Raw genomic sequence first — 288,358 nt, 5'->3', positions numbered from 1 at the left:
AGTTGAGGGAACAGCAACAGGTAATGAACTACTACTGATGGATACATTTTCTGCATGTAAAAGTTTGTCTATTACAAACCACAGCTGGAGGTATAATCTCCACAAGTTTACAACAAATCCACTTAGTTTTGGTAGAACTGTTATCAGGCAGCAGGGATCCAACAGTGAGTTCTGAGACAGGATCAGATTGAGACATCTTGCAAATGTAAGAGAAAAAAACTACATATAAAGCAAAATTATCAATTTCCTTATATGGCAGTTTCAGGAATGGGAGAAAATGCAAACAGAATAGCCCTCTCACATAAAAAAAGGCAAGAGGCAAATAGGAATGGGGTCTAAAATAATGAAAATAGTTGGCGCCAAGTATTACGCACAACAAACAGAAAAATATTTTTTGGTGCCAAAAACGTCCGGATATGACACACTCGCGTCATAGATGACGCAACCTTGTGAAAGGACCCGGCATCAACTAAGACGCCGGAAATGATGAATTTGCGTCAACAAACTTAACTTTGCGCCAAAAAAATCTCGCGCCATGAATGACGCAATAAACTTTAGCGTTTTGCGCCCTCGCGAGCTTAATTCTGCCCGCAAATTTGAAAAATGACAGTCAATTGAAAAAAGACTACACCCCAGGTAAGAAATAAATTTCTAAAAAATGCATTTCTCAGATATGAAACTGACAGTCTGCAAAAGGAAATATACTGAAATCTGAATCATGGCAAATATAAGTACAATACATATATTTAAAACTTTATATAAATACATTAAGTGCCAAACCATAGCTGAGAGTGTCTTAAGTAATAAAAACATACTTACCTGAAGACACCTATCCACATATAGCAGATAGCCAAACCAGTACTGAAACGGTTATCAGTAGAGGTAATGGAATATGAGAGTATATCGTCGATCTGAAAAGGGAGGTAGGAGATGAATCTCTACAACCGATAACAGAGAACCTATGAAATAGATCCCCGTAAGGAAAACCATTGCATTCAATAGGTGATACTTCCTTCACATCCCTCTGACATTCACTGTGCTCTGAGAGGAAACAGGCTTCAAAAATGCTGAGAAGCGCATATCAACGTAGAAATCTTAGCACAAACTTACTTCACCACCTCCATAGGAGGCAAAGTGTAAAACTGAATTGTTGGTGTGGTGAGGGGTGTATTTATAGGCATTTTGAGGTTTGGGAAACTTTGCCCCTCCTGGTAGGATTGTATATCCCATACGTCACTAGCTCATGGACTCTTGCCAATTACATGAAAGAAAGGATAGTTTGGGATGTGCAATGCTGTAGTCTTACTGCATATCATACACTGTGCCCTCTCCTTATTTACATAATATTTTGAGACATCTGAAGGAAATGGAGCAAAGTGAACATTTGAGCAGTGCTCATATGCTTGTTGATATACATAACTCCAAACAGAAATCCATAAGAATAAGGTTGATACATAAGAAGAATAAGGTCCATCTTACTCAAAGCTAAAAGTGGTGCTGGGAGTTAAAGCTGGGAAAGGAGTCATGCAAAAATGCCCCTTGTGTTGCTCATTCAACTATAGTTTCCACTGAAGAAACTGTGGATAAAAATCATGACATGGTAATGTGTGAGGGGCGATTAATACACAAAATACTTCTACTGGGTGTCATATTGCACAGTACTGTCAACTTTGGAGGTTGTTTTTAATGAGAAAATTGTCAGTACAATGGGTACCCAGAATGTTGACTGAAGACCAGAAGAGACAACAGATGTGATATGACAATAACTATTGACAAGAATTCAAAGGAATCTTGATGATTTATCTAGGCTGTTAGTCACTATGGGTGGGTCGGGGAAATACCTCTTCAATCCTGAGACAACATCCAAACAAATGCTGGCAGTATTTTGGCATCCATGTTTTAGGATGCAGAAGGAATTTTCTTGACAGATTTCTTACAGCATGTAGAGATCATAACAAATAACAAATACGCCAATGTAACTGGAAAATTGTATAAAGCGATTAAAGAGTAGAGATATGAAAAGCTGTTTCACCAATAAAAAGATCCCTATCCCAAGTCATTTGTTACCATAGTTACCATTGTTGAAGCCCAATTCAAATTGATGCATGGCTCCTATATTAACCAAAAAGTGATATTACCTGTTCACACATTTGAAGGATCACTCACAAGGAATGAGTTTTACTTAAGAGGATGAAGTGATAGTGGCTGTTCATTACTGGCTAGACAGTCAAGAACAAACGTTTTTTGGAAGGCATACACATTTTCAATATTATTTGCATTAATGTGTTGAGCTGAAGAAGGATTATGTTGAAAAATGATATTTATTGATCTACCCTTGTGCACATACTGTATAATGATAGCTAAATAACATGTTTTTAAACATTTATCATCATGTTTATATTAAATCTGAATAATCAAACATCTGCAATACTAGTTGTCCATTTTAAAGTTTTATTAATATATATTAATGTCAAAAATACTAAAATGCATTGGCCTAGATTACAAATGGAGCAAGGTGCGCTATCAATCCTGTGAGGCCAAAGCTAAGAATAGAGCATGATCTAGTACTACCAGTGATTGGTAAACCAAATTACCAGAGAATTTTTAGCACCCAGCATCTCTTAAGTTAATACACCCTATACTGTCAATGGTTAGCACAGCTAAATTTTAGCTTGATTAGATATCTGAAGTGAATCAAGTGTTAGGGCTATAATAAAAGTATAACAAAACACATGTAAACTATTTTAAAATAAAATATTATTTATAAATAAATTAATAATTATTTAAATGGAAATAAATGTTTAAAAAGTGTTTTAACATAATATGGTATATGACAAGGGGTTGGACTAGAAAGGGCACAAAGATGTCTTTTTATATGTAGTATTTCCCAGTCCAAATTGTTGTCATATACCATATTATGTTAACTCCACTTTTATATTTTTTAAATTTAAATAGTTGAAATACCTTTGTTCTTAACTCATAAGAGTATTATATATATATATATATATATATATTAAAATTATGGGGGGGAGATAAAAAACTGAAATTAAAATCCTCCATGTCTCAAAATTAAATCAATGTAAATATTTGCATAGGAAATTAGTACATCTAGGCAAGTATCCCCGCTTGCTTTCCCCCAGAAATTCTTAATATGCAATGTTTCCAATGCACAAGAGAATTGTGGGTAAGATATGCAAATTAGGTATGCAAATTCTCAGTTTTTTTGCTTCAAAAATACTGTTTTAACACAGCGATCCTTTTAAACAGGAGTTTGCTGTCATATTCCTGTTTAAAAGGATCGCTGTGTTAAAACAGTATTTTTGAAGCAAAAAACTGAGAATTTGCATACCTAATTTGCATATTTTACCCACAATTCTCTTGTGCATTGGAAACATTGGATATTAAGAATTTCTGGGGGAAAGCAAGCGGGGATACTTGCCTAGATGTACTAATTTCCTATGCAAATATTTACATTGATTTATATATATATATATATATATATATATATATAAAGTAAGAATAAGCACTCACTGGTCTTTAGATAGCCAAGTCATCAAGAAATATTTATTGCATGCTGTGACATTTCGGGACCAAACAAAGTTCCTTCCTCTGTGTTTGGAAGGGACTGTGTTTGGTTCGGAAACGTCACAGCACACAATAAAGATTTCTTGATGACTTGGCTATCTAAAGACCAGTGAGTGCTTATTCTTACTTTATCTACTTTTTGACAAGAGCACCCTGGCAGTTGACGTGAGATAGTGGGAGTGCACACACACTCTGCTGCTTTTTATATATATATATATATATATATATATATATATATATATATGGATATATACTGTAGATCTAGAGATATACATTTTAAATTTATGTATATATATAATATATAGAAAAACATTTTTTTTCAGTGTGAAGGACAAAGTTATTTATACTATTTCTTAATACACCTTCGGTTTTAGCACAACTTTTAAGTTTGCGCATGAGCGAATGCCAGAACAGAGTTTTTGTAGCCACATAGAAGTCTGTGAAGTGAGGGAGGCTATCTGACCTCCAGATGTTTGTGGGCCTGAGGCTTTCACTTGAGCAAAACCATTTTACTTTCAACTTGCTTAAGAATAAGAGCGCCGTTGATTTAACTTGAGAGGTGTTAGCGCTCATATCTTTGTCCTCCACTTGTAATCTAGGTCATTATGTACATTTTTACCATTTATCAATAATTTATTTTTGAATGGAAAAAAGCAAATTTGGTAAATCTTATTAGTAAATAAAATTTAAAAAAATCAGAATTAAAGATGGGAGGGTTTAATGCCAAACTTGAGTTTAAAGATCAGTTAGAAGAGTGGATGAGAGGAAGAACCTGTTGCAGATGAAGAGGCGGAAAGACATTTCTTCAGATGTAGTTCAGGTAAGGACATTTTAAAGGCTAGGAAAGGTTTAATTAAGGCCATTTTTTATTTGCAATTTAGGTGTTGGTAAAGGGTAGGCATTGTATGGTAATTAGTAAAAGAGAGATCACTAAGAGGGATTCAATTTTAGTGTGGGGCATTTGTGATTTTGTATGGTGGTGTTTGATGTGGAGAGATCGCTTGGAGTGGGCTATGGAAAAGGATGGGGGTTTATCAGCTTTGATATTGTGTAAGGGAATTTCATGTCGGATAAGGGAGGCATTGCATTGGGATGTGCTTAGTATTTATATAGGTAGATACAGGGTCAAACTTATGTTTATTAGTGGTGGGGACCATATTGCTCCTAGTGTTATAAGTGTTCTATGGGCGGGTTCTGAATATATGCAGGAGTTACTGTTAATGAGGATGATCTTAATCATCTGCATTGCTTTTTTCTATTTTTTGGGATATCAGGTGTCACTATAGGGTATTAGCTGATAAATAAATATAGTGTAGCTACAGTTGTTTGACAGCAACATTGTATGACAGCCATAGTTGTGTGGCATCACTATGGAGCATCTGAATTGTGTTACATGTGCCTGTAGAGGCTCTCAATTACATTACTAAGACCATTTCTGTGCAACTTTATTTTAATTGCTCACATTGTAGAGGCATGGTTGTTAAAGCCCTACTGGTTTAATTGTAAACTAGCACAGAATACATACATAAAATAAGAATGAAAAAATAAATCAGAGATGCAATGTATTATAATGTGAATTTTATATAAAAGAATAACGTAAATTTTTCATTCCAATATTAAAGGAAGAAATAAGATTTGCATACAAAAGAGCAGAAGAATAAAAAATAAAAAAAAATGTCAACACAGTACACAAGTACTTTTAAAGGGACATGATACCCAAATGTTGAAACATTTGAAACTGATGCTGCAAAAATGTGATATGATCTTGAGAAAGGGGTAGGAGCCCCGAAACTTTGCTCTGTAATAAAGGATTGCTTTCCATTTAAATGCCACCTTCTCCTTAAATGTTTTGCAAAAATGTGATATAATATCACCTGAACATCTCTATGTAAAAAAGGAAGATATATTACCTCAAATTTCCTAAGTATTCACACCCCACTGCAATGAGACTTTAAAGGGACATTAAACACTTTGAGATGGTAATATAAAATGATAAATTGTATATAATAAAACAACTCTGCAATATACTTTCATTATTTATTTTGTCCTCTTTGCCTGTAATTCCATTCTGAAAATATGAGCTTTTCAGTTCCTGTTAGAAATGGAAGTGCAGAACACTGTTAAATCCAGCACAGCCATTGGTCTAGTGACCTATTTATAACTGACCCTAATTGGCCACAGCAGAGAAGGTAACACAAGTTACAACATGGCAGCTCCCAGTGTTTTATAGACACTAAGGCCTAGATTTGGAGTTCGGCGTTAGCCGTGAAAACCAGCGTTAGAGGCTCCTAACGCGGGTTTCTTACGTACTCCGGTATTTAGAGTTCAGTTACCGACACTCAAAAAAAACCTAACGCTCACATTTCTACCGACACCTCTGACCCAGTAGTAAACATATACCGACAAAAAAAACATCCACGAATCAAATAAAAAATATTACACAAACTACACTTACAGTCATACAAACACTACACTATGTTTATTTTTCATATTTAATAATTTTTCAGCAAAATACAAAGGATTAAAGTTGCGAGATCTCGGGTGTTTGAAAAAAAACAACACAAATCCATTTTCCCATTGACTTACATTGACACACGGGAAAAGACCCTCAAATACCTACATCTAACTAATAACATTATCACAAACATACACTCATCGATGCATACAAACAATATACACCACATGACATACACAAAATATTTATTTATTACAAAAAGAACACGATTTAGTTACTTTTTCACACAAGCTCATGACGTCACTCACTTTACGATGAAAACCAGTCTTAGAAAAAAAAAATGACCAATTTTCATAGCCTCCATTGACTTCTATTGGGAAGACGTGCTCGTGCACGCGAAACCCTCATTTCCCTAACGCACGCAAATAGCGTAGACAGAAAAACTCCAAATACCAGCGCTAGAAAATACATGATTTCATGCATTAGACCCAGCTATGATAAATAGATCAAGAAATGACTATTTCCCTATGGTGGATTTATGGATTTTACTGTTTGAATATTCACAACACCATTACATTCTTTCAGACTTTTATATTACATCAACTACAATTCAACATCACTATTAACAAAATTTTATTTTTAAAAATATTACATTTAAACGGACACAAAAATAATGTCAACTTTTCAGGATTCACAAACACTACACAATGGGAAACAATTCTCATTTACCTTTATTATTGCATTTCAGTTATTCAACTCATATGCTTGCAGCAACAGCATATCTACATAGGCTTAACACATGATCACTCATGGATGCACATACATTACTTTTAACATTCACTCATACATGTGCATTCAAATGATGGGGGACAAACACATTACATTCTCTAGAGGAATCACAAAACACAACATATGTATTTTACTGTACTTTTAACATCATGATTCCATCACCAGAAACCATTAGGAATTACGTACAACAAGAACATCAGTACACCAGATTACAGATGTCACTTTATGGGAAGGAACAACAATGCCAGACCGCTATATAGAAGTCAGCATATGTGGGACACAATCACAATATATACATACATGTACATAACACGCATCACCCATCACGCAACCACAAAGCACACATTTAGATTTTATTCAGCACACAATAACAATGTAGTCAAATACAACAACACAATGAGGATTTATGAACTACATAGGCAGGGTAATAATATCATGACGTCATTAGAAGATTCAACCATACACATCACAGATTCACCACTGTACCGCCCCTTTCGGAACTTTAACACTCAATACTACAATACAACATATACGTAAACAACAGTTTGGAACAGCATTATTAAGGCGATTTCAATGGGACAATTAATAAATATTGTCAGATCGCAAATCACTTATATATATATAATACTACAGATGACAGCCGGAAGTTCTTCAGTATTAGTGCCATTTGAATGGGACGCATACAATATTGACAGCTCGGCAATCACTTATATATACAATACTACAGATGACAGCCGGAAGTTATTCAGCATTAGTGCGATTTGAAAGGGACGCATACAATATTGACATCTCGGCAATCACTTATATATACACAATACTACAGATGACAGCCGGAAGTTATTCAGTATTAGTGCGATTTGAAAGGGACGCATACAATATTTACAGCTCGGCAATCACTTATATATACAATACTACAGATGGCATCCGGAAGTTATTAAGTATTAATGCGATTTTAAAGGGACGCATACAATATTGACAGCTCGGCAATCACTTATATATACAATACTACAGATGGCAGCGGGAAGTTATTCAGTATTAATGCGATTTGAAAGGGACGCATACAATATTGACAGCTCGGAAATCACTTATATATACAATACTACAGATGGCAGATGGGAAGTTCGGAATTATTATTGCGATTTTAAAGGGACGCATACAATATTGACAGCTCGGCAATCACTTATATATACAATATTACAGATGGCAGCTGTTACTTTATCGTTTACAAACAATATTGCAGCAACATTGATCGATCACATTCGATGCACATTATACACAACTATGCACTTTCATTCATGTTAGCCTGGACGTGTGCTTGTTACTATAAGATCGTGTTTAAGAAATATTGATTACGCATATGAACAAACATTACAAACATGCACTGTATGTGTGATATTTGACACTTTCACATTGAGAATCATTGTTTGAAAATAACATTTCAGCAAACAACAAATAAACGCCCACTGTGAAAGCATTCGCGCTGCTCACATACAAACAAGTGAATACAATTAGCAATCATTACAAACTCACTACCATTGGACTAATTGTACTATAAATCCCCCAAACAACATGGCCAATGCATCACTTGTGATCCACATCAGATCAAGTGCTTACCTTGTTACGCTGTTTTGAAAGATGGATGACGATGACATGGTAGACGCTGCTGGTGCTGCTATTGGCGAACTAGCTGTTGGTCGAATCAGGCAGCCTCGGCGGCTCAGACTGAGACGAAGGGGTCATCTGGTTCGAGGTCCTCGTGTCTACAGGATGAGACCCACCTTGGAAAACATGAGTGACTTTGAGGTTTTTGATAAGTATCGGCTCGATCGCGAACAGCTCATTGGCCTTTACGATCTTCTTAAACCTCATTTGGAGCCACGTATAAGAATAAGGACTGCTGTTCCCACCATGAGTAGGATGCTAAGCTGTCTATACGTCCTGGCCTCCGGGAGTTTTCAATCCGGACAACTGTACATGCATGGCCTGGCTCAAGGTACATTCTCTGTGGTGTTTGATAACTTTCTGGATGCCATGGTACGTATCAGTAAGCAATACATAGGATTCCCACAGAATGATGGTGATTGGAGGCGCCTGAAGCGGGAATTCTTTGATATTGCTCAAATGCCCAATGTCTTGGGAGCCATAGATTGTACCCACATTGCGCTGCGTGCTCCAATTGATGAGTCGCCCTTCAGAAATCGCAAACATTTTCATAGCCTTAACGTGCAGTATGTTTGTGACGCACAGATGAGGATTATGCATGTGTGTGCGAATTTTGGAGGGGCTTGTCATGATGCCCGCATCCTCTCTCTGTCGTCCCTGTGGAGACAGTTTGAGGAAAGACAAATGCCCCCTGGTTATCTCGTTGGTGAGTATTTGTGCACAACATGGTTAATTATTGTGACAATTGCCACTGTAGTTTTAAAATGTTAGCGTAATGTTCAGCTATAGGATGCAATTTACCCATATATTTTCCCCCCGCTAATGTCTACTTTTAGTTCAATGCAGATATGTAGCATGTCTTACCTTAAATGCTCAGAGAATGTAATGTAACCATGTAGTTATCATTTTACACAAGGCTTGATTTAGGAGAATTACGCATATGTAGCATGTCTTAGCTGAAATGGGAAGATATTAGCTAATGCAATTTAACCATGTCATTGTCTCTTTCCGCAAATGTCTTTTAGTTCAATGCAGATATGTAGCATGTCTTACCTTAAATACTCAGATAGAGAATGTAATGTAACCATGTAGTTAGCATTTTACACAAGGCTTGATTTAGGAGAATTACGCATATGTAGCATGTCTTAGCTGAAATGGGAAGATATTAGCTAATGCAATTTAACCATGTCATTGTCTCTTTCCGCAAATGTCTTTTAGTTCAATGCAGATATGTAGCATGTCTTACCTTAAATGCTCAGATAGAGAATGTAATGTAACCATGTAGTTAGCATTTTACACAAGGCTTGATTTAGGAGAAATACGCATATGTAGCATGTCTTAGCTGAAATGGGAAGATATTAGCTAATGCAATTTAACCATGTCATTGTCTCTTTCCGCAAATGTCTTTTAGTTCAATGCAGATATGTAGCATGTCTTACCTTAAATGCTCAGATAGAGAATGTAATGTAACCATGTAGTTAGCATTTTACACAAGGCTTGATTTAGGAGAAATACGCATATGTAGCATGTCTTAGCTGAAATGGGAAGATATTAGCTAATGCAATTTAACCATGTCATTGTCTCTTTCCGCAAATGTCTTTTAGTTCAATGCAGATATGTAGCATGTCTTACCTTAAATGCTCAGATAGAGAATGTAATGTAACCATGTAGTTAGCATTTTACACAAGGCTTGATTTAGGAGAAATACGCATATGTAGCATGTCTTAGCTGAAATGGGAAGATAGAGAATAATATTGAACTAGATATTTTTAAGTTAAAATAAACATTTGTTAATGGATTATCGTGTACCAAAATTTTTATTGTACTACAAATACTATTTTGAGGATTTGGTTGGAATTATGTTCTGTTCATAATTTATAGGTGATTCTGGGTACATGAGCCGGCCTTGGCTCATTACCCCCTTGCGTAGCCCGACTGATGTGTCTGAGGAGCGCTACAATAGGGCTCATAAGACAACCAGGGCGGTGGTTGAACGGATGTTCGGGCTCCTGAAGATGAGGTTCAGGTGCCTGGACAGGTCGGGAGGAGCCCTCCAGTACAACCCAAAGAAGGTGGCTAAGATCGTTGTAGCCTGTAGCGTCCTGCATAATATTGCACAGCGGGCTGGGATGCTGCAGGCCGTTCGGCCGGACAGAAACCTCCTCAGAGATGAGGAGGATGATCCTGTTCTAGAGGGGCCATTCCGGGATGAGGGCCTCAATGTCAGAGCAGACATCATCAACCGCAACTTTAGACGGTAAAGAATAGAAGTTAGACTGGAGTATTAACAATAGATGTGAACTGTAGGGAAATGACAAGTAGAGAATTGTGCAAACATGTTAGGATTGTTCATCAAATGCTAAAAATGTGTTTCATTTATTAATATAGGTGATGCTCTGGCCATTGGGTCCTGTAGCGAGTCTTTGCCACCTGGTTTTTAAAGAGGACATCAGCTGGTAAGTATAAATGTCTGGACTGTTGCTGGCATGAATTATACACAAATACATCATATGGCATACATTTTATAAACTAGTATTTAGTTTACACATTACTTAAAATGTAAATACTCAGAAAGGGATCCTCTAGCATAACTATCCTCTATCATGACTATGGTTCAATGTCACACATTAGAGGTTTGTTCTGCTCAATATGACTCATCTTCACACTTGATAGAACATAACACAAGATGCTACACAGTAAGCTAGTGACAAAAATTTCTTATGAAATGGGGGTGGGAGAGGGCTACAGAAATGATTCACACACTTGTAGTAATTTTGAATAAACCTTTTATGCCATTAGGGAGCTGACTTAATCTAAAGACTGAAAGGGAAGAATTAGAAGCCTGACAGTGAAGATTGCCCAGACTGACAGTGGAAAAAGCCAAGATTGAAATTGAAGTATACCAATGGGATCATGTCTGGCATTATCTTTCAAATCTGCTGACCTTGAAAAGCATACAAAGACATGTTCACATGGTAAGTGCCAACTATTTAATAGAATAAGGCTGTTGAGGCATCCTATTGGAGACACTTAGATGATTTTCTAATTTTTAGATGGTATTTCACAGTCCTCTATTTTTGAAATGATGAATAAGACACCTATTGAAGATCAACTGTTTAGCCCTGAATTGACTTTCAAAGACCATGCATTATCTTGGTTGGTGTACCAATGCATGCTAGTTAAGAATCACAGGAAGAATGTTGAATATTAGTAGCTTACATACATTAGTCATATTTAGTTCTTAATTAGATATTTAGGGATCACAATCAGACACTTAGATGAATTTCTAATTTTTAGATGGGATTTCAGTCCTCTATTTTTGAAATGATGAATAAGACACCTATTGAAGATCAACTGTTTAGCCCTGAATTGACTTTCAAAGACCATGCGTTATCCAGGTTGGTGTACCAATGCATGCTAGTTAATAATCACAGGAAGAATGTTGATTATTGGTAGCTTACATAAATTAATCATACATATTTGATCATTAGATATTTAAGGATCACAATCATAAAAAGGAATACATATTATAGTTGATATAGAGGTATTTGAATGGACATGAAATATTACATTTATGTTCAACCTATATATTATAGAAATTTGATATACATTTTTATGTATAATTCGAAAATCCATATATATTTTTTGAAAATATAATTAATAAATATCTTTAAAAAATGTTGAACAAAGTTAGAGCATAGACACAAGATGATTGTAAATGTATTTTATGATTCTTTGACTACGTGTGTATTAACTTTTGTCAAAAAATTTTTTACATTTCATATTGGCATCTGATGACTTCCAGGAATATATTTTTATTTTTGGTTCAGAAACTATTAAATTTTAAAATGGTAATAATATAAAGTTTAGTATTAAATACACTATTTGGAACAGATTATAATAAATATCCATATAATCTGTCAATAAAAATCAATTTGACTCCCATGACTGGTAGTTGTCTATTTGACAAGCACATGCATAAGATCAAATAATGCTTTAATTGTTGAAAATCCACTGATTCAGAGAATATTACATTAAACTATCTTTTTTAACATTCATTGGGGAGTGAGATCCATCGATGCTTTTCTTTTGAAATTATTAGATGTTAAAATAATTTCGGATATGTAGTCAATTTCACAAAAATTAATTTTTTTCACTTTTAAGAAGGGGAAGTGGTTCAATTACATTAAAGTGACAGTGTTGTTGAATGTAAAATTAATTTTATAAGATCTTGTATCTTCCTTAGGTATCTCAAAACATTATTTGCAAAATTTATTAAAATTTTACATTTATAAATGGTAGGTCATTTAACTTTATATTTTTCACAAGCTAGTTATTGGATGGCAGGTTAATCGATTTGATTTTCTAGTGGAGTCATTTAACTATAGTTAATAATATTATGTAGTTTTTAAAATCTTACCTCTTGGGTTAGACATCACATATCTATATATAATTTTCATTCCCCTTTAGTTTATTTTGACAATGTTAAATCAACATTACAAATGTTTTGGTCCTTAAAGGGACATTCACAAAGTATATTGTGTATTGATTTTTAAATTATTCATAAAATAATTTAAACATATTTAGAAAGTACTATAGAATTACATCCAGTCTTTAAATATACTTTGTAAAAAAAAAATCAATGCACAGATCTTAGTCAATTACATAAGGTATCTATGTGCAACCAACAATCAGCATCAAAATAGCCTATGTAGATATGTATTTAATTAAAAAAAATATATAATTACAATGTAATGATTGAATACCAAAACATATTAAGTTGTTCAAATATTATAATCTTATCCATAATGCATACATAACATATAGCTTAATGTCCCTCTAAGCTAAAGACTCTGAAATACCTCCTTTACAATATATATTTCAGTCAGTGTGTAAAACAATCCAGAAGTTAATCTAAATTTTATTGACTCATATGTTATACTAATTTATCAAAAGGAAGGTGCCTAGGTTTCTGATATTTCAAGCATTATTGTGAAATGTTTATTTAAAGGGACATGAACTAAAAATATACTTAAAGGGAGACAGTTAAAAAATTAATTATTTATACATTCTGAATGAGTATTCTATTTTAAGCAAATTTAAAAATTGTCTCATATTATGAATGCTCCTTGTGATTTTGCTATCATTAATTTAAAAATAAGGCATTAAAGAGATAATTTATTAGCTTCAGTACTCTGGACTGAACTTGGTTTTTTGTGGTGGATTAATTTATCCAACAATCATCAAGGACAACCCAGGTTTTTGAAAAAATTGTCCGTAAACTCAAATATCATTATTGATTTGCAAATAAAGATAACAAGATAATTGTTAACATTTGAGAATCGGATTAAATTATAACGTTGATTAACATTTCATGCTCAATCTGAATCACCAACACTAAATTTGTTTGGACAGTGTCCCTTTAAGAGATTTAAAGAATGTATTTACTTCTCTTCCTATCTTGACATACTTTGCTTGAAAAGCATATCGAGATAGGCTCAGTAGATGAAGATTGGTGGATGCACAGAGATGCCTTATGTGATTGTCTCAACCATGTGCATTTAAATTTCTTCTGTTGAGGATATCTAAATACTAAGATACATTGATTTACATTTTAAAGTATAAACAATCTTCTATCTCTACAGATCATTTGATACAATTGTTTGTTTGTAATGTCTATTTAAAAATAAAGACGCCATTGCACAATAACATATATGAGCACTTCAGACAAATACAAGCTCGAGGTTTATTTACTAATAACAAACAAACCTGTAGTTAAACATTTATAAACAGATTATCCAAGTGAATGACCTTATAACCTGAATTTGAACATTCAGAAATATTGCGTGTGAAACGCATCTTGAAACACCAGATTAGCATCTTTAAACATTAAAGTCTAATGTCACGCAATAGCACACAATCAATGTGCATTATGAAATACATTTAATAGAGCAATATCAATACTTCACAATAAGTCAATAAATGGATTTTATGAACAATAAAGACATACAATATTAAATGTGTATTTGTATTAAAGAAACAGACCATTATTAAACCGAGAAATGTCTACAACATTAATAATGTGACAGTATTAGATGTTAAATAAAATTTAATCATTAATATTTAACGGATCACGGATATTAAATCTGCGTCACACATATCCGCATGACATGCCCATGAGTTACAAATAAGTCTACATGAAAAATGAAGTTACAGCACCACCATGAGGTATGTGTAAGGAAGTTACTAAGATATGAAACATTAAGGAATGGCCAATCAGAGTTCATCACACAAACACAACTTGAGTCAGGATGGTCTCACAGACATTCTAACAATATTTCAAACTTTTATCCAATCAGATGTACAGATAACTTGTCCCATGGTGCATCTCATGTTTACTTCACCATATAAAAGTCCACGTTGCCATCTTTGTCAGTTCTCTAATGCCTGCAGGCAGTATATCTGTTTTTGTTTTACCAAAAAATCGACAACCCAGCAGGCATGTCAGCTCCCAGGTTCACCAAGGAGGAGAGCGCTGCACTGGTCCACGCCGTCAAGGACTTTTATCCCCAGCTGTTTGGGAACAAGAGGAGGTTGACAGATGCGCCTGTTAAGAAGGCCCTCTGGGAGTCTATCACCAATGCGGTTAGATTGGTGTGTGACGTCCAGAGGACCCAGGATCAGATCATGAGGAGATTCGGAGATATGAGGTTGCGGTTAACCAAAAAAGTCAACCTCATAAGGGACTGGGTACAAGCCCATAAAAGAGGTGGCAAAAGAGAGGCCCCGCGGAAACTGTACCTACTCCCTTATGAGGTGACTTTATGCGAGCTCCTCAATCTCCGGGTCCCCAAAAGATTCAGATCCTCGCCATCCTCGGCCTCCTCTTCTTCCCTCCCAGCTGCGGGATCTGAAAGTCCTGACGCGGGGGCCAGGGCAGCTGCTTCTCCGTCCGGTGGCCTGGGAGGAGATGGAGAATCTGAACCAGGTAATTATCCAACTTCATATAATATCTTATTTTATTTTTTTTTAGCAATAAATGTGTATATAGTCAGATACTAAACCTATACAGATCTCACAACATACACTACATATGATGTTTAGATATCTGATTTTAGATTAGTGACACATGAAATAGGAATGATGTGTCTTGCGCTCTACAGAATATGCGTCACAGAGCGAAAATGGAATTGCGCATACACGTTAACATGTCTTTGCTGAAAGTGGCATTGCTTTATACATGTTGGTCAAATGACGGATGCGTAATTCCAATTTGAATCATTGCGCAATGATCGCGAAAATGGAATTGCGCATACACGTTAACATGGCTTTGCTGTAAGTGGCATTGCTTTATACATGTTGGTCAAATGACGGATGCGTAATTCCGATTTGAATCATTGCGCAATGATCGCGAAAATGGAATTGCGCATACACGTTAACATGTCTTTGCTGAAAGTGGCATTGCTTTATACATGTTGGTCAAATGATGGATGCGTAATTCCGATTTGAATCATTGCGCAATGATCGCGAAAATGGAATTGCGCATACACGTTAACATGGCTTTGCTGTAAGTGGCATTGCTTTATACATGTTGGTCAAAATGAAATGTGAATTATTATATATGTGAAGAATACAGTATTCTTATTTTCAATATTATACATAATAAAAAAAGAAGAATCCAAATAAATTGTAACATATGCACATCAATTGATGAGAATGAAATAACACCAAAAAATAATTAAAGCTACAGTAAACAACACAACTGATTGAAAATAACAGTACAGGATATATTTATCATGAATTGAATTGAGGAAACAATTAACTCATGGGACTACCAAAGGATTAATAGTTTAAAATTGATTTTTTAATAATGTAAAGATTTTAAACATGGCATGATTTGTATTAATGATATGCAATCCTCATTTAATATATTACAGATATGGATGTTGCTGCTGGATCCTTAAGGCAGGGCTTGTCACAGTATGGTATGTCTCATTTTAATTGACATTTGTCTTAGAAACATGGACAGAACATTACATACTAAATCCACATTGTTCAATATTTATATGTAATGTCCCTTTAATAGATGAAATTTAAATAATTCTTCGGATATCCTTAAATAACATATTAGATTTGAATTGCATGCTCAATCCCATTCATTACATCAACATATGGAGTAGAGAATTCATTAACACCAACATTGTCAAATCAATATAATTTTATATTAAAGGGATACTGATCTACTATTATTAATGTTGTCATTCAGATAGAGTATGCAATATTAATAAACATTTAAATATAATACTATCATCATATGTGAAATATTCTATTGCTAAATGTATTTTAAAATCAAGAATGTACGTTTATCTGCATCTCAATTTTGGTTGAACAACCTGGGTTTTTATTGATGATTGGTGGATACCTTCAACAAACAATATTTATTGAATACAATATTGCTTATCTGCCTTTAAGATTAAAATGTAGCAACATTCAAATTATAATAGGAGTCAATGTTAAATCATTTTGAACAGTTTGAACAGAGAAATCAATGATTTAATCATGTCAGTGTCCCTTTAATAAACAATAGATTCATTCATCTTTACATTCTTTGAATTAAACAATATTGATATATAATTCACAAATTCACTGTTGGAGTTACTTTATAGATATCAGCATACTCTAACAGCACCATGATTACATATTTGTACTAATCAATTTGGTTTTGTATTGTGATAAATATGTGTTGTGTCCTAAACAAGATTACTGTACATTGCACAAATGGCTCGATGTGCCACATGTGTTTCTTTAGATTTGTCAACAGCTGCTCTTCAAAATGTGGTTTGTGTGTATTCTTTTAAGAACATTGATCAATGGGTATATTTAGATATGCAATAGCATCGTATGAGATGAGTTTGATGTCTAATATAGTCTGAAATTAAACATATGTTCAATACATAATTTTTAACAGAATCCCCTTGATTCAATCAAGCATTTTCTGGTTTAATGACTGCTCTATTCTTCACATTTTCAAGTTGATTAATCTTAAAATTCGATACAGATGTGATTTAGTGATATCCCAAATGTGTTTCCTAATATATATCTATATCATTCATAGAGAGAGTTGGTGTGGTGAGCCCACAGGAATCCAGCAGTGACATAGAGCCGCCTTTGCGGTCTCCTGGTAAGTCCATTGACTCATTTATATGTCATTGAATGTGTATTGGTAATCAATATTATGAGCATGATTCTGATGAAGCATAACATTTGAAACAAACATATAATTTTCTCTTCTGATTATATATTAATTTTCTTTTAATATTGCATGTTCTTTTTTGTCATCAAGTGATACACACATGAGAAATCTTAAATGTTCTATGTACTATGCTTTTATGATTTGTAAATTAATACAAACAATACATCGAAAATATGAATCATTGAGAATAACAAATCTAATGTAATTTGTATGCTCCATCAAAATGATGTAAATCATAACTTTGGGTGTGTATATCTTTAATGCAACATTGATGTGTGTCTTTGAACAACAGTAACATATGTTATAATATCTGTTCTTAACGTGTACACAACATGTTATGTTTTACAGAGATTGATTTAACATATGTGACGAAGGAGGAAGAGGCTGCCTTGGAGTCTAATGGTATGTGAAATATATCTATCATGTTTCCAACATGTTGCTTTATTTGAAATCATTTCATTGAAGACATTCAAAGTCTACAGCTTTTGCACTTTAAAAAGGAATATTATTTGTCTGTTCAAATACACTACTGCCCCCTTTCTATATCAGGCAGCATGAAATTTTTTTATTTTTAAAAAATGTATAATTCATGCCATCATTATGTCACATGCATATTCCAGGCCAAAACACAATAATAATGTTATAATTGTACAGACAGTAATTGATATTCATCTGAGTGCCTATATGCATACCATATCCTCATTTCATAATTGTTTGCAAATTCAAACACACTTCTAAGTATATTGAAAACATAATCAATTTGAAATGCGTTGATTTGATTTCATGATGTATGAGATGTTAATATATATTTATTAAATTTTCAGATGGATCCACCACTTCTGGTCATCTGGTTTCCGCCCCTGCCCAGTCCCCTGACCAGTCACAGACCCCTCCCCATGCCCAGACCCCGGCCCAGACCCCTGCCCATGCCCAGACCCCTGCCCAGACCCAGACCCCTGCCCATGCCCAGACCACTGCCCATGCCCAGACTCCTGCCCATGCCCAGACCCCTGCCGGCCCTTCCCATTTATCATTTCCTGCCCCTCCCAAAAAACGCCCATACCACCCCCTTCGCTGCTCTCCCCGTATTATGACCCGTACAGCTGCCCAGACCCCAACTCCCCACTCCCCAGCTGTACGGCCTACCCCGGAGCATCAGCTCATCCCTCCCCAAGCCAATCCCATCCCTCCCCAAGCCAATCCCATCCCTCCCCCCTGTCTCAACCTTCATTGTCCTGAGTGTCGGATTGTCCTTCCCAGGCACAGCTGTAAGTATCATTCAAAATCAACATTATAAGATACTTAAAGGTACACTGAAGGAAAATATTTTCTATTGTGATTCAAATAGAGCATGCAATGTTAATCAAATTTATAATTTACTACTCTTATGAATTATTCTTCATTCTCTTGATATCTTTATTGAAACAAAGAAATGCCTATAATTAATTTAAAAAATAAAATAATTGTGGACATCATTTCTTTATTGTTGGATGAATGTATCCATCAACCAGCAGGGACAAACAAAGTTGATAAACAAATATGGCCTGCCCTAAAAACCGACATTCTTGCATTCAAAATCTAGCTATAGAATTCAAACATTTAAAGAATATGTGTAATTTTTAAATATTTGTAATGTCATGCTCTATCTGAATCAGTCAATTAAATATTTAGGTTCAGTGTCCCTTTAATTGGATATCACTACATATACCAATCACCACTACTTGGATCCAACAATTAATGTACAAATGTTTATACATTATCTCTTGTCTAACCCAGTGGGAATGTAATTTCTTCAGGTTGCTATGTTTACACAGCTTGTCCTCAATGCCAAAATGTTTAAGGATAGGTGTGCCTACCACAGTATAATTAAAATATTTAAATTGCTAATGTAAGTACAATGTAAATCCTTTAACAAGATTTTATACACTCAAGCTGTATAAGTGGATCATCTAAAACCAATTAAAGGGGACAACATGTTTGAGTAAACTGTCCCTTTAATGATTTCGGTCTGTCTGAATAACATAATTCATGTGTAAAGAATAAATTTAAACTAATTGATGTAAAGAATGATTTGTCTTTATGATGACAATGTATCTTTTCTATTTTTTTCGTCTGTTGTGTAATTATCATTAATATTTAATTTATTCTTTCTTTTAGGCTGTGACTCAGCATGGCTCATGCTAGAAGGGATAGCAAGATTAGAGGAGGCCGTGTTGAGGAACGCAGCTGTCCTGAGAGGGATGAACGACACCATGCAGGCCCAGCTCCGGGTTCAGGACTTGACTCTGCGTGAAATTATGCAATTAAGTTCAAGGCCTGAATCTGGAGCTGGACATGCACAGGACGATGAAGAGGATGACCAGTAAGTGGAGAATCTGGAGATGCTCCAAGGTGGCAGATAAGAATCCTCTGTCCACATGTTGATGTTTTTTTTTATTGTTGCCATTTGGCCTTTTTAAAAGTTTATTGTTGTGCCTGTTGCACTCTTTTACCTTGTCATATGTCTCCAATGGGGCTATGGTGGCCCTTGGCAACTCTCTTCATGGACTGTGATGCACTGTGTTACCTTGTCATATGTCTCCAATGGGGCTATGGTGGCCCTTGGCAACTCTCTTCATGGACTGTGATGCACTGTGTTACCTTGTCATATGTCTCCAATGGGGCTATGGTGGCCCTTGGCAACTCTCTTCATGGACTGTGATGCACTCTTTTACCTTGTCATATGTCTCCAATGGGGCTATGGTGGCCCTTGGCAACTCTCTTCATGGACTGTGATGCACTGTGTTACCTTGTCATATGTCTCCAATGGGGCTATGGTGGCCCTTGGCAACTCTCTTCATGGACTGTGATGCACTCTTTTACCTTGTCATATGTCTCCAATGGGGCTATGGTGGCCCTTGGCAACTCTCTTCATGGACTGTGATGCACTCTTTTACCTTGTCATATGTCTCCAATGGGGCTATGGTGGCCCTTGGCAACTCTCTTCATGGACTGTGATGCACTGTGTTACCTTGTCATATGTCTCCAATGGGGCTATGGTGGCCCTTGGCAACTCTCTTCATGGACTGTGATGCACTCTTTTACCTTGTCATATGTCTCCAATGGGGCTATGGTGGCCCTTGGCAACTCTCTTCATGGACTGTGATGCACTCTTTTACCTTGTCATATGTCTCCAATGGGAGTATGGTGGCCCTTGGCAACTCTCTTCATGGACTGTGATGCACTGTGTTACCTTGTCATATGTCTCCAATGGGGCTATGGTGGCCCTTGGCAACTCTCTTCATGGACTGTGATGCACTCTTTTACCTTGTCATATGTCTCCAATGGGGCTATGGTGGCCCTTGGCAACTCTCTTCATGGACTGTGATGCACTGTGTTACCTTGTCATATGTCTCCAATGGGGCTATGGTGGCCCTTGGTAACTCTCTTCATGGACTGTGATGCACTGTGTTACCTTGTCATATGTCTCCAATGGGGCTATGGTGGCCCTTGGTAACTCTCTTCATGGACTGTGATGCACTCTGTTACCTTGTCATATGGCTCAAATATTCCTTATTTTTACAAGATTATTTCTAAACGTTGTTGATGTTTTCTTACATACTAATAAAAGACATGTAATTGCACGATTCTTTGTCCTCATTCTTCATGTAATTTTTTTAAAGCTCTAGTTTATCTTGTTGATCCTTAAAGGGACCTACCAAAAATATTTTTATATTAAAAATCATAAATGTAAGACAATTGTAAATGACTTTAAGATTAACATCTCCAATGTAATCTTATTATTTGTCTTTATATATTTTTCTCTTAGCTTTATCATTGCATGATTATGATTAGCATAGTAATTGTTTTATATATGTATATATAGATTGTTATTTGTTTATATATGTATATTTCAATTTTCACATCCATGTGTGTATTTAGAAACTCTGCATGAATTGATGCACCTTTAACAAATGATCTGAGGATTGATACAATGATATAATCCCTTTTAAAGGGTTCATTTTATTGAAATAGTATTGTCTATGTGTATCCGCTTTTTAAAAACAAAATAATGTCCCTTTAAGGGATGGTGAGCACAATTGTTAATGAATGTATTTCCATTTCTAAAGCGTTTTTGTCCTTTTTACATGAACAAGGACATATAATCTTATTAATAAACAATCTTATTGTAATGTTGACAGCACATGTATTTCATTTTCTATTCTATCTTATTTTAAAAGTGTAACCAAATAAATCTCTGTGTGTAATGCAAATATTTTAGATGATGAATATTTGTTTAAAAATATGTTAACAAAATAATTCTCCTCCCATATATGGCTATAGGTAGGCTGACCATATTTAAACTTGAATAAATGACACGTTTAATCAATCCATGTATCATTATTGTTATTCCAAAACAATCAAAACATATCTTAAAACATCAATGGCATATGTATTTCTCATGTGTATCTTTTAAATGTTAAAGATATACACCATAGCTATAGTTCAAGGGACAGTCAAGTCCGAAAAGATGATTCATGATTTGGTGACATTCCTAGATAGCAATCTAGACACATACTAGTTCCTAAAATATAAATACATTTTTTAGTGATATGCCAAGCTGTCAACTGAGTCCTTGTATTGGCTGCGGTTTTTCAGCTATCTCGGATGCGCCATGTTGCTCAAAACGTCACCTGCCAGGCTGTCCAATGATTCCTTGTATTGACTGACGTTCTTACGTGATCAAGAATGTTCCTTTTATTGGATGGCGTTTTTACGCGATCAAGGATGCGCCTTTTTTTTTGGGCGTTCTTACGTGATCAAGAATGTTCCTTTTATTGGATGGCGTTTTTACGCGATCAAGGATGCACCTTTTTTTTGGCGTTCTTACGTGATCAAGAATGTGCCTTTTATTGGATGGCGTTCTTACGTGATCAAGGAAGCGCCATGTTAAGACATCACATGCAAAGGTAAAAAAACGTATGATTGGATTACGTAGTCCCGCAATATTTGTTTGTGCACGTTAAACACGTTTGTGACTGCAGCCAATTTTAAAAACCTTGAGAATATGTATTATTTGCATCATGTTACATTGTTGACCCGTAGCTGATAAAGACCACCACATTCTCTTTTGATGGATGTCTGGTTGAATAAACGAACGAAAGCAAAATATTTTCATGCATATGATATTTCGAGGCAAGTGCAAATCTCTATAGTCCATGTTGTTTAATATGTTTGTCAACAATATGTTCCTTTTTCAGAAAAATGACTGTTGTTTTTAATGTTAAAGATATCTAATTAATAAATATGCGCTATTGTGTTAGAATAAAGTAATCAATATGCATTTAGCTTTATCATATGCTAAATATATGATGCCGACTTCTTCTAAATGTAATTTCGTTGTAAATTTTATTAAAGGTTCATTAGACACTCACATTATAAATCAAAATTTTTTATTTTGTCTCTAGTTAGATAGTCCATTGTTTAACTAATACACGTTTCATTTTGCTTCTGTTCAAAGAAAATGTAATTAATTATCAGACTCCTCGCCAAGCCTCTAAGTTTCATGTGAGTACCATCTCCAGCTTTCTCCTGTTTGTGTAAAGGGTCTTTTCATATGTTAATGATGGGGTATTGTCTTGTTTTACGGTTGTAATGGGGGTTCATCTATATTTTCAATAGAGATAACCCGATTTTCTTTGAAAGTGTTTGAAGCTTTGTAATATTGATATCAGTATATGTTAATCTTGTTGTTTGTAGTAGTGTCTATTACATACAGTTCTGTTAAAAATATAGTATACTGTCCCTTTAATGCAAATGTTGATTTTTGTATCATGTATGAGTTCCACATTGTTTAATCTTCAAATATATTATTGTTAGCATATTTTCACCCCCCACTCCTAAAAGGACTTTAAACCATATTCATTGTTCAAACAAATGTCTTTCTTAAAAAAAATTAACACAATAATGTCTCTTTAAGAAAATATACTTTATTTAACACGTCAATATAAATCTGATTTCAATATTTAATTTTTGACCAAGTACATGTAGATATACCAACAAGCTTCAAATATGTGTTAGCATATGTAATTTTGTTAAAGGGACAGTTTAGAAAACAAATAATGTTTTGCATTATTATAAAAGTCAATTTTGTAATATCAATGATATCAAAGGTTTCTCACCAATTAATCATTTGTCTTTGTTTATTTAAATTTGCTAGCTAAACCTATGAGGTTCGTGTGCTCATTTCTTCGAGCTTGAAGAGTGCATGTAATCATTATACAATTTGACCACTAGAGGGCATTTGGATAGCATTTGTATATGTAAAACCTTGTGCTCATACAGCATATTATTTACCATGTATTGATCATTGATATCTAAAAGGTTGTTATGTCAGAACAACAAATAAGTGGTCATTTTTCCTAGGCATAGATACAAGGTTAAGCACATAAGTCACACGTATTTCTCCATGTTTTGTTGTTTCCAACTTGATAATGCGTAATACAGTGTTTTCTTTGTAATCAATAATTTTCTGACTGTCCCTTTAAGCTGTGTTATTGGCATTCAAACAGTAATATGCCATCATGGATAATTGTAATGGTAATTTTGTTTGCGATTCGGGAAACAGTTTGGACATCACATCACAGAAACCAATCAATATCATGAACAAGGATACGTATGTGATGATGTGGTTTTCACACACTTATAACCCACACTCTGCAAACAATCTGCCTCCATGGACCCGGTCCCATAGAAGTAGATTATATACAGAGTGTGGTCCACAAGTGTATGAAAACCACATCATCACATACCTATCCATTACACATTAAATAAAAAAAAAATTAAAGATGAAAATAAATACTTACTTCCTCTTCCTTCCCCTCTTCCCACGGGGCTGAGGCTCTGGGAGGGGCAACTGCCGACTCCGAAGAGTTCTCCTTGGAGAGGTTGTGGGAAGAGTGGAAGGAAGAGTACTGGGATGACCAAGGTGAGGAGGAGAAGATGGCTGAGGAGGAGAAGATGGCTGAGGAGGAGAAGCTGGCTGAAGAGGAGTAGATGGCCCGGCAGGAGTAGATGGCCCAGCAGGAGTAGATGGCCCGGCAGGAGGAGATGGGCCGGCAGGAGGAGGCCCAGCAGCAGGAGGCCCAGCAGCAGGAGGCCCAGCAGCAAGAGGCCCGGCAGCAGGAGGCCCAGCAGCAAGAGGCCAAGCAGCAGGAGGCGGACCAGGAGGTAGACCAGCATGCGCCTCCCGGAAAAAATTGAACATCTCTTGGTGCAGATGAAAGATTCTGTTTTGGCCTTGTTCGATTCTATTGAGTATGTTTATTATTTGGTTTTGTCCTTAAATTATTTGATTTTGTTCATCAAGTATTCGAGTGCGGCCTTCGATATTTTGTATCCGGGAGTTACGCATCTGGTCTATGTAGTCCAGTAGAACCCGCACCTCCGCTATTTCCTCTTGTTGTGCTTGGCGGGGTACACGTGCACGGCGGGGTGCCCGTGCACGGTGGGGTGCGGGTCCTTGAGGGTCCTCTGGTTCCGCGTGCTCCTCCTCTGCTTCCGGGGCCTCTTCATCAGCCTCCGTGCGCTCTTCGTCACGGGGGGCCTCTTCCCTCCGAAGTGGAAATTCCTCCCCACCACTCTCATCCCGGGGAGATAGATGAGGCCTGTGTTTCTTGTGCTGCCTCCTCCCCAGTCTATGTAGTCCAGTAGAACCCGCACCTCCGCTATTTCCTCTTGTTGTGCTTGGCGGGGTACACGTGCACGGCGGGGTGCCCGTGCACGGTGGGGTGCGGGTCCTTGAGGGTCCTCTGGTTCCGCGTGCTCCTCCTCTGCTTCCGGGGCCTCTTCATCAGCTTCCGTGCGCTCTTCGTCACGGGGGGCCTCTTCCCTCCGAAGTGGAAATTCCTCCCCACCACTCTCATCCCGGGGAGATAGATGAGGCTGTGTTTCTTGTGCTGCCTCCTCCCCAGACTCTGTATATTAAAAAAAAAAAAAAAAAAAAAATGTATATATTAGCATATTTGCAAATCAAGCTTTAAATGACTTAGCTTACGATACAATTACAAATGCAGAATCATTAATCCACTTTGAAATCTAACAAACAATCAATACGATTTCCGCTTTTTCAAAACCGTGTTTGTGATATCTCTGGTCAATCTGAATGTTTTCGCGTTTGTTTTCAGTCTGTTTAAATGCACACCTAACCTATAGCCTAGATACTGATGTAACCGCAAAGTAATTGAATGCGTGTAAACAACGTTATAGCATTAATCTGATCCTTAAAGGGACATGAAACCCAATGTTTTATCTTTCATGATTTAGAAGCATACATTTATTATCAACTTTCTAATGTACTTTTCGTATCTAATTAGCTTCATTCTCTGGATATTCTTTGCTGAAAAGCATATCTAAATATGCTTATAAGATGCTGATTGTTAGCTGAATATAGCTGCCTCCTGTGATTGTTTCACCGTGTGCATGGCTATTTCTTCATTAAAATATATCTCAAGAATGATTCAAATTAGGTAATATAAGTACATTTGAATGTTTTGTCAAATTGTATTCGCTACCTCAATCATGAAAGTAAATGTTTGCGTATAGTGTCCCTTGAAATACATTTGTATGTGAAATTATTGTTCAATGAGCTTACCGTCAGATGAGAGTGGCAGGTTCCCGGTATCAATTCCTCCGATACCGACTATTTCCACCTCGGAGATGCTGGGCCGCAACATTTCCTCCCATCGGCAGTCGGGGTAGTCTTCTGGTGCTGCAGCCTCCTATACCTGGCCATATAGGCCTCTATGAGGGCCTCCTTCTCCTCCATCGAAAACCTCGCCTCCCTAGTCGCCTTGGCCTTCCCCTGTGACGATGCCCTCTGTTTCCCGGACTGTGAAGCCCTACTCTGTCCGCCACTGGGCCCAGCCACTTGTTCATCTTGAACCAAGTGGCTGGGTCCACCCACCGCTTCCACCCCCGCTTCCTGCCCCCCTTCCTGCCCTGTTCCTCTCCCCCCTCCCTCTCCTCCCCACTCTACCTCTCCCCTGCCTGGCCTCCATCTGTTCCCTAAACTAAACCCCAAATAATCAAACAAAAAGTGTGTGTGATGAAATGAAAGGGGGTCAAAATAAAGAACTAAAAAGACAAAAAAAGTGCTGAAAGTGTGAGAGGGATGTAAAAAAACAAAGAGGGTAAGGAGTATTTAAATAAACCAAAAGAAGAAGAAGACTAAAAGGAGGATATGTAAACTAAATGTAACTATGGGATGGGTATGGGATGGGTATGGGGTATGGGATAAGAGTAAATGGGATGAAAGGGAATGGGACTACAGGGAATGGGGTATGGAGTGTAGTATGAGGGGGTAGGGGGTATGGAGTGTATGTAGTGTTATTGATAAGTGTATGTATGTATTGAATGTGTTTGCGTGTAAATGTGTTAAGTGTACAGAAAAATCACTCGCTCGCTAACTCACACTACTACTAATTCTCACTAACACACTACTACTAATTCTCACTAACAAACACTCCCACTAACTCTCACTAACTACCAGTAACTTACGCTCCCACTAACAACTCTCACTAACAACTCCCACTAACTCACTCACGCTCCCACTAACAGACTCTCTCCCACTCCCACTAACTCACTCACGATAACACTAACAACTGACTCTCTCACGCTAACACTAACTCACTCACAATAATGCACCAACTCTCTAATATTAAACCTCCAATCTCCAAAGACCCAACAGCAACACAGTCAAAGAAGCCCTGCTTGTGTGGTGCTTATATACCCTGTGTAAATGTTTAATGATGTACCAATTTCCGTTGTAATTAGTGTTCAGGTGTGCTTTATTAGCAATTAATATTAGTGCAATGTGTATTAGGTGTGTGAATTTGCGCATGCTCATTTTGAGTTAGTATTTGTGGAATGTGTAGAATGCGATGATGTCATAGTGGTCGTTTTCTCTAACATTGTCCAATAGTATTCTTTTTAAATGTGAATTTGCGATGGTGTGTTCTTAGTGAAGTGTTGTATATGTATGTTTGTCCTAATATATAGTTATATTGAATGCGATTATTTTTCTAGTGTATGTATATATTTTTTATTCCTTGTTGTTATTTTGCGATTTTCCGCATCTTAAAGTATATGCGTATTCCCCGTATTAAATTTTATTTCAAATCCCCCCGTTTGTGAATGTGTAATGCTTGTGTGCTTTGTTGATTGATTGTTGTTGTGACATTTGCGGCGTGTTATTGTTGTGCATGATGTGGTATGCGTCATGTGACCGAGCTGTGCGTATTCTCGCGAGATCGAGTGTTAGGTGAAAAAAGCTATTTTTTTCCTTTCCCATTGATCTCTATGGGAGACTGTCTTACGCGGGCAGTATTACGCGCGTGACATACACGCGTTAGGAGCATCGTTAAATGGTCTGTTTTGAACTCTAAATACCGGAGTCAAACAATGCCGTGCGTTAGCCATAAAACACGCGTGGCGTTAGCAACCCATCTACCGCCGAACTCCAAATCTAGGCCTAAAACTTTACACTTATTTTGTCACTTTTTAAACAACTAATGAAACTTTAAAAAATACATCTACATGTTAGTCATGGACTAATCTTTTCTTTGAATGCATCATTCTATCTAGCATGTATTTAGTGTTTAATGTCCCTTTAAGCAGCCAGTCAGAATGCTTGTCCCAGGACAGCCTAGGGAGTGTGCATCTGTCATGTGCAGCACAGTCATGTTATTTTCCTATTCAGTTTAAGTAAGTTCTTTGAAATCTTATGAGATTTCAGTAAAATCTCATTAGATCACAGCAAAGGCAATGCATTACCTCAGCACTGCTGATGCTGATTGGCTATTGGGTTTTTTTTATTTTCAACTTGTAGCTGGACAGCAGCTGAAGTATAACTGTTTACACAGCGCTTACTCTAGTGAGCTGAAGAAATTTTGAGGTAAAATATCTTCCTTTTTTACATAGAGATGTTCAGGTGATATCTTATTTTCAGCTTTTTACCGTTATGCTACATTACTTTCAATTGATTTAGCATATGAGTATTATGTCCCTTTAAGTCAGAGATGCCCACACTTTTTTTGTTTTGGGATCTACTCTTCAAAAAGACCGGATCAACGAGATCTACCAACTAAAAAAAGCTCTTGCGCTAACCTGATGAGCGCAAAAAGCCAAACTTAGAATATATTGCAAGCTAACTCGACATGAAAATATGTATATTTAACATTCCAATGTTCTTTACATAGAATACGTTCTATTTATTCATAAATACATATTTCTACATATATATGATGGTATTGTAGTACAATATATATTTATTCTTATATATTTATATACAGTATATATATATATATATATATATATATATATACACAGTATACAACAGAAGTGAGTACACCCCAGTGCAAAATCACTTAAAGGGACAGTAAACCTTAAAAATAATGTTATATAATTCTGCACATAGTGCAGAATTATATAACATTATATTAGCCAAACATTATAAAACATAATTTCCCCTATTAATTTTTTTAAAAAAACGCTGTTTTACAGACCCGCTCTCTGTACTCTGCTGAGCGGGTCTGTTATATTTACTCAGCGCATCGGGCCAGCTGTATAGTCACAGCCCGTCCCGGCCGTGCCATAAGACTAAGTGCAGCTCGCAGAGAGCGGGTCTGTAAAACAGCGTTTTTTTTAAAAAAAAATTAATAGGGGAAATTATGCTTTATAATGTTTGGCTAATATAATGTTATATAATTCTGCACTATGTGCAGAATTATATAACATTATTTTTAAAATTTACTAAGTTTAAATGTCAAATGATTCAAAATTATATAACCTAACAGTAACTGCATTATGTCTAAGTTTTACAGTTTTTTGCTCTTATGTTAAATTAAAAACTAACAGTTTAGATTTACTATATAAAAAATACCGGCCACAAAGCAGGAAATCAATGCAACAAAAGCCAGTGCACCTTTTATTACTGTACTGACATTCAAATCTATTATTTGTCTCAATACTTTGCATGTCCACCTTTATTTTTGATGACAGACTCAATCCTCCTTGGCATGGAGGAAACCAGTGTCGTACAAATTTCTGAGAGATGTTCTGCCCTTCTACAGAGACAATTTTTTTCAGCTGCTCTTTGCTAGAGGGGTTGTGTTGCTCTATCATTCTCTTTAAAATACCTCAGAGGTGTTCTACTGGATTCAGGTCAGGTGACATACTTGGCCAGGTCATAGTTTTCACTTGTTTCTCCCTTAGAAACTCCTTTGTGATTTTGGCAGTGTGCTTTGGATCGTTATCATGCTGGAATATTCTGCCAAACTTCTGGAGACTGGGAGTCATCTTGTCAGCCAGTATTTTGATATATTGCAGGCAGTCATGGTGCCATCTATAAATGTCATCTCCCCAACACCTTTTGCAGTCATGCAGCCCCATATCGTCACACTCCCACCTCCATGATTCACTGTTGGGGCTATGCATTCACTGTAATAATCCTGACCAGGTTCACACCAAACATGCTGCACCCCATCTGAGCCGAAAAATTGTATCTTGGTCTTGGCCATTTTACCAAATAATCCCAGTATTCATCAGGCTTTTCATGTTGTTTAGCAAAGTTTAATCTTGCAGTTTTGTGCCAAAGAGCAAGCAAGGGTTTTTTCCTTGGATGCTGTCCATACAAGTTCCCATTATGCAATGTCCTTAGCACTGTCTGAGCGGTCACAGAAACTCCAATTTCTATCGATAACCCCTGAGCCAAATCTGAAGCACTTGCCTTGATGAAAATCTGAAGCACTTGCCTTGATGCAAATCTGATGCACTTGCCTGTTGCCTGTTTTTCAGAGTAGTGCACTCTCCGACCGTGGCGTCATTTAATGAGGCTCTGTTTTTTGGCACTGTGTATTGATCTATACCTCCTGATTACTGCTGCAACTGCGTTTTGACTGATTTTTAGTTGGTCACCAATCTTCCTGTATCCTTTTCCATCTTTGTGAAGTCTCATAATCAGATTTTTCAATTCCTCTGGCAATTCTTTTCCATGTGGAGACATGATGCAGACTTGCAGATAGACACAGCCCATTGTTCTGGTAACTATGCTCATGCAATTAGGCTAATTGGAAATCATAGGTGTACTCAATTTTGTTTCAGTGATCTAACTTGTGTGTCACTGACCACAGGTGTATTCACTTTTGTTGCACTGAGTCTCTACTTTGGGGCCTGTATTTTCAATATAATCTTTCTAAAGTAGTTTGTGCTATTGTTTATAACAGGAAATACTCTACTTGTCAACTTAGAAATAAAACAATTATTGAGCGGTGATACAATTTTGAATAATTTGATATTTAAGTGATATTGCCCAGGAGTGTACTCACTTCTGTTGTATACTGTATGTATAGGTTTATGAATATTTATTTAGAAATACTTAGAACATTGTTCTGCTATGTGTAGAACATAGGAATGTGATATATTTGCAGTAAATACATAGTTAAAACCTTTATTAAAAATGAAAATTGCATAAATATGTTTTTACATGTTTTCATAAAACAACATTTGTTGTTTTTGCTTTAGAAAATTCATGAGAGTGCTTTCTAGCCTTGCTGTACACACACACACACACACAATAGAGAGCAGGAAGTGCTACGTTTTTTGCACAGTTTAAAAGTAAAATAAGAAATATAAACTCCAAGATGGCGGTGCCCAGTGTGAAGATGCAGAGCTTCACTAACTAATAATTGCAAGGGGTTGAAATAAGAGAGTGAGTTTGAAGACAGCTACAGGCACAGGAGGATAAACAATAGTATAGTGAGTAGTAACCATGTTACTCTAGTTGTACCCAGCAGTTTCCCTTTAATAATGCATTTTCATCCACTTAGGCAGTTTGAACAGATAACTCTATGTTGCAAGTTGTTATGGGAATGTGGATTTTAATTGAAGTTATATATATTTTTTGAAAGTATTGGTAAATTAGTGTAGCATGTGCTCCATAGTAAATACCACTGCAGCTCTTGAAAAGGCCTAAAATTCACTGGGCACATAAAGGGCAAAAGTGCAAAAATGCTTCACTCATAAAAGCTAAAACTAAAACTAAGACTTTGCTATGGGCTGTTTATAATATGGATTTACCTTTGATATTTGGCAGGGGAAAAATAAAACTAGAAACCACTGGGCCAACAGAAAAACCTGAGGCACAATTTCTACCCCCACCTGCACCTTTTCACTATATGGGCTCCATTTATCCAGCAGCTGCAGCAGCAGATGCTGTTTCAGAGGCCCATCATTTCAAACTCCCCTCAAACAGAAGTAGGAAGCAATGGTCGTAAAAGCATTTGCAAGGTCAGGCATTGATGTTGGATGAGAAGATCTGGCTAGCAATCTGCATTTCCAATTCCTCCCAAAGGCGTTCAATGAGGCTGAGGTCAGAGTTGTGTGCAGGCAGCTTAAGCTCATCCACACCAAACTCACTAAACCATATCTTGATGAACCTTGCTTTGTGCACAGGGGCACATTCATGCTGGAACAGGAAAGGGCCTTTCCCAAACGGTTGCCATAAAATTTAAAGCACCCAATTGCCTAAAATGTCTTTGAATCTTGTAGCATTCAGATAAACCTTCCCTGGAAAAAAGGGGCCTAACTCAAACCCCGAATGATAGCCCTAGACCATTGTCACTTCTTCATCAAACTTTAAAGTAGACATTATGCATTCCCATAGGTAATGTTCTCCTGGCATCTGCCACACCCAGATTCTTCCATCAGACTGCCAGATGGTGAAATGTGATTCATCACTCCACTACTCCAAAGTCCAGTGTTGGCATGCTTTACATCACTCCATCCAATGCTTTGCATTGTGCATGTTGATGTGAGTCTTGTGTACAGCTGCTTGGCCATGGAAAACCATTTCATGAAGTACTGTGCTGATGTAGCTTCCAGAGGCAGTTTGATACTCTGTAATGAGTGATCCAACAGATGATAGGCTATTTTTATGAGCTACTCCCTTCAGCACTCAGTGACCCCGCTCTGTGAGTTTACATGGTCTATCACTTCATTGCTGAACTGTTAATGCTCCTAGATGCTTCAACATCACATTATTAACACTAGTAGTTGATCAGGGCAGATCTAGTAGGGCACAAATTTCAGAAACTAAAATTGGCAAAGGTGGTATCCTATGCCAGTGTCATGTTTAAAGTCATTGAGGTCTTAAATGTATTTGTAATGATTGTCTAAGAAGATTTTAGTAGGGATATCCACATATTTTTGGCCATATAGTGTAGGTAGATATAGTAGAAAGCAAATACAGCACTTTTTTATGTATAATATAGATTTGCAACACTATAATCAACATTAATTTTTCTATAAAATTTGTAACAGACGTCCTAAAATTTGCTTATACTTTGTTTCATTGAGCAGTGGTCAGAGAAAAAGAGTGTAATAGTTGTGGTTATATGTGTTAAAATTACTCAAATGGTAATTAATTATTTTAAATTAAAAAGAAACCTTTCTGAGTGATATCGTGAAAGTGTCACTGTAGAAAAAGAACTAATGGGAAAAAATAATTAATTCGTTACTAGTGTTAAAAAAATTATTGAGTGTGAAAACTATTCACTATGAGTAATTTGCATCACTCAATGTGAATAGTTTTCACAAGCAATAATTTTTTTAACATAATTTGCATCACTCAATGTGAATAGTTTTCACAAGCAATAATTTTTTTAACACTAGTAACGAATTAATTATTTTTTCACATTAGTTCTTTTTCTACAGTGACACTTTCACGATATCACTCAGAAAGGTTTCTTTTTAATTTAAAATAATTAATTACCATTTGAGTAATTTTAGCACATATAACCACAAATATTACACTCTTTTTCTCTGACCACTGCTCAATGAAACAAAGTATAAGCAAATTTTAGGACGTCTGTTACAAATTTTATAGAAAAAATCAATTTTTAATTTTCATATTAAACGACAACTAAGAAGGAGTTAAACTTTATTTGATACCTTTAGCTTTTTTAGCGCACTTACTCCAACCCTCCTAACACTAAAACTATCCTGAATAGAACGAAGGATCTTTTCATTTTGTAAGTTGTGTGGTATCCCCTTTGTACCAGCGCTCTATTGATAACTCTCAGACTATTAATTTTTCTGTCAGCATAAAAGCCATTATCCAATTATATCCACATATAGAATTGGTCAACAGAAGCTGTGGGTCCCCTGCCCACTACAGTATGTATTATCTTATTATTTTTATGGTTGCAATTGCATTTGTAATATTTTTCTTCACAGTTTCTGATACTTATATAAGGATTGAATAAAATATCTACATTCATCATAAACAGAAGATAGGTAGAACTGAAAATAAATCTTCTCACAAGGGTTTAGAATGTTAAAAAAAGACAAGACATATTCCTTATTTAAACATCACCTACAAGTGCTCAGCAAACATTTTTATACCGTACACCGTTCACTACATCAAAGATATCAATAAGGCAAAAAGGAAAGAATTATTTTAGATAAAAACAACAAAGGAACGGGTTCTGTGCTTTGAAGCTGAAGTGTGTTAGACATAAGGAATGTAGAACTTCTCCAAAGAAAAAACTCTTTGAAACTTTTGTAGACTCAAACTATTGTCTGAAAAAAAGTAAAAGGAGCTGTTACAGGGAGAGAAAGAATTATATACAAGTGAAGTAGCATATATTTTTTTTTCAAGGGAGAATTAAATTCCATATCCAAAGATATTATATATGGTTGAATTATCAAATGTTCATTTGTGTGGTGTCTTTCTTACAACGTATCTCACAATGTTTTAAGCTTGCACAATTCTTAAAGGGATAGAAAACCTCAACATTTTCTTTCATGATTTGGATAGAACAAACAATTTTAAAGAACTTTACAATATACTTCTATCATCAAATTTGCTTCATTCTCTTGTTATCTTCTGCCGAAGTAACAGCATTGCAATGCTGACAGCTAGCTGAACACATCTAGTTAGCCAATCACAAGAGACAAATGTGTGCAGGCACCAATCAGCAGCAGCTCCCTCTAGTGTAGGATATGTGCGTATTGTTTTTCAACACGGGATACCAAGAGAATGAAGCACATTTAAAAATAGAAGTGAATTTAAAAGTGTCTTAAAATGACATGCTCTATCTGAATCATGCAATTTTTATTTTGACTTTCCTATCCCTTTAAAGAAAATTGGTTATCCCTCTTCAGAAAGGCGACATGCAAAGTGTCTTTCATTATGAAGTATAGGTTTTGTAAGATTAGGGAACTAAAGGGACAGTAAACACCTTGAGATTTTTATATAACATGTTTAGTTATGTGTAATATAACAACTTTGCAATATATTTTAATTATTTATTTTGCCCCATTTTCATGTAATTTAGCTCTGAAAATTAAGTAATTCTCAGAACTTGCACTCTGCTGACTTCTCAAGGCTAATTCTGCTCCTTATCTGTCCCCAATTGGCGTTATAAAAATAACTGCAAAACAATGTACTTTATATTAACGTTACAAAAGTGGCTAGCCTTGTTGTCTGCAGACTAAAGCCCAGATTGGCTCCTCTAAATTAGGCAAATGGTCGGTGGGGTTTGGCTATTAAAAAATATTTGCCGTAAAAGGCATGTTCATTTGCTTTAAAAATGTTAAGAGTTGGCTGATATGTTATTCTATAGCAACACAAAAGAAATGTCTCATAATTACCAGGTGTTTACTGTCCCTTTAAGACATATTTGCAATTGATGGTCAGCAGATAGCGATCATACATATTTCTGTTGTGCTTTGCCTTTAATGTTTTTATACGATCGGGTTGATTGACACCCCCTGATAGTGGCCGCGGGGCAGTATTGCACCAGCAGTTCACAAGAACTGCTGGTGCAATGATAAATGCCGACAGTGTATGCTGTCGGCATTTATCGATATGCAGCGGATATGATACATTACATCGTATCATGTCCGCTCGCACTTTCGTTGACCCCCATAGTTTTTATGCTAGAGAGCTAAAATAGGGTATTAAATGACATCCCAACTGGAATGTGTTAATCTTATAGATCAAGGTAAGTCTTAACTATTGTTATCCAAGCTTTTTTCTCAGTTTTATGTGAGATGAGTCACTGCTTCTATATAATGGATGGAATATCAAACATATATATTCTTTATTCTATTTATTCTCATCATTAATAATCATGCTGTAAGGCTTTTAAGTATAGAAGAATACTTAATATATACATTTAGCATTTGGAATAATATATATGTTACTCTTTTATGCAAATGAATAACTAAGCAGACATTACTATCAACTTCATAAGGTACAATAAGAAGGAAACTGAGCAACGAGTTAGAGAAATAAATAATTTCAACAGAATAAAATTAAATACAATTTACAATACAAGTATGTCATACAAATGTCATAATTCAGTATAGAGGCGAATATTGTTATTCAGAAAAAAATACCTACCAACATTTCAAGTAGCCATGGAGGGACATTTATACTTTTAAAGTCAGTAGATACACTGAGAAAGACAATAGATTATTGTGAGACACGTGCGTGTGTGGGATTTCTCCTTAAAAAACTGTCTGCTCTTCGAAAATAGGAACATTTAACAGCATACGATGGATAAGATAAATGTCTTTAATACACTCCTTGTCCATCTACAGAGTAATGTTTGGGATACATTATATCACACAGTCAAAAAATAGATAAATCGTTCAGATAAAAATGTAGGTCTAAGTACATTATGCAGCTGAGCAGGTTTTGCAAAGCAGAATGACCTCTATAATAGGAACAACAATGTTATTTGTGGGAACGTCACTGGTTTTCACTGTCACTTCAGCAGCTATCAGTCCCCTATGTATTAACAGAAAACTGCACCCAAAATGCGCAGCAGCATTTAGCAGCCGTATTATTACCAAAAAGTAATGCCAAAGCCATATGTCTGCTATTTCTAAACAAAGGGGATCCCAGAGAAGCCTTTACAACCATTTGTGCCATAATTGCACAAGCTGTTTTTAAATAATTTCAGTGAGAAACCTAAAGTTTGTGAAAAAGTTAACAATTTTTTTTATTTGATCGCATTTGGCGAAAAATATATACATGTAAAGGGATATTCAGGGATTCCTGACAGATATCACTGTTACAATGTAACTATCGTTAATTTGAAAAAAAAAAATGGTTTGGAAATAGGAAAGTGCTACTTGTACTTATTGCCCTATAACTTGCAAAAAAAGCAAAGAACATGTAAACATTGGGTATTTCTAATCTCAGGACAAATTTTAGAAACTATTTTGCATGGGTGTTTTTGGTGGTTGTAGATGTATAACAGATTTTTTTTCTAGTAAATTATAAGATATGCTGAAAATAATGGTATCTTTAGAAAGTCCATTTTATGGCAAGAAAAAAACAGTATATAATATGTGTGGGTACAGTAAATGAGTAAGAGGAAAAGTACAGCTAAACACAAACACTGCAAAAATGTAAAAATAGCCCTGGTCCTTAACTGTAAGAAAATTGAAAAATGGTCCGGTCACTAAGGGGTTAAGTAAATCACAGACTCATGTAGGTATGCACTATGACCTCTTGCACATGTTCAGCAAGAGCTGGCACCTCAAAAAATGTAAAAGTAGTAAATTGGAAAGGTTGTTTTTTAAAAAAAAACAAAAAAAACAACAAATGCGCTATATGATTAAAAAAAATTAAATTCAATTTTGACTTTAGTGTCCATTTAAGTGATATTATGCGGGCTTTTTTTGAAGAGATTTTTTATGATACTTTCAGTTACTTCATAAAGATTATGAAGTACAATAGCATAATTATTTAATATAATATGGTGTAAAATGTGTACAAATTACACAGTCATTTACCTAATGAATATTTAGTAAGATGTATTCCTTTTTTGTGAACAGACAGTAACATAATGCAAAATTAATAAAGGTATTGACTTTTTGTTACCCAATAATTTGTGGGTGTAGGTGTGCATTATGCTTAATGGAGTTTGTCTGAATGTATTGCTTGCTCAAAGGTCAGTGGCCTGCAATTACTATGATTCATTCCTTTCATGTTGTGATGACCTATGGAGGATAAAGCTTAGTTTCCATGGTTGCATTAGCCTAAGCACTTCACAGAATCTAGATGCATGTGTAATAACTGTTTTGACATAAAATGAAAAGATGTTTAAATGCATATGACTAATTACCAGGTATCGTGTGTGTGTGTTACTGTATTTTACATGCTAATGTTTTTTCATCAGATCTATTAACACAATAAAATTACTCAATATCAATCTATGATACAGTAATCTGATAAGGAAATATTATAATTGTTTCTTAGATAAATCAATACATTTTAAATAGTGGTTTCGTTTCCAGACCACCAGTTACCAAATCAATTAATTTCTGCCATTAAAATGAGCATGGTTTTTTTTTAGGACAAATGAACAAATTCTTCATTTTCCAAATGGCCCTAGCTACAGTTCAAAATAACCTTGAATATAATATTAACAATAATAATAATAATATATAACATATTCAAAATGATGTAGATATAAATATAGCCATCCTTCAGAATGTTTTAATTCACATTTCCATGGTAACACATCTACTGTAGATTGTAAGCTCTTCAGAGCAAATTCTTCCTCCTTCTGTATTAATGTGTTTTGTTTAGTATGTATTTGGTATCTGTATGTCTTTTTATTTTTTATTATAAATCAGTATCATTGTACCATTCATTATGAACTTTGCATGTGCTTTAAATAAATAAATAAATTAATTAATCAACAAATAATAATAATGTTTATTAACCGCCTCCAAATTCCAACCTTGGGCTAGATCTCAATCAAGCAGTAAAAATGGACCTGCTAGAAAAAAAATAATTTATTTTTCGCTAGTAAAGCAGTTAAAATATTAGAATCTATTCCATTCTATTCTATTAGAAGTGTGTTGCATACTTTGAAAAGAGGTTTGAATGGGATTTCAATCCATCAGCAAACCAGATTTTTGTATGTTTATCTAGTATTTTTGTAATTTAGCACAGCCTGCCAGACACTTTGCATTTCAGACCTTCCCAAATGGTATTCCAATCTAGGATTTTAGGTTAAGGGATCTTGGGAAGTGACAAAATGTAAGACTAGACTGGACTAAAAAAGATTGTTTTCATTGGATATTTATTCAATTTATTGAACGCAATACATATTGTTTTATACAGTCAAGCCATTAGTTTACCGGTGCTCGGTAGCATGGATGATAAAGTCTTAATACCACTTTGACGGACTCAAATACTAATACACAGTTTATGTTTTTGGATTGTTCCTTATAATATGACCTTATAACCCAATAATTTGAGAATATTTTCTCTACCAGCTGGAATTCCACTTTGGGTGGCACATTTTATCAGATGAGGCTTTTTAGAATTAAAGAGTTAAAACATAAATGGGACATGTGGATTTTAGAAAGGTATTTCACAATGAATATGGTCCCCAGAGGTCTCTGCATAATGAAATTTCCAACTTTTAAAGTAGAATATTAGGATATTATTAATCAAATACTTACAGAGTGCTCTTTGAGATTAATAGACTAATTATCAATTTCAAAGAGGCACAATTATTGATAATTAGTAGACATGTGCAACTAAAAAAAATCATTTTCATTAGTTAAATAAATAATTTTGTTTCGGCAAATTAGTTTAGTTACGTTTTTTTAAAAAAAAGAGTTATGTTAAGTTAAATTGTTTTTTCGGATCCATTCTTTATTCATATGCATTATTCTATTCTGAAGTTTAGAACAGAGTAATGCATATGAATAAAGAATGGATCCGAAAAAAAACAAAGGATCCGAAAAAATAATTTAACTTAACAAATATGCCTGCGATTGCCGAAACAAAATTATCTAAAACCGCTGCCGCCACCCACATCACCGACCTATGAACCCCTAAACTGCTGTTCCCCCTATCGCCAACACTAAATAAAACTATAAACCCCTAAACCACACTCCCCGACATCGCCGACACTAACTAAACCTATGAACCCCTAAACTGCAGTTCCCTGACGTCACTAACACTAACTAAACCTACTAACCCCTAAACCACAGTTCCCCTGACATTGCCAACACTAACTAAAACACTAAATAAACCTATTAACCCCTAAACTGCCATTCCCAAACATCGACAACACTAACTAAACCTATTAACCCCTAAACCGCAGTTCCCCAACATCGCCGACACTAACTAAACCTATTAACCCCTAAACCGCAGTTCCCTGACATCGCAGACACTAACTAAACCTATTATCCCCTAAACTGCAGTTCCCTGACGTCACTAACACTAACTAAACCTACTAACCCCTAAACCACAGTTCCCCCGACATTGCCAACACTAACTAAAACACTAAATAAACCTATTAACCCCTAAACTGCCATTCCCAAACATTGCCAACACTAACTAAACCTATTAACCCCTAAACCGCAGTTCCCCGACATCGCCGACACTAACTAAACCTATTAACCCCTAAACCGCAGTTCCCTGACATCGCAGACACTAACTAAACCTATTATCCCCTAAACTGCAGTTCCCTGACGTCACTAACACTAACTAAACCTACTAACCCCTAAACCACAGTTCCCCCGACATTGCCAAAACTAACTAAAACACTAAATAAACCTATTAACCCCTAAACTGCCATTCCCAAACATCGCCAACACTAACTAAACCTATTAACCCCTAAACCGCAGTTCCCCGACATCGCCGACACTACCTAAACCTATTAACCCCTAAACCGCAGTTCCCTGACATCGCAGACACTAACTAAACCTATTATCCCCTAAACCGCTGTACACCCACATTGCCAACACTAACGAAAAGACTAAATAAACCTTATAACCCCTAAACAACCGCCCCTCACATCGCAACAACCTAAATTAAACTATATTAACCCCTAAACTTAACACCCCCTAGATTTAACATAATTAAAATAGACTTACCTGTGAAATAAAAATAAAACCTAAACTTACACTAATAAAACCTAATATTACTAAAAATAAAAAACCTAACATTACTAAAAAAAAACACCCCCTAACATTACAAACCCCCACACCCCAAAACCACAAAATAAAAATAAACCTAATCTACCCATTGCCCCAAAAAGGGCATTTGTATGGGCATTGCCCTTAAAAGGGCATTCAGCTCTTTTTCAGTCCATTGAAAATAAAAAATGCCTAATCTAAAAAAAAAACACCTCAAAAATAAAAAAAATCCCATTACAAAAAATAACAAACGAAATTATCTAAAATAATAATGATTCCTATTCTAATACCCCATTAAAAAAAAAACACCCCAAAATAAAAAAACCTAATCTATAATAAAATACCAATAGCCCTTAAAAGGGCCTTTTGTATGGCATTGCCCTAAAGTTAACAGCTCTTTTGCTAAAAAAAATTACAACAAACACCCCATAGCATTACAAACCCCCACCCCCCCAAACCCACAAAATAAAAAAAAAACTAATCTACCCATTGCCCTTAAAAGGGCATTCAGCTAATCTAAATACTAACCCCAAAATTGGGCATTCTGCTCTTTTACTGGCCTTTAAAGGGCATTCAACACTTTTTCGGCCCATTAAATGAAAAAAACCATAATCCAAAAACTAACCCCAAAATTGGTACTCACAGTTGCTAAAGTCCGGCGAAAGATCTTCATCCCAGCAGCGAAGCATCTTCATCCAGACGGCTCCATCTTCATCCATCGCGGGACCAGCATCTTCTTCATCCCGGTGGGGGCGGAGTGGTCGATGCATGGAGGCAGAGGTCCAGGCAGAGGTCCATTTGATTTGATTTGAATCAGCCAATAGGAATAAAAGCTGCTTAAATCCTTCTGGCTGTTCAAATCAGCCAATAGGATTCAAGCAGCTCTAATTCCTATTGGCTGATTTTAATTATTCAGCCAATAGAAATGCAACAGTACCCCAATATAAAAGGGGTACCTTGCATTGAATCCTCAGTATGTGGCAGATGATCGCATGAAGAGGACCTCCATGTTGGACCGATGGACCTCCGCCTGGACCTCCGCGCCTCCGCAGGGATGAAGAAGATGCCAGTCCCGCGATGGATAAAGATGGAGCCATCTGGATGAATATGCTTCACAACTGGGATGAAGATCTTTGCCGGACTTCAGCAACTGTGAGTACCAATTTAGGGGTTAGTGTTTGTATAAGGGCTTTTTTTATTTTAATGGGCCGAAAAAGAGCTAAATGCTCTTTAAAGGGCAGTAAAAGAGCTGAATGCCTTCTTAAGGACAATGCCCATACAAATGCCCTTTTTAGGGTAATGGGTAGATTAGGGTTTTTTTCAAGGGCCCTTGGTAGTTTATTATAGATTAGGTTTTTTTTTTTTGGGGGGGTGTTTTTTTTTTTTTAAATGTTTGGATACTTTATTTTTTTTTTGTAATGGTAGTATTTTTCACTTTTTGTAATTTAAGTGTTTATTATTTTTTGCGATTGTAGTTTTAATTTTTTAGTAATCTTATTTTTTTTTTTATTTTTAGTAATGTTAGGTTTTTTATTTTTAGTAATGTTAGGTTGTATTAGTTTAAGCTTAGGTTTTATTTTTATTTCACAGGTAAGTTTGTATTTATTTTAACTAGGTAGTTAGTAAATAGTTATATTGTAGCTAGCTTAGGTTTTATTTTTATTTTACAGTTAAGTTTGTATTTATTTTTGAAAGGTAGTTAGTTAATAATTGTAACTTTATTTTAGGACTATTTTAATTATGTTAAGGTTAGGGGGTGTTAGATTTAGAGGTTAAAAGTTTAATTTAGGTTGACTGCGATGTGGGGGCCAGTGGTTTAGGGGTTAATAGGTTCAGTTAGTGTTTTAGCTAGTGTTGGCGATGTCAGGGAACTGCGATTTAGGGTTTAATAGGTTTAGTTAGTGTTGGCGATGTTTGGGAACAGCGGTTTAGGGGTTAATAGGTTTAGCTAGTATTGGCAATGTCGGGGAACTGTGGTTTAGGGGTAATAGGTTTAGTTAGTGTCGGCGTTGTCGGGGAACTGCGGTTTAAGGGTTAATAGGTTTAGTTAGTGTTGGCGATGTCGGGGAAGGTTTAAGGGTTAATAGCTTTATTTAGGGATTTAGTTAGTGTCGGATCCAAAAATTCGGAAACTGATTTATTCATTTTCGGAATTTTTCGGGATTTTAGTTATGGTGCTGATTCGGAAATTTGGATTCATTCCAATCTCTGAATCGGCCAAAATTCGGTCGAAAATTAAATTCGGCCAAAACGAATTGCACATGTCTAATAATAAGGTAGAGGATTTTGGAACTCAGACTGGTTTTGGATAACTGTAGGAATGATCCTGACAATCCCACTTTTGATAAAATCCTCACCGATACAGTCTCACAGATGTGACAGAACTTTATTAATATCAAACACACAAAATTTGTCAGAGATAAACAGGACTATGACAGTGGAATTGTCTACATTTGGAAAAGAAATGATAGGTGCGGAACCAGTTATATTGGCACCAGAAATTGATCAAATAGACAGAGCAGGTCCAGGACAAGGATTTCTAGATCTATGAACTGAGGAGACAAAAGAGTAACTTTCTCTGATGCTAACTCCAATGAGGAGGATAATGCAGCAGTATCAAACACGGCTGATATTTAATTTAATACTGAGAATAAACTTCCATCCATTCAAGTGTGACCTAAAACAAAATCTGTTATTAAGAACAGTGGTGTAGGTGCAGAAAAAATGCAGCTAAAGAAAAATAAATAAATCATTGGTTGTGATCCATTATTTGTTTTAAATATAATTATTTTTGATACTTTGATTCATTAAAAATATCCAATAGGGGAGAAGTACTGTATACTAAATAACTATTAGACAGATAGTCAGTGTAAAGTACTGACCCATAGAGCATACTTTATAGCACTCAAAAAACACTTTCCTAGTATTCAATATTTTATATTTACAGATTTATATAGGAATAATTGCCCACCTTAATGATGGGGAGGCTGTCATAATTAAAACTTAACTTTTAATAAAAAAACATAAAAATATGAGAGAACAAAAATAAAAACAAGTGTCTATACGTGCTTACTTATGTGTATTACAGATCGTAATAAATAGTATAAATCAAACTCTAGTATTGTCATGTTTTATTATGTCTTTATTTTATACATAATACATACTGGGGTAAAAAAGGGGCAGCTAAATTTCTCTTGCCAGCTTGTTAATAGGGTAATTAATTCCAATGGATTTCAATATATTTATAGACCAACCACTTCCAAATATGGTTCAAAACAATATAGTGATATAAATAGAGTTACTACCAGAGCCTCCACTAGCAATAATAGGATGGTTGGTCCAGACACTGATGAACGTCAATGTCTGGACCAAGTTTTTCAGAAAGGAAGACAAAAGTTAAAAGGAGAAGGAATAGATAATCCTCCAACAGGAAGATTCAAATTTAGAGAAAAAATTCACAGGATGAAATGAGCACACATGTTATTTAGAACAAAATTGAGTGATGAGGAAAATACAGTACTTGGATTGGGTTTGGGATATGTCCCTATGAGGAATTTAAATTTATTTGAAACCTTAATAGATATTAATAGATTTATTTGAACTTTAGCTTTGGAAAAGCATGTTAGCTCTATGGAATTAATCACCATGGAAGGAGGTACCCATGAGGACATCTCACGTTTGGAAAATCCAAGATTATATATATTTTTTAGATATATGTAGTGTTTGTGATCTAGATGAGCTTTCTAGAATTTGAACCCAAAGATGGAAGAAATGTGAATCATGTTCCTTCATTTAAACCTAGATCTAAATTCTATCCCATACAGAGCCCAGGCATATTGTTGGAGCTATTTCAAAAGAGAGTGGAGGAAGATATTTCTCTATTGGCTACTCATTATAAGCGCGCCATTTGCATACTTAGCAACCAGGAAAGCTTAGCTTTAAAATCCCAGAGTAAACAGGAGGACATAGTAATTAAGCAGTCAGATAAGGGATGCAGTGTTGTGGTCATGAGCCACTATGACTATGTACAGGAGGTATAGTGACAGTTGAGTGATAAGGATACATATATGGTTTTGGATAGGGATCCTACTCAGGTTATTGAACAAGGAGCCCTATTGATTGATGAAGCAGTTGGTAGATGGTTCATTGACCACAACATAGCTTCCTTTTTGATCTGGTCAGTCCCATTTTTCATCACCTCCCCAATGAAAATAAATCCATGGAGGAGGTGAATGGCCGGGCCATCGAATCTGGGATAGGCTCACTCCTTGAATCAATCTCAGAGAGGTTGGACTCTCTTCTCAAACAATTGGGTTTATATAGTTACCTTCAGGACTCTAAGCACCTATTAAATATAGTACAGAAAGTCACTGGCATGAGATGTATCTTTGAGTGCTGTGTTCCTCTATACCACATAAGGAGGGTCTAAAAGCTATACAGTTATTTTTGAAACTACACACAAATTTCCATTGAATTACAGCAGTTTATTTTGAAAGTAATGGGATTTTTGTTGGACCATACTTACATTATGTTTAAGGGCAATGTTTATCTCCAGAGGTATGAAAAGGTGATGGGGGCCAAGTTTGACCCCTCATTCACCAACCTGTACATGGGTTGATGGTAATTGTTTTGCATCTTTGGAGATAGAAATTCCTATAGGAAATATATCAAACTGTACAAAAGATTTATTGACGAACTTATATTTATTTGAAAAGGTACTAGGCAACAAGCAATAGGGTTCATACAATTTTTGAAAACTATTGATTTGAGTTTAAATTTCACTTTTGAATTCCAACATCAATAGATTTGTTATTTAGATCTGAAACTTATTGGGGGTTCTGACGTTCATACTACGGTATACACATATCCCGTAACTCCTTATTACAGGCTAGGAGCTGCCACACCAATCATGTCTCATGTGCGGTGGCGAAGGGACAGTTTATAAATATAAAATGTAATTGTTTAGGTCATGATTTATATCAGGAAAAGAGAATGAAACTGTCCAATAGACTACGAGGTAGGAGTTCCCCTATGAAAACCATTAGAGATGCAAGGAATGCAGTAGATTGAAGATCTTATGAGCAGCTTCTGACAGATAAATCAGATGAAGGTAAAGAGGATAATAGGTTGACATTTATTACTAATTTCAGTAATCAAAATCATGAGGTTTGCAATAATATTCTGAAGTACTTACCAATTTTACTCACAGATCTCTGAAATGAAACCTATAGTACAAGTAGGTTGCCCTTTTGCATTCAGAAGAAACATGACTATTGGGAATATAGTCTCACCTAGTAAGCTGTGGAAACCTAAGTCAAGTAGTTCCTTGGTTGAAAGTAGCAGGTATCTTTAAATGTGGTCACCCTAGGTGCAAGGCATGTGAATATATTACACAAAGAAAATATTTTGTATCTTTTGTTATGGGATAGTAGTGTCAAATGTTGAATTGTATCAATTGTTCAACCTAATTTATAGTAAATTTGATTTTATGTACCCAATATAGACTGCAATATGTAAATATGAACACTAAGGAGGTCAGGACAAGAATTAGGAAACACTTAGAGGACATCCCTTTAAGGCATGATTGTTCGGTATTGGCACAACATTTTATAGAAAGACAGTCAAGATATGTCTACATTTTTTTTTTGGTGTTACAATTGAGCAGGTGTTTAAACCTAACATGTTGGGTGGTGGTTTGTTGACAGAGTTTGTCATTCAGTAAAATGTGAAAGTATTTTGAATCCATGAATTACAAATAAGAGTTCCATTGGGTTTTAATTCCCAATTTGATATTCATTTTTGTTTATTTTTTTCTTCAGTTTAATCATTACAATGAAATCAAATATTCAAAGATATAATGAACATATAAACTTGATGATACCAATACTTCAATGTTGGTGATTTTCTAGCATTTTGAAATTACTATTGGATATGGTGCTCTTATGCTAGTGTTTTTACCCGCTTATTATGATTGCATATTTTTGAATTATTGATAATTAATGGGTTATGAGCTTGATAACACCAAGGTGTATTTATATTATATATGCCATTCTGTGGGTTGGATAGCCTGCAAATGTATAACTTTCACTTGTAGAGGTCGGTTAGTTTTGGCAAAACTAGAGTTGTGTTTTGTGTATATATACAGTATATATATATATATATATATATATATATATATATATAGAGAGAGAGAGAGAGAGAGAGAGAGAGAGAGAGAGAGAGAGAGAGGTGTCAGCACTGAGAGCCTGTCTATGATTACAGCTAATTGCCAAAAGAAGTCAGATGCTGAGGGCTGACACCTTAATTGTATTTATTTTTTAAATTACTTTTTGTATCCTGCCGTTTAGTTTTACATTATTATTATTATAACTATCGTTTGAGTGATAAAATTTTACTTTTCACTGTAATATGAGTTAAAAAGTAGAAGTGCTATTTATTTAATTTGAATGATGTTAATGGACAATAGCACAAATATTTTTGTGCTCCACTTGTAATCTAGCCCCATATGGGTAGCAAGGTAACAGTGAATGACAAGCATTTGGAGAAAGCAAGTACATGCACTTCACGTGGCTTTAACTGTAGCTTTCAAGGAGGTAAGCAGTGATTGCTACAGCTGTATAAATAAAGATCATGCCCTTTGGCAAAACAAGGGCTTTATGGTGGTATCAGTGCAAGATGAGTGGATCTCTTAGCTACTATACCCTCTACCAATTGTTATCAATGAGATTTAAATCATATCTTGAATCTCCTTCTTTGAAGCATGTGCAGCACCCTGCAAGCTGTGTAATGTGAATAGTACATAGCTTGCTTCACAAAATCAGATTTAATGTGTTCTTCTCATTCCCTTGGCAACAAGTGGTATCTAAAAGGTTTGTCAATCTTGTGCTTGTATTTGCTTCTAATGACATCAAAATAATTTCAAATTTATATATTTCCATGCTAAAATATATTTATTCAAATGTTATTTATTTTTTGGTAGAAATATTTGCTGAAAACAAATGCATTTGAATTCTAATTTTTTTTTAAATATAAAACATTGTAAATATATGTCTTCAGTAAGAGTCTGCCATTACATTTATTGTTTTAAATATTCAAGTGGAATTACATAAATTACCAAAGTATTTTAGAGTTTGCCTAAAGAAAAGATTAGGTGAACCTTACATATAGTAACTTTATGACTATGACAGGTAATTTGTTAATCAATATCCTAAATAGTCAACACACAGATAAGGTAACCACTTGAGCCATGTATTGCTAGACAGCTATGAGTTTCATATATTGGAGGGAGGAATAATAATAGCACTGCTGAATAGCACTGTTCACGTTCCTCTCTGCACACCCTGCAGCAAGTGTAACTCAGAGATGGTAACCCTAGTCACACCATACCTGGAGGAACAGGCATGCAAGGGCCACTCTCTTTACATGTTACAGAATATGTGCAATTATCAATCTTTACTCAAGCGATGACTGGCATCAACATTTCAAGCTATTCATCGTTAATTATATATTTTTTAATGCTGTAATATGACGAAACAAACAAAGACACCTGTTTGAACAAATTAAGCTATTTTGAAACCTAATATTTTCATTCATTTATTTCAAACAATTATTTTGAAAAACTTCTGTTTAAACATTATAATTACTTAAAGTCTGTACAAAATCTTGCAGAATAAAACCTGAAATTTGATTGATATGAATATGCCCATTTAATGAATAGAGCTCTATTTGGCAGCTTTAACAATCATGATGTGATTCCAGGGACCTTTTTTTCCTCTTACCAGCATCTTCAATGGACATATCGCAGAAATGATGGACTCCAAAGTTCTGAAAGTTGGAATTTTACATTTAAAATAATCATTGTGTGTTATATAATAAAACTAAAATGCCTGATAATGTATTAAAAGTCTGATGCAGCCTTTCCCCATAATAAGAATCAGATTTATAGATAAATGGCAAACACTTCATTTATTGTACTAAAATATTTTTACTCTCTCATATGCCTAGGCTAATTTTCTTCTTTGTTTCCATGCCCCTTTAATGAGGAAAATACCTAAAATCAAACATTCTTCACTACATTGCCCTGTGTTTCCTATAGCAAAAATCAAGTGTAGAAGTGCTAGCATACATCTAAATCAATTTTTGATGCATATTATGAAAGTATAGTGAATATATTTAACCCTTTGAGTGCTAATGACGGCTCTGAGCTGTCACAGAGTTTCCCACTCTGGTGCTAATGACGGCTCAGAGCCGTCACTAGCACTCTCCCACCTTGAGGGAGATCTGGGGGCTCCCACCTGCTCCTACCCCAGCGATCGTGCCTGTAGAGTGACATGCATCGCCGGGGCTTCCTGTTTTGCGTGGTGACGTCACGCACAATAACGTGATGTCACCGCGCATGCTGCTTAGAAGCCTGTATCTCAGGCATCTAAGCAGCTACAGACCCCCAAGACCCACCATTGGAAAGGTAATTGCCTAACCTTTTTCTCGGGGTTCTGAACAAAATTTAAAAAAGTTAAAAAAAAAATTGTTAAAAAAATACAAAAAAAAAAAAACATTAAAAAATCTTAGCACCCAGGTGGGAAAGTGCTTAGCACTCAAAGGGTTAATGTAGCAATTTGTTTGTCATACAGTAAACATCTGAAAAATACTCTGTACAGAAAAGCTAATTTATTTTATATATATATATATATATGATACACAGATCTGATAACTTTCTGTCGCCTTAGGAGGTTTTCAAAGACGATGTCAAATTATCATATGTACATATTTGTTTTATTTTTTACAAAGTTCTGTTTATTTTGTTTACTATGACACATACATTGTGTCTTTAAACATATTTATAATATATTATTTTAGTTTTTCATGCTGGCTATTTTGCTTTAGACGTACACTTGGTTCTACATTTTGTTTTTGGAGCGGGTAGAGAGTGAGAGAGGGACTAGCACATTTGAAAGAGTGACCCTGAAGCAGCTTTGAATAAAATGAACTTTTCAGCTGCTTGCCTGGGTACATTGTCCCTTTAAAGGGACACTAAATACATTTCACGCACTGCCCTCCAAACATAGGTGCTGTCATTTTGTAACCTAGGTTACACTGCAGGTATCTGAAGGAGAGTTACTGCACATGTGCAAACAGGTCAGCTCTGGAATGCAATGAAATATAGATTTCAACATGGAGGCACCCATGACTAAAGGGAGGCGGGGAATAACTTTGATACTATGCTTATAAAATGTATTTAGTATTTACTGTCCCTTTAAGTAATAAGTAAAACACTTCACTAAGAGGCGCCCTTCTAATACATTGATTCAGTATAGTGCCATGTATTGGCATGGTCTGCTCGTCAGTCTATAGAGCTATACTGGAATAATAAAAAGTAAAAAAAGATTATTTTGGTTTAAATTAACACTGAACCCCAATTTTTTATTTTGTGTTTCCGACAGAGCATGCAATTTTAAGTAACTTTCTAATTTACTCCTATTATATCAATTTTTCTTTGTTCTCTTGCTATCTTTACTTGAAAAAGAAGGCATCTAAGCTAGGGAGCCAGACAATTTTTGGTTCAGACCCTGCACAGCACTTATTTGTTGGTGGGTGAATTTATCCACCAATCAGCAAGAACAAGTCAGGTTGTTCACCAAAAATGGGCCGGCATCTAAACTTACATTCTTGCTTTTCAAATAAAGATACCAAGAGATTGAAGAAAAGTTGATAACAGGAGTAAATTAGAAAGTTGCTTAAAATTGCATGCTCTATCTGACTAACAAAAGAAAAAATGTGGGTTCAGTTTCCCTTAAACTGTTTAAACATATTATATAAACTGTAGAAATGGATCATGCAGTTGCTTCATGTTCAAACTTCACTTGAAAAAAACCTGTCCTTTCTCATTCATCCAAGTACAAATTCAATTTTTTTTTTATGTTAAGCTTATCAAAACACTAGTTTTATCAAAGAACAATTTCCCACAATTTTCAAAAGGGAATTTTCCTTTGCTAAATGTCTTATTGTAGTGCAAAATTCCAACATGCTTTGATATATTATCTCAAAGTATTTTTAATATGAACATGTATAGTAATTGATTTTAAGTGGTACAATTTGTATTCACTTCAATAAAAATATAATCTTTTCATTATACAGACCATAGACAATATACTCACAGTTACAGTACAGCTCCCATGCACGTAAACATTGTACACATTATCCCTCTTGCTATAATAGCAAAGTGAGAGGATGATCCTTTTAATTATTTTCTATTTAGAAATGTATGAACAGTAAGCCAACAATATCAGAAATCTTAAAAAGCACTACAATTACAAAATATTTGCAAAGGGCATATTTTTGCATTTAGCAAGTGCAAACTAGAAGAGATAAACAACAAAAGCAAAACGCATTTATCTTTTACTTAAGTACATTATTAAATCAACAGATGTGAAATGTATACATAGATCTGTGATCATGGTCACCTGACGACATTTTCCTTTGGAGAGGGGGAGGGGCAGAAATAAATTGGCACAAATAACTTGAAAAAAAACATACAGCATATGTATTTATATTTCCAACACTCACCCATGTTTTAATATTTAAGTATTTTGAGAGATGCGCAATTGGCATTTTACATCTATAATGTAAGGACTGTATGCTGTTTAATATTTTATTAAAAGGATTACTTATTCTCCTGGAACCAATCAATTTTATCTCTTTGAATTTAGTAGATTAACTATTCATCATTTTTCATCAGCCATATGATATCTAGAATGTCATGTTATGCCTTATTTAAAAGGGGATTATTTTGTCTTTCATGGGGTCCCATGGATGTATGTACTTAAAGGGACAGTCTAGTCCAAAACAAACTTTCATGATTCAGATAGGGCATGCAATATTAAACAATTTTCCAATTTACTTTTATCACCAATTTTGCTTTGTTCTCTTAGTTGAAAGCTTAACCTAGGAGGTTCATATGCTAATTTCTTAGACTTTGAAGGCCGCCTCTTAAGTATGCATTTTAACAGGTTTTTCACCACTAGAGGGTGTTAGTTCATGTTTTTCATATAGATAACACTGTGCTCATGCACGTGAAGTTACCTGGGAGCTATCACTGATTGGCTAAACTGCAAGTCTGTCAAAAGAACTGAAATAAAGGGGCAGTTTGCAGAGGCTTAGATACAAGATAATCACAGAGGTAAAAAATATATAAATATAACTGTGTTGGTTATGCAAACCTGGGGAATGGATAAAAAAGGGATTATCTATCTTTTAAAACAATAACAATTCTGGTGTAGACTGTCCCTTTAAAGGGACATTCTGGTCAAAATTTAAATGCCCATAGATTAATTACATATTTGAACAGAAACATATTTGCAATATACATGTATTGGCAAAAAAAAAATTCTAGTAAGAGATATCACTGTTTTAGTGTTAGCATTTTTCTCTGCACGTGTATGTGAAGCACAACTAGATATTCTCAGCACAGCAGCATTTTAAATACTGTAGCTTCTCAGAGCACCAGTGGGGATTTATCATGTCAGCAATTAACAAATTGAATCATTATCAGATGGTACAAGCACCACTTTTGAAACAGCTAAAGCTTTTATTACAAACACTTTTGCTAATACATGTATACTACAAAAATGCTTCTATTCAGAATTGAAATGCATCCATGTGGATTCCAATTTAGGTCTCTCTTTAGAGGCACTCTCTTATTATATAACCCCTTACAGGTGAAGCGCCACATTTTCATATTGGCTATACCATCTTGAAGCATAGGTAGTCTTGGCAGAATTTAGGTGAATTTAAAGATCAGTGGTATTGCCGGCTTTTTGACAAGTGTATTGTATGCTTCATGTAAGTGTGCATGATTCAGAGCAGGAGCTGTACATGTTTACTGCATTGCTTTATATTATTCATGTATGTCATGTAACATTTAAAATGTGAATACGATCTGCAAAACAATGTAAACCTCCAGCTCTGTATTGTCTGCGCTTACGCCGACTGTGAAAGTTCTTTTGTCACAGGGAGCAAAAAAAATTGCAAGTTCCAAGATGGCAGTACCAAGTATGAAGATGTAGTGCGTCACAAAGTTTTGAAGAGAGCTTTAAAGGGATACTGAGCCCACATTTTTTCTTTCATCATTCAGATAGAGCAGGCAATTTTAAGCAACTTTCTAATGTACTCCTATTATCATTTTTTTCTTCCCTCTCTTGGTATCTTTATTTTAAAAAGCAGGAATGTAAGCTTAGGAGCCATCCCATTTTTGTCCAGAACCCTGGGTAGCGCTTGCTTTGGTGGCTACATTTATACACCAATCAGCAAGTGCTATCCAGGTGCTGAACCAAAAATGGGCCAGCTCCTAAACTTACATTCCTGCTTTTTCAACTAAAGATACCAAGAGAACCAAGAAAAATTATAATAGGAGTACAAAGTTGCTTAAAATTGCATGCTCTGTTCAGTATTCAGTATTCCTTTAAGCACAGGAGAAAAAAACAATAGTTTAGTGAGCAGTAACCATTCTGTTAAAGTTGTGTCCAGCCAATTAATATCTGTTTTAAGTTTACGGAGAAATACACACAACTTTAAGCACCATCCCCTATTTTTGTATTCTAAACCTGGTGATTAATGGATTAAAATGACATTTTTTACATCATCCATGTGCTGTCTAGAAGGTCAAGTAAGGGTAATTTGAAAAAAATTAAAGGGTAAATGGTCTCCTGAGTGTAGTATATCTGCACAGATGCACCGTTTCAGAGCCTACAATGTGCACAATTGTAAAACTGGTGCATAACAAGGTGGGAAACCGTCATTTTCGCTGTGCATGTGGTAGAACCATGTTTAAAAAGATATGCAGATCTCAAGCTAAAATTTGATTTTCTAAAATTTGTTAAATAATCCCTCACATTACTGACATATTTATAAAGATAATCTCACCACATCATAGAGATTTAGAGTATTGGGTCCTTGATATGTGCCATAGATGAGCATTTTGCCCCCTTTTGCTCCCCCAGTGGATACCCATGTCTGCAACCTATTTCACATTTTCTTTAATGTTTATCTATAATCCCTAAAATAAAATGGCTTATTTTTAAAAACATTAGTTATACCTGGTAAAAAAAATCAATTAAAAATAGATTATGTTTGAGATATATGGGCGTGTTTCTGTATGGCAAAATATAACAAAGAAACATAAAAATCTCTACAAAATAATAAGGGTCTTTAAAAAGTTTGCACTTCCATCAAAAGTCACTCTCCCATACATTATCACTTTATTAGTACTGGAATAGCTTCTACCTTCTCTGCACCAATCATAAGTTTGTTAAGAGTATTTCAGGAAAGTATGCACATGGAGGGCAGTGGAAACATGATATGCAGTGGTACCTCTGGCATTTTCTAACACTGCAATTCAGATGTTTTGATAGGTATTTTTTAATCTCATACTGTGAACTTTTTAATGGCCATTATGTTTGCTAGGGACTTATATATCCCCTTAATGGAGGGAGGAGTCATAACAGCATAAGACATCACAAGAACATAATTTTTGGCAAATTATCACTCCATACTTCAAATTGGCAATCAGTTGTGTGAGCGTTTATAGACTAGAGTATGTATATAGACTTATATGCATTATGAAATGGGGGACTTGGTATATATCAAGTTTTGAATGTCTATTAAAGGGAACTTACAAAGCGAGCATCATTTAGTTGGCTGACATTTTCATTGTTTCTGAATCTAGGTTGTTTTGGGATAAAAGGTTCACTTTGGTTATAAGTCCATGTTGAAAATTCAAAATTGGAAATGATTACCAATCTCAAACTAACATTCACGCTATAGTAATGATTCATGTAAAAACCATTGGTCAACTTTACTGGAAAAAAAAACTGTAGCATATATGTTTAATAATAAATTGTGTGTTTCAGCTACTAAAATATTGTGCATAATGTTCATCTCTGTTAATATCTCAGAATGTATTTACAAAAATATATACATGATAAACATCAGTGGAGATATTTTTTGTACATGCAATACGTATGAATATTATAGTACTAAAAACCATCTCCATCACTAGTGTAGCCCATGAATCGATATATAAGACACATACTCCATTGTGGAATGCATTGCCTTTTGAACACAGTGGAATGTAAAAAGAGAGAAGGCACTAGTCCAGTATTCTCTTGATTTAATACAGAAGTTTTATAGTTCTGTCATCAAAAGTCTTTTCATCATCTTCTCTCTTTCAAGTTCACGCCTGAGAGCCTCAGAACTTAAACAGAAAAAAAAAAAAAAAACAAATTAGACTTTCAGGCAACATGGGATAGCTTGTCACATAGTTACATATTTAACAATACATACATGTATTTAGCATTAATTGTCAACTGTTTAAAAAAATAAACAGTGCTGTGAAGTGTTATGGCGGAAAAACAGAAACGAAATACGTAATGTAGTGAGAAGAAAGGAAAAGAGGATGGCAACAGTGTTTTTATTATATTGATTTAACATCTGTTTTACTTAAAGTGATGGTAAACCCATGTCCTAACCTCATTTCAACTGAATATATGTGCCCCAATAACCTTCCATACAAAATGTTACCTTATAATGTATATTTGATATTTTCTTTATTTTTACCTTTTATGTCTTCTGAAAATATGAGCCCCCGCCACCCCCACTGCGGTTGCATATTTTTTTTTTTTTTAAATGTTGTGATCTGACTTGTGCATCCAATCAGATTATGATTTCTTTCTTTCTTTTTGTTTGTTATTTACCACATCACATTCTCTGATGGTTCAAGGTAATGACTACCACAATGGCAGCAAGATCATAAAATTATTTCAAAAAATGGACAATCATTTTCAGAAGTAATACATCATTTCGATTGCATTTTGGAAGAGCTGGTATTTGTACATAGTAGTTTTTTTTATCCTGTCACGTGATATTTGCAGCAAAAGTCCTCTACTGAGCATGGGCAAGAAACTGATTGCAGCTAGTGCATTTGTCTCCTAACACCCACTTACAAAGAGAAACTTTTGTTTTGCCTTCCTAAAAAGACAGGAAGTAATGAATCCTGCACAGATGAAGTAAAAAAAAAGAAATGAAAGTTAAAATACTTTTAGAATGATAAATAATATATATTATAATGATTTCTGTCAAGAATAACCCACTGCTTAGCGCTTTTTTATTACTACAATAAAAAAAGACTAATGCATCCCAATTATAAAGATGGAAAAAATAATGTATACATATACTGTATACAGTGCTATATTGGCATAATGTACAGTATTATTAAACAGCTTTTTGAAGGTTTCCTGTAATACATATATGGTGGCAGGTGCTATGAGTCACTATTGATTTTTGCAGTCAATTCTAGCCTGTATGGCTTAGTCAGTAGTTTACTATGCAATTACCTCTGTGCACTGTTATACTGTGTACTGTTATTTGGAAAACAATAAAAATATATATTAATAATATACCTGTCAATCATCGAAATGACCGAGGAGTGAGTTGTCTGCATTGTTTGTGCTTGATTCCCCAGGAGCCTTGGAGAGACCATGTGAGCTGATGGTGATAATCTCTTTGGGGATGCCTGCATTGAAGTATATGGTTGCAATGGAGTATCAAATCGGTCTGCCTACAAATACATAAAAATGTTTTTCTTTATCTAGAACAATCTTAGAATATTATTACTATAAAAAACAAAAGCAAAGGCTGCACAACAGGCCCTAAATTCACACAAAGGTTTATTATAAAAATAAGACCCAGACAGACATGGACAGATAGAGTAGACTGACGCGTTTTGCGCCACCCAGTGGCGCTTAATCCTAGACTCTATTATTACTATCACTGTCCCACATTCCAATCTATCAGAATCACACACACATATATATCACAAACAGACACACATCAAAGAACCTAACTAATTTGTTAAAGTCCAGTGAGTGCAAATGACTTTCTTTGAAGTAACAATACGTACAAGTATTCCTGACACCAGGTGTGAAAAAAGGTAAGAGTGTGAATCCCTCTTGGACTTAATACATATTTACACACACGTAAAGTGTATATACAGCAATAAAACATGGCAGCAAAGTAATCCAGTATTGAGGATAATGACTGCTTAATATGTCTAAATGATACTTTGCACAAGACTTATAATGGGTTGGGACAATGTGACACGCTATTTAACATTTCAGGTTAAGATTAATTCAAAATTGAATTTATAATTTTTCAACTATGAAAAAAATGGCATACATAGATCATATTTTGTTCTTACCTTAACAACCAACTGAAAGAACTTGAGAAACCTACTGCAAATACACAGTCATTTTTAAACAAACATTTTTATTTTACCTCATTTTAACATGATCTCCTTAGTGTAGTATGGGTTTAATTGCAATAAGAATGTGCCATTTAATGAATAAATATAACTGGATCCTTGGATTAAAGGGACACTGTATTCAAACATTATCTCTAATCCATGTGAAAGATCATCCAAACATACAGTTTTTTTCATGAAAACATTGAGTAATTATTTTACATTTAATGGAAACTAACACAGCGGAATCATTTGTGTCTTTCCCAGGGCCGGATTGGGATACTGAGACACTGGGAAATTTCCCTGTGGGCAGCAGTAGATAGGGCTAAATAGATAAATGCCTCACTCATGTGGCATAGTGGTTGAGTTGGAGGGAATACCCTGAAGCCGAACAAAACAGGGCTGTCAGGTGGATTACATTGCACGGTTACCGTGCACAGTCCTGCCCTGCGCACTCCGTAAAATATCTGCAGCTTTATTTAAAGCTGGTTAAGCTGTGACAGTGGTGGGATCCGCCTCCAACAACAGCCTGATTGTACTTTGACGGAGAATAGAGTTGGGTTTACAAATTTTTCCAGGGCTGCTTTTTATTCCCAGTTCAGCCCTGTTGTTTTCTATGAATCCTCATTGTTTGATATTTACATCCTACAAATGCTGATAGGTACTTCCTGTTAATGCTCATTGGTTGTTAGGTGCTTTCTGCTAAAGTTCTTTTTTTTCTTATCCATATGAAAGAACTGCATCCAAAAAATGGTTATTTCTTTTTTTTTCATGAAAAGTGAAGTAAAATCGTTTTAAATTTAATTGTAAGTAAAAAAGCTACATCATGTGTGCACTTCCTACTAATCCTTGTTGGAAGATAGGTACTTCCTAGCAATTATTTTTGGTTAATAGGTACTTCCTGCTAGCACCCAATAAGCATTAGCAAGGTGTACAGATAGCCAATGAGCATTTTTAAAAAGCATACAACTGATATTGATATATGTTTACATTTAAACAGGTTTTACTTCATTTTTTTTTGAGGCAAACAAAGTCAACATATTTATGTTTAAATCATTTTTATTGAAAAACTTTCATTCGTGTAACAACAGAGCAGGTATTATATGACTACAGGCATCATCAAATACAACATGTACAATTGTCTCTATCAGTTGCCAGTAGCTGACACGTCTATAAGTTCTCTATATTCCATCAAAGTCAACATATTTAAATGTTGCTCTTTAACATGGATGAAAAAAACATTTTTGACTACAGTGTCTCTGTAAATTTGATGGTAAATTTTAATTTTCATGTCCTGCAGCAAAGTAAATTAATGTGAAACTGCTGCTGTACAATGACTGTCATCCTATAATGTTCACTCTAAATGTGTAAAAACACCCAAGTATTGCAATCCCAGAATTTTACTGCCAATCAGTTAAAGGGACAGGACAATTTCTTTCATGATTTGGATAGAACATACAATTTTAAACAACTTTCCATTTTACTTCTGATATCACATTTGCTTCATTCTCTTGTTATCCTTTGCTGAAGCAGCAGCATTTCACTAGTGACAGCTAGCTGAACATATCTAGTCAATCACAAGAGACAAATGTGTTCAGGCAGCAATCAGCAGCTAGCTCCCACTAGTGTATGATATGTGCGTATTCATTTTCAAAAAGGGATACAAAGAGAACGAAGCACATTTGAAAAAAGAAGTGAATTTAAAAGTGTCTTAAAACGACATACTCTATCTGATTCTTGCAAGTTTAATTTTGACTTTCCTATCCCTTTAAGTGGCATACAATTTAGAATAAGAAACGTACTTGTGTCATCTTCTTATTATTATTATTAGGGACATAAAACCAAAATAGTTTCTTTCATTATTCATATAGAGCAGAAATTTGAAACAACTTTTCGATTTACTTATTATTAAATTGTCTTCATTCTTTTGTTATCTTTTGTTGAAAATCATACCTAGGTAGGCTCTGCAGCAGCAATGCACTACTGGGAGCTAGCTGCTGATTGGTGGCTGCACATATATGCCTCTTGTCATTGGCTCATCCGATGTGTTCAGATAGCTGCCAATAATGCATTGCTGCTCCTTGAACAAAAATATATATTTTACTTTGAAGCCTTTATGAATAAGAACATTTGAATGAATTAAGCAACAACATAGTCAGAGGTTAACAGTAACTGTTTCATGCGGTGCAAGTTTTCTCTGGTGTGAAAAGGTTATTGAGCGAGAAATTGATTCAGTCAAAAAATATATTGTTATTCTGAAAGTTTTAACCATACATCTTTCAGTTGCTCACCACGTGTCAAGTAGAATCATAATTTGCATTGCAGATTTGAAGTTTAGCCAAGGGAAAGCAAAGACGAACATTGATGTAAAATAACACTCCAGAGAGGATAATTTATATGCAGCAATCCATTTGACAGTATAAGGAATGTTTTGGGTATAAATAAAATATCACATAAGTCATTTTTAATTAGGATTGTGGCCATGAAAATTACATTTTGCGAATCAGAAGTAAATTAAAGAAAACTAAAATTATTTTTACATGCTTAGTTTTGTTTATTTATTAAGCACTATAAGATCAGTTTAAAAAAATATATTTAAAAAAAATTAGATTCTGTCAATTTGTTTGCAAAATGTACCTTGATTTGCAGTGCAGGAGCATACCCATTGAAAACCCTCTTTTTTCACCACCTTTGCCAAATTAAGGCAGATATAAATGAGACACTACACTGATAAATCAATTACTGTGTAGAACATTGTATAGTCAAAGATGTGAAAAGCAAAGCATTCAGAGATAAATTACAATAGCAGCCGGCAAACTAAACAATGAAAGTCAAATTTATAAGGGAATGTACTTTTAACATATTTCTGAAAGTGCCAAAAATGACTAGGGATGCCAACATGTAATTAGATATAGATCAATTTAAACACTTGTAGTGGGGAGCAAGTAGTGATGTTGCAAATTGTTTGTCGGCGAATAGTTCCCAACGAACATAGCTTGTTCACGTTCGCAACGGCGGGCGAACATATGCGATGTTCGATCCGCCCCCTATTCATCATCATTGAGAAAACTTTGACCCTGTATCTCACAGTCTGCAGACACATTCCAGCCAATCAGCAGCAGACCCTCCCTCCCAGACCCTCCCAGCTCCTGGACAGCAGCCATTTTACATTCATTCGGAAGCTGCATTCTTAGTGAGAGGAGGGACAGTGCAGATGATGCTGATTTAATAGGGAAATTGATAGCTAGGCTAGTGTATTCAGTGTCCACTACAGTCCTGAAGGACTCATCTGATCTCTGATCTCTGCTGTAAGGACAGCACCCCAAAAAGCCCTTTTTAGGGCTAGAACATCAGTCTGGTTTTTTTTCCCTGTGTAATCTAATTGCAGTTGCCTGCCTGCCAAGTAACTTGCCCAGTGCCACCACTCATATCTGGTGTAACAGTAGTGTAAATTTAAAAAAAAAAAACTTTTTTGACTGTGAAACATCAGTCTGCTAGTGTAATCTAATTGCAGTTGCCTGCCTGCCAGCGTGTGTGCCAGGCCCACTTGCCCAGTGCCACCACTCATATCTGTTGTAACAGTAGTGTAAATTAAAAAAAATAAACTTTTTTGACTGTGAAACATCAGTCTGCTAGTGTAATCTAATTGCAGTTGCCTGCCTGCCAGCGTGTGTGCCAGGCCCACTTGCCCAGTGCCACCACTCATATCTGTTGTAACAGTAGTGTAAATTTAAAAAAAAAACTTTTTTGACTGTGAAACATCAGTCTGCTAGTGATAGGGGACGTAACAGGGATTACACTGATAGGAATAGTACTACTTAACACACCTTATAATAATGCAGAGAGAGGCAACGCAGAGAGAGGAGTCTGAAGAAGAGGAGTTAGAGGAGGAAGGTGGCTTTGAGGAGGTGGAAGACCAAACACAGCAGGCGTCCCAGGGGGCTTGTTGTCACCTTTCGGGGACCCTTGGTGTTGTACGTGGCTGGGTGGAGGAAGAGACCTTCAATGACATCAGTGAGGACAAGGAACGGGACATGGCTAGCATGGTATCCAACCTTGTGCAAATGGGGAGTTTGCGGTTGTGCAAATGGACTGTTTGCGGTTGTTTGCGGTGCGTTAAAGGGACAGTCTAGGCCAAAATAAACTTTCATGATTCAGATAGAGCATGTAATTTTAAACAATTTTCCAATTTATTTTTATCACCAATTTTGCTTTGTTCTCTTGGTATTCTTAGTTGAAAGCTTAACCTAGGAGGTTCATATGCTAATTTCTTAGACCTTGAAGCCCACCTCTCTCAGGTTGCATTTTAACAGTTTTTCACCACTAGAGGGTGTTAGTTCACATATTTTATATAGATAACACTGTGCTTGTGCACGAGAAGTTATCTGGGAGCAGGCACTGATTGGCTAGACTGCAAGTCTGTCAAAAGAACTGAAAAGGGGGTGGAGCTAGCCACCGCACAGCCTGGTCGCATCCATACTGAGCTCCTGAACTAATAAGCTTATAATTGACCATAAAACGTATATTTTAATACAGAACTTATCCATTCTACAACTTAATATAGTTTGCTATTGTTCCACTCAGACCGGTCCAGTTAAATCTACCCCTAGTAAGGCTGCTTTCTTGCTAGACCAGAGGAGATAGCCATCTACATTGCCCTGGAGGGCTGGGGACCCACTCCAGGTCCATTGGATATTTTCAGCAGCCTCCAGGACATACCTATACCACCCAGACCAACTGAAGTTGAGACTGAGAGAACAGTGGTTAAGGTGAACTCTACCTCAGGCAGTCTACAGCGGTCCCTGGTCTCTGGAGGGCTGGGGCTCCGCTCCGGAGAGTAGGGGGCTGCTCCTCTTGGACACTACCAGCCACTAAACTTACCCTGTGCCACTTTGCTCCGGAGGGTCGGGGATCCGCTCCGGAGCCTTCCTCCTGTGGCCTGTCTGCTCACTCCCAAGAAGACGCGCGAGCGGGTTCTCCGCCCGACTGTGCCGACAAGCCTTGCCGAACGGTCCCCCTGAGAGGCGGACCTCAGAAGACGAACACCTGCGCCATTTACTGGGAACCAGCTGAGAAGATCGGAGTCCAGCCTAGGAGTAGTTGGGCCTTGCTGTCCCTCTTGTGTAGCCCGCTAGAAAGGGCGCGAAACGCCGCCATCTTGGGCCCTGACAGCCCCACGCAAGCAGCGCTGCAACAGGCCGGGTGCTGCTTCACTGACGGAGCCCTACAATATACCGGGCAATCTCTTCTCCCCAGGTGCTCCTCCCAAGGGGTACACGTAGCAACACATGGGAAGGTGCCTCCAGCGGCACCATTAATATCCTCTGGCCTACCGGGACCGGATCCATAAGCCGCACCCATGTGGCAGTTAAGGTAAAGCCTTCTTCATATATTGTGCTCACAGAGCCCTTCCGCATACTCTAACCCCTGTGAATCCAGTTTAACAAAATTACCAGCTCTACCACGGGGCCCCCCATCTCCCCATCTCCCCCTCTCCCTTAGGAGTGACTGTAAATTGTGTGAGTTATATGCTTCTACCTTCTGGGGACTTTTAACCTTACTTTTGGGAGCAGTACAAGAAGTGGACTTTAAAGAAATATCCTTTTTGGGGAGGTGGGATTACTGGACCCTAACTGGCTGGTCTGTACTTTTCTGTTCTGAAGCCAGATAGTGATCTATCCCTCACTTATTAGGGGACTTGCCTGTGGTACCAGCCAAACACTCACAACTGATATTAAGGGGCTTTTTGCTTTCTTGAGCCCTCACCAAGAGGATTGTGTTTATCTGCTGGGTACTGGGGGTCTCTGTATACTAGCTGCTGCACCAGCAAATGTATCTCTGGGTCTAACCCAGAGTGGAGTGTTTTATAATACCCTGCTTCAGTTGCATCTGTTCTATGATATGAGTACACTACATGTTGATTCCACATAGCTCCCTAGGTACACCTCACTGATAGGTGAATACTTACAACACCTCATCTTTTAGTTTAACAGACCAACTTGTCTATAACCCACTCCCCTATTATAGTACTCACACCCTTTACTACTATTACCTCCCTTACTCAATTGTGTACCATTTAAAGGTCTATTGCCTGGAGTGTGTTGTAACCTTGCTCTTACATCAGCTTATGTGCCTCTGTTGTTTATCTGTAGAGTGAAGTGTGTCTCTGTACCCTAACTTGCCACACACCAGGCCCGAATAATACCTGTTCTGGCACACCTTACCATATAAAAGCACCCCCCCCACAAGCTATACTGCCCCATAGTACTGGCTCTTATGCGCTCCCCTAAAGAACTTACCAGTTGGGGGCCCCTTTATCCTGTACCTTTGATATCTCCTATTGGACCTAGAATAGCTAATTTTGGTTTTCCCACAATTTTGTTCTAAACTTTTGCAGGGCCTGTCATATCTAGTATACTACTCCCTATATCTCCTGCATTATATTTATTGGGGTCCACCGGTGAGTCTCACTGAACGGGACTGGTTGCTTTGGTCCCCCTCGCACTTCCCCCTTTCCGGCCCAGCTTGTCTGGGCTGGTCACTTCCACTTTCCTTTTCCCCTTCCTACTGGTCGTATCCCCCCTCCCCGAGGTGCGTGGGGGCTCTTAGGGGCCACTACAACCACCAGCTGTTGGTCCATTCATTGGGCCTTTTCTATCGTTGCTGTATGTGTTAAATATCATGTACCAGGTATAATTTATGTTTGAGGGCTGTGTTGGCCCCGCTCTTACAGTGTACCATTAGCTGCCAATGTTCTAACTAAATGTTGAAGTTTAGCTTTTGAGATAACCTAGGTAACTTTATCTGTCTATGTAATTATCTCAGTGATCTAAAGATTCCTCTGTGTATAAGTGGTCAGGGTGGGATTTCACTGTAAATTTACGAACCACCATTCGGTCCCCTTACATTGCCAAGTATGTCGCACTCTGCCAGAAAAAATACCAAGACCCAAGTGGCCTCAAAAAAGACTGTTCTAGATCATTTCTCCCAGCCACGCAAAATGCCTACTCCTGAGAACAAGGAAGTTAGCGATCCCGAGTCACAAGACGAGGGTTCCCAATCGAGCTCTCAGTCAGCCGCCCACCTCAATCATTACATTACTGAAAGTACTCTACAGAAACTGCTTGCAGCTCAGACCAAATCTATTACAGCTGAGATCCAGAGAAGTTCAGCTGAACTTAAAAAAGAAATCTTGGAAATAGGTGATAGAGTGGACTCTCTTGAGTGACAGCAAGACGATTTGGCTACTGATCATTCGAACGTGCTATCCTATGCAGAAAACCTGGCCGAACAAATCTCCCAACTCAAGCTAAAGCTAGCGGATATGGAGGACAGGGCCAGGAGGAACAATATCAGGTTCAGAGGCATCCCAGAGACGGTTGCCACGGGTAACTTACAGGAGTACCTCATCTCATTGTTCACTGCATTTTTGGGCCCGCTGGAGGGCAACATGCACACCATGGAAAGGGCCCACAGGGCTCTCAGACCATGTTCAGTATCATCGGACAGGCCAAGGGATGTGGTGGTTTGCTTCCATCACTTTACCTTCAAAGACCGGTTGATACAGCAAACCTACCCTTCCTGATAACTTTAAAGATATTCAGCTCCTGCCTGACCTCTCTTCCCATACTTTGCAACAGCGGAAGCTTTATGCCCCAATCACCACTCAACTGAGGAAAGCAGGGGTCAAATACAGGTGGGGATTCCCCACTAAATTGATTGTGACCAGAGACAACCAAACCCACATAGTGTCCTCTCCCTCTATGGGGGGCACCCTACTGGCTAATTGGGGTCTTCAAGCCGCCCCAGATAATCAACAAGAGGTCCGCTCCAGATTGCGGGTCACAGCTCCAGAGTGGACTCTCAAAGAACAGAGGCCGAAGCGACCAAAACCTAACCCCCCTGACCAAATTCAGAGGCCTCAAGCCTCACCTACCTGAGGATATTGCATTATACTTAGCTACCAATGTCATTTTCATATGTTGTTCACTTTCTTGATTAATGTTATTGCAACTAGTTCTAGTTAGAGTTTGAGTATTCTTATGTTTATTATGTTCCATTACTTCTTGCAGAAGAGAGGGGCTTCCCACACTAGCCCCTCTACCTTTCAGGCTGTGTTAGCTCCCCCCCCAACTCTTGATGCCCATCCTAGGGCCCCACATAGGTGGACTACTTCCACTTGTCTCCCTCCATCTCCCTCCCCCCATATCCAGTCTCTACTCCCCCCCTCTTCCCCTCTCCTCCATCCTTGTAAAAAGTTCCTAAATGGCCTCCCTCAGATTTCTTACCCATAATGTCAGAGGCCTTAATACTGTGGGTAAGAGATGCCTTCTATCCCGCTCCTTGCGCCATCATAGAGCGGATGTTGCTTTTCTCCAAGAGACGCATCTGCTAGCTGATTCCCCACCCCTCCACACATCTAGGGATTACCCGGTTTTTTAGGCGTCTTCCTTCACCAAAAAAGCCAGAGGAGTAGCAATCCTAATACACAAAAGGGTGGCTTATGAGCCCCTTCTCGTGCTCCGAGATCCCCAGGCCAGATACCTCATCCTTATATGCAAGCTAGACCACGTCACATACACTCTGGTTTCAATTTACCTTCCAGACTCACTCCAGCCTGGGTACCTAAGGAAAATTCTCCTTCATGTTGATAAAGTTAAACAGGGCAAGGTCATCCTTGCAGGTGACCTGAATATGGTGTGGGATGGGAAGCTAGATAGGAAGACTAGCCTCTCCAAGAGACTCTCTACCAGTCACGACCCAACCAGCCGTAGATTTAGGGAACTCATGTCCCAGTTTGATTACTTTGATATCTGGAGGTCCCTACACCCTTTGGATAAAGACTTCACCCACTTCTCCCACCCACACTCTACATTCTCTAGGTTGGACTACTTTTTCTGCCACCCTACGGATCTAGATCTGATCCGCTCTGTGAGCATTCATTCTTGCCCGTGGTCGGATCATGACCTAGTCATCCTAGATATAGATTCCAGCCACACCATCAAGGCTAGGGCCCCATGGAGGCTCCCGCACCATCTCCTTTCAGATGTCCCTTTCAGGGAGGAGATCAGGAAGGAGATCCGCTTCACCCTCCAGATAAATGATACCCCAGATGTTAGCGACAACACAATATGGGGATCGTTTAAGGCCACCCTTCGAGGCCTCTTTATCCGCAAGCAGACCCACCTCAAGAGGCAAGCAGGCCTCTCCCTATCCCCGGCACACTGTAGATTGCGGGTTCTTGAAACCCAACGACGGGCCTTAGATCCCGTGGCACAAAAATCTGAGGTTGAAGATATTAGGCGGCACATCTGTCAGCTAGAATTTTATAGGACACAATCCAATCTCCTTCGTTTGAAACATGTCATGTATTCCAAGGGTAATAAAGCAGATTCTTTACTCGCCAACAAAATTAGGCAACGTATGGGCGCCTCCCGTATCCACGAGATTAAACAGGGCACACAATCCTTTAGACTCCACTCCCTAATTGGTCAACAGTTTAATAAGTTCTACTCTGCACTCTATAACATAGGCGACGAGACGACACCTGGGCAGGCCCCCTCGGAAGCCATAAGCTCATTCCTTCAATCCCTGAAACTCCCCACCCTTGACAAAACCCATATAGAGTGTATTGACACCCCAATCACTGGTGAGGAGGTCAAGCAGGTCATTAAGAAACTGAAGTCTCTTAAAGCCCCTGGGCCAGATGGCTTTACGGCTATTTTTTATAAGATATATCTAGAGGAACTTATCCCTATACTCACCAGATTTTTTAATAGGGCAATGTCCACAGGGAAATTCGACAGGGAATTCTTGGAGGCCTCTATAGTCACTATCCCCAAACCCAACAAAGACCCAACCCTTTGTGCTAATTACCGACCCATCTCGCTTATCAACACTGACATGCCAAAATTCTAGCAAACCGGTTAGCAAAACTCCTTCCAACACTCATTAACCCCGACCAAGTCGGTTTCATCCCGGGGAGAGAGGGCCCGGATAACACCAGGAGGCTCCTTGACATCCTCCTAGAGGCAAAGAGGCTAGATAGGCCGCTCGCGGTGCTTTCTCTTGATGCTGAGAAGGCCTTTGACCGCGTCCGTTGGGAGTACCTTTGGCGGGTCCTAGAGAACTTCCAGTTTCCCACACAAATCATACTTGCAGTGAAGGCCTTGTATTCCTCTCCGGTAGCCTCAGTAAGAGGATTGGGGTTTGACCCCACCCCCTTCTCTATTACCAATGGTACCCGACAAGGTTGCCCCCTCTCCCCAATCCTGTTTGCGTTGGCCATGGAACCCTTGGCCGCAGCGATCAGAGCGGATAAGGAGATATCGGGAATCACCCTCCATGGTACGGTCCATAAAGTGGCCCTATTTGCCGATGATACCACTCTGTTTTTTTCCAGACCCTTGAGAGAGATCCCGAGGCTCTTGTCCCTTCTTGAGACGTTTAGCGCCATGTCGTACTATAAGTTAAACCACTCAAAATCGGAATTATTCACATTTGGGTTCCCTGAGGAGGTTTCCAGAAGCCTATGCAAAAAATACAAGTTTATCCCTAGTCATAAGTTCATCTCTCATCTTGGTGTTAAATTGTCCAACTCACTTCCCCAAATAATTGACGATAACTTTAAACCCCTATTAGCCGAGCTTCGGTCACGGCCTTAAAAATGAGCTACCTTCCAAAGTTTACGTATGCTCTACGCTGCCTTCCAATCAGGGTGCCCAGAACCCTTCTTATCCAATTCCAAAGTGCTTGCACTAAGTACATATGGCAGGGTAAACCTCCTAGAGTAGCCCACAACATTCTACAATACCCTAGAATGCATGGAGGGGTGGCCTCCCCCTCTATTTTCAGGTATGCGGATGCCGCTATGCTCACTCACATCTCGCAATGGGGAGTTAAAGCATCTGATTGTAAATGGAGGACAACTGAACAAGCCTCCTTACCACATAATCTCGCTTTGAGGGACCTAATATGGACGCCACCTCACTGTAGAAGAAACCTTGGAGTCACAAACCCGATTATTCAGGAATGTCTGACTGCCTGGGACCTCCTGCGACATAGCCCTAGGGTAGCTCCCCACCCGTCGCCAATTACCTCTATGGCCGGCCTCCTGTCAGGCCTACCTGACTCACACCCGACCTCCTGGTCTAGGCTAGGTGTTACGAGGGTGGCAGACCTTTGGTCTACTTCACCTCAGGTAACCTTCTCCCCCTATAGTCAACTTGATGTCTCCCCGTCCACCCCATCGTATATGAAGTTTGAATATTCAAGGGTCATTAGTCTCCTGTCAAGATGGGGTTTCAAACCCGCTTTGCCCCGGGAACTCATCATATGGGAAGCTAGATGGCAACAGGGGCTCCGGCTGGGCAAACCCTTATCCTTGCACTACACCCTTATGGAAGGTGCTACTCCAGCTGATAAAGCCCAACATATTCAAAAATGGGAACGGAGGTTGGACTTCACAGTACCCCTCACAGAGTGGCAACGCACGCTTTTACTAATGAAAAAAACCCTCCACTGCATTACCATCCTTGAAACCTACATAAAGGTGCTCACACACTGGTACTACGTCCCAGCTAGACTCGCAGAAATTTTTCCTGAGGCCTCCCACACTTGTTGGAGAGACTGCTCACATATCGGTGACATGATCCACATTTGGTGGAGCTGCCCTAGGCTCAAACCCATCTGGAACAAATGCTTCTCTACACTAACTAGCTTAGGTATCAACCTTCCTAGAACCCCTGAGATGGCCCTATTCCACTTAGGCACATGTAAATTACCCAAACACTATGGCTCCCTAAGTATCTATCTCTTATCCGCAGTTAAACTCAATATAGCCAGATCCTGGAAAAGATCCCTCCCCCCAGCCTGGTCAGATATTGTAACCACTATGGCCTAAATATACTCCATGGAGAAAAACATTTACTATACCTCTAGTAGGTCTGACTTTTTTGAATTAATCTGGTCCGACTGGAAAAGTAGGTTCGACACTCTCTGGCTCCCTAGTTTTGATACTTAGGTTGAAAAAAAAATAAAAAAAATAAACAAATAAAAATAAATAAATAAAATACCCCTCAACATTTTAGCAGAACCCCTGGCCTTATCTTTGTACCCCCGAACTGGTTTCTCTCATGACCCCCCCCCCCTCCTAAAGACCTCCTAGCCCCCTCCTTTTTTTTCTTCATCCCTTTCCCAATGTTACCTCATTTCTTATTGAGATATCGGTACCCCTTTTTGAATAAGTATTAACGTCCTGATTGTATTGTTTATTTCTTTTGTCTTAGTGTATTTGCATTCGATGTACGATTGCTTCGTACAGCTGTTGTATCTCTCTTTTTTGTTATGAAAAAAACAATAAAAATTACAATTTAAAAAAAAAAAAAAAAAAGAACTGAAAAAAGGGGCAGTTTGCAGAGGCTTAGATACAAGATAATCACAGAGGTTAAAAGTATATTATTATAAATGTGTTAGTTATGCAAAACTGGGAAATGGGTAATAAAGTGATTATCTATCTTTTAAAACAATAAAAATTCTGGTATAGACTGTCCCTTTAAACGGGGAGTTTGGTCTGTCACTGTGAAGCGGGCGTAACCCTTACACTACCTGATCGATACAACATCATACCTGATGTTTTAAAGCACGTTATTCCAAACAATTTAGGAATGTTAGGTGATTTATGCCCTTTATGGCTTAAAACCAGACTCTGCATCAACTATGTAATTTTCCATGGGAGTTTTGCCATGGATCCCCCTCCGGCATGCCAGAGTCCAGGTGTTAGTCCCCTTGAAACAACTTTTCCATCACCATTGTGGCCAGAAAGAGTCCCTGTGGGTTTTAAAATTCGCCTGCCTATTGAAGTCTATGGCGGTTCGCCCGTTCGCGAACAGTTCTGGAAGTTCGACTCCGCCGTTCGCGTACGCAAAATTTTAGGTTTGTGACATCACTAGGAGCAGGCACATTATAAACTCACTGATAAGAGTTGCAACAAGAGGAAACAGAAGAGAGCCTTACCCCTAATTAAATTCAAATGACTATTGTATGTGAATAGAATTTACAAATATATTTTATTGTGTCTAATCATTTCTATTATTTATTAACAGAATTAATACTCACAATCACACGTATTTTACGGGATTCGCGCCTACCGAGTGTTTGCTATTTTATAAATTTACAAATCCTGCCCTCTACCAACATCCGAAATTAAATATATTATTATTCTTAATATAACTAGGCTTGTGAGGTTGTGAGTTACGATCTTACTGTTTTCAGGGGCAAGTATCTATGCAGTAAATAAAGTATCTATGCAATAAATAAAACAAATAGATTGGAAAATGTTAGTAATATAAGTCAAAACTCACATTTGTAATAATATATATTTAGTATACATTGCAACTTTATACAATCATTAATTAGTAAACTTATTAGTTGGAAATGGTTATTAGATTATTCGTTGCAATCATTAAGCTGCTATATGTGAGGGACTACCATGACCACTATTAAATGCATAATATATGTAATCTTTCAAGATGTATCAATACAGCTCGCTACTTTCACATAACTTTATATCCTCCTCATATTTCATAACCCTGTAGGGTTGAGTACCTAAAATAAATTGAAGTAAATTTTACTTCTGTAATTGCACTATTGTTGTTTGTTATCTTATTCAGACAGTCTGTTATATATTTGTTTGTGGATGTAACAATGTAATTATTATCATAGTATCTCATAGATTGCATGTTTATACAATACTAAATACTGAAAAAATGTATTCTGAAAAAAATGAATCTGTGTGGAGTAAAGATGAACAGATAACTTTGAAAGATTTGGAAGATTTGGCAAATGAGAATACTATTAAAGATGATGAATTTATAGACACACAACCACCTTTCTGCAATACGAATATGAGACCAAAATCTACATAAGCCCCTCCTATATATATATATATATATATATATATATATATATATATATATATATATATATATATATATATATATATCCTGAAAACTTTACAAAGGCTGCTAGTAAATATGTTGTTTTAAGATTAAATGGACACTGAACCCACATTTTTCTTTTGTGATTCAGATAGAGCTTGCAATTTTAAGCAACTTTCTAATTTACTCCTATTATCACATTTTCTTCATTCTCTTGGTATCTTTATTTGAAATGTAAGTTTAGATGCCGCATTATTTTTGGTGAACAACCTGGGTTGTTCTTGCTTATTGGTGGAAAAATTCATCCACCAATAAAAAAGTGCTATCCAGAGTCCTGAACCAAAAAAGAAACTTAGATGCCTTCTTTTTCAAATAAAGATAGCAAGTGAACGAAGAAAAATTGATAATAGGAGTAAATTAAAAGTTGCTTAAAATTGCATGCTCTATCTAAATCACGAAAGAAAAAATTTGGGTTCAGTGTCCCTTTAAGGCAACATCTAATAACTCTTCCATTATACTATGTGACAGTATGGAGGTGTTACAGATATTACTTAAAGGGATATTCCAGCCAAAATTGAAAACCACATGGGTGCATTTCGGTATTGAACAGAAGCAATTTTGTAATATACATGCATTAGCAAAAATACATGCATTAGCAAAAATGCTTCTAATAAAAGCAATAGCTGTTTGAAAATTGTATTTAAAGGACCAGTCAACACAGTAGATTTGCATACTCAATAAATGCATGATAAGAAGACAATTCAATAGCACTTAGTCTGAACTTCAAATGAGTAGTAGATTTTTTTTCTGACAATTTTAAAAGTTTTTTCTACTCCCCCTGTACCATGTGACAGCCATCAGCCAATAACAAATGCATACACGTACCATGTGACAGCCATCAGCCATTCACAATTGCATACACACTTATTCTTGCACATGCTCAGTAGGAGCCGGTGACTCAAAAAGTTGAAATATAAAAAGAATGTGCACATTTTGTTAATGGAAAGTTGTTTAAAATGGCATGCACTATCTGAATAATGAAAGTTTAATTTTGATTGAGTGTCCCTTTAACTATGCACCGTGCACCAGAATTTTAAACACAGCATTTGCTCAGGGAGGCTAAGGTGCTTGTACCGTCTTGTAATGACTCAATTTGTTAATTGCTGACATGATAAAAGCCCCAGTGATGATCTGAGAAGCTGCATTAATTAAAATGTGGGTGCAGTGACAATATCTAGCTATGCTTCACACGCACGTGCAGAGAACATTTTTAACACTAAAACAGTTTTAACTTTTACTAGAAGCATTTTTGCTAATACATGTATATTGCAAATATGTTTCTATTTAACAATATTATTAATCTATGTGCATTTACATTTTGACTGGAATGTCCCTTTAAACTGCATCTATCAGATAATACTTGACTTGTAATGATGGCTGTAGAATCATTATATACTAGTATTCAACATGCAGATGGTATTAGAGCAATTCAGTATTTTCTCCACTAATGTCCACAATAATCAAGATCAAAATGCATTTATTGTTCAGTTTTTGAAATTTGTTCTAACCAGTATTACTTACAAATCTAAGGAACAGCAATGGGCACTGCATGTGTTCTAACAAATGCCAACCTGTTCCTTGGATTTTGGGAATTGTGTAATGCATTTACAGATGATATGGAGAATTTTATAAATCTGATACCACTCTTTGTCAGATAAGCTGATTGTGTGCTATTCATATGGGAAGGCACAAGGGAAAACCTTAATTTATCAAAAAAAATATAACATTAACCAAGCAGATTTGAAATCCATATATTTTTTGGATCTAACTATAAATAAAAACAAATCTGGTACTACCAGTACTCAGATATATTGTATTACATAATACAATTGCACATCCTCCAAGCACACTAAAATCCATACCATATGGCGAGCTCTACAAATAGCACCAAAATTGACTTTCAAGAAAGTAACCCCCGATGGAGAGATTAAAGGGACAGAATACACTAAATTTCATATAATTGCAAGTAATAGACACTACTATAAAGAATAATATGCACAGATACTGATCTAAAAATCCAGTAAAAAAACTGTTTAAAAACTTACTCTGAAGCTTCCAGCTTAGCTCTGTTTAAAAGGTTACTGGAACACCCACTGCAAGTGGGAAATATCAGAGACCCCCCCTTCCTTTGCATATGAAAAGACCCTTTACATAAACAGAAGCAAGCTGGAGTAGGTATACGTCAGTATTCTCCTAAAACTTTGGGGCTTGTAAAAAAACAAAACTGTATGGGCTATATAAATAATGGATCATCTACAAAACATGTATACAAAGAAAAATCTAGTGTATAATGTCCCTTTAATTCAGAGGAGATACAGTAAAAGGGCAGTCAAGACAGCTAAGATGCAAGCATTACATTAAAATACTCTATTAAAACCAAAAATGAGTAATACAAGTGAGATACATCCGCGATTAATAACTACATATAATCCTCAAATGTATCAAGTAAATAAAGGGACATTATACACTATTTTTTTCTTTGCATAAATGTTTTGTAGATGATCTATTTATAGCCCATAACGTTTTTTTTTTTTTAATGTATAGTTTTGCTTATTTTTAAATAACATTGCTCTGATTTTCAGACTCCTAACCAAGCCCAAAAGTTTTATGTGAATACCATCAGCTACCTTCTCCAGCTTGCTCCTGTTTAAAGGGTCTTTTCATATGCAAAAGAACAGGCAGGGGGGAGGTTCTAATTTCCCATGTGCAGTGGGCTTTCCAGCTACCTTTTCAACAGAGCAAAACTGAGAGCTTCTAAGTAAGTTTTTAAACAGTTTTATACTGGATTTTTATATCAGTATCTGTGCATCTTATTCTTTATAGTAGTGTCTATTACATGCAGTTATATGAAAATGAGCGTATACTGTCCCTTTAAGATCATGACTGCCAATTGGCATACTCTGCAAAGTGACTCCACCTTAGCCCCAATAATTGGAAATAGGGTTACAACTGGTAAAATGGCCAAGAAATTTGAAGGATCAATTAGTGCAGACCCACTACATTCATATTCTCAAGAAAGTTGCCCTAGATCCTGGCATGAACTCCTGCGGAACATGCTCAGCAAGTACGTATGTAACCAAAATAAAGCACATTACCGATAAGACAGATGGAATACATCATTTGGAACAACATTATACTTGTCGCTCTTCAGGTGTGATTTATACATTTTTTCTGTTTGTGCTAAAAAGTAAAAACAATCACCACAGTAGCAAAACATTTTCAAACTAAATATCAAAGTTTATCTACACAATAAAAATATTCAGTGATTCAGAAAATCTCTTTGGGCATAAGAGGAGATTTGAAGAAGGCCCCTTTAAGAGAAGAAAATTGACGGATATATATGTATATAAATATATATATATATATTAGATGTTTTGAAACCAAGAGCTTTAAATGAAAACAACTGTTCTGTTTTTTTTTGTAAATTACACAGATAAGATATAAATACAACTAAAGCATTTTGCACTTCATTACACGACAGCCTTAAATATAAATATCACTACTTTGATGCACCAAATTATAATTTGAGATCAGTTCACTTTTCAGTATATGTATGTATGTATTGGGTACTTGTAAAGCGCGGCTAATCCCCCGTAAGGGTCTCAAGGCGCTGCTCATTTTATCGACCTTGGAAGGATGAAAGGCTGAGTGGACCTCGTCGGGGATCGAACCTGCAACCCTTGGGCTGATAAAGAGCTCAGCCACTTCTACTGTTTGATAACATCACACATCGATAAGGAATGTTTTTTTTTTTTTTTTACCACATTAATTTGCACTCTAATTCATTTCACTCTAAATTTGCATTTTCACTTAGCACAACACCACTTCTTTCACTCACACTATTAATTAATATAATAATCTTTTTAACAACACATAATAGTCTAGCTATTGATATATTAAATTCCTAATAAAAAATAACCATAGCCATAATTACTATAAAACTTCAAGATTTTCTTAATACTTCTCCCTTCAAGGTATAAATATATGTTTATTATTGTTATGTAAATGTAAAAAACATGATGAGTAACATATATTTCCTTACATATAAAAGATACAATTTAGTATTGTATAAACATGCAATCTATTAGATACTATGGGCCTAGATTTGGAGTTTGGCAGTAGCCGTGAAAACCAGCGTTAGAGGCTCCTAACGCTGGTTTTAGGCTACCGCCGGTATTTGGAGTCAGTCAAAAAAGGGTCTAACGCTCACTTTTCAGCCGTGACTTTTCCATACCGCAGATCCCCTTACGTCAATTGCGTATCCTATCTTTTCAATGGGATCTTTCTAACTCCGGTATTTAGAGTCGTGACTGAAGTGAGCGTTAGAAATCTAACGACAAAACTCCAGCCGCAGAAAAAAGTCAGTAGTTAAGAGCTTTCTGGGCTAACGCCGGTTTATAAAGCTCTTAACTACTGTGCTCTAAAGTACACTAACACCCATAAACTACCTATGTACCCCTAAACCGAGGCCCCCCCACATCGCCGACACTCGATTACATTTTTTTAACCCCTAATCTGCCGACCGCCACCTACGTTATACTTATGTACCCCTAATCTGCTGCCCCTAACACCGCCGACCCCTATATTATATTTATTAACCCCTAACCTGCTCCCCACAATGTCGCAGCCAGCTACCTACAATAATTAACCCCTAATCTGCCGACCGCAAAGAGCCGCCACCTACATTATAGCTATGTACCCCTAATCTGCTGCCCCTAACACCGCCGACCCCTATATTATATTTATTAACCCCTAATCTGCCCCCCTCAACGTCGCCTCCACCTGCCTACACTAATTAACCTCTAATCTGCCGACCGGACCGCACCGCTACTATAATAAAGTTATTACCCCTAATCCGCCTCACTAACCCTATAATAAATAGTATTAACCCCTAATCTGCCCTCCCTAACATCGCCGACACCTAACTTCAATTATTAACCCCTAATCTGCCGACTGGAGCTCACCGCTATTCTAATAAATGTATTAACCCCTAAAGCTAAGTCTAACCCTAACACCCCCCTAAGTTAAATATAATTTTAATCTAACAAAATTAATTAACTCTTATTAAATAAATTATTCCTATTTAAAGCTAAATACTTACCTGTAAAATAAATCCTAATATAGCTACAATATAAATTATATTTATATTATAGCTATTTTAGGATTAATATTTATTTTACAGGTAACTTTGTATTTATTTTAACCAGGTACAATAGCTATTAAATAGTTAAGAACTATTTAATAGCTAAAATAGTTAAAATAATTACAAATTTACCTGTAAAATAAATCCTAACCTAAGTTACAATTAAACCTAACACTACACTATCAATAAATAAATTAAATAAAATACCTATAATTATCTACAATTAAACCTAACACCACACTATCAATAAATAAATTAAATACAATTCCTACAAATAAATACAATGAAATAAACTAACTAAAGTACAAAAAATAAAAAAGAACTAAGTTACAAAAAATAAAAAAATATTTACAAACATTAGAAATATATTACAACAATTTTAAACTAATTACACCTACTCTAAGCCCCCTAATAAAATAACAAAGCCCCCCAAAATAAAAAAATGTTCCGATCAGCCAATAGAATGCGAGGTCAATCTGATTGGGTGATTGGATCAGCCAATCGGATTGAACTTGATTCTGATTGGCTGATTCCATCAGCCAATCAGAATATTCCTACCTTAATTCCGATTGGCTGATAGAATCCTATCAGCCAATCGGAATTCGAGGGACGCCATCTTGGATGACGTAATTTAAAGGAACCGTCATTCGTCGTTCAATCGTCGGCCAGGATGGATGTTCCGCGTCAGAGGTCTTCAGGATGCTGCTGCTCCGCTCCGGATGGATGACGATAGAAGATGCCGCTTGGATGAAGACTTCAGTCGGATGGAAGACCTCTTCTGCCCCGCTTGGATGAAGACTTCTAACGGATGGAGGACCTCTTCTTGCTCCGCTTGGATGAAGAATTTGGCTCGGCTGGGTGAAGACGACTCAAGATAGGGAGATCTTCAGGGGCTTAGTGTTAGGTTTATTTAAGGGGGGTTTGGGTTAGATTAGGGGTATGTGGGTGGTGGGTTGTAATGTTGGGGGGGGGTATTGTATGTTTTTTTTTACAGGCAAAAGAGCTGAACTTCTTGGGGCATGCCCCGCAAAGGGCCCTGTTCAGGGCTGGTAAGGTAAAAGAGCTTTGAACTTTAGTAATTTAGAATAGGGTAGGGCATTTTTTTATTTTGGGGGGCTTTGTTATTTTATTAGGGGGCTTAGAGTAGGTGTAATTAGTTTAAAATTGTTGTAATATATTTCTAATGTTTGTAAATATTTTTTTATTTTTTGTAACTTAGTTCTTTTTTATTTTTTGTACTTTAGTTAGTTTATTTCATTGTATTTATTTGTAGGAATTGTATTTAATTTATGTATTGATAGTGTAGTGTTAGGTTTAATTGTAGATAATTATAGGTATTTTATTTAATTTATTTATTGATAGTGTAGTGTTAGGTTTAATTGTAACTTAGGTTAGGATTTATTTTACAGGTAAATTTGTAATTATTTTAACTATTTTAGCTATTAAATAGTTCTTAACTATTTAATAGCTATTGTACCTGGTTAAAATAAACACAAAGTTACCTGTAAAATAAATATTAATCCTAAAATAGCTATAATATCATTATAATTTATATTGTAGCTATATTAGGATTTATTTTACAGGTAAGTATTTAGCTTTAAATAGGAATAATTTATTTAATAAGAGTGTTTAATAAGTGTAGGCAGGTGGAGGCGACGTTGTGGGGGGCAGATTAGGGGTTAATAAATATAATATAGGGGTCGGCGGTGTTAGGGGCAGCAGATTAGGGGTACATAGGGATAATGTAAGTAGCGGCGGTTTACGGAGCGGCAGATTAGGGGTTAAAAATAATATACAGGGGTCAGCGATAGCGGGGGCGGCAGAATAGGGGTTAATAAGTGTAAGGTTAGGGGTGTTTAGACTCGGGGTACATGTTAGAGTGTTAGGTGCAGACGTAGGAAGTGTTTCCCCATAGGAAACAATGGGGCTGCGTTAGGAGCTGAACGCGGCTTTTTTGCAGGTGTTAGGTTTTTTTTCAGCTCAAACAGCCCCATTGTTTCCTATGGGGGAATCGTGCACGAGCACGTTTTTGAGGCTGGCCGCGTCCGTAAGCAACTCTGGTATCGAGAGTTGAAGTTGCGTTAAATATGCTCTACGCTCCTTTTTTGGAGCGTAACGCAGCCATTCTGTGGACTCTCAATACCAGAGTTATTTTAAAGGTGCGGCCAGAAAAAAGCCAGCGTTAGATACGCGGGTCGTTACCGACAAAACTCTAAATCTAGCCGTATGATAATAATTAAATTTCAATATCCACAAACAAAGATAGAACAGGCTGAATAAGATAACATACAACAATAGTGCAATTACAGAAGTTCAATTTGCTTTAATAGTTGTAGGTGCTCAACCCTACAAGGTTGTAAAATATAAGGAGGATATAAAGTTGCATATAAATAGCGAGCTGTATAGATAAATCTTAAAAGATTACAAAAATTATTAATTTAATAGGGGCATGGTTGTCACTCACATATAGCAGCTTTAGTACTGAAACTAATAATCGAATAACCATTTCCAACTAATACATTTGCTAATTAATGATTGTATAAAGCCGCAATGTATGCTAAATATATATTATTAAAAATATGAGTTGCGACTTATATTACTAACATTTCCTAGTCTATTTGAAATTTGATAATAGGATAATTTACATAAAGGAAATCAAAGCTGTTAGCATCATGTGATATACATTTTCTGTTATTAGTAATTGATTTGTAATTTTTAATTTTCAGCAGTATTACACAGAGGCTGAAAAGTTAAACAATAAGGGCTAGATTATGAGCGGAGTGCTATTTATCGCTTCCGCTCTCGCGTTAACTCCACTAGAAGTAATCTTTTTGCGCGCGTGGTGTGCGATACCTGGAGAGCACAAAAAGCTTACTTCTAGCAGAGATAGAAGTTGTCAGTAAAAAGATTTCACTCTCGAGCTAATCCAATGCACGCAAACTTAGACCGCGTTAACGTATTCCTACGAAAAGTGGAAAAAACACCCTTACTCGCGAGCAAACCTGATCGCATTTTTCTCAAGTTCGCTAACCCGAAATGAAATATGAATGTTTCACATTCCAATGTTTTTCACACAGAAGAATGTGTTCTATCTATTCATAAACACATATTTCTAAATATATCTGATGATTTTTTTGGGGAAAAAAAATAAATATACAATGTGGCTGTGAACTTTAGTACATGGGGCGTATGACCAGGCCCTATAAGAAAAGGCTAGCAGAACACATCACAAACATTGAAAATGGGGAAACGACCCACAACTTATCAGCCCACTATAGGGAATATCATAATAAAAATCCTTCCTATTTAAGAGACACTATCCTAGAATTTATCCCAAGAAATAAAAGAGGGGGAAACAGAGAACTCCAACCAAGAAAAAGGGAGACCTTTTGGATATACACCATGCATACTCTAACCCCCTCTGACTTAAACAAAGACATAGATTTGGCAGCTTTTTTAATATAATGCATGTTATTAGGAAATCAATAAAAAAACTCTCCCCATTATTTATAAAAGAACAACCAAAACATTACCTCTAATAATATAGGAGGAGCAGAAGATCTAAATAGCACAACCTAAAATGATTTGAATGAGTTCTACTAGATCAAGTAAGATATTATTAGAACCAAATTCCAAAGAATAAATAAGGAATCCATTTTTTTATAATCCTATCAGGATAGTAAGATCCTGCTTCAATAAGCATATAAATAGAAACCCATCTAAAGCAGCTACACTTAGGGCTCCATGTACTAAGCCGTCAATTCATCCGTCATTTTAGACGCGGCTAAACTCGCCGTTACTCGCCGCGAACGAAATGGTGTCCGCTGTAGCTATTTACTAATAATCCCACAATAAATAGACACGTCTAGCCCGCCGCGAGCAGTGGCGGAATATTGATAAATTTGACGCCTCGCTCGCCGCGACTAAGCTGATGTACTTAACTTTCAGTTGAATTGTCTGGCCAATTGTTAACACGTGACATGTAAGGTGTCATGAACGTCATAGTAGTCGCGGGAATAGAATTTTGCTCCTATAAATGTACAACTTTTCTAAACAACTTTATTATTGTTCCAAAATTTTTGGAGAGTAATTACAGAGCGCTCGTTTTTGTGATCTTTATTTACAATTTCGATATGGCTTCATCTGGATCTGAAACCGCTTCAAAATCCAAGAATCCTCACTTTTCTCATCAGCAAAACGTCGTTTTGATTGACATGATTATTGACTCTTATGATTATTTGTTTGGATGTCGTGTCAAACAGACAAATTTTTCTAGGAGGAAGCAGATCTGGCAAAGGATCAGCGACGCTGTTAGTGCCCAGGGTCCAGGAAAAAAGGATGTCGATCAGCTGAAGAAGCATTACAACGACATTAAACGCTTCGCCAAAGCTAAATTGGCCAGAGAAAAAAATTCGGCACGTGCTACCGGAGGTGGACCAGCATATGTGGCAGACCTCAATGATTATGAGCAGAAGCTTGTTCAGCGTCTGGGACCAGAGATCATCACTGGCATAACGGATGATTGTGACAGTGATTTAAGAGGTAAATGTACAACATAGTTGACGTAAATGCTGAAATGAACAATGTAAGTACAATGAGCTGCTGAAATGAACAATGTAAGTACAATGCTGATATTACTGCCTTTTATATATGTATAGACTGGCGTCTAGAGTGGCTTTCCTATTGTTTTGTACCTTGCCCGCCACCTAAAAGGTGGCGAGGCAAAAATAACGAGGTGGGGGCGGAGATTAACGCGAGCGGACAAATAGATTTTTTAGTACATTAGTTTTTGGCGAGTTGGTGGTCAAATGTGTCTAATTACAGTAAAAAATGGAGAGGTAGCGAGGTTTGGCGGATAAGTACGCTCGCAATTTTAAAGATGCAAGTTTTTACATAATTGACGGCTTTGTACATATCAGTTTGCGAGTTTTGACGCGAGATTTGTTGCGGGTAGCTCGCTGATTGCTTAGTACATGGAGCCCTTAGTGTGACTATCAAAAGTTATGTTATAACGAAAACATTGGGCAATAACGTATACCTAGAATAAAATGTAATTTATCAGAGGCGTTAGCCCAATAAATTGAAGTCATATAACTTTACTGTATATATACAAAGGATTTATAACCTGAATGGTAGTGTATTGAAACAACGATATAACTATGTAGCGGATTTATCTGTAGGTTATTTTATGCGCAATGAAATAGAACTAAATCGTCACAAACTTTTATACCTCATCTGTCAAAATCATATGTTTCTTCCAGTATCTACCTGACTAAATAACTTGACTAATCAGTAACTGAAATCTAGGGGAGTGTGCCGCCGCATCGCCTTAAAAGCTGTTAACTTTGGAGTTCTACTATCTACTCCTCTGATGAAGAAGGGAGCTGAGGGTCATTACCTTCGAAACACGTAAGGACTGATAGCAGAACGGCTTTCTTATTTGCAAGAAAAATAAAATTGAAACAATTTGAAGATTTTAAGTTGTATTAAGGACTTTCTTGACGATCGATATCTGGACTTGACTAGAGCTTTTACATTAGCTCATATCAGATTAAGGTTAATCTTGTAAGCAGCTTATTTTTAGAGCGTCTGTCTGTGTATAAATAAAATTACGGTGTTGCACTATTTTGTTTTCTTTCTATTTCCATTATATGTGACACGCAATATGTGATTTAAAGACCACTCTTCCATCTTCAAGAAGCAGAGAAGAGGGGAATCTGGAGATCTACGTGGATTATCCTTCTCACTGTGTGGCACTTACCTCATAAGATTGGGGGTAAGGAATGTAAGTAGTAACCCTGAGGGGGTCTGTTGTTATTATAATACAGCACAACAAAGTTTTCTCTCCCCACTTGTTCACAGAGTCCTGGGGTGTGGGCTATGCAAACACATGTGAGCAGGCAAATGAAGGTAAAGATAAACGTGCTTACCCTTCTTCTTGTATCCTTCCGCTCACAATATCAGATGTACCTTTAGTGCAAATAGGGCTCACTCAGACTGTCCTCTGATGTTGTCACACCAGCTCTGAATGCCCATGCTTGACTTCGAAAACAAGATTCGCTACCTTTCCCGGTACACTTTGCTCCAGCCCACGGGAAGCTCCAACATCCTCCTCAGGGTAAACCCGGAAGTATCCTCAGATCCGTCCTCCCACTTCTGATTGGGTAGCCGAAGAGCTCCTCTGTCCCTCCAGGGGTGTGTAGGTTATCTGCCAATGATCCTCCGTCTCAGCGAAAGAGCTCCTGACATCCACGGAGCGGGATATACCCAATCACCCGACAGCTATGCTTCACTCCAGCAGGTCAAATGTTATAAAGCACAAAATAATAGGAGCACCAGCCGGGGGTATTAAAACTTGCAATTTTTATGTAAACTGTTGTTATTATCCCTTATACTGGCTTTGGATTTCATTGAAGAACTTTGTTATTGCTATTATTACATGGACTAATAAGATATTTCATTTTCTTTTCAAAAGATTGGATTGCTGTAGGACTTATAATTAGAATAAGCATAATTTAAAAAGACTTTGCAAATTTTTTGTACATATTTATGTGATATTTGGATGATATATATTACGTTGTGTTAAATTCACAATATGGAGAACCAGGGTATTTTCTAACGAAGCGCTCTCCACACACTTGAAACACATAAATATATACAGATATATATATATATGCGGGCAGTTCATTTTTTTTTATTTCTTGCAGGCGGTTACATGTTTTTTGTTATTTCATGCGAGTGGTTGCATGTTTTTTTTTTTTAAAGCTTTGTTTGTCTACGCTGCATCCAGGTGGATTCTTTTGGCTGCGCGCGCCTCATGCAGCCAACATTCCTTTGAGGATGCATGCGCAACTGGCAACACCGACGGACCCATTACAAACGCGATTAAGTATAGATGAATATTGTATAAATTTGATCTCATATATTTTCAGCTACTTTACGGCAAAGGGCTGCAATGCACTTATCTATATATATATACAGTATATATATATATATGTGTTTATATTTGTATACATATGTATTTATACGTGTATATATATCTGTAAATACATATATATATATGTGTGTGTGTGTGTGTGTGTGTACATACGTCTTTAGCCATGTATATGTATGTATCTCTATGTTGAAGCCCTTTGCAATACTTTATTTTTTCTAACACCTGAGACCTCATATCTTTAAACCCTTATAACTTTTTAATGCAAATTAATGCTAGTGCAACGCCGCCCCCTGCAGACTCGCGGCCAATGGGCCGCCAGCAGGGGGTGTCAATCAACCCGATCATACTCGATCGGGTTAATTTCCGGAGATTCCTGTCCGCCTCATCAGAGCAGGCGGACAGGGTTATGGCGCATAGGTCTTTAGACCGCTGCTCCATAACTTGTGTTTCTGGCGAGTCTGAAGACTCGCCAGAAACACGGTCCCACAAGCTCCATTCGGAGCTTGATAAATGGGCCCCTATGTTTTCTTCAGCAATTAAAATGAAGAGTACAGCAGTCCAAAGGTGGTAACAAGAACATTAACTGGATGCAATGGTGAGAAGCAGAGGGGCAGATAGCTGGTAGGCTTTGATTTCCCAGTGTGGGTAGATATCAGCATCCAGCCGGTGCACTTTACTTGTGAGGTAATCACTGTTTTTTATGGTTCCACCATTACTGGGCTAACAGAATTCACTATGTGGTTTACTTTTAAGTTTATGTTTCCCTATCCTCTTCTTTTTTTACTTTAATCCTTGCACGCACTTTACCTTTTCTATCCCCCCATTCTCTGTTTCTTTTTTTTTTAATGGCTGTTCATCTTTTAGCATAATCCAAATACATCTACAATAAGATTAAAATGACATATAACTAAGATTCTAACTAAGCTTCTTTTCTCCACTGCATAGACAGATTAAGGAAAAACACTAATAATCTACTACATCAATCAAACAATCACTATGTAGAATGCACAAGGGCTAGGCTTGTAAAGTCTAGAGTATGCACTTCCATGGTCTCAATGGAAAAGGCAGAATCACAATTATGTTGTAGTATTTATTTTTTTGTTAATAATCTTATTTAATCATTTTATGGTGGGGATAGTTAAAATGGTTTTTTTTTATTTCCTTAATAAAGTCCCATGGGCTTCAATATCATTGTAATGCTAATGATACCAAATCTACCTCTCTGCACCAGACCTATCCCCTTCCTTGCTAACTTGTTTAACTAGCTGTCTCTCTAAAATTACATCTTGGATGTCCTCTCACTACCTTAAGCTAAATCTCTCCAAAACTGAGCTCCTTATTTCCCCCCTTTTTTCAAAATTGGTGGATAATAACATCAGTATTTCAAACCAATGTCTTGGGGTCACACTTGACCCAGATCTTTCACTCTCCACATCCAGTCTTTGGTTAATTCCTGTCGTTTCCACATTAAATAAAACTCCCAAAATTCACCACTTCCTCACACAAACTAAGATTTCAACTCTCTCATCTCCATTTTGTCAATTGCAACTCCACCCTCTCTGGTCTCTCTAGCTTCCATCTATCTCCTTTCCAATCCATAATAAATGCCTCTGCCAGACTGATCTTCCTTACACATTGCTTTTCATTAGCTGCACCTCTCTGCCAATCCTTTTGCTGGCTTCCTCCAGCCTCCAGAATAAAACACAAGATCCTGACTCTGACATTTAAATCCCTCAATAACATTGCTCCCCTCTATATCTCAGACCTTGTTTCCAGATACTCTCCCTCCTGTCCCCTTTGCTCTGCTCATGACCTCCTTCTCTCCTCCTCTCTTGTTATCTCTTCATATTCCTGACAACAGGACTTCTCCAGAATGGATCCTATTTTGTGGAGCTCGATGCCTCGCTCCACAAGACTCTCTTCTAGTTTTATAAAGTTTCAATCATTCCTTAAAGACTCTACTTTTCAGGGATGCATATAATATACACTAACATCTTACCTCAGTTCCTCTTCTGCTTTTTTCATCCCCTGAATCTCCTGAGCATGTAAGCCTATGAGGCCAGCTGTTTGTAGATCACCTTCATAAGAGCTAATTTACAACAGTGCAGCTCTTGGCAGGGCACTCTGCCCATGTGTATCCCATAAATGCAACCTTGCTTATTTTACCTATGTTAGCGCTGCATAATCTCTTCCACTCTACAAATAACTGATGATAATAATAATACAGAAAAGAAAAAATAGCACAGAAAATAAGATAATTATTACACAGAATATGCACTTTTTGCAGGCAATAGATAATAATATATGAAACAAACAAGGAATATTTAAAATTGCTTACATACATCTAGTTGGACGTTAAAAGGAAATTGACATTGTAAAGATCCAAAATTAATTTCCTATTAAATGGTTAATGTGTAATAAAAAGTGTCTGGAGTTATCTATGAGCTTGTCAGGGAGAGGGGTAAATGCCCCCTACCCAGAATTTTACATTTGTATATCCAAGCATAAGCATCAACTTGAGTTTCTTAATACCAACAAACCACCATTTTTACAAGAATGTTTACAACAAACAACAAATATATTAATATACTTTATAACCTCTAAGACTGCTTGTTTCTAAGCCCCTGCAGGACGCCCCTTATCTCAGTGTTTTTTATTTTAGCTAATGAATAAAGTTATACCCACCCAACTCAACATTCGCCACAGTCTAACCTCAACCATATCCAGCCGTCTCAAAATAAAAGTAGATTAAAACTGTACACAAGAACATGTTTATACCAATCTGATGGACCCTATAGTAGCTAGAATATGTTCTCCCTATGCACCACCTTTGTGAAAGGCCTCCTGGGTTCTGAGATGCCATTATATCCCATTATAGAGTTGTTCCTGCTTTAGAATTAAAGACATATTGCTGTTTCATCTATACTTGTAATAAGAGTTTTATTCCCACTCTCTCCTCTTTCATTAAATGACAGGTTATTATTTATTATGTTTTAGCAAAAAATATTGAATCCCCAGCAAGTGACTAATGTAATAAAACATAATTAACTTTTGCTGCTGTCAGAATTGCGTTAGAAGGACACTAAACACCTGTAATGAAATTGTTTTGCAGTTTTCCAAGTTTGGAAATGTGTTAAACGCATTAACCCCTTGTTTGCTACAATTGCTTTTGATCAGCAAAACTCCACCCATCATTTGCCTTATTTGGAGGAGCCAATAAGAACCTGTGATATTCTCTGCTGAAGCAAATTAGGGACAGATACACAACTGAGTTAGGTTTGTGATGCCTGCCATGTGCCCTTCCAGGTGTAAACGTTGGAAAACTTTTAATTTTCAGAAATAAATTACAGGAAAAGGGGGCAAAATAAATAGTGAAAGTATATTGCAAAGTAGCTTCACTACAAAGAAGTAAACATAAGGGGCCAGATTACAAGTAGAGTGGTATTTTATGCTCCCGCTCGAATACTAACTTAAAATAAGCCTTTTGTGCTTGTCGGGTAGCACTCGTATCGTATTACAGGTTGAAAGTAAATTGTTTATGCAGGGACCGGAAGGGGCAGAGACACGAACGGGTGGTTTGTGTTGCAACTCTAGTGGGATAGAGCCAAGCCCCTAATACCTACTACGCAGCAAGCATATACTTGGGTCCGTACACTGTTGGTGGCCATCGGATTCCCAAGCTCACGGCTAGAGCAGCTTGCGAGCAGCGCTCCATAGCCATTTCACAAGCAACTGCAACCCCGGTCCTTGCACAGGAGAACGAATGTCCTCATCCCGGGCCTATCCGGCCAGCATCTGCATTGCCTGTACACTATTGCACCCCAGGGTGGTGCTATGCCAAGCTTCAAGGCAGTTAGAGGCGGTCTGAGTTCCATATACACTGTACAAGGGGTGTTGACACCATAAACTACACCGGCAGCCAGAAGGTAAAGAATGACAGCAATTGGCTGGGCAGAAATGTCACACTCATGTGAAGGCGTGAGCGGCCTCAGAACCAGAGTACACAGGATGGCCCGCAAGTATCCGGAAGCAGCTGACCACCACATTACACTAATCTTCCTCAGCTAGTAGATCCAGTAAATAAGTTGGTGAGGCAACTCCTGAATTCCAGAGTACTGGATATGGTCCCAGAGGCCTGAGTTCCGTCCGATGTATCAGTTCGCAAGGACCCGGTGGGCACCCGGAGCAACCAGAGTATCAGATTGCCCTGGGACGATCGACAAGCTATAACAACAGCCAGAAGGTTGACAGAATTTCACCAATCTGCCGAGTTGGAACACCGGGCTCACGTGCAGGCGTGAGCGGCCGCAGAAATAGATTGCTGAGAGGCGGCCTGTGACCACCTTAAGGATAGATTCATCACTAATTACAAAACTCAATCACCAAACATGCCATCTAAAATTAGAGACAGGAAAAAAAGAAGTAGTACTGATAATGCCCCAAATATGCCTATAATGGCAACTACTTCAGATACATCTACTCCAGATACCCAAGACATAGTCAAGCAGATTACAGAGTTTATGATACCTCAATTTGAACAAATAAAAACAGATATACTTAACTACTGAAATTAAACAGTTCACACACGGACTGAATAAGGCAGAACAGCGTATATCGGACTTAGAGGATGCTAATGTGCAACAAGACCAAATATCCAGAGAGCAAACTATACAAATTGCAAACATGCAACATAAACTAAATGAGATAGAAGACCACGCACGACGCAATAATATTAGATTCCTTGGTATTCCGGAATCTAATGAGTTCCAGGACATACTTAAATTCATTTCACTGACACTACCACAAAGTCTAGGAATGGCACCTAATACACTACCCCTTGCAGTAGAAAGAGTACACCGCATAGGCACACCAAAAACATTGCCCAATGGTACAATCAAGACTAGATCTGTCATTGCAAAGTTCCTTAACTTCCAAGACAAGCTCAATATCATGTATCACTACAGACAAAGAATCCTGTTTACATATGGAGGTAAAACAATATTAATGTTTCAGGATTTCTCTGTTGAGACATCACATCTCTTTGCTCTAAACTAATAAATATCGGCATCAAGGCCAATCAGCCAATAGGATTGAGCTCACATTCTATTGGCTGATTGGAACAGCCAATAGAATGCCAGATCAATCCTATTGGCTGATTGCATCAGCCAATAGGATTTTTGTCTACCTTAATTCTATCAGCCAATCGGAATCTAAGGGACGCCATCTTGGATGACGTCACTTAAAGAAACATTCATTCCGAAGAAGCCATCGATTGAAGAGGATGCTCCGCGCCAGATGTCTTGAAGATGGAGCCGCTCCGCATCAGAAGGATGAAGATAGAAGATGCCGCTTAGATGAAGACATCTCCCGGTAAGTGAATCTTCGGGGGTTAGTGTTAATATTTTTTAAAGGGTGTATTGGGTGGGTTTTATTTTTAGGTTAGGGCTTTGGGCAGCAATAGAGCTAAATGCCCATTTATGGGCAATGCCCATCCAAATGCCCTTTTCAGGGCAATGGGGAGCTTAGGTTTTTTTAGTTATGGTTTTATTTGGGGGGTTGGTGGTGTGGGTGGTGGCTTTTACTGTTGGGGGGTATTTGTATTTTTATTTACAGGTAAAAGAGCTGGTTTCTTTGGGGCAATGCCCCGCAAGACCTTTTTAAGGGCTATTGATAGTTTAGTTTAGGCTAGGGTTTTTTTTTATTTTGGGGGGGCTTTTTTATTTTTATAAGGCTTCTAGATTAGGTGTAATTAGTTTAAAGATCTTGTAATTAGTTTTTTATTTTCTGTAATTTAGTGTTTGTTTGTTTTTTTGTAATTTAGCTAATTGTATTTAATTTATTTAATGTATTTAATTGTATTTAATTTAGGTAAGTTATTTAATTGTAGTGTAGTGTTAGGTGTTAGTGTAACTTAGGTTAGGTTAGGTTTTACACGTCAATTTGTCTTTATTTTATCTAGGTAGTTATTAAATAGTTAATAACTATTTAGTAAGTATTCTACCTAGTTAAAATAAATACAAACTTGCCTGTAAAATAAAAATAAACCCTAAGCTAGCTACAATGTAACTATTAGTTATATTGTAGTTAGCTTAGGGTTTATTTTATAAGTAAGTATTTAGTTTTAAAAAGGAATAATTTAGTTAATTATAGTAATTTTATTTAGATTTATTTAAATTATATTTAAGTTAGGGGGTGTTAGGGTTAGACTTAGGTTTAAAGGGTTAATAAATTTAGAATAGTGCGGCGACGTTGGGGATGGCAGATTAGGGGTTAATAAATGTAGGTAGGTGGCGGCGATGTTGCGGGCAGCAGATTAGGGGTTAATAAATATAATGTAGGTGGCGGCGATGTCCGGAGGGGAAGATTAGGGGTTAATAAGTATAATGTAGGTGGTGGCGATGTTGGGGGCAGCAGATTAGGGGTTAATAACATTTAACTAGTGTTTGCGAGGCGGGAGTGCAGCGGTTCAGGGGTTAATATGTTTATTCTAGTGGCGGCAATGTCCGAAGCGACAGATTAGGGGTTAAAAATTTTATTATAGTGTTTGAGATGCGGGAGGGCCTCGGTTTAGGGGTTAATAGGTAGTTTATGGGTGTTAGTGTAATTTGTAGCACTTTAGTTATGAGTTTTATGCTACAGCGTTGTAGTGTAAAACTCATAACTACTGACTTTTAAAGGCGTTAGGAATCTTGACGGTAGAGGCTGTACCGCTCACTTTTTGGCCTCCCAGGCAAACTCGTAATACCAGCGCTATGGAAGTCCCATAGAAAAAAGGCTTTACGAAGTTTACGTAAGTAGGTTTGCGGTAAGGCCAAAAAAGTGTATAGGACACCTATACCTGCAAGACTCATAATAGCAGCGGTCGTAAAAAGCAGCGTTAAGACCTGTTAACGCTGCTTTTTTACCTTAACGCACAACTCGTAATCTAGCCGTCTGTTAGTCTGTACTGCCTAATCACTGTCACTGTCAATAATCTTTCTTTTGTTTAGTAATTAGGCCCTCTGGAATAGGAGATGTTTTTTCTTTAACAAATACAGCCCTTAAAGGGAGATTACACATTGCATAAATCATTGATAAAATTATGTATTCAGAGCAAATATTAGCCTGACAACAATATGTACATGTATTTTTATTTTTTTTAAATTACATTAGTTGAAAAATTAAGGGTAATATTCAAATGTCCATAAAACAGTGCGCAACGCTAAATTGTAACATAGGTGTCTTTTTCTGCTAAGGCCAATTCGGGACAGTTATAAATCCATTACTAGAGTGTGCAAACAATGACAATGTGGATTACAGCTGTGTCTGAACTTCCATTTTTTAACAGGAATTTGGGAAGCCAACACTATTTAGAATTAGATTACAAGAAAAGAGAACAAAATAAATAACCAAAGTGTAGTGCAAAGTTGTTTCACTACATGCAATTAAACATGTTATATTAATATCTCAAACTGTTTAATGTCCCTTTAATATGTTGCAGAGCATCATTATATATGTGACATTTGAGCTAGAGCATTTAGACAGTATTTACTTACAGGGAACTGTGACACTGTTGTAAAAGGATCGTAATATGAATTACATGGATCAGCAGGATATGTCTTTATCTTTAGAAAAGAAAGAAATAAAAAGTTACTTTCAGAACATAATGTAAAAAAAAAAGTATGAATGCAAATGACATTCAAAAATAGTGTTTAAAAAATCTGTAAACTAGAAAAGAAAATGCTTTATTTTCTTTGTAATTAAGTCATTCAGACAGTAGAAAGATGATACAGCACATGCAAGGTTTGTGCTTGTCTCAGGCAGAATACTTCGCTTTTGGTAATTAGATCAGCCCTATTTTTATTTCCAGGAAATAAAACAATGTTATTTAGCTCAGTAATATTTTTCATTAAAGGGACAGTAAAGTAAAAATCAAACTTTCATGATTTAGACATTACATGCAATTTTAAATAACTTCCCAATTTACTTTGATCTAATTTGGTTCTGCTTCATTCTCTTCATATTCTTTGTTAAAAAAGCATACTTAGGTAGGCTCAGGAGCAGCACCGTACTACTAGAACCTAGCTGCTGATTGGTGGCTGCACATATTTGCCTCATATCATTAGCTCACCTGATGTGCTCAGCTAGCTTCCAGTAGACAATTGCTGCTCCTTCATCAAAGAATATCAAGGTAATGAAACTAATTTTATCATAGAAATAAATGAAAAAGTTGATTAAAATTATGTTTTTATCTGAATCATGAAAGAAAATGTTCCTTTAAAGGGACAGTCTACACCAGAATTGTTATTGTTTTAAAAGATAGATAATCCCTTTATTACCCATTTCCCAGTTTTGCATAACCAACACAGTTATATTAATATACTTTTAACCTCTGTGATTATCTTGTATCTAAGCCTCTGCAAACTGCCCCTTTTTTCAGTTCTTTTGACAGACTTGCAGTCTAGCCAATCAGTGCCTGCTCCCAGATAACTTCACATGCACGAGCACAGTGTTATCTATATGAAATACGTGAACTAACACCCTCTAGTGGTGAAAAACTGTTAAAATGAAATCTGAAAGAGGTGGGCTTCAAGGTCTAAGAAATTAGCATATGAACCTCCTAGGTTAAGCTTTCAACTAAGAATACCAAGAGAACAAAGCAAAATTGGTGATAAAAGTAAATTGGAAAATTGTTTAAAATTACATGTTCTAAAAGTTTATTTTGGCCTAGACTGCCCCTTTAATTAAGCAAAGTAACCTCTGAAACTGTTTATGCTTTAAGTCTAAAGTACAGGCAAAACATTATACACATAGTATGGACTTTATTACTATAACTCTACTATAGATCATGAGAATATTTACTGAAAGCTATCTGCATTTAGCATCAGAAACACAAGTATAATTGAGTCACAAAAATATATGAACACTGAGAGTTATAGTAAGCCCATACACACAGTAAATTGATTACCATTTGATTGCATGCACTTAGAACATTTCTTTGTATTTATGTTTTTCTTGAAATATTTATTTACATTCTTAGGAGCCTATTTATTAAAGGTCTTGCGGATCTGATCCGACAGTGTGGATCAGGTCCGCAAGACCTTGCTGAATGCGGAGAGCAATAATCTCTCTGCATTTAACATTGCACCAGCAGCTCACAAGAGCTGCTGGTACAACGCCGCCCCCTGCTGACTCGCGGCCAATCGGCCGCAAGCAGGGAGGTGTCAATCAACCCGATCGTACTCGATCGGGTTGATTTCCGGCGATTCCTGTCCGCCTTTGGGACCCAAAGTCTTTATGTACAATGATAGGGACATTAAATACTCTGAGGTTCTAATAAAAAAATACAGTGGGGCAAAAAAGTATTTAGTCAGCCACCAATTGTGCAAGTTCTCCCACTTAAGAAGATGAGAGAGGCCTGTAATTTTCATCATAGGTATACCTCAACTATGAGAGACAAAATGTGGAAACAATCAAGACAATCACATTGTCTGATTTGGAAAGAATTTATTTGCAAATTATGGTGGAAAATAAGTATTTGGTCAATATCAAAAGTTAATCTCAATACTTTGTTATATATTCTTTGTTGGCAATGACAGAGGTCAAACGTTTTCTGTACGTCTTCACAAGGTTGTCACACACTGTTGCTGGTATGTTGGCCCATTCCTGCATGCAGATCTCCTCTAGAGCAGTGATGTTTTGGGGCTGTCGCTGGGCAACACAGACTTTCAACTCCCTCCAAAGGTTTTCTATGGTGTTGAGATCTGGAGACTGGCTAGGCCACTCCAGGACCTTGAAATGCTTCTTACGAAGCCACTCCTTCATTGCCCGGGCGGTGTGTTTGGGATCATTGTCATGCTGAAAGACCCAGCCACGTTTCATCTTCAATGCCCTTGCTGATGGAAGGAGGTTTGCACTCAAAATCTCACGATACATAGCCCCATTCATTCTTTCATGTACACGGATCAGTCGTCCTGTTCCCTTTGCAGAGAAACAGCCCCAAAGCATGATGTTGCCACCCCCATGCTTCACAGTAGGTATGGTGTTCTTTGGTTGCAACTCAGCATTCTCTCTACTCCAAACACAATGAGTTGAACCTCTACCAAACAGTTCTACTTTGGTTTCATTTGATCATATGAAATTCTCCCAATCTGCTTCTGGATGATCCAAATACTCTCTAGCATACTTCAGACGGGCCCAGACATGTACTGGCTTAAGCAGGGGTACATGTCTGGCACTGCAGGATCTGAGTCCCTGGCGGCGTAGTGTGTTACTGATGGTAGCCTTTGTTACGTTGGTCCCAGCTCTCTGCAGGTCATTCACTAGGTCCGCCCGTGTGGTTCTGGGATGTTTGCTCACCATTCTTGTGATCACTTTGACCCCACGGGGTGAGATCTTGCGTGGAGCCCCAGATCGAGGGAGATTATCAGTGGTCTTGTATGTCTTCCATTTTCTAATTATTGCTCCCACAGTTGATTTCTTCACACCAAGCTGCTTGCCTATTGCAGATTCAGTCTTCCCAGCCTGGTGCAGGTCTACAATTTTGTTTCTGGTGTCCTTCGACAGCTCTTTGGTCTTCACCATAGTGGAGTTTGGAGTGTGACTGTTTGAGGTTGTGGACAGGTGTCTTTTATACTGATAACAAGTTCAAACAGGTGCCATTAATACAGGTAATAAGTGGAGGACAGAGGAGCCTCTTAAAGAAGAAGATACAGGTCTGTGAGAGCCAGAAAGCTTGTTTGTTTGTAGGTGACCAAATACTTATTTTCCACCATAATATGCAAATAAATTCTTTCCAAATCAGACAATGTGATTGTCTGGATTTGTTTCCACATTTTGTTTCTCATAGTTGAGGTATACCTATGATGAAAATTACAGGCCTCTCTCATCTTCTTAAGAGGGAGAACCTGCACTATTGGTGGCTGACTAAATACTTTTTTGCCCCACTGTATAGGTAATAATAAAAAACTTTGCAGTGTATTTCATTATTTATTTGTTCCTTTTTCCCATTATTTAACTTGTGAGGTTACTGGGTCGCAATACCATGTATACTGGGTCACACTGTGTGTGTGTGTTTTATGAGAGTATGTGGTGTGGTGGGGGTTATATGAGAGTGTGTGTGATGTGTGTTGTATAAGAGTGTGTGTTGTATGAGAGTGTGTGTGGTGTGTGTTGTATGAGAGTGTTTGCGGTGTGTTGTATAAGAGTGTGTGTGTGTTGTATAAGAGCGTGTGTGTGTGTTGTATGAGAGTGTTTGCGGTGTGTTGTATAAGAGTGTGTGTGTGCTGTATAAGAGCAGGTGTGTGTTGTATGAGAGTATTTGTGCTGTGTGTGTGTGTGTTGTATGAGAGAGTTTGTGGAGCGTGTGTGTGTTGTATATTATATAGATGATTATATACAGCAAAGAGAGAATTCCCTGAGCCCAAAACTGAAGGATCAATATAGGACAAAGCACCAGAAGGGCGTGAAACGCGTCAGATGACATTACCTCCGTATGTACCTACGCTCCAGATCACTGTCTATTTCACTGAGACTGATCTGTTTTATTTGTTGTGAATTAAAAGGTATGTTTTATTTTCTCCAGCAGTATAATGCCCCTGTTGTACACCTAAAATAATGTAGGATCTCAAACAGTCGACCAGCACTACCCTCTCTGTGTTTTATAGATGATTATATATAGGTATAGATTTATACCGATATATATATATATATATATATATATATATATATATGAATATCTATTTAGAAATAATTAAAACATATTGTTCTATGTGCAGAGCATAGGAATGTAAAATATTTACAGTAAATATACAGTATAACACTTTATTAAATACAAATATTGCATAAATATGAATTTTCATGTTTTCATCTACTTAACTGCAAAGGGCTCCAATGCACATGTCTATATGTGTGTACATATGTATGTATGTGTTTAAATGTGTATATACTGTATGTCTGTAAATACATATACTGTATATACACATATAAATACAAGTGTAGATACATATATATATATATATATATATATATATATATATAAACATGTAGAAATAGGTGCACTCCCACTAACAAGCTTCATATGCCAGGGTGCTAAGAGTAGTATATAGAGCTGAATGACGAAGCACTCTCTGGGCTTATCAAGTGTACCACACAATTTTATTTACAGCGAAAAAGGTCTGATGGTCTAATGAAGGGGTGAACACCCCAAAACGTTACTGTAAATAAAATTGTGTTGTACACTTGATAAGACCAGAGAGTGCTTCGTCCTTCAGCTCTTTCTCTCTCTTTCTTTCTCTCTCTCTCTCTCTCTCTCTCTCTCTCTCTCTCTCTCTCTCTCTCTCTATATATATATATATATATATATATATATATATACACATATACATCTTTAGACATGTATATGGATATATCTCTATGTTAAAGCCATTTGGGTGCCTTGAGACCTCATATCACATATAACTTTTGTGTGCAGTATCTCTGAAGTCACGGTAATCATTCTAGTGTATATCGCAATTGCGCTCAAGCGATCACGTTAACTGCACACTTCACTCGTAATCTAGCCTTTAGTGTTTAATGTCCCTTTTAAAGCTTTACTAAATAGCAAAAGATTGATTTAAAAAGAAAGTTTATACATAATGCATTTAACTCACTGGCTCATGTCTGAACACATTTATTTTCCCTTTTTATATAAATTACAACTATAAATATATTTTTCTTTCTTTCATTATTTTAGTATTTTATTATAAAAATCATAATTAAAATGTGTTTATATACTTTGTTGCCAAGTCTGAATGCATTAATTGCATTACATTATATATTTTATTGTTATTACAATGTATATGATATAGGTTACACACTATGGCCTAGATTTGGAGTTTGGCGTTAGCCGTGAAAACCAGCGTTAGAGGCTCCTAACACTGGTTTTAGGCTACCTCTGGTATTTGGAGTCACTCAAAATAGGGTCTAACGCTCACTTTTCAGCCGCGACTTTTCCATACCGCAGATCCCCTTACGTCAATTGCGTATCCTATCTTTTCAATGGGATTTTTCTAACTCCGGTATTTAGAGTCGTGTCTGAAGTGAGCGTTAGACATCTAACGACAAAACTCCAGCCACAGGAAAAAAGTCAGTAGTTAAGAGCTTTCTGGGCTAACGCCGGTTTATAAAGCTCTTAACTACTGTGCTCTAAAGTACACTAACACCCATAAACTACCTATGTACCCCTAAACCGAGGTCCCCCCACATCGCCGACACTCGATTAAATTTTTTTAACCCCTAATCTGCCGACCACCACCTACGTTATACTTATGTACCCCTAATCTGCTGCCCCTAACACCACCGACCCCTATATTATATTTATTAACCCCTAACCTGCCCCCCACAACATCGCAGCCAGCTATCTACAATAATTAACCCCTAATCTGCCGACCGCAAAGCGCCGCCACCTACGTTATCCTTATGTACCCCTAATCTGCTGCCCCTAACACCGCCGACCCCTATATTATATTTATTAACCCCTAATCTGCCCCCCTCAACGTCGCCTTCACCTGCCTACACTTATTAACCCCTAATCTGCCGACCGCACCGCACCGCTATTATTATAAAGTTATTAACCCCTAATCCGCCTCACTAACCCTATAATAAATAGTATTAACCCCTAATCTGCCCTCCCTAACATCGCCGACACCTAACTTCAAACATTAACCCCTAATCTGCTGACTGGAGCTCACCCCTATTCTAATAAATGTATTAACCCCTAAAGCTAAGTCTAACCCTAACACTAACACCCCCCTAAGTTAAATATAATTTAAATCTAACGAAATTAATTAACTCTTATTAAATAAATTATTCCTATTTAAAGCTAAATACTTACCTGTAAAATAAATCCTAATATAGCTACAATATAAATTATAATTATATTATAGCTATTCTAGGATTAATATTTATTTTACAGGTAACTTTGTATTTATTTTAACCAGGTACAATAGCTATTAAATAGTTAAGAACTATTTAATAGCTAAAATAGTTAAAATAATTACAAAATTACCTGTAAAATAAATCCTAACCTAAGTTACAATTAAACCTAACACTACACTATCAATAAATTAATTAAATAAACTACCTACAATTACCTACAATTAACCTAACACTACACTATCAATACATTAATTAAATACAATTCCTACAAATAACTACAATGAAATAAACTAACTAAAGTACAAAAAATAAAAAATAAACTAAGTTACAAAAAATAAAAAAATATTTACAAACATAAGAAAAATATTACAACAATTTTAAACTAATTACACCTACTCTAATAAATATAACAAAGACCCCCAAAATAAAAAATGCCCTACCCTATTCTAAATTAATACAGTTCAAAGCTCTTTTGCCTTACCAGCCCTGAACAGGGCCCTTTGCGGGGCATGCCCCAAAGAATTCAGCTCTTTTGCCTGTAAAAAAAAACATACAATACCCCCCCCAACATTACAACCCACCACCCACATACCCCTAATCTAACCCAAACCCCCCTTAAATAAACCTAACACTAAGCCCCTGAAGATCTTCCTACCTTATATTCACCATACCAGGTTCACCCATCCATCCTGAAGAGCTCCTCCGATGTCCTGATCCAAGCCCAAGTGGGGGGCTGAAGAGGTCCATGATCCGGCTGAAGTCTTCATCCAAGCGGGAGCTGAAGATGTCCATGATCCGGATGAAGTCTTCATCCAAGCGGGAGCTGAAGAGGTCCATGATCCGGATGAAGTCTTCTATCAACGGCATCTTCAATCTTCTTTCTTCCGGATCCATCTTGCAGACCTCCGACGCGGAACATCCTCTTCTCCCGACGCCTACTAGCCGAATGACGGTTCCTTTAAGGGAACAGCCAATAGAATGCGAGCTCAATCTGATTGGCTGATTGGATCAGCCAATCGGATTGAACTTGATTCTGATTGGCTGATTTCATCAGCCAATCGGAATATTCCTACCTTAATTCCGATTGGCTGATAGAATCCTATCAGCCAATCGGAATTTGAGGGACGCCATCTTGGATGACGTCCCTTAAAGGAACCGTCATTCGGCTAGTAGACGTCGGGAGAAGAGGATGTTCCGCGTCGGAGGTCTGCAAGATGGATCCGGAAGAAAGAAGATTGAAGATGCCGTTGATAGAAGACTTCATCCGGATCATGGACCTCTTCAGCTCCCGCTTGGATGAAGACTTCATCCGGATCATGGACCTCTTCAGCTCCCGCTTGGATGAAGACTTCAGCCGGATCATGGACCTCTTCAGCCCCCCGCTTGGGCTTGGATCAGGACATCGGAGGAGCTCTTCAGGACGGATCGGTGAACCTGGTATGGTGAATATAAGGTAGGAAGATCTTCAGGGGCTTAGTGTTAGGTTTATTTAAGGGGGGTTTGGGTTAGATTAGGGGTATGTGGGTGGTGGGTTGTAATGTTGGGGAGGTATTGTATGTTTATTTTTTTACAGGCAAAAGAGCTGAATTCTTTGGGGCATGCCCCGCAAAGGGCCCTGTTCAGGGCTGGTAAGGTAAAAGAGCTTTGAACTGTAGTAATTTAGAATAGGGTAGGGCATTTTTTATTTTGGGGGTCTTTGTTATTTTATTAGGGGGCTTAGAGTAGGTGTAATTAGTTTAAAATTGTTGTAATATTTTTCTTATGTTTGTAAATATTTTTTTATTTTTTGTAACTTAGTTTTTTTTTATTTTTTGTACTTTAGTTAGTTTATTTCATTGTAGTTATCTGTAGGAATTGTATTTAATTAATTTATTGATAGTGTAGTGTTAGGTTAATTGTAGGTAATTGTAGGTAGTTTATTTAATTAATTTATTGATAGTGTAGTGTTAGGTTTAATTGTAACTTAGGTTAGGATTTATTTTACAGGTAATTTTGTAATTATTTTAACTATTTTAGCTATTAAATAGTTCTTAACTATTTAATAGCTATTGTACCTGGTTAAAATAAATACAAAGTTACCTGTAAAATAAATATTAATCCTAAAATAGCTATAATATAATTATAATTTATATTGTAGCTATATTAGGATTTATTTTACAGGTAAGTATTTAGCTTTAAATAGGAATAATTTATTTAATAAGAGTTAATTAATTTCGTTAGATTTAAATTATATTTAACTTAGGGGGGTGTTAGTGTTAGGGTTAGACTTAGCTTTAGGGGTTAATACATTTATTAGAATAGCGGTGAGCTCCAGTCGGCAGATTAGGGGTTAATGTTTGAAGTTAGGTGTCGGCGATGTTAGGGAGGGCAGATTAGGGGTTAATACTATTTATTATAGGGTTAGTGAGGCGGATTAGGGGTTAATAACTTTATTATAGTAGCGCTCAGGTCCGGTCGGCAGATTAGGGGTTAATAAGTGTAGGCAGGTGGAGGCGACGTTGTGGGGGGCAGATTAGGGGTTAATAAATATAATATAGGGGTCGGTGGTGTTAGGGGCAGCAGATTAGGGGTACATAGGGATAATGTAAGTAGCAGCGGTTTACGGAGCGGCAGATTAGGGGTTAATAATAATATGCAGGGGTCAGCGATAGCGGGGGCGGAAGATTAGGGGTTAATAAGTGTAAGGTTATTGGTGTTTAGACTCGGGGTACATGTTAGAGTGTTAGGTGCAGACGTAGGAAGTGTTTCCGCATAGCAAACAATGGGGCTGCGTTAGGAGCTGAAAGCGGCTTTTTTGCAGGTGTTAGGTTTTTTTCAGCTCAAACAGCCCCATTGTTTCCTATGGCGGAATCGTGCACGAGCACGTTTTTGAGGCTGGCCGCTTGCATAAGCAACTCTGGTATCGAGAGTTGAAGCTGCGTTAAAAATGCTCTACGCTCCTTTTTTGGAGCCTAACGCAGCCTTTATGTGGACTCTCAATACCAGAGTTATTTTTATGGTGCGGCCAGAAAAAAGCCGGCGTTAGTTTTTCGGGTCGTTACCGACAAAGCTCCAAATCTAGCCGTATATGTTATATAAATTACACTATATATGATTATATTTTTCACATTATGACAATCTTTATTTTCCTGCAACAATTACAATGGGTTAGTTTATTCCTGCTAAGAAGGAAACTAATATAAAATAAAAGTAATTAAAATGATGCAAAAAAATTATTTCAACTAATCTAGTAGATCTAATTTATTATATTAGTTAGCTATGCTTTGATATAATTTATATGTTTAAGGTATTTAGGGATAGATTACAAGTGGAGCGCTAAATTAGAAGGCAAATTTGTCCAATTGGGGGAGCGTGGTAATTAACCAACTATTACAAGTGACTGGTAATTGCAACCATGAGTTCTCGGTAGAAATCGTCTCTCCGAAAATTAACCAGAGATTAGATCTCTAGTTAATTTTCTAAAAGTGCCCCAAATGCCCTCAAAATAGAGGGCATGGGGGGCGGAGTTAACTGCCGTGCAGCTTAGTCGCACTTATTCAGAGCTCTTGCCATTCTAGCTTTAAAAAGTTATTAAAATTAAGATTTAACTACCTACACCTTGTTGTTTCTGAGGATTCTTACTACCCAATATACCAGGCAACCTGTGATGAGGTTGGAGAGGGAAGTTTTACCCTTACAAAGAGGAGCAACTTGAGTACACTGCGCCGAGTCAAAGGTGGCTGACGGCATACCGCAACTACCTCCGGAGGGTCGGGACTCCGCTCCGGAGTGATCGCACATCCCAGATATCGACCGGACAACAGAGTTAAAGTCTGAAGTGAGGAGCAACCTGTGCGGACAGCGTGTCAACCTACCTCGGCTGTTTGATTTAGCCGCAACCCGGTGGTGACCGGAGATCTATAGGGAGAGACAAGATAGGCCTGCTGGGGGTAAAGAATTGAAGAGAAGCCAAGCGGTTCCCTAAGCAGGGATTGAGTGGGGAAGATAGAGGCCTACACATAAACGCGAGTCTGATTGGCGCGAAGCGCGGCCATCTTGCCGTGGGTGCAGAACCCTATATCCCATATTCTTATAGCCACACTTACCTCCCTCAGCAGGAATTGTATGAATGGCCCCCCATAGAAGCTCTGAAGACAATCTGTAGCTCACTAAACACTAGGGAGACACTGGGGTGAGGCTGATTCATACTGTGACGCAGTTTGGGGTCTACGTGAGTTGCAGGGCTCAGTTAGAGACGCAAGCAACACTGAAGACATGGGCCTGATCTAATTATCACTCTACCTCAAACGAACATCACACAGACAATCCGACATCGCTATCAGGGTCCTTACTAAGATAGGTGAGCCAGGAGAACATTATATTACATTCTTACAGGCCTCCCTGCTTTACCCACTTCTGGCCTTGTGACTTAAAGGCCTATGGCTCTGTTTTACTCACCAAGAGGTTTACCCCAGAAAGGCCAACCGCAGCTAACACAGTATTAAGATAAGCTTGTTATCTACAACACAGCTTTAAGTCTACTCAGCTGTCCACGGTTACCTACCCCTGGAGGCCTCCGTCTGTGCTCATGGGTCCAGAGACTTTGCATTGTTTCCACCAAGTAGCACTCTTCTATTAAAAGTACTGTGGCTGGGTTACCCCTAGACCTGTCTTATAATCTGCTCTGGATGGGTGCCCCTTTACTTAACTTGTCTGACTGCCCTGGAAAACAGATCTCTCCTCTCCCTTTCCCGCCGGCCCAGATTGCCTGCGGGTCATATCCACATCCCTGCACCGACATCGTCCTGAGGGGACAACTCCCTAGAGGAGAGATCTGGGGCTTAACTCTGGTCCCCACCGAGACTGTTCATACTGTGAAGCAATTTGTTGGGACCGGACGAGTCACCTACACTTATCCTGGTTACAAAAGCCTTGCACCAGAGAGACACTGAATAACTACTTGACATGGCATTCTCCCTTATTAGTGGCTACCTTTACAATATGAGAGGGTAAAACCCAGACAAGCCGGTAGCTGGGGAAATACCAGGGGTTTTAATGCCCCAATGACTATGGGATAGATTCAAGTTACTCACACCCTTAAAAGTCCTATCATCTTGTACAATATAGTATTCTCTTTAGGACATCTGCTTACAATTTATTCTAGTAGAAGCCGCTGTGCAGTAAACTGCTGTTTTCTCCTTAATATACCGCAGGGGTCTAGGAGGAAAACTACAACTCAAGCTGCTTATAAGAAGTCACTAGCAGATCACTTTAAACCCAAACCCCAACTAGAGAGACCACCTGTTACTGAAAGTACTACGGTCACTTCTCAAACTGAGTGTGACTCACTGGATCTGGGTTCACAAAGCACTCCCGCCTTGTCATCTACCATGGCTTCAGAGATTGTGGACACCCTTACTCAGAGAATAAATAATCTGCAAGACTCACTAACCAAAACCTTTAAAAGCTCTGTTGCTGATCTTAGGAAAGATATTGGGGTTATAGGGGAGAGAGTGGATACCCTTGAACAGAAACAAGAGGACCTTATAGTGGAGCAAGTTAACCTATCTAACCACTCACAAATAATGGTTGACATGTTAGACACAATGGAGGCCAAAATGGCGGATATGGAGGACCGCTCCCGCCGCAACAACTTGCGGTTTAGAGGAATACCGGAGAACATCTCAATGGCGGACTTGGAATCCTTTCTTAGTGAATTTTGTGGCTTTCTAAAGACCCCACTCCTACCTAGTGAAAGCCTGTTGTATCGTGTACATAGACTCCCGAGAGGTAGAAATGTGTCTGCTGAGAAACCCCGGGATGTCATTGCCCGCTTTCATTTCTTCACGTACAAGGAGCAGATAGCCAGAGCAATGTTTTCCAATCCGACCCTTCCTGAACGATCTTTATCCACAGAAGGTTTTAGGAAAAACAGCACAGCTATTTTCTTCTTTAGTGGGGCACGGAACAGAGGACTTGCCAGTTCCCAGACAATCCAAATGCAAAAACGATTTCAGGGCATACAGGTATTCCCTGACCTCTCACAATACACAATTTAGAAAAGGGCTACCTACAGAGAGGCTACTAAGATGTTGAGGCAACAGGGCATCAAATACCATTGGGGCTATCCCACAATACTGCTCATCCAAAAGGAAGGCCGTATAGTCACGGCCACCACGCCGGACAGAGTTCTACAGTACCTCAAGGACCGGGACCTCATGCAGTCTGCTTCACCTAGGGATGGCCCGCGCATCTGCAATCCACATCCACCTTCAGAAGAGTCAGTCAAGTCTCCAAACACAATTAACATTCTCAGCCCTTCTGCTACAGAGTGGCGTCCCTTGCCGCAAAGACAGTCCACTTCCAAGCTCACGGCTTCTAATAGGGATTTGCTTTTGCAGCCTGACCCCACGTGCATAACAGGTTTGCTCCCTGATGGTGAGGATGTCCTGGATCCTGACTGATCTGCATGCTCAAGATGATGTGTATCCATGTTTGAGGAGGGAGGAGGCTGGGGTTTTTGTCAATTCACGATGCCTTAGAACTTTATTATAAATGTGTGATAGAGACTCTTGTTTCCTATAAGAGACATTTTGATATGTTGGACTTCTCTAATCCTAACTAATAATGATTCACAGAATTTCCTATGCTTAACTTTTCTTTAAGTCTGAAAAGGGCAAAATTCCATTATCTGCTCTGCCTGGTTGTCTCTCTGCGATGCCAAATATTTTGAGTTAGTGCTCCTGGTCACGGTGGTGACAAAGAGGGTTGGCTTCGTGGAGTAGGCGATGGGGTAGTCCAGTATGGATGAAACGTGACTGATTGACACATCTTTTAATAACAAAGATATGTATGATGGTGATATTTTATTATGTGATAAGTCTGTTTTTCCATTAGTTACTGTTATAAGAGTTTAGTATTTAAACTATTGAATGCACAGTACTTGTTTTACACAATATACATGTTTTGTTTACTATGAGTGCTCACTCATATATAAATTAGGATCCAGAGTACAGCTTCACCTGATTAGAGAGAGGCGGCTGTTCAGCGCGCTGGCAAGTTATTTTTTAGTTTTTATCCCATAGTAAGCTGCTGCTTAGTGTACTGACATGTTACTTTTTAGTCTACTCCCATAGTTAGTGTTTCTTAATATAGTTAGACCACATGGGACTCTTTTCATAGATTTTATACAGCCACTGATTTGGTTTCCCTGAACTAAATTATATTATGGTTTCAATATAAGAGTTTAAACTTTGATACAACTGCTGTCTTATATACTGGTAACCATGTTCACATATTTATGGTTGTCTCTCTAATGCAACTGACACTTTAAATGCTGATAACTATGTTCACATATCTAAGTTTGTCTTTAGATTTTAGCAACTGTATTCATCTGTCTGTTATATTTAACGTGATGCTCTGCCTGACTGGTGGGTGAGGCTCCAGGTCAATACAAGAGATGATTCATCTAAACCCCGTTGGGAACTATTATTGGCCGTGGGCTCTGCCTACTGGGGGGACAGACAATCAGAACTATACTCATTTATAGGATTATGTTACCTTTACATATAGGTTTATATTAATGAGATTTGGTGTGAAGTGTCCTCCCACACACAGTTATATTTCACTCTATAGAGGAACATAATGTGATTTATGGGATGATTGATGATAAAGTGGACAGCAGACATGCACTTTGCATCTCCCAGGCATATGTATCTTCTAACCTCTAGACAACCCCTAATGTAGTCTATGACTGAGGAGACTACATTCCTAGTCATAATACACGACATGACGACTTTACACATCCCAGACTCTCTATACGTCTACTACATCCGCACTATAATACAAGATAATGCAATAATCTTACATTGCCTAGTTTAGATTACAGACATGTTTACCTCCCTTGTACTAATTATCTCCTGCCCTTAGCCTTTGGCAAGAACAACCCTAGTTTCTCTAGAGTCCTATATCTGCTCAATTAGGGCCTATTGACGTGACATCTCTAGTTTGATCTTAAACAGTTATATAATATTCGGAACCCCTTACTTCCCCCTCCCTTCTTTTAAACTGTAACTTGATTACTAATATTCGATCATTTTATTTCCCCCAGCTGCCGGTTTTACCAGTAGCCATTTTGTAGAAACACACGAGTTTCAACCCCCCATGAAACATAAGTTTATGCAGTAAACACCAGGACACAGATTCTATAAGTTCTTTTCGCCTATAAGCGCAAATCACGTTTTTTGTTCTTCTTTTTTTTTCCTACTTCCAGCATTTGAGTTACCAAATCCAGACAGAAGGGCTTTGGATATCTAAGCAAGATCCCTCTTGGCCTAACGTTTTTTGATTTATCACTGAGCTTGCCTGATAGTTTTTTCACCCCTAGCCCTATATTTCTCCCACCCCGTTATCCATCCCCCTTTTTTTTTTCTCTCTCAATATGACTCAGCCAACATTGTTGACATTCCTGACTCTCAATGTAAAGGGTTTGAACTCCCCCAACAAGCGTAGTCTTCTGAAAAATTTTCTTAAGTCTCATGGAAGCGATGTGGTCTTCCTCCAGGAGACCCATTGGGCTTCTTCTTAATTCCCCTCTATTAAATTCCCTCAGTTCTTAGATATCTTCCATTCTACTTATAAAGATAAGTCTAGAGGGGTCTCTATCCTAATTTGGAGACACGCCTCCTTCCAACTGATCCAACAGTTAAGTGATGAGGAGGGACAGTTTCTTATTTTGGTTTGCAAATTTAATAACCAACTATACACGCTGGTCAATGTGTACGCTCCAAACCAGAGACAGGTAGTGTTCCTAAAAAAGCTCTTGACTTCAGTTGATAGACTGAATCAGGGGACCCTAATAGTTGGGGGCGATTTTAATCTTGTTTGGGACCCGCATATAGATAAGAAAATACCAGCGCTTAAGACCTTGGATTCCTACTCCCTTTCGGTAGCTCCTAAGTTTCGAAATGTAATATTCCAATATTCTCTGTACGATGTTTGGAGGGCACTTTGCCCAGATTCGAGAGACTACACTTATTTTTTGGCTTCTCATAGGTCTTACTCTCGCCAGGACTACTTTTTTGTTGACTCCTGGACAATGAATTTAGTAAAGGAATCGAGAATTCACTACTGTGTCTGGTCAGACCATGACACTGTTTCCTTTAAGATCAAATGTGGAGAAACCCCCTGTGTCAAACAGTCATGGAAATTCCCTGGATTTCTTTGGAAGGATGCCCTGTTTGTTCAGCACCTTCGGGAGGAAATTCAGCAATTCCTTGCGATGAATAAGGAGAGTCAGACTTCTCACCAGGTGAGATGGGCAGCATTGAAGGCTTTTTTAAGGGGGATATGTATCTCCAGAATTGCCAAAATATGTAAGCTTTCTAAAGCTCCTCTAGGCAAACTGATGCACGAGTTAAGATTGGCGGAGTGCCAAAATAGAACCAATCCATCCTAGCATAGCTCGTCTGAAGTTGCGCGTTTGAAGGGTTTGATAAAAGAACTTGAACTCAGTAGGATTCAGAAAGCGTTGGCTACCTTTAAACAAGTGCTATACCACAAGAGCAATAAAGCTTACTCTTTATTAGAATTCCATTTATATTGCACAAAGGTCAGAAGGTGTGTGCACCGGCAGACCTTGGAACAGCATTTGCGGAGTTCTATGAGAATTTGTACAACATTAAAGCCAATGAGTCACCTGAGGAGTCCTCTGTTGAGGAGCTATCCCAGTTTCTCCAAAAGCTACACCATCCTACGCTTACGTAAGAGGATAGAGTTGCTCTACTACAACCCTTCCATGCTAGAGACATCGCTACGGCGATTAGGAATCTTAAAAACAATAAAGCGTCGGGACCTGATAGAATGGTCTCCCTCCTACCCCCTCTTCTACATATAGACCAGGTAGGGTTTACCAAAGGACGTCAAGGTCCTGATAATACAAGGAGACTGTTGTCGGTCTTTTCGGATGCTAGCAGGAGGGGTACTCCGATGGTGGCCCTGTCGTTGGACGCTGAAAAGGCCTTTGACAGGGTCAGGTGGCAGTTTTTGTGGGAGGTTCTTAAGGTATTTGGCTTCTCCCAACAGATAATCATGGCCATTCAAATGCTCTACTCCGCACCACATGCTAGAGTGAGAGGTCCTGTGTTTTGTTCCCACCGAACTTAATATTTCGAATGGAACGAGACAGGGGTGCCCCCTCTCGCCCCTTCTGTTCTCTCTGGTTATGGAACCATCTGCCCAAGCGGTCAGGAATTCCTCACAGATAACTGGGGTTTGGTACCCCTTGCATGAAGAGAAGATTCTGTTATTTGCGGATGATGTCACACTGATACTGACTAACCCGGAGACTTCTATCCCTGCAGTTTTTCATTTGATTGACCTCTTCATGAGACTGAGTTACTACAAATCCAACACGTTGAAAACCGAAGCATACGCCCTTAATCTTTCGCATGAACGGCTGATGAATCTTAGGAGAGCATTTGACTTTCAATGGACTAACACCCATTTGACGCATTTGGGAATTATTCTGAGTGGCGACCTTGACTCTGTGGTGAGCAAGAATTTTGACAAACTCCTAGGGGAATTGAAGACCCTGACACTGAAGTGGGACTTCCAGGAGGTTTCATGGCTTGGCAGAGTGGCGACAGTTAAAATGTCGCTCTTACCGAAGGCCCTATATTTGTTTAGATGTCTACCACTCAATATCCCATATGGATATTTACATCAAATACATAGATTGTTCCTATACTATGTCTGGAAAAATAAAATACCTAGAGTGTCATACAAAATTCTACAAAGACCATTTTCCAGTGGAGGTATTGCGTTCCCTAACATATATCTCTACTATGAGGCGGCAAGACTAACCCACATTTCAGCGTGGGGTGCTCTCGATGAGAAACCAGGCTGGTATAGACTTGAGGAACAATCTCTGCCTTCAGGACTTCCTCTAAGAGATATAATCTGGGTCCCTAAGCATATGAACTTGAGCAAAGAAATAGCTAATCCTATAGTCCGTCAAACCTATTTACTATGGCATGATATGCGCAATTGCACGGGAATTTCTCCACATCCATCTCCCATTCATAGCATTGGGGGATTGTTTTGGAACTTTCCAAATATTCATTTGGACTTCTGGTGGAGAGAGGGAAAGCATTTGATTTTGGACTTTTACCCTTCAGGAGAGCTATCATTGGACTCGAAGGCAGGTGTAACTACAGAGAGTAGACCTCAATGGTCCAGATTCGAAGGTATGAGAGTCCTGAGCCTCATTAGAGCCCGAGGCTTCCCCAGGTTAGCACTGAGAGAGAAAACCAAATGGGAGGAGAGATGGACACATGGTAAAACTATGACCAGGCCTCTGTCCTTTCACTACGCTGCCCTTGTAAAGACCAAATTATGGGTCTCCCTTGGCAAATGAAAGCATGGTGTAAAGATCTTGAGGTGAGGATTTCGGCAGAAGACTTTGCAAAGGCAATCTCGCTCACGAAAAAGAAGTACTGCTAAAGTGGCATAGGACGCCAGTGAGACTGTCTATGATCTATAAATCGTGCAACCCGCAATGCTGGAGAAATTGTGACCCGATGGGGTCTGATGTCCACATCTGGTGGTCTTGCGCTAAGATCATACCACTCTGGAAGGATATAGAGCTTCTCATCCAAACGCTTAACATTGATCTATGTCTAACTCCACAAATTGCACTATTTCACATTTTTCCAAGATTTGTTGCCACTCCAGACAATCTACATCTTGGCAGCCACTAAGCTGAGTATCGCCAGATCCTGGAAGCAAACAGAGCCTCCAACTCTGGAGGAAGTATGCGATATGGTTGGTCATTTCGCATCAATGGAAAGATATGTTGCTGGAGAAACCAATGGGCTAGAGTCATACTGGGCAACCTGGCAGGACTGGCATGAATGCCAGTAAATCCCGATGGGCAAATTTTCTTTCTTTCTCTTAAGTCACACTTTTTCCCCCTTAATCTTCTATAGACATGTTCCTCACCCAACCTCCCTAATCCCTTCTGTTTGTGTGTCCCTCCCCTATCCATCTCTTGTTTGCAAGAGGGGGTGGTCAGGCGATCTCAATGAGCTCATTGAGCCTTGGGGTTCGATTAGTCACAGCTATTACCCACGGATTGACCCTATATTTCTCACATTAGGTGCCTTTGGTGTGTGAGCCCATTAATCTGTCTGGGTTCCTATATAAATTTAACTCTAGATTTTGATTCCAGCGTTATGTTAACTATGGCCACAGACTTTGACCTTGGACGTAGTCCAATTTTGACTATTTGACCTAAAACTGTGAGATTGCTGTTAGGTCGATGACTAGTAACACTTTTGATAGCCCTTAATATCAATACATGTACAACACCTAAAGATACCTGATGTTCTGGTTTTAAGATAAGACTTTTGATGCTGGTTCACTTATCTGTATTGCATATATGTATATATTATTTCAATTGCTTGTACTATGATTTCAGTATTCTAATAAAAATTTTGAAAATTAAAAAAAAAATAAAAAAAAAAATAGAGGGCATTATAGTTTTTTTATTTTTTTAAAAAATGATGCACTTTTTTTTTAAATAAAAAAAACTGCACTAGGCAGTTTTGGGGCTTTAAAGTTGGTAGGAGTGGGAAGTTAGAAAAGAAAATGGCACTGAAAAGTGCCATTACATTGCGGTCTATTGGAACTGTGTGTTCCCATAGACTACAATGTAAAAATATGCATATGGTTATATACATATATATTTACTAACTGCTCCCCATGGCTGCGCTACTTATCTCTTCGCTTAGCGTGCGCTGGTATTGCACAGTGGAACGCAAATATCACTTTAGCTAAAGCAATATTTTGCCCTCCAATTGTAATCCGGCCTTTAGAGTTTAGAGTTTCACTGCTCCTTTCAAAGTGTGATTTGTTTTAAAAAAAAATATATATATGTCTAGTGGAGAATAAAAATGTATGTGCTCAATAGGTATAGCATGGTAAATACTGTTCTCATATGTTCTATGGAAATGGAATCTTAAAGCATAGATGGCCCGAAGGCTACATGTGGCCCTCTGCATTAGTTTTTGTGCCCCCTGGGAAAAAAACAGTTTTTGTGGCCCCAGGAAAAAAATGGAGCTAAAATATGTGTGCTTTTGACAATTTTTAGGAATTATATTCTTTGCTTGTTTAATACAGTCCTTAAGACTGCATGGAGCAAACCACAAAGGGTAAAAAACATAGTTAAAGTACCACTTGGGAGCTGCAGAGAAATGATAGTCCTGAGAAATAGGAAGTAATACGGAGCACAGGATCTAGCATCCCGCATGAAAAAGGTCTATAAGCCCTAAAAAAAAAAATCTGACAAAACGCTTTGATAGCATTCAGGAATATATAAAATTTTTACTGAGGGTAGCGGAATTTCTCTTGACCCACAATTACTTTCAGTTTGGGGGGTTTACTATCTCCAGAGATGCGGAACAGCTATGGGGGCCAAGTTTGCCCCCTCCTATGCCAACCTGTTCATGGGTTGGTGGGAGCTGTTCTACGTCTATGGGGATGGAAACCCTCACAGGGAAAGTATTGTGTGGTACAAGCGCTACATAGACGATCTGCTGTTTATATGGAGAGGTGACTATGTGGGTTTGCTGGATTTTACCCAAGGTCTACATAACAATAGAGTTGGAATCAATTTCACCTCAGAACATAATAAACAGGAGATTAATTTTTTAGATGTTACACTGAGAGGTATTCATGGAGAACAGATAGAGACAGAGGTTTATTATAAACCGATATCTGGCAACTCCTTGCTGCACTCTAGGAGATGCCATCCAGAAAGGGTTTATTAGTATTATTAGTATAATAGATGCCTCTGAATACACATGCAATCTATACTAGTGCCCTATATCTATAACTTTTCTACACTGGTATCTTTATTTTTAATTTTTTTTTTTTATATAAGTAAACAATGAGTTTAACTGCAATATTTTTCCATATTATACATTTTGACATAATAGGGTTAGAGTTTCTTGAGTGGTAGTATTTTTCTGCAATAGAAACACTTCAATGTAACACAATCAGAATAGCTATTAGATAGTACGCTTTATGATCCCATACGTAATTGAATTGAATTAACTAGTGGTGTATGGATACTGGGAAGTGTTCCTGCAGTAGTCTTTAGTCAGTGATACACAGCTTATACAAGTTGTCATGAAGCAGTTAATCTTATTAAGTACTACAATTGCTGGGAATCTGACCTCTCAGCAAGCGAGTGTTGTGTTTTTAAAAAAAGCATAGTGCTACAGCAATTTTATGTGGCTTGGAGTACGGCTTGAATCCGAAATGCGTCAGCCATTTTTTCACAAGCTGGGGAGATTTCCCTGTATCTTCCTATTGAATGCTTTGAACTAATTTTAAGATTGTACTTATTAAAGCATTTTTCTTTTTATCGCTGAGCCGGTGCTCCGTATTACTTCCTATTTCCCTTGTTATCTGGGGCCACACAGTGAGCACAAATCATAGAGCGAAGTGCCTGCTCTGGATTGGAGGACTGCACACACACACATACACACCCATCAGATTATCCAATGAGCACACGGACAAGCTCCAACTGATGGAAAATGCTATACTGCACATAGCTAAGCAGCTTTGTGGAGACAAGCGGTTGAAAGCTCGGAGGGTCCATCATTTGGAATCGTATAACCTGAGGTACTGGGTAAGAAAGACTGCCTTTCTACTTACATTCATAGACACTTGAAAGACTGCCTTGTTACCCATGTTTGCACATACTAAAGGAGGGTACTTAGGAGATTTAATGTGGTATACTTACCCATAAATCAAGTGCTAGAGCAGTGTCTAAAGCAGGTTTAATACCGCTCACTGAGGTTAAAGTGATAGCTCTTTGTTAGAAAGTTCACAGCATACCTGAAATTTATTAGAGAGTGTGTGTGTGTGATATTGAGCCCTTTTTCTGTTTTATTCCGAAGAAGGAGTACAAAAAAAAAGGGATTTAACTTTTCATAATATTGAACATTATCTTGAGGGAGTTTTTTTTTTTTTACCTGGATTCCCAAAATCTAGTTTCTGACTTTATGAATGATAGTCCTGAGCAGTCATGGGCAGTGAGCTAGTCATTGCTGATTGGCTTAGTGGCCATGTCTACTAAGGACTATTAGTTCCCTTTGTTAAACTCTTAGATTTGCAACATTATTAAAGGGACAGTCAAGTCCAAAAAAGCTTTCATGATTTAAATAGGGCATGTAACTTTAAACAACTTTACAACTTACTTTTATCACCAATTTTGTATTGTTCCTTTGCTATTCTTAGTTAAAAGATAAACCTAGGAGGTTCATATGTTAATTTCTTAGACCTTGAAGGCCGCCTATAATCTGAATGCATTTTCACCACTAGAGGGCGTTAGTTCATGTGTTTCATATAGATAACATTGAGCTTACACACGTCAATTTACAGAGGAGTGAGCACTGATTGGCTAAAATGAAAGTCTGTCAAAAGAGCTGAAATAAGGGGGCAGTCTGCAGAGGTAATTACAGAGGTAAAATGTGTATTATTATAACTGTGTTGGTTATGCAAAACTGGTTATGCAAAACTGGAGAATGGGTAATAAAGGGCTTATATATCTTTTAAATAACAAAAATTCTGGTGTTAACTGTCCCTTTAAAGCTAAAATTACATGCTCTAATGAAAAAGAACAAGTAATTATTCACTAGAATTGCCCTTTATGTTAAATTATTCCTATGAGTCTTAAGAGCCAAACATAAAATTAAAGAGTCAGCAACAAGCATTTTTGGGAAGTGGGATAATATATATATTGGTAGATTCACACACACAAAAGAAAATTGGATTTGACTATAAATCACAAATATAGAAGGTCCATTTGAAAAATATTTTAAGAATAGGGTTTTGAATCGACTAATTGATAAATGTATTAGTATTATTATAGTCAGAACAGATTTTTTTAAAACCCCATTTTTTAAGGCTAGGAAAATATTTGAGATGTTTCTCTAATCAACTGAAAACATATAGCCAAAAGAGAATGATACGTATTTAAATACTCAATCATGAGCTGTTCTAAGCAGATCCCTGCTCCTTTTGTGTTAGTTTGTTTTATTTAGTCTAGTTTATATATCTGTACTCTATTTACATTACGTACCCTTACCTATGTACCCAGCTTTTATGGGCTTGAGCTGTGCTTTACCAGTAAATAATAATTGTACTAATAGTAATGACAATAAAAATAATAAATATAATTTCAGAATAGATGCTGTTGCAATAAAAATATATGTGCAATATCATCCTTTCTTATTAGCAAAGAGCAATTCAGAGAGAGTTGATCACATAACATTTAAAGTAAAACTCTGATTAAAAAAAGTTAGATGAAGAAAATTCTCTAGGAAGACTTCAAAAGCAAAGAAAAATCTATATTTTCACAAATCCCCTGCAGATTAAATGGGATTCAGTTTCCACATAATACCATTTTAATAACACTCATCTTGTTACGATTGTAATTTCTGTTCCTTCAGGCAATAGTCATCACTCCACAAGGTTTCAGTGCTTAAAATTGGGAAGATAAAAGGTTTCCTATCCATTTTCAGAACAAATTTGTATAAGAACTTCACTGAGAAGCCTTACTGATCAATTAATTTATTATGACTAATTTACAAGATGTCTTTTGGGTTTAGCATCGATTCTGATATGGGCTATATTAATAAATGTGGAAAATGCATGTGAGCATAATTTATGCCATTTTCTTTGAATAATTATTTATATTGTACCAATGGATGTGTTCCTGTGCTGTGTTGCAATATTTTTCTGCTATCAAGTGACCTAGAGAGGACTACAAGCTACAAAGCAATCTAGAAGAAATTTGCAGACATATTAAATATAAACATATTTTGGATATTGTTTGTGAACAATTGATGACAATCTTTATTGTATGAAACAACTATTGAAGGATGCAAGATGCATCTTCAGAAATTATTCCCATGTTTTTTGCCTAAGTATCTAAAGGATATGTTTATAAAAAAACTACATATCTTTATTGAGGTTATCTTTTAGAGGTGCTTGGCCATAAGAAGCGGTAGGCACGCGGCCCGGGGCTGTGCACTGACAGACTTGGAACAGAGTCAGAGAGCAGAATTTTCATAGTTTGCGCGCCTAAAACTTTTCTTTAGTGATTTATTTTTAGAGTGCTCTGTTAATCTTTCATTTGATGCTCTGCTGAGCCAGGGAGCAGCTCTAGGCATGAGCTTTATAATTAATGCAGTGCAGTTTACATATTTTGTATGTGGGTGTGTCTGAGTTTTTGTGTGTGTGTGTCTGAGTGCTTGTGTGTGTGTGTGTGAGTGTTTTTGTGTGTGTGTGTCTAAGTGTTTGTGTGTGTGCCTGAGTGTTTGTGTGTGTGTGTGTGTGTGTCACAGTATTTTTGTGTGTGTGTCTGAGTGTTTTTGTGTGTGTGTTTTTGCGTGTGTGTCTAAGTGTGTTTCCGAGTGTTTGTGTGTGCATCTGAGTGTGTCTGAGTGTGTCTGAGTGTTTGTATGTGTGTGTGCCTGTGTTTTTGTGTTTGTATGTGTCCGCTTTCTAGGGGGAGGGGGGGTGACATCATAACATACCGCACCTGGTGACACCAACCCTAGTGATGCCACTGGTCAGCATTCTCAATGATTAAAATGTATCAGACTGAAAATGTACACAAGAGTATGCTGACTCACAGCTGATTGACCAATATAAGAGATACTTCTCTTACAAATACTATGGGAAGATTTATTAACCCCTTAAGGAAAAGGCAATTTTTCAATTTCTTACTCTTAAGGACCAGGGCTACTTTTATGTTTAGCTGTAATTTTCCTCTTATTAATTTACTGTACCCACACTTATAATATACCGTTTTTCTCGTCAATAAATTGACTTTTTAAATGTATCATTATTTTCATCATATCTTATAATTTATTATAAAAAATGATAAAATATGATAAAAAAAATGGAAAAAAACACACTTTTTCTAACTTTGACCCCCAAAATCTGTTACACATCTACAACCACCAAAAAAACAACTATGCTAAAAAGTTTCTAAATCTTGTCCTGAGTTTAGAAATACCCAATGTTTACATGTTCTTTGCTTTTTTTGCAAGTTATAGGGAAATAAATAGCTAATGCTATTTCCAAACCATTTTTTTTTTTTCAAAATTAGCGATAGTTACATTGGAACACTGATATCTGTCAGGAATTACTGAATATCCCTTGACATGTATATATATTTTATTTTAGTAGACAACCCAAAGTATTGATCTAGTCCCATTTTGGTATATTTCATGCCAACATTTTACTGCCAAATGCGATCAAATAAAAAAAAAATTGCTAACTTTTTCACAAACTTTAGGTTTCTCCCTGAAATTATTTACAAACAGCTTGTGCAATTATGGCACAAATGGTTGTAAATGCTTCTCTGGGATCCCCTTTCTTCAGAAATAGCAGACATATATGGCTTTGGTGTTGCTTTTTGGTAATTAGAAGGCTGCTAAATGCAGCTGCGCACTACACTTGTATTATGCCCAGCAGTGAAGGGGTTAATTAGGTAGCTTGTAGGGAGTTTGTATGGTTAATTTTATCTTTAGTGTAGTGTGGTAGACAACCCAAAGTATTGATCTAGGCCCATTTTTGTATATTTCATGCCACCATTTCACCGCCAAATTAGATCAAATAAAAAAAATCATTCACTTTTTCACTAACTTTTGGTTTTTCACTGAAATTATTTACAAACAGCGTGTGCAATTATGGCACAAATGGTTGTAAATGCTTCTCTGGGATCCCCTTTGTTCAGTAATAGCAGACATATAGGGCTCTGAGATTGCTTTTTTGTAATTAAAAGGCTGCTAAATGCAGCTGCGCACCACACTTGTATTATGCCCAGCATTGACAGGTTTAACTAGGTAACTTGTAGGGAATTTGAAGGGTTAATTTTAGCTTTAGTGCAGAGATCAGCCTCCCATCTGACACATCCCGCCCCTTGATCCCTCCCTGACCACTCTCAAACAGCTCTCTTCCTTCCCCCACATCACCCTCTAAACCCTCCCCCCACTAACTTTTTGCCACCATTTTGGGTCCTGGCAGCTTTTTTAAAAAAAATCAAATTTTCTGTAGTGCAGCTGCCCCCCTCAGTACCCACCCCCTCCCAGATCCCTTTCCAAATATTATTCCCCCTCCTCTTCAACCACTATATCCAACCACCCTCATCCAGACTTCCACCAGATCGCAGATGCACAGGCCGCGCGTGTTTCCACGCGCACCCGGGAGTGATTTCCCAGTGCTGGACGGAAACTCGCCAGCGATGGGCCGCCCACCCGCCTCCCTGCAATGGCTCCAACCCACCAATGATTGGCACCATCGCTGGCCGATGTAGAGAGGGCCACAGAGTGGCTTTCTCTGCATCGGTGTGCCAAAAAAGGTATTACAGTAATGCCTCAATATCGAGGCATCATCACAATACCTTGAAAGCGGCTGGAAACTATCAGGATATCGAGGCATCATCACAATACCTTGAAAGCGGCTGGAAACTATCAGGATCGCTTCCAGCCGCAGTAAACTCCTAACGACGTACAGGGTATGTTGTTGGTCTTTAAGACCAGTTTGGGTATGACGTACACGATACGACGTATGTCATTAAAGGGACATGAAACCCCAAAATTTTCTTTCATGATTTAGGTAGAACATACAATTTTAAATAACTTTGCAGTTTAATTATATTATCAAATTTACTTAATTTTCTTGATATCATTTGTTGAAGGAGTAATAATGCACTACAGGCTTATAACTGAACACATGGATCAGCCAATGACAATATATATATATATATATATATATATATATATATATATATATATATATATATATATGCAGTTACCAATCAGCAGCTAGAACCTAGGTTATTTGATGCTCCTGAGCTTACCTAGATAAACCTTTTAGCAGGGATAACAAGAGACAGAAGAAAATTAAATCATAGAAGTAAATTAGAAAGTTGTTTAAAATTGTATGTTCTATCTAAATCATGAATGTTTAATTATGACTTTACTGTCCCTTTAAGTTTTTGAGGCATTGAAGTTCATGCTTGCATAATCTGGCCTGCACTGACAAATTCCAGCAGCCTAAACTGCTTCTGTATGCTCTCTGCCATCACAGATTTGTTGAGTTAAATCACCTGACACTTGCTTGTTTGGGATGGTTGACATTCCCTGCTCATGCAATTAGGTGAGTGCACAACATGACACAGCATTGCAAGTGGCGATAGCAGGCAGAGAGGCTCTTTCCTTTATTAGTAAGGCTTCCTGGGTCCCACTGACCCTCATGACACTACATTTTAATTCCTATTATGCCTACCTTAGTTTAGTAAAATGTTTAATTATATCATAAGCAAAACTGCAGGGTACAAAAGGTGCACATGCATTTGCAATATGTATATATTATACTGTTATACTGGAACTAGATATTATTGTTATCATTTCTTTGTAATGCAACATCATAGTACACAATTCTATACAGGGGACCTAATAGGTACAATTAAGACATGGATATACAAAAAACAAACAATAAAAAGCACAAGATTTGAATTCCCTACTCTAAAAACAGTTTACAATATAAGTTATGGTTGGTAGAGACAAAGTTATGAGTTAATTGGTTGTAGAATATGACAAGTATATAAGGCAGTCAGGAATGTTGGTCTCTCAAGTAAGTCTTTATGAAGATATTTGTTTGGATTGGTTGAATAATTGAGCTGTCGCGACCTGAATTGAAGGCGTGTGTTATCACTTGACACATGCTTATATACATATATGTTTATGTGTTTATATGTGTATATATACATATAAACACACACACACATATATATATATATATATATATATATATATACATACTGTATATACAAACAAAAAACAAGAATAGTAAGGAAAATCTAAAAGTCTAGGAGAAAGCATAAACACTGAAAAATAAAAAATCAATAATATGGGGGGGCGGAGCCAACAGCTAAGCAGAGGAGACGTATTTCAGAGAGCTCCTGCTGAGGCTTCTATAAAACATCGGCAAATTGCAGCATTTTTAATGTAATTTGCCCCAAAAACTTACTTCTGACCAAGCAGGACTGTCTTTACACTACTTGAAAGTTACTTTGTTGAATCTATATACCAGCCTTTCACCATACTAGACTTCTATATCTAGATTGCACGCAGGCCTATGAGGCCTACCAAAGCTATGGAGGTAGTGGAGTAACTTATGGATGTATGCCCTAAATACGTTTAATACCTCCACTATCCTATTACAGACATCTAGCTCCTGCTTAACGTCTCACAAGTTACGAAAATCTATTTTACTGCTTTGGTAGCCTGAAGTCTTGCACACCTGGTTTACGGAAGCCATGCTATGAGAAACGCCATCTTGCAAAAGTTACCTTCCAGCTGAGTGCTTATTTCGTCAACAATACATCGTCAACTTTCACGCCTCACCATGGAGGATCGTTATTTTGAACTGAGAGCTATGCTGCAAAGCTTAGATCTCCAGATGACATCTCAGTTCCACAGCCTGAGGTCTGTGATCAGGAGAGATCAGAGAAGTGAGGAGATGTCCGCTGCTGAATTGGCTGAGCCTCAGGATATTACACGGGTGCTTCCGAGATCAAGTGCAGCGCAACAAGAGGAGATGATAGCGCCGATTATCCAAGTGCCTATACCCGCCTATACCTCGACCTCCCTTACCTCAGAAGAGTTTGGCTCCTTAAAGGAAAGTGAACTGAGCGGTGTAGCTGTAGATGAGCAGCTGCTAGCAAGGGCAGATGAGGTTAGCTGTCCGACGTTGCAAGAAGATCTACATGGAGACTTAGTGACAAATGGGACCCCTCTAACACTACCGATGCTAAGTCCAGTCTGCCTGACAGTGTCTCAGAATTCAGATGCCTGCACGGTCCTAATGGGATACCATGGGAGTCGCTATAGGGTGAGAAGCTGGACACTTACTTATTGGGTCTCCTTGCTATATGACAATATCAGCAGACAGATTACATTAGTATAGGGCATGCCTTGTTTCCTATTGATTCCTATTCTGCTCCTGCTGTGCTACTTACGAGATGAGTCCCGGTTTAACGTTGATGGTGTGGGCTGAATAAAACTCCTACCCGGGCTTCCATTAGATATCTGAAGCTGCGGGACTGATTTAAGGGCTTAGCCAGATAATCGTTTGGCAACCCACCAGCCGTTTGTTAGCTAATGACATTCTTCTGCTATTCATCACTGTTGCTAAAGTATGTACAGAAATGAGAACACCACTTCAGTGACTAACATGTATTAGCTGAAGCATCTACAGTATAGTAACTAGTCCAAGTTCTGTTTGTTTAACTGTTATTGCCTCTACGCTACCTGATAAAACCTGTCACTTATGCTGTAACATACTATGTTTTTCCAACATTAGGTAGACTGAGATAAGTGTATATTTCAGACGCAGCCCATATACCACAAATTACTAGGGTTCACAAGACCTGTTATTCACCCATTCCCTGGGATGAACCTATACCACCAACGCATTCAGCATAAACTCTGTTTTAGTCATCCCGGATATGTGCTTAGTATCTTTAGAGCTGGGGTTGGATAGTGTTAATTCTACTACTATCTGAGCATATACGCATTTATTTACAGTCTGCATTCACTTGTTATTTCTGAAGGGTATATACTGATGATAACTCTTAAGTTTGATGCCATCAAATATGTACACACTGGCGGGTAATTGTTCTGCAGCTCTCTTGTAATGCTTTTGCCCATTTGTTTTATGCTAGTTAGTTTTCTTTCCCTACTACACCTGCCTCTGTTTACTGTTCTATTTGGATAACATTAACTGAATAGCTTCTTAATATAGCTGTTTTAAATACCAGGCTATCCTTAAGGTAGCTGTGCATGTTTTAATATAATGTGTCCATAATGTTATTATAGAAAGATACTTACAGCAGAAGTTTTAACTTTCACTAATATAGCCTACTAATAACATGTTTTTACTAAGTTATGCCTTTTTTTTTCCTTGTAACCAATCTTTACACAAGATCAATTCTCATTTCTTACCCTCCTGCTGCAGCATCCCTTGTTTGCTGATTGTATTTATTATATCTCATATTGCAAAACCTTATTCTTAGGTATAGGAGGTTCAGTCTGATACTATCAGTGTATGTAAGCATATATTCGCAGAATGCTATCACTCGATCCTTCTGAAGGACATATATTGATGATAACTATTATTTTTCTTTATATTAGCCTACTGTAGTTCTCTTATTGGGGTTTGCATACTTAATATTCGTAGGTCTAAACTGCTACATATGCACAGTATTAGTAGAGCTCTAATTTTATTCTCCTACAGACGGTATGCCCAGTACTGTTTATTTTTTTTTACTGCACAACACCGCATAAATCTTGGCATATACCAATAACTAGATAATTATACCCAAGACAACAGCTACTAGTCTAAACAATATTACATCTGCTCTATTTCATATAGTCGCATAAATTCTGCAACTTAGATCAACCCCTCTGCAACCCACCTATTCCTCAGTCTATATGTATCTGCAGGAGATTTTGTTAATTCCCCCACTTACTTCCATAAGCTTCAATAATATACGATTTCTACGATTGGGCACCTCAATGTCCAAATCAGGTACCCTATGCTACTCACTTTTATATATGGCTCCGACCCCCCCCACCCCTGTTCCCTATGTGCATAGCGGTGCTTACCCGCTGAATATCCCCCTCCCCCCTATATATCTCAGCCCAAGAGTGGCTGATACTCATGCTAAACCTCCACAGGCTGATGGTTTGGTCCTAGGTAAAATATTATTAGAATGTGGAGTTCATACGCTGATATTATAAAATGAAGTTCTATTTTCTCTCGCCTAAGATATTGTCTATCTTCATATTCAGATTTGAAATGTATGTGTATAATACTTTCGCAATAATATCTCTGTATAGACAATGTATTATTCTCTTTGTTGTAACTTTGGCCTTAGGGCGAGTTCTTGTTGTGATGATTTATGCTTAACTTCAATAAAAAATTATTTTCAAAAAAAAAAAAAAAATCAATAATATCAGTTTTTCTAGGTTGCACTTACTGTTTTTTATAATTTATTCTGAGTGAGCAAACCACCCTTTGTTTTTACATAAATATATCTGTACTGTATATATTCATATACATATATATATTTTAAATATGCTGCACAACATACTCCCTTTGCTGCGCTAGGTTTTCTGCCGTGCCTATCGCATCAGAATGAGGCTCCCATTGGAGCCTAATGAAGCACGCTTGCATTGCGCTTAACTTATAATACCAGTGCATGCATATTTGTGTGTGCTGGTTTTACGAGTGGAGCACAAATAACGAGCTTACGAAAGCGCAATTTTGTGCTCCACTAGTAATCTATGCCTATATAGGTATAGCTGCTACAAGTTTGCACTGTACATGTATGAGATTAGTTTTAAAATCACGATTGTACTGTACCAAATTTATTATATATTAATAATAAGTTTAGTACAGTGTGACTGCAGTATTAGAAATATACCAAAGTAAAATATGTATAACACATTTGGTACAGTGTGATCACAATATTAAAACTAAACACATACAGTTCAGTGTAAACTTGTAGCAGCTATAAATAAACTGAGTGGAAGCCCTTTTGAAATACATGTAAATAAATATTTCAAATGCTTTTGGTAAGTCATGTGCTCCATAAAAAGATTGTCAGGCTCATCATTTTCTTGCTGATTCATAAATGTTTTAACCACTTGGCTAATGATTAGGGATAAGAACATAAGTTAAACAGACAGTAAAGTCATAATTAGACATTCATGATTTAGACAGCACATACAATTTTAAACAACTTTCCAATTTACTTCTATTATTTAATTTACTTCCTTCTCTTGTTATCCTTTGCTGAAAGGTTTATCTAGGATCTAGCTGCTGATTGGTGGCTGCATATATTTACCTATTGCCATTGGCTCACCCATGTGTTCAGTTAGAAACCAGTAGTGCTTTGCTGCTCCTTCAACAAAGGATACCAAGAGAATGAAACAAAAAAGATAATATAAGTAAATTAGAAATTTGTTTAAAATTGTATTCTATATCTGAATCGTGAAAGAAACATTTTAGGTTTCATGTCCCTTTAAAGGTTAGAGTGACCATAAAGCCTACCCCTAAAATGCAAGAGACCATGGCTTACCTAGCGCATATTATTGTGCTACGTTTCTGCCATCAATCAATTCTTCTCAAAAAAAAATCAATAATAAGCAATTTAATATTTGTTCAATGTTGCATTTAAGATCTATAGAAACATTTAACCCTTTAATAATCATACAATGTTTATATCCCAGTCTAAATTGCTGAAAAGTATTTTCCTCCTTTAAATTAGATTATTTTTTTTTACTTAATTGTGCATTATTGATTTTAAAAGGAAAGCTAAACTGTATTGATTTTTTTGTGTCTGTAAAGCATTCCAAAATGTAATTAATGTGTGTTTAATACCAGAAGCTATAAAAAGACAGATTTACATTCTGACTCTTAATAAAGCTTTTAAAATGCACACACTACCTACTGGGAAATGCAGTCCAATATTTTAACCTATTACTTGCTGGAATAGGGTAAAAAATTAAACGAAATTGAATGCATAGGTAAGCAAGTCTAGGTAAGTAATTATATTCATTTTATTTATCTGTGTTATTAAAAAAGCTTATAATTGTGCATTTTTCTTACTTTTAGCACAAAGTGACACTAACATTTTGAAAATGGCAGGAAAAAAAGGTTAAACAAACGTGAATTCAAATGTACTTTTCTAAATGGCTGGAACATAAAACTAATTTGGGTTATAAATGAGAACTATTGATGGAGGCAAAGCAGATGGAAATTTATCTTCATTCTATCTAAGAATTAGTTAGTAATTTCTCTAAAAGGTAATGTATTTGCTAAGCAAGTGTTTTCCCTGCACTTAACCCACCCTGCTCTTATCAGTGCAGCAACAGTGATGAAAAAAGTACGATAGAACTATATTATCTGCACAAGCATTTGTTGAGCACTTAGCAACTTCAAATGAAATGTACAAAGTAAATCAAATCCTTTTTAGCAAAGCTTGAACAATATTTAAACAGATGTCTAAGGAGCATATAATCAAACAGGTTACCGTTAAAGTTCAAATAAGTAACATTCTATAACATTAAAATACATAATTTATCAGTTGAGAGCGAGGCAGATAGGTATGATGATAATTAGAACCTTCTTCAAAATAAAGATTATTGTCTAACATTTATTGTATTAAAAGTGTTTCTTAAAATTAGAACTTTTTGTTTTAAATCTAAAATACACTTAACATACTCATATTGGGCGCGATCACATATACGGCGCAGGTTTCGGCACAAGCGTGGGAACCTGCGCCGCCCGTAATTTCACCTTGCACATCGGGGTATTACATAAACCCTGCCGGCAGTTCATAAAGTGCCGTAAGTCGGATAAACTAGCGATGTCCAGAAATGAGCGTAAATACAAATTTCTGGAGTCGCCAGTGAGTTACGGCACTTTAGAAACTGCCAGCGCCTAAGAAAAGTAAAGAAAATAACAAATCTCCCATAAAAGTCTAACACGCCTCACCCCTATATCTGCAATCCCCCCCTCATTACTAATATTAAATGTATTAACCCCTAGACTGACAACCCCCCACAAGGCAATATGCCTATTTAAACTATTAACCCCTATATCCGCCATCAAATCCACACCGCAAGTAATAACTAAATTATTAACCCCTAAACCGCCATAGCCCACAACGCAGTTAACCTATTCAAGTATTAACCCCTAAACCGCCATAGCCCACATAGCCTATTAAATGTATTAACCCCTAATCTGCTGCCGCCAATGTCGCCGCCACTATAATAAAGTTATTAACCAATAAACCTAGGTCTAACCCTAACACCCCCCTAGTGGGGGGGGGGGTTGTACTTTAGTTTATTTTATTTAATTGTATTTATTTAATGATAGTGTAGTGTTAGGTGTAATTGTAACTTAGGTTAGGATTTATTTTACAGGTAAATTTGTATTTATTTTAACTAGGTAGCTATTAAATAGTTAATAACTATTTAGTAACTATTCTACCTAGTTAAAATAAATACAAAGTTGCCTGTAAAATAAAAAGAAATCCTAAAATAGCTAAAATGTAATTATTAATTATATTGTAGCTATCTTAGGGTTTATTTTATAGGTAAGTATTTAGTTTTAAATAGGAATAATTTAGTTAATAATAGTAAATTTATTTAGATTTATTTCAATAATATTTAAGTTAGGGGGGTGTTAGGGTTAGACTTAGGTTTAGGGGTTAATAATAACTTTATTATAGTGGCGGCGACGTTGGCGGCGGCAGATTAGGGGTTAATACATTTAATAGGCTATGTGGGCTATGGCGGTTTAGGGGTTAATACTTGGATAGGTTTATTGCGTTGTGGGTTAATGGCGGATTAAGGGTTAATTGTTTTAAGAGGTAGTTTGCGATGTTAGGTTGGCGGATTTAGGGGTTAATAATTTAGTTATTACTTGCAGTGTGGGTTTGATGGCGGTTTAGGGGTTAATAGACTTTATTAGTTATTGCAGTGGGGGATTGCGGTTGACAGGTAGATAGACATTGCGCATGCGTTAGGTGTTAGTTTATTTTTGCAGGCATTTTCGAGAGTTACGGTGCTCCCATACTCAGCGCAAGGCCTGCTACGGCTGCCTTTTATGGTGAGGTAAAAATGGAGTAAGATTTCTCCATTTTCGCCGCGTAAGGCCTCGCGCTGGATATTGGATACCGATTTACGACGCGGTCCCTGTTAGCCGATGGGAGTAATAATTGCGATCGACGGGTGAAATATACGCACGTAACTTGTATGCTACGCCTTATATGTAATACCAAAATCACGTAAAAACTGGCGTCACCGGCTTTTGCGGGCGACGCTGCATATGTAATGGAGCCCATTGCATTTTAGTTAGTGATTTATATATACTTTTTTATTGCATTGATTGAAAAAATGCAAGAAACAAAGTTGAAAATGCACAACAAATACTATTTTAAGAGGTATTTAACAGTGAGCGACATGGGAACAGATTCTAAGTGGTGCGCCAGCGATTTTTTCACTCTCGTACTGAGCTCAAAGTAAAATTAACGCAGCTGGGTTAGCGAGCGTATTACAAGTTAAAAGTAAAAAGTTAGCAAAACTCGATGCACACTAATATCAGAATATCATGAACGCATTAAAGGGATACTAACCCCACATTTTTTCTTTCACGATTCAGATAGAGCATGCAATTTTAAGCAACTTTCTAATTTACTTATATTATCAATTTTTCTTTGTTCTCATGTTATCTTGATTTGAAAAAGCATTAATGAAAGGTTAGGAGCCGGCCCATTTTTAGTTCAGCACATGGGTAGCGCTTGCTAATTGGTTTGCTACATTTAGCCACAAATCAGCAAGTGCTATAAAAAAAGGGCTGGCTCTAAAGCTTACAGTACTGCTTTTTCAAATCAAGATAGCATGAGAACAAAGAAAATTTGATAATAGGAGTAAATTAGAAAGTTGCTTAAAATCTCATGCTCTATCTGAATCACGAAAGTAAAAAAAAAATGGGTTTAGTATCCCTTTAACTTCTTCTTCCCCTAGACTTCAATGGAGCATGTTGAATAAAAAAAAATCAGTTACATCCAGCAAAAGAGCCCCAGATTATCACACTTCCTCCTTCAAGTATGACAGATGGTGTCACACAATGAGGAAACATCAAACTGCTTGGGACTGGAAAAGGTTTGGATTTTGAAATATTTGTATCTTTAAAATGGGAGACGGGATGGAACTAAGTGTAAACAAGAATATCTTACGTCATTTAGGCAATATTTACATGTCATAATACAGCTCATTCATGTAACCTAATGGTAGTTTTATATCATTTTTAATACTTTTGTATACATAGTACCATTAGAAAGATAGAAGCTATGTGTTCAAATTGAGAAGGATGGCTGGTTGGTAAGTATTTAGCTGATCTGTGTTATGTCTAACAATACAATCAAAATATATTGCCTAATTACATGTTGCATTTTAGGTGATTCTGGCTATCCACTAAACACTGACTGCTCAAGCTTGTAACAACTAAACAAGGGGTAACACATCAGAGGGTTAGATCTGTGAGGGTGAGAACTTTTGGAGACTTAAAACATTTTGTTGTCTAATCCACATAAATAGTGGTTCACATTACAGTTGTCTGCTGCTGCCTGCACAGTTAAGACCTGCAGCATGGCATCTTTAATAATGTGGACAATGACGTACCTAGGGTATATGATATCTAGAGCAAAGAGTACTAGCAGCTAATATTCAAAATATGGTCACCACCAGTAATCTGTGCACATATATATTCATGTAGTTGCTGTACAATTGCATTGGCAACTGATGGTTACCATGTTTGGATGGTCACAGCTATATACTATGCCTGGAGGAAATGCCGCTCTGAACCCGATTTCCTACACTATAAGTTCATTCTTTATTCTTACTCCTCTGCCCTTCACTTAGCCAAGCAAAACTACTTCTCTTCTCTCATATCTTCTCACTCCTCAAACCCTAAATGTCTCTTCTCCACTTTCAACACTCTCCTCTATCCACCTGCACCACCCCCTTCATCTGACTTTAGTGCTCAAGACTTGGCAGACTACTTTTTCAACAAAACACTTACCATCCAAAGTAACATCTCACCACAAGACTGCAACCTTTCACCTCCACCCCGGTCACCCCCTCCAACACTCTCAGTACCTTCCCCCCAACCACTGAGAATGAAGTGAGTTACCTAATATCTTTCTCACTACCTGCCCACTTTACCCTATCCCTTCACATCTAATACCTTCCCTGTCCTCTACCCTCACCCCAGCTCTTACTCACATATTCAACCAATCCCTTACTACTGGTTCATTTCCATCATCCTTCAAACATGCAAAGGTCACTCCATCCTCAAAAAACCCTCCCTCGACCCTAATTCTCCTGCAAACTACCGCCCCATATCACTACTTCCGCTAGCTTCTAAAGTCCTGGAAAAACTAGTTTTCGATCGCCTAACACACTTCCTATAGTCCAACTCATTGCTTGACCCCCTGCAATCTGGCTTCCGTCCCCAACACTCAACTGAGACTGCCCTCACCAAGGTTACTAACTATCTTCTTTCTGCTAAAAACAATGGCCACTATTCTATACTTATCTTACTTGACCTGTCTGCTGCCTTTGACACTGTTGACCATCCCCTCCTCCTACGGACTCTCAGCTCCCTTGGGCTCTGTGACATTGCTCTCTCCTGGATCCACTCTTATCTCTCTAATAGGTCCTTTTCTGTCTCATTTGCTGGTGACTCCTCTCCATTGCCTCTGTTGTTGGAGTACCTCACATCTCTGTTCTAGGCCCTCTGCTCTTCTCTATTTATACTTCCTCACTGGATACTTATCAGTAGCTATGGCTTCAATTATCACCTCTATGCTGATGATACTCAGATCTACCTATCCACCCCTGCACTCTCTCCTTCTGTCCTTTCCCACATCAGCGACTGCTTATCTGGCATTTCTTCCTGGATGGCCTCTCACCACCTAAAAATCAACATGTCCAAGACTGAGCTTCTTCTAATCCTCCCAACTAATTCTACTCCAGTTTCTAACTTTACTATAACTGTCGGTGACACCACTATCTCCCCATCACCCCAAGTTCACTGCCTAGGAGTTACACTCAACTCCAATCTGTCCTTCATACCCCACATCCAATCACTCTCTTCATCCTGTCGCAACCACCTACGCAATATCTCCAAAATTCGGCCTTTTTTGAGTACTGAAACTACTAAACAGCTAATCCATTCCTTAGTAATTTCCCAGCTTGACTACTGTAACAACCTACTAACTGTCCTTCCTCTCTCCCGCCTCTCCCCCCTTCAATCCATCCTAAATGCCTCTGCTAGACTAATCCACCTCTCCTGACGCTCTGTATCTGCTGCACCCCTCTGTGAGTCCCTTCACTGGCTCCCCATTCACAGCAGAATTAAATTATTATAATTATAATTAATTATAATAATTTTAATATAATTATAATAATTATAATATAATTATAATTAAATTCAAAATTCTCACTCTGACCTACAAAGCCCTTACCAATGCAGCCCCCCATACCTGTCCTCACTCATCAACAAATATACTCCAGCCCGTCCCTAAGATCCAACATCGATCTACTCCTTGCCTCTTCTACCATCACCTCCTCTCATGCTAGACTACAGGACTTCTCTCGTGCGGCACCAACCTTCTGGAACGCACTTCCTCGAGCTGTCAGACTTTCCCCGAACCTCTCCTCCTTTAAACGCTCCCTAAAGACCTTCTTGTTCAGGGAAGCCTATCACCAAATCAGTAACTAATGAATTCCACTTGCCTAATAGTTGCCCTCATCTAACTTCGCACTAACATCATTCCCACCTTTGCAGTCCCCACCTCCTGTTTCTCACCCTCCTACCCATTTAGATCCCACAGGAAAAGGGCTCCCAATTTCCCCTGTATTTGTTTGCTAAATTTTGTCTGGTGTCTCATATTGTACTGTTCTTTTATCTTTGTTACCTATGAACAGCGCTGCAGAATCTGTTGGCGCTTTATAAATAAAGAATAATAATACTACAATCTCGTTTGTCGGTGTCGCCAGTTGTGCACGCATCCTCAAAGGAATGTTGGCAGCGCGAGGCAGCCAACAGATTCTTTCACCACCCTGCATTTTCTGAATCCACCAGGAGCATTACGGTGCATTACAAAACAAAAACCTAACCGCCGGCAATAAGTATTTAAAAAAAAAAACCTAACCGCCTGGACAAAGTTTTAAGAAAAAAAAAAAACTAATAAAATTATTAACCCCTGAATACGCAAAACCCAACATAGCAAACTACCTTAATACATATATTAACCCCTTATCCGCCAACACCCCCACAACACATTAAACCTAATTTACCTATTAACTCCTAAACCACCAACCCCCACAACGCAAAAAAATAATTTAAAGACTAAGCCCCCTAACCTAACACCCCTTAAATTAACCCCTTAATTACATAAAAAATACATTACAATTAAAATAAGAAATCCTAACAGTACTTAAAAAATAAAGAAAACTTAGATTAAACTAGTCAAAAATTACAGAAAATAAAAAAGTCTAACATTACAGAAAATAAAAAAGGCTAACATTACAAAAAATAATAAACCACATTATCCAAATTAAAAAAATTAGACCTAATCCCTATGAAAATAAAAAAGCCCCCCAAAATAAAAACACCCCCAAATCTAAGAATAAACTACCAATAGCCCTTAAAGGGGCTTTTTGTAGGGCATTGTTCTAAAGAAATCAGCTCTTTTACATTAAAAATATACTAAGCCCCCCTCTAACATTAAAACCGGCCACCCACCAAACCCCCCAAAATAAAAAAAACTAACACTAATAAACCTAAACTACCCATTGCCCCTAAAGGGGCATTTGTATGGGCATTGCCCTTAAAAGGGCATTCAGCTCTTTTTTACTGCCTGCCCAATGAACCCTAATCTAAAAAAATTAAAAGAAATAAAAACTAAAAAAAAAAACTAACACTAAAGCCCAAAATAAGTACTCATGGTTTCAGAAGTACGGTGGAGAAGGTCTTCTTGCAGGTGGGTCTATCATCTTCATCCACAGCAAAGGCGGTGCGGAGTGGAGGTCCGCCGGAGCGGTATTCCCATATGTGGCGATCCTCGGCGGTGGTCATCTGTGGCTGCGGTCCTCGGCAGCAGCGGCAGTCCACTTCATCCGATGTCCGTTGTATACTGATTATTGAATGCAAGGTACCGCAATCAATTTGGAGTACCTTGCATTCCTATTGGCTAAATTTTTCAAAACAGCCAACAGGATTAGAGCTACTGAAATCCTATTGGCTGTTGAAATCAGCCAATAAGATTTCAGTAGCTCTCATCCTATTTCAAAATCAGCCAATAGGATGAGAGGTACTGAAATCTTATTGGCTAATTTGAACAGCCAAAAGGATTTCAGTAGCTCTAATCCTATTGGCTGTTTTAAAAAATTCAGCCAATAGGAATGCAAGGTACCATGCATTTAATATTCAGTATACGACGGACATCAGATGAAGAGGAGCCTCCATGCCGCTGAGGACCGCCGACCTGCCACAGATGACCACCGCCGAGGATCACCAAATCTGGGAAGACCGCTCTGGACCTCCGTGCCGCCTTCGCTGTGGAAAAAGATGATGGACCCAAGAAAAACCTTCTCTGCCGGACTTCTGATACCGTGAATACTTATTTGGGGCTTTAGTGTTGGGTTTTTTTAAAAATTTATTTATTGTTTTTTTTTTTTAAAGATTAGGGTTCATTGGGCAATTTCAAAAAGAACTGAATGCCCTTTTAAGGGCAGTGTCCATACAAATGCCCCTTTAGGGGCAATGGGTAGTTTAGTTTTTTTTATTTTGGGGGGTTTGGTGGATGGGGGGGTTTTACTGTTAGGTGGGACTTTGTTTATTTTTAATGTAAAAGAGCTGATTTCTTTAGGGCACTGCCCTACAAAAAAAACCTTTTAAGGGCTATTGGTAGTTAAGTATTAGATTAGGGGGTGTTTTTATTTTGGAGGGTATTTTTAATTTTTATAGGGGTATTAGTTTAGGTTTAATTTTATTATTTTGGATAGCTTTGTTTATTTTTTTCAGTATTTTTTATTTTTTGTAGCTTAGGGGGTTGCATTTTTAATACATAGAATGCCCTCTGGGCAGTCTTATCATCTAGTAAGATATAAAATAGAAAGCTCTGTTTCTATTTTAGACAGGAGCTCCTATACTGGTCAGACAGCCCTGTGCACCACCACCCAGATCAGGGATGTGGACTAAAATAGCATATCTCTACTTCAGTAAACGTTTATTTGGGCATACAATCTATTTTATTTCTCCAGTTATCTATGTTAATTATTAAACTTTAACATTCCATATTTTTAATTGAGTTTTACTAGTATTAAACATGCAATAGAATCTCTCTGATGTAAAAACTCCACTTTTAGGGGCCATACTAGGCTTATTATTAATTGTGCATGTTTGGTCTGTCAGTTTGCTCTAACCTTGCCTGGTTAGTACCTTAAACTTAATATATCAAATATCAGGGGTAGAAAAATATCACTGGTTTACCAGTCAGAGAAAAATGTACTAGTCCAGTCAGCAAAAAGCCTGAAAATAGTGGTCTAGTGAAAATTTCCAATTTACTAAAATCAAATTAGAAATACAAAATTAACAAATTTCCCAAATCATTATAAATTTCAGATTGGCATGACTTGTACATTTTATATAAATTTATAATAATTTAGCAATGAAAATAGCATATGTGCATCGAAAAAAACCCAATAGAAATTATAGTTTCTGCCTCTTAGAGTTCTTCAAGAAGGACTGAAGGGAGTGTTAGGTGCTTGTGCCAGGCCTTTTAAAAGGGGTGAGGAAGTAAGATGTACAGAGGTGTACGACCATGCTGAGAAGTGACAGACAGTGTTATTAACTCAGAATTCATAGTAGTTACCAATGTGCTTCTAATGCTATCCACACAGTTTCTATGACCACTGCAATCCCTATATTACTTTGATTAAATGTTGCCATTTTGCCAACCAGAGTTTATCTTGGCAGAATTCTGGTTCTTAACCCACCATTGGATGCAAATAGATTTAGTAATATACAGTTCATCTCTTTACAACATGCCTCATCTTATCCATCTTGGTCTCAGATACAGAATTATTGGAATGATGGTTGGATGATTCAGACACAGGTCACATGACAGTAGATGGGTTGATATAGGTGGGCTAGGTGCTGTATGATCATGAGAAGGAGGTCCAGTATAGAGAGAGGTGCAAGTGCTAGTGATGTTGATATAATCTGACATGCAGGAGGTGAGCTAGAAAGTTATTGTACTAAAGAGGGCAGATCATGATAAAGTATAACAGATGGTGGTGGAGATAGTAGTAGATCCCTTGCAGGAGGAATCAAGAGTTGATGTAGTGGATGGATATGTCTTCCACAGACCAACTCATTGCCAGTGATATATATAAGCGCTAATATATTTTTTAAAATGTTAATTTACTTAGAAAGTTATTAACCAATAAAGAAACACTTATTGCCACTGTGTGGCAAACAGTATGCAAATGTCATGTGTTCTTCATGCATTTTAAAAATGCTTGAAGTTCTGTGTGTGCAAATCTTTTTTGATATCACAGTTGAATTAGAAATAAATGTAAAATGAATACACTACATAACTAAAAGATGTTATCCATGTTAAGTAGATAGCATAGGGAACTAGCTACTCTCATTTCATTTCTTCTTCATTTATATGTAAATTAAGTCTGTGTTCAGGGATTTGTAAATAATACTTAATAATAGAAAATTAGAAAGCAAAGTGGGTAACTTAGATTTAATAAATGTATTGGTCCTATACCTATTAAAGGGGCATAGACTTACAAGAAATGATTAATGTAGTGCATGTTATTCTTGCACTTTAGCTTATATACAACTGTTTAACCCCTGCAAAAAGGTTATACACATAGGGCTAGAACACAAGTAGCGTGCTAATGTTAGCGCGAGACACAATAAGTAATATCGTGACTGAGCTAACTAACGCCCATATTACAATATGAAAGTAAACGGTTGCACTCAAGCATGCCTGAAGACCTAGCATATTCTAAGTCTAAGGGTTAAAAAAACGTTTACCAAACACACCATAAACATATCAAAATAAATGAATAAACTCATATACATATACTTTCTTATAAAAATATTTTTCAAATAAAAAATGTATATTTTTTTATAAGGTTTAAAAGGAATATGGTATATGTCAGGTTATTTGACTGTTAAGGGCTATAATGTGTTGTGTATATGTGTGTATATATATATATATATATATATTTATATATATATATATATATATATACAGTATATACTGTATGTATGTCTAAATATGTATATGCTTTTATATGTTTGTGTATATACCTGTGTGTGTGTGTATATATATATATATATATATATATATAGCGATCTTCAACAAAGGACTGCACTCACTGGGTTTCCAAAAACATTCTTATTTATTAGGTAACGTTTCGGGATTCACAGATCCCTTCCTCAGACCAGAACAAACATACAACTGAACATAGTGATATATAAATACTTTAAGCCACACCCACCACCAAATCAAAACAGTGAATTGCGCCAAAAATAGGGTTGTCATGGTGATAACCCCTATGTATCTCAGTGTAACCAAACTACTAATCCCAAAAAGATCAACTACAATTCAGTAGTGTACAGATGCTAACATAACCATATGAGTCATTATATATGTTACTTTAGTAAATACTTATAAGACATCTATGAGTCCCTGTTCAATACTAATTTATATCATTAGATTAGTGGCAAAGGTAAATTAAATGGTATCATAGTTGATATCAAGCATTCAATCACATAGGGTAATTCTATACCTATTAGTTTCTAGCATGAATATAAATAGCAATATTAAACATGCAGTTACAGCGGTAATACAGATGTGTCAGATCATATCCGAAATATATTAATCACTCAGCATAATGAATTAGTGTTGTTGGTCCGTTCTAGATCTTATGACAATGTGGGCCCTCCAGATTATGTTAGCGGTATTGGATGTACAAATGTCAACTCATGTTTATACCATATGTGCACACAAGCATTATGTAGGTATCTGCCCTCATATCTTCTGAGGCCTAACACAAAGAAAAAGGCACTTACTTTCTATTAGCACATGTCCTAAGTGATGTATAGGTAGGATTGTATCTGATCCTGTTATGAGACGCGCCCCCAGTGAACAGCTCCTGTGTCAATAGTGTCCGTTAGCCTAGCGCATGGCTAATTAGCATACGCCGATGACGTATGCGTGTGTGTTCACGCGTAGTCACGGTAACCCTGTTGCCATCTATGCATAGCTAGTTTACAGTCCACATCGGTTATTGCGCTTATGCGAGCTAGGGGAAAATTGTTCAAAGCTGAGTCATATTTCAACAGTCCCATTTTATAGCGCCATAACTTAGTGTTTAAAAAGGACAAAAATAAGGTGTATATACTAAATGGTGTAATCTGTCCTATTCGGTGCCATGATCTATGCACAGTCCCATAACTGTCATACAGCAATTGTTAGCGATGGGGAGAGATGCATATATATTAAGTATTATACTGTATTCCTACCATAATGCTAACATGTGTGGTGGCAGTTTATACACAACAGGGTAATCCATATTGCATTTAAATATAGAGAAAGTATACAAACATATAGACCTATGTTTAAGTAATAATAGTAAAGCATAAAACCTTGTGCTTGGACCCTCAGGTATCCATACAGTAGAACCTCAAATTCTATCATTGGTTCACTGTTATAAGTGGCAATCAAAGTTAATCACTGACAACCTTAGCTTATTAACAGAGGCGAGTTATTAGTGTAACATTGGTACTCTAGACATTCATTGGTCCAACCACTCAGGTAATCCATGTATTTGGTTTTTACCCATTTTTATATAGGTTCCACAACCTGACCTTCAACCAGTCCCAGAGTATCTGGGGTACCCTTCCATAACCCATATGCCATGTACTAATGTGGCCTGCATGTCCCCGTGTGTTGCCATCATATGGGTCCAAACAGTACTCATGGGTGGGTCCCACCAAGTGTGTGTCATACTAGAGCATATGACCCTCACTGGTTAGTTAACCACCTAGAGTAAAATGAAGCAGGGTCACATTGGTGCGTAATACCCGTGCCAAAGTCCAGCCATTATTTGTGTCCCACAAAAGTGGGTGTAGGTGTGTCATCACACAAGTAGGCTAGGAGGTAATAGGATAATATTCTTATCACAGGAAGCAGCGCCAGTCATTAGACATATTCAGGCCATTAGGGTGCAGGGTACCAAGTCTATGAATCCATCTGGACTCCATCCGGAGTAGGGTTGTATCCCTATCTCCGCCTCGTTTGAGAGCTGGAACGTGGTCAATTAAGATAAACCTTAGGTCAGTAACTTTATGTTGGGCCAAGAGAAAGTGTCTTGCCACAGGTTGGTCCGATGTTCCTTTATCCAAAGCGATCCTTATTGCAGATCTGTGATTAGCCATCCTCAGTCGTGCGTTGTCCGTCGTCTTTCCAACATAAAATTGGCCACAACAGCAGCTTAACAGGTAGATCACATGGGTAGTTGTACAGGTAATGAAGTGTCTTATTGTGTACTTCTGAGTCGTGTGCGGGTGTCCAAAAACTTTACATGGGATCATTCCACTGCATGTAGTGCATCCCAGGCATCTATAACAGCCTTTCTTCTTGGTTTTAAGCCATTGTTCTTTCATATAGCATTGTTGTGGGTCTGTGGACATGAGTAGGTCCCTAAGGCTCCTTCCACGTCTGTATCCCATTATGGGGGGATCCATATGTTCAAAAGGTAATCCAGGATCTGTCGCTAGGATCTCCCATCTCCTTCTGATATCCTGTGCCATCCTCTCCTTCCCTTTATTGTAGGTGGTGGTAAAGATCATCCTCTCTTTTCCAGTCTGTTCCAAACGGTTGGCCTTGTTTCCCTCCTGGGTGGTCACTTCATCTATGACACTTCGAATAAGTTCCATTTTATATCCTCTCTGTAGGAACTTTTCAGTCATCATTTGTAGTTGTGTTTCACGGTTAATGGTTTCAGTGTTGTTTCTTAATACCCGGATCATTTGTGACTTTATGATTGCCTTTCTAGTGTGTGGAGGGTGGTTACTGGTTGCTTCAAGTATTGAATTCCTGTCTGTGGGCTTGGTATAGAGAGTAGTAAATAGTTTGTCCTGTTTTTTATAGATTCTGAGGTCTAAAAAGTCAATGCAGTTTTGATCATACTTTAGCTCAAATTTAATAGGCGACTCAATTGCGTTCAGTCCTGTTACCCAATCATTCAGTATCACAGACACCTTTTTTAGGGGTTACAACGAGATACCAAGAAAGAACAGGAGGCCGAGGCCGAGGCCGCACCCGAGGAGGGGGAACTATTGTGGACGGAAGACCCCCCCGACCCCCAAGATAAAAAACCCTGACATTGTCATCAATCTAAGTAACAGAACTTTAAATGAGGGTGAAGTTAGCCTGTTAAATAGAGGTCTGACTTTCATCCCCACATTTACCAATGATGATTTTGAAAACTTTTTAGACATACACAGGTTCCAAAGGAACTTGAAATTAAAGGAACATTTTAAGGACACCCACATGGAAAAAGAAATAAAGCGATTTAAACCAAAGAGCAAATTTGAACCTAAAGCCTGTGGATCAAGTATTAAAACCTACACCAGAATGATTGGAAACGACACCAAGGAACTGGAATGTATAAAACACAGACCCAACCTGAATGGAGCAGAGAGAATGGCACTTAAATCACTATCCAATGACACTGAGATCGTCATTCGCCCAGCGGACAAGGGAGGAGCAATTATAGTAATGAACTATGACCAGTATCGCAAGGAAATACTCCGCCAACTAGATGATCATAAGACCTACAAAAAACTTACCAGAGATCCAACTAATGAATTCAAAAGGGATATTGAGAGTGTATTGTCTGAAGCACGCCAGCTGAACTGGATCAGCTTGGATGAATATAATTTCCTCAACACTATGTTCCCCATTCATCCAATTTTGTATACTTTACCCAAGATACACAAGGACCAAAAAAAACCTCCAGGGAGGCCAATTGTGTCAGCTAGAGGGTCCTTGCTGCAACCCCTAGCGATATTTATTGACGCCCTCCTACAGCCCCTAGTAAGATCAATGGACTCCTACATTAGGGACTCTGGTGATCTCATTACCATACTAAACACCGTGGATGAGATTGGCAACAATGACCTTTTGGTCACCATGGACGTGAGAAGTCTGTACACTGTCATCCCCCACACTGATGGACTGAAGGCGGTTGCATTGGCTCTGACACGATTCCCCTATGTGGGACCTCCAATCTCTCTGATTCTTGATCTACTGGAAAAATGTTTGACCCTTAATTACTTTCGCTTTGAAAGCACATTTTACCAACAACTCATGGGGACAGCAATGGGGTCAAATATGGCCCCATCATATGCTAATCTCTACATGGAACACTATGAGCGTGACATCATAGACGTGTATAACATAGATACAGTAAGACACTATAAAAGGTACATAGATGATGTCTTTCTAATATGGCAGGGCACAGAGGACTCATTGAATGATTGGGTAACAGGACTGAACGCAATTGAGTCGCCTATTAAATTTGAGCTAAAGTATGATCAAAACTGCATTGACTTTTTAGACCTCAGAACCTATAAAAAACAGGACAAACTATTTACTACTCTCTATACCAAGCCCACAGACAGGAATTCAATACTTGAAGCAACCAGTAACCACCCTCCACACACTAGAAAGGCAATCATAAAGTCACAAATGATCCGGGTATTAAGAAACAACACTGAAACCATTAACCGTGAAACACAACTACAAATGATGACTGAAAAGTTCCTACAGAGAGGATATAAAATGGAACTTATTCGAAGTGTCATAGATGAAGTGACCACCCAGGAGGGAAACAAGGCCAACCGTTTGGAACAGACTGGAAAAGAGAGGATGATCTTTACCACCACCTACAATAAAGGGAAGGAGAGGATGGCACAGGATATCAGAAGGAGATGGGAGATCCTAGCGACAGATCCTGGATTACCTTTTGAACATATGGATCCCCCCATAATGGGATACAGACGTGGAAGGAGCCTTAGGGACCTACTCATGTCCACAGACCCACAACAATGCTATATGAAAGAACAATGGCTTAAAACCAAGAAGAAAGGCTGTTATAGATGCCTGGGATGCACTACATGCAGTGGAATGATCCCATGTAAAGTTTTTAGACACCCGCACACGACTCAGAAGTACACAATAAGACACTTCATTACCTGTACAACTACCCATGTGATCTACCTGTTAAGCTGCTGTTGTGGCCAATTTTATGTTGGAAAGACGACGGACAACGCACGACTGAGGATGGCTAATCACAGATCTGCAATAAGGATCGCTTTGGATAAAGGAACATCGGACCAACCTGTGGCAAGACACTTTCTCTTGGCCCAACATAAAGTTACTGACCTAAGGTTTATCTTAATTGACCACGTTCCAGCTCTCAAACGAGGCGGAGATAGGGATACAACCCTACTCCGGATGGAGTCCAGATGGATTCATAGACTTGGTACCCTGCACCCTAATGGCCTGAATATGTCTAATGACTGGCGCTGCTTCCTGTGATAAGAATATTATCCTATTACCTCCTAGCCTACTTGTGTGATGACACACCTACACCCACTTTTGTGGGACACAAATAATGGCTGGACTTTGGCACGGGTATTACGCACCAATGTGACCCTGCTTCATTTTACTCTAGGTGGTTAACTAACCAGTGAGGGTCATATGCTCTAGTATGACACACACTTGGTGGGACCCACCCATGAGTACTGTTTGGACCCATATGATGGCAACACACGGGGACATGCAGGCCACATTAGTACATGGCATATGGGTTATGGAAGGGTACCCCAGATACTCTGGGACTGGTTGAAGGTCAGGTTGTGGAACCTATATAAAAATGGGTAAAAACCAAATACATGGATTACCTGAGTGGTTGGACCAATGAATGTCTAGAGTACCAATGTTACACTAATAACTCGCCTCTGTTAATAAGCTAAGGTTGTCAGTGATTAACTTTGATTGCCACTTATAACAGTGAACCAATGATAGAATTTGAGGTTCTACTGTATGGATACCTGAGGGTCCAAGCACAAGGTTTTATGCTTTACTATTATTACTTAAACATAGGTCTATATGTTTGTATACTTTCTCTATATTTAAATGCAATATGGATTACCCTGTTGTGTATAAACTGCCACCACACATGTTAGCATTATGGTAGGAATACAGTATAATACTTAATATATATGCATCTCTCCCCATCGCTAACAATTGCTGTATGACAGTTATGGGACTGTGCATAGATCATGGCACCGAATAGGACAGATTACACCATTTAGTATATACACCTTATTTTTGTCCTTTTTAAACACTAAGTTATGGCGCTATAAAATGGGACTGTTGAAATATGACTCAGCTTTGAACAATTTTCCCCTAGCTCGCATAAGCGCAATAACCGATGTGGACTGTAAACTAGCTATGCATAGATGGCAACAGGGTTACCGTGACTACGCGTGAACACACACGCATACGTCATCGGCGTATGCTAATTAGCCATGCGCTAGGCTAACGGACACTATTGACACAGGAGCTGTTCACTGGGGGCGCGTCTCATAACAGGATCAGATACAATCCTACCTATACATCACTTAGGACATGTGCTAATAGAAAGTAAGTGCCTTTTTCTTTGTGTTAGGCCTCAGAAGATATGAGGGCAGATACCTACATAATGCTTGTGTGCACATATGGTATAAACATGAGTTGACATTTGTACATCCAATACCGCTAACATAATCTGGAGGGCCCACATTGTCATAAGATCTAGAACGGACCAACAACACTAATTCATTATGCTGAGTGATTAATATATTTCGGATATGATCTGACACATCTGTATTACCGCTGTAACTGCATGTTTAATATTGCTATTTATATTCATGCTAGAAACTAATAGGTATAGAATTACCCTATGTGATTGAATGCTTGATATCAACTATGATACCATTTAATTTACCTTTGCCACTAATCTAATGATATAAATTAGTATTGAACAGGGACTCATAGATGTCTTATAAGTATTTACTAAAGTAACATATATAATGACTCATATGGTTATGTTAGCATCTGTACACTACTGAATTGTAGTTGATCTTTTTGGGATTAGTAGTTTGGTTACACTGAGATACATAGGGGTTATCACCATGACAACCCTATTTTTGGCGCAATTCACTGTTTTGATTTGGTGGTGGGTGTGGCTTAAAGTATTTATATATCACTATGTTCAGTTGTATGTTTGTTCTGGTCTGAGGAAGGGATCTGTGAATCCCGAAACGTTACCTAATAAATAAGAATGTTTTTGGAAACCCAGTGAGTGCAGTCCTTTGTTGAAGATCGCTGTGAATAATACTGACCTGGCACCCTGGTTGCTGACTATATGACATTGTGAGTGCAGATACACATGGAGGATATATATATATATATATATATATATATATATACACACACACATGTAAGCACACATATAAAATATGTATATACTTATATACACACACACATATATATATATATATATATATATATATATGCACTATTGAGCCCTTTTCAGTCAAATACCTTAAAACATAAACAATTATATTTATTCAATTTTATTCTTTTTAAATGTGTTTTATTGTGTTGTGAATTTAAATATTTTACATTCCAATGTTCTTCCCTTAGAAGAAAATGTTATTGGTATTATACATAAATATTCATAACAACCTTACACCAAGATTACAATTGTTTTGCGGTATGGCTATACTGCTGAAAAATTGGCCATTGCACGCGGAATATGCAGGTCTCCCGAATTACAAGTCGCGGCAGTACAGCTATACCACTAGCGTTTTAGCCTTTACGCAACTCTCCATTTCGCACTCAAAAAATTACTTTTGAGTGTGGAATTTTGAGGTCTCCCGTATTACAGGTTGTGTGGTCCAGTTATAACGCTAGCATTATAGCTTATACCGCCATAATCCATTCCGTGATCTGAGACCAGTAGTTATGGATTTTGCAAAACAAAAATGTTTCACAAAACTCAAAACAAAAATATTAAAAATGTCACCAACACCCATAAACTACCTATTAACCCCTAAACCGACATCCCCCTGCATTGCAAATACTATAATAAACCTATTAACTCCTAAACCGCCATCTCCCTGCATCGCAAATACTTTTGTAAACTTATTAACCCCTAATCCGCCACCCACCAACATCGCCAACACTAAATAAACCTATTAACCCCTAAACTGCCGGCCCCCCACATCGCGAAACACTAAATTAAACTATTAACCCCTAAACCTAACACCCCATAACTTTAAATTAAACTTACAATATAACTACCTTAAAATAAATAAAGACTTACCTGTGAAATAAAAATACCTTAAAGGACCAGTCAACACAGTAGATTTGCATAATCAACAAATGCAAGATAACAAGACAATGCAATATCACTTAGTCTTAACTTCAAATATGTAGTAGATTTTTTTTTCTGATAATTTTAAGTTATGTCTTTTTCCACTCCCCCTGTACCATGTGACAGCCATCAGCCAATCACAAATGCATACACGTACCATGTGACAGCCATCAGCCATTCACCAATGCATACACACTTATTCTTGCACATGCTCAGTATACTCAAAAAGTTTAAATATAAAAAGACTGCAAATTTTAGTTAATGGAAGTAAATGGGAAAGTTGTTTAAAATGGCATGCTCTATCTGAATAATGAAAGTTTAATTTTGATTGAGTGTCCCTTTAAGATTAAACTACAAATTAACCTAACATTACTATTTTAAAAAAATAAAATAAACGAAAAATAAAAAACCGAAGTTACAAAATTAAAAAATCCTAACACTACAAAAAATTTAAAAAAAACTAACATTACAAAAAAAAAGATTAAAATTATGAAAATTAAAAATAATCTAACACTACAAAAAAAACCACTAACATTACGAAAAATAAAAAACTCTCGGCTAGATTTAGAGTTTTGTCGGTAACGACCCGCGTAGCTAACGCTGGCTTTTTTCTGGCCGCTCCTTTAAAATAACTCTGGTATTGAGAGTCCATATAACGTCAGCGTTAGGCTCCAAAAAAGGAGCGTAGAGCATATTTAACGCAGCTTCAACTCTCGATACCAGAGTTGCTTACGGACGCGGCCAGCCTCAAAAACGTGCTCGTGCACGATTCCCCCATACGAAACAATGGGGCTGTTTGAGCTGAAAAAAAACCTAACACCTGCAAAAAAGCCGCGTTCAGCTCCTAACGCAGCCCCATTGTTTGCTATGGGGAAACACTTCCTACGTCTGCACCTAACACTCTAACATGTACCCCGAGTCTAAACACCCCTAACCTTACACTTATTAACCCCTATTCTGCCGCCCCCGCTATCGCTGACCCCTGTATATTATTTTTAACCCCTAATCTGCCGCTCCGTAAACCGCCGCTACTTATATTATCCCTAGGTACCCCTAATCTGCTGCCCCTAACACCGCCGACCCCTATATTATATTAATTAACCCCTAATCTGCCCCCCACAACGTCGCCTCCACCTAACTACACTTATTAACCCCTAATCTGCCGTCCGGACCTGAGCGCTACTATAATAAAGTTATGAACCCCTAATCCGCCTCACTAACCCTATAATAAATAGTATTAACCCCTAATCTGCCCTCCCTAACATCGCCGACACCTAACTTCAATTATTAACCCCTAATCTGCCGACTGGAGCTCACCGCTATTCTAATAAATGTATTAACCCCTAAAGCTAAGTCTAACCCTAACACTAACACCCCCTAAATTAAATATAATTTTAATCTAGCGAAATTAATTATCTCTTATTAAATAAATTATTCCTATTTAAAGCTAAATACTTACCTGTAAAATAAAACCTAATATAGCTACACTATAAATTATAATTATATTATAGCTATTTTAGGATTAATATTTATTTTACAGGCAACTTTGTATTTATTTTAACCAGATACAATAGCTATTAAATAGTTAATAACTATTTAATAGTTACCTAGTTAAAATAATAACAAAATTACCTGTAAAATAAATCCTAACCTAAGTTACAATTAAACCTAACACTACACTATCATTAAATTAATTAAATAAAATATCTACAATTACCTACAATTAAAGCTAACACTACACTATCAATACATTAATTAAATACAATATCTACAAATAACTACAATGAAATAAACTAACTAAAGTACAAAAAATAAAAAAGAACTAAGTTACAAAAAATAAAAAAATATTTACAAACATAAGGAAAATCTTACAACAATTTTAAACTAATTACACCTACTCTAAGCCCCCTAATAAAATAACAAAGCCCCCCAAAATAAAAAATGCCCTACCCTATTCTAAATTACTAAAGTTCAAAGCTCTTTTACCTTACCAGCCCTGAACAGGGCCCTTTGCGGGGCATGCCCCAAAGAATTCAGCTCTTTTGCCTGTAAAAAAAAACATACAATACCCCCCCCCAACATTACAACCCACCACCCACATACCCCTAATCTAACCCAAACCCCCCTTAAATAAACCTAACACTAAGCCCCTGAAGATCATCCTACCTTGTCTTCACCATACCAGGTTCACCGATCGGTCCTGGCTCCAAAATCTTCATCCAACCCAAGCGAGGACTGGCGATCCATCATCCGGCGGCTGAAGAGGTCCAGAAGAGGCTCCAAAGTCTTCATCCTATCCGGGAAGAAGAGTAGATCTGGACCGGCAACCATCATCTTCCAAGCGGCATCTTCTATCTTCATCCGATGAGGACCGGCTCCATCCTGAAGACCTCCACCGCGGACCCATCTTCATCCGGCGACGTCCAACTGAAGAATGACGGTTCCTTTAAGGGACGTCATCCAAGATGGCGTCCCTCGAATTCCGATTGGCTGATAGGATTCTATCAGCCAATCAGATTGAGCTTGCATTCTATTGGCTGATCGGAACAGCCAATAGAATGCGAGCTCAATCTGATTGGCTGATTGGATCAGCCAATCGGATTGAACTTGATTCTGATTGGCTGATTCCATCAGCCAATCAGAATATTCCTACCTTAATTCCGATTGGCTGATAGAATCCTATCAGCCAATCGGAATTCGAGGGACGCCATCTTGGGTGACGTCCCTTAAAGGAACCATCATTCTTCAGTTGGACGTCGCCGGATGAAGATGGGTCCGCGGTGGAGGTCTTCAGGATGGAGTCGGTCCTCATCGGATGAAGATAGAAGATGCCGCTTGGAAGATGATGGTTGCCGGTCCGGATCTACTCTTCTTCCCGGATAGGATGAAGACTTTGGAGCCTCTTCTGGACCTCTTCAGCCGCCGGATGATGGATTGCCAGCCCCCGCTTGGGTTGGATGAAGATTTTGGAGCCAGGACCGATCGGTGAACCTGGTATGGTGAAGACAAGGTAGGATGATCTTCAGGGGCTTAGTGTTAGGTTTATTTAAGGGGGGTTTGGGTTAGATTAGGGGTATGTGGGTGGTGGGTTGTAATGTTGGGGGGGGGTATTGTATGTTTTTTTTTACAGGCAAAAGAGCTGAACTCTTTGGGGCATGCCCCGTAAAGGGCCCTGTTCAGGGCTGGTAAGGTAAAAGAGCTTTGAACTTTAGTAATTTAGAATAGGGTAGGGCATTTTTTATTTTGGGGGGCTTTGTTATTTTATTAGGGGGCTTAGAGTAGGTGTAATTAGTTTAAAATTGTTGTAAGATTTTTCTTATGTTTGTAAATATTTTTTTATTTTTTGTAACTTAGTTCTTTTTTATTTTTTGTACTTTAGTTAGTTTATTTCATTGTAGTTATTTGTAGATATTGTATTTAATTAATGTATTGATAGTGTAGTGTTAGGTTTAATTGTAGGTAATTGTAGGTATTTTATTTAATTAATTTAATGATAGTATAGTGTTAGGTTTAATTGTAACTTAGGTTAGGATTTATTTTACAGGTAATTTTGTAATTATTTTAACTATTTTAGCTATTAAATAGTTCTTAACTATTTAATAGCTATTGTATCTGGTTAAAATAAATACAAAGTTACCTGTAAAATAAATATTAATCCTAAAATAGCTATAATATAATTATAATTTATATTGTAGCTATATTAGGATTTATTTTACAGGTAAGTATTTAGCTTTAAATAGGAATAATTTATTTAATAAGAGTTAATTTATTTCGCTAGATTTAAATTATATTTAAGTTAGGGGGTGTTAGTGTTAGACTTAGCTTTAGGGGTTAATACATTTATTAGAATAGCGGTGAGCTCCAGTCGGCAGATTAGGGGTTAATGTTTGAAGTTAGGTGTCGGCGATGTTAGGGAGGGCAGATTAGGGGTTAATACTATTTATTATAGGGTTAGTGAGGCGGATTAGGGGTTAATAACTTTATTATGATAGGGGTGCGGTCCGCTTGGCAGATTAGGGGTTAATAAGTGTAGGCAGGTGGAGGCGACGTTGTGGGGGGCAGATTAGGGGTTAATAAATATAATATAGGGGTCGGCGGTGTTAGAGGCAGCAGATTAGGGGTACATAGCTATAATGTAGGTGGCGGCTCTTTGCGGTCGGCAGATTAGGGGTTAATTATTGTAGGTAGCTGGTGGCGACGTTTTGGGGGGCAGGTTAGGGGTTAATAAATATAATATAGGGGTCGGCGGTGTTAGGGGCAGCAGATTAGGGGTACATAAGGATAACGTAGGTGGCGGTCGGCAGATTAGGGGTTAAAAAAATTTAATCGAGTGGCGGCGATGTGGGGGGAGCTAGGTTTAGGGGTACATAGGTAGTTTATGGGTGTTAGTGTACTTTAGAGTACAGTAGTTAAGAGCTTTATGAACCGGCGTTAGCCCAGAAAGCTCTTAACTACTGATTTTTTTCTGCGGCTGGAGTTTTGTCGTTAGAATTCTAACGCTCACTTCAGACACGACTCTAAATACCGGAGTTAGAAAAATCCCATTGAAAAGATAGGATACGCAATTGACGTAAGGGGATCTGCGGTATAGAAAAGTCGCGGCTGAAAAGTGAGCGTTAGACCCTTTTTTGAGTGACTCCAAATACCGGAGGTAGCCTAAAACCAGCGTTAGGAGCATTTAACGCTGGTTTTCATGGCTACCGCCAAACTCCAAATCTAGGCCACTAAGATTACAAAAAAAAATAAACAAAATTATCGAAAATAATAAAACTTAAACCTAATCTAATACCCCTATAAAAACAAAAAAAGCCTTTTGTAGTGCATTGCCCTACGTTAAACAGCTCTTTTACCTACAAAAATTACAAAGCCCCCTAACAGTAAACCCCCACCCAACCAACCCCCCAAAATAAAAAAACCTAAGCTACCCATTGTCCCTAAAGGGGCATTTGTATGGGCATTGCCCTTAAAAGGGCAATCAGCTCTTTTGCGCCCATTAAAAAATAAAAAAGCCCTAATCTAAATAAAAAACTACCCTAAAAAAAAAAAAACAACTAACTAACACTAACCCCAGAAACTTTACTCACAGTTCCTGAAGTGTGGACATCCATCTTTATTTAGGCGGCGAGAAGTCTTCATCCAGGCGGCGAAATCTTCATCCATTGCGGGGGCATCTTCTATCTTCATCCCAGAGGCGCAGAGATGTGGCGCCACGGAGCTAACCAGGACCAAAATAATTTAAGCAGCTCTCATCCTATTGTCTGATTGGATTTTTTTAGCCAATAGGGGTACCTTGCATTCAAGCTTCAGTGTGAGGCGGAGATCGCATGAAGAGGAGGCTCCGTGCTGGATGTCACCACCTCTCCTGGTCAGCTCCACGCCGCCACAGCTCTGCACCACTGGGATGAAGATAGAAGATGCCCCCCACGATGGATGAAGATGTAGTCGACTGGATTAAGACTTCTCGCCGTCTGGATGAAGATGGATGTCCAGACTTCAGGAACTGTAAGTACATTTTCTGGGGTTAGTGTTTGTTAGTTTTTTGTTTTTTTTAGGTGTTTTTATTTTTAGATTAGGGCTTTTTTATTTTTTTAATGGGCCCTTTAGCGTCAATGTGTAGCTTAGGGTTTTTTTAAACTTAGTTTTTTTTATTTTGGGGAGTTGGTTTGGGTGGGGGGGTTTTACTGTTAGGGGGGACTTTGTCATTTTTGTAGGTAAAAGAGCTGTTTAACTTAGCTCAATGCCCTACAAAAGGCCCTTTTAAGGGCTATTGGTATTTTATTGATAGATTAGGGGGTGTTTTTATTTTGGGGTGGATTTTTTGTTTTTATAGATAAGGTTTAATTTTTATTATTTTGGATAATTTCGTTTATTTTTTGTAATCTCGGTTTTTTTATATTTTTGTAATGTAAGTGTTTTTTTTGTAATGTTAAGATTATTTTTAATTTTCGTAATTTTAGTGTTTGTTTTTTGTAATGTTATTTTTTTAAAAAAATTTTTGTAGCGTTAGCATTTTTTAATTTTGTAACTTAGGTTTTTTATTTTTCGCTTATTTTATTTTTTTAATATAGTAATGTTAGGTTAATTTATAGTTTATGCTTAGGTTTTTTTTTCACAGGTAAGTTTTTAATAATTTAAAGGTAGTTATATTGTATATTTAATTTAACGTTAGGGGATGTTAGGTTTAGAGGTTAATAGTTTCATTTAGTGTGTTGCGATGTGGGTGTTTGGCGGTTTAGGGGTTAAAAGTTTTAGTTTAGTATTAGCGATGTGGGGGGGGCAGCGGTTTAGGGGTTAACAGGTTTATTATAGTAGTTGTGATGTGGGGCTCCAGCGGTTTAGTGGTTAATAGGTTTATTTAGGTGTTAGCGATGTGGGGGCGGCGGTATAGGGGTTAATAGGTTTATTTAGGTGTTAGAAATAGAAAAGACAACGGCACTACGGTTGCTGTGTCCCACTATATATCCTATTCTCATAGGTGTGAGAAATCTCAAAAAAATGTATGAGTGGGGACTTAGGTGCTGTACATTAAAAGAAGCAAACTGGAATAATCAATTGCAAGCAGCAATTGAAAGAATGTACATATTTAGCACTCAACAGCAAGTATAGGGAAAATGGCCATGAATACCTAGGTAGAAGGTCCAAGAAAGGCGATTTAAAACTTAACTTTTATTAATTTATTCAAAAATAAAAAGCAAGGGGGTGAGGTATTTTAAAATTCCAACCAATGTGAATATAGGAGAATGCGACCAATAAGTGGTATGCTCACCAAGTAATATACACTCAAAAAAGGGGTAGGGTATATGCAATTATATATGTATATATATATATATATATATATATATATATGGATTCAGAATATGCCCATAATTTATATTTATTGCAAGAATATCTAACCCCCAGTTTTAGGTCATCTTCTTATATCGAAAGAATGTGAGTGATAATACTAGTATTTAGAGACCCACGGATTGTCCCTAATGGGTATTTTAGTATCAGAGAAATAAACCTAGGTGTAATGCTCTGAACTGTCCTGCAATTGTATGATCAGACCAAAGTGAATGCATACAAAAGGTTACTCGAATCTTGTATTAATACATTAAGAAACATATAGTTGCAAGACTAGAAAATAGTAAATATGCCCTTGGTAATATATTTGTTGGGTACTGGGTACTGAAGGGTTTTTAACCTCTATATAACGAACTTACTCTAAATGCAGTAACATATAGGTTGGTTGATTGCTGGTAACGTAACCGGCGGAGGACTATTCCAATGCTGTTTAGCTGTATTCAGTGTTAGTTGCGATTTGTCAGATTACTATATTAATTGTGTTCCTAAGAACGTTATAAAATAGGAAAGATTCACTCTGTATGTCCTCCCATTTCAATTTAGGTAATACTTATATTATAGCATTGCACTCCATTAGTGCTTAACTTGATAATGTTTTGAGTTTAAATAGACAACTGGTTATCACCTATTCTGGTGGAGGCTATTTTTAAGAGCAGCAGCTATAATATCAGGGTATTATTGAAATGTTTTCCTTTTGCACAGCCCTCGTTGTAACACCGCCAATTTCTTAGATCAATACTGCAGATTATACTGTACAAAGTCTGCTTAACTATGAAGGGATTGACTTGTTATTATAAGAAATTAGTACCAGTATCTTTGTCAGTGTGTTTGGTGCACTGTAGAGGTAACCCCTATATTATGGTTTAAGTAGTACTCCAGGGTAATAAATCAGAATATATGCGTAATAGGATTATTTTAGAACCAATAAGGGACACTCCGGTATTCAGGTTAATATATTTATGATTACCGGTTTTAGAACTTAACAGGGTCTCTATGCGATTAAGACCTAGAGAGATCAGAGCTGTACTTGCTCACGGCTTAAAATAAAAAGTACACACGCTGAATCTCAAATTAGACTCCTATAAGTAAGGTACTTGTAAGAGTATGTGGAATTAAGCAGCTCCGTTTCCCTAGGTAACACTCACACACAGAGACATACCATTTTTAAATTAAATTCTAATAAAGCATTCAACCACAATTCACACAGTTGTTTAAGTTTAAAAATGGAGAATGTACTCCAGCTTCCCTGACATGTTTCGCCAAAAAAGGCTTTGTCAAAGGTGGGGCGCCCGCCGTTCTTGAGACTTTTTATTGGCTGACATGTTGGAGGCTTGTCTCGATCGTCGGCATTGATTGGTTGCCTTCCCTGCTACACTATTGGTTTGGGGAAGGGTGTATATTCGTGACGTAGTCTGTTACACATTCGTCTATTCGTGAGGCATATTCCGTGATTTATTATATATCCCGTAAACTGAAATTGATCTTACTGCGTACATGTAATAACTGAGAAGGGATACCAGGGGGATAGAAAGAGGTTACTAAGTTGCCGATTTTATGACCCTCTTAGGGGACGTTACTCGAGTGTTTCAGATGTTCTCAGGTTGGGCATAGTGGACAATATGTTATTTTATTATTATTAAAAGAGCCTGATAGTGTGATTAACCCAAATAAGGGAAAAAGTTTTTCCTTTTTTCCCCAATAATTTTGGCATAGTGATTGTTGCCCAAGTGAAGAAGAGGGGAGTGTCCAGGTTACGTGCTAAAGGAAAAAACCCGATAGGGTGATAGTGTCCAAAAGTGTGAAAAGAACACTAGTGCGAGTGAAACGGTAATCAATTCTTGGAGTGACATGTGATGAATAGTGCTAGCACAGGGGGTTTCTAGATCTAAAGGACCTTTTATTAATATAAGTATATTTGCCCCTGTTTGTATTTAGGAGGTGAAGGGGGGGAGCGAACATTCTAGGACAATATACTATTTATCCTAATTCAATTGAAAATAACAGTGATGGTGATAGGCTGGCACACTGATCCATATAGGATCATAATTTAGCAATAGTGCATGTGATAAAAGATGTGAGTGCTATACTCACATGTGGGCAAAAAAAGGGGAGAATTATTGCCCTGTTAGTGACTTTTTTATTTTTTATTTTTATTTTAATGGGGGGAAAAAAATGAATATTGGTGCTCAAAAAGATTGATGTGACATTGCTGAGAGTGCGACTTAGGCATAACCAGCTGTTTATAGAACAAGAAGAAAATTATATTTATTTACATTCTTTGATGTGGTTCCTGCCCTTTGGATTATTTCTATTTTGTCATGGACTTTTTAGTATTTATAATTCCATCCTACATTGGATAATGTCTGATAAAATATATTCTAATACATATGCCCCTTAATCTTCTCTATCTGTAATAACACTTCTGTATTTGTTCTTTTTATAAAAAGCAATAATAATTGTTTTGTTCATTTAATCCCTTTGGGTATACACTATCTAATAGATAGATCCACCTGCATTCAGATCTTAATAGTGCTTGTTCCATATTCCCCCCTCTGATACCCAGGGATATTTTTTCTACTCCTTGACATTTCAACTCTTTCGGGTTTGCACGGTGATATGTTAGGAAGTGAGATGCCACTGAGTTTATAATTTTTCCATCTTCCGAATCTTTTGCTGCATTTTTGATGTTTCTTACATGCTCCTGTAATCTGACTCTGAGTTGTCGGCTGGTCATCCCGACATAGATCTTACGACAGCTACAGGATAATACATATATTATATTCTCAGATGTACAGCTGATATAATTCTTCATTTTGTGTGTGCGGCCAAACCGATCCTGAATCATATCTGTTTTACGGATGTATTTACAAGATGAGCAAGTGCCGCAAGGGAAGCATCCTGCCTGTATGGCAGTCCTTGTTTTCCCCACTTGGTAATGGCTGCGGGAAACCATGTCCTTGATATTCTGGGTTCTCCTGTATCCTATTTGTATCTTATCCCCTACGATAGACTTCAGATCTTGGTCTAAAGTGAGAATATGCCAGTGCTTGTTTAGTATATCATTTATTAGTTGTACTTGTGGATTGTAAGTTAGGATCAATCTAGTATGTTCATCTTTCCTTTTGGTCTTTTTGCAGAGTAACTCAGATCGGTTAGTTTGGATTGCCCTATATTTGGCTCTTTTAATATTCCTTTTACTGTATCCTCTGTCCTGTAAACGTTTTTCCAGCAATTTGGCTTGTTCATTAAATAGATGTGTATTGCTGCAATTTCTTCTTATCCTTAAAAATTCACCAACTGGTAATGATTTGGTGGTTCCGGGAGCATGCAAACTGTTATTATGTAGTATGCTGTTGGTTGCTGTTTCTTTTCGATAAAGATTGGTCTGTATCCGTCCCTCCTGATCTTTGAATATCTTAAGATCCAGGAAATCTATTTCTGTTTGACTCATTGTATATGTCAATTTTATGTTCAGATCATTCTGATTTAAGTCCTGAAGGAAAATACCTAGTTCTTCCTTGGTTCCTTCCCATAAAAACAGAATGTCGTCTATGTACCTTATCCAAAAAGGTATTTTGTCTGTTTCAGTTGAATGGATATCATTGAATACCACATGCTTCTCCCAAAACCCCAAAAATAGATTGGCATAGGTAGGGGCACAAGCTGTGCCCATCGCCGTCCCTTGAACTTGAAGGTAAAACTTATTGGCAAAAGTGAAGAAATTGTATTTAAGGACAAATTCCAATAACTTTAAGATGAACAAATCATGATTTTCATTTTCAGAAGATCCTTGATTGAGAAAGAATTGGACTGCCCTGAGTCCCTTATCATGTTCTATGGAGGTGTATAGGGACTCTACGTCCGCTGTGACAAGCCAGGTATCTTTTCTGGTGTTGATATTTTCCAGTCTCTGTAAAACCTCCATGGTGTCTTGGACATAAGAGGGAAGGGCCTCCATGAATTCTCTCAGCCTATGATCAACATACTGACTGGCATTTTCTGATAGACACTCATTGCCGGAAACAATGGGCCTACCCGGGGGATTAGCAAGGTTTTTGTGAATCTTTGGTATAAGATAGAAGGTCGCAACCCTGGGGTGTTTGACTGTGAGGAACTTGGTTTCATCCGCATTTATAATGCCTTTGCTGCTGGCTTCTTTAATGATCTTATTGTAGATTTCACTGTATTTCTCACTTGGGTTGTTAAATAGTTTTTCATAGCATTGGCGATTTTTTAATTGCTTTTCCACTTGTTTTAAATACATAGGTAAAGGCCAGAGGACGATATTTCCGCCTTTATCAGCTTGTCTTATTATTATGTCCTTCCATGTCTGTATTTCTTTAAGGGCCAATTTTTCAGTTCTTGTCAGGTTCTGATGCTGATAGCCAGTTTTTAATTGTGAAATTTCCTCACAGACCACCTGATTGAATATTTCTAGTTGAGTTGATAGATTATATTTTGGTACGAAAGTAGATCTAGCTTTCAGTTTACGCCTCCAAGATTTAGATGGAGATTCACTGTCTTGTAATAGGCTCTCCAAGTCTTGTAAGCTCCTCTTATCATTCTCTGATAAGGTGGGATCTGATTTTTTGGCAAAGAATTTTTTTAAATTCAATTTTCGAATAAACAACTGTATATCTTTGATCACTTCAAATTTATTCAATTGTCCCGTAGGACAAAAAGATAGACCTTTTGACAATACTGAGATATGATCAGGCGACAATTGATGTTCTGACAGGTTAATGATTTTCAATGATTTAGTCTCATCTGCGAGAAAGGACTCGGGGCTCTTTGGTATTGTCTGCCCCCCCGGTATGTACCTCTGGGGCGACCTCTTGGTCTGGTTGGTCTTTTGTTTGTACTTCTGACCTCTCTTGGTGGTTCTGCCTCGTCTGATGTGCCCTCGTCTAAAAAATTCTTTCTCTTGTTTCTAGTTGGTAGGGAGAAAGTAGAAGTAGAGGTACTGGGAGTTTCTCCACTGTTGTCATTGCCTACAGTGTCCTCACCATCTGTATCAGAAATGTCACTTTGTATTATGTTGGACTGATTGGTTCTATGTGTATTTTTGTAGAAATTTTTCCTTCTCCACTTATAGATCTTTTTTTCTTTATAATCTTTGATGTCTCTAAATAACTTGCCTTGTTTCATGTCACGTAGTTCCTTTATGTACTGGTCTAATTCTTTCTGATAATTTTTATACATTTTTTCAAAATCAGGTTGTGATTCATATTTTTTGAGTTGTGTATATTGTTCTTGGATAGATGTTTCAAGTTTGTCATATTTTTCCTTATCATGTCGTATCAGAATGTTCATGAGTTTGACCGAACACTCTGACAGAGCTGTCTCCCAGTCATCTGTTAATACTGGGTTGTCAAACTCGAATGCCGGGAACAGTTGAATTCTTAATCCTCTAGGGATTAATTTTTGTTGAATATACTTGTCAAAAAATTGTTGGTCCCACCATACTTTTTCTTGTTTAAACATGTTTTTGTGTACCTCCTTTAATAGTGTCTCGAGTGAGATGATGGGAGTGTATTCATCCGAGGTATTGGATTTAAACATGTTATCCAAGTCGGTAGCTCTTTTTAAATGTCTGTCAGATCTATCTTTGCCAAAAGTGTCAGCCATGATTTTATTAGATTACCTTGGTGTAGCTGGCTCTAATCAAAATAATTTTTAGTGTTAATGATAGTTATTAATCTTGTTAGATTATACTAATAGTATTGATGTGTGCTCTGTTGTCTGGAAAACTGTGCAACCACAGTAACTATACTTGAGAAACAGAAAGAGAAAAGACAACGGCACTACGGTTGCTGTGTCCCACTATATATCCTATTCTCATAGGTGTGAGAAATCTCAAAAAAATGTATGAGTGGGGACTTAGGTGCTGTACATTAAAAGAAGCAAACTGGAATAATCAATTTCAAGCAGCAATTGAAAGAATGTACATATTTAGCACTCAACAGCAAGTATAGGGAAAATGGCCATGAATACCTAGGTAGAAGGTCCAAGAAAGGCGATTTAAAACTTAACTTTTATTAATTTATTCAAAAATAAAAAGCAAGGGGGTGAGGTATTTTAAAATTCCAACCAATGTGAATATAGGAGAATGCGACCAATAAGTGGTATGCTCACCAAGTAATATACACTCAAAAAAGGGGTAGGGTATATGCAATTATATATGTATATATATATATATATGGATTCAGAATATGCCCATAATTTATATTTATTGCAAGAATATCTAACCCCCAGTTTTAGGTCATCTTCTTATATCGAAAGAATGTGAGTGATAATACTAGTATTTAGAGACCCACGGATTGTCCCTAATGGGTATTTTAGTATCAGAGAAATAAACCTAGGTGTAATGCTCTGAACTGTCCTGCAATTGTATGATCAGACCAAAGTGAATGCATACAAAAGGTTACTCGAATCTTGTATTAATACATTAAGAAACATATAGTTGCAAGACTAGAAAATAGTAAATATGCCCTTGGTAATATATTTGTTGGGTACTGGGTACTGAAGGGTTTTTAACCTCTATATAACGAACTTACTCTAAATGCAGTAACATATAGGTTGGTTGATTGCTGGTAACGTAACCGGCGGAGGACTATTCCAATGCTGTTTAGCTATATTCAGTGTTAGTTGCGGTTTGTCAGATTACTATATTAATTGTGTTCCTAAGAACGTTATAAAATAGGAAAGATTCACTCTGTATGTCCTCCCATTTCAATTTAGGTAATACTTATATTATAGCATTGCACTCCATTAGTGCTTAACTTGATAATGTTTTGAGTTTAAATAGACAACTGGTTATCACCTATTCTGGTGGAGGCTATTTTTAAGAGCAGCAGCTATAATATCAGGGTATTATTGAAATGTTTTCCTTTTGCACAGCCCTCGTTGTAACACCGCCAATTTCTTAGATCAATACTGCAGATTATACTGTACAAAGTCCGCTTAACTATGAAGGGATTGACTTGTTATTATAAGAAATTAGTACCAGTATCTTTGTCAGTGTGTTTGGTGCACTGTAGAGGTAACCCCTATATTATGGTTTAAGTAATACTCCAGGGTAATAAATCAGAATATATGCGTAATAGGATTATTTTAGAACCAATAAGGGACACTCCGGTATTCAGGTTAATATATTTATGATTACCGGTTTTAGAACTTAACAGGGTCTCTATGCGATTAAGACCTAGAGAGATCAGAGCTGTACTTGCTCACGGCTTAAAATAAAAAGTACACACGCTGAATCTCAAATTAGACTCCTATAAGTAAGGTACTTGTAAGAGTATGTGGAATTAAGCAGCTCCGTTTCCCTAGGTAACACTCACACACAGAGACATACCATTTTTAAATTAAATTCTAATAAAGCATTCAACCACAATTCACACAGTTGTTTAAGTTTAAAAATGGAGAATGTACTCCAGCTTCCCTGACATGTTTCGCCAAAAAAGGCTTTGTCAAAGGTGGGGCGCCCGCCGTTCTTGGGACTTTTTATTGGCTGACATGTTGGAGGCTTGTCTCGATCGTCGGCATTGATTGGTTGCCTTCCCTGCTACACTATTGGTTTGGGGAAGGGTGTATATTCGTGACGTAGTCTGTTACACATTCGTCTATTCGTGAGGCATATTCCGTGATTTATTATATATTCCGTAAACTGAAATTGATCTTACTGCGTACATGTAATAACTGAGAAGGGATACCAGGGGGATAGAAAGAGGTTACTAAGTTGCCGATTTTATGACCCTCTTAGGGGACGTTACTCGAGTGTTTCAGATGTTCTCAGGTTGGGCATAGTGGACAATATGTTATTTTATTATTATTAAAAGAGCCTGATAGTGTGATTAACCCAAATAAGGGAAAAAGTTTTTCCTTTTTTCCCCAATAATTTTGGCATAGTGATTGTTGCCCAAGTGAAGAAGAGAGGAATGTCCAGGTTACGTGCTAAAGGAAAAAACCCGATAGGGTGATAGTGTCCAAAAGTGTGAAAAGAACACTAGTGCGAGTGAAACGGTAATCAATTCTTGGAGTGACATGTGATGAATAGTGCTAGCACAGGGGGTTTCTAGATCTAAAGGACCTTTTATTAATATAAGTATATTTGCCCCTGTTTGTATTTAGGAGGTGAAGGGGGGGAGCGAACATTCTAGGACAATATACTATTTATCCTAATTCAATTGAAAATAACAGTGATGGTGATAGGCTGGCACACTGATCCATATAGGATCATAATTTAGCAATAGTGCATGTGATAAAAGATGTGAGTGCTATACTCACATGTGGGCAAAAAAAGGGGAGAATTATTGCCCTGTTAGTGACTTTTTTATTTTTTATTTTTATTTTAATGGGGGGAAAAAAATGAATATTGGTGCTCAAAATATTGATGTGACATTGCTGAGAGTGCGACTTAGGCATAACCAGCTGTTTATAGAACAAGAAGAAAATTATATTTATTTACATTCTTTGATGTGGTTCCTGCCCTTTGGATTATTTCTATTTTGTCATGGACTTTTTAGTATTTATAATTCCATCCTACATTGGATAATGTCTGATAAAATATATTCTAATACATATGCCCCTTAATCTTCTCTATCTGTAATAACACTTCTGTATTTGTTCTTTTTATAAAAAGCAATAATAATTGTTTTGTTCATTTAATCCCTTTGGGTATACACTATCTAATAGATAGATCCACCTGCATTCAGATCTTAATAGTGCTTGTTCCATATTCCCCCCTCTGATACCCAGGGATATTTTTTCTACTCCTTGACATTTCAACTCTTTCGGGTTTGCACGGTGATATGTTAGGAAGTGAGATGCCACTGAGGTTATAATTTTTCCATCTTCCGAATCTTTTGCTGCATTTTTGATGTTTCTTACATGCTCCTGTAATCTGACTCTGAGTTGTCGGCTGGTCATCCCGACATAGATCTTACGACAGCTACAGGATAATACATATATTATATTCTCAGATGTACAGCTGATATAATTCTTCATTTTGTGTGTGCGGCCAAACCGATCCTGAATCATATCTGTTTTACGGATGTATTTACAAGATGAGCAAGTGCCGCAAGGGAAGCATCCTGCCTGTATGGCAGTCCTTGTTTTCCCCACTTGGTAATGGCTGCGGGAAACCATGTCCTTGATATTCTGGGTTCTCCTGTATCCTATTTGTATCTTATCCCCTACGATAGACTTCAGATCTTGGTCTAAAGTGAGAATATGCCAGTGCTTGTTTAGTATATCATTTATTAGTTGTACTTGTGGATTGTAAGTTAGGATCAATCTAGTATGTTCATCTTTCCTTTTGGTCTTTTTGCAGAGTAACTCAGATCGGTTAGTTTGGATTGCCCTATATTTGGCTCTTTTAATATTCCTTTTACTGTATCCTCTGTCCTGTAAACGTTTTTCCAGCAATTTGGCTTGTTCATTAAATAGATGTGTATTGCTGCAATTTCTTCTTATCCTTAAAAATTCACCAACTGGTAATGATTTGGTGGTTCCGGGAGCATGCGAACTGTTATTATGTAGTATGCTGTTGGTTGCTGTTTCTTTTCGATAAAGATTGGTCTGTATCCGTCCCTCCTGATCTTTGAATATCTTAAGATCCAGGAAATCTATTTCTGTTTGACTCATTGTATATGTCAATTTTATGTTCAGATCATTCTGATTTAAGTCCTGAAGGAAAATACCTAGTTCTTCCTTGGTTCCTTCCCATAAAAACAGAATGTCGTCTATGTACCTTATCCAAAAAGGTATTTTGTCTGTTTCAGTTGAATGGATATCATTGAATACCACATGCTTCTCCCAAAACCCCAAAAATAGATTGGCATAGGTAGGGGCACAAGCTGTGCCCATCGCCGTCCCTTGAACTTGAAGGTAAAACTTATTGGCAAAAGTGAAGAAATTGTATTTAAGGACAAATTCCAATAACTTTAAGATGAACAAATCATGATTTTCATTTTCAGAAGATCCTTGATTGAGAAAGAATTGGACTGCCCTGAGTCCCTTATCATGTTCTATGGAGGTGTATAGGGACTCTACGTCCGCTGTGACAAGCCAGGTATCTTTTCTGGTGTTGATATTTTCCAGTCTCTGTAAAACCTCCATGGTGTCTTGGACATAAGAGGGAAGGGCCTCCATGAATTCTCTCAGCCTATGATCAACATACTGACTGGCATTTTCTGATAGACACTCATTGCCGGAAACAATGGGCCTACCCGGGGGATTAGCAAGGTTTTTGTGAATCTTTGGTATAAGATAGAAGGTCGCAACCCTGGGGTGTTTGACTGTGAGGAACTTGGTTTCATCCGCATTTATAATGCCTTTGCTGCTGGCTTCTTTAATGATCTTATTGTAGATTTCACTGTATTTCTCACTTGGGTTGTTAAATAGTTTTTCATAGCATTGGCGATTTTTTAATTGCTTTTCCACTTGTTTTAAATACATAGGTAAAGGCCAGAGGACGATATTTCCGCCTTTATCAGCTTCTCTTATTATTATGTCCTTCCATGTCTGTATTTCTTTAAGGGCCAATTTTTCAGTTCTTGTCAGGTTCTGATGCTGATAGCCAGTTTTTAATTGTGAAATTTCCTCACAGACCACCTGATTGAATATTTCTAGTTGAGTTGATAGATTATATTTTGGTACGAAAGTAGATCTAGCTTTCAGTTTACGCCTCCAAGATTTAGATGGAGATTCACTGTCTTGTAATAGGCTCTCCAAGTCTTGTAAGCTCCTCTTATCATTCTCTGATAAGGTGGGATCTGATTTTTTGGCAAAGAATTTTTTTAAATTCAATTTTCGTATAAACAACTGTATATCTTTGATCACTTCAAATTTATTCAATTGTCCCGTAGGACAAAAAGATAGACCTTTTGACAATACTGAGATATGATCAGGCGACAATTGATGTTCTGACAGGTTAATGATTTTCAATGATTTAGTCTCATCTGCGAGAAAGGACTCGGGGCTCTTTGGTATTGTCTGCCCCCCCGGTATGTACCTCTGGGGCGACCTCTTGGTCTGGTTGGTCTTTTGTTTGTACTTCTGACCTCTCCTGGTGGTTCTGCCTCGTCTGATGTGCCCTCGTCTAAAAAATTATTTCTCTTGTTTCTAGTTGGTAGGGAGAAAGTAGAAGTAGAGGTACTGGGAGTTTCTCCACTGTTGTCATTGCCTACAGTGTCCTCACCATCTGTATCAGAAATGTCACTTTGTATTATGTTGGACTGATTGGTTCTATGTGTATTTTTGTAGAAATTTTTCCTTCTCCACTTATAGATCTTTTTTTCTTTATAATCTTTGATGTCTCTAAATAACTTGCCTTGTTTCATGTCACGTAGTTCCTTTATGTACTGGTCTAATTCTTTCTGATAATTTTTATACATTTTTTCAAAATCAGGTTGTGATTCATATTTTTTGAGTTGTGTATATTGTTCTTGGATAGATGTTTCAAGTTTGTCATATTTTTCCTTATCATGTCGTATCAGAATGTTCATGAGTTTGACCGAACACTCTGACAGAGCTGTCTCCCAGTCATCTGTTAATACTGGGTTGTCAAACTCGAATGCCGGGAACAGTTGAATTCTTAATCTTCTAGGGATTAATTTTTGTTGAATATACTTGTCAAAAAATTGTTGGTCCCACCATACTTTTTCTTGTTTAAACATGTTTTTGTGTACCTCCTTTAATAGTGTCTCGAGTGAGATGATGGGAGTGTATTCATCCGAGGTATTGGATTTAAACATGTTATCCAAGTCGGTAGCTCTTTTTAAATGTCTGTCAGATCTATCTTTGCCAAAAGTGTCAGCCATGATTTTATTAGATTACCTTGGTGTAGCTGGCTCTAATCAAAATAATTTTTAGTGTTAATGATAGTTATTAATCTTGTTAGATTATACTAATAGTATTGATGTGTGCTCTGTTGTCTGGAAAACTGTGCAACCACAGTAACTATACTTGAGAAACAGAAAGAGAAAAGACAACGGCACTACGGTTGCTGTGTCCCACTATATATCCTATTCTCATAGGTGTGAGAAATCTCAAAAAAATGTATGAGTGGGGACTTAGGTGCTGTACATTAAAAGAAGCAAACTGGAATAATCAATTTCAAGCAGCAATTGAAAGAATGTACATATTTAGCACTCAACAGCAAGTATAGGGAAAATGGCCATGAATACCTAGGTAGAAGGTCCAAGAAAGGCGATTTAAAACTTAACTTTTATTAATTTATTCAAAAATAAAAAGCAAGGGGGTGAGGTATTTTAAAATTCCAACCAATGTGAATATAGGAGAATGCGACCAATAAGTGGTATGCTCACCAAGTAATATACACTCAAAAAAGGGGTAGGGTATATGCAATTATATATGTATATATATATATATGGATTCAGAATATGCCCATAATTTATATTTATTGCAAGAATATCTAACCCCCAGTTTTAGGTCATCTTCTTATATCGAAAGAATGTGAGTGATAATACTAGTATTTAGAGACCCACGGATTGTCCCTAATGGGTATTTTAGTATCAGAGAAATAAACCTAGGTGTAATGCTCTGAACTGTCCTGCAATTGTATGATCAGACCAAAGTGAATGCATACAAAAGGTTACTCGAATCTTGTATTAATACATTAAGAAACATATAGTTGCAAGACTAGAAAATAGTAAATATGCCCTTGGTAATATATTTGTTGGGTACTGGGTACTGAAGGGTTTTTAACCTCTATATAACGAACTTACTCTAAATGCAGTAACATATAGGTTGGTTGATTGCTGGTAACGTAACCGGCGGAGGACTATTCCAATGCTGTTTAGCTATATTCAGTGTTAGTTGCGGTTTGTCAGATTACTATATTAATTGTGTTCCTAAGAACGTTATAAAATAGGAAAGATTCACTCTGTATGTCCTCCCATTTCAATTTAGGTAATACTTATATTATAGCATTGCACTCCATTAGTGCTTAACTTGATAATGTTTTGAGTTTAAATAGACAACTGGTTATCACCTATTCTGGTGGAGGCTATTTTTAAGAGCAGCAGCTATAATATCAGGGTATTATTGAAATGTTTTCCTTTTGCACAGCCCTCGTTGTAACACCGCCAATTTCTTAGATCAATACTGCAGATTATACTGTACAAAGTCCGCTTAACTATGAAGGGATTGACTTGTTATTATAAGAAATTAGTACCAGTATCTTTGTCAGTGTGTTTGGTGCACTGTAGAGGTAACCCCTATATTATGGTTTAAGTAGTACTCCAGGGTAATAAATCAGAATATATGCGTAATAGGATTATTTTAGAACCAATAAGGGACACTCCGGTATTCAGGTTAATATATTTATGATTACCGGTTTTAGAACTTAACAGGGTCTCTATGCGATTAAGACCTAGAGAGATCAGAGCTGTACTTGCTCACGGCTTAAAATAAAAAGTACACACGCTGAATCTCAAATTAGACTCCTATAAGTAAGGTACTTGTAAGAGTATGTGGAATTAAGCAGCTCCGTTTCCCTAGGTAACACTCACACACAGAGACATACCATTTTTAAATTAAATTCTAATAAAGCATTCAACCACAATTCACACAGTTGTTTAAGTTTAAAAATGGAGAATGTACTCCAGCTTCCCTGACATGTTTCGCCAAAAAAGGCTTTGTCAAAGGTGGGGCGCCCGCCGTTCTTGGGACTTTTTATTGGCTGACATGTTGGAGGCTTGTCTCGATCGTCGGCATTGATTGGTTGCCTTCCCTGCTACACTATTGGTTTGGGGAAGGGTGTATATTCGTGACGTAGTCTGTTACACATTCGTCTATTCGTGAGGCATATTCCGTGATTTATTATATATTCCGTAAACTGAAATTGATCTTACTGCGTACATGTAATAACTGAGAAGGGATACCAGGGGGATAGAAAGAGGTTACTAAGTTGCCGATTTTATGACCCTCTTAGGGGACGTTACTCGAGTGTTTCAGATGTTCTCAGGTTGGGCATAGTGGACAATATGTTATTTTATTATTATTAAAAGAGCCTGATAGTGTGATTAACCCAAATAAGGGAAAAAGTTTTTCCTTTTTTCCCCAATAATTTTGGCATAGTGATTGTTGCCCAAGTGAAGAAGAGGGGAGTGTCCAGGTTACGTGCTAAAGGAAAAAACCCGATAGGGTGATAGTGTCCAAAAGTGTGAAAAGAACACTAGTGCGAGTGAAACGGTAATCAATTCTTGGAGTGACATGTGATGAATAGTGCTAGCACAGGGGGTTTCTAGATCTAAAGGACCTTTTATTAATATAAGTATATTTGCCCCTGTTTGTATTTAGGAGGTGAAGGGGGGGAGCGAACATTCTAGGACAATATACTATTTATCCTAATTCAATTGAAAATAACAGTGATGGTGATAGGCTGGCACACTGATCCATATAGGATCATAATTTAGCAATAGTGCATGTGATAAAAGATGTGAGTGCTATACTCACATGTGGGCAAAAAAAGGGGAGAATTATTGCCCTGTTAGTGACTTTTTTATTTTTTATTTTTATTTTAATGGGGGGAAAAAAATGAATATTGGTGCTCAAAATATTGATGTGACATTGCTGAGAGTGCGACTTAGGCATAACCAGCTGTTTATAGAACAAGAAGAAAATTATATTTATTTACATTCTTTGATGTGGTTCCTGCCCTTTGGATTATTTCTATTTTGTCATGGACTTTTTAGTATTTATAATTCCATCCTACATTGGATAATGTCTGATAAAATATATTCTAATACATATGCCCCTTAATCTTCTCTATCTGTAATAACACTTCTGTATTTGTTCTTTTTATAAAAAGCAATAATAATTGTTTTGTTCATTTAATCCCTTTGGGTATACACTATCTAATAGATAGATCCACCTGCATTCAGATCTTAATAGTGCTTGTTCCATATTCCCCCCTCTGATACCCAGGGATATTTTTTCTACTCCTTGACATTTCAACTCTTTCGGGTTTGCACGGTGATATGTTAGGAAGTGAGATGCCACTGAGGTTATAATTTTTCCATCTTCCGAATCTTTTGCTGCATTTTTGATGTTTCTTACATGCTCCTGTAATCTGACTCTGAGTTGTCGGCTGGTCATCCCGACATAGATCTTACGACAGCTACAGGATAATACATATATTATATTCTCAGATGTACAGCTGATATAATTCTTCATTTTGTGTGTGCGGCCAAACCGATCCTGAATCATATCTGTTTTACGGATGTATTTACAAGATGAGCAAGTGCCGCAAGGGAAGCATCCTGCCTGTATGGCAGTCCTTGTTTTCCCCACTTGGTAATGGCTGCGGGAAACCATGTCCTTGATATTCTGGGTTCTCCTGTATCCTATTTGTATCTTATCCCCTACGATAGACTTCAGATCTTGGTCTAAAGTGAGAATATGCCAGTGCTTGTTTAGTATATCATTTATTAGTTGTACTTGTGGATTGTAAGTTAGGATCAATCTAGTATGTTCATCTTTCCTTTTGGTCTTTTTGCAGAGTAACTCAGATCGGTTAGTTTGGATTGCCCTATATTTGGCTCTTTTAATATTCCTTTTACTGTATCCTCTGTCCTGTAAACGTTTTTCCAGCAATTTGGCTTGTTCATTAAATAGATGTGTATTGCTGCAATTTCTTCTTATCCTTAAAAATTCACCAACTGGTAATGATTTGGTGGTTCCGGGAGCATGCGAACTGTTATTATGTAGTATGCTGTTGGTTGCTGTTTCTTTTCGATAAAGATTGGTCTGTATCCGTCCCTCCTGATCTTTGAATATCTTAAGATCCAGGAAATCTATTTCTGTTTGACTCATTGTATATGTCAATTTTATGTTCAGATCATTCTGATTTAAGTCCTGAAGGAAAATACCTAGTTCTTCCTTGGTTCCTTCCCATAAAAACAGAATGTCGTCTATGTACCTTATCCAAAAAGGTATTTTGTCTGTTTCAGTTGAATGGATATCATTGAATACCACATGCTTCTCCCAAAACCCCAAAAATAGATTGGCATAGGTAGGGGCACAAGCTGTGCCCATCGCCGTCCCTTGAACTTGAAGGTAAAACTTATTGGCAAAAGTGAAGAAATTGTATTTAAGGACAAATTCCAATAACTTTAAGATGAACAAATCATGATTTTCATTTTCAGAAGATCCTTGATTGAGAAAGAATTGGACTGCCCTGAGTCCCTTATCATGTTCTATGGAGGTGTATAGGGACTCTACGTCCGCTGTGACAAGCCAGGTATCTTTTCTGGTGTTGATATTTTCCAGTCTCTGTAAAACCTCCATGGTGTCTTGGACATAAGAGGGAAGGGCCTCCATGAATTCTCTCAGCCTATGATCAACATACTGACTGGCATTTTCTGATAGACACTCATTGCCGGAAACAATGGGCCTACCCGGGGGATTAGCAAGGTTTTTGTGAATCTTTGGTATAAGATAGAAGGTCGCAACCCTGGGGTATTTGACTGTGAGGAACTTGGTTTCATCCGCATTTATAATGCCTTTGCTGCTGGCTTCTTTAATGATCTTATTGTAGATTTCACTGTATTTCTCACTTGGGTTGTTAAATAGTTTTTCATAGCATTGGCGATTTTTTAATTGCTTTTCCACTTGTTTTAAATACATAGGTAAAGGCCAGAGGACGATATTTCCGCCTTTATCAGCTTGTCTTATTATTATGTCCTTCCATGTCTGTATTTCTTTAAGGGCCAATTTTTCAGTTCTTGTCAGGTTCTGATGCTGATAGCCAGTTTTTAATTGTGAAATTTCCTCACAGACCACCTGATTGAATATTTCTAGTTGAGTTGATAGATTATATTTTGGTACGAAAGTAGATCTAGCTTTCAGTTTACGCCTCCAAGATTTAGATGGAGATTCACTGTCTTGTAATAGGCTCTCCAAGTCTTGTAAGCTCCTCTTATCATTCTCTGATAAGGTGGGATCTGATTTTTTGGCAAAGAATTTTTTTAAATTCAATTTTCGTATAAACAACTGTATATCTTTGATCACTTCAAATTTATTCAATTGTCCCGTAGGACAAAAAGATAGACCTTTTGACAATACTGAGATATGATCAGGCGACAATTGATGTTCTGACAGGTTAATGATTTTCAATGATTTAGTCTCATCTGCGAGAAAGGACTCGGGGCTCTTTGGTATTGTCTGCCCCCCCGGTATGTACCTCTGGGGCGACCTCTTGGTCTGGTTGGTCTTTTGTTTGTACTTCTGACCTCTCCTGGTGGTTCTGCCTCGTCTGATGTGCCCTCGTCTAAAAAATTCTTTCTCTTGTTTCTAGTTGATAGGGAGAAAGTAGAAGTAGAGGTACTGGGAGTTTCTCCACTGTTGTCATTGCCTACAGTGTCCTCACCATCTGTATCAGAAATGTCACTTTGTATTATGTTGGACTGATTGGTTCTATGTGTATTTTTGTAGAAATTTTTCCTTCTCCACTTATAGATCTTTTTTTCTTTATAATCTTTGATGTCTCTAAATAACTTGCCTTGTTTCATGTCACATAGTTCCTTTATGTACTGGTCTAATTCTTTCTGATAATTTTTATACATTTTTTCAAAATCAGGTTGTGATTCATATTTTTTGAGTTGTGTATATTGTTCTTGGATAGATGTTTCAAGTTTGTCATATTTTTCCTTATCATGTCGTATCAGAATGTTCATGAGTTTGACCGAACACTCTGACAGAGCTGTCTCCCAGTCATCTGTTAATACTGGGTTGTCAAACTCGAATGCCGGGAACAGTTGAATTCTTAATCCTCTAGGGATTAATTTTTGTTGAATATACTTGTCAAAAAATTGTTGGTCCCACCATACTTTTTCTTGTTTAAACATGTTTTTGTGTACCTCCTTTAATAGTGTCTCGAGTGAGATGATGGGAGTGTATTCATCCGAGGTATTGGATTTAAACATGTTATCCAAGTCGGTAGCTCTTTTTAAATGTCTGTCAGATCTATCTTTGCCAAAAGTGTCAGCCATGATTTTATTAGATTACCTTGGTGTAGCTGGTTCTAATCAAAATAATTTTTAGTGTTAATGATAGTTATTAATCTTGTTAGATTATACTAATAGTATTGATGTGTGCTCTGTTGTCTGGAAAACTGTGCAACCACAGTAACTATACTTGAGAAACAGAAAGAGAAAAGACAACGGCACTACGGTTGCTGTGTCCCACTATATATCCTATTCTCATAGGTGTGAGAAATCTCAAAAAAATGTATGAGTGGGGACTTAGGTGCTGTACATTAAAAGAAGCAAACTGGAATAATCAATTGCAAGCAGCAATTGAAAGAATGTACATATTTAGCACTCAACAGCAAGTATAGGGAAAATGGCCATGAATACCTAGGTAGAAGGTCCAAGAAAGGCGATTTAAAACTTAACTTTTATTAATTTATTCAAAAATAAAAAGCAAGGGGGTGAGGTATTTTAAAATTCCAACCAATGTGAATATAGGAGAATGCGACCAATAAGTGGTATGCTCACCAAGTAATATACACTCAAAAAAGGGGTAGGGTATATGCAATTATATATGTATATATATATATATATGGATTCAGAATATGCCCATAATTTATATTTATTGCAAGAATATCTAACCCCCAGTTTTAGGTCATCTTCTTATATCGAAAGAATGTGAGTGATAATACTAGTATTTAGAGACCCACGGATTGTCCCTAATGGGTATTTTAGTATCAGAGAAATAAACCTAGGTGTAATGCTCTGAACTGTCCTGCAATTGTATGATCAGACCAAAGTGAATGCATACAAAAGGTTACTCGAATCTTGTATTAATACATTAAGAAACATATAGTTGCAAGACTAGAAAATAGTAAATATGCCCTTGGTAATATATTTGTTGGGTACTGGGTACTGAAGGGTTTTTAACCTCTATATAACGAACTTACTCTAAATGCAGTAACATATAGGTTGGTTGATTGCTGGTAACGTAACCGGCGGAGGACTATTCCAATGCTGTTTAGCTATATTCAGTGTTAGTTGCGGTTTGTCAGATTACTATATTAATTGTGTTCCTAAGAACGTTATAAAATAGGAAAGATTCACTCTGTATGTCCTCCCATTTCAATTTAGGTAATACTTATATTATAGCATTGCACTCCATTAGTGCTTAACTTGATAATGTTTTGAGTTTAAATAGACAACTGGTTATCACCTATTCTGGTGGAGGCTATTTTTAAGAGCAGCAGCTATAATATCAGGGTATTATTGAAATGTTTTCCTTTTGCACAGCCCTCGTTGTAACACCGCCAATTTCTTAGATCAATACTGCAGATTATACTGTACAAAGTCCGCTTAACTATGAAGGGATTGACTTGTTATTATAAGAAATTAGTACCAGTATCTTTGTCAGTGTGTTTGGTGCACTGTAGAGGTAACCCCTATATTATGGTTTAAGTAGTACTCCAGGGTAATAAATCAGAATATATGCGTAATAGGATTATTTTAGAACCAATAAGGGACACTCCGGTATTCAGGTTAATATATTTATGATTACCGGTTTTAGAACTTAACAGGGTCTCTATGCGATTAAGATCTAGAGAGATCAGAGCTGTACTTGCTCACGGCTTAAAATAAAAAGTACACACGCTGAATCTCAAATTAGACTCCTATAAGTAAGGTACTTGTAAGAGTATGTGGAATTAAGCAGCTCCGTTTCCCTAGGTAACACTCACACACAGAGACATACCATTTTTAAATTAAATTCTAATAAAGCATTCAACCACAATTCACACAGTTGTTTAAGTTTAAAAATGGAGAATGTACTCCAGCTTCCCTGACATGTTTCGCCAAAAAAGGCTTTGTCAAAGGTGGGGCGCCCGCCGTTCTTGGGACTTTTTATTGGCTGACATGTTGGAGGCTTGTCTCGATCGTCGGCATTGATTGGTTGCCTTCCCTGCTACACTATTGGTTTGGGGAAGGGTGTATATTCGTGACGTAGTCTGTTACACATTCGTCTATTCGTGAGGCATATTCCGTGATTTATTATATATTCCGTAAACTGAAATTGATCTTACTGCGTACATGTAATAACTGAGAAGGGATACCAGGGGGATAGAAAGAGGTTACTAAGTTGCCGATTTCATGACCCTCTTAGGGGACGTTACTCGAGTGTTTCAGATGTTCTCAGGTTGGGCATAGTGGACAATATGTTATTTTATTATTATTAAAAGAGCCTGATAGTGTGATTAACCCAAATAAGGGAAAAAGTTTTTCCTTTTTTCCCCAATAATTTTGGCATAGTGATTGTTGCCCAAGTGAAGAAGAGGGGAGTGTCCAGGTTACGTGCTAAAGGAAAAAACCCGATAGGGTGATAGTGTCCAAAAGTGTGAAAAGAACACTAGTGCGAGTGAAACGGTAATCAATTCTTGGAGTGACATGTGATGAATAGTGCTAGCACAGGGGGTTTCTAGATCTAAAGGACCTTTTATTAATATAAGTATATTTGCCCCTGTTTGTATTTAGGAGGTGAAGGGGGGGAGCGAACATTCTAGGACAATATACTATTTATCCTAATTCAATTGAAAATAACAGTGATGGTGATAGGCTGGCACACTGATCCATATAGGATCATAATTTAGCAATAGTGCATGTGATAAAAGATGTGAGTGCTATACTCACATGTGGGCAAAAAAAGGGGAGAATTATTGCCCTGTTAGTGACTTTTTTTTTTTTTTTTTTTTATTTTAATGGGGGGAAAAAATGAATATTGGTGCTCAAAAAGATTGATGTGACATTGCTGAGAGTGCGACTTAGGCATAACCAGCTGTTTATAGAACAATAAGAAAATTATATTTATTTACATTCTTTGATGTGGTTCCTGCCCTTTGGATTATTTCTATTTTGTCATGGACTTTTTAGTATTTATAATTCCATCCTACATTGGATAATGTCTGATAAAATATATTCTAATACATATGCCCCTTAATCTTCTCTATCTGTAATAACACTTCTGTATTTGTTGCTAAATTATGATCCTATATGGATCAGTGTGCCAGCCTATCACCATCACTGTTATTTTCAATTGAATTAGGATAAATAGTATATTGTCCTAGAATGTTCGCTCCCCCCTTCACCTCCTAAATACAAACAGGGGCAAATATACTTATATTAATAAAAGGTCCTTTAGATCTAGAAACCCCCTGTGCTAGCACTATTCATCACATGTCACTCCAAGAATTGATTACCGTTTCACTCGCACTAGTGTTCTTTTCACACTTTTGGACACTATCACCCTATCGGGTTTTTTCCTTTAGCACGTAACTTGGACACTCCCCTCTTCTTCACTTGGGCAACAATCACTATGCCAAAATTATTGGGGAAAAAAGGAAAAACTTTTTCCCTTATTTGGGTTAATCACACTATCAGGCTCTTTTAATAATAATAAAATAACATATTGTCCACTATGCCCAACCTGAGAACATCTGAAACACTCGAGTAACGTCCCCTAAGAGGGTCATAAAATCGGCAACTTAGTAACCTCTTTCTATCCCCCTGGTATCCCTTCTCAGTTATTACATGTACGCAGTAAGATCAATTTCAGTTTACGGAATATATAATAAATCACGGAATATGCCTCACGAATAGACGAATGTGTAACAGACTACGTCACGAATATACACCCTTCCCCAAACCAATAGTGTAGCAGGGAAGGCAACCAATCAATGCCGACGATCGAGACAAGCCTCCAACATGTCAGCCAATAAAAAGTCCCAAGAACGGCGGGCGCCCCACCTTTGACAAAGCCTTTTTTGGCGAAACATGTCAGGGAAGCTGGAGTACATTCTCCATTTTTAAACTTAAACAACTGTGTGAATTGTGGTTGAATGCTTTATTAGAATTTAATTTAAAAATGGTATGTCTCTGTGTGTGAGTGTTACCTAGGGAAACGGAGCTGCTTAATTCCACATACTCTTACAAGTACCTTACTTATAGGAGTCTAATTTGAGATTCAGCGTGTGTACTTTTTATTTTAAGCCGTGAGCAAGTACAGCTCTGATCTCTCTAGGTCTTAATCGCATAGAGACCCTGTTAAGTTCTAAAACCGGTAATCATAAATATATTAACCTGAATACCGGAGTGTCCCTTATTGGTTCTAAAATAATCCTATTACGCATATATTCTGATTTATTACCCTGGAGTACTACTTAAACCATAATATAGGGGTTACCTCTACAGTGCACCAAACACACTGACAAAGATACTGGTACTAATTTCTTATAATAACAAGTCAATCCCTTCATAGTTAAGCGGACTTTGTACAGTATAATCTGCAGTATTGATCTAAGAAATTGGCGGTGTTACAACGAGGGCTGTGCAAAAGGAAAACATTTCAATAATACCCTGATATTATAGCTGCTGCTCTTAAAAATAGCCTCCACCAGAATAGGTGATAACCAGTTGTCTATTTAAACTCAAAACATTATCAAGTTAAGCACTAATGGAGTGCAATGCTATAGTATAAGTATTACCTAAATTGAAATGGGAGGACATACAGAGTGAATCTTTCCTATTTTATAACGTTCTTAGGAACACAATTAATATAGTAATCTGACAAACCGCAACTAACACTGAATATAGCTAAACAGCATTGGAATAGTCCTCCGCCGGTTACGTTACCAGCAATCAACCAACCTATATGTTACTGCATTTAGAGTAAGTTCGTTATATAGAGGTTAAAAACCCTTCAGTACCCAGTACCCAACAAATATATTACCAAGGGCATATTTACTATTTTCTAGTCTTGCAACTATATGTTTCTTAATGTATTAATACAAGATTCGAGTAACCTTTTGTATGCATTCACTTTGGTCTGATCATACAATTGCAGGACAGTTCAGAGCATTACACCTAGGTTTATTTCTCTGATACTAAAATACCCATTAGGGACAATCCGTGGGTCTCTAAATACTAGTATTATCACTCACATTCTTTCGATATAAGAAGATGACCTAAAACTGGGGGTTAGATATTCTTGCAATAAATATAAATTATGGGCATATTCTGAATCCATATTTATATATATACATATATAATTGCATATACCCTACCCCTTTTTTGAGTGTATATTACTTGGTGAGCATACCACTTATTGGTCGCATTCTCCTATATTCACATTGGTTGGAATTTTAAAATACCTCACCCCCTTGCTTTTTATTTTTGAATGAATTAATAAAAGTTAAGTTTTAAATCGCCTTTCTTGGACCTTCTACCTAGGTATTCATGGCCATTTTCCCTATACTTGCTGTTGAGTGCTAAATATGTACATTCTTTCAATTGCTGCTTGCAATTGATTATTCCAGTTATTTAGGTGTTAGCGATGTGGGGGCGGCGGTTTAGGGTTAATCACTTTATTTAGTGTCAGCAATTTTTAGGGGTGGATTAGTGGTATTTAGATTAGGGGTTTATGTTAGGTTTTTACATAACTTTCTTTTCCCCATAGACTTCAATGGGGATTGCATTATAGCGATCGCCATTCCGCGATCGCAGGTGTTTTTTTCTAACACTTTCTCTCCATTCATGTCTATGGGGGAAAACGTGCACGAGCACGTCATGTCAGGCCTTGGCTTTTGTGAGGTATGGAGCTTTTCGCACCATATTGCACAACAAAATAATTTATTTATTTTTAAACTTGTAATGGTAGCGCTATGGAGAGTTCGATACCGCTAATTTTTTTGCATTATTTACGCACCTAGTTTAGCGCACAGCTTGTAATCTTGGTGTTAGTTTTTAGTGCAGCTTAGGGGTTAATAGTTTAGGTATTTTGCAATGTGGGGGTGATGGTTTAGGGGTTGTTTATTTTGATATTTTGCAATTGTCAGAAAGTCGTTAATGTTAGGATCACAACTGCAAACCTTAGTACCTGATTTGAGTGAATGTATCACTTTAGATACTGAACTAATACTTGGATTTGCACAGCGTTACTTCAGTGAATTTGATAGAGAGAATTTGGTTTATGCTTTGCAACTAATTACTTAACAGTTGCAAGTTAATACGATGCAGCAGTTCAGGAGATACAGGGAAACAGCTAGCTGTGCTGAGAGTGGCTATTTAGACAGATGAGAGTCGCTGGTTGAAAGAAAAACCCTTGCACATGTAATTCCTGTTGTGTACACTCCTTGTAGCAACAGCACTTTAGTAATCAATACTGGATTCGGTTTTTATAAGCCAGAGGGGATAAGTGGCAGTAGGTTCAGTGAGGCGTAGCGGAGGAGGAGCAGGTGTGACCGCAGCTGAATATAGCGTTCATTCGTGATTTGCAACTCGGCACAGAACACACTGAGTGACAGCTCCTTTCTAACTCACGGCTATGGAGGTGTGGGTGTGTGAGCAACTAACAAGTGAGCAGAGAGTTCCTTCTAGGGGGTTTGACTAGGGTTGCCAGATGTTTGCAACAAAAATACCGGACAGATAAGGGGGGGGGGGGGGTTTAAAAAAAAGTGTATCATATATATATATAAATTAAAGGGAAAACTTGCACTCACTGGAACTTTTCAATAAATCTTTACTGTAACAATTTATTGAAAAGTTCCAGTGAGTGCAAGTTTTTCCTTTACTAATATTGATACCTACTAGCACCCTGGCAGTCAACCTGAAACTGTGTGTATATATATATGTATATATATATATATATATACACACATTTTGTGTGGGTGAAGGAAGGGTGATATGAATATAATTTTTTTTTAAAAGAACTGACTGAGACACATACCTCATGTTGTATTATTTAGACTGACTGAGTCTAATCTAAGATTTCACTGCTTCAATTGCACAGTTGCACTATTTTTATCTTGCAACCGACCGAGTTGTAAGCAGCATAGACTGTCTGACACTGTAGACAGCGCAGCCCGCCCCGCAGGTCTTCCTGCTGTCGTGACGTCACGAGCGTGATCACGTGACGTCCGACAGTCTCAGTCTCACACACACTCACAGCAGCACGCAGGCACGCACATCGATCAGCTGCTGTGAGACAAGTACAGTGAGTGTAGCCTAGGGCTAAAAGGTGCCGGTGGACATGGGCTGGCTTAGTTGCTGGGTAGGTAGGGGATGCGGCTTGGACTCCGGCAACAGGACAAGGAAATAGATGCAAGTTTTGCAACATAAAAAAATGTAAAACACTTTTAAACACACCCTAACTACCTAAGGTTATGTCCGTTTTTTTTTTAATTAAATTACCGGGCAGTAACCTGAAATACCGGACAGTCCGGTCTATTACCGGACACCTGGCAACTCTAGGTGTGACCAAGTTCCGCGACCGGAACGCTTCAAACAAAGTCTTTTGCGGAGCTCGGTTGTGGGGTGAGAGGAGATGATAACCCCTACTATGTAGAGTCTTCCTGCTGAACGGAGCGGTAGCTAGATGATCCTTATTATTCAGGAGACAGGAGTGCAGAGTAGAAAGTGACTCTAACTTCAACTCAGTCAGAGCTCAATTGCAACTGTTTTTAGTAACCGTCCACATGGAAGATTAAGGAAAAGTATTTAGGAATATCCTGCTGGTTAGTTTAGAAGAATATAATCCAAAACACGTTCTGAGTCTAGAGAGACACAGCACAGGCGAAGCTTCAGCATGAATGCAAAATAACTAAGCACCTGTTTAAGGTGCTTTGATTACTTAAATCGGGGAGTGACAAGACTGAGCAAGAAATCCTTGGTGAAAAGGAAAAGGTGGACTGTAATCCTCACAGCAATGTGGGGGATGGCAGTTTAGGGGTTAATAGTTTAATTAAGATCGTTTGTGATGTGTGGGGATAACGAGGCGTGCAATTAAGCTGTTTTTCTCCAAAACCATATTTGTGTGTGTATCTTTAAGGGATTTGAACAGAAGCACTATCAGTATGGTGGGCATGTGTGTTTGTTGGGTTATCAATTTGGTTAATTTTTATTAGCATAAAAGTGCATATTATTATTATTTTTTAACCTATAATTTATTGATCAGATAGTGTTTGTATCCATTTGGTGATGTTGCCTCTTAATATCAATATAGCAATAATAATTTCAGTGTGCTTTGCCCAAGGAATTGTCCAACTATAGATTGTGATCAACTCTTAAATTGCTATGGTTGTAAATATGCATTATGAATAGAAGGCATTTTAATATATTTCTATGTTGCAGGTGTACAAGAGCTAAAGCAGGTATATGAATGACTTAAAAGGATATAAAAACCCATTTTTTTATCTCATGATTCAGATAATGAGGCCCATTTATCAAGCTCCGAATGGAGAGATCGCTGCTCCATAACCTGTCCGCCTACTCTGATAAGGCGGACAGAGATCACCACAATTCAACCTGATCGAGTACGATCGAGTTGATTGACACCCCCCTGCTGGCGGCTGATTGGCTGCGAATCTGCAGGGGGTGGCGTTGCACCAACAGCAGACAAGAGCTGCTGGTGCAATGCTAAATACGGAGAGCGCATTGCTCTCCGCATTCAGCGATGTCTGTCGGACTTGATCCGCACTGTCGAAGTATGCAATTTTAGGCAACTTTCTAATTTACTCCTATTATCATTTTTTCTTCCGTCTCTTGGTATCTTTATTTGAAAAAAACAAGAATGTAAGCTTACGAGACGGTCCATTTTTGGTTCAGACCCTGGATAGCGCTTGCTCGAAAGGTTGCAGTGTGTTGATAGTCATATTGAAACAATGTACAATTATTTTTGCTCTTAAAATGAGTTTAAATGGATAGTAAAGTCCAAATTAAACTTTCATGATTCAGGTAGGGCATGTAATTTTAAAAAAACTTTCTAATTTACTTTTATCGTCAAATTTGCATTGTTCTCTTGGTATTCTTAGTTGAAAGCTAAACCTAGGTAGGCTCATATGCTAATGTCTAAGCCCTTGAAGGCTGCCTCTCATCTGAATACAATTGACAGTTTTTCACAGCTAGAGGTCAGAAGCTTAGATACAAGGGAATTACAGAGGTAAAAATTATATTTCTATAACAGTGTTGGTTATGCAAAACTGGGGAATGGTAAATAAAGGGATTATCTATCTTTTGAAACAATAACATTTGAGGTGTTTACTATCCCTTTAAACTCTGCATCTCCCTCTTATTATGGGTAACACCATTTGGAACCTAGGTTTCACTGCCGGTAACAGGAGAGTGAATGGACATGTGCAAACGTGGCACTGAAATGCAGTGAAAGCTACTCAGGATTAGAGGTGGGGAATGGATATGTGCTAAAAAAATGTCAAAAATAGCTGTGGGTAGCCGCATTCAGCTCTTTTTGGTGCCGGACTTATTAGTGTGAAAGTGCAACACACAAAGATCTGGATTTGCACAAATTGCAGAATGCACATCTAGCAGGTATTCTTAGAAAATGAAATTAGGGCTAGATTACAAGTGCCACGATAATTTTTTTTGTGTTAGCGAAAACATCGCTAGCGTTAGGCTTTTTGCGCTTGACAGCTTCTGCTGGTATTACAAGTTGGAAAAAATGTATTTTGCGCTAGCGGTAACCTTAAAAAAGGGCAAAAATCCTAAGCAGAGTTTTCTTGTGTGCATGCATGTATTCCCCCATAGAAATCAATGGAGAAAAAAAGTTTAAAAAAAACCCTACTATAAGCCCCTAGCCTTTTAACCCCCAAAACCGCCATCCCCCACATTGTAAAATAACTAAACTATTAACCCCTAAACCATCACCCCACATCACAAAATACCTAAACTATTAACACCTAAACCGCCATCCCCCACATCACAAAATACCTAAATAACCTATTAACCCCTAAACCGCCATCCCCCCACAATGCAAAGTTATAAACTAACATCTAAACCCCCTAACATCTAAACCCCCTAACCCCCTAATTTACCCCAAATTAAAATACCCCTAAATTAACTAAAATAAATCCTAATTACCTTAAAAAAAAAACCAGAAAAACTAACCTAATAAATTAAATAAAAACCTAGGGCAAGATTACATATTCGGCGCTGCCCGCAAAAGCCGGTGATGCCGGTTTTTACACGGTTTTGGTATCACATATACTGCGCTGCATATAAATGCGGCGTGTATATTTCACCCGTAGTCTGCAATTTTTACTCCTATAAACTAACATAGAGCCGCGTCGCATATCGGTATCACATATTCAGCGCAAGGACTTACGCAGCGAAAATGGAGACATTTTACTCCATTTTCACCCTCCACACATAGGCAGACGCAGCAAGCCTTATGCTGAAAATGTGAGCACCATAACTCCCGTAACTACTTGAAAATATTAACTAACACCTAACGCATTTGCAATATCTATCTACCTGTCAACTGCCAACCCCGACCGCAATAACTAATAAAGTATATTAACCCCCTAATTTGCCATTAACCCACATCGCAATAAACCAAATGTATTAACCCCTAATCCGCTATTAACCCACATTGCAATAAACCTAATAAAACTATTAACCCCTAATCTGCCATTAACCCACAAAGCAATAAACCTAATAAAACTATTAAACCCTAATTCGCCATTAACCCACAACGGAATAAACCTAATAAAATGATTAACCCCTAATCCGCCAAACCCACACAACGCAATAATCCTAATAAATCTATTAACTCCTAATCCGCCAAACCCCCACAACGCAAATAACTAATTAAATTACTAAACTCCCTAACCTAACATCCCTTAAATTAACCCCAATTACCTAAATTAAAAAATACTAAACAGTAAAACCCACCACCTAACAAACCCCCAAAATAAAAAAACCTAACACTAAAAAATCCTAAACTACCCATTGCCCTTAATGGGGCATTTGTATGGGCATTCCCCTTAAATAGGCATTCAGCTAGTTTAAGAGTGCCCAATAAATCCCTAATCTAATAAAAATCAAACCCTCAAAAAATAACAAAAAGCCTAAGTCTAACCCCCAAATAAGTACTCACCTTTCCTGAAGTCTGACAGAGAAGGTCCTGTTCCAGGTGGAGAAGTCTTCTTCCAAATGGCCAACATCTTCTTCCAAGTGGGGACCACTTCCTTCTTCAATCAGGACCAAGTCGGTGCGGGGCGGAGATTAGCACGGAGCAGGACCGGAGACCGCGGAGCCATGGAGCGTGGAGGATCCTCTTCGTATGATCGCCACCATACACTGAATAGTGAATTCAAGGTACGAGTTTAAATATGGTGTCCCTTGCATTCCTATTGGCTGATTTGATTCTTCAAATTCAAATCAGCCAATAGGATAGTCCTGGATGAAGAAAGAAGTGGTCCCCGCTTGGAAGAAAATGTTGGCCACTTGGAAGAAGACTTCAACGCCTGGTACAGGACCTTCTCCGCTGGACTTCAGGAACCGTGAGTACTTATTTAGGGGTTAGATTTAGGATTTTTTTTTTTTAGATTAGGGTTTTAATGGGCAATCGTAAAAGAGCTGAATGCAATGGATAGTTTAGTTTTAGGTTTATTTATTTTGGTGGGTGGTGGGTTTTACTGTTAGGGGGGACTTAGAATTTTTTTTAAATGCAAAAGAGCTGTTTAACTTGGGGCAATGACCTACAAAAAGCTCTTTTAAGGGCTATTGGTAGTTTAGCATTAGATTATGGGGTGTTTTTATTTTGGGGGGCTTTTTTATTTTCATAGGGATTAGGTTTAATTTTTTAATTTTGGATAATTTTGTTTATTATTTTCGGTAATGTTAGACTTTTTTATTTTTGGTTATTTTAAATTAATTTATTTTAATTTAATTATAGGTTTACTTTTCTAAGTACTGTTAGGTTTTTTTATTTTAATTATAATTTAGTATTTTATTATTTTATGTAATTTGGGGTTAATGGCGGTTTATGGGTTAATAGTTGTAATAGGTACTTTGCGATGTGGGTTAATGGTGGATTATGGGTTAATACATTTATTAGGTAGTTTGCGATGTTGGGGTTGGCGGATTTAGGGGTTAATACTTTTACTAGGTAGATTGCGATGTGGGTGAATGGCGGATTAGGGGTTAACAGTTTAATTAGGCATATTGTGTTGTGGGGGATTGTTGGTTTAGGGGTTAATACTTTTATTATTAGTTGTGATGTGAGGGGATTGCAAATATAGTGGTTTTTACGTGTTGTGTTTATTTTTGGGAGGCGAGTTAGACTTTTACGGGAGATTTGATATTTCTTTTATATTTTTAGGCGCGGGCAGTTTCTAAAGTGCCATAAGTCACTGGCGACTCCAGAAATTTGTATTTACGCACATTTCTGGACATCGCTAGTTTATCCAACTTACAGCACTTTATGAACTGCCGGCACCGTATATGTGATACCCCGATGTGCGAGGTGAAATTACGGACGGTGCGGGTTTCAGCAGTTATGCTGAAGCTTGCGCCGCATATGTAATCTCGCCCCTAATCTTACCTTTAAAAAAAAAAACCCTACCATTACAAACAAAAAACTACCATTAAAGAAAAAAAAACTACTATTAAAGAAAATAAACTACCATTACTGAAAAATGAAAAAACCTAACATTACAAACAATAAAAAAAAATAACATTACAGAAAATAAAAAGAAATTACCAAAAATAAAAATTGAATCCTATTCTAATAACCCTTAAAAAAAAAACTCAAAAAGAATTTTTTTTTAATAAAAATAAACAACTAATAGCCCTTAAAAGGGCCTTTTGTAGGGCATTGCCCTACAGCGATCAGCTCTTTTTGTGAAAAAAACACTTATTCCTTTAAAATTACACCCCCCAAAATAAAAAAAAAGGAACTAAAGGAACCTAAATTACCCATTGCCCTAAAAAGGGCATTTGGATGGGTATTGCCCTTAAAAGGGCATTCAGCTCTTTTGATGCCCAAATAAATAAAAACCCTAATCTATAAAAAAAAAAAAAACACCACAAAAAAAAATAAAAAAATAACAATAACCCCAAATTCGGTACTCACCGATGATGATGGGCAGTGCTCCATCTTCATCGCAGCGGAGGTCCATCTTCTAGCTTCATCTCGGTGGCGGCAGCATTGATGGGTCTCTTCATGCAGTCTCAAGCCGCACACTAAATAGTGAATGCAAAGTACCCCTTTTATATAGGGGTACCCTTGCATTCCTATTGGCTGATTTGAATCTTCAAAATTAAATCAGCCAATAGAATGAAATGAAAAAGCCTTCATTTTTTTGGCTGATTTGATTTGAAGATTCAAATCAGCCAATAGGAATGCAAGGGTACCCCTATATAAAAGTTTATAACTTTGCTTTGTGGGGGGATGGTGGTTTAGGGGTTAATAGTTTATTTAGGTATTTTGTGATGTGGGGGGTGGCGGATTAGGGGTTAATAGTATTATTTAGTATTTGCAATTTGGGGGGATGGTGGTTTGGGGGGTTAATAGTATTATTTAGTGTTTGCAATGCGGGGGTGGCAGTTTAGGGGTTAATAGTATTATTTAGTGTTTGTAATGTGGGGATAGTGGTTTATGGGTTAATAGTATTAGTGTTTGCGATGTGGGGGGTGGCGTTTTATGGGTTAATAGTATTATTTAGTGTTTGTGATGTTGGGTGGCGGTTTAGGGGTTAATAGTATTATTTAGTGTTTGCAATGCGGGGTGGCAGTTTAGGGGTTAATAGTATTATTTAGTGTTTGTGATGTGGGGGTGGTGGTTTATGGGTTAATAGTATTATTTAGTGTTTGTGATGTGGGGGTGGCGGTTTATGGGTTAATAGTATTATTTAGTGTTTGTGATGTGGGGGTGGCGGTTTAGGGGTTAATAGTATTATGAGTGTAAGTGCCAATAGGAACGCAAGGGTACCCCTATATAAAAGTTTATAACTTTGAGTTGTGGGGGATAGTGGTTTAGGGGTTAATAGTTTATTTAGGTATTTTGTGATGTGGGGGGGATGGCGGATTAGGGGTTAATAGTATTATTTAGTATTTGCAATGTGGGGGGATGGTGGTTTGGGGGTTAATAGTATTATATAATGTTTGTGACACAGGGGTGGCAGTTTAGGGGTTAATAGTATTATTTAGTTTTTGTGATGTGGGGGGGGTTGGTTTATGGGTTAATAGTATTATTTAGTGTTTGCGATTTGGGGGTGGCAGTTTAGGGGTTAATAGTATTATTCAGTGTTTGTGATGTGGGGGATGGCGGGTTAGGGGTTAATAGTATTATTTGTGAGTGTAAGTGTACTTTGTAATGTATTTTTGTTGTGTTTTGTGCAACTTTTTATTTTCGGAAACCAGTTTACCACAGAAAGGATTGAAGCGTAAAATCGCAATCGCAATTGCGATTTCGCACACACTTGTAATATCAGCCGAATAAATAAAAATGGCTTGCAAAATTGCAATTGCGCTAGCGCAAAACCGTTTGCGCTGCACTTGTAATCTAGCCCCTAGTGTTTAATGTCCCTTTAATGCTTTCCACCCTATTATACTATGTGCAGCCTGTTTTCATGTTACTTTTTTATCTGCTCCTTTGACTTGTATAAAATTAGATTCAAAGTAAACATGTGATAACCACCTTTCTCATTGTAACATTATTCAAGGTTCTTAACTGAGATTCTTAGGATAAAATAAATTCTTTGATAACTGTCTAATAAGCAAGAATAAAAAGCCAAGGTTCTTTTTGAAACCATAAAGGCATTTTGTAATTTGCATGAAAACTTCAATTTTCCCAGCAAAAGCAAGGGGTTTCAGGTTGATTTTCTTTTTTTAAATGTATTTTCTATATACACTGAGATCTAAAATATAGGATTTAAATCAGCGTTGCCTGGCTCACTGGAGTACCTGGAATGTTTAAGTGAGCTGATCTTAAAGGGATGGAAAACTTCAAACATTTATATCATGCATTTATATCATGCATTTATAGCATGCATTTATATCATGAATTTATATCATGCATTTATATTATGCATTTATATCATGCATTTATAGCATGCATTTATATCATGCATTTATAGCATGCATTTATATCATGCATATGAAAGAGCACATTTTAAAAATTAAGCATTTCAACCAAACAGGAAGTGCAATTGAGCTTTAAGGGAACATTCAAATGTAAACTATTCTGTCCCTTTAATTTGATCTAAATTATCCTGTTCAGTGTTTCTCAACCGTGGTCCTCAAGTACCCCCAACAGACCAGGTTTTCATTATAACTGAACTAGAGGACAGGATAATCAGCTGATCAGTAACCATGATTACTAACCTGCTCTCACACATCTGCTGATTATTTCACCTGTGCCCTAGTTCAGCTAAAACCTGGCCTGTTACGGGTACTTGAGGACCAAGGTTGAGAAACATTGATCCAGTTTACCTGTTGGAGTGTATTAGACTGTTTACCAATAGCTTGTTTACCTTTATTGTGTCAATTGAAATAGTTGTTTTTGCCTGTTGTAACCACCACCTATACTGAAAATTTTAATTCTAAGTATTGAATATGAACATGCTAGTAAACAAGAGGCAGCAGCAGAGATCAACCTCACAGTAGAAGTGGGAGAAAGAGATCCCAGTCCAATTGAAAAGATAATTTATGCTTACCTAATAAATGTCTTTCTTTCATGTAGTGAGAGTCAATTATATATTACTCCTGGGAATTATTCTTCCTGGTCTTAGGAGGATCAAGAGTTTCAAACAAGAAGCCAAAGAAATAGCCGTAGCTTTCTGCCCACATTTAGAACCAGAACAATAAACAAACAAGCTAGAAGTTTGTCTGAAATCCTTAATAGCAACTACATAATACTGCAGAGCTCTAAAATCCAAATTGTGAAGAAGCCTCTCTGTAGAATTCTTTGGATTAGGAAACAAAGAATGGACAACAATTTCCTGACTTACGGCTCGTTTCCATTGAGTCACTAAAAATGCAGCCATAAGCTACCAAAGCGGCCGAAAATATTGTGCAATGCGTGCATTCGCTCTTTTCGTATAGGTGTAAGCTAACGTTTCCACCCAACGTCAGATTTCACAAAATTTGCACCATCACATGTTCGTTGCTATGATAACCTGACCTTACACTATAAACTTTACATTTAACATCTGCGCTCCTTATCTGTAATCACCTCTAGAGAGAAACAAAAATAAAGATACAATGAGGCCTATTTATCATAGGTCTTGCGGACCTGATCCGACAGTGCGGATCAGACCTGCAAGACCTCGCTGAATGCGGAGAGCAATACGCTCTCCGTATTCAGCATTGCACCAGCAGCTCACAAGAGCTGCTGGTGCAACGCCGCCCCCTGCAGATTGGCCGCCAGCAGGGGGGTGTCAATCAACCTGATCGTACTTGATCAAGTTGAATTCCGGCGATTCCTGTCCGCCTCATCAGAGCAGGCGGACAGGATTATGGAACAGTGGTCTTTAGACTGCTGCTTCATAACTGCTGTTTCTGGCGAGATTGATAGATAGGCCCCATTGAATTCATTAGAAAATATAATGAAATGAAAAATGTTTTATTATATTTTTTGTTTTATTACATTTTTAAAGTTAATGTTATTTGTATTCCTAGCCCAGGTATAGGACTAGTTGGAGTTATGTTCCTATTTAAATATCAATAGGCATTTACATATAAAAATATAATCAAGCACATATCTCCATAATTCCAACTAAGCCTATGCCTAGGACTAAATATTACATATCATCATTATCAACAGTTTCCGACAGTGTTTTAACTGTTTGTGCTTTCAATGAAATGTTGTAAATTTGCGCTTTCGGCTTCTATTATTTTCTATGGGTCACTTAATTCTGGAAAATGCGCCATCGTAAACTGTCGATAAGTGACTTCCGGGAGGCGGAGCTGAAGAGTGGAAGCAAGGACAGAGAGCTCCGGACAAGCGGTAGTATTAAACTATTAAAAAACCGCTCAATCAGCTCCAACGCACAAGCCTTACATGACCCCTAGTCCTTAACACCTTGGACAGGTCAGTGTCGGCCAGAGAAGCGTGTGGGAGAAATTCACCGCCCCGGCACCCGGACAGTCAGTACATCAGTGGCGCGAAAGCGCAGCAACCATCTCACCTGCATAAGGCATAAAGGCATAAAAGCGACGATACCGGAGGAGTGCAAAAAGGCACAAAAGATAGCGGAGGAAGTCGCCCGGTACCCACAGAGACAGTGAGTACTAAAGAGACCTTTTTACACACAGCCAAAAGACCCACGTGGCAAGGGTAACATATTATAGCAGCGTGAACGGAACTGTAACTTAAGAGAACCACGCTATATATTGCAAAAAAGACACCAAAAATCCTACATATATTTGTATCAGAAGGGACACTGGCCAGAAACAAAGGGACAATATACCCAGAAATAAAAATCACTTGAAGGGGTAATAGCGCACAGGCCACGCAGCGCACGTAATTTACAGGCCCCTACACAGACATCAGGTGGAGAGAAAGGACATACAAGATAGAGAGCTGGGCCGAAAGGTCATTAACCCTAAAACAACTCCCTCACTACTCATAGCAGCAGAGATACGAAGGGGGGTGCAGCACAGCACGGGGATTGGGCCCTGGGAAAGCAAAAATTGATTATCGGAAAGGAGGTAATCGATTCACACTCAGTAATGATGATGACATGTGAGGAGTAGAACCCTATGGCCTGAACCCCCCCAATGCCCCAATACACCCTCGCCTGAACAAGCACAGCGACATTCCTACAATGGTGAAGAACAAGACCTCATTGAGAGACTAACACAACCTACCAGGACTACAGATACTCCTATAGGGCCAATTACACAAGAGGTACAGCCGAGCAAAGGGGCATACATATATCCCTTAGAACTTTCACTAACCCGATTCCTGTTTTAATAAGAAGCTCCATTGTCAGACAACTGTATGCAAAAATATTATCATAGCTTCAAAAAAAGAACAGAAACCATGACATCCAGGAACAAAACTGCAGAGCGCAAAACAAGGCATTTGGCAGAAATACATGCAGAACCCAACAATGAGGACGCAACATTTGACTCTCAATTACATGACACTCACCCCATAGTCTCTCAGTTGTCAGCGTTGTTCCTCCCAAAGATTGAACAGCTCCAAAATGGGATGGACTCACTTTCGTCTGAATTCAAACACTTCTCAACAAGATTGACACAAGTTGAACAAAGAATCTCAGACACAGAGATTAGACAACGTGACACCAACACGAACGTCACACAACTTCAGAGACAAAATTCTATACTACTAGCAAAAGTGGATGACCTGGAAAACAGGTCGAGGAGGAACAACTTGAGGGTTGTGGGGTTGCCAGAGTCAGTTCCAGGCACCGAACTGATACATTTTGCAGAGGTTATATTAGCACAAACACTACAAATTCCAGAAGCCAACATTCCGTGTGTAGTGGAAAGGGCTCACAGAGTAGGTAGGATGAGAGAAATGGACAATAAAGATGCACCACCTCGGCAAGTTATGATAAAATATTTAAATTTTAAAGACAAAGTACAACTGTTGAGAGCATACAGACAAGTTGGACCCATCCAATATGAGGGCAAAAAACTACACATCTTTCAAGACTACTCAGCGGATGTGACCAGGAAGAGGAGAGAGTTTTCCCCATATTGTCGACAATTCATAGAAAAAGGAATCCCAGTGGCATTACTATACCCAGCAAAACTCAGGATTCAAACACCTCAGGGCCCAAGACTCTTTGACTCAACGGGCCAAATACAGAAGTACCTAAGACAAGCTGCAGGAGGTGGAAACCAGCAGGAAGAAGAAGAGCACGACCCACCGGTAGAGCAGTAAAGATAACACAGTATCAACATCCCTATAGGAAAGGTTTCATACAAGCAAGGCAAGACCTGCTATAGGACTGGTAGAAACACCAAGAGCAAAAGGAGAAGAAAGACCAAAGGTCTTCACCTAAGGACTTAAATAGGACACAGCAATGAACAGTTACAATAAGTATCACAGTTCAAGTTATTGGGGGGGGGGGCTTGTTACTTAATTGTTATTTAATAGATATATCGTTTTCTGTAAAGTATATGAAGGTTGGGTGTTGGGAGACTAAGGTAATCAAGACAAGCTATTGTTTAAACTGTTTTTCTCTTATCCTCGGCAAGCAGGTTGGACTCAGCTCACGGACTCCCCTGGGACTCAGCTACAATTCACAGAAAAGGAAAATAAGTAGGTCATAAACATCTTTAAATACTTCTGGTGAACACAACAAGGGTAAGCGCTTACTAGACGAACACACATACCATACAAACATACATAAAAGATACATTTCATTCATAGCACAATGGCACTAAATCAGATCAAGATAGTAGCATGGAATGTGGGTGGGGTCATGTCACCCGTTAAGAGAAAAGCGATTCTTAAATACCTTAAAAAACAAAGAGCAGACATTGCAGTGTTGGAGGAGACACATTTATCCCAAGGAGAACACAGGAAACTCCAACAAGATTGGGTGGGGGAGGTCACCTTCACACCATATGAAGCTAGAAGAGCAAGAGGGGTAGCCATTCTATTCAGAAAACAATTACCATACAAGATAACACACAAGGAAATAGACAAAGAGGGTAGATATATCATTCTAAATATAGAAGTGGAACAAACGACATTTACTCTATGTGGACTGTATGGCCCCTTACACAGGAAGGCTGAGTTTTGGCAAACATTACAAAGGAAACTATTGACTCATACAGTGACACAACGAATAGTGGTAGGCGACTTCAACATCGCACCACAGGTACCAGCGGACAGATTCCCCAACCCAGACATTCCAGGGAACAAAAAACAGCCAGCCATATACTGCAAGAGAGACACAAGGATACTGAACAAATTTAAGAGGGCATTGAAAGTGATAGACATCTGGAGGGCAAGGTACCCAGACAGTAGAGACTACACATGCATATCCCCATCTAAGCAGACACTATCCAGGATAGACTTCTTTCTCACATCATCCACCTTGAGCACACAGATTATGGACACTAAAATTGATACAGTCACACTCTCAGACCACGCACCAATTTCCATGACCATGACGGTAGGGCCCAGGCGACCCAAAAGGGAGGGTTGGAAATTCCCATACTATTTGTACAGAGACGCTAATCTGCTAAATCATCTCAAAGGGGAGTGGCTGCATTATGCAGAAGCTAACAAAGCACATATGACAACACCGGCCCTATCCTGGGACACAGCTAAGGCGGTTTTAAGAGGAGTCATAATGTCATACGCATCAGGGGTTAACAAGAAATACAAACAAAGAGAGGACATACTACTAAGACAAGTCACGAACGCATACAATAAATATCTTAGAGCCCCGAACACAGAGAACAGGCAAAAGTATACTGGAGTTAAATTACAAAGGGACACATTTTTGATGCAAAACGCTAAAGGAACCATAACCAGAGCCAGGGCACGTTTTTACAGATATGGCAATAAGATAAGCAGCACCCTAGCCAACATCACAAGGTTAGTGAGAAAACCTAACGTAATACAGACACTGAAGGTCCAGGGCAAAACTTTAATCACGGAAGATGAAAAGCAGCAGGCATTCAGCGACTACTACTCAGAACTATATACACCACATTCAGTAGACAGAAGACACAGGGATCAGTTTTGGGAAAACATTAAATTACCCCAAATCACAGAGGAGAACCTCCAACTATTAAACGCACCAATCACAATACAGGAAATGCATAAGACAATAGGACAACTACCTCTAAATAAGACAGCAGGACCTGACGGCTTACCCAACGAATTCTACAAACTGATGAAAGAAGAAATATTGGCACCACTAGTCACGCTATTTGATAAGATAACAGGAGGGGAGGAGCTGAGTGACAGATTCACAGAGGCACATATCTGTGTCCTTCCAAAACCAGGTAGGGACCCCACAGCCAGGGAATCATATAGACCCATATCACTATTAAATAGTGACTATAAAATCTTCACAAAAATTTTGGCCAACAGGTTAGCTATCATACTACCATCCTTGATCCACAACGACCAAACAGGGTTCATCAAGGGCAGATCATCAGTCCTCAACATCAGGAAAGTACAATTAGTTTTACAACATTACTGGAACACTAGAAAGGGAGGAAAAACAGACACTCCATCACAAAAAGCATGTATGCTGGCGATCGACGCGGAGAAGGCTTTTGACAAGGTGCTGTGGGAACATTTATTCCACACGTTGACTAGATATGGAATTAGGGGCTCCTTCTTCGGGTCGGTCGCCAGCATTTATAGATCAGCTCAGGCAGCAGTAATCATAAATGGCACACTCTCTCCAAGATTCCGACTGGGAAGGGGGACGAGGCAGGGCTGCCCCCTGTCCCCCCTCCTTTTTGACTTGGCCATGGAGCCGCTAGCATTCAGAATTAGGACTGACACACAAGGAATAAGGGTGGGGAAGGCGACATTGCACCTATCCCTGTACGCAGACGATATGATAGTATTCATATCAGACCCAGAAAGGGACACACCACGACTAATGTCTATTATTGAGGACTTTAGCAAATTCGCGGGGTACCAAATTAACAAAGATAAGAGTGAGATCTTGTGGCTATCTCCATCTGGCTACAAAGAAGACCTAGGATTTAACTTTAAAATACTAGAGGACACTATTAAATACCTGGGGATTAGTTTATCAAAGGACCCAGCCAGATGGTACGCACTTAACTATAAACCGATAATTAGCAAAATCATAGAGGATCTAGAAAATTGGAAGGCATTACCGGTATCAACGTCAGGTAGAATTAGCCTGATAAAAATGATCCTGTTTCCTAGACTTATGTATCCCTTCCAAATGCTCCCCATGCTATTGCATAAGAAAGATCTGAAACATTTAAACACACAATGGGCGAAGTTTATATGGTCAGGGAAAAAACACAGGCTTAGCCTGGAGAAGATCATGTGTTCGGTTCATGCAGGAGGCTTTGGTCTACCGAACCTGGAACTATACAATTGGGCCACAACTAGCAAATACGTCTTGGACTGGCTAAGTAACACAAACCATTTCACACACAAGGAAATAGAAAGCAGTATGGTTCAGCCATGGGCATTAGCTATGTTACCACACATGGAAAATCACAAATTACGCATATGGTCCAAGGACTTTCCAATCTTTGGGGAATCAGTAAGGGCCTGGACGAAAATGTGTAAGTGGATGGGGGTATCACATACACACACGAAATTCATACCCATGGGGGGGAATCCTGACTTCCCGGCAGGTCTGACGACAAAGCCATTTCAACAATGGAAAGACAAAGGCTTACACACTGCTAAACAGTTGGTGTCAGAGTCCACAGGGCTGATCCATACATTCCAAGACCTACAAAAAGAATACACATTACCTAGACAACACCATTTTGCATACTTGCAAGTCAAACACTACGTTACACAGTTGCAGAAACACATAGATTTCACAGATCATACTGACCCGATATCAAAACTGGTTGCTCGAACATCCCAAGGGGGTCACTCTGTTTCCCCAATATACAAAATGCTGATAGAAAGGCCAAACCAAAAGTACAGGGCAAGCCTGGGCGACCAATGGTCAGACATACTGCAGACACCAATTTCGGAGGAACAAATCACAGAGAGTATAGAAAAAGTCAGGAGAGTCACCATAGGAGCAGACATAAGGGAGATGCACATCAAAACGATTCATAGGGCACATATCACCCCCAGATTATACAGTAAATGGGTGAAGGACGCAGAAAATGTATGTGTCAAATGCAGGCAGCCAGACCCTGAATATATACACTTACTTGAGACTTGCCCAAAACTGACAAAATTTTGGGCCATGACGGAAAGATGGATAAACAAGATGTGCTCCACCCAGATTAAACTAGATGGGAAAGCTATAGTACTTCTAGACATCACAGCTAAACTAGGCACACAGAAAAGACTTATATATAACATAATCCTTACAGCAAGGAAATTAATTCTCAAGGAGTGGAGGAAGAGGGAACCGCCAACACTAAGACAGCTCAAAAGTGCGCTACGGCAACAGATGATAATAGAACAGTTTGATACCATGAGTGATGTAAAAGATAGGGTAAAGGTTTTCATGAGGAAATGGGAGAGGTTGATCCTACAACAGTCAACAGAGATACAAAAACAGATATTACACCCATTCCGCAACTCAGAATACATATTAACTGCACAACTGAGAGGGGAATGGAACATACTGTAAACACTACAAATTGAAAAAGCGAGTCCCAGGGGGGAAAGGAGTCCACTGCTGAACATTAAATGCGGAGGTAATTAACTGCAGAATACTAACAGCAAAGAATAATAACGGGCAAGAACTTTTACCAACCTGAAAGACACAAAACGTTATACATGCAGAAATGATAGGAGAAGAAGGGGAGAGGAGTATATGGAACCTCAGAAAAGGAGGGGCAGAGATAGAGAGGATAATTGAACAGGGGAGATGGTTGATGTTAAATAGGGGAGGGGGCGAGATATAATGAAAAGAGGGGAGGGCAATTCAGCAGCAAAAATTGATCATAAGTTCTGTTTTTGAAAGTATAACATGTTTTTCGATTTTATTGTTATCACATGACTAAAGTTTGTGAATGCGAATGCTGTTGGAATTGTCACCCAATAAAAATCTTATTTAAAAAAAAAAAAACTGTCGATAAGTAATGGTTTGCAACAGCAGTTTTTTTGTTTTAAGACCTTGGGAAAACCCAATATCGACTTAATGAAAACAAGTCCTTATATTATCCGAAGACACAACCTTAGGCAAAAAGTCAAACTTCTTTCTCAAAACTGTCTTATCCTGATAAACAATGAGAAAAAGAGAATCACATGAAAGAGCAGATAATTCAGAAATTCTTCTAGAAGAAGAGATAGCCAAAAGAAACAAAACTTACCAAAAAAGAAGCTTAATTTCCACCTTATGCAAAGGTTAAAATGGAGGAGACTGCAGAACCTTAAAAAACAAAAAAAAATTTAGATTCCGAGGTAGAGAAATTGGCTTAACCCCTTAACGACTGTGACAAAACATGTCCTTTTTATAATAGCGCGGGTCTATTACTGGCGAGGCCGCAATATTAGTAACTGAAACCCCATAGAAAGGTGTTAATAACATGCTTAATATGTGCCAAATCCTGAACAAACCCACGAATGTCAGGTAAATTAGCAATCTTCCTATGGAACAAAACTGAAAGAGGAGAAATTTGCCCTTTCAAACAACTGGCAGATAAGCCCTTATCCAAAACATCCTATAAGAACTGCAAAATCCTAAGAATTTGAAAAGAATGCCAGGCAAAGCCATGGTCCATACACCAAGAAATAAAGGTCTCCCAGAAATTATGATACATCTTCCTTGTCACAGACTTTGAGCTGGCATCAGAGTCTTAACCACAAAATCTGAAAAACCTCTCTGCCTAAAAACTAACCGTTCAATCTCTATCTAAATAAAATGTCCACAGATGAAGAGGCCATTGAGGGCAACTGGACATCTGTACTAGATTTGCATACCAAACCCTTTGAGGCTAAGCTGGAACAATCAGAATTACTGATGACTCTTCTTGTCTGATCAATAGGCAAGGTGAAAGGACCAAGGAGCTACTAGAGCATCCAAAAAGATCTGCCTAAGAATCCCTGGACCTCGCAAAGTACCTGGGAAGTTTGTTGTTTAACCAAGAGGCCATCAGATCTATCTCTAGGAGCCCATAAAGAAAGATCCACAATCTAATTGAAAAACATCCTAATGGAGAAACCATTCCCCTGGATGCAGAGACTAACAGCTGAGAAAATATGCTTCCCAATTGTTTACTCCTGGAATATGAACTGCAGAAATTAGGCAACAATTGCATAATACGCTGATGATCCAGCCACCATGACAGGAACTCGTCCATTCTGTGATCCAGAAAAATTTCTTGAGACAGCTGAGTATGATCCCTGCACCACTGGCAAAGCATACAAAGCTGAAGAGGCGTCATGTGAAAATGAGTAAACAGAATAGCATCCGATGAAGCAATCATGAGACTAACACTTCCATGCAAAGAGCAACAGAAGGAAAAGAAAGCTACTAAGAGGCCCATTTATTAAGCTCCGAATGGAGCTTGGGGGCCTGTGTTTCTGGCGAGTCTTAAGACTCGCCAGAAACACAAGTTATGTAGCAGCGGTTTAAAGACCGCTGCTCCATAACCTGTCCGCCTACTCTGAGGAGGCGGACAGAGATCGCCACAATTCAACCCAATCAAATATGGCCGCGAGTCTGCAGGGAGCGGCGTTGCACCAGCAGCTCACAAGAGCTGCTGGTGCAATGCTGAATACGGAGAGCGTATTGCTCTCCGCATTCAGCGATGTCTGTCGGACCTGATCCGCACTGTCGGATCAGGTCCGACAGACCTTTGTTAAATAGGCCTCTAAATGTTTATACATGCTTAAACCAGCTTCAGCCTTCTCTGATCTATTAATGAAAGTCTCATGGAAACTGAATCTATTTGTACCCTCAAAAAATAACCTTTGTTTGAGGAACCAAATAAAGAAACTTGATCTTCCAGCCATGCGTTTGAAGAAACAAGTCTGTGAGATTCTGCTAAATATAAAGATGGCACTTAAACCAAGTTATCATCCAGGTAGGGAAACACTGCAATAACCTGAATTCTTATCACAGACCGGAGGGCACCTAGAATCTTTGAGAAAATTATTGGAGCTGTAGTCATACTAAAAAGTAGAGCAACAAACTGAAAGAGCTTGTCTAGAAATGCAAACCTGAGAAACTGACAATGTTCCCTGTGAATTGGAGGTAAGCATCCTTTAAATCTATTGTGGACATAAGCTGCCAGCTCTTACTCATATGAGTAAGTGCCAGAAACAGGCGTGAAATTTGTAAGATGTGGCTGTTTTCCTACATCACATATTATTATTTTTTATTTCATAAAGTAAGTGCCTGGTGCATCAAATCAATTTATAAAGAAAGATGTCAGTACAATTTATAAAGAAAGAGTGACAAAAAACAGTGTCCCTATCAAGAGACAAACTTTAGGACAACTAGAGTTTAAACACTAGTATATCCTAAGACATGTTTTAATTACTTACAAGGTGACCAAATATCACAGACATATCATGTTTGGTATCAAAATAATCCTCATGATGTCACAATGTGAATGGTTATAAGAGTAAATGTACTGGATAAACAAAACTAAAATGATAAGCTATCTTATAACTTCAGCCAGGGTTTGCAATGTGATTTATGGTGTGCCATAAAAAATGGGTGGTTCCTTGCCCACTAAAGGGCAGTCTACTTGAAAGTTTTAACTTTTTAAAAAGATAGATAATCCCTTTATTACCCATTCCCAAGTATTGCATAACCAACACTGTTACATTAATACACTTCTTACCTCTGTGATTACCTTGTATCTAAACCTCTGCATACTGCCCCCTTATCTCAGTTTTTTTGACAGACTTGCATTTTAGCCAATCAGTGCTTACTCATAAATAACTCCCGGGAGGGAGTTCAATGTTATCTATATGGCACACACAAAGTAGCGCTGTCTAACTGTGAAAAACTGTCAAAATGTACTGAGATAAGAGGCGGCCTTCAAGGGCTTAGAAATTAGTTTATCCCTTTACCTAGCTTTAGCTTTCAACAAAGAATACCAAGAGGACAAAGCATATTTGATGATAAAATAAATTGAAAGTTTAATTTTGACTAGACTTTCCTTTTAATTGTGATTTCAGTAAAATAATAGTGTAATGTCATATGAGAAGCCGTGGGCAACAGTGTGTCTGACAATTTCCATTCCATTTCTCTGGAGCAGAAACAATTCTGGTAAAGTTATAGGCTCTGTTATATTTTTTCCTTTTATTTTAAAATACTGTTCTGCTTTGTGTAATTGCGTTTAACTCCTTTTTTATATAAATACACTGACTCTTTTTTTGTTCATAATAAATGTTCCTTTATTAAGTTTTTGGGGCATATCTATCAAGCCCCAGAAACACAAGTTATGGAGCAGCGGTCTCAAGAATGCTACTCCATAACCTGTCCAAAAGGCGCTTTTTTTACCTGCCTGATGAAACGACCAGTGTTGGTCGAGAAACGCGTTGCATATCAATAAAGTGTTCACTTTTTATTCTCTGTGGAAGTTGTCAGCCTGTCTATTTACCGCCCCAGCTCCAATTGCTGTCGGGTTGATCACAAGCCGCTTCCTGAGATGCCAAGGAACAGTGAACTAGCAGCTGTTAAGAGCTAGACTGCCTGAGAGCACTGGTCACTGCACAGTGCAACAAACTCTGGTAAGCCTTCATTACCACTCTCAAACACCCACATTCAAGGGACATATTACACTATGAGGCACCCTCTTTCTGTTTCAATTTAATAGATTTACCTCACACTGGGTCAAAAGGAGCTGCCTCAACTACCTATTCGCATACGGAATATGAGCAGAGATCATTATAGTCATACCGGACCTATTTTCTCCTGTTGAAAGAGAACTATATACGAACATTTGTGTTTTGGAGATCATATTTATTGCTTGTTTTTTATAGAGCGCGCCTCTTTCCAGATCCCCTCCTGGGTTCTGTTTTTGTCCATAACCTGTCCGCCTGCTCTGAGGAGGCGGACAGAGATCGCCACAATTCAATTCAATTGATTGACAACCCCCTACTGGCGGCCAATCTGCAGGGGGCGGCTGGTGCAATGCTGAATACGGAGAGCGGTGGCATCAGAGATAGTTTAGTATGGGTGGCATTAAATTGGAGTTTGGGCATTTTTCTAGTATAGACTAGAAAGTGTTTGTGAAGCTTTGCTCCCACTGAAGTCACAGGGTTGCCTGGAGTGCTAGATTGTGACATCAGGGCTAAGGTGGAAAGGGTTGGTTAAACCTTCCTGTGACAAACTGGTGACTGTTGCAGGGTGGGTAAAACCCTGTATGTCACAAGAGTATATAGAATTTATTAAAGGGATATGAAACCCAAAATGTTTCTTTCATAATTCAGATAGAGCATGTGATTTTAAACCACTTTCTAATTTACTTTTCTTATCATTTTTTTTGTTCCCTTGCTGTCCTTTGTTGAAAAGCAGAAACATAAGCTTAGGAGCCAGCACATTTCTGGTGCACTATATCACAGCAGTTTTGCAAGAATGATATCCATTTGCAAGAGCACTAGACGGCAGCACTATTTCCTGTCATGTAGCGCTGCAGATGCCTACCTAGGTATTTCTTCAACACAGACTATCATGGGAATGACGCAAATTTGATAATAGAAGTATATTGGAACCCATTTTCTCATTCTGTATAAGTAAATCGTATTGTCTGACACAATACTGCAACATTTTTTTATTTCCTGTAAGATTTCAGCAATGTTTGCTTTTTGAATTACTGACATCAACCATATAACAAAGGTGGTTAGACTATGGTCTTTTTCCAGCTTTGGATACTGTTGCAGTTTAATTAAACATCACACAGACAATTTAAGCAATAAGTGCTGTCTATTTTACATGTTCATACAATTTGATACTTTGGTGCTCTGTAAATAGCAGTTCAATACTAGCTTTTCTGCAGCTACCAATCATACAAAGTATAGGTTGCATAAAAGGAACTTGTTCAAATGCTTTCACACACACCCAAGTATATTTGCATGCGTTTTACAGAACTATTCAGTAGAAATGTTTTCTGGAACATTTAGCAATTCCAAAACACTTCACTGAGATCATTAAAAGTGCTTCAGTTTTTAAGTGAGAAAGGCAAAGCCGGATTAGTATAATACAGATACTGCTGTGTGTATTATTATGATCTCCCAAGACAAAAGTACTCTTGTTACTAAGGTAACCTAATCAGAAAAGGCCTAAAAGCATAACACAAATGGAAAACAATTATTTAGAGAATGTTTTGCATATCTACTGTGTTTCTGGCCAAAGTTAACTAGAAAGACAATTTAATAGTCGCATGTGAAAACAAATGCATCATGCTATAGCAATATATTTTAGGGATCATTAACTGTCTCAATGGTATGATGACTTAGGCCTGTCCTAGTCAAAGCCGGACCATTATAGCTAACTTATGTACTCTAACATGGTCAGTAAGAAACTGATTTAAATGAGCTCCAGCACTGATTAAATCATTATTATTTAGAATGAAGCTGGGCAAGAATTACTGTTAGATAAACTCTAGGTCAGTGAAAAAAAACAAAACAGGCTTCTGAAGTAATATATTTTATTATTATTATTTTTGTATATGAAATAGTAGGGACTGCAGACCTCATTATCTTATCTCACTTTATACACACAGTCCTCCTTACCTTATCTCTCACTGTATACACAGGGAGACAAATAATTTGAGAGAACAATTGGAAATGAACATGTTACTTGACCCCTTGAGTCGTCGATTAACGTCCCCTTAAACTTTAATTACCTTAAAACATTCAACAATTAAAGAATACACAGACACCTGTTGTTTGGTAAAAATACTGGCCACAGCCTGTTTATTAAATAACCAATTTAATATACCAAATAAATAACTCTTTGAACCATATAAACTCCATTAACTCTGAAGATGCTAGCTCCCAAACTTAATTCATTAATCTCCCTTTCCTTGTTGACCAGGCCATATATAAATTCACCTGGACTTAAATAAGTCCGTTATTTCTTTAAAAACCCCAATTATTTTCTGGAGATGGCCACTTCACACTTCCTTAAGTAGCCTTCTCCTGGGACCCACCCCACTCCACCAAATATGGGCCTAACTCCTCCCAGGGGTCAAAGGCCCCCTCCCGCTACGTTCCTTCGAGTCCGGGAGCTGGCCTCCTCTCTATACATAATGAAAGAAAAGTGATATTACACTAATTTGTGGCAAAGTCTGGCAAATGATCTTGACACATAGAACAATAAATTCTGTGTGAGTGCCACTTCATAATATTGAAAAATAACCCTAGAACTCAGAGGCAGCAAGTAACAGTTCATACCATACATTTCCTTAGAAAAGTAACACGATATTAATGCATTAGATTGAAATATGCTATAAGATCAGAAAAATCAACTGCTTATGTCCAGGCCAAAGGGTAGCAACTCAGTGAATGAGGGCTACAGTAGGAGAAGCTCCACCAAGGACATGTTTACTCTGTTGCCAATAAATTGAATTAATAGTCCTTGTTTTACACACATTTTACATACTTTTACATTAAGTTTTACCAGCTTCCCCCAAAAAATCTGCTGGTACTAAATGTAATAAATTGCAAATTTATATTTTACACCAAGGAGGAGGTCTTGGGTTGCCACCTTTTCCATGTTTTCCTGTAAAGCTATGAGTTATACATGCTGTTGGGAAGTACATGACTACGAGTTTTACATGCTGTTGGGAAGTACATGACTACGCACACAACCGTCCCTATTTGAGAGGGGCAGTCCCTGATTCTGAGCTCTGTCCTGTTGTCCCTCTGAGACAGTCATGTGTCCCTATTTGCAGAATTTCCCTTAGCCCCATTCATAAACTCCCACAAACTGCCCAGACACACCCATGGACCACCCAGACACCCACGATCCCACCCTCTAATCACCCATGATACCACCCCTCCCAACACAGCTCCATCTACAAAATAGTGACTGGCCCTCATCAACCTCCTGAGTCACTGGTACCCAACCACAAACACTCACCTAGATTAAAAGTTGTGCGTTACGGTTTTAACGCTGAAAAAAAATGGCAATTTCAGCGTAAAAACAGTAACGCAGCCATTACGAGTTATGTCAGTATAGCTATACCGCAAGCATTTTAGCCTGTAATGCAACGTCAATCCCGTACTGAAAAAAAATATGTTTTTGTGTGGGATTTGCATAGCGCCAGTATTACAGGTTGTGCGGTGAAGCTAAAGTGCTTGCGTTACAGCCTATACCGACACGATCCATACCCCCATCTGAGAGCAGTAGTTATGAATTTTGTGTAACAAAAATGTTTCACAAAACTCATAACTAAACTGTTACAAAGTACTCTAACACCCATAAACTACCTATTAACCCCCAAACCGAGGCCCTCCCGCATCGCAAACACTATTTAAAATGTATTAAACCCTAATCTGCCACCCGCCCACATCCCTGTCACTATAATAAAGTTATTAACCCTATTCCGCCACTCCCCGACACCGCCGACACTAACTAAATGTATTAACCCCTAAACCGCCAGCTCCCCACATCGCCACTACTAAATAAACATATTAACCCTAAGCCGCCAGCCCCCCCATATTGCCACTAATAAATTAAACTATTAACCCCTAAACCTATCACCCGCTAAATTTATATTAAAATTACAATACCCCTATCTTAAAATAAATAAAAACTTACCTTTGAAATGAAAAAAGTTTAAACTAACAATTAACCTAACATAACTATTATACTAAAATTAAAATAACTACCAATTAAAAAAACTAAACTACACATTAAAAAAACCTAACACTACTAAAAAAAATAAGTCTAAAACTACAAAAAATAAAAAATACCAAACACTAAATTACAAAAAATAACAAATGAAATTCTCAAAAATAAAAACACCTAATCTAATAGCCCTATAACAATAACCCCCCCCCCCCCAAAAAAAAACTAAAAAAAAAACTAGCCTACAATAAACTATCAATTAGCCCTTAAAAGGGCCTTTTGTAGGGCATTGCCCTAAATAAATCAGCTCTTTTACCTTGATTAAAATACAAAGACACCCCAACAGTAAAACCCACCACCCAACCAACCCCCCAAAATAAAAAAAACTTAACTCTAACAAAAACCTAAGTGACCCATTACCCTGAAAAGGGCATTTATATGGGCATTGCCAGGTCATTTTAAGGCAAAGCAACCCACTAACCCCCACCCCTATATCGTATTTAACAGTATACCAAATATCACAAGTATAATATTTATTTTGTAAATAGGTTGTTATGAAAAAAAAGGAAAATATAAACAATAATATAAAGTGACCATTTGTAAACACAAGACATATTCAATAAACTAACCATTTCAAGCTCAGAGACTTGGCGGTGGTGTGTGTTGTGTCTGTAGAGACTTTCGCCGAAACATGTCAACCAGCAGGTGCTACGCCCTCTCATGCACTTTGTAACCAGAACTTAGTGATGATTCAAGCTTCTATTTTTTAACGCTTTTGATGCCTAAATAAAGACTTACATATTTTATCTAAGAGAGACGTCTTCACCTTTCTTCCATAGACTTAATAAGTGTCATACAAGACCCTACTGACTCTCGATGGTGTGGGGTTTGAAAATTGGTTAACAGGCCCTCAAAGCATATGTGTGTATGCTGCTAAAGACTGGTAATAACTTTTACTAGAAGCATTTTTGCTAATGGGATTATATTGCAAAATGCTGTTATTTAAAATTGAGATGCACCTGTGCACATATCAATTTTGACCTTTCTATCCCTTTAAGGCAGGAATGCAGAACTACATTTCCCATGATGCTCAACTGGACTTCAGAGTGCCTAAACATCATGGGTAATGTAGTTCTGAAACATCAGGAGTTCCATGGTTCCCCATCCCTGCTTTAAGGCAACCTTGGATAAAGCACAGTTACTTTTCTATCATGATTAATGCATACAATAAAGTGCAGGCACTGCAGGCTTCCATCTACATATAAGGTAGAAACAGTTATCTTGAAAAAAAAAAAAGCCAAAGAGTAAAATTACACCTTTTCATGTGGGTGACATAATCATTCCTGTCACTTAAAGGGACAGTCTTCACCAGAATGTTTATTTTTGAAAAATATAGATAATCCCTTTATTACCCATTCCCCAGTTTTGCATAACCAACAGTTATATTAAAGGGACAGTCAAGTACAAAATAAACTTTCATGATTCAAACAGGGCATGTAATTTTAAACAACTTTCCAATTTACTTTTATCACCAATTTTGCTTTGCTCTCTTAGTATTCTTAGTTGAAAGCTAAACCTAGGTAGGCTCATATGCTAATTTCTTAGACAAATCCAGGTTTAAGAAGTGTATAAGAAGATCTTTAAAGAATGGCTAGTTACAATCCCATTTTAGGACAAAGACATTCCTTGAAAATTCTCAAAACATGCCTATCTGAAAAACAGTTAACCCAATTCTACAGGTTACAATGCAAAATAAGACTGTAATGACGAAGCAGTTAACTTCAACACATGCAGATTTCATCTCAAAAAGCACTTCAGCTTTGCTAAAATTTAAATATGGGATATCACCAAATCCTCCCAAAAACCAGATGCTACATAACATATACCATAAGCAAAGCAGTCTTAAAGCCTACACTAGTGCAGATATTACAAAAACTATCAAATGTGACACTGGTTAATGCAGCAACCATTTAAACGTTAGTGTTTAGTGATATTCCTGTATGTATTTATTATACTTTTTAAATAGTAAAAAGGACATATTGATGCTGCTGTGGCAATTTACATCCCAATTTTACCTCTCCAGCCCTAAGAGAACATATAGACATTTATAAAAAAAATCAAAATTCTGAATAAAACAACAAAATGACATTTCATTCACTGGCCATTAAAAAAAAAAGGGGAAATATGCAATGGATGCAATAAATAATAATTGTTTTTTTGTTTTGTTTTTTGTTACATTGATCACATTAATCACTAGTATAAAACATTTACTAAACATAGAAAGAGACATGGAGAGAGAATTAAAAAAGAGGGGAAATGGACAGTCAAGGGGAAGGAGATATACATTATAAATAGTAATAATGCTTACTATCCTTTTAAAATGTACATTGGTTTTGCTGTCCTTTCTGGGGGGGGGGGGGGTGGCAGCCAAGAGGTTAGCTCTAATAAGCACAGAAGGGGAAGGGAAGTTAGGGCTCCACCTCAGAAGCTAAATAACATTTTGAGTCTGTTTGTAGTTATGCTAATAGGGGGGAAAGAGAGTGACTCTTTCCTACACAGACAGCAATATGTGCTGCACCAGCCCTGCAGGAAAAGGGATGCACAGTACATTAGATGACAACAGTGCTACAGCCCACAGTAAGCACAGCAGCCGCACCGGCACCACAACATGATGTCACACAGTCACAATAAAATTTTGGGGCTAGCCACAGCACTCAGTAATAGTGGGTGTGGCTAAGGCAACCACCGCCCCCCCGGGCATTTGCCCGGTATGCCCTATGGCCAGTCCGGACCTGGACATTGCCTTTAAAAGGGCATTCAGCTCTTTACATTGCCCTGAAAATGGCATTCAGCTCTTTTACCTAAAGCCCAAAACCCAAATCTAAAAAAAAAAATATACTCAAATTTTTTTAAAAAAACCTAACACTAACCCCCGAAGATCCACTCACAGTTTCTGAAGTCCGGACATCCATCCTCATCCAGACGGCGAGATGTCTTCATCCAGGCGGAGTGGATCCATCCTCAAAGACAAGCAGCGCGGAGCGTCCTCTTCATAGGTCACTGCCGTATACTGGATCTTCAATGCAAGGGAGCCTTTTCAAAATGGCTTCCCTTGCATTCCTATTGGCTGATTTGATTCTTGAAATTCAAATCAGCCAATAGGGTGAGAGCTAATGAAATTTTATTGGCTATTTAAATCAGCCAATAGAATTTCAGTAGCTCTCATCCTATTGGCTGATTTGAACAGCCAATAGGATTTCAGAAGCTTTCATCCTGTTGGCTGATTTGAATTTCAAGAATCAAATCAGCCAATAGGAATGCAAGGGACGCCATTTTGTAAAGGTTCCCTTACATTGAAGATCCAGTGTATGGCGGTGACTGTATGAAGAGGACGCCTCGCGCCAGATTTTACATTGCCCTGAAAAGGGCATTCAGCTCTTTTACCTAAAGCCCAAAACCCTAATCTAAAAAAAAAACACTCATTTTTTTTAAAAAAACCTAACACTAAACCCGAAGATCCACTCACAGTTTCTGAAGTCTGGACATCCATCCTCATCCAGACGGTGAGAAGTCTTCATCCAGGCGGAGCAGATCCATCCTTGAAGACATCCGGCATGGAGCGTCCTCCGCTGTATACTGGATCTTCAAAGCAAGGGAGCCTTTTCAAAATGGCATCCCTTGCATTCCTATTGGCTGATTTGATTCATGAAATTCAAATCAGCCAATAGGATGAGAGCTATTGAAATCCTATTGGCTGTTCAAAACAGCCAATAGGGTGAGAGCTAATGAAATTCTATTGACTATTCAAGTCAGCTAATAGAATTTCAGTAGCTCTCATCCTTTTGGTTGATTTCACCAGCCAATAGGATTTCGGAAGCTCTCATCCTATTGGCTGAAGAATCAAATCAGCCAATAGGAATGCAAGGGACGCCATTTTGTAAAGGCTCCCTTGCATTGAAGATCCAGTGTACGGCGGCTACTGTATGAAGAGGACGCTCCACGCCAGATGTCTTCATGGATAGATCCGCTCCACGCCACCGGGATGAAGATAGAAGACGCCGCCTGGATGAAGACTTCTTGCTGCCTGGATGAGGATGGATGTCTGGACTTCAGAAACTGTGAGTGGATCTTCGGGGGGTTAGTGTTGGTTGGGTGGTGGGTTTTACTGTTGGGGGGTATTTTTTTCCAGGTAAAAGAGTTGATTTATTTAGGGAAATGCCCTACAAAAGGCCATTTTAAGGGCTATTGGTAGTTTATTGTAGGCTAGGGTTTTTTTATTTCGGGGGGGGGCTTTTTTTATTTTTATAGGGCTACTAGTTGGTAAGCTTGCCCAGAGGGCAGTCTATATGTTGTTAATATAAAGAAATAAAAAATAGAACTACAGAAAAAAATAAACACATTATCCAAAATAAAAAAATTAACCCTAATCCCTATGAAAATAAAAAAGCCCCACAAAATAAAAATACCCCCTAATCTAATGCTAAACTACCAATAGCCCATAAACCCCCCACCCACCAAACCCCCCAAAATAAAAAAACTAACACTAAAAAAATAAACTACCCATTGCCCTGAAAAGGGCATTTCTATGGGCATTGCCCTTAAAAGGGCATTTAGCTCTTTTCACTGCCCTTAAAATGGCAGTTAGTTTTTTTAAGAAAGCCCCAAAAAACCCTAAGTTAAAAAATTAACCCCCCCCCCAAAAAAAAAAAATTAACACTAAAGCCCCAAATAGGTACTCGCGGTTTCAGAAGTCCGGCGGAGAAGGTCTTCTTCCAGGCGGGTCCATCATCTTCATCCACAGCAAAGGCGGAGTGGAGGTCCGGAGCAGTATTCCCAGATAAATATGGGGTACCTTGAATTATTTCTTCAGTGTGCGGTGGACGATTGCATGAAGAGGAACATCCACGCCTTCGCAGAGGACCTTCACTGTGGATGAAGATGATTTACCCACCTAGAAGAAGACCTTCTCCGATGTTAGTTTTTTTTTTTTTTTAACTTAGGGTTTTTTGGGGCTTTCTTAAGAGCTAAAGTGAAGTGCAGTGAAGAAGAGCTAAATGCCCTTTTTTAGGGCAATGCCCATACAAATGCCCTTTTCAGGGCAATGGGTAGTTTAGGTTTTTTAGTATTAGGTTTTTTTGTTTTTTTTGGAGGGTTTGGTGCATGGGGGGTTTTACTGTTAGGGGGGACATTCTTTATTTTTAACTTAGGGCAATTCCCTACAAAAAGCCATTTTAAGGGCTATTGGTAGTTTAGCATTAGATTGGGGGGGGGGTTATTTTTTTTCATACGGATTAGGTTTAATTTTTTTATTTTGGATAATGTGTTTATTATTTTTTGTAATGTTAGCCTTTTTTATTTTCTGTAATGTTAGATTAAGGTAATGTCATTTTTTTTGTATTTTTTATAGTAATGTAGTTTATTTTTACTGTAATTAAGGGGTTCATTTAGGGGGTGTTAGGATAGGTTAGGGGGCTTAGTGATTAAATTATTTTTTTGCGTTGTGGGGGTTGGCAGTGTAGGAGTTAATAGGTAAATTAGTTTAAACAAAAGGAAAAACCAATGGCACTACTTTAGAGTTATCATTAAACCTCAGTAGAAACCCTTTATTGTAACACAGAGATTCTGTATTTATATTAATATCGGGTACGGGTGCTGGTGTATTTAAACATTTAATACTTTTAAAAGAACATAGAGAGGCTTATTCTTTATAAGAAAACACATAATGGCACTCAAGGTTTGTTGCTTGCAGATCTAGTGTATTAGGACAGCATGTGATAAATGTACTTGTGAAACTAAGTTAAAACATAAACTTTTATTCAATAACTTGTAAAATTAGGAAATAATTTAAAACCACATTTAGGTCACCTTCTGTAGTCGAAATTTTGTTACATACATAAATTGTGTCAGGTCTGAAATATAGATTGGAGTTAGGAGTCTTTATTGGTATTACTGAAAAAAAGGTTATAAATCTATGCAGGCCTCCTGCAGTTTAAGGGGCTAAGCATTACTTGTCAGGTCTGTTACTTTCCCAGAAAGGTATATTGTCCGTATTAAGCCTCAGCTGTTAGAAAATATAGTAATCTTAGACCAATAATATGATTAAATTACAATTGTTTAAATAGTTGTACTCAGTTTTTAACATGACGGCACACTAAGGGTCAATTTCCAGATTTATAGTGTACTGTATTATCAGTACTTGTATTACGGTAATACATGCCCTTAATAGTGTTTATTAGAGTATCTTCTATCTATAACTTTTTACACCAAAGTTTAATATAGTTAGTATTACGTAATATTGTGTAGTGTAAGTGGTTATAGAATTAGTTAACACCGGTTGTTACATATAGTATAAAGAAACAACTTGTCGGTATTTAGGTATTATATTTGTTAGATTCTGAACCACCGTTTTTCATTTAGTATGATCTACAGCAGCTTAATATGGTATATCGACACATAAATAGAATATTTTATTTACCCAAAGTTCTATTTAGTTAGGTCACGTCTGTTTGTGTTCACCAGGCTACATGAGGTTTTTGTTGAGTAAGCGCTAGAGCAGTGGTGTAGATATCTCTAGAACTCACACGGAACTATTCATTCAGCCGTCTTATATATTTTACTTCGCCCCATGCATTAGTCTTAGAAATAAAATTACAACCTGTGTCTTAGGAGGTGGCTGGTTGTGAATATTTACGGCTTAATTGGTTATATTATCCCGCTAATGGTCTGCAGTGTGTGCTGCTGAGATATAATACAGAGTTTGTAGTTAGCTGCTTAAAAAGCCCCAGTTTTCGGATCAGTGACACGAATTGGTAATGTTATTCAGACTCTAATTCCATTATTATATTATTATCAATTGCCTGATCATAGTATCAGAGAATTAATTTGTCTACTACATTAAAGGAGGTTGCTAAATGCTCTCTAAAAACACAGGAGCTCCTAGGACTCCTCACCAAGACCCTAATGTTCCTGACATTTTTCGCCGTTACTGGCTTTTTCAAAGGAATAATCACACCGCCAGGTCCTCTGCTTTTTATGGCGTGTTGATACACGCCCACAAGTGTGGGCCTGAGAGGTGTGTGTGTGTGCCTAAGCCAATACCTTAGTCTTTATGCCTTTGACGTCAACAAGATGGGCGTGTAGTAAGACAATATCCAATAATCTACCCCCAAAAAATGGACGTCACACTTGTGGGCATTTTTCAACATGCCATAAAAAGCCGAGGACCTGGCGGCGTGATTATTCCTTTGAAAAAGCCGGTAACGGCGAAACATGTCAGGAAGATTAGGGTCTTGGTGAGGAGTCCTAGAAGCTAGGTGTTTTTAGAGAGCATTTAGCAACCTCCTTTAATGTAGTTGTTATAAATTAATTGTCTCATACTATGATCAGGCTATTGATAATAATATAATAAATGAATTAGAGTCTGAATAACATTACCAATTCGTGTCACTGATCGTTTCAGGAACTTAAAGGGACAGTATACACCAATTTTCATATAGCTGCATGTAATAGACACTACTATAAAGAGTAATATGCACAGATACTGATATAAAAATCCGGTATAAAACTGTTTAAAAACTTACTTAGAATCTCTCAGTTTAGCTCTGTTTAAAAGGTAGCTAGAACACCCACTCTTTACACAAACAGGAGCAAGCTAGAGGAGGAATACATCAGTATTCTCCTAAAACTTTGGGGCTTGGTTAGAAGTCTGAAGATAAGAGCAATGTTACTAAAAATAAGCAAAACTACACATTTTTAAAAAAACAACAACGTTATGGTCTATATAAATAGATCATCTACAAAACATTTATGCAAAGAAAAAACGAGTGTATAATTTCGCTTTAACTTTTCCACCACCTTTTAGGTGGCAGACTTAAATCATCCCGATCCAATATGATCGGGATGATTGACGGCCCCTGCTAGCGTCCGATTGGCTGCGAGTGAGCAGGGGGCAGCATTGTACAAACATTTCACCAGAAATGCTTGTGCAATGTTAAATGCCAACAGTGTATGCTGTCTGCATTTAGCTAGGTCAAGCGGACATGATTCGCTGCTCGACTCTTGGTAAATCTACACCTTAATGTGTATGGTACCTGCATCACAGAAATGTCTTAAAGGTACAGTAACATCAAGAATAAACTTCCATGATTCAGACAGAGGGGCCGAATTATCAAGCTCTGAATGGAGCTTAATGCCCCTGTTTCCGCGCGAGCCTTCCATAACTGATCCGCCTGCTCTGAGGCTGTGGACATCAAGCCGTCCGATCCTATACAATCGGGCTGATTGATGCCTCCTGCTAGAGGCTGATTGGCCGCGAATCTGCAGGGGGCGGCATTGCACAAGCAGTTCACAAAAACTGCTGGTGCAATGATAAATGCCGACAGCGTATGCTGTCAGCATTTATCGATGTGTGGCGGACATTATATGCTACATTGTATCATGTCCTTCCGCACTTTATTAAATCGGCCCCAGAGTATACAATTGTAAACAGTTTCTCAGTTTACTTCTATTATCAGCTTTGCTTCTTTCTCTTGGTTTACTTTGAAGAATATACATAGGTAGGCTAAGGATTTGCAATGCACTACTGGAAGCTAGCCACTGATTGGTGTCTGCACATATATGCCTCTTGTCATTGGCTCACCTAATGTGTTCAGCTAACTCCCAGTAGTGCATTGCTGCTTCTGAGCCTAGTCTTTAAAAAAGGATACCCAGAGAATAAATACTTTTGATAATAAAGTAAATAGGAAAGCTGATTACAAGTGCATGTTCAGAGTCATAAAAGTTTATTTTTTACTTTACTGTCCTTTGAAAGCATCGCTCAAAGCATACTGATAAACCGACACACAACAAGGACCTTTAAAAATAAATCATTGCCTGTATTACCACCATTTAAGTTAAAATATGTATTAAAGGAACATAGTAGTGTCCTATACTTTGCAGTAGAACTTAAAGGGACATGAAACCCGCATTGTGTTAGTTTATGATTCGGATAGAGCATGCAATTTTAAACAACTTTCCAATTTACTTCTCTTATCTAATTTGTTTTGTTCTCTTGGTATCCTTTGTTAAAAAGCATACCTAGGTAGGCTCAGGAGCTTCTGATTGGTGACTGCACATGTATGCCTCATGTTACTGGCTCATCCATGTGCATTACTATTTCTTCAAAAAAGGATACCAAGAGAATTAAGCAAATTAAATAATAGAAGTAATCATGAAAGAAAATTTGGCTTTCATGTAACTTTAAGGATCAAACACAGTCTTTCAGCTATTTGCTCCTGAATAGGCTTTATGGTTTCCGGATGAATTGGTCAGTGTGTTTTTCGGGTGATAACAGTCAAAAATTAATCTGTGTGTTAAAAGCCCAAAACTGGATTTTAACAGTACTAAAACTATAAAACATGAAACTACTCCATGGCAATATTGTAGCCTCAAAAAAGATGTTCATACGAGATTGCGCCTTTGTGAATGTGTTTTTAAAAGGAAATGTGCATTGGCTTTCAAACAGGATTGCACCTTCTTGAACGCAAAGTCCAACAGTGCGTATTACATTTCTTGAGCCTACATAATTGATCTTCTAAATGGGATTGCACCTTCATGAACGTGAGTTCAATAATGTAGGCACAAGAACAATAAAACGTAACTGGGCTAGATTACGAGTAGAGCGCAAATGTTTGCGCCAAGGAGATATGAGGTTTACGCTCGTCAGGTTCCCCACTGGTATTACGAGTTGAAAGTAAATGCAATCGCTTGAGCGACAATAGCTCAAAGCAAAATATCAGTATCAACATAGATTTTCAGAAAGGACTAGCAAGATAAACAAAGGGGCTTCTGCCCTGAGGTATAAGTGCCCAGTGGGGCGATGAAGTAGTCCTGATATTAGGTGAAGTCTGTGCTGCGAGCATCTATTAACAGAAAAACAGTCTTTTAACACATAAACAGTATGTCTATTGTCAGCCTAAACAAACGAGAGAAAAGGCGCTTGTCAATTATAGCCGGCTTATGTTTGTGATATGATCAAAGAAGAATGATAATAATTAAATTTGAATTTAAATAAAGCTAGTTAAATTACAATAATGTTGTGTGTTTACTGTATGTATACGTTGCAGATATACAACGCGTAAATACATTACATAAACTTTGTGTACAAATCGTATCTTGTAATAGGGAACAAAAAATAAAAACAAAATTCCAGCAAAAAGTTCCAGCAGCGGGAAGAAGAAAAAAAAAAGGAAGTATGAGGAGAAGGTGAGTGGTCAATGTAGGATTTTAATAGAGATAATAAGCATATATATTGCATGTAGGGTAAAAGGTCATAAAAAGAAGACAAAAAGGCAGTCAGAGGAGAGTACACTCCCATAAATTCATTAGCCACTTAAACAGCTCCACATCTCAAGCATAGATTAATGTATGTCTATGGTACCAGATCTCAAAAAATGATATCTCTCTCTAATTGCAGGAGTGTAACTACTTGTAACTTTCAGTCATCTTAAGTAGCCACCTGGGGAGACTTCCACCTTTGTGGGCTTAACATTTTTGGTAAGAAATTGAAAAGTAGTATATCTGGCGTTCCCGGGACCAGGGTGCCAAGTACAACTGTCATGATGTTTGTGATCTCAGTCCAAAAACTATTCAGTTTAGGGCAGCTCCATCATACATGAATAATAATGTCCTCCCCGCACCCTCTCCAACATCTACTGCTCATACACTTATAAATCCGCTTTATCCTATCAGGGGTGAGTCATCACCTTGCCAAAAATTTGAAGTTCATTTCACGATTGCATGCTGAGACAAAAGAGTGTTTATGATTTATTTTCTGCCATGACTTAGATTGTGTGAGAAGGAGCTTGATGATGAAAATGATGGAAACAGTGTGACTTGGTGGTAATCTCATCATGTATTCAAACAGGGTTAGGGAATAGTTCAGGCTCTGTTTAGATTTAAGTTTGCTATAAAAGTGTAAAAACCGAGCATACCTGAATAAGGAGGAAAAGGTCTCTCAGTCCAAGTCCTCCAAAGTTGATTGAGCTTGTAATTTATCTTCTACTGTAGTCATTTGTATTATGCAATCTTGTATGTGGCATCTTGAGTATGAGTCTGAACTACTAGTAAGAAAAGGTACGTCTGGGTTTGTAGATCATCATTAGGGACGGGCGTGGAGAGATATGAGTTCTAGTTTTAAGAAGTCTGACCCATTGGTAGAAAAATTCTAATCTGGTAATGATTAGATTTTTTTTTCAGGTGGTTTCCAAGCAAGTATACTAACATTGAAAAAATATTCTCGTTGTTCCCAGGCCTTGTGAGAAGAGTTTGACACCACTCTATAAGCCTCTGTAATATAACAGCCAATCTAAATAATTGCAAATTAGACACGCCAAGTCCTCCTCCCTCCCTAGGCAGATATAATCTTCTGCCAAATAAATTGATCTGTGATAGCTTGCAAGAATTTGTTTATGCGATCTGCCAATATTTTACCATTGCCAAAATGTAAAGTTTTGGTGGGAGGTTTACCCAGTTATGGTAGGACTGCAATGTGGGCTTTAAGCATCAAGGTGGAAAAGCCCACTGTATCATCAAGTGCATTGAATGACTGATCCAAGTAGGGAATCAGGATGCCTGAAAAGGTTTATAGTATTTGGCTCCAAAGCCATTTGGAAGAGGGCTCTTACCCGTGGAAAGATTTTTGATTCCTTCTGAAATCCCCTCCATAGAGACAGGGAAGTCGAAAGATTTGGAATCTTTGGGGCTTAAGCACTGGATTTTTAACTGGGCTAGATAATCGGTGAGTAGTTTATAATAGAATGGACATATGTTTTCAGATGCATAAGTTGTAGTAAGAGTTAGAGCATTCATCCAGCTTTATTTCCAGTTTCATAAAACTGCTGTTTTAACGGAAAAGCCATCTCAGTAACAGGATGTCTCTGACTTGTGTCAGAGAGCCAGTGATTTTCCTGTTAATGGGGCCGATTTATCAATGTCTGGTGGACATTATACGCTGTAGCGTATCATGTCCGCCAGACATTGCTGAATGCTGACAGCATACGCTCTCGGCATTTAACGATTTGCGGCTGCTAGCAGGGGGTGTCAATCAACCCAATCGTATGCGATCGGGCGGATTGATGTCCGCAGCCTCAGAGGCAGAGGATGAGTTAAGGAGAATCAGTCTTAAAATGGCTGCTTCTTAACTCCTGTTTCCAGCAAACCTAAAGGTTTGCACGGAAACAGGGGTATTTGGCCCCATTTGGGCCATGATAAATCGGCCCCCATGTGTTTGTTTGTTTTTATGCTGGGCCTAAAGAATAGATATCTTATCAAGCAGTAAACCAGAAAAAGCTATTGGGGCTTTCTGCAATTTAGCTTTTAACCTCTTATTACACTTTTATGAACTTCACAGAAGATGGTGTTTTTTGTCTCATGTGAAATGTTCAGCATGAAGTATTCAGTTAGAAATGATTCAATGCCGCTCTTGATTAAAGGGTCCCAGAGCATAAATCATTAAGGAGCATAGAACGGGTGCGTGATCTGACCAGGTAAAAGGGAGAATTTTAATTGATCTGACTAAGAGGTGAGACCTATTTGGTCAAGGAAAAAGTAATCAAGTTGTGAGTATATTTGGTGGGGGTGCGAGTAGAAGGTGAAGTCTTTGTGTGTGGGATAAAAATATTTACTGCATTTGATTATGAATGCTCTTGAGAGCCCTTTTACTACATGTGTAGTGCCTCCAAAGGTATCAACATATGGTTCCATAGGGACATTAAAATCCCCAATATATCAGGATGCCATTAAAGCAGGGAGAACTTGACCAATTACCTTCTTGAGAAATACATGTTGCTATTGATTAGGGAAATAAACGTTCACCAACGTGACTGGGCGTCCGTATAATAGCTCCACTAAAATAATGAATCAGCCATCTTTTTCAAGATGTAATTGTTGATAGGGAATGTTGTGGCATATTAAGATACCAACTCCATTATACTTGGTGGGACCTGAGGAGAAATATGCAATATCCATTTTGGTTATTTGGCCTTTTTAAAAATGGATCTCCTGCAGAAAGATTATGTCTCTATGGAATCTACATAGATCTCTGACCACCGTGGACCTCTTTTACAGAATATTTAGACCCTTTGGAATAAATATTTAGCAACTGTACATTTTACAGTTTTTCTGTATATTGAATCATGCACTTTATCAGTAAACGTCAAATAGATACTAAAAAAAAGCGAAAAGGAAGTAAAAAAAGTGGTATGGAGGTAGGAAGGAAGGGAAGTATACAGCAAGGACAATAAGGTAATTATATAAATATATTATATTAATTATATTGATTTTATATTATAACCCCACTCGTTATATGTATATAGTCACAGAATAATCAGTTGTGCTTAGTGTAACTTAAAACCAGAAATAATGCTGTAATGACAAAGAAAGTTGCCTAAGGTTTGACTAATAACAAACATATATAATACCAAACTAGTTGAGAACATGGGAGTGTTAGCCTTCTCCATTTGGAGGTGGTAATGTTAGGAACAAATACAATTAAATATGTAAGTCTCAGGTTGGGTTGTGCAATAGCAGGTTTAGAGAGCAGCTGATATAAAGGTTAAAATAGGATGTAAGAGGATAGGGAGAGAAGTGAAGGGAGAGATGAGAGGAACAGGCAAAAAGGGAAGTGAAGTATGTAAGTCTATATTAGCATTTTAACATTCTAATCATGGATTAACATTAACATATTGGACTGTGATGTATAGTATCTCAAAGGATCCAATATAAGCCCCAGCTTTTGGACTGGAGAAAAAGATGCAGTCCTCTTCACCATCTAATTTTGAAAGGATCTCTACACTACCAAAACCACTATGTGGAGTCAAAGGTTCTTAATTTTCCGGTTGGGTCGCTGAAAAAGGTGGTGTCACCGTGATGTTCAACAGAGTGCAAAACAATGAGAGGCCTTCAACAGTACGGTATACTGCAGTCTTTCCATCCCTTGTAGCGATTATGCTCACTGGAAATCCCCAGCAGTATGTTAATTTGTTATTACGAAGAACATCAGTGATATACTTCAATCTCTCCTCTTTTGTAGAGTGGTGGGACTAAGATCTGAGAAGATTTTGATATGAAAGCATGAGTGATTGGAGCTTTGCATTCTGCAAGATCTCTTCTTTGTTCTTGAAGCTCAAAAATATGATGATGATGTCATGCGGTGGGGCCTTAGGAGGCGGTTTAGGCTTCAGTGCTCTGTGGACCCTGTCAAGTGGGATCTCTTTTGGGTAATTGACCCTTTTATTAATCGAAATAGAGTTTGTCGCCGGGTTTACTGACTATGTTCTGTAGTACCTTGTATCTCTTTATGTAGACTAGACTGTCCATCCTTTAGGTTAGTCTCGGAGTGTCCTGGGCGAGATCCTTGCGTAATTCTCCAAAAAGACTGCAAACTTCCTTCAAACCATCTCTAATGTCTTCCTTAGAACATAAGTTCTTTAGGTCCTCTTTAGAAATAGGAGCTCCGATGGATGGTGGATGCTCATGTACTTGGGCAGCAACTTGTTTCGTGTGAAAGTCCTGCAATGGGTGTGCAGAATGTCCAACAGGTTGCAAATAGTGATTTCAAATAGTGAGTTTCTCTGATTTGTCCATTTTACCCATTTACATTTAAGGCCTGCCAGAAAGAAGGATCCGCAGTGATGCTTTTCAGTGTCATAGTTCACACTTTAACAGCATCTAGTTGCAAATTAGAGATATTAAGTTGAAGTGTCTTCAATCAAGGCAACATCTACACCAGTGCCAGAATAGACTATATTTGTTCTGATGTATTTAGAGGAAGCAAGACGTATTTGGAATTAGCATATAATATAATAAATGTACACAATAACCCTTTGTGTAGCAATGAATGAATGGGGTACTGCAGTATTAGAAATAAGCTGAAGGCTTCTTGCTTATACCATTAGCCATAAGGTGTGCACATACATTTGAAATGGAAGAGCCAGCCCCATTGCACCTTTAGTCTAGGTTATTCACCCTTGAGCATGGAGTATAATTCTGCCACAGCAGTGTTAATATAAGTATGAGTCCTATGTCATATTAGGGCATAGGCATTGAACCAAAAGTGAATATAAGTGCTCTAACTGTGTATGCAATAGGAGAAAGTTGTACGTGGTGTTGAGCCTTCCAAAGACACTGCTATAGGCAATGTTGCAATCTGTGGGCTCTCTGGAGCACTTCTCTACCCGTATCCATAAATTGGGGATAAACTTCTATGGGTGCACTGCAAAACTCAGGTCCTGGCTTTAACTTGAGCACTAACCTGTAAGGGCAGTAAGCGTAAGGTGAGCTAAAAAAAAAAAGAAGAAATAGTGTTCTTCACAAACTCTTAACGGGACACTAAACCCACATTTTTTCTTTCATGATTCACATAGAGCATGCAATTTTAAGCAACTTTCTAATTTACTCCTATTATCAATTTTTATTCGTTCTCTTGCTATCTTTATTTGAAAAAGAAGACATCTAAGTTAAGGAGCCAGACAATTTTTGGTTGAGAACCCTGGAGAGCCCGTGTTTATTGCTGGGTGCATTTAGCCACCAATCAGCAAGCACAACCCAGGTAGTAAACCAAAAATGGTCCATCTTCTAAACTTACATTCTTGCTTTTCAAATAAAGATAGCAAAAGAATGACAAAAAATATAAAGTTGCTTAAAATTGCATGCTCTATCTGAATCACAAAAAGAAAAAATGTGGGTTCAGTATCCCTTTAAACTATATTTTAAGTTGAATTCTATCTATCTATATGTGTGTGTGCCCTTTATGAATAAAAGTGTTTTAAGTGATTTAAAGTGATATGGTATATGACAAAGTGTTCTACTGGGAAGGGCTCAAAAGTGTAACTCAAACATCTTGTCATATACATATTACTTTCAATCACTGTTAGAATACTTTTATTCATTATGTATATTTTATATTTATTATGCATACGTAATTAGTGAACCACACCCTGCAGCTAGCAAACACTACACAAGGCAGACAGCAAGGTATGGTTACCTTTTTAACTGTCTCACTGCTGGGCCACTCACAAAATCTGGCCTTAGAGGGAACACTGCTCACCACTTGTAATATGAGTGCGGCCCACTCTATCCATTAAAAGTATAGGGCGCTATTCTTAGCACAGGGTCGCGATATCTAATAGCACATCCTGCACTATCAATACAATAGCGCTCCACATGTAATCTAGGCCTTATTTTGTACATAGTCTTTTTTTTCAATCTAGTACACAATATTGAAAATATAAACTGAACACACACACTATATATATATATATATATATATATATATATATATATATATATGTATATATATATATATATGTAGTAATAGGTGATCCCCAGAAGAGAGGACAAAAGACGGCTAAAAATCATCCACGGCTGGTTCAAAAAGGTATTTATTCAAGCAAGGTGCTAATACATAAGGTGAGAGCAAAGCCTTAACACCTGACGCGTTTCGCGCATGCGTACATGCGCTTCATCAGAGGTGATATGTTCAAGGTGTGCATTGACCTATATGTAGCAAAGGGACCAATCATGTTATCGGTTCAATTATGAACTATTATCTACACCTATGAGTAAAGTAGCTGAACCCTTTGCTGCAGATTGGTCATAAAATTTTGTTCCTTTAATTACTAAGCAAATAACACAGTAAATAGTTATACAAATCTTCTAGTACTAGTACAATTATTAATATATGTACATATACAAACTATTCATTCTTAGCCTATGTGAACTAAATTCTAATAGTCAATTTAAATAAAAAATATATAAAAATAAAAATAAAAAATATTACATAAAAAAATTTATTAACAATCACATTATTCTTCAATTAGGCAATAATATACAAGAATAGCTTAGAAAGTAGATATGGAGATTTTTCCAGAGATGCAGACATATCGATAGTGGTATCAATTACTATAAATCTGTCACCATCGATGCATATGTGAGAAAATCAACTATCTAAATTAAGAATGGACAAACCCTCATATTAACATAAACAAAATGTTGAAATACAAATGAAATTTCATAAGGGAACAGAAATTCTATTAAAATAAACATGAATATAATAAAAAAACATAAATATTGTGATAAAAAATTATAATGGAGCACACACAGTTAATTTTGGATGTGCTAAGTTAACTATTCACTGTTTAAGTTAGTGCATCCAAAGAATTATCAAGATTTTTTTCATTCATTTCTTTTCTTTGTGGGACCTGAACTGAGTTAGTAAGCTTTAGGGGGAAAAAAAAGGGTTTTTTTCTTGTGTTGTTTTATTTTAGATTATGTTGTAAATTATACTATTCAACAAATAAATCAACATCCATCCTTTTATTAATTCCTTCTGGTACTCTAGTATGTAATTTTATGATCCAAAAGATCTCTTTCTTTCTTAAGCATTTTTCCCTATTGCCACCCCTAGGGTGTTTTTTAATAATATCAATACCTATGAAAGAGAAATATTTTTGTCCTATACCATGTAATCTAAAATGCTTAGCTACCGGCGTTTTAGGTTCTTTCTCATCTAGAGAGCGTAAATGTTCACGAATTCTTTCTTTTAATGGGCGGGTAGTTATACCAATATATTGGCAGGAGCAAAATAGGCAATTGATGAGGTAGATCACATATTGTGAATTACAGTCAATTCTATCTCGAATATGGAACACTTGTTTTGTAATATTGGAGGAGAAAGTATCTGTTACAGTGATACACGTGCATCCTTTGCAAGGTACATGACCACATTTAAAACACCCTGGTTTTGGACTAAGCCAGTGCGCACCTATTGTTTCTTTGTCTGTAAACTGTTTGCTAGTTATTTCTCTTATGGTTGGTGCTCTTCGTGCTATGCATTTTATTCCTGATGTTAGGATGTTGTTAAGTGCTTCATCACCTTTTAGAATTGATAGGTTCTGTCTGACTATCTTACAAATTTGGTTATATTGTCTACTAAATTGTGTAATAAACAAAAGGTTTTGATTAGGTGATATTAATTTATCAATTTTTCCCAATTTCTTAGAGCCTCCTTTAAGCAATTCTTGTCTATTTAAATCTGCCACTTGTTTCTCCAATTTAAGTAGCTGATTCCTATGATATCCTCTATCTGTCAATCTATTTGTTAACTCTCTTGCTTGTGTGAAATAATCTGCCAGTTCTGTACAGTTCCTTCTTAAACGAAGGTATTGTGCTTTAGGAATGCCTCTTTTTAAATGATTGAGATGGCAAGAATCAGCTCTCAGTATCGTATTCCTAGCCAATGGTTTGCGGTAGGTGCATGTGGAAATTATATTATCTTTGGCTCTCAGACTTAAATCTAGGAAATCAATAGACTGTTTATGTATCTGTGCTGTAAAGGTCAAATTATATTCATTATTATTCATAAAGTCTACAAAATTATCAGCTGTACAGTCATCCCCAGTGTCCCATATGACTATAATATCGTCTATAAAACGGCCATATATTATGACATTGTTCTTATATGGAAACTGGTCTGAAAAGATCATATTTAATTCCAGCCACCCCATATATATATTTGCTAATGCGGGGGCAAATTTAGCCCCCATCGCTGTACCTCGTCTTTGTAAATAATAAGTGCCTTGAAAGATGAAAAAATTATGCTGTAAAAGGAATTCTGTTATTTGGACAATAAATGATATAAATTCGTTGCTATAGTCTGAATATCTTCGTAACATAAAATCTACAGCCTCCAGTCCTTTTGAATGAGGGATGTTGGAATAGAGGGCCGTGACATCAATGGTGGCCCATACATAAGATTCTTTCCAAGTTATATCACTTATCTGTGTCAGTAAGTGTGTACTGTCCCTAATGTACCCTGGTAGGGCCAGCATGATAGGTTGTAGTATGTGGTCCAGCCAGCCACCCAATCTTTCACACAATGATCCATTACTGGCCACAATGGGTCGTCCAGGTGGATTCTTGAGACCCTTGTGTATCTTGGGTGCAATGCGAAAGTATGGGGTGGTTGGCTGTTCCACATATAGATAATCAGTTAGTTCTTTATCCATGAAGTTATGTTCAATAGCATAGTCTAATAAGTGACTAAGTTTGTTTTTGAAGGAGGTGGTGGGATTGAACGTAAGTTTAGTGTATAACATACAATCTTTTAATTGGTTCTCAACTTCACCAATATAATCAATTTTGTTCAATACCACCACTGCCCCTCCTTTATCTGCCTGGACTATCACCACACTGTCATTTTTCTGAAGTCTAGTCAATGCCTGTCTTTGTTGTCGAGTAAGATTATCTCTAGATATATCTAAGGGATTTTTTTCAATTGTATTTGATAAGTCAGTCAATTCTCTCTCTACCACTCTCTGATAAAGGTCCAATAATTGGTGTCTAGAATTTACTGGATAAAAATAAGAACTATTCTTATATGTGAAAGATGTGCAATTATTCGTTAATGTGTCAGTGGATCTAGTGGATTCCTGTTGTAAGGAAATTAGATTAGTAAGATCTACCAGATCAGTGTATTTCAGTCCTACTGAACTATGCTTACTGGAAGCTTGTGTGTTATCAAGTGAGTGCTCAACTGGGATATCTTTAAAGTGTTTTTTCAAAACTATCTTACGGACAAATCTATTGATATCAATAAGTGTATTTACAAGATCAAAATTATGTGCTGGTGCATATGATAAGCCTTTATTTAGCAAATTACATTCTATATCGGACAATTTGTAATCAGAGAGGTTAATGACTGCTACTTCTTTATATTTTTTCTGACCCTGCTGGGGTAACGGAAGGTTGGTTCTGTTTCGTCCATATCTATTGTTTCTTTTGTTTTCTTAGGTGTGCTAGTCTGGCTAGGTTGCTTCACTAAAGTTTTTAGTTCTTTTCTACTGGTGCTCGGATTTAAGCTGGTCTTATCTGATTCGATTAAACCTTGTGATTGTTCACCTTCAGTAGACTGTGCACTCGTATCCTGGTAATCTGTGTCTATGCTAGAGAAAGTCACATGTTTATTTTTATTTCTATCTGTCTTATTTCTATTTCCTTTTTTGTTTCTATTTTTTTCTTTATTTTTCTTTGTGGATGTCCAACTTTGTCTAGTGGGCTTATGTTGTTGCCATGAATATACTATATTAAGTTCATAGTCCTTGACATCTCTCTGATATTTCTGTACCTTCCTTTCGGATAGTGTTGTGTCTAGAGTGTCTATTGTTTCAGTGAGCTGTTTGCTATAATCTATGTGTTTTTGGGTAGTCTCATATGGTTTAAGTGTTTCAATTGCATTGTTGATTTCTATAAGGACTTGATCTCTTTCCTCTTTTTTATGACATAATAGTTGTTTCATTAATATTATGGAACAATTAGTTAAATTCTCGTTCCATTCCTCCATAAATTTGGGGTTGTTAAGTGCAAAAGAGGGATATTTCTTCATTCGTAAGCCCCTAGGTACCTTGTGCTCAGATATATAGAGTTCTAAGAACTCTATGTCCCACCACAAATTGGTTTCTCTAAATCTTAATAATTCTAATTTGGAAAATACATTAGCAATATCATCCTCATTAACCAAAACAAGCGCTTGGCTATCACCTTTTAGTGCATTTTCCATGATGCGTTTTCTTTTTGTTTCATTTATAACCCCTGTGGGTGTTTTTGTTGCCATTATGGAAAATGTACCAAAAAATATAAATTATATATAATGTATTAAAGAACCAGTGGAACCCTTAATATTTATAGATGCAGAGACAAAAGATAAAAGTATCTAGATCAAAAGAGGATTATTTGCAGGTATAAATAGTGAGGGATCTTACAACAGTGTGTATAAAGACAAAGTATAACTCTAAACAATGTTACAGTACTTCGTAGTTAGCATTTCCCATAGTTGCAAATCACGGTTTGCTATACTTGCACAATTGTGGAAATTCAAATGGTGTAGTCCACAATTACTTGATATGGAATGTTCCAAGTATATTCCCAGTATATCCTTAAGTATAGCGCTATATCTATATGTATAGCAAGCGCTTATGGAAGTTCCTGGCGGCAAGAAACAAACTGTGGGAAAATAAGCTGTAAATGTAAACGTCCCTCCGGACCCTTAGAGCCAATGTACAATTGGGATGTACACAGTAGAAATAAAAAGTACCTCCAAAATGGATGGACCAGGAAATTTAATTACCAATGTAATGGTTTCAGGCAGCGTCCTCCGAAGATCCTCGATAGGCAAGAGCCCCCAAGTTCCGACGGAGGGAGATGGCTGTATCCTCGTTTCCACTTGTCCTCATACGACCAAGACTCTGACGTCAGAGTAGTGTGCCGTGTCGCACAGGAGGTCCGCTGTAAGCATGAGGGGAACGTGCAGCGTCGCACGGCAGATTCCTCCGGACAAACCAGGTGTCGCTCAGGAGGTCCGCTGTAGGCGTGAGGAGGACGTACTGCGTCGTACGGCAAATTCCTCGGGACAAACCAGGTGTCCACTGGGTCCTAAGTCACCGGTTCTTCAGGTCTGGATATGGATTCCGGGTGATGGTCAGCCAAAGCGGTATCTCATCCGCTAAATGTAGTAATAGGTGATCCCCAGAAGAGAGGACAAAAGACGGCTAAAAATCATCCACGGCTGGTTCAAAAAGGTATTTATTCAAGCAAGGTGCTAATACATAAGGTGAGAGCAAAGCCTTAACACCTTTGTGTGTGTGTGTGTGTGCGTTTATGTGTGTGTCTATTAACCCTTTAAGGACACAGCTTTCAGTTTGCTCAATTGTTTTATGACGGAAAATTTCCGTCATATGTCCTTAAGAGGTTAAATATACTGGTTTAGTAACTCACCAGCTATTACTCCCAACCTACAAATGGCAACAGGCAGTAAATAAGATAAGAGATAAATGCACAATATTACTCACTCTCTTTCCATATTTTGTTGTCCAGAATGTTTTTCTCACAATATAAATATATTTTATTACTTTATGAGGGTGGTGATATTAAACACACAATAAACCTTTTTGTCTAACAGCTTTTATTGCTTGAATGTGCTATAAACTTTGAACATTTTATAAAAGAAGGCAAATAGGACAGCTACACACCTTGTAAAAACAAATAATGTATTACAAGTTATGCCCTCTGGTTTTCTATATAAAGAAAATGATGAGATGATTTCGATTTTAAAAGGCAAACTAAAAAAATGTGGTGTAGGCATTAACGTCTGGAAATTAAATTCAAAACCATTATTTCATAACAAAAAAACAAGCACCTTAAACACTTTTCGTGGTATTCTTGGAATTTTCAAAGTGTTAAAACTGAGATCTATTTCAGTTTATTATACAAGGAGTGAGAAGTGTACCTTGTGCTTTTCAAATTTAAAGTTATTTCAATGCATTAGAAAAAAACTTTAGAAAATCAATTTAGAATACAATTTTAAAAAGTTTCCAATTGACTTATATTATCAAATATGCGTCATTCTTGTTTCATTCTTTGTTGAAGAGATATCTAGATAGGCGTGCACATGTCTAGGCACTACAAGACAGGAAATGGTGCTGCCGTCTACTATAACATTATTGCAAAACTGGCTGATACCATATAGTACTGCAGATACGTGCACACTCCTGAACTTAGCTTCTTGATTTTCAACAAAGGATAACACAAAATGAAGAAAATTTGATAATTGAAGCACATTGGAAAGTTGTTTTAAATAGTATGTTCTATCTGAATCATTAAAGAATTTTTTTTTTGTTTTATGTCCCTTTAAGTAACTTTGCATCTCTTTACATTCAGAATAAACTTTCCAAGCAGATTTTCACAGGATTGTTCTATTTCATCAGCATTGACCTCTTGAAAGGCCCTTTTTGGCCTGTTTTCTATGCACATATTAGGTTGCTCACAGGGCTTTTGTCAATAATCCATTTTTTTCACCATGCTCACTTTGCATATTGTCCAGTTTCTGGTTTGATAAAAGTAAAATGATTAAACTATAAAAATTGTAAAATTGTGCAATCGTGAATGGCTTTGTATAGAGCATGAGCCTCCATGCACGCTTAGTCCAATCTCATTCACGACAGTGCATATGCTAATGAACCCATGGTCACGAAGGCTTGTTGTAGGTTACAAGTTCAATAATAGATGCACTGTCGTGAACAAGTTTGGACTTAGCGTGCATGGAGACTCGTCCGCTACAAATCTGGTTCACAATTGCATGATCTTGTTTAAAGGGACACTGTACCCAAAAAAATTCTTTCGTGATTCAGATTGAGCAGGAAAATTTAAGCAACTTTCTAATTTACTCCTATTATCAAATTTTCTTCATTCTCTTGGTATCTTTATTTGAAATGCAAGAATGTAAGTTTAGATGCCGGCCCATTTTTGGTGAACAACCTGGGTTGTCCTTGCTGATTGGTGGATAAATTCATCCACCAATAAAAAAAGTGCTGTCCAGAGTACTGAAACCAAGAAAAGCTTAGATGCCTTCTTTTTCAAATAATGATAGCAAGAGAACGAAGAAAAATTGATAATAAGAGTAAATTAGAAAGTTGTTTAAAATTACATGCTCTTTCTGAATTACAAAAGAAAAAATTTGGGTTCAGTGTCCCTTGAAGGGTCTTTTAGAAAGATACTAAGCAGCCAGGAAGTTTACTTCTAAAATAAATTAAAAGTTTGTAAAATAAAAGTTATCATAAATGTTTTAGCAACTCTTATCTGCCATATTGTTTAAAAAAATGGAACTTTATCAAACAAAAGAAATCCTTGTGAAAGTTGTCAAATGTCCATATAACAGTAATAAAGTGTACAATCTCCCCATCCAGATAACCTAAAATATGCATTTAGATAAGTTAGCAGTGGTGCAGATGGAAACCGATTGCAATGGTTAAAGTGCATGTAAAGTCAAGAGTTTCGCTCTTCGCCATATTATGCATCTACTAAAATAAATAGGACTTTAATTCATGTTTTTTTTTTTAAATCGCATCCTAATTCACAAAATCTATCTGTTTACCTACTATTATTAGCCGTGATTCCTCCGCCTGCCATTTTGTCCCTCAATTCACAAGTGATTGACATTGCCATCTTCTAATCCACATTTCTCCCCCAGGGCATTCAGCCCCTTTTCTGTAACGTCACGCGATGCTTCTGCGCATGCATTTGCAACTCCAAGAGCTATTCGGATCCAAAGCGTGTCCATGACACATGCATACGCTACACGGATAATCACTAATTTAATCAATACAGAGTTTAGATGCATGCACATTGGAAATAGAGCTGCCGAGAGTGGTTTTGTCTTGATTGTGTAAAGCATGCGCATATCGACTAACGATGTAGACATGCATGCGCAAATTAAGTACTCCACGGGGACGCTCTTCTAAGATACGTAATAGAGTGGGCGGGACGTCAGGGACTAGAAAACAAGGAAGTACAGGATGGGAGGAGTTGCGAGGAAAAACGGGGCTAAGTTATAATATAAAATATTATATGAACAATAACATTTATAAAAAAAAATAATATGGCAGTTTAACTAAAGAGGTGTTTGTGAATTAATATTGAATAACAACTATTAGAAAATTTACATTCACTTTAACTATGAAAGCCGCACTTAAGCGATCTCCTTTTAAAAGTCAATTTTCATAACGCTTGTACTGTTGTTTGTGATAATCACAACAGTGAGAGTGAGGAATACAATCATATATGAAATATAAAATTACACCATTTGTAGATGTAGGCGTCCTGAAGTGCCTATAGAAGTATGTCCATCCTGCCAAGATACGTATGACATACATATGGATACTGAGTCTTGTAATAACAATAGGGTAATATATATTTCATTAGAGCATGAAATGTTCACACTGCTTTCCATGGAACGATATGTGGTCCAAACATAGAAACAAGTTCCGCATTGGAGCCACAGAAAACTGCTGGTCCCGAAAAGGAAACAGACGATGAGCCAATTTTACAGTAGAAGTCACACAACCCCATGCTTGTGGCTCCTGAGTGTGACTTTACCTGAGTGTTTAACCCATTTGTGGGGTTTGCCATGATCTATATGCAATGGCACTTGTTTGCCATGATCTATCTATAAAATAAGTTACTACAAGAGCATAGAAGTGTGTCTAGATGAGTATTGCAGGTGGGACCCCTTAAGCAAAGACCATAGGGCCAATTTATCATGGCCCGAATGGGGCCAAATACCCCTTTTTCTGTGTGAGCCTTTAGGCTCGCCGGAAACAGGAGTTAAAGGGACAGTCTACACCAGAATATTAATTGTTTTAAAAGATAGATAATCCCTTTATTACCCATTCCCTAGATTTACATAACCAACACAGTTATATTAATATACTTTTTACCTCTGTGATTACCTTGTATCTAAGCCTCTGAAAACAGCCCCTTATTTCAATTCTTTTGACAGACTTGCATTTTAGTCAATCAGTGCTGGCTCCTAGGAACTCCACGTGCGTGAGCACAGTGTTATCTATATGAAACACATGAACTAACACCCTCTAGTGGTGAAAAACTGTCAAAATGCCCTGAGATGAGAGGCAGCTTTTAAGGGCTTAGACATTAGCATATGAACCTCCTATGTTTAGCTTTCAACTAAGAATACCAAGAGAACAAAGCAAATTGGTTATAGATGTAAATTTGAAAATTGTTTAAAATTACATGCCCTATCTGAATAATGAAAGTTTGTTTTGGACTAGACTGTCCCTTTAAGAAGCAGAGGTCTTCATAGCGCTGCTCCTTAACTCGTCCGCTGTCTCTGAGGCAGGGGACATCAATCCGCCCGATCGTGTACGATCGGGTTGATTGGCACCCCCTGTTAGCGGAAGCCGCAAATCTGCAGGGGGAGGCATTGCACAATTCAGCGATTTCTGGCTGACATGTTCCGTTACAGCGGTTCATGTCCGCCAGACATTGATAAATCGACCCCTATGCATAAACTAAAACTAATGCATAATTTGATGCATATTTTACTGACCACATATATATATATATATACTGATAGGTACACACATAGTGGTAGCTAAAACTGTAACCTAAAAAAGGTCCAGGGGCATTCAGACATGAACCTCTTCATACTTGACAGACTCTTATGCTAGGTGATCTGGAGCTGCAGACGGGTATTGCTGTACATTATAGTGCACAAGCACACAGTGGGGCCTATCTATCAAGCTCTGAATGGAGCTTGATGCCCTGTGTTTCTGGCGAGCCTGCAGGCTCGCCAGAAACAGCAGTTATGAAGCAGCGGTCACAAAGACCGCTGCTCCATAACCTGTCCGCCTGCTCTGAGCAGGTGGACAGACATCGCCGGAAATCCACCCGATAGAGTACGATCAGGTTGATTGACACCCCCCTGCTGGCGGCCTATTGGCCGCGAGTCTGCAGGGGGCGGCGTTGCACCAGCAGCTCTTGTGAGCTGCTGGTGCAATGCTGAATACGGCGAGCGGATCAGGTCCGCCAGACTTTGATAAATTGGGGCCATTATTTCTATTCATAAAGGATTTTGTCACAATGTTTTTGCAGTTGAATTTGTTCAAATTGAGATTTGTTTTCTATGCACTACAGTTGACAGCTGAGCAATAAAAATCATTTGGGAAGTACATTTAAAATATTTACTATGTCATGTTACCCTAAAACATCTAGCATACGTGTCTTAGAGCAAAAAGGGTTTAATGTCATAGCTTGAGGGCAGCACAAAGGATTCGTTTTTCTTTAAGGTTCATTCTTCTAGGAAATACCTTAAAGGGACATACAATCCAATTTTTTTTCTTTCATGATTCAGATAGAACATACAATTTTAAACATCTTTCCAGTTTACTAATATTATTATTATCATCAAATTAGCTTCAGTATCTTGGCATCCTATGTTAAAGGAGCAGCAATGCACTACTGGGAGCTAGCTAAACAAATTCAAAACATATATATGTTATGCCAAAAATAAGCAGCTAGCTCCCAATATTGCATTGTAACTCCTTATTGTACCTAGGTATACTTTTTGACTTTACATTCCCTTTAATAAATGTATTTATTTAGTCACATGCAGGCTGATAGAGCTATTGATACTAGAGTGCAATTACTTAACAGCTGCCCTCACATGCGTTCAGAATAATATGTTTATGTTTTTTTTCTCTATTTATATATTTGTCTACAAGGGTGAAACAAGTTTTTTTTTTATTTAAAAGCCCTGTTAAATAGACAGTAAATACCTTAAGATTTTAATATAAAAGGTTTAGTTTTGCATAATAATAAAAACTTTGCAACATACTTTTATTATTTGTTGTACCCTTTTTCATGTAATTGATCGCTGCGTACAGGATTTTCTAATTCTCAGAACAAAAAAAAAACACTGTAGATTATCTTAAGGCTAACCCTGCTACAAATGTGTCAGTCATTTTTTAAATGGCTTTAACTGCTTAAGCCAAATTAACGTAGGTTCTACGTCACTCAGTACTTTGCCCAGTGTGCTGTGTTGATGTAGTACCTAGAACCAACAATTTGGCACATGCTGCACTCCCTGCTGTCAGCTTAGACACTGGAGACTGTAGCTGGGATCAGGAGGTATCTGCCTTCACATAGTAAGAGAACGCTGATTGTGCTCCCTTACCATATGAATGCAGATTGCCAATACAGACAGTGACACAGACAGTGGGGAGTGTGAGGAGGGGATCCCTAAACTAAAGAAAATAAAGAAAGATATAAAGAAAAACACAAAACCTCCCCACCCCAGACTGGACACTGGCATCTTGCCAGTAACAAATGTGGCGGTACAGTAGAAGGGAAGAACCATTTCTGAAGGATCAGGGAGGCGGGAGGGTGAGGAGGGATCCCTACACTACAGACCGCAGGAATTTCATAGCTGTTGTGTGCAGCTGCAATTAACGGGTTTCTAATTAACAAAAAATCAATGGCAAAGGGGATCCTAGAGAAACTTTTACAGCCACTTTACAGCAATTTGTCTTATGACTGCAGTAGTTGTGTGCAAATAATTTTAGTTTGAAAATGTTAGCTATTTTTTTATATGATGGCATTTGGTCAGCAAATAGTGGTATGAAATATACTAAATTGGGTCTAGATCAATACCTTATCTTGTTTAAAAGAAAAATATATATACAGTTTAGGGGGGAAATTTTGAGAATTTGGGCAGTTCTGCTATACCAAATGAGAGTTACCCCATTGCGGACTAGAATACGAGTGGAATGTTATTTAACGCTCCCGCTCAAGCGTTGGCTGCACTAGAAGTAAGCTTTCGGGTTGCACTCTTATTATGGGTTGAATGTAAACTGTTGATCATGTGCCAACTTAACAAGTGCAAAAAGCCAAACTTAGAATATCTCACGGGCTATAAATTATTCCCCCATAGAAGTCAATAGAGCAAAAAAAGTGGGAAAAAATTTAACACCCAAACTGATCACATATTCTCATGTGTGCTAACCTAACATGAAAATATTTCACATTGCATACTCTTCACAAAGCAGAATATGTTCCATTTATTCATAAATAAATATTTCTATATATAGCGGATGTTTGTTTGGCACAATATATATTTATATATATTTACTGTATATATATATATATATATATATATATATATATATATATATATACAGTATAAATATATATATATATTACATACTCACATGATTATATAAAGGTATACTGTAAATATATACATATTTATAAAAACTTAGAAAAGATTCTGCTAATATTGCATAAATATGTTTTTACATGTTTTTATCTACTTAGCTGCAATAGGCTCCACTGCACTTATATATATATATAGCTATGTCTATATATATGTACATATGTATTTATGTGTTTATATGTCTGTATAGAATATATACACATATAAATACATAAATACATATGTAGACATATATATATATATATATTTACATATAGTAATGTAATTTCTGTCAAATAATGCACCACTTCACCCAGAAAATTGTTGCAAGTACAAATGTTTAGGCATTCCCATGTTTATTGCTTTTGTTTGTATTGGTATGACACAAAAAAAGTGGAGAAAAAAAAAGCCAAGTCTGACACATTCCACGCAAATCTCCAAAAATGGACTGGACAAAATTATTGGCACCTTCTCAAAATTGTAAGAAATAATTTCATTCCAAGTTTGTGATGCTCCTTTGTAATTAAACTCACTTGTATCAATTAACAGGTGCTGGCGGTATAGAAATCACACCGGCAACCAGTTAAAATGGGGAAAATTTGACTCAACCTTTCTGTTGTGTTTCTCTGTGTGTCTGTGTGCCACACTGAGCATGGAAAAAAGAAAGAGCAGCAAAAAATTGTCTGAGGATTTGAGAACAAAAATTGTGGAAAAACATGGACAATCTCAAGGTTACAAGTCCATCTCCAGAGATCTTTTTTTTTTTAAAAAAAAACTTTATTTATATTCCAGACTCATCACAACATGAAAATCACATGTACAGAAATAAGGTTTACACATTTATAATGGCACATAAAAAAGATGCAACACTCCCTCTACCCAATGGGCAGAAGAAAGGCCTCCATATGCAGTTTATCTCCATGTCAAGATGTAGATCTGTTAGTTTTTTTATATATAAACATAGAATATAAACCATAAAACTATATAACACAAAATATAGAAAAAATTATACCATTCTGAGCCCTCCACTCCAGGTGGGGGGGAGAAGGAGGGGGGGGGGAGCACCCTGGCACCCTTGTTAGGCAAGTAGGAGTGTAACATAATGTAAGCTATGTGTGCTCAAACTGGGGGGAGCGGGGGGGAGAGGGGGGACTCCATCTGCCACACAAGTTCTCTTCCAGAATAAACTTTGAGCTGCGAAAGGGGTAAAGTATTCTATTTCTTAAGTGTTTAAAGTCTCCTGATCCTCGCGCTGCTGTTTAAAGTCTCCTGATCCTCGTGCTGCTGTTTAAAGTCTCCTGACCCTCGCGCTGCTGTTTAAAGTCTCCTGATCCTCGCGCTGCTGTTTAAAGTCTCCTGATCCTCGCGCTGCTATTTCAATTGCGGAGGTGCGCGTGCGAGGTCGGGTGGGTGCGCGTGCGAAGGTCTATGCTCGGAGGTGCACTGCTTAAACTACGGAGGTGCGCGTGCAGGGATCTAAGGCCAAGTCTTTGTCTCTACTGCGCATGACGGATTCAGACAAACACTTGGCCTTTTATAATATAGGATAAGAGCCCGGACATAGTGCCTGCATTGGAAATATGCAAACATGGTGTCAGAGGGAATAGCATAAGCCTCCCGCAGGCTATGGAAGGGGAGAATTTGAAGCGTAGTGGGATTAATTATATGCGCAATAGATGTCAGACCACAGGTCTTCCATCTTTGAAAGGCTTGTGTGGTATAACCGGGGATGAACCTTGGGTTTCCCTGAATAGGCAGATATTTGGTCACTTTATGGTCCACTTTACAGAATCGGTACAGCTTATCCCATGCTCTTAGTGGGTCTCGAAACAGTATGTTCTGAGAGATGTGATGGGGAAGGGCAGGTAGGTTGGTGTGTGGAATATAAACTAAGTTCAACGGTGCTGCAATATCAGATTCCACAGCAGGGCTGAAGTAGTCAGATCCAAGTAGTCAACCATCCCAGCACTAATTTAGCTAATGTTGCCCAGTTGTACCACTGAATGTTTGGAAACTTAAGACCCCCTGCACACAGTGGCATGGATAATTTAGTTATGTTGATCCTGTGTTTCTTTTGATTCCATACAAATGAGGCAATGGTGGAGGAGATGGTTTGTATATCTTTGTTATGGAGTAGTAGGGGGAACATTTGCAAAGGGTATAAGATCTTTGGCAAAATTATTATTTTTAATAAGTGAATTCTGCCATGAAGGGAAAGAGGGAGTCCCCTCCAGCCGCGGATGAGATCCTGTGAGTTAACTATGACTTTCGGAATATTGAGGTGATAGATACGCGTGGGTCGACATGTAGGTGAATGCCTAAGTACTTAAAAGTGCCTGCTGTAATTTTAAGATTCATGTTATTAAGAGTAGCGCCCTCACTTTTTTGAAGCCGTCACCTCCGATTTGTCCACATTTATTTTGTACCCAGTGAAGCTACTAAGTTGTCATTATATCTAACAATTTAGGAACATTCAGGGCAGAGTTACTAATTTATAGTAAAAGGTCATCCGCAAACAGGGAGAGCTGTAAATGTTGTGCATGAATCTGAAGGCCAGCACAGTGTTGATGTATGTAGCACGCTCGTGGTTCAATGGCCAATGGCCAAATCAAACAAAAGTGGGGACAGTGGGCAGCCTTGCCTCGTACCCCTCTCAAGCTTGAATGGGGGAGACAAACCATTGTTTATAATGAGGGATGCCAAATGTGTTTCATAGAGTCGTTGTATTATTTCAAAGAAATGTCCTGTGGCACCAAACCTCGTCAGAGAAGTGTACAAGGATCCCATTCCACCCTGTCGAATGCTTTCTCAGCGTCAACAGAGAGCAAACAGACATCTATCAATGTGATAGCTTGTAGTCTCCATTTAACAGTGAGATCGGCCAATAGGACGGTGGTAGAGTAGGGTCTCTATCGGGCTTAGGAATGACACAAATGTTAGCATCAGTGAATCTGGGATCAGGAGTTGATTTCCCCGATAAATATTCAGAAAATAATGTCACCAAAGTAGGTGCTATTTCAGTGCATATGATTTTGTAGTGCTCTGCAGGGAGACCATCAGGTCCCGCTGCTTTGCCCAATTTGGCGCTTTTAATGGCATTTACAATTTCTTGTGTTTGTATAGGGGCGTTGAGAGAAGATAGTTGATCCTTTGTCAGGGTAGGGATGGCTACACTATTCCAGAACAGGTGTTTGTCAGGTTCTGAAACATCTTGCCTGGCATATAGGTTAGTATAAAAAGACACAAATTCTTTCATGATTGTAGGGGTGTCAGTGCAAAGACCTTTTTCAGTAGTAATTGCTGGGATGTTGGATTTAGGTGTAGTGATTCTAACCATGTTTGCCATGATTTTACCAGCTTTGGTGCCATATCTGTAGAACTTGCCCTGCCGGTGTATTGTGTGTACATTGTCTACCATTTGGATATGACTGTCTCTCTCCTGTTTTAAGTTATAGTAATGTTGCCTAGACTGATGTGTGGGGTGACACAGATATGCATTGTATGCCTCTGAGAGGCCTACTAGCATCTGGTTAGTTACCTTTTTAGCCTTGATCTTATGGTGTTAGGTGTATGCTGTGATCCTTCCTCTCTGCAAAGCTTTCGAGGCATGCCAGAAGAGATCTAGGTTATTTTGATGTTGTGCGTTATCTGCATTGTAATCTATCCAGTAAGAGAGTAATTGCTGGCGAAAGTCAGCATTATTGTAAAGGTAAGAGGGAAACCTCCACATTCTGTGTAAGCCGTCAGGGGGGTAAAATCTAACAACAATGAAATGGGTGCATGGTCTGACATGGTGATGGGATGTATTCTACTAAAGGCCAGGGGACGTAAGAAAATAGTCAATCCTAGACAAGGTGTGGTGTGATTTGGACATGCATATGTAATCCCTAACCTCTGGATTGCGTAATCTCCAAAGGTCAATCTCAAACTCTCCTTAAACCTTAAAGTAAGTTTGGTTTCACTTTTCTGCCTTTGAGAGTTAGTTCGTGTAGTTGGGGAGAGTGAAGGTTCCACAAATTTATCAAGTGGGGACAGTTGTGCCAAAGTCTCCCCCTATGATGATTGGGAATTCATTTCATCTTGTAAGATGTGTCTGTAGCTGGTGCCAAAATTGGGGGGAGAGATTGTTCGGGCCATATACGTTACAGAGTAAGTATGTTTTAGAGACTATATGTAGGTTAGTAAGTATGTAGCGACCCTTTGCGTCTATATATGTGTCTGTGAATGTAAGTGAGAGTCCTTTTCTGACCAAAATCGCCACTCCTTTTTCTACCTGCCGTGGGCGTGTTTATAACCTGCCCTACCCATCTAATTTTTAGTTTGTCATGCTCTTCTTGGGTCAGATGGGTCTCCTGCAGGAGTGCAATGTCTGCATGAATTGAGTTTAGGTAGTGTAGGATTTTACTACTCTTAGCAGGGGAGGTGATACCTCCAACGTTCCAGGAGACTATGTTACACCGCAGAGCCATAATCTTAGTGAGGTGTGATAAGATCTTCCCTGGGAACAAATCCTCTGTGGGGTGTTTCAAGCATAAGGTGTTTTCTCTGGGGGAGGTGGACTAGACTAGTATAGTGTACCTGTTTTAGAGTGTAGCATGGGGTCAGTTCATTAGTGGTCTTAGCGGTACATGCCAGGGTGTTGTACTCATAGTTGAATTGGGAAGAAGGGAGCAGATAAGCCAGATCACAAGACCTCCAGGGCTCAGGCATTTCATGTCGCGAGGGACCCCTGGAGTGGAGGTATGGCTGCTTCTGAAGGCAAAAATACAGAGGCATTAACATACCACATAAAGATATCCCTGAGGACCAACCATAAATGTATAATAATCCAAAGATATTCATTAGCAGATATATTGTTCTTATTTGGGAGAGGAAAGTATTTCCTAGCCTTGTTTTAAATATGCCGGGGTGTAAGAGCAAACAGTTGTCAAGGTCCAAGGTAATAAGTAGTAGGTGTGCACATATGAAAAAATGTAGTGGTGGTGGGGCTGCCATACACCTACATACGAATGAGGCACGGCCTGTAATCTGAGGACATCTCCCTGGAGCCATTAATAAGTGCAAGGGGTCTATTCGGCCAGGGGCATTATTATTTGGTTCAAAGCTATATTTACTGGATAACAGGGCCATACCAATTACAAGACCTGGGATGGCCATTAGTAAATGTATTTTTGTTGGAAAATATGGCTCAAGTACAACTAAACATAGGAATGGGATAAGGTATAACCCAGAACATGATATGACATTTTAACAATAACAAAAACTCAACAATTGATATACAAAACAGAGCATTGATTCATTACACAGAGGGACCTGTACAGGCTGGCTATACATTTTAGGTGATTTTAGGTAAAGAATGGTAAGCTCGCTATTTGTGATGGAGAGGAATGAGTCTCCAGTTGGCCTAGCTTTAAGTACGGGAAGGGACAGAGACATCTCTCCTCCAGGGCCCTGAACAATGATTAACATTTGTAGACATGATAGGAGACATGAAACAAGAGTTCCTACCCGCATATATAATATCAAAACACAACCTTCAATAGAAAACAATACAACATTAGAAAGAAAAGCTGCTACCCTCCCAACCCTCAAATATCTGTCTTTCCAGTATAGGAAATTAGAGGGAGACATACGTCCCCCGTAACACAGTTACCAGGTGTAGCGTCCAGTTATTTATGGACCATCGAAGCAGTCCATTGTCTCCGAGATCCTTCTTGGGGGCTCTTCTAACAAAGGGAAGTGCTTGAGGCATCAGTTCCTCCATGTGGAGGCAAAAAGGAAAAAAAAGGATGGGGAACCTGATCAGTTACAATCAGTGCACATCATTCTGACCTTCCATATCTAGATAAGTCTGCAGTTCTTTAGGGGTACGAAAGAATTTGGGTCCAGCAGGTGTCTGCAGCCTCAACTTGGTAGGATACAACCAAGAAGCCTGTATCCCCTCTTTGTACAGACAAGAGTATAGTGGGGCAAAATCCTTTCGGAGTTTGGTCACCTCTGCATAGAAATCTTGAAAAATTAACAGTTTCTTTCCTTCAAAAACCAGGTCTCCAGTATGGGCTCGGTACGCTCATAACAGAGCAAGTTTCTCCTGATAGTTGAGACATTTATAGATTACCTGGCATGGGTGAGAATTTAAGGTTTCCAGGCCCTTATCTGGGCCTATGCGATGAGCACGCTCTATATCCAGAGGCAGGTGATCTGGGTTCATTTTCAGCAGCTTGGGAAGTGTTAATGCTGTAAATTCGAGCAAATCTTTATTCTTTACCGTTTCAGGGACACCAACCACACAGAGATTATTTCTCCGACTACGATTTTCAAGGTCGTCTACTTTTTCCTGCAACGCTTGGTTTTGACGTGAAAGCTGTCTCACTGAGGCAGAAGTTGAGGTTTGCCTGTCCTCCACATCTGATACACGTTGCTCTACTTGAGAGATTCTTGTAGAAAATTGACGTATTTCACTAGTGAGAGTGTCTACTCCCGCCTGGAGGGATTCCATCTTTGGCAGAAAAAATGACTTGAGCTCCTGAAGCAAGGCAGAGGAGTCTGCCGTAATTACATTTGAAGATTTAGGGGAGGGCAGGGATTCAACATGTGGTTCTGTTGCCGGCCTCTTCTTGTCTGAGTGTTTGTTTCTGGAGACCATCTTTCCCACCAGCGAGTTAGAAATGGGCGTGAAATATTGATCAAGCTTCATGCAAAACTTGCACTAGGTTGCTTGCAATATAGATAAAGTTCACTTGTTATGACTGCGTGTCCTCTAGATGGCAACGCAGGACTGTATATCCACAATCACAAAGCTTTCACCCAGTAATCTGAACAAATGTACCTCATATCCTGCAGTTTCCCCTCACTCCCCCTTGCACCCAAGTCTCTTGTAAATAGGTGCCTAGCTCTGTATGACATAGACTGTGTGGATATTTTTATATATGTAGGGTTGTAGTACATCTCCAGAGATCTTAAATTCCTGTGTACACTGTGCGCAACATTGTCAAGAAGTTTACAGCTCATGACACTGTAGCTAATCCCTGGACGTACACAAAAGAGAAAAATTGATCAAAATGAATCTGAATGAAAAGGGAAGCTATGGTAGGAGACCCAGGTGAACCCCACTGCTAACACGGAAACATAAAAAAGCCAGATTGCAGTTTGCCAAAACTTACCTAAGGAAGTCAAAATCCTTTTGGGAGAATGTGCTGTGGACAGACAAAACAAAATTACAGATTTTTAGTAAAGCCCATCATTAAACTGTTTTCAGAAAAAGAAATTAGGCTTTTAAAGAAAAGAATACGGTCCCTACAGTAAAACATTGTGGAGGTTCACTGATGTTCACTGGATGTCTTGACTGTATGCATGGCATTATGAAATCTGAAGACTACCAAATAATTCTGAGAAGCAATGTAGGGTCCAGTGTCAGAAGTTGGGTCTCCTTCAGAGGTCATGGGTCTAACAGCAGGACAATGACCCAAAGCACACGTCAAAAAGCACCCAGAAATGGTTTAAGACAAAGCCCTGGAGAGTACTGAACTGGCCAGAAATTAGTCCAGATCTTAATCCCATAGAGGAGAGATCTCAAAACAGCAGTTGGGAAAAGGAACCCTTCCAAACTGAGAGACTTGGAGCAGTTGGCGAAAGAAGAGTGGTCCAAAATTCCAGTAGAGAGGTGTAAGAAACTCATTGATGGTTACAGGAAGCAATTGATTTCAGTTATTGTTTCCAAGGAGTGTGCTACCAAATTAGTAAATTGAGGGTGCCAATAATTTTGTCCAGTCCATTTTTGGAGTTTTGAGTGGAATGTGTCAGATTTGGCTTTTTTATCTCCACTTTTTTGTGTCATACCAATACAAACAAAAGAAATAAACATGAGAATGCCTAAACATTGTAATTGCAACCATTTTCTGGGCGAAGTGGTGCATTATCTGATAGAAATGCAGGGGTGCCAATACCCATACATGCAGACACCCGCGATATACCCTTTAACTGTTAGCACTACACTCATAATCTGGCCCTGCATCATTTTAGACATAGCTGCAGATAAAGACCTTAAAATGATCAACTATAATGCAAAATAATGCAAAATATATACATGTTTGGTCTTAGCTGAATAAGAGGATTCTAGTGGGAACCAATACCCAAGCTAGAGGACACGGAATGAATAGGGAGGGAGAACAAGACAGGCAGACAAAAACAGAAGGCACCACCACTTGAAGAACTTTTCTCCCAAAAGAGGCCTCAGCCGAGGCAAAATTATCAAACTTGTAAAATTTAGAAAAAGTATGCAGAGAGGACCAAGTTGCAGCCTTGCAAATCTGCTTCACAGAAGCTTCATTTTTGAAAGCTCAAGAAGAGGAGACAGCCCTAGTGGAATGAGCTGTAATTCTCTCAGGAGGCTGCTGACCAGCAGTCTCATAAGCAAAACTAATTATACTTCTCAACCAGAGGGAAAGAGCAGTAGTGGTAGCCTTCTGACCCTTGCGCTTTCCTGAGAAACAAACAAACAGGGCAGAAGACTGGCAAAAATCCTTAGTCATCTGTAGGTAGAATTTTAGAGCACGCACAACATCCAAGTTGTGCAACAGACGTTCCTTTTGAGAAGAAGGATTGGGACAGAGAGAAGGAACAACAATTTCCTGATTAAAATTTCTATCCGAAACCACTTTTGGAACAGAACCCAATTTAGTACGAAGAACCGCATTATCTGCATGAAACATAAGGCGAATCACACTGCAAAACCGAGAGTTCCAAAACTCTCCAAGCAGAAGAGATAGCAATAAGAAACAAAACCTTCCAAGATAACAACTTAATATCTATAGAATACATTGGGTCAAACGGAGCCTGCTGCAAAACTTTAAGAACAAGGTTAAGGCTCCAAGGAGGAGCAACAGGTTTAAACACAGGTCTGATTCTGACCAGGGCCTCACAAAAAGATTGAACATCTGGCACATCTGCCAGATGCTTATGTAAAAGAATAGATAAAGCAGAAATCTGACCTTTCAGAGAACTGACTAACAACCCTTTTTCCAGACCTTACTGGAGAAAAGACAAAATTCTAAGAAACCTGACCCTACTCGAAGAGTAGCCTTTGGATTCACACCAATAAAGGCATTTACACTATACCTTATGGTAAATTGTATGAGTAACAGGTTTGCAAACCTGTAGCATGGTCTCAATGACCGACTCAGAAAACCCAAGCTTAGCCAGAACTAAGCGTTCAATCTCCAAGCAGTCAGCTTCAGAGAAACAAGATTTGGATGGAGGAATGGAACCTTAGTTAGAAGGTCCTTCCTCAGAGGAAACCCCTAAGGTGGCAGAGATTACATCTTTACTAATTCTGCATACCAGATCCTGCGAGGCCATGCAGGAGATATTAGAATTACCGACACTCTCTCCTGTTTGATACAAGCAATGACTCATGGAAGGAGCGCAAACAGAGGAAACAGGTATGCTAGATTGAAAACCCAAGGAACCGCCAGAGCATCTATCAGAGCGGCCTGCAGATCTCTTGACCTTAAACCGTACCTTGGAAGCTTGGTGTTCTGCCGAGATGCCTTCAGATCTAACTCCGGCACCCCCCACTTTAGGGTTAACCCCGGGATGAAATGTCTGTCTTCTCAGGAAATACGCTTCCCAGTTGTCGACTCCGGGAATGTGGATGGCAGATAGACAACAATTGTGAGCTTCCACACACTGAATAATCCGAGCCACCTTCTTCATGACTAAGGAACTCCGAGTTCCTCCCTGGTGGTCGATGTAAGCCACTGAGGTGATGTTGTTCGACTGGAACCTGATAAACTGGGCTAAGGACAATTGAGGCCAAGCCATCAGAGCATTGTAAATCACTCTCAACTCTAAGATGTTTATTGGAAGAGCAGACTCCTCCAGAGTGCATAGTCCCTGAGCCTGAGTCCCAGACTGCTCTAGATCTATCCTCTGAGACAGATCTGAATGGTCTCCATTCCATTGTCTGAGCATGCATAACTGCAGAGATCTCAAATTGAATTGAGCAAAGGGAATGATGTCCATGGAAGAGACCATCAGACCAATTACCTCCATACATTGAGCAACTGACGGCCGAACAATAGACTGAAGACAGAGGCAAGAGAAAAGAATCTTGGATTTTCTGAGCATTGTCAGAAAAAAAAAATTCATAGATAGGGAATCTATTATGGTTCCTAAGAAAACCACCCTTGTAGCTGGAACAAGGGAACTCTTCTCCAGATTCATTTTCCATCAATGGGAACATAGAAAAGACAACAAGATGTCTGTATGAGAGTTTGCATGTTGAAATGATGGCACCTGAACCAATATGTCATCCAGATAGGGCACCACTGCAATTCCCCGAGACATGATCACTGACAAGAGAGCCCACAGAACCTTTGAGAAAATTGTGGGAGCTGTGGCAAGGCCAATTGGAAGAGCCACAAACTGAAAGTGATTGTCTAGAAAGGCAAATCTCAGGAATTTGTGATGATCCCTGTGGATGGGAACATGAAGATCTTCAGGTCTATGGTCGACATGAACTGACCCTCTTGAACCAAAGGAAGAATGGAACAAATTGTTTCCATTTTGAAGGACGGTACCCTGAGAAGCTTGTTGAGACACTTTAGGTCTAAAATGGGTCAAAAAGTTCCCTCTTTTTTTGGGAACCACAAACAGATTTGAATTGAATCCTAGACCCTTTTCCCTTACTGGAACTGAAACATTCACTCCCAGGAGGAAAAGGTTGTGAACGCAGTTCAAGAATGCGTCTCTCTTTACCTGGTCTGCAGATAATCTTGAGAGGTGGAATCTGCCCCTGGGAGGAAAAGTTTTGAATTCTATTTTGTACCCCTGAGATACTATGTCAACAGCCCAAGGATCTGGGACATCTATCCATGCTTGACAAAACAGGGAAAGTCTGCCCCCCACTTGATCCGATCCCAGATTAGGGGCTGACTCTTCATGCTGACTTAGACTCAGCTGAGGGTTTCTTTGATTGCTTCCCCTTATTCCAAGATTGATTGGGCTTCCAAGAAGACTTGGACTGTTCCTGCTTTGAAGAGGGAGAGGAAGACTTTTGACCTTTGAGGTTATGAAAGGAACGAAAATTACTTTGATGTCTTTTAGATCTGTTCTTTTTGTCTTGTGGTAGAAAAGACCCTTTTCCACCCGTAATATCAGAAATTATGTTTGTCAGACCAGGTCCAAACAAGGTCTTACCCTTGTAAGGAAGCGCCAGAAGCTTGGACTTAGAGGTAATATCGGCTGATCAAGATTTTAGCTACAAAGCCCTACAAGCTAAGACAGTGAAGCCAGACATCTTGGCTCCCAGTCTAATAACTTACATGTTAGCATCAGAAATAAAGCAATTGGCTAGTTTGAGAGCCTTAATCCTATCCTGTATCTCCTCCAATGGAGTCTCTACTAAAATTGATTCAGACAAGGTGTCGCACCAATAAGATGCCGCACTTGCTACTGTGGCAATACAAACTGCAGGTTGCCATTGAAGACCTTGATGAACATACATCTTTTTAAAATGAGCCTCCAGATTTCTGTCCAAGGGATCCTTAAAGGAGAAGCTATCCTCTATAGGGATCATAGTTCTCTTAGCCAGAGTAGAAATAGCCCCTTCTACTTTAGGCACCATGCGCCATGAATCTTTAGTAGAGTCAGCAACAGGAAACATCTTTTTAAAGACGGGAGATGGGGAGAAAGGTATCCCTGGCATCTCCCATGAAATAATCTCGGTCATACGGTCTGGAACAGGAAACACTTCCACAGAGGAAGGAACATCATAGTATTTATTAAGTTTACTAGACTTCTTAGGGTTGACAACGACAGAAGTATCGGAGTCGTCCAAAGTAGCGAATACCTCCTTTAACATTACACGAAGGTGTTCAAGCCTAAATCTGAAGTTTACTTCTTCATTATTAGATGAAGGAATTATACTGTTTGAATCTGAGATTTCACCCTCAGAGGCTACCAACGTATACTCCTCATCAGACTTATGAGGGAGGGCAACCTGTGTAGCAGCAGATGGGACAGATACCTTACTATCTGAAAAATATAGGAAAAGCAGATACTGCTGCAGATACCGCAGAAGATACACGTGCAGCAAAATCTGCAGGCAAATAAACTCCTCCAGGAGGCTGAGAGGAACTGCAGGGTACTGTATGTGATGCCATTGAGGCGTGGGACGTCTGAGAAGAAAACTGTGGCATTTCCTGAACAGCATCATCCTGAGAGACATTAGGCACAGAGGGCAATTATTTATCTTTACACTCTAATGTTCTAGCTAAACATGTAGCACAAAATTGCATAGGCAAAACAATTTGATTCTCTATGCATCATAATCATCTATCACAAGAAACAGAAGCTTGGTCCATGTCCATGTTTCACAAAACAAACAAAAAATTTCAGAAATAAAAGAAAATTAAACATTTTTCCAACAGACTACTGTCATTTTAAGACAAATCTTCGGTCCTCAGAACAATGTACGATATCAATTTAAATTTCCCCACACAGAAATAAATATTGCAGGACCTCTACACCTCAGCAACACTGAGGTGCCCTACCGTACTCGACAATTGTTTGCACAGCTCACAATCGACTCCGTTATCGGCAAATACACAGAAGCTGCAACGCTACTCGGCTCCGGATCAGAAGAGAAGAGAGTCACATGACCGGCTTCAGCAGTAACTGAGCATCTAACTTAAAAGCGCACGTTCTTACTGCCGAGTCCAACTGAAGTGAAAGTAAAAGTCTGCCTGAGCTTCATAATAAAAGTCACAAGCCGCTTTTTCTTTTCTTTAAAAAAGATAAATGTGCCCAATTTCTGTTCACTAAAGTGCCCAAATTAATACACTACCAAAGTGTATAAAATAAAGAGTCTCTTTACATCACATACATATTAACCTGCACACTTCCCCCAGAAATCCTGTAAATAAAGGATTTAATAATGTCCCATTTTTCTTTCTGCAGTATTAACTATTTGCTTAAGTCCAAGTCTCCAACACCTAGAAGACAAAAAGCACTTACCTTACCTGCAGTCTAGCTGTCCAGCAGGAAAACAGCTCACGAGGCATGAAAGGACACATACTCCTTACAGAGCTGTAGAAAAAAGAAAGAACAGAGTAACCAACTCTGGCTTTCTATAACTAGGGCAGCAATATGTTAGGAAACAAAGCAAGAACGCCCTCACAACTTGAAGTTCCTAACTGCTTGAAAGCTACCCCTACTCTACTGAAGAGATTAATGTGGACTCAGCTAAACCCAAATCCTCATCCTTGCTTGCAGGGAAAAGTACCCCAAAAAAGGAATTAAATTCTTCAGACACCAAACTTCACCTCCTCCATTGACAGAGGCAAAGAGAATAACTGGGGATCATGGGTAGAGGATTGACACTTAACAGCTTTGTTGTGGTGCTCTTTGCCTCCTCCAGCTGCCAGGAGTGATATTCCCACTAGTAATTGGAATGACGTTGTGGACTCTCCATATCTTAGAAAAGAAAAAACATTTTTTGCACTTTTCTTTAAAACTGTTTCTACAAAACTAGTATAGCTAAAGAAAAATGTCTCCAAATAAATTAATTATTTAATTTAAAGCAAATATAACCCAAAAACTAAAAAATTTTTTTTGCTATGCTTGTACTGTTAGCTACATAGTGGTCACCCAATTCAAAACTGCTGGACAAAAGTATATATCTGTATAATTTAGACACCCCAGGGTATTTATCTATAGGTATTTTGACACATTGGGCTAGACTATAAGTGGAGCACAAAATATTGCTTTCGCTAAAGTGATATGTGTGCTCCACTTTGTAATACCAGTGTACGCATATGTGCGCTGGTATTACAGGTGAGGTGCAATGCGAACGTGACCTCGCATTCGCATTGCACTCATGAGAGCGTCCTTCTATAGGCTGCAGTGGGAGCCTTGTTCTCATGCCGTGACAGGGGCATGTCACGCAGCAATGAGCTGCAAATGTAAATATATATGTATATGACTATACACATATTAACACATAAATATATATGTATACATTCATATACACATATATTTACAGGGAACACACAGTTCCCATAGACCATAATGTAAATGCACTTTTCAGTGCAGTTTTTTTTTTAACCCCCAAAAACTGCTAAGTGCTGTTTTGTTTTGTTTTTTAATGCTACATATAAAAGAAAACATGGAAACTAACACTTATTTTGGGGGCATTTGGGGGACATTTGATCTCTGGTTAATTTAATAATCGCTAACTGATACCGCAAGCTCCCGGTAGCAATAATCAGTCAATTGCAATGGATGGTTATTTATCGTGCGCCAGCAAACAGGCCATTTTGCCCATTTGCAAGCCCGCAAAAAAAAAATTAGCGCTTCATTTGCAATCTAGCCTGTTATGTTTAACACTATTTGCCAAGGCCAGAAAATTAAATTTAGGAGTAAAAATACACACACAAAAAAACACTTTATTTAAATAAAATGACAAAATAAATACACATAATTAAAATAAAATATATTAAAAAACAATATAAAACACTTTATTATAATTAATTTTACAAATTTTTTACTGTATGTATTTACTGGGACAGAAGTGGAGGGGCCATGTCAAGCCATTGTTAACAAACAATGGCTGTCATTTTTGAAATGTGATCACTGTGACTGGCTGTCATAGGCCTAGATTTGGAGTTCGGCGGTAAAAGGGCTGTTAACGCTCCGCGGGCTTTTTTCTGGCCGCACCATAAATTTAACTCTGGTATCGAGAGTTAAAACAAATGCTGCGTTAGGCTCCAAAAAAGGAGCGTAGAGCATTTTTACCGCAAATGCAACTCTCGATACCAGAGTTGCTTACGGACGCGGCCGGCCTCAAAAACGTGCTCGTGCACGATTCCCCCATAGGAAACAATGGGGCTGTTTGAGCTGAAAAAAAACCTAACACCTGCAAAAAAGCAGCGTTCAGCTCCTAACGCAGCCCCATTGTTTCCTATGGGGAAACACTTCCTACGTCTGCACCTAACACTCTAACATGTACCCCGAGTCTAAACACCCCTAACCTTACACTTATTAACCCCTATTCTGCCGCCCCCGCTATCGCTGACTCCTGTATATTATTTTTAACCCCTAATCTGCCGCTCCGTAAACCGCCGCAACCTACGTTATCCCTATGTACCCCTAATCTGCTGCCCTAACATCGCCGACCCCTATGTTATATTTATTAACCCCTAATCTGCCCCCCACAACGTCGCCGACACCTACCTACACTTATTAACCCCTAATCTGCCGAGCGGACCTGAGCGCTACTATAATAAAGTTATTAACCCCTAATCCGCCTCACTAACCCTATCATAAATAGTATTAACCCCTAATCTGCCCTCCCTAACATCGCCGACACCTACCTTCAATTATTAACCCCTAAACTTCCGATCGGAGCTCACCGCTATTCTAATAAATGTATTAACCCCTAAAGCTAAGTCTAACCCTAACACTAACACCCCCCTAAGTTAAATATAATTTTTATCTAACGAAATAAATTAACTCTTATTAAATAAATGATTCCTATTTAAAGCTAAATACTTACCTGTAAAATAAATCCTAATATAGCTACAATATAAATTATAATTATATTATAGCTATTTTAGGATTAATATTTATTTTACAGGCAACTTTGTAATTATTTTAACCAGGTACAATAGCTATTAAATAGTTAAGAACTATTTAATAGTTACCTAGTTAAAATAATAACAAATTTACCTGTAAAATAAATCCTAACCTAAGATATAATTAAACCTAACACTACCCTATCAATAAAATAATTAAATAAACTACCTACAATTACCTACAATTAACCTAACACTACACTATCAATAAATTAATTAAACACAATTCCTACAAATAAATACAATTAAATAAACTAGCTAAAGTACAAAAAATAAAAAAGAACTAAGTTACAGAAAATAAAAAAATATTTACAAACATAATAAAAATATTACAACAATTTTAAACTAATTACACCTACTCTAAGCCCCCTAATAAAATAACAAAGCCCCCCAAAATAAAAAATTCCCTACCCTATTCTAAATTAAAAAAGTTACAAGCTCTTTTACCTTACCAGCCCTGAACAGGGCCCTTTGCGGGGCATGCCCCAAGAATTTCAGCTCTTTTGCCTGTAAAAAAAACCATACAATACCCCCCCCCAACATTACAACCCACCACCCACATACCCCTAATCTAACCCAAACCCCCCTTAAATAAACCTAACACTAATCCCCTGAAGATCTTCCTACCTTGTCTTCACCATCCAGGTATCACCGATCCGTCCTGGCTCCAAGATCTTCATCCAACCCAAGCGGGGGTTGGCGATCCATAATCCGGTGCTCCAAAGTCTTCCTCCTATCCGGCAAGAAGAGGACATCCGGACCGGCAAACATCTTCTCCAAGCGGCATCTTCGATCTTCTTCCATCCGGTGCTGAGCGGGTCCATCTTGAAGCAGGCGACGCGGATCCATCCTCTTCTTCCGATGTCTCCCGACTAATGACGGTTCCTTTAAGGGACGTCATCCAAGATGGCGTCCCTCGAATTCCGATTGGCTGATAGGATTCTATCAGCCAATCGGAATTAAGGTAGGAATTTTCTGATTGGCTGATGGAATCAGCCAATCAGAATCAAGTTCAATCCGATTGGCTGATCCAATCAGCCAATCAGATTGAGCTCGCATTCTATTGGCTGTTCCGATCAGCCAATCAGAAAATTCCTACCTTAATTCCGATTGGCTGATAGAATCCTATCAGCCAATCGGAATTCGAGGGACGCCATCTTGGATGACGTCCCTTAAAGGAACCGTCATTAGTCGGGAGACATCGGAAGAAGAGGATGGATCCGCGTCGCCTGCTTCAAGATGGACCCGCTCAGCACCGGATGGAAGAAGATCGAAGATGCCGCTTGGAGAAGATGTTTGCCGGTCCGGATGTCCTCTTCTTGCCGGATAGGAGGAAGACTTTGGAGCACCGGATTATGGATCGCCAACCCCCGCTTGGGTTGGATGAAGATCTTGGAGCCAGGACGGATCGGTGATACCTGGATGGTGAAGACAAGGTAGGAAGATCTTCAGGGGATTAGTGTTAGGTTTATTTAAGGGGGGTTTGGGTTTGTTTTGGGGTATGTGGGTGGTGGGTTGTAATGTTGGGGGGGGGTATTGTATGTTTTTTTTTACAGGCAAAAGAGCTGAAATTCTTGGGGCATGCCCCGCAAAGGGCCCTGTTCAGGGCTGGTAAGGTAAAAGAGCTTGTAACTTTTTTAATTTAGAATAGGGTAGGGAATTTTTTATTTTGGGGGGCTTTGTTATTTTATTAGGGGGCTTAGAGTAGGTGTAATTAGTTTAAAATTGTTGTAATATTTTTATTATGTTTGTAAATATTTTTTTATTTTCTGTAACTTAGTTCTTTTTTATTTTTTGTACTTTAGCTAGTTTATTTAATTGTATTTATTTGTAGGAATTGTGTTTAATTAATTTATTGATAGTGTAGTGTTAGGTTAATTGTAGGTAATTGTAGGTAGTTTATTTAATTATTTTATTGATAGGGTAGTGTTAGGTTTAATTATATCTTAGGTTAGGATTTATTTTACAGGTAAATTTGTTATTATTTTAACTAGGTAACTATTAAATAGTTCTTAACTATTTAATAGCTATTGTACCTGGTTAAAATAATTACAAAGTTGCCTGTAAAATAAATATTAATCCTAAAATAGCTATAATATAATAATAATTTATATTGTAGCTATATTAGGATTTATTTTACAGGTAAGTATTTAGCTTTAAATAGGAATAAGTTATTTAATAAGAGTTAATTAATTTCGTTAGATAAAACTTATATTTAACTTAGGGGGGTGTTAGTGTTAGGGTTAGACTTAGCTTTAGGGGTTAATACATTTATTAGAATAGCGGTGAGCTCCGGTCGGCAGATTAGGGGTTAATAATTGAAGTTAGGTGTCGGCGACGTTGAGGGGGGCAGATTAGGGGTTAATAAATATAATATAGGGGTCGGCGATGTTAGGGGTATCAGATTAGGGGTACATAGGGATAACGTAGGTGGCGGCGATTTGCGGTCGGAAGATTAGGGGTTAATTATTTTAAGTAGCTTGCGGCGACATTGTGTGGGGCAAGTTAGGGGTTAATAAATATAATATAGGTGTCGGCGGGGTTAGGGGCAGCAGATTAGGGGTACATAAGGATAACGTAGGTGGCGGTCGGCAGATTAGGGGTTAAAAATTTGAATCGAGTGGCGGCGATGTGGGGGGACCTCGGTTTAGGGGTACATAGGTAGTTTATGGGTGTTAGTGTACTTTAGGGTACAGTAGTTAAGAGCTTTATAAACCGGCGTTAGCCAGAAAGCTCTTAACTCCTGCTATTTTCAGGCGGCTGGAATTTTGTCGTTAGAGCTCTAACGCTCACTGCAGAAACGACTCTAAATACCAGCGTTAGGAAGATCCCATTGAAAAGATAGGCTACGCAAATGGCGTAGGGGGATCTGCGGTATGGAAAAGTCGCGGCTGAAAAGTGAGCGTTAGACCCTTTCCTGACTGACTCCAAATACCAGCGGGCGGCCAAAACCAGCGTTAGGAGCCTCTAACGCTGGTTTTGACGGCTACCGCCGAACTCTAAATCTAGGCCATAATAGTGATCACATGAGCATAGGACCCTTTTTTGTGCATTACTGGACTGCCTCTCTCCTAAAGCATCCAGTGATTGGCCACTGGGCCTGATACCAGCATGCTAGTATCTAGGCTCCATTTTAAGTATACAATTGCTGTGATTGGCTATCACAAGTGATTGTATACACAGTAGCTATAATTCTTGACAGTTACTGTAGTAATGCTGGCTATCCTCACTTATAGGATTCCAGCAGCAGCATGAGATACACGTTGATAGCAGCATGTATCTCATAAATGGGGCATGCCACTGGTAGGCATTGGATTACAGGGATACAGTGTTCCTTCGATCGCTAGTCTGGGGTGTCCTCCATTACGCTATTTCTGCACTACCTCACTCCTAAGGGGGGCAGAAATAGTGCAGGCTCACAGGCACAGGGCTTGGATGTGAAATAACATAATTTATGCTTACCTGATAAATTTATTTCTCTTGTAGTGTATCCAGTCCACGGATCATCCATTACTTATGGAATATATTCTCCTTCCCAACAGGAAGCTGCAAGAGTCCACCCACAGCAAAGCTGCTATATAGCTCCTCCCCTAACTGCCATATTCAGTCATTCGACCGAAAACATGCAGAGAAAGGAAAAACCATAGGGTGCAGTGGTGACTGTAGTTCAAATGAAAAAATTACCTGCCTTAAAGTGACAGGGCGGGCCGTGGACTGGATACACTACAAGAGAAATAAATTTATCAGGTAAGCATAAATTATGTTTTCTCTTGTTAAGTGTATCCAGTCCACGGATCATCCATTACTTATGGAATACCAATACCAAAGCTAAAGTACACGGATGATGGGAGGGACAAGGCAGGTACTTAAACGGAAGTTACCACTGCCTGTAAAAAACCCTTTCTCCCAAAAATAGCCTCCGAAGAAGCAAGGTATCAAATTTGTTAAATTTGAAAAGTATGAAGCGCAGACCAAGACTCTGTCTTGTAAATCTGTTCAACAGAAGCCACATTTAAAAAAGGCCCAAGTGAAAACCACAGCTCTAGTAGAATGAGCTGTAATCCCTTCAGGAGGCTGCTGTCCAGCAGTCTCATAAGCTAAATGAATTATGCTTTTTAACCAAAAAGACAGAGAGGCTGCTGAAGTCTTTTGACCTCTCCTCTGTCCAGAATAGACAACAAACAAGGTGAACGTTTGATGAAAACTGTAGTAGCTTGTAAGTAAAACTTTAAAGCACAAACCACGTCCAATATTGTGTAATAGACGTTCCTTCTTTGAGGAAGGATTAGGATACAAGCATGGAACAACTATCTCTTGAGTGATGTACTTGTTAGATACCACCTTAGGAAAAAACCCAGGTTGGTACGCAGGACTACCTTATCCGTACGAAGGACCAGATAAGGAGAATCACATTGTAACACAGATAACTTGGAGACTCTACGAGTCGAGGAATTAGCTACCCAAAAGGAACTTTCCAAGATAAAGATTGATATCTATGGAACAAAAAAGGTTCAAACGGAACTTCTTGAAGAACCTTAAGAATCAGGTTTAAGCTCCATGGCGGAGCAACAGTTTTAAACACAGGCTTGGATCTAACCAAAGCCTGACCAAATGCCTGAACGTCTAGAATACCTGCCAGACGCTTGTGCAAAAAAATAGACAGAGTAAAAATCTGTCCCCTTTTAAGGAATTAGCTGACAACCCTTTTCTCAAAAACATCTTGGAGAAAAGATAATATCCTGGGAATCCAGACTTTACTCCATGAGTAACCCTTGGATTCATAACAATCAGATATTTACACCATATCTATGTTCAATTTTCCTAGAGACAGGCTTTCATGTCTGTATTAAGGTATCAATGACTGACTCGGAGAAGCCATGCTTTGATAACATCAAGCGTTCAGTCTCCAGGCAGTCCATCTCAGATTGATTCTATTTAGATGGTTGAAAGGACCCTGAGGTAGAGGGACCTGTCTCAGAAGCAGAGACCGTGATGGAAAGGATGACATGTCCACCAGATCTGCATACCAGGTCCTGCGTGGCTACGCAGGCGCTGTCAAAAACACCAAAGCCCTCTCCTGCTTGGTCTTGACCTCCGGAGGAAATCCCACTCCCCCGGAAGAAAAGTCTGACGACTTAGAAAATCCACCTCCCAGTTCTCAACACCTGAGATATGGATAGCTGATAGACAAGAGTGAGTCTCTGTCCAGTGAATTATTGTAAGACTTCTAACATCGCTAGGGAACTTCTGTTCCCCCTTGATGGCTGATGTAAGCCACAGTCGTGTATATTGTCCGACTGAGTATGATGTACCTCAGAGTTGCTAACTGAGGCCAAGTCTGAAGAGCATGGAATATCACTCCCAGTTCCAGAATATTTATTAGAAGGAGGGTCTCCTCCTAAGTCCACTATCCCTGAGCCTTCAGGGAGTTCCAGACTGCATCCCAACCTAAAAGGCTGGCATCTATTGTAACAATTGTCCCATCTGACCTGCGGAAGGTCATACCCTTGGACAGATGGACCCGACATAGTCACCAGAGAAGAGAATCTCTGGTCTCTTGGTCCAGGTTTAAGAGGGGGAAAAATCTGTGTAATCCCCGTTCCTCTGACTGAGCATGCATAGTTGCAGCGGTCTGAAATGTAGACGTGCAAACGGTACTATGTCCCTTGCCGCTACCATTAAGCCGATTTCATTCATGTACTGAGCCACCGAAGGGCGCGGATGGGATGAAAAAACACGGCAGAAATTTAGAAACTTTGACAACCTGGACTCCGTCAGGTAAATTTTCATTTCTACAGAATCTATCAGAGTCCCTAGGAGGGAAACCCTTGAGATTGGGGATAGAGAACTCTTTCCTTGTTCACTTTCCACCCATGTGATCTCAGAAATGCCAGTACTACGTCCGTATGAGACTGGGCAATTTGGATGTTTGACGCCTGTATCAGGATGTCGTCTAAATAAGGGGCCACTTCTATGCCCCGCGGTCTAAGGACCGCCAAAGCGACCCCAGAACCTCCATAAAGATTCTTGGGGCTGTAGATATCCCAAAGGAAAGAGCTACAAACTGGTAATGCCTATCTAGAAAGGCAAACCTGAAAAACGATGGTGATCTTTATGCATCACAATGTGAGGATAAGCATCCTTCAAATCCATTGTAGTCCTCTATTGACTCTCCTGGATCATAGTTAAGATGGTACGAATAGTTTCCATCTTAAATGACGGAATTCTGAGGAATTTGTTTAAGATCTTTAGATCCAAAATAGGTCTGAAGGTTCCCTCTCCTTGGGAACCACAAACAGATTTGAGTAAAAACTCTGTCCCTGTTCCTCTCTTGGAACTGGATGGATCTCGTACACAATGTAAGAATGCCTCCTTCTTTATCTGGTTTGCAGATAATTGTGAAAGGCGAAATCTCCCCTTTTTTTGGGGGGGAATCTTTGAAATCCAGAAGATATCTCTGGGATATAAATTCCAATGCCTAGGGATCCTGGGCATCTCTTGCCCACGCCTGGGCGAAGAATGAAAGTCTGCCCCCTATAGGATCCGTTACCGGATAGGGGTCCGTTCCTTCATGCTGCCTTAGAGGCAGCAGCAGGCTCCTTGGCCTGCTTATCTTTGTTCCAGGTCCGATTGTCTCCAGACCGCCTTGGACTGAGCAAAAATGCCCTCTTGTTTTGCCTTAGAGGAAGAGGATGCCACACCTGCCCTGAAGTTTTTAAAAGGTACGAAAATTAGACTTTTTTTTTTTTTTTTTTTTTTTTGCCCTTGATTTAGACCTATCCTGAGGAAGGGCATGACCTTTTCCTCCAGTGATATAAGCAATAATCTCCTTCAAACCAGGCCCGAATAGGGTCTGCCCCTTGAAGGGAAGTTAAGTAGCTTATTTATTAAAGTCACGACAGCTGACCATGATATAAGCCATAGCGCTCTGCGCGCCAGTATAGTAAAAAAAAAGAATTCTTAGCCGTTAGTCTAGTCAAATGAACAAGGCATCAGAAAACAAAGGAATTGGCTAGCATAAGCTTGTCAAATATATTCATCCAATGGAGTCGCTAACTGTAAAGCCTCATCAAGAGACTCAACCCAGAACGCCGCAGCAGCAGTGACAGAAGCAATGTATGCAAGGGGCTGCAGGATAAAACCCTGTTGAATAAACATTTTTTATCCATTGGATCTAAAAAGCACAACTGTCCTCGTCAGAGGTAGTGGTACGCTTAGCTAGAGTAGAAACTCTTCTCTCCACCTTAGGAACTGTCTGCCAGAAGTCCCGTGTGGTGGTAACTATTAGAAAACATTCTTCTAAAAAAATAGGAGGGGAAGAGAACGGCACACCTGGTCTATCCCATTCCTTATTAAAACATTTTTAGTAAACCTCTTTAGGTATTGGAAAAACATCAGTACACACCGGCACTGCATATTATTTATCCAGTCTACACAATTTCTCTGGCCCTGCGATTGTACACATTCATTCAGAGCAGCCAAAGCCTCCCTGAGCAACAAGTGGAGGTTCTCAAGCATAAATTTTAAATGTAGAAATATCAGAATCAGGTTAAATCATCTTCCCTGAGTCAAAAAAAAATCACCCACAGACTAAGCATTTTGTGAGGTAGTATCATACATGGTTCTTAAAGCGTCTGTATGCTCTGTATCTACCCCCAGAGCTAACTGCTTTCCTTTAATTTCAGGTAGTCTGACTAATACTGCTGCCAGAATATTATTCACCACCTTTGCCATGTCTTGTAAAATAAACGCTATGGGCGCCCTTGATGTACTTGGCGCCATTTGAGCGTGAGTCCCTGAAGCGGGAGTCGAAGGGTCTGACACGTGGGGAGAGTTAGTCGGCATAACTTTCCCCTCGACAGAATCCCCTGGTAAAAGAAACGCTATGGGTGCCCTTGATGTACTTGGCGCCATTTGAGCGTGAGTCCCTAAAGCGGGAGTCAAAAGGTCTGACACGTGGGGAGAGTTAGTCGGCATAACTACCCCCACGACAGAATCCTCTGGTGATAATGTTTTTAAAGACAAAAAAATGATCTTTATTGTTTAACATGAAATCAGTACATCTGGTACACATTCTAAGATGGGGTTCCACCATGGCTTTAAAACATAATGAACACAGAGCTTCCTCTATGTCAGACATGTTAGAACAGACTAATAATGAGACTAGTAAGCTTGGAAAACACTTTAAATCAAGTTAACAAGCAAATATATAAAACGTTACTGTGCCTTTAAGAGAAACAAATTTTGTCAAAATTTGAAAAACAGTGAAAAAAAGGCAGTAAAACAAACGAAATTTTTACAGTACATGTAATAAGGTAACAGAGCATTGCACCCACTTGCAAATGGATGATTAACCCCTTAATGCAAAAAACAGATAAAAAAAAAAAAACGACAGACGTTTTTAAAAACAGACACAACAAACTGCCACAGCCAACAGTGGGAAGCTTCAGTTAACTGTTTCTATGCAAAATTTAAGCCAGCCATGTGGAAAAAACTTAGGCCCCAATAAGTTTTATCACCAAACATATGTTAAAAAACGATTAAACATGCCAGCAAACGTTTTAAAACACATTTTTACAAGAGTATGTATCTCTATTAATAAGCCTGATACCAGTCGCTTTTACTGCATTTAAGGCTATACCAACATTACAGTGTTATCACCAATGTACGTTAAAAAACGATTAAACATGCCAGCAAACGTTTTAAAACACATTTTTATAAGAGTATGTATCTCTATTAATAAGCCTGATACCAGTCGCTATCGCTGCATTTAAGGCTTTACTTACATTACTTCGGTATCAGCAGTATTTTCTTAGTCAATTCCATTCCTAGAAAAATATTTTACTGCACATACCTTATCTGCAGGAAAACCTGCACGCCATTCCCCCTCTGAAGTACCTCACTCCTCAGAATGTGTGAGAACAGCAAATGGATCTTAGTTACGTCTGCTAAGATCATAGAAAAACGCAGGCAGATTCTTCTTCCAAATACTGCCTGAGATAAACAGCACACTCCGGTGCCATTTAAAAATAACAAACTTTTGATTGAAGAATAAACTAAGTAGTAAGCACCACAGACTCTCACGACCTCCTATCTATGTTGAGGCTTGCAAGAGAATGACTGAATATGGCAGTTAGGGGAGGAGCTATATAGCAGCTTTGCTGTGGGTGGACTCTTGCAGCTTCCTGTTGGGAAGGAGAATATATTCCATAAGTAATGGATGATCCGTGGACTGGATACACTTAACAAGAGAAAACAGCCCAAGACATCAGCGCTTTACAGGGTATGGCACTAGACCTTAAGGGGTTAAAAATATTTGACTTGGCTAATAAATGATTCTATAGCAAGACAACAGAGACAGGACACTACTATTCACATTTATTATATTTAATTTTTAAACAAGTAATTTCAGCTAACTTAATACATCACTACTCTAATAAAATATCACAATAGACTTTAAAGGGACATTAAACTGCTGGATACAACCACAGTAGCAGGGTTACTACTCGCAATGCTATTGTTTTTCCGCCTGTACCTGCAGCTCTCTTCAAATTAGCCGCTTGCAATTATCAGTTAGTGAAGCTCTGCATCTACACACTGGGGGCCGCCATCTTGGAGCTTATATTTGTTAAGTAACTTAACTGTGCAAACAAACTGCAAAAATGTAACACTTCTGCTCTCTATTATGTGAGCAAAACTGAAGTGAAAGGCACAGCTGTCAAAAAATCAGTTACAGCCTGTCCATCTGCTCGTGCTTCTGTTTATTGCAATACGGTGGTTACAGGGAATGGTGTTATTGTGTTCTGGGATAAACATTGAGGATTTTGCCTTATTCCTATATAATGCTCCTGTATAAGTCTGGCAACTAATATTTACTTCTATACAATAATAAATCCCCTTTCTTATTTTTTTCCTTTGCTCCCGCTGTGCATCGCGGTCAATGGTCGAGGCTTTGGTTCATGGCAGAGAGCAACTGTTATCTTTGTATGCCTCCATATGCTTACCCCCTTGCAGAGTTTGCATCCTTTTTATATTTAGTCCTCTTAAGCTTTATGTATTCCTTTGTTTAAAAATCCCAATGATCTAGATCTATTTATAATCTACACCCTGATAATATAGTATTTTTTTTCCTTTTTCTATACTAGCTTTACATCAATCAATTGCACCCCCAGCACTATTGAACCTTTCTGGTCCACCAACATTAAATTCAGATGATTTAAAATGAAGAATATAACAGGTATTACATGTAGTTGATACTCGTCCATCTCCACTTACATTTTCTGCTCTTATTTGGCAGTAATTTAGAACTACCCCTTATATAGATAAGTTCAGCCTTTCACGAGTTGTATATGTATATAGCATGTCCAGGAGTGATTTTAATTTTTGTTTGTCTCTTGTTTATATTTACCTTATATTTGCAAATAATCTTAAATGCATCATCAAGGTATGTTTGTGCCTCTTTACTGACCCTTCCAGGGTATTTTCTTCCCTCTATCCTTTAATAACATCTATTTTTTTTCTAAAGGTCAATGAGTGGCCTATTTATATATTTCAGGAGTTTTCTTTTCAGTATCTTGTTTATTACAATCCCTCTAACTTTTCAAAGAGTGAATACTCAAAGCCCAAGAGAGGCTGATTTACTTCTACAGAGGGTATCTTTAAATGCATAATATTAAAAAGCCAGTAACATCACAGATCTGTGAAAGTGTCCTACTTCTGTCACAGGAGGCAACAATGCTTGTGCTACAAAATGGCGGTGCCCAGTATAAAATGCAGTTTTACCAGCTGGATTCTGCAATGAGGCAAAATAAATAACGGCTTTAAAGAGAGCTGCAAATACAGGAGGGAAAGCACTAGCATGGTGAGTAGTGAGCCTTCCACTGTAGTTGTACCCAGCAGTTTAATGTCCCTTTAAAATATAGATTATATATATATATATATATATATATATATATATATATATGATAGTAGTGTATATAGTTTTTGTTTATGTACCCCAAATACAAAACCAGAAGAAACTGAGTTATAAATAAATCTAATAAAAAAAATAATTGAGAAAAGTGTGGGATCAGGGGCATCATGCCATAGAACCACCCGATAACATTTGCAGTGCCCTAAATCTTGTTGCCCTAGGCACCTGCCTAGTTGGCCTAAAAAAAAAAAAAAATACAACCATGTTTGACTTTATTAAAATGCCTATATTATTTTAAGCGTAGTAATGTGCAGTAAAACCCTCTGTATTATTTTGCTTGTATTGACTATTTTATGCTAACTTGATTAAGAATGCACCAGGATAAAATGAAAAACCCCAGAATATTAGAACAATGACTTCAATGACACAAGATATTAAATCCTCTAAAGAAAAAAAGAATGTTAAAGGGATAGTCTAAAGCAATTTTTTATTGTTTAAAAAGATAGATAATCCCTTTATTACCAATTCCCCAGTTTTGTATAACTAACACGGTTATATTAATTTACTTTTTACCTTTGTGATTACCTTGTATCTAAGCTTCTGCAGACTGCCCCTTTATTTCAGTTCTTATGACAGACATGCCTTTTTATTCAATTAGTGCTGACTCAGAAATAACTCCATGGGAGTGAGCACGTTATCTATATGGCACACATGAACTAGCAATATCTAGCAATAATAAACTGCCAAAATGCACTGAGAAAAGAGATGACCTTCAAGGACTTATAAAGTAGTTTATGAGCCTACCTAGGTTTAGCTTTCAACAGAGAATAAAAGAGAACAAAGCAAATTTGATGATAAAAGTAAATTGGAACATTGTTTAAAATTGCATGCCCTATCTGAATCATGAAAGTTTAATTTTGACTAGACTGTCCCTTTAAGAACAAAATGGATGAAGCTCAAGTAGTTCTCTTGTGCCATTTAAATTAAATGTTTCATATTAAAACACATTACTTATAAAAAAAAGGTAAAAATGGCACATTTTCGAATTGAACAGCTATTATGGTTTCTCAGAATTGTCTATTCACATTTTTTTTAGAGAAAGATAGAGAGTAAATAATAGTAAAATAAAGTGTATCTTGAAACATGAAAAATCGAGACAATACAAATATACCATAGCAACTAATCTGTGTTACCGTCCTTTCCTTGACCACCAAAGATCTCTAGCGACAAATGATCTTAATAACAAAAGAAATATTATGTCTGCAGAGGCAACATCAGTTTTGAAGACAAAAGAACACAAAAATGAATGAGTGCAAAATGAATACATGTTACAGAGAGCCAGCAAGTTTTTCTATCATGGATATTTCTTTTTAATAATTTTAACAAATGCTTATTCTCTCAGTTCATGTGTAACTGTGAATAGCACACAGGTTTTTCTATTTGCCACATTTAGTTTTGATAATTTATGAGGTGTCTAAGAAACATTCTAAAGCTCAGAAATCATTCAAAGTTATAGAAATTGTATTCTTACATCTCTGTGGTCAAAAACAGTAGTGGAAACTTTTCATCTCCTGATCTGATAAAAACATACATTGCTTCACCAAGTATAATTGGAATACTTCTGCTGGTAGAAGTAATTCCCTGCTGGGTGTGAGCATGTGATATTGGCAAAGTGATGAGCTGAGAAAATTAGAAAAGGTATTAACTTAGGAGCCGTGTATTGGTCTTAAAATTTGGAATATGTGCAATTAAAAATGTCATATTTTGCATAATTGTGTAATTAACATTTGAAAAAGTACAAACACTTAACAGTAATTATAAATGAACATCATGACGATCTCATTTAAGTTGTGTACAAGTTTTGTAGCGTAAAATCATGATTTTGAGCAATATTATAAACTTTATATTAAACTGGAAAACTAGTGTGCTCATTAAAATGTCAATGTGATGTGCAAAAACCAGGCCACAATAAGTTAAAACTTTTCAATTATACACAAATATCATGCAGACCCTCCTCCCCCCCCCCCCCCGAGAAAAGCTCTCTGATAAGTTGTAATACCACTTATGTGAGATCAGAGTAGCAAACATACCTAATTTTAATAGTATGGAATAAATTAAAGGGGAAAACATTGCATCTGTGTGTTCTGATAGATTTTACTGGTGTCAAACTGGAAAGACATAGCAATGCAAGTACAAAACTTCCCATAGCCTTTCCACAGGATTAGAGCGGACCTCTTTCTCCAACATCCTATGTGCTAATACATACTTTTACTATTGGCACATATTTCTGAAAGGAACTAAAGTAATCATAACAATGTAGGGGGAGGGTGGATCTGGAAGAGGGTAGAGGTCAGGAAAGGGAGGAGATGGATGGATAACCTCTACACCAGAATCCATACACAACAGAAAGAAACAGAATCGTTAAATTATGATGTTCTCTAGGAACACTCCTTCTTAACACTTAAAAGATCTAAAAGATGGATTTAATATATATAATGAAAAGAGTGAAAATGATTAAATGGAATAAGGTCCACCACTAGAAGAAAAGCACCTCATGCCTAGCCCATATTGAATGTGGTTAAGGTGCTTTTCTTCTTAAGAAAATGTAACATATCTGTTTTTGTTGCATCTTCCAATCTCCAGGGAGATAAACGCATAGCATGAAGATGTTTACCCCATGATTTCTCCCCAACATCTTCCCTGGTTCCTATGCCCATGCGTGAAAGTAAGATACAGAGTTCTTCACTGAGCCCACAGACCACAGAAACACGTATGACTCTTGGTAAAGTATTGAACTGATTTGAAAATGATTGGCATTTGCAGTGGAGAAAATATTTATTGCAGACTTTTAGGATTTGGTGTCTTAGCCATAACTATTGATTGTTTTAGCTGGTGATTTATTGCAGAACAGAAGAGTTAACTAATAAAGTGGTGGACTTAGGAAGCAAAGTAAAGTAAAATTATAGATTATTTTCTCAGTGAAGATGCTATTACTTTTATTTTGAATCTAGGTCATTTTACAAATGTAAAGTGAAAGAATACATATTTGCCCTATAAATAAAAACTAAAGGGAAAGTCTAGTCAAAATTAAAATTTTATGATTCAGATAGAGCATGCAATTTTAAGCAACTTTCTAATTTACTCATATTATCTAATTTTCTTTATTCTCTTGTTATATTTATTTGAAAGAGCAGAAATGTAAGCTTAGAAGCCAGACAATTTTTGGTTCAGCACCTGGGTAGGGCTTGCTGATTGGTGGCTTCATTTAGACACCAAGCACCAAGCACTACCCAGGTGCTTAATAAAAAATGGGCCAGCTTCTAAGCTTACATTCTTGTTTTTCAAATAAGGATACCAAGAGAACGAATATTTTTCTCTTGTTAAGTGTATCCAGTCCACGGATCATCCATTACTTATGGGATATTAACTCCTCCCCAACAGGAAGTGCAAGAGGATTCACCCAGCAGAGCTGCTATATAGCTCCTCCCCTAACTGCCATTACCAGTCATTCTCTTGCACCCAACAAATAGATAGGATGTGTGAGAGGACTGTGGTGATTATACTTAGTTTCATACCTTCAATCAAAAGTTTGTTATTTTATAATAGCACCGGAGTGTGTTATTCCTTCTCTGGTAGAATTTGAAGAAGAATCTACCTGAGTTTTTCTATGATTTTAGCCGGAGTAGTTAAGATCATATTGCTGTTTCTCGGCCATCTGAGGAGAGGTAAACTTCAGATCAGGGGACAGCGGGCAGATTAATCTGCAAAGAGGTATGTAGCAGCTTATTATTTTCTGACAATGGAATTGATGAGAAAATTCTGCCATACCGATATAATGTAAACTCAGCCTTAAATGCAGTAGCAGCAACTGGTATCAGGCTGTCATGTATGTATATTTTACACTTCAGTATTCTGGGGAATGGCACTTCACTGGAATTATACTGTATGCATAAAACTTTAGCCTAATTTGCAGGGACTAGCAACAGGCTTTTTAATAACACTCAATTTATTAATGTTAAACGTTTTTTGCTGGCATGTAAAATCGTTTAATTTTCTGAGGTACTGGGTGAAAAAATGTTTTGGGCACTATTTTTTTCCACTTGGCAGTCGTTTTATTTAATTTATGACAGTTTACTGATCTCTCTCACTGTTATGTGTGAGGGGGAGGGACCTTTTTTGGTGCTTTTGCTACGCATCAAAAAATTCAGTCAGAAGTTTATTGTCTTCCCTGCATGATCCGGTTTATCTCTACAGAACTCAGGGGTCTTCAAAACTTGTTTTGAGGGAGGTAATCACTCACAGCAGAGCTGTGAGATTGTAGTTGACTGTGATAAAAAAAAAAAAAAAACGTTTATTTCTGTATTTTTTTTTTTTTTCTGCTATCAGGGTTAGTTATCCTTTGCTAATGGGAGCAATCCTTTGCTAAAATTGTGTTTTTTACAAAGATTTGATGCTATAACTTTTCAGTTTATTAATTTTCAACTGTCATAACTTTTTCTGTGCTTCTTATAGGCACAGTACGTTTTCATATTATAGTAAATTACTTGAAAAGTATTTCCAAGTTGCTAGTTTATTTGCTAGTGTGTTAAACATGTCTGATTCAGAGGAAGATATCTGTGCTATATATGCTAAAGCCAAAGTGGAGCCAAATAGAAATTTATGTACTAACTGTATTGATGCTACTTTAAATAAAAGTCAATCTGTACAAATTGAACATATTTCACCAAACAACGAGGGGAGAGTTATGCCGACTAACTCGCCTCACGTGTCAGTACCTGCATCTCCCGCTCGGGAGGTGCGTGATATTGTAGCGCCGAGTACATCTGGGCGGCCATTACAAATCACATTACAGGATATGGCTACTGTTATGACTGAAGTTTTGGCTAAATTACCAGAACTAAGAGGTAAGCGTGATCACTCTGGGGTGAGAACAGAGTGCGCTGATAATATTAGGGCCATGTCAGACACTGCGTCACAATTTGCAGAACATGAGGACGGAGAGCTTCATTCTGCGGGTGACGGTTCTGATCCAAACAAACTGGATTCAGATATTTCAAATTTTAAATTTAAGCTGGAAAACCTCCGTGTATTACTAGGGGAGGTGTTAGCGGCTCTGAATGATTGTAACACAGTTGCAATACCAGAGAAAATGTGTAGGTTGGATAAATATTTTGCGGTACCGGTGAGTACTGACGTTTTTCCTATACCTAAGAGACTTACTGAAATTGTTACTAATGAGTGGGATAGACCCGGTGTGCCGTTCTCACCCCCTCCGATATTTAGAAAGATGTTTCCAATAGACGCCACCACACGGGACTTATGGCAAACGGTCCCTAAGGTGGAGGGAGCAGTTTCTACTTTAGCTAAGCGTACCACTATCCCGGTGGAGGATAGCTGTGCCTTTTCAGATCCAATGGATAAAAAGTTAGAGGGTTACCTTAAGAAAATGTTTGTTCAACAAGGTTTTATATTGCAACCTCTTGTCCTGTCTCGGCTGCAGCAGCATTTTGGTTTGAGTCTCTGGAAGAGACACTTGAATCAGCTCCATTAGATGAGATTACACACAAGCTTAAAGCCCTTAAGTTAGCTAACTAATTTATTTCAGATGCCGTAGTACATTTAACTAAACTTACGGCTAAGAATTCCGGATTCGCCATTCAGGCACGCAGAGCACTGTGGCTAAAATCCTGGTCAGCTAACGTTACTTCTAAATCTAAATTGCTTAATATACCTTTCAAAGGGCAGACCTTATTCGGGCCCGGGTTGAAAGAAATTATCGCTGACATTACAGGAGGTAAAGGCCATGCCCTGCCTCTAGACAGAGCCAAACCTAAGGCTAGACAGTCTAATTTTCGTTCCTTTCGTAATTTCAAAGCAGGAGCAGCATCAACTTCCTCTGCACCAAAACAGGAAGGAGCTGTTGCTCGCTATAGACAAGGCTGGAGACCTAACCAGTCCTGGAACAAGGGCAAGCAGGCCAGGAAACCTGCTGCTGCCCCTAAGACAGCATGAATCGAGGGCCCCCGATCCGGGAACGGATCTAGTGGGGGGCAGACTTTCTCTCTTCGCCCAGGCTTGGGCAAGAGATGTCCAGGATCCCTGGGCGTTAGAGATCATATCTCAGGGATACCTTCTAGACTTCAAATTCTCTCCCCCAAGAGGGAGATTTCATCTGTCAAGGTTGTCAACAAACCAAATAAAGAAAGAGGCGTTTCTACGCTGCGTACAAGATCTTTTATTAATGGGAGTGATCCATCCGGTTCCGCGGTCGGAACAAGGACAAGGGTTTTACTCAAATCTGTTTGTGGTTCCCAAAAAAGAGGGAACTTTCAGGCCAATCTTGGATTTAAAGATCCTAAACAAATTCCTAAGAGTTCCATCGTTCAAAATGGATACTATTCGGACAATTTTACCCATGATCCAAAAGGGTCAGTACATGACCACAGTGGATTTAAAGGATGCTTACCTTCACATACCGATTCACAAAGATCATTACCGGTATCTAAGGTTTGCCTTTCTAGACAGGCATTACCAGTTTGTAGCTCTTCCATTCGGATTGGCTACGGCTCAGAGAATCTTCACAAAGGTTCTGGGTGCTCTTCTGGCGGTACTAAGACCGCGAGGAATTGCGGTAGCTCCGTACCTAGACGACATTCTGATACAAGCTTCAAGCTTTCAAACTGCCAAGTCTCATACAGAGTTAGTACTGGCATTTCTAAGGTCGCATGGATGGAAGGTGAACGAAAAGAAGAGTTCTCTCTTTCCACTCACAAGAGTTCCCTTCTTGGGGACTCTTATAGATTCTGTAGAAATGAAGATTTACCTGACAGAAGACAGGTTAACAAAGCTTCAAAATGCATGCCGTGTCCTTCATTCCATTCAACACCCGTCAGTAGCTCAATGCATGGAGGTGATCGGCTTAATGGTAGCAGCAATGGACATAGTACCCTTTGCACGTCTACATCTCAGACCGCTGCAATTGTGCATGCTAAGTCAGTGGAATGGGGATTACTCAGACTTGTCCCCTACTCTGAATCTGGATCAAGAGACCAGAAATTCTCTTCTATGGTGGCTTTCTCGGCCACATCTGTCCAGGGGGATGCCATTCAGCAGGCCGGACTGGACAATTGTAACAACAGACGCCAGCCTACTAGGTTGGGGCGCTGTCTGGAATTCTCTGAAGGCTCAGGGACAATGGAATCAGGAGGAGAGTCTCCTACCAATAAACATTCTGGAATTGAGAGCAGTTCTCAATGCCCTTCTGGCTTGGCCCCAGTTAACAACTCGGGGGTTCATCAGGTTTCAGTCGGACAACATCACGACTGTAGCTTACATCAACCATCAGGGAGGGACAAGAAGCTCCCTAGCAATGATGGAAGTATCAAAGATAATTCGCTGGGCAGAGTCTCACTCTTGCCACCTGTCAGCAATCCACATCCCGGGAGTGGAGAACTGGGAGGCGGATTTCTTAAGTCGTCAGACTTTTCATCCGGGGGAGTGGGAACTTCATCCGGAGGTCTTTGCCCAAATACTTCGACGTTGGGGCAAACCAGAGATAGATCTCATGGCGTCTCGACAGAACGCCAAGCTTCCTCGTTACGGGTCCAGATCCAGGGATCCGGGAGCGGTTCTGATAGATGCTTTGACAGCACCTTGGACCTTCGGGAAGGCTTATGTGTTTCCACCCTTCCCGATGCTTCCTCGATTGATTGCCAGAATCAAACAGGAGAGAGCATCAGTGATTCTAATAACGCCTGCATGGCCACGCAGGACTTGGTATGCAGATCTAGTGGACATGTCATCCTGTCCACCTTGGTCGCTACCTCTGAAACAGGACCTTCTGATACAGGGTCCCTTCAAACATCAAAATCTAATTTCTCTGAAGCTGACTGCTTGGAAATTGAACGCTTGATTTTATCAAAACGTGGTTTTTCTGAGTCAGTTATTGATACCTTAATACAGGCTAGGAAGCCTGTTACCAGAAAGATTTACCATAAGATATGGCGCAAATACTTATATTGGTGCGAATCCAAGAGTTACTCATGGAGTAAGGTTAGGATTCCGAGGATATTGTCTTTTCTACAAGAAGGTTTAGAAAAGGGTTTATCCGCTAGTTCCTTAAAGGGACAGATTTCAGCTCTGTCCATTCTTTTACACAAACGTCTGTCAGAAGTTCCGGACGTTCAAGCTTTTTGTCAGGCTTTAGCTAGGATCAAGCCTGTGTTTAAAACTGTTGCTCCACCATGGAGTTTGAACTTAGTTCTTAATGTTTTACAGGGGGTTCCGTTTGAACCCCTTCATTCCATTGATATCAAGTTGTTATCTTGGAAAGTTCTGTTTTTAATGGAGATTTCCTCGGCTCGAAGAGTCTCTGAGTTATCTGCCTTACATTGTGATTCTCCTTATCTGATTTTTCATTCAGACAAGGTAGTTCTGCGTACTAAACCTGGGTTCCTACCTAAGGTGGTCACTAACAGGAATATCAATCAAGAGATTGTGATTACATCTTTGTGTCCTAATCCTTCTTCGAAAAAGGAACGTCTGCTACACAATCTAGATGTAGTCCGTGCCCTGAAATTTTATCTACAGGCAACTAAGGATTTTCAACAAACGTCTTCCCTGTTTGTCGTTTATTCTGGTCAGAGGAGAGGTCAAAAAGCTTCGGCTACCTCTCTCCTTTTGGCTTCGTAGCATAATACGGTTAGCCTATGAGACTGCTGGACAGCAGCCTCCTGAAAGAATTACAGCACATTCTACTAGAGCTGGGGCTTCCACTTGGGCCTTTAAGAATGAGGCTTCTGTTGAACAGATTTGCAAGGCTGCAACTTGGTCTTCTCTTCATACTTTTTCCAAATTTTACAAATTTGACACTTTTGCTTCTTCGGAGGCTGTTTTTGGGAGAAAGGTTCTTCAGGCAGTGGTTCCTTCCGTATAAAGAGCCTGCCTGTCCCTCCCGTCATCCGTGTACTTTAGCTTTGGTATTGGTATCCCATAAGTAATGGATGATCCGTGGACTGGATACACTTAACAAGAGAAAACATAATTTATGCTTACCTGATAAATTTATTTCTCTTGTAGTGTATCCAGTCCACGGCCCGCCCTGTCACTTTAAGGCAGGTAATTTTTCCATTAAACTACAGTCACCACTGTACCCTATGGTTTTCCTTTCTCTGCATGTTTTCGGTCGAATGACTGGTAATGTCAGTTAGGGGAGGAGCTATATAGCAGCTCTGCTGGGTGAATCCTCTTGCACTTCCTGTTGGGGAGGAGTTAATATCCCATAAGTAATGGATGATCCGTGGACTGGATACACTACAAGAGAAATAAATTTATCAGGTAAGCATAAATTATGTTTTTTTAATAGGAGTAAATTAGAAAGTTGCTTAAAATTGCATGTTCTATCTGAATCATGAAAGTTTAATTTTGACTAGACTATACCTTTAACATATACAAATAAAGAGGCCTATTTATCAAAGGTCTGTCGGACCTGATCCAACAGTGCGGATCAGGTCCGACAGACCTCGCTGAATGTGGAGAGCAATACGCTTTCTGTATTCAGCATTGCACCAGCAGCTCTTGTGAGCTGCTGGTGCAACGCCGGCCCCTGCAGATTCGCGACTGCCAGCAGTGGGGTGTCAATCAACCCGATCGTACTCGATCGGGTTGAATTATTGCGATCTCTGTCAGCCTGCTCAGAGCAGGTGGACAGGGTTACGGAGCAGTGGTCTTTATACCGCTGCTTCATAACTGCTGTTTCTGGCAAGCCTGCAGGCTCGCCAGAAACACGGGCCCTCGAGCTCCATTCGGAGCTTGATAAATGGGCCTCAAAGTCTGTGACTGGATCAACTGTTAATTAATGCAATGTAAGATGGCTGCTAAAAGTGATTCAGCAGTAGAACACTGAGAAAATAAAACATAATTTTTTCAAATAAAAAAAAACATAATTCACCAAACCAGCACACAATATTGTTTCAGAATGAGCCAAAGAATGTAGGGCACAGCTTGTTTCTGCTATGGAAATATAACAATTGTAAATTATTTGTTAACTAAATACAAATGAATGACATTTCAGTAACACTATTTCTATTTACCATAGGTGTTGCTTCTGTGAAATCCATTAAGAGATCACCTGGCTCCAGTGTAAATGAACTTCTTCCTTTACTTGGACTCTGTAATGAAATGTATAGGTTCTTGTTAAAATGTGTCACTATTAGGATAGTGGCTAGTCTTGTCTACTCCAGTAATAAGTCTAGATGGGCTTCTCCAAATAAGGTAAAGGGTGGGTGAAATTTGATTGTTTAAAAAAATTTGCAGCAAACAATGTGTTAATGTATATGCTAACATATTATCTTAGTCTATTGCATAACTGCAGAATGTTTTTATCAAAAGGTGTTAACTGTCTCTTTAAGCATCTAAAATAGCCATGAATGCTACATAGTGTAATGAATTCAAATTGTATAATGTTTAAATAAATCAATATTACAAATATGTTATGTCCTTTTGGATTAATAAACATAACACAAAGTGCTCAAAACCCGTAAAATACACCAGAGAAAAGTCAATACTATCAATTCTTTCCTAAAATTTACCCAGCAGACACCACATAAAATATAAGAGGGAAAAGATGACGGAACACCCAATAGTTTATAGATCTAAAAACATAGGTTGGTTACAGTATACTGGATAATTTCACCCTTTGTCACACTTATAACCTTATCACTGTCTACAAGACCACAGAGCCGAAATGTGGCTGCATCTTGAAGTCAAATCAAGTCAAAGATAGCTGCAGTGCTCCAATATCGCAGGACCTAGAATGCTGCATCTGCTTTAGAACATGACAGACACACGTTGTGCTTGGAGGAATTTGCAGTTTAAATTAGTAAGTAAGTAAATACCCACTACATACATTAGAGAAGGTATATCAATTGCTCATAACTGATCTAGATACTGTTTACTTATGTTTAAATTATTTTTATTAAGTTATAAGTGTGTCATTTTACAATAACTGGTGAACAGAATACAAAACATTGAAGTCCTTTCCAAGTATAATACAAAGTCATTGCCAGTAGGAGTCTTATTGCTAACATTGCATTATTACCTCTTTATCTTGGAGAGGTTATCAGTTATATCTAGCTCCAATTCTTATAATAGCAAAACAAATCGTATGATTGTAGACAATGTCTAGAACATGATGTATGTCAACACAAATTTAACAAAAGTAAAGAGAGGAGAAAAAAGAACTAAGAGAAGGAGAGAAGATAAAGGAAAAGAGGGAAGGGGGAGGACGTTGTCTCGCCAGATGATCAGGTTATCTCAACAGGAGGTATATGTTTGCCAAAGACTCATGGTTATCTTTATGTACAAAAATCATATGTTGTCTGCAACATTGAAGGTCTCATTAGATACTGTTTACTTATATACATTGTTTAATTAGATAAATAAGTATTTACAATATTTTTAAAGGAATTTCAAGGGACATTCTTATGAGAAAAAATAAGTGGACCTTTAAGTGATTTGGGAACAGATATAAAGTGCTCCTGCACTGGTCAAACAACAACTGTATAGAATGTTATACAATACAGTATTCAAGATCTTGTGGGATGCACTCCAGCCTCTCTTAGGGGATGATTATTTAAACCTCTCCTGATCAGACAGGGTTTTTCATGCTGACCCTCACAAAGATTGCTATGGTCGAATTATTTAACAAAAAGGGGCAGTCCCTGCGAATCATAAGATGTCTCCTATATAAAGTAATGGATCTCGCTGCCTCACAAAGATTGCTATGGTCGAATTATTTAACAAAAAGGGGCAGTCCCTGTGAATCATAAGATGTCTCCTATATAAAGTAATGGATCTCGCTGGAAAGGGTCACATCACTCCATAGAGTGAAGTTAGCAGGGAGTGAAATCCTGCAAACAATATAAATCACATTACGCTATATTCTGTGTGTACCATCTTACAATCGCTTCTATTTTCCGTATGTATGTGTTTTTCTATTAGGGAATTAAGTATTTTGAGAAAACCTTGCCATTTTCTTACTGGCAAGAAAAAACTGTGAGATTTGCAGGGCAGAAATCTTTATAGAACTCTGCTGGGTTTTGTGAGACAGTTTCATATACGCCCCTGGAACTCCCATGTTCAGCCCATTTTTAGCAAAAACAACAATTACGCTTTATATTTTGTACTTTTCTTTAGTTTTTGCATAACCAGTGTACTTAATTTACGATTTACACTGTGCATATTTAATACAAATTTTTCCTGTGTAATCTACATACAAATTTTACATTTTTGATATAATATAATTTTTGTTGAACAATTTTGTTAAGATGTTTGATGCCCCTTAGCAATACAATTTTGTTAGAATATGCAATTGTTTTCCTAATAATGAGTCTGATCCCAATTTTCAGCAAAGATTTCTGAACTTCAGCCAGTATTGACGGTGTGTTTTTCCAGTGATTACAATCAATAAATGCTTCTGATGTTAATATCCCTGAGGCGCAAAATTATTACTTTCCAAAAACAACAATCGTTATCTGTATTGTTAATTTTGCAATTTCATAATGACATTTACACAATTAATGACAAACAAAATGGTGATTTCCTGGGTTTAACAATTACATAACAGGTTGAAGGGCTTGTGTGTTGATTGATCCCTTTTAATAGTCTGTAGTAGGCATTGGCAAAATTACTGGATTCAGCACTCATTTGTGAAACAATTGCCGAATATGGCTGCAGGCAGCAGCATTTGTTTTGTTGCCGGATATATCAGTGTGAAAGCGTAACACACGGAGATCTGTGAAAATCCAGATCTTTGTGTGTTGCAGTTTCACACTGATATATCCAGCAACAAAGTGCAAACATTTATATATATATATATATATATATATATATATATATATATATACAATCAGGAAAAGAAAGACGAGGATGCTGTGAAACTCAAGCCAAAGTGGTTTATTCAGAATCGTGTAAGTAAGGCACTACATCAGTATGCAAGGATAGACAGGATCTGACGCGTTTCGCGCATGCTCAGTGCGCTTCATCAGAGATCTGCAAGTGCTCACCTGGTGAGTAGTTCAATACATTATGTTAACCAATAAGAAATGTTACTGGATACCTAATACAAATCCATAAGGTGCTGTGCAGTCGTGGTCACTGGCATTGGTGTGCAGTAGTTGATTAAACAATAACAAAAGTGCATTAAGAATATGTAAATATAATATATAAACCGTTGTTTAAGTGTTTTTTTTCTCATAGTACTATTTTTATGCACTTGCTAATACATATCACTAAATGTGACTAAAACCCTAGTGATCCCAAAAGGGAGAAGTGAAGATTAAAAACTTCCTTGGTTCCTTGGTTACAATAATATGATCTCTAAGCTATTAGAAAAAAGGGAAAAGGGTTGTAGTAAAAAATGAATGCCAGTAAGGCCATTGGTAAGTCATATATTTTGACAGTTCCAGAAATATTACTAAGGATATATGGTGTACATAGGATCCATCTTGTATGCATCACTGTGTGGTAGGGGCCAAGGGGTTAAGAACAATGTTACAATTATTTGTATAAGTTAAATATGTGTATGTTAGACTCCAGGAGGGGGCAGTAGTACTGAATGTATACATAGTGAATACAATTATAGAAGAACAAAGAAGCCCTATCTGGAGAGAACCCCCTATGCCAAAGGCAAAAAAAACAGATGCACTAATGTTAGTGCCACGGTGAAGTGGCAAAACATGACAAGCATGAAATATTCTGGAAGTGAAAATCTGATGATAATAAAAAGTACTAAAGATTTAAAGACAGAGCAGAAAAAAAGAGGAAAAATAAAATGATGTGAGGAAAACATGTTTAGATAAATAAATAAAAATGAATGAGAAATATATTGTTGGTATGGGGGAAATGTAAATAAAAAATAATATAAAAGGTAAGGAGGTAAGGATAATTAAAATGAGGACTAAAAGGATGGTTGGAAGTGTACCCAGGGAAGGAAGAACAAAGAAAGGAGAGAGGGGAGACAGGGGAGGGAAGGGGCAGTAGATGTGTGGAGGGTGGATGAATAAATGCCCCATAGAGAATAAGAAATGAAGAGTTGAGAGAAGCCCAAGGGTCTAGTCTATGAATAGGTCTAAGTCATGTCTCACATTGATTCTCTTGGGAAATTTGGTCTGTAGGGTGAAGATCCAGTAGGCTTCTTTCCTCAAAAGTTTACCCATCCTGTAACCCCCTCTAATATCTTTTCTTATATGTTCTATGTCTACAAAATGGAAAAGATGTTTGGTGTGTCTACCATGTGAGCGAAAATGTTTTGCCACAGGAGTTCTTGGGGTGTCCTCATCTAGTGATAAGAGATGTTGTCTAATGCGGTCTTTGATAGAGCGTGTAGTAAGGCCTACATATTGCTGGGAACATTGATGACATGTGACAAGATACACTACATATTGGCTTGTGCAATCAATTCTCTGTCTGATAGGGAAAACTGTAGCAGTTATGGAAGACGAAAAGTGATCTGTTTTCTGTGTATAGTTGCAACTTTTGCATATGTGACCACATTTAAAAAAGCCTTTGGTAATGGTAAGCCAATTAGTGCGCCGTGATATCTTGTTAGTGAATTGTTATTGATTGATGTCATTGAACTTTATCTCCTACTGTGGATGCTTTTTTGGCTACACATTTTATTTGTTCTCTAGAAATATTGTTTAGTTGATTATCACTCTGCAGGATAGGGAGATATTTTAATACTATCCTGCAGATATCATCAAATTGTCTACTATATTGTGTGGAGAACACTATGTTATCAGAAGGTGTTGTGTGGGTTGTACTTCTATATTTATTGGTTTTCTTATTATGGTTTGAGAATAAAGAGTGTCTATTCATCTTACTAACTTCATTAGCTGTTTTAGTTAGAGTATTTTTATTATATCCCTTTTGGTGAAGGCGATAAGTGATTAGATCAGCTTGTATTTTGTACTGCTGTAGATCAGAGCAATTTCTGCGGGCCCTAATGTACTGGCCTTTGGGGATACCTCGAGTAATATGTCTAACGTGACATGAGTCTGCTCGAAGAATGGTATTGCGGGCTAAGGCCTTTCTGTATATAGTTGAGGTAATGTTATTATCATCATCAATTGAAAGTAGTAAGTCAAGATATGGTATAGATTTTGGTGTAACAATATGTGTGAAACTAAGATTAAAGGTATTGTCATTCAACAAGTCTACCAGGGAGTGGGCTTTTCTATGGTTTCTCACATTCCAGATGACTATCAGGTCATCTATATATCGACCGTACACAACTACATTGTCTCTGAGGGGGAAACCATCCACAAAGATGCTGTTAAGTTCTAACCAGCCCATGTACAAATTGGCGTATGCCGGGACAAATTTAGCCCCCATGGCTGTACCGCATCTCTGCAGATAGAAATCCCCCCCAAAGACAAAGTAGTTGTGTTTAAGTAAAAATTTCGCTGTGGAAACTAAAAAGTCTATGAAGTCATCTAAAAATTGAAACGCAAAAGGGGATCGAAATCTCCAGGAATTGTACACATGTATAGCACTCTAAATTCCCATATAGGTGGAATAAGAGACTGAGTTATCAAAAGGCGATCAAGTGGGATAAATTAAAACATAACTTTTATTGGACTTTAAAAAATGGAAAAGACACTACAATTAAAAACCCAGGAATATATTAACTTAAATCTAAGTAGCAATAGACTTAAAATAACCGGATAGGTTGACCACTCTAAATTAAAAAAATCCTAGTATAAATTGGTCTGATCTGATTTGAAATAGATAATTGTAGGACCAATGGGTATACTTTATATAAACGATAAATTAGAGTGAAATAAATTTAGGCACTGATGACAGGCAGCAAAGTAAAGGATAAAATTAGTATAATATCCCAAAGAAATATAATTGTAGGTAGAGTGAATAATAATGATAAGATGTCTTCTGTCACTTTTAATATGTAGAAATGATTATGGTATATTGTGGTATACCATTTACTGGATGGATTGTATTGCTGTCAGAGTTAATACACTGTATGAGCAGAGGTCAAAGGAAGGTGTTCGTTACCTATATTTGTAACAAGTAAATGGTTAATGAATTGTAAGTATCAATTCTAGATAACCACCCACCTTACCTCAAAATGGCTGGTATTGTATATGATTGTTACCAAAAGAGTTAAATATTTAGGTAATGATAAAAAATCTACTCTGGCAACTCAATTGCCTATAGTATATGTTAATATGTATTGCTCCTAAAAGAGTATATTAATACTGTCATCTTCAGTTCACACATGTTGCTGGTGATTTAATCTCTAATACTGCAGTACTTAGGTTTAGGGTCGGCTCCAGAACGAATGAAGTGGGGGGCATTTTTTTTCACGAGGGGACACGCATTTAAAAAGCATGTATGAGAGTCAAAATAAGAGCAGACCTACTGTGGCTGTGCAGGAGTTAGATTTGTTTATATTTCTGGAAGTGCAGCGGTTACATGTGTCATATCTCAAGGAGTGTAGGGGTTACATTTATAAGATGTCTGGCAGTGCCGCAGCAGTTACATTTACCAGATTTATGGCAGTGCAGGGGTTACATTTGTCATATCTCAGGAATGTCTCCCACATATGACACAGCCAGTGGACACTGTTTGCATGTGTAGCTCTACCAATGACCCTACTAATGATCAAATAAGCTTTTACATGACAATAATTTTGAGTGCCAAGCAGTACATTACTTGTACAGATATTATTAATTATACTTACCAGCACACACACAGTATATACAGTATGTATATACACACAAATTTTATATATATATATATATATATATATATATATATATATACATATATATATATATATATACACACACACATATACACACACATATATATACATATATATACACATACACACAAACACAGTATATATATATATATATATATATATATATATATATATACACACACACACACAGATACACACGGTATATATGTATATACAAACACATATATATATATATATATATTTATACACACAAACAATATATATATATATATATATATATACACACACAGTGTGTGTATTGTGTGTATGTATGTATGTGTGTGTGTGTATATATATATATATATATATATATATATATATATATATATATATATATATATATATATATATATATATATATATATATATATATATATAATAAAACAACCTTGGGGACAAATAGGAGATGTAATAATAAACATAAGGCTATTTCACTCATTGTCCCACAGCTACATTTGAAGTGTGTGTATGCGAGCACCTATAATCTGACACACATTTTACACTGATCACTGCAGATAAAGCAGGCACAATGCACACTTGTTTTGTGTGACCTGCAGTGGGGAAACCAAGGAATTCCCAATTTGCCTCTTTATCTGTGGCTGCCAGGATATAAAGCACAATAGGGAAGGGATACTACTCTCACACACACATTGGTTATACTGCTGTGTTTTCACAAACTTTACTTCTGCCTTCCCTCTCACTGACTGTTAGCTTCTCCCAGCACTTCCTGCAGAGGTATGATGATGTCATCATCTCACTTCATCTCTGTAGTAAGTGGGCTAGCAGGAGGAGGGGCATTGCAAGCCCTAGGTTAACTGTGAGAGCACCAGCAGGGAAATGCAACTTTATTTGTTATCTGGTTGTAAATAGAGGAGAGTAAAGAGATTAGCTGGGCCCCCCAGTGGCGGATCTCCAGGGTCCAGTGGCTGCAAATGGTTGATCTAGAACAACAAACAAAAACAGATGCGCCACATGGCCCAATATTGCAGGTTCCAGAGGATGATATATATGATAAATGATTGCACTCACATATATTAAAGCACCTCAATTGGTGCTAATGACACAGTCTGGGATCTATAACAGTCACCCAGCAGACCGACCTCCCGGATTGATACAGAGTCTGTATAAAAGATAGAAAGCACAAAAAGCCTATATGGCCTAGTATTGTATGGCTAGGGTTGTAGCACACCAGTAAAATATAAAGTTTAGACTCACATTTAGTAGAGCATCTCCAGTGATGCTATAGAGGCAAGCTGGGATCAATTCAGTCACCCAACAGACTTATACCAAGGCATACAGGATACAGCAGTCCTCTTTGCTTGTCTATAGGTCAGTAAGGTCCTCAAAGAATAACCAAATCTCAGGCAGCAAGTGTTTTTAGTAAAAGTTAAAATCGCTTTAATAAAATATAGAATAATTGTGAAGTGTTTCTCAGTCACAGACTGTTTCCTCAGGCATAATAAAATAGTTTACAAACACTTGCTATATATACCTAACCAAACCAATTACCATAATTGATACCACTTGTTGCAAATGCAAATTGTTTTTATTGTATTTTTATTGTATAATTTACCTGTGATCATTTCATGCATTATATGCTATAACGTGCATTTTTATTGTTTGATTTAAAACATACAAACTGTGTTTACTTTTGTTGCAAAAGCATTTCTGTAGCTAGGATACTAATGATGTCATAGATTACACCCACAACAAGTGGTATCAATTATGGTAATTGGTTTGGTTAGGTATATATAGCAAGTGTTTGTAAACGATTTTATTATGCCTGAGGAAACAGTCTGTGACTGAGAAACGCGTCGCAATTATTCTATATTTTATTAAAGCGATTTTAACTTTTACTAAAAACACTTGCTGCCTGAGATTTGGTTATTCTTTGAGGACCTTACTGACCTATAGACAAGCAAAGAGGACTGCTGTATCCTGTATGCCTTGGTATAAGTCTGTTGGGTGACTGAATTGATCCCAGCTTGCCTCTATAGCATCACTGGAGATGCTCTACTAAATGTGAGTCTAAACTTTATATTTTACTGGTGTGCTACAACCCTAGCCATACAATACTAGGCCATATAGGCTTTTTGTGCTTTCTATCTTTTATACAGACTCTGCATCAATCCGGGAGGTCGGTCTGCTGGGTGACTGTTATAGATCCCAGACTGTGTCATTAGCACCAATTGAGGTGCTTTAATATATGTGAGTGCAATCATTTATCATATATATCATCCTCTGGAACCTGCAATATTGGGCCATGTGGCGCATCTGTTTTTGTTTGTTGTTCTAGATTGCTCTATCTGGATCCTGGCCTGGACCACCACAGATTGCTGCCTCTGTATACTACTTCCAAGATTTTTCACTAAAGGACATCTTACTCTCTTTGTACCTTCAGTTGATATCTATCTCCATTGGGTGATATCTAATTAGTTCTACGATTACTGTGTGTTAATTAATATCTTGTACCAATAGGTTATATCTCAAAACTCTATGGTGTGCTATTATATATTTACATAAATCTATCTATATATTTAGTATAAGCTATTTATAATTATATATATTCACTTTGTGTGTTCTCAAGGGCGCCCCCTATTATTCTTTTGTTTTTGCAAATGGTTGATGTAACATTTGGGACCCTGGACGTTCCGTCACTTTTAAAATGTAAAAAAAAATAATTTTAAATCACTTCTTTTGCCCTGGGGGGTACAGCATTCCATTTGGGGGGCATTGCCCCCCAAAGCCCCCCCTTAGAGCCGACCCTGCTTAGGTTAAAGTAAAGTATAACTGAGTACTGAGAGTAATATGCCCTTCAGTAGTGTTGTTTTTAATAAAATTAACTCAGTATTTAATGTATCCACAATGGGGAATAAGTGAGTTAACGTTAAAACAACAGATTTTTCGCATTTAAGCACATCTTGTTTTGACTTTGCAGTATTATTAAACTTATAATGAAATAAGGAGGTATTGTAAAATGTTGTATAAAACCGACTTGTACTAAAGGTAGGCAATGTCTGTTGCCTTTATTTGTAACTGCTGGTTATGGTGACCGTTTGTATATATACCTTTCAGTCTAAACCATATGATTATATATAAAAAAAAAATGTAGGTTCGTTATAAACTAGAATGATAGCGTGTTACAATATTGACACCACAGTCTTGTGCTTATAATACTGCCTAAATTGTCTCGGTTAGTTTAAACCTCCAATTGATTCTAAGTAATATATGCAGATTGAAATTAAAAGCAGCAACGAGATGTTAGACAAATGACTGACATATAACTACTGATATTCTGCTTAAGCCTGTAATGCTCTGTATCTCTGTATTGCTCTGTTAGCAATGAAGTGTGCTAATACACATCTGAGGATCACCTCACTATTGCTTAATATAATTAAACAACTAGACAACTTAGCTGATGCACAAAGTAATAAATTACATCTAAGCCTCTCATATGGCTTTAAGAATATACACCAGACTAAGCTCTACGTGCCAAAGTAAGTTTTTACGATTTTAAGTTATTCCTGTTTTTAAAAATAACATTGACTATAAGGAGCCCATTATCTCCCAACCTCCCCTGACATGTTTCGCCGAGGAACTTGGCTTTCTCAAAGGGCTCATCTGAAAATTGAGTATACCTCCTAACCATGTGGCCCAAGGCTTCAATCCCTTTACAGTGTGGGATGCTTGAGTAGAGGGCAGTTACATCTATAGTGAGCCACTGAAACCCTGGCTGCCATTTGATGTTTTCCAATTGATGTAAAAGATGGGCACTGTCTCTGATGTAACCTGGGAGTGACTTTACTATTGGTTGGAGTACTGAGTCTAGCCAGGCTCCCAATCTCTCACACAGGGACCCCATGCTCGCCACTATGGGTCTCCCAGGGGGTTTGCAGAGGGTTTTGTGAATCTTTGGCACAACTCTGAAGGTGGGTATAAGTGGATCTTTAATAAGCAGGTGGTCCATGGTCTCTTTGGTAATGAAACCCTCCTCGAGAGCTGTGTCCAAGAAAGAAGATAATTCTTGACTATAAATGGATGTAGGGTCAAAAGTGAGTTTCATATAGGTGTTAGTATCATTGAGTTGATTGTTAGCCTCCTCTACATAATCTGAGGTATTGGGTATTACTACCGCCCCTCCCTTGTCTGCTTGGGTAATCACTATATCAGGATTATCCTCGAGTTCCTTTAAGGCTGTTCTTTCTAAGGAGGTGACATTATGTTGTCTGACTGTATTTGAGTTATTTAGGGTGTCATTAAGGGACATAATGTTTCTTATTACAGTTTCCTGATATAGCTCAATGCTACGGCTTCTAGCCTGAATAGGATAAAAGTAGGACCGATCTGTGGGAATAAACTGATGAGTAGAAATAGTGGGACCACCTGTTGTGTGTTGTAAAGATAAAAGGGTGTTAAAGTCACACTGGTCCTTAAACACTAGACCTGTGTTAATATTATCCAATTGTGTGGGCAAAGAAAGTACTGGAGAAGGTTGGTTGGTTGTAGTGTCAGAAAAAATTTTTTTAAAGTGAACTTGCGCACTAATCTATTTATGTCAATCATGGTGGAAAAAACATCAAAATTGGTGCTGGGTGCAAAAGTGAGGCCTTTATTCAGAATAGAAACTTGTGCAGATGTAAGCTGGGTGTTAGATAAATTAATTACATAATTTAATTATTTTTGTTTTTTGAGGCTGTCCTGCTGGGGTATCTGTGTGCTTGACTAGTAGCTTTTGGAGTGCTGGTTTGGTTGGGAGGTTTAACTAAAGTAGCCAAGGTGACTCTGGGTGATGTACTAGCTCCCGTATCAGATGAAATTATGGGCTCTTGGGACTCTGATGCTGGGAAACCCAAAGATTGTGGGAGGGACGAATCAGAATCGCCAGTATCTATGCTAGAGAAGGTTACTTTCTTATTGGAATAACTACAATATTTGTTATTTTTATTTTTTGACTTGGAGGTGTTAGAGTTACCCCTGCCCATGGTAGGTCTATGTTGCTGCCAGGAGTAAACAATGTTAAGGTCATAGTCCTTAGTGTCTCAATTATATTTAGACACTTTTCTGTTGGATAAATCTGTGTCTAGTTTATTAATGGTTTCTTCCAGTTGTATTGTATAGTCTTTATATTGGTTAGTGGTCTCGAATGGTTTAATTGTGTCCAGTACTGTTTTAATTTCAGTCAAGAAAATGTGTGAATAATATATATATATATAGTAGTACAGAAATCAACACTCAGTGGTCTTTCAAAATAAAACTTATCGTTTAATAACCATATTAAAACAGCATAACGTTTTGAAGCCTAATTGGCTCCTTTGTCAAATGCAATACAAAATTTTACCTTATATATACAGGGAGTGCAGAATTATTAGGCAAATGAGTATTTTGACCACATCATCCTCTTTATGCATGTTGTCTTACTCCAAGCTGTATAGGCTCGAAAGCCTACTACCAATTAAGCATATTAGGTGATGTGCATCTCTGTAATGAGAAGGGGTGTGGTCTAATGACATCAACACCCTATATCAGGTGTGCATAATTATTAGGCAACTTCCTTTCCTTTGGCAAAATGGGTCAAAAGAAGGACTTGACAGGCTCAGAAAAGTCAAAAATAGTGAGATATCTTGCAGATTGATGCAGCACTCTTAAAATTGCAAAGCTTCTGAAGCGTGATCATCGAACAATCAAGCGTTTCATTCAAAATAGTCAACAGGGTCGCAAGAAGCGTGTGGAAAAACCAAGGCGCAAAATAACTGCCCATGAACTGAGAAAAGTCAAGCGTGCAGCTGCCAAGATGCCACTTGCCACCAGTTTGGCCATATTTCAGAGCTGCAACATCACTGGAGTGCCCAAAAGCACAAGGTGTGCAATACTCAGAGACATGGCCAATGTAAGAAAGGCTGAAAGACGACCACCACTGAACAAGACACACAAGCTGAAACGTCAAGACTGGGCCAAGAAATATCTCAAGACTGATTTTTCTAAGGTTTTATGGACTGATGAAATGAGAGTGAGTCTTGATGGGCCAGATGGATGGGCCCGTGGCTGGGCAGAGAGCTCCAGTCCGACTCAGACGCCAGCAAGGTGGAGGTGGAGTACTGGTTTGGGCTGGTATCATCAAAGATGAGCTTGTGGGGCCTTTTCGGGTTGAGGATGGAGTCAAGCTCAACTCCCAGTCCTACTGCCAGTTTCTGGAAGACACCTTCTTCAAGCAGTGGTACAGGAAGAAGTCTGCTTCCTTCAAGAAAAACATGATTTTCATGCAGGACAATGCTCCATCACACGCGTCCAAGTACTCCACAGCGTGGCTGGCAAGAAAGGGTATAAAAGAAGAAAATCTAATGACATGGCCTCCTTGTTCACCTGATTTGAACCCCATTGAGAACCTGTGGTCCATCATCAAATGTGAGATTTACAAGGAGGGAAAACAGTACACCTCTCTGAACAGTGTCTGGGAGGCTGTGGTTGCTGTTGCACGCAATTATGATGGTGAACAGATCAAAACACTGACAGAATCCATGGATGGCAGGCTTTTGAGTGTCCTTGCAAAGAAAGGTGGCTATATTGGTCACTGATTTGTTTTTGTTTTGTTTTTGAATGTCAGAAATGTATATTTGTGAATGTTGAGATGTTATATTGGTTACACTGGTAAAAATAAATAATTGAAATGGGTATATATTTGTTTTTTGTTAAGTTGCCTAATAATTATGCACAGTAATAGTCACCTGCACACACAGATATCCCCCTAAAATAGCTATAACTAAAAACAAACTAAAAACTACTTCCAAAACTATTCAGCTTTGATATTAATGAGTTTTTTGGGTTCATTGAGAACATGGTTGTTGTTCAATAATAAAATTAATCCTCAAAAATACAACTTGCCTAATAATTCTGCACTCCCTGTATATATATATTCATCCTAATTGCATACTTTGCACCTGTGCAGCGTAAACGTTATCCGATCCATGTGCGTGTGGGTCAATGATAGGTGACACATGAGTGACGTCATCCCGTGGTGCAGATCGGCTCCGTACCATGTGACTGTATAGATCAGCTGATTTTGACAGCTGTCAGAATCGTGTGTATCCTACTGTCTTATCGTGTATAGCAGAACCATAAACAGTAACGGAATACATTGTTTACTGGCAAATTAAGGAAATGCGGCTACCCATCATTGAGACACCAACCGTGCAGTATGAAATAATTTATCTACGTGAATCTAAACATTAAAAGAAAACAATAAAAGACTATATATATGGTATAATATCAGTTTGACTGTATGTATCAATAACTAATGGAGTATGGTACTACTATTTTCCTATTAACTGTATAGCACCGTGGCAGGTACAACTCAGTTGCATGGAGTGCATCCTATTGAACTGACTATATATATATATCTATACTATAATCATGTTTGTAACGCGTCCGTCGGTGTCGCCAGTTGCCAAAAGAATCCACCTGGATGCAGCGAAGCTGCATCCCGGTGGATTCTGAAAATGGCAGGGTGGTGAAAGAATCACCAACTTTCCATTTTCAGAATTCACCTGGATGCAGCGTAGGCAAACCCGAAGCCTTAAATAAAAAAACACTCAACCGCTCGCACAAAATATCGAAAAAAACACGTACCCACCCGCAAGAAATAAATAAAAAACACGTAACCACCCGCACAAAGTATAACAAAAAAAACTAACCTCCCGCACAAAGTATTAACAAACAACTAAACCGCAAACCCTCACATTGCAAAATAATAAATAATTAACCCCTAATCCGCAAATAACATAATTAAAATATTAACCCCTTTAACGCCAACCCCTCACATCGCAATAAACCTAATTAACCTATTAACCCCATAATCGACAAACCCCCACATCGCAATAAACCTAATTAACCCATTAAAACCTAAACCACCAAACCCCAACATTGCAATAAACCTAATTAACCTATGAACTCCTAAACAGCCAACCCCCCACAACACAAATAACTAATTTAATTACTAAGCCCCCTAACCTAACACCCCCTAAATTAACCCCAATACTAAATTACAAATAATCTAAAATTACAAAAAATAAACTCTAAAATTACAGAAAAAAATAAACAATATTATCAAAAATATTTTTTTTAAACCTAATCCCTATGAAAATAAAAAAGCCCCCCCAAAATAAAAATACCCCTAAACAAAACTACCAATAGCCCTTAAAAGGGTCTTGTGTAGGACATTGCCCTAAGTTAAACAACTCTTTTACATTTAAAAATTACTAAATCCCCCCTAACAGTAAAATTGAAACCCCCCAAAATAAAAAAAAAAATAACATTAAAAAAAACGAAAGTATTCATTGCACCTAAAGGGGCATTTGTATGGGCATTGCCCTTAAAAGGGCATTCAACTCTTTTACTGCCCTTAAAATTTTCCAGCCCATTAGATCCCTAATTGTAAAAAAAAAAAAAAAAAAAAGAAAATCCTAACACTAAGCCCCAAATAGGTACTCAACGTTCCTGAAGTCCGGCGGAGAAGGTATTCTTCCAGACGGCTCCATGATCTTCTTCTATCTTCGCCCAGAGCAAAGGTGACGAGGAGCAGAGGTGCGGAGCTGGCTTCTCCGATGCGTGGATCCTCAGCAGCAGTCCTCAACGGCGGCGGTCCTCAGTGGTGTGGAGGCTCCTCTTCATGCGATCATCCATCACACACTGAAGATTAAATGCAAGGTACCCCATATTTATTAGGGTACCTTGCATTCCTATTGGCTGAAATTTTGAAATCAGCCAATAGGATGAGAGCTACTGAAATCTTATTGGCTGATTTGAACAGACAATAGGATTTCAGTAGCTCTAATCCTATTAACTGATTTCAAAATTTCAGCCAATAGGAATGCAAGGTACCCCAAATTGATTGCGGTACTTTGCATTCAATCTTTAGTGTACAATGGACATCGGATGAAGAGGAGCCTCCATGCCGCCGAGGACCGGCGCCGCCGTTGAGGACCGCCGCTGAGGATCCACACCTCCGCTCTGCACCGCCGCTGAGCATCCACAGCTCCGCTCCGCGCCGCCTTCGCTCTGGATGAAGATAGAAGATGATGGAACTGCCTGGAGACAACTCTGCACCTCTGCTCCGCCGGTAAGGACCGCCGCTGAGGATCCACAGCTCTGCGCCGCCTTCGCTCTGGATGAAGATAGAAGATGATGGAACGGCCTGGAAGAAGACCTTCTCCGTCGGACTTCAGGAACGGTGAGTACCTATTTGGGCCTTAGTGTTAGGATTTTTTTTTATTTTTTATTTTATTTTATTTTTAAGATTAGGGATTTAATGGGCTGGAAAGAGGTGATTGCCCTTTTAAGGGCAGTAAAAGAGCTGAATGCCCTTTTAAGGGCAATGCCCATACAAATGCCCCTTTAGGGTAGTTTAGGTTTTTTTAGGGTTGTTTTTTTATTTTGGGGGGTTTGGTGTTTTATTGTTAGGGGGGATTTAGTCATTTTTAAATGTAAAAGAGCTGTTTAACCCTTTTAAGGGCTATTGATAGTTTAGTATTAGATTAGGGGGTGTTTTTATTTTGGGGGGGATTTTTCATTTTTATAGGGGTATTAGTTTAGGTTTACATTTTTTATTTTGGATAGCTTTTTCATTTTTTTTTGTAATTTTACATTTTAAATTTTTTGTAATTTTAGCTTTGGGGGTTGTCGTTTTTTTTAAATAGACTGCCCTTTGGGCAGGCTTATCGCCTAGTATATGTATAACATGGTAAAATACATTTGTGTGTGCATATTGACATACTGTAATATATCATTTTAAATTGAAAGAGATGAGGAATAATACACGATATACTTTAAGTTGTTTTTTTTTTTGTTTTTTTTCCCTTGTATTCCTCTAGTCCTACAAAGCTAGGGAGGAAGGGAGAATTTAGATGCACTAGTTCATGGGTGTGCTGAGGAAGATCTGAGCAGACATTTGTTTGATAGCACATACCCGAATAAAATAAGATGCAAATTAATCAGGATGGCTGCAGAAAAAAATAAACTCTTTATATCCAGATGACTAACAGTGGTGAATGGGTCTGATTTCAGCACTTGGTTAAGAATTAAAGAGGCAAACAAAATTATTTTGGACATTTGCTTGCAGGTGTATCAGTTGTTTCAATATTGGGAATATTCATATATTAGAGTTTTTGTAAAATAAAGATTTTCATGCAAATGGGAATGTAAGAGGGTATCATTTTACTGTATTTTTCTAAAGACATCAAAGAATTCTGAATACTCCAAGCCTAATTTCAAAGATAGACAATTAGGAAAACTTAAGTGGCTGATGATAAAGAGGCTATATGGTGAGAAGCTGAAATGGGAAATAGAGGAAAGTTTATTCTGTTTGAAATGTCCATTTACTGTGGGACTATGTAATCTTATCCTGAGTAAGACTAAAACAATTGGTGGCTGATTGTAATTTAGACACAATGTTAAATTGCATAGATAATTAAATGCGTAATTGATTTGCAAAATAGGGATTTTATTAATAAATTTGAATAGTACAGCGCACTCTTTTAGGATGCAGGATATGTTCCTCTAAGTAGCAAAAGAGGCATCTAAAAAGCTTTCAGTATTCCATAATCAATAATCACTATCATCTACTGATGATGATTTATTCACAGCAATGAAAAAAGTATTTACCAAATTAAGATACAGAAGCCAAATCAATATTCCCAAGTGTATGTAAAGCAATGATGGTTTGTTTCTTTCTCTTGGAATTAAAATGGCAAGTTGGGTAGATGTTGAGTATTATGTTCAGGTTAGTGATCTAGCTGGATGAGTGCCAATTGGTATTTTCAGGTTGGCCATCTATGCAAGTTGGGTAGGTATTGAGTAGTATATTCAGGGGGTTTGTTCAGAGAGAGTGACTGATCTGCAGTAGCAACCAGTCTATACAGGTTTAGCTTCGGGCTTGGTGCCTTAGATTCAGCAGTTAAAAAATAAATTTGCATTTTTAGCAATTTTAGGTGCCATAATATATGTTATGCATAGATAGCTAACCTTTCTCCAAACACTGTTGCATAAAATAGCTGTCAATCTGGATTACCAGCAATGCTAATGCATTAAAAGAAGTAGAAACTTTTATGGCCAAATCTTTCTTCAAGGATTATGACAACCCCAGACTAAATGTAGCTAGAGGAGCAATGTCATCCAAGGTAGTCTGAATAGACCAACCTCAACATTCTGATATGCTAATAAGGTTAATTGTAAAAAGTCCACATTGCTTCTAATGACAAAAATAATCTATTATAAACAAGAGGTGTACATTTTGAGCAGAAAGAAGCAGTTCTCATTGAAAAAAGACAACAAGGGCTTGCATTATATTAATATCTAACCAATATATTATTGGATTCAAATTAAACATTATTTTACAGGCTGAGATAAGGTTGTAATAATGTGCCAATGTACTTTAAACAAAAAAACACAAGATGCTTTTAAGGAAAACTGATTACTGGATACTTTAACTGACCCATCTTAAGTTGAAAGTAAATGGGTTAGAGGATTCAATTAGCTGGTTAATATGGTTACTCTGCATTTAAAGGTGAGGCAATTGCCAAAATACCATCTAAGCAAGTAAATAAATGTGCTGAAAAGGTTGAGAAGAACCACTTACAGCCAATTTAAAATGTGCCCTTTCAAATACAACACATATAGCAATCTATGGTCTTTTAGCAAGTTATCATAAAGTGAAGGAGTGTGACCAGGTTGCCTTGGGTAGGAATCAGCTTACTAATTTAGATGTTGATGAAGGTACTAACATTCTTTATCATAAACCAGATATTTGGTGGTATAAAGTTTTTATTTCTTTCAAAGAGTTTGTTTTTGTTTTACTGTAAAAAGTAATAATCTAACAATAGATATAAAATGTATGTACTTTGTTACATGATACATATCTTTTTTTGTTATATACTTTTGTTTATTAATTTAAACAAAATTAGATTGATATTAAAATTATCATCAAACATGAGGTGGGCAATGAATATGTCAAATGAGCACATCATATTGGTCTTCTTCCTTAAAGTGATGGTAAATTTGCCTCCATAACTTTACATATTCTGAAAGCTCTTGTCATTACTAGCATATTGATGTGCTTATTTTTTTCAAAACTCAATTAAACATCTAAAAATCAGCATTTTTTTCAGGCTACGTTACCTGATTCAATGCAGCCCCTGTCAGAGATTTTCTGATTGTGGTATTTGATTGGCATCTCTTTCAGCCAATAGGAGCCTCACCATGCACCCCATGGATTTTACTCACAGCACGCTCCCGTGCTTGTAACTCTGCCTGGAAGTAAAACTGCGCATGCGCAACTCAGTACGCTATTTGCGCAACTAAATACCTGTACCCGTTAGCAGCGTCACTGTAAGCAATCCAGAACTGAAAGGGTTGACACTTAAGATTCCTCCAGTTTCACAAGGCAACAATCCAAGGTGTAGCAGCATCTAGGAAGGGCAGTTTAAATTTGACAGATTCCAATGTGATGAGACATATACTAGCAATAAGGAACTTATCAGACTTTGTAGAGCTTGCAAGCAGTGTACTGAAAGAAGACATGTCAGTCGATTAAAACCAGTCAATCACCCACAATATTGCAAGGAGAAACCGGGATGGAAAAGCATTTATGCCAAGTATCCGAGGAACTAGCTGCAAGCTATGTACAGACAATAAGCAGAAGGTAAAAAGCAGATCTTTTGTTTAGTATCAAATGTAGGAGCAGAAAGGCCAAGCATTTCAATTATTCGATTGTTCTCTATTTAAGACCTCCAAAGACACCACTGTATTTTTGTGAACTTAATCTTTACACTACTAAGTGTGTCTGCATCACTACTGCTTATTAGGAAAACTAGTGTGGGGTGCATTTGGGTATCATTTTTTTTTTATCATCACATTATCTTAGCCACATGTCAAAAGAACAGCATCATGGTGACTGAGAGAGATGCTGCACTTATTACAGCATGCTTATAGAGAAGAGCACTTTGCAGACAGTGTGGGGTGCTGGTAAAGGGGTAGACTACTTAAAGTGCAACTGCGCATGCGCAACTCAATACGCTATTTGCGCAACTAAAACAGGGAGGCTGCTAACGGGTACACGTATTTAGTTGCACAAATAGCGTATTGAGTTGCGCATGCGCAGTTTTACTTCCAGGCAGAGTTACAAGCACGGGTGCGTGCTGTGAGTAAAATCCATGGGGCACATGTTGAGGCTCCTATTGGCTGAAAGAGATGCCAATCAAATACCACAATCAGAAAATCTCTGACAGGGGCTGTATTGAATCAGGTAACGGAGCCTGAAAAAACCGCTGATTTTTAGAAGTTTGATTGAGTTTTGAAAAAAATAAGCACATCAATATGCTAGTAATGACAAGAGCTTTCAGAATATGTAAAGTTATGGAGGCAAATTTACCATCACTTTAAGTATAAAAGTATTTTAAGCCCAACTTTTAATCTGTCTGTCTATTTTGTAACTCGTAGTACTTTAATTTGTATAGCATTGTTGCTTAAAAAGAAGCCTGTATGTGTCACATGCCTTTAATAAATATATTCTGTATATGTTAATAAGCACATCATATTTTCTTTGTTTATCTATGTGAAGACTAAACATGTAAGATATATATATAGCTTTTTTATTTGTATGTATTGTATCTCATAGAGCCACATAAAAATACATTGGGCAGATAATAATTTTGTGTACCTTCTCAATAGACGATGACTGGGAATGACCATTTGTAGCTTGCATAAGGGCAGCTGCTTTCTGTTCAGCAGCTGATTCAGCAGCTACCGCTGCTAGTGCAGGGGGAAGATCATCTTCATCACTGTGATTGCTTAAAAAAAGAAAGAAAAAAAAAACATTGTGTTAACAGGATATGTCTTGTGCTCATCATAAAACCTCTAGAGACAAAATGCACTTACTAAGTATTTTCTGAGATGTGTTGGGAGTAGTAATTAGGTTACTGAAAATTCAGCAATGGCACAATCTTGACATCAGAAGTGCCTTCCTGACATTTCATTTATATAGCATCAAATGAGGAAGTTTTACACATGTATAATGGACACACATACTTTAGAGCATTATAGAGTTTGCTGTAGGGTCATACACAGTATACTGGTATAATATCATTATTCAACTTATTTAATAGGCCAAATCTAAAATTATATGTAAATCTATAAATAAAGATTGTGCTATTTTATATTAAACCAATTTGCTGAAGTCATGAATACATAAAGACTCATTGATTATAAATGATAGACTATTGTATAAACAATGCAAAATATTTCATTATTTTATAGCTTTTTATGAGCACATATCTTCTTAGTATTTTTATTAATAGAAATCATTATTGTAAAAATAAAATAACATTGTTGTACAATAAATGTTCTTTATTAAAAGGATATTATAGTGCAAAATGAAAAAAATGCATTACAGCTATTTGTCTGTTTGTTTTGAAAATATATATATATTCTTTTTGAATGTAACTTTTATTTACAAGCTGGTAGAGGTTTTCCCTGTCTGCTAATACATTTTCTTTCTCAACCACTGAACATTCTTGTGGATTAGTTGCTAACAAACATTCATTTTCTGATTTTCCTGATCTGTTTTAAGATACATTAAACATATTTACACTTTGCAGTGTTAAACCTTCCAGCTTTAATAGATCAACAGGGTACCTGCCTATGTGCTTTTATAACATGACTTAAGTATTCTGAGGGGGAATTAATTATGCAGCAGGGTGGGGGTTTTTAAAGCTCTTTTTGTTAAGATTAAGTTAAAAATAATACAACAAATGTGCAGAAAACTGAAGGCTATGGGACTGATGTCAGATTCTTTTCATTCCCTCAAAATAAGATTATGAAACTGCAACTTGGGGGGGATTATGAGGTTTAACATAAATTTGCTTCTTCCTCCATTATACATCCACCAGGTGCACTCCTAACCTTATGCACCCAAACTGAGATGCTCTCCCAACATTATTCACTCATCCTAGGCACTCTCTCACTCTTGTACACACCCACCAGGTGCTTTCCAGGTCTTATGCCCACCCACCAGGAACCCACATTTTTACACACATGCAGACATAAATCCCACTTACATGTACATACTCAGATATCCTATATTTACACAGACCCACCAGGTACATCCCCACATTTTCACCCTTGCTCATACCATCAAAGGAAAAACATACATTTTATGGTCAAAAGTATGCTGACACCTGACCACCACACCTATATAAGATTGTTGGACATAGCATTCCAAAACCATCTGCATTATTATAGAGTTGGATCTCCTTTGGCGCCTATAACAGCCAAAACTCTGGTATGGTTCACAATAAGCATTCCAACTCATCTCAAAGAGTTCCGTAGAGTGGGGGTCAGAGCTCTATGGAGGCCATTCATGCTCCTCCACACCACAAAAATCAAACTCTGTCTTTGTGGACCTCATTGCATAGTCATGCTGGAACAGGAAAAGGCCTTCCCCAAACTAATGCAACAAAGTTGGAAGCACCCATTAGTGTAAAATTTCTTTGGACCCTGTATTTTTAAGATAACCCTTTATTGGAATTAGCCCAAACCCTAAAAAACAGCCCCAGACTCTTATCCCTCCCTCCACCAAACTTTACCGTTGGATCAGTAGGCAATGCATTAATGTAGGTAGTGTTCTCCTGTCTTCTACCCTACCTAGATTGTTCTATCAGATTGGCAGATTGTGAAATATGATTTATCCCTCCAGCGAATGTTTCCACTGCTTTCGACGTTTATGTGAGGCTTGCTTACAGCTACTCAGCCATGGAAACTAATTTCATAAAGCTCCTAACACACAGCTTTTGTGGCTGGGCTGTTATTGCTCCTAGAAGTTTTAACATCACAATAATAGCATTTACAGTTGACTGGGGCAGATCTAGCAGGGCAGAAATTCCACAAACTGACTTGTGGAAAAGGTGACATCATATGACAGTGCCACATTTAAAGTCACTGAGCTTCTCAGTATGACCCATTGTACTGCCAATGTTTGTCTATGGAGATTTCATTGCTATGTGTTGGATTTTATGCACCTGCAGCAAATCTGAAACTAAATGGAAATGTTCTCGTAAATATGTAGAACATTGATCTTTGAAGTCAATTCCTGAGTATGTATTTTCATGGATGAAGAAATCTTGTGGCATTTTTAATTGTTTAAAGGGACATAAAACCCAAATGTTTTCTTTCATGATTCAGATAGAGCATACAATTTTAAGCAACTCTTCAATTTACTTCTTTTATCTAAGTTTTATTACAAGTGCAACTTATGTGAAATAATGGAAGATGCAAGCTGAAATATATCTTAAAGTGCAACTAGAAGTGTGAGAACATACCTGAAGTGCAAAGACAGTTTAGAAGAGAGTTCCAAACAGATCCCCTCACCATACTCACCTATTCATTTCAAAGATACGTTTGAAGCAAATGGAACTGTTCAAGATGTCCATAAAGGGCATACTGGAAGACAGCGGTCATCCACCAGTCCCACACGAGAAGCAGCGATGTTGGAAACTCTCAACCAATCCCCAAGAAAATCTGTTTGGCAAACAGCCAGTGAGACAGGAATCCCAAAATCCAGCATCCATCGCATCTTTAAACGCGTTCATTTGAAAAGTTTTATTCTGGCAATAGTCCACGCCTTTAATGAAGATGATCCTTATCAGAGAGTTGAATATATATATACAGCCTTTAAAAGTTCCATGCACTCTCTGTTTTCAAAACAATTGCCTGGGTGCTAAGAGAAAGAGGAAAAGGAAGGGATAGGGAAAGAGAAGACCTCTACTTCAAGACATATTAGGCCAAACTGCCCTTACTGCCATAAGCAAGGATCAAGGAGTAGGCACTGCTTTGGAGAACACAGGGTAACCTACTATAAACTTTATTTTTTTATCACTTAATTTCAAGTATTCACCACGCATATTTTTTCCTCTTTTTTTTTTTTTGTCACTAACTAAAATTTGATAGTACCCAAGGGTATACAAAGCACTCAAGGATTGCACAAGACACTTCTACACAGGGAACCTTTGTTCTTTAATATTAGTCGATGGATAGATTCCTGACTGGCAGTAAAGGTAACTTTGAGACTATGCCTCCTAAACAATTTAGAGACAGAAAACCCTGTAACAGTCTGGGCATAACAGACACAGAACAAGCTGATAAGATCATTATTATGGGCAACCAAATTGACACAGATAGTCTGGTTAAACAAATCTCTGACATCTTTATGCCACAACTCGAGAACATAAAAAGGGAGATATCATGCATGTCTAATGAAATTAAGCAGTTTTCAAATAGACTCTCAGAGATTGAAACTAGAATTTCCGCTATAGATGATTTACAATTTAGTCAACAATCTTCCCTAGACTCACAGGCTTAATTAATCCAAACCTTACAAATGTGAATAGATTACTTAGAAGATAGGTCCTGAAGAAATAATTTAAAATTTGTAGTTTCATTATTTGAGTCCCAGAATCTCACGAATTTGCTGATATCATGTAATTTATCTCTTTTTCATTACCTAAGGCACTGGGGTTTCCCCCGGACCAGCTTTCACTAATTATTGAAAGAGTCCATAGAGTAGGGCCCATTAAGCTAAAAGAAGGTTCCTCTATGTTAAAAAGACCAATCATAGCAAGATTTCTAAACTTTCAGGATAAGTATAAGATCTTAACTTTATATTGCAAGTTCAATCCATTTGAATTTAATAATAAACGTATCCTGATATTTCAGGATTTCTCTGCAGAAACATTGAATAAAAGAAGGGAGATTGCACCCTTGTGCACACAAATGATAGATATTGGAATTAAGGCCACAATGATTAACCCGGATAAATTAAAAATCCTCCACAATTCTAAGATGATATTAATAGATAATTCCGAAGAAGCTAAACAATTAATAAAAAATGCAAAGACTCAACACGTTTCTGAAATGTAATAAGATCAGCTGTATATTAGAGGTCAGCAAGCTGTCTTTTTTTTGTTTTTTAACTGTTCTTTGTTTTAAAAGATGCAGAGGGGAATTTTTTTTTTCTTTTTCTTTTTCTTTTTTTTTTTCCCTGCCCTCTTTTTTCTCCCCCATTCCCACATGCTCTGCCTTATCTATGCTGCTTTCCCTTTGAGGGTTAAAAGAAAAGAATAAAAAAAAGGAATTTAGCATAGATGAAAAATTCAATTAAAATCCTCTCATGGAATGTCGGAGGTATATCCTCCCCGATTAAAAGAAAAAGAATAGTACAATATCTTAAAAAATACACTCTAGATCAGTGTTTTTCAACCAGTGTGCCGTGGCACACTAGTGTGCTGTGAGAGATCCTCAGGTGTGCCACGGCAGACTGACAACAGTGTGACATATTTTTTAAACTTTGCTTGTTTTTTACTCCCAGTGCAGGGGTAGTTTGTAGGAGGCATGGCATAACAGCACAATACATACAGTATGTGTGTGTTTGTGTGCATGTGTATATATATATGCTGTATTAGGCTACAATGTGTGATTTTTTTAAAATTTGGATGGTGGTGTGCCACAGGATTTTTTAATGTAAAAAAGTGTGCCACGGCAAAAAAAAGGTTAAAAATCACTGCTCTAGATATTGTGCTCCTTCAGGAAACACATTTAAATAAGCTGGAAGCAGATAAGTTGAAGATGGGATAGATTGGTGAAGTGATAGCAGTTCCGGCAATAGGAAGGAAAAGGGGTGTGGCATGTGTACTTAATAAAAATTTAGAATATGAGATAAAATCTCAATTGCTATATAAAGAAGGCAGATTTTTAATTTTAAAACTGTCCATACAGGGACTAAATTTCACTATTTGTAATGTATATGCTCCTAATAAATATCAGCCAGCCTTCTGGAATGATTTGTTTACTAAACTTATGGATTCTGTAGACTTGCAAGTAATATTGGGAGGCGATTTTAAAAGTTGATTTAACCCTTATCTTGATCGTTTTAAAGTTTCCCAGGCTGACAGATATAAAAGAGAAGCTAAAGGTTTATATAAATTTGCTAAAAGCCTTAAACTAAAAGATGTCTGGAGACTCCAGCACCCAGATGAGAGAGCTTATACATGTGAGTCTAAGATGTACAAGA

At 37.9% G+C, this 288,358-nt stretch overlaps 1 protein-coding gene across 2 annotated transcripts; it reads right to left on the bottom strand.

The window, feature by feature from the left end:
• Positions 1–53,169: 53,169 nt before the first annotated feature.
• Positions 53,170–262,576, bottom strand: LOC128660664 (band 4.1-like protein 4B). 2 transcript variants are annotated; one of them, XM_053714601.1, is made up of 4 exons: positions 262,520–262,576; positions 90,646–90,714; positions 56,195–56,307; positions 53,170–54,990 (listed from the first exon to the last, which is right to left on the bottom strand). In XM_053714601.1, the coding sequence occupies exons 1-4, from the start codon at positions 262,544–262,546 to the stop codon at positions 54,921–54,923; spliced, it is 279 nt and encodes a 92-aa protein (XP_053570576.1). In that variant the 5' UTR covers positions 262,547–262,576; the 3' UTR covers positions 53,170–54,920. The 2 variants fall into 2 exon arrangements, 1 of the variants encoding a protein (XP_053570576.1); XR_008402570.1 differs by lacking the exons at positions 90,646–90,714; positions 262,520–262,576 and adding an exon at positions 61,915–62,353 and having other exon boundaries at positions 56,195–56,352.
• Between the last annotated feature and the right edge of the window lie 25,782 nt (positions 262,577–288,358).

Source organism: Bombina bombina, chromosome 5 (assembly GCF_027579735.1).
Source record: "Bombina bombina isolate aBomBom1 chromosome 5, aBomBom1.pri, whole genome shotgun sequence".
In the NCBI taxonomy this organism is placed as follows: Eukaryota; Metazoa; Chordata; class Amphibia; order Anura; family Bombinatoridae; genus Bombina; species Bombina bombina.
Note: the sequence above shows the minus strand (reverse complement) of the source record. Positions and strands in the feature narration are given on the sequence as shown.

Excerpts from the sequence above, each read along its gene's own strand:
- LOC128660664 (XM_053714601.1), bottom strand. The coding sequence starts at position 262,546 with ATGGATTTCACAGAAGCAACACCTATG. Across the intron at positions 90,715-262,519 it reads TCACAGAAGCAACACCTATG|ATAAAGACATATCCTGCTGA; the intron begins GTAAATAGAAAT and ends TCTTTTCTAAAG. Across the intron at positions 54,991-56,194 it reads GTCATTTCGATGATTGACAG|TTCTGAGGCTCTCAGGCGTG; the intron begins GTATATTATTAA and ends TTTCTGTTTAAG.